Below are 219,339 nucleotides of genomic sequence, written 5' to 3' on the forward strand. Positions count from 1 at the left end.
TATGCGCATGCTCTGAGAATGTGCCCTGGAATACCGTCTGGCCCCCGGTCTTGTGAGTGTTGACCTGATTAAAGACCTTACTCACATCGACCTCGGAGAGCGAGATCACCCAGTCCTCCGGGGTGGTGGGGGCCCTCACGCACGGCACAGTGTTGTTATTTTCGAGGCGTGCATAAAATGCATTGAGTTAATCTGACAGAGAGGCATCATTCACCAGATCACAGCTGGGTCTTCCTTTGTAATCCTTAATGGATTATGGCCCCTGCGTCAGAGCCTGTGTAATATGATTCCACCTTATTCCTAGATTGTCCTTTTGCTCATTTGATGTCTATGCCGTAGCGGGACTTCATGTACTTATTCCTGTCCTCAGCCGTAGCCGCAGGGTCGTCTGTGATAGCACTCTCTGCAGTAGCCCTGTCCTTTAGTTCAGCGCCAACCTCTGTGTTAATCCAAGGCCTTTGATTGTGGAAGCAGCAAACCTTCACTGTGGGGACAACATTGCCTATGTATTTAAGCCGGTGACGGAGGTGCGTAGCTCGTCGATGTTATCAGCAGAGTCTCTGAACATATTCCAATCAGTGCTAGCAAAGCAGTCCTGTAGCATAATCTCTGATTCTGATGACCAGAAGGCCAGCATCCTGGAGCTGCGGGTACTATTTAATGAAGCTGCCAGTTGAGGACTTCTGAGGCGTCTGTTTCTCAAACCAGACACTCTAATGTACTTGTCTTCTTGCTCAGTTGTGCACCGGGGCCTCCCACTCCTCTTTCTATTCTGGTTAGAGACAGTTTGTGCTGTTCTGTGAAGGGAGTAGTACACAGCGTTGTGATTTCTCACATGGAATAGCTTTCATTTCTCAGAACAAGAATAGACTAACGAGTTTCAGAAGAAAGTGCTTTGTTTTTGGCCATTTAGAGCCTGTAATTGAACCCACAAATGCTGATGCTCCAGATACTCAACTAAAGGGTTTTCTAATGATCAATTAGCCTTTTAAAATTATAAACCTGGATTAGCTAACACAACGTGCAATTGGAACACAGGAGAGATGGATGCTGATAATGGGCCTCTGTACGCCTATATAGACATTCGATTAAAAGTAAATCTGCCGTTTCCAGCTAGAATAGTCATTTACAACGTTAACAATGTCAACAGTGTATTTCTGATCAATTTGATGTTATTTTAATGGACAAAAAATGTGCTTTTCTTTAAAAAAACAAGGACATTTCTAAGTGACCCCAAACTTTTGAACGGTAGTGTATGCTGAGCACTTGTTTGCTGCTTTTCCGTCACTCTGTGCTCTTTGATAAAGCAAGATACTGTGCCTTTGGTTGCCTTGATAAAAGTCAACACAATCGTGTTTAGATAGTGGTCACATTACTCTGCCCAGGCATTGCTGAAGAATGCCAGATCTTACAACGCCTGGATAGGAATTTTAAGTAGGGGTTGAAACCAAAATGATTTCCTAAATGTTTCGCTCTGGACACAACCATTATTTTTTTCTTTCCATTTTCCGTTCCATTGTTCTGATCAGCAAAAGAAAGTTATGAAAAGTTATGGTTTATATCGTTCTTTTCTGTTACTTTTTTAAACCTCTAAATAATAAAAAAAAAACACATTTGACCTTTTTTAAATTAATAATTCCAACTATAGCATCCTTAACTAATCCAATCTTCTCTAATAAAAAATCTCTCTCCCTAATTTCTGAATCACGCTTGTAACATCAATAGGTGTAACGAGTGCGCTGAGAGTCAGGAAGCAAGTTAAGGGAGTGAGTGTTTTAATACATAAAACAACAAACCACAAACGCACCGACATGAAAACAGAGTCAATAACATCTGAGGAAAGAACCAAGGGGAGTGACAGATTTAGGGAAGATAATCAAGGAGGTGATGGAGTCCAGGTGAGTGTCATGAGGCGCAGGTGCGCGATGGTGACAGCTGTGCGGGATAATCAGTAGCCTGATGACTTAGAGGATAGAGAGGGACTATACCTGACAATAGGCTACAGTAGACTATGCTTTGGAGGGGGAGGGGCAGGTAACCAACACATGCATTCACACTGGCAGGTTTTCAGCTTGCCTAATGCTTTTTGTAGGGACCCATGGAAAGCAACTCTTGCCTGTATCTGTCACGTTCCTGACCTGTTTTCCTTTGTTATGTATTTGTTTTAGTTGGTCAGGGCGTGAGTTGGGTGGGTTATTCTAGGTTTTCTATTTCTATGTGGGGTTTTGTGTTCGGCCTGGTATGATTCTCAATTAGAGACAGGTGTGTATCGTTTGTCTCTGATTGAGAGTCATACAAAGGCAGCCAGGGTTTCACTGGTGTTTTGTGGGTGTTTGTTTTCTGTGTCAGTGTTTGGGCCACACAGGACTGTTTGAGGTTAGTCACGTTTGTTGTTTTGTATTTTGTAGTGTTTTCTTGTTATTTACATTAAACATGTACAATTACCAATCCGCATCTTGGTCCGATCCATGCTCCTCCTCGTCTGAGGAGGAGAACGACATTGACAACCTTGACAGAAACACCCACCACAACAGGACCAAGCGGATTGAGGAAGGAAGGAAGGAACTAAAGCAATGGAGAGAAGAGGAATGGACTTGGGAGGAGATCCTGGACGGCAAAGGACCCTGGACTCAGCCAGGGGAATATCGCCGTCCCAAAGCGAAGCTGGAGGCAGCGAAAGCGGAGAGGCGGTTTTATGAGGGCAAGGCAGAGTGGCTGGAAGCCCGAGAGGCTCACCCAAAAATTTCTTGGGGGGGGGGGGCTAAAGGGGAGTGTGGCGAAGCCGGGTTGGATACCCGAGCCAACTCCCCGGGCTTGCCGTGGAGTGAGAGGGCGTCGTACTGGTCAGACACCGTGTTATGCGGTAAAGCGCACGGTGTCCCCAGTACGCGTGCTTAGCCCAGTGCGGGCTATTCCACCTCGCCGCACTGGCAGGGCTACGGGGACCATTCAACCTGGTAGGGTTGGGGAGGCTCGGTGCTCAAGAGCACGTGTCCTCCTTCACGGTCCGGTATATACGGCGCCACCTTCCCGCCCCAGCCCAGTACCACCAGTGCCTACACCACGCACCAGGCTTCCAGTGCATCTCCAGAGCCCTGTTCCTCCTCCCCGCACTCGCCCTGAGGTGCGTGCCCTCAGCCCGGTACCTCCAGTTCCGGCACCACGCATCAGGCCGATTGTGCGTCTCAGCCGGCCAGAGTCTGCCGTCTGCCCAGCGGTGCCTGAACTGCCCGGCTGCCCAACGCCGTCTGAGCCATCGGTCTGCCCAACGCCGTCTGAGCCATCGGTCTGCCCAACGCCGTCTGAGCCATCGGTCTGCCCAACGCCGTCTGAGCCATCGGTCTGCCCAACGCCGTCTGAGCCATCGGTCTGCCCAGCGCCGTCTGAGCCGTCCGTCTGCCCAGCGCCGTCTGAGCCGTCCGTCTGCCCAGCGCCGTCTGAGCCGTCCGTCTGCCCAGCGCCGTCTGAGCCGTCCGTCTGCCCAGCGCCGTCTGAGCCGTCCGTCTGCCCAGCGCCGTCTGAGCCGTCCGTCTGCCCAGCGCCGTCTGAGCCGTCCGTCTGCCCAGCGCCGTCTGAGCCGTCCGTCTGCCCAGCGCCGTCTGAGCCGTCCGTCTGCCCAGCGCCGTCTGAGCCGCCCGTCAGTCAGGAGCCGCCAGAGCCGCCCGTCAGTCAGGAGCCGCCAGAGACGCCAGCCAGTCAGGAGCCGCCAGAGGCGCCAGCCAGTCAGGAGCCGCCAGAGGCGCCAGCCAGTCAGGAGCCGCCAGAGGCGCCAGCCAGTCAGGAGCCGCCAGAGGCGCCAGCCAGTCAGGAGCCGCCAGAGGCGCCAGCCAGTCAGGAGCCGCCAGAGGCGCCAGCCAGTCAGGAGCCGCCAGAGGCGCCAGCCAGTCAGGAGCCGCCAGAGGCGCCAGCCAGTCAGGAGCCGCCAGAGGCGCCAGCCAGTCAGGAGCCGCCAGAGGCGCCAGCCAGTCAGGAGCCGCCAGAGGCGCCAGCCAGTCAGGAGCCGCCAGAGGCGCCAGCCAGTCAGGAGCCGCCAGAGGCGCCAGCCAGTCAGGAGCCGCCAGAGGCGCCAGCCAGTCAGGAGCCGCCAGAGGCGCCAGCCAGTCAGGAGCCGCCAGAGGCGCCAGCCAGTCAGGAGCCGCCAGAGGCGCCAGCCAGTCAGGAGCCGCCAGAGGCGCCAGCCAGTCAGGAGCCGCCAGAGGCGCCAGCCAGTCAGGAGCCGCCAGAGGCGCCAGCCAGTCAGGAGCCGCCAGAGGCGCCAGCCAGTCAGGAGCCGCCAGAGGCGCCAGCCAGTCAGGAGCCGCCAGAGGCGCCAGCCAGTCAGGAGCCGCCAGAGGCGCCAGCCAGTCAGGAGCCGCCAGAGGCGCCCTACAGTCAGGAGCCGCCCTACAGTCATGAGCCGCCACTCAGTCCGGAGCTGCTGCCCTTTATCCCGGAGCTGCTGCCCTTTATCCCGGAGCTGCTGCCCCTTATCCCGGAGCTGCTGCCCCTTATCCCGGAGCTGCTGCCCCTTATCCCGGAGCTGCTGCCCCTTTATTTAGGTGGGTTTAGTTGGAGGGTGGTCATTGGGCGGGGGATACGGAAGCGGGGAGTGACTATGGTGGGGTGGGGACCTCGCCCAGCGCCAGAGCCGCCACCGTGGACAGACGCCCACCCAGACCCTCCCCTAGACTTTGTGCTGGTGCGCCCGGAGTTCGCACCTTAAGGGGGGGGGGGGGGGGTTCTGTCACGTTCCTGACCTGTTTTCCTTTGTTATGTATTTGTTTTAGTTGGTCAGGGCGTGAGTTGGGTGGGTTAGTCTAGGTTTTCTATTTCTATGTGGGGTTTTGTGTTCGGCCTGGTATGATTCTCAATTAGAGACAGGTGTGTATCGTTTGTCTCTGATTGAGAGTCATACAAAGGCAGCCAGGGTTTCAATGGTGTTTTGTGGGTGTTTGTTTCCTGTGTCAGTGTTTGGGCCACACAGGACTGTTTGAGGTTAGTCACGTTTGTTGTTTTGTATTTTGTAGTGTTTTCTTGTTATTTACATTAAACATGTACAATTACCAATCCGCATCTTGGTCCGATCCATGCTCCTCCTCGTCTGAGGAGGAGAACGACATTGACAACCTTGACAGTATCAGTGATGGACACTAGTTATAATGTAGACCAATACTTTTATAGCTAACTACTAATACAACAGCCTAATTTATTACACATTGTTTTAATAAACTGGTTAGAATATGGTCAAATCATAATCTGTACCAAATGGATTGCCTATCAATTAGGGCTGGGCGATTTATATCGAATTAGATTCATTCAAATTAAGACACTGGAATAAGTTTCTGAGTGACAGAGTGAGGGCTTTGCATAAGTGCTTTTTTGTCACGTTTTTTGGGAGGACTGGAAAAAAATGTCTGGAATGTAAAATAATGTTATTAACCGTTATTTGGGGACAGAGTGGCGCAGCGGTCTAAGGCACTGCATCGCAGTGCTCGAGGCGTCAATACAGACCTGGGTTCGATCACGGGCTGTATCACAACTGGCCGTGATCGGGAGTCCCATAGGGCGGCGCACAATTGGCCCAGCGTCGTCCGGGTTAGGGGAAGGTTTGGCCATCATTGTAAATAAGAATTTGTTCTTAACTGACTTGCCTAGTTAAATAAAAATAAATCAATAAAAACGGTTCCATTGCTTTTAAAATAATGCTTCTGTTCCGGAACTGTATAGAAGACTTTCATTCCTGGTTTTGATTCTGTTCCTTGAAAAATTCAGTTATTTTCAGGTTTCGGTTCTGTTCCCTGAACCAGGGTTTCCAGGTCTAGCTAAACTTTCCAGAAAAATTTTGACTCAAAACCCAGCCCAAAGGCCTGAAAATTAGCCCCAAAAAGATGTTCACAGCAAAAGAGGAGTTGCAATATTTCTACAAAAACAGGGGCGGAAATCTGATATCAACTTTGGAAGGGACAATTACATGACATTTTCTCAATATCAATTCCTGAGAGGGACACCAAAAGTAGTGTTGTAACACAACCTACGTTGTAATATGTTAAATGTATATTTAGGAACCATAATCACTACTACTGGATAATTGATAGGTAGTTAACTGAAGGGTTGTCCCAACTTGCTAAAATCATTATAATACTAATAATAATAATAGTTATAGCAGTGTTCCTTATCAGTCCAGAATTTGTATGCAGGTATTTGTATTTACAACCAGCAATACCAAGAAAGACCAGTAGGTGGCAATGGTACTGTACACTGTATGGGTGCAGTTTTCGTAAACACAATGAGCATGGTGCGATCTCATCTAAAAGAATCTCCATTGAGAACCATCACAAAGTTGGTCTCAGTATTAAATGTACCTTTTTATTTGACTTTTTCTGATACATTTATATAGTCATTAAAAATGTGCCACTGGCCTGAGTCTACAATAGCTTTACAAAAACAAAAAGCTCAAAATAAGTACAGTTCTAAAAGCGAAAGAACTACTTCAATGAATAATCCAAATAAATCAAACAAATATTCTTCAAAAATACGTATTCATACTTATTCTCAACTCTTCAAACAACAGCTATGGACAAGTATGTCACACAAAGTATGACATTTTAAATAAAATAACATAAGATAAATAATTAGTAAGTGTACTGTCATGTACTTAAAACGGAAAACGACTAAACAAAAGAACAAATATAATACTATACACCAGGGGGTTCTCAAACAGGGGTCCGTGGTGTAATTGCAAGGGGTCCGTGAAATAAAAAGTGTAATGAACGTATTCAGTACCACATGGTTTCCAGTAACTTTACATATAATATAGAGGGGGTGGGGGTCCCTAAAGACCGCTCAAAACCTTGCCTGCCTTGCCTCAAAATATGCAGGGGTTCCAGTACCCAAAAAAGGTTGAGAACCACTGCTATACACACTACTGAACTAATGAACAAAAGAACCAAACATATATTTGCGGGTTTCAATGAATCCAACAAATTGCTGGCAGATATTTTCCCTCTTTATGTACAGTACAGCCTCTCTTGGCCCATGCTAGCCCGTAGCCAAGTCTTCAACCTGCGGAGTGCACTGAAACTCCTCTCAGCCTCACATGAAGACACTGGCACCACAAACAAAATTCTGATCAGCACCTCAACTTGGTCAAACAACCCCGCACCACCACTGGAAGCCTCCTGAGGACCCCTGCTTAACTCTCCACTGCTGCTACAGGGGTATTTCTTGCGAAAGAGAGGCATCTGCACTGAAAGAGAATCTATGTTCAGCTCAGGGTACTGATCTAGAGACTCATCCAACTCCCCCGTGAGAAGTGCTCTTTCCAACTTTTGCAGGACGTTTAGACTATCTTGGTCAAAACGGTCGCCAAACTGAACCTCCACACCATCCAACATTTAAACAAATTATGCTCTGATCCACTGCTTTTCCAGCAAATCATCTTGAGTGTGTCTCAATAGATTCAATGGATTCAGTGGTCAGTCAATGTTGTTGCTTTCTCATACAGCGCAAGGTAGCTTTCGTAATTTCTCTTGCCCCTAAGAGATGACTGCACACACTCGACTGCAGCCTGCATACCAGAGACAGTCTGAGTTTTCTTCTGCAGTGAAATGTTTAGGCTTTCAAGCTCTCCAAGAACATGAGAGGCAAGTGTGAGGCCCAACACAGTCTTGCCTTTGCTGAAGTGCTCAAATAAGCCACTGGCAGTTGAAGCTGTCTTGCATGCAGTTTTTGCCATCTCCTCTAGGCTGCTTAGTACCCGCTCATACTGCCCTAGCACAGCTCTAATAGCAGTATTCCGCACAGTCCACCTTGTTGGACATAGGGGTTTCAGGGTGGTCAGATGTGTATCTTCGGACATGGCAATTGATTCAAACATGATCTTAAACTTTCTCGACTGGCCATAGAGGACACCTAACTGATGGACCCAAGAAAGGGAATCCCGGATCAGTGGAGAGGCTGAGCAGCCTTCCTGTGTAATCAGATTTACACAGTGTGCTCCACAATGCACATAGAGGGCTAATGGCTGCTGCCTCCTCACAATTGCCTGTGCACCTGTGTATTTTCCTGCCATGTTTGAGGCACAATCATAACTCTGCCCACGTAAGCCAGACATGGGCAAATTGAGCCTCAACAACACATCAGTTGCCACTTTCGCAATGCCCTCGCCTGTTGTCTCCGACACCCTGTATGGCCCAATAAGCTCTTCGTGAGGGACAAGGTCATGGTCAACGTAACGCAGGCAGACACTCTCCTGTTCAGCACCAGAGACATCTTGAGTACCATCAACAATTACTGAAAATTGTACAATCGTAAGAGATCTTATCTCAGCTGCAATGCCTCGAATGACTGTATTGGCCATGATGTTCAGAATTTCCTTCTGTGCTTTGGGGCCTGTGTACATTGTGGTACGCACTGTTAACCACTTCAGTAAAAATGGGATCATCCTCTTCTGCCCTAAGTTCAAAAGCTGGTATAAAATCCTACTGTCATCCGTGTGGCTTCTAAAGGCTTGTCCCTATCTTGCTACATACCGCACCAAACAAACAATTTTCATCAAGCAATGCCTTGCGTCCTCCTGCTTTTTACCCCACGCGCTGGATAACTGAGCACTGATTGGATTTAGCTGGTGTGCTGTTACAGTTACGAAGTAGCGGTGGGTTTGGCAGTTTTGATGTGCTGTGAATTTGACAATGGCTTTTCTCCAGTTCCTAAATCCTGTACTAATGAAGGCAGCATCCGGTCTTTGGCCAAAAGATTGCTGGCTTGAAACCCCTTGGCTACAGGGAAAACACAACACTCCTTTGATGGATTATAATGTAGCCAGGGGAAATCGCGAAACCATTTCTCTTGAAACGTCAACACACAGAGTTTGCGGTTCTATAAATTGTGGGTGTGGCTGATATGGTTTTGTGCCATCACTGAGGTAACTGGACAATGCTGTGCCACTGTCCCCTATACTGGTGCTGCTGGCAACAAGGTTGACACCTGGTTCTGTTGTGGCTGTGACACTGTCATCTGAAGTCTCTATCCCTGGCTCTTTCGCTTTCACCGCCCTCACTGACTCACAGTCTGTCTCCTAGAAAATAAATACGGCGTTTGCCGTACTCGTAACTACCGGTACCCAAAACTACACAATTAATCACAACAGTAATACCATTGCCATAAACAAATCTTGATTCAGTCACCAGTTTAAGTTGAGAGTGGGGGAATCCATGGCATTGTCCAATTATGTCCCTATTTTACAAGTCTAAAAAAGAGAGAACCATAATGTTGCCAAACAAAGACTCAACAAACTTACCTGAGACTCCCTGTCTCTGCCAGTCTGTCCTTGTCTATCTGTTCACAGCTCTGCTGTCTGTTTGCCATCTGTTGCCTGCTCTGTCTAATGACATCATTATGAAACATTTCCATTAGCATTTCACTTCTTTCTTATGAACATTTTATCAACTAGTCTTTGAGATATTAGACTATTAGGGTTTGTTGCATTTTGGTCTACTAGAAAATGCTCTGATGTCCATCTTTTTTTATTTTTTCTGCCATTTTTCTACCTGGCTGCCTGGCTACACACACACACAGTGTGCAGGTTATTTACAGTAGGAGATGGGCTTCTATCATCTATTATCTTCTATCATTTTACAATGGGCTTCGATCTTCCAGGTAGCTAGCTAGTCAGCTAGCAAATGTGAAACAGATTGCAGTGACAAGGGTTGACAGCTGTATGAGTTCACCATTTACACAATGTAAGCTGCAAACTTTTGTAATTTTAATATAGTTTATGTTTTCGTTTTATATTGGCTGGCTTCCCACAATAGCTGAATTTGCAGAGCTAGCGAGCACCAATTCCGTTTCTGTGATGTTTGCTATAATATTTGCTATCGTCAGTTTATTCAGGTGCTTCAAAGTCCCCTAGCGACAATTTAGCTTTTGCTACGAGACCATTAAAGATAGTTAAGACAATGGTAGAAGAGTGTAGTTCTGTTCAGTTTGGAGTTCAGTTTATCGCTAACCTTATCACAGGGACTTCGAAGCACTACAGCTGCATGCTGATTGTGGAATAAACTGATGATAGCAAAGATAGATGCCCTAACCAACTTGCCAAAACAATAGTTTGTTAACAAGAAATTTGTGGAGTGGTTGAAAAACGAGTTTTATTGACTCCCTCCTAAGTGTATGTAAACTTCCAACTTCAACTCTGTGTGTGTGTATATATTTATGTGTGTGTGTGTGTGTGTGTGTATATATGTATGTGTGTGTGTGTATATATTAATGTGTGTGTGTGTGTGTGACCAATACATGTTCACCCGTGACCAATACGTGTTCACCCGTATCCCAATTTGGCTAGAAAATCGCGAACATGGCAACACTGCCCTGAACTGGTTCCAACCCCTGACTTTAAGCATGTAGTGTGTAGGGGCGGAGCATATGATTGACAGACACTGCTCCTCCTACCTCTGTGACTGTGCACTCCTCGTAATGAAAAGCTCAACTTTTGAATTGAAGAGACACATTTGAGTCATTTAACAGATGCTCTTGTCCAGTGGTGGAAAAAGTAGACAATTGTCATACTTGAGTAAAAGTAAAGATACCTTAATAGAAAATGACTCAAGTAAAAGTGAGTCACCCAGTAAAATTCTACTTGAGTAAAAGTCTGAAAGTATTTGGTTTTAAATATACTTGTAATTAAATATACTTGTAACTACGAGTACATGTTATTGCAAAAAATATACTAAAGTATCAAACGTAAAAGTAAAAGTATAAATAATTTCAAATTGCTTATATTAAGGGAACCAGACAGCACAATTGTTTGAATATTCTTTTATGGATAGCCAGGGGCACAATCCAACACTCATTTTCTCATTTACAAACAAAGCATTTGTGTTTAAAGAGTCTGCCAGATGAGAGGCAGGGATGACCAGAGATGTTCTGTTGTTGAGTGTGTGAATTGGACCATTTTCCTGTCCTGCTAAGCATTCCAAACGTAATGAGTACTTTTGAGTGTCAGGAAAATGTATGGAGTAAAAAGTATGTTGTTTTCTTTAGGAATGTAGTAAAGTAAAAGTTGTCAAAAATATAAATATTAAAGTACAGATACCCCAAAAAACTACTTAAGTAGTACTTTAAAGTACTTTTACATTAGTGCTTTACACCACTGCTCTTATCCAGAGCGACTTATGGTGCTATTGCCACGTTAAAAAAAACTGGGAGCTCGGAAATCTCCGACATCCGACTTCAGTGCGTCCAAGACAACTGGCAACTCAGGAAAAAACTATATTTTTTAAAGCATTGGAGTCGGAGTTTTCCGAGTTCCCAATTGTTTTTAACGCAGCATTAAAGTTGAGTGCATAAAAAAAATCGTAGCCTACATGAGGAGGTTAACTCCCGAATATAAACCCCGTAGCTCGAATGTGATATGCGCAGCCCCATAATCATTGGCATTATTAGCCTAGGCCCACTCAAGCAATGCGATTTTGGCATTCAAATTCAATTGTTATTGGTCACAAACACGTGTTTAGCAGATGTTATTCGAGGTGTATTTATGTTATTGTTATTAACTACACAGCCCATTACTTGCACCGACTCTTTATTATACGACGTGTGAGTTATATAGTCGAAAATAGAATACAAAAAAAATCATAGTATTTGGGTAATTTGTTATTCACTTAACAGTTTGAATTAATTTTTTTTTATCGCCTGCGGAACCTTTCCCATCGATTCAGGTGGCTCATCGGATGAATTTTCTCTGTGCACTCACTCAGCAAGCGCCGCATTTTTGCGAACATGGCAGCACAGGTGAGTCGGCATCATGCATTTGTCAAAATAATTAGCAATGCCACCCCCTCTTCTTGAGACTGTAAACTATAGCAATGTTACATTTATTATGCGAATATGTTAGACTTCATCGCTTTCTCAGGTCCTGCCCTGAACAGGATGATAGTGTTGGGAAGTTATATGAATGAAGCTAGCTAGCTACCGTTAGCTAGCTAACGTGCAACCGTAAGCGTGCTAGCGCTTGCAAACGGTATTGTACCTTTTTAGGAGTCAACATAGGAAAAGTGTACTATTATAATGGCGCAGATAATGTTATTGCTGCAAAGTTGACTACCAGCTTGAGATGCAATGTAATGTTGACAGTTGGCTTAGCAAAGCTAATGTTAGTTATCATTGAAGGGCCATCGGTTTACGGTTTGGGCGAACTTTGTTGTGGGTAGGTTATATCACTATGACAACCAATTGACCGACTGAACATATCTAGTTAAACTCATCGTTTCTAAACTTCTCAGCGTTAGTTTACTTGCCCAAACTTACCTCAATAATCAGAACTCAAAAGTTATCACAATTGTAACAGATGGCGACTACGAAGGTTCCAGAAGTCCGTGACATCACCAGGATTGAGAGAATCGGTAAGGGCCACGAAGTAACAACGTTAGTAAATTGAACTCTGCTAAGTCTAGAGATGTGTTTTGCATTGTATTTAGACAAGTATCTAAATCATTAACTCAATATTTCACCGTTTTTCCACCTCTTACCTGATGTGACTACATTTTTGTATTCCCCTTTAGGAGCTCATTCTCACATCCGTGGGCTTGGGTTGGATGATGCCTTGGAACCTCGTCAGGTAAACAACCAACAATCATAATCAGCCTTTCTCAAACTACTGTGACACCGCTCAGACACTGGCCCCGTGTTTTGTTGTCCCCCTTACATCATCCGACCTGCTTCTCATTCTCTTTCTTCTCCCCTCCCCCCTCCAGGTGTCCCAGGGGATGGTTGGCCAGCTGGCATCCCGTCGTGCAGCTGGTCTCATCCTGGAGATGATTAAAGATGGCCACATCGCTGGCAGGGCTGTCCTGATTGCTGGCCAACCTGGCACTGGGAAAACTGCCATCGCTATGGGTACTGATGGATGGCTCATATTATTATGTTAACCTCTCTAGGGTACGTGAGACGGTAGCGTCCCACCTCTTCAACAGCCAGTGAAACTGCAGGGCGCCAAATTCAAAACAACAGAAATCCCATAATTAAAATTCCTCAAACATACATGTATTTTACACCATTTTAAAGATAGACTTGTTGTAAATCCAGCCACAGTGTCCGAATTCAAAAAGGCTTTACGACGAAGGCAAACCAAACGATTATGTTAGGTCAGTGTTAGGTGAGTGCCTATTCACAGAATAACACAGCCATTTTTCCAGCCAGAGTGGAGTCACAAAAAGCAGAATTAGAGAAAATTAATCACTAACCTTTGATCTTCATCAAATGACACTCATAGGACATCATGTTACACAATACATGTATGTTTTGTTCGGTAAAGTTCATATTTATATAAAAAAAATCTCAGTATACATTGGGCGCGTTATGTTCAGTAGATCAAAAAACATCCGGTCATTTTGCAGAGAGCCACATCAATTTACAGAAATACTCATCATAAATGTTGATAAATACAAGTGTTATACATGGAATTAAAGATATTCTTCTCCTTAATGCAACTGCTGTGTCAGATTTCAAAAAAAGCTTTACGAAAAAAGCAAACCATGCTATAATCTAAGAACGGTGCTCGGAGAACAAATACATATATCCGCCATGTTGGAGTCAACAGAAGTTAGAAATAACATTATAAATATTCACTTACCTTTGATCTTCATCAGAATGCACTCCCAGTTCCACAATAAATGTTTGATTTGTTCGATAATGTCCATCATTTATGTCCAAAGAGCTACTTTTGTCAAAACTCACGAAGCGCGTTCACTGGTTGCAGACGAACTGACAAAAAGTTCCGTTACAGGCCGTAGAAACTTGTCAAACGATGTATGGAATCAATCTTTAGGATGTTTTTAACATAAATCTTCAATAATATTCTAACCGGAGAATTCCTTTGTCTTGTAAAAGATAGTACCCTTGTAGTCAGAGGTAGTTCAACTTCTCGGGTGGTTCAAAGCCATGCCACTTTGAGGATTAGGGGCGAGGTGGGGGGAGGGATTTTCTGTTATAAATATGATCTTTATCAAACAAAACATGCATGTATTGTGTAACATGAAGTCCTATGAGTGTCATCTGTGGTCCCGTGTGGCTCAGTTGGTAGAGCATGGCCTTTGCAACGCCAGGGTTGTGGGTTCAATTCCCACAGGGGGACCAGGGTTCAATACCCACGGGGGGACCAGGATGAATATGTATGAACTTTCCGATTTGTAAGTTGCTCTGGATAAGAGCGTCTGCTAAATGACTTAAACGTAAACGTGACTTAAACGATCTGATGAAGATAATCAAAGGTTAGTGATTCATTTTATCTCTATTTCTGCTTTTTCTGGCTGCTATCTTCCGCTGGAAAAATGGCTGTGCTTATTGTGGTTTGATGGTGACCTAACATAATCTTTTTTTAGTGCTTTCGCTGAAAAGCATATTTGAAATTGGACACTTTGTTGGGATTAACAACAAGAATACCTTTAAAATGTTATAAGACACATGTATGTTTGAGGAATTTTAATGATGAGATTTCTGTTTTTTGAATTTGGCGCCCTGCACTTTATCTGGCTGCTGTCATATCGATCCCGGTAGCGGGATGCAGCCATAAGAAGTTTTGGCAGTGCTACCAAATACTAATTGGGTGTATGTAAACATCTGACCCACTGGGAATGTGATGAAAGAAATATAATCTGAAATAAATCATTCTCTACTATTCTAACATTTCACATTACAATAAAGTGGTGATCCTAACTGACCCAAGACAGGGAATTTTTACTAGGATTAAATGTCAGGAATTGTGAAACTGAGTTTAAATGTATTTGGCTAAGGTGTATGTAAACTTCCGACTGTGTGTGTTTGTGTGTGCTGCTCGACTTAAACATATACAATCTCGGTTTACCAACAACCTAACCAAACATTCGACCAGTCGACTAATTGGGGGCAGCCCTATTGCAGTTTTAAATCTCTCTTGATTACAGTTTTCTGATGTTTACTTCATCAACTGTTATTCAGTTCCTGGTTTTCTTTCTCATCATTCTAATGACTTTTTTTGTGTTTCATTAATGGGACTTGCGAAAGAGAAAGTCCCCACTTTAAATATTTTAATAATTTCTGACTTTACTGTTATTCAGCACGCTACTCTTAAACCGTTTTAAGCTTTAAAACATTTAGACTGGTATTACCGTAATTTCCGGACTATAAGCCGCTACTTTTTTCCCACGCTATGAACCTTGCGCTTTATACAATGACGCGGCTAATTTATGGATTTTTCCCGCTTTCACAAATTCATGCCGCCAAAAAACTGAGCACCGTCACATAATGTGAAGTAAATCGAGCGCGCTCAAACTTTCCATCATTCTGATTACGGTAGTCATTTTGTCACCCTCATCATGGCAAAGACACGGAGAAATGCATATGATGCAGCTTTCAATTTGAAGGCGATCGATCTGGCTGTTTGAAAAGTAAATAGAGCTGCTGCACGGGAGCTTGGCCTTAATGAGTCGATTAAAAGACGTTGGAAACAGCAGTGTGAGAAACTGACTTAGTGCAAAAAGACAACAAAAGCTTTCAGAGGAAAGAAAAGCAGATGGCCCGAACTAGAAAATGAGGCTTGGGTGACAAGTGGGGAGAAATCCTTGTCACCCATAAATCGCGAAGAGCAATTTATGGTCAAGTCTGCCAGTGGGTCCTGACAGCGTGGAGCTGCTGCGTATTGAAGAGGGCAGCATAAACTCAGCGGGGAATTTGCCTCCGGATGAAAGTGAGGAGAGCACAATGAAAACGATCCAACATCGGATGAAGCAATTCTGAGGCTATTCAACTCCGACACCAAAGGAGATGACAGTGGTTTCAGTGCACAGGAGGAAGATAGTGACCAAGGACTTTCTTGGTAGGCTACTGTTTACTGCTATTTAAAAAAAAAAAAAAAAAAAATGTTACAAGCCTGTTTCGTTAAAGCCTATTTATTTTTGTTACAAGCCGTGTTTCGTTTAAAGGCTGTGTAAAGTTCATTTGTTTCAATGTACCGGTAGGCACCTGCGGCTTATAGACACGTGCGGCTTATATATGTACAAAATACATTTTTTTTTTTAAATTCAGTGGGTGCAGCTTATTTTCAGGTGCGCTTAATAGTCCAGCAATTACGGTAAGTTACTATTATTCAACTTTTTTCACTGTCATTTTAACCACTTCCCCGACAAGTTAGAGCGCGTTAAATCTTAGTCTGCTTTTCAAATTTGAAATCAGAACACTTCTTCCACTACCACAAATAATTTTATAAAGCTAACTCAAGTTCCAACATTTTTCTTCATGGTGGGTTAAGCATCATCAAATAGATTTTATAAATTATTTGGATTTACCTGTTTATTTGACTGTTGTTGATGATGGTGATCCCTCTCTTGCCTGTCCAGGTATTGCCCAGTCCCTTGGCACAGACACCCCCTTCACAGCCATGGCCGGCAGTGAGATTTTCTCTCTGGAGATGAGCAAGACCGAGGCCCTCAGCCAGGCCTTCAGGAAAGCCATCGGAGTCAGGATCAAGTGAGTTCAGGCTTCTTCTCAGTTGACTTTATTGGCCTAATTTAGGAATTTGTCGTGTTTAAGTTAACAATCAACATTTATATACCACAGTGTGTGAGAACGAGGGCATGGAGTATACATTAGTATTTCGTTTTGGTATGTTTTTGTTCTCAAATTAATTGATAATCATGGTGTGTGTGTGTTTGCAGAGAGGAGACTGAGATCATTGAAGGAGAAGTGGTGGAGATTCAGATTGACAGACCAGCCACTGGAACGGTGAGTTACTCATAAGGTGTATATTGGAGAGATGTACTGATGGACCAATTGAATTTGAGTCTGTGATTGTCTTCTAATAAGACTCTATCCTTTAGAGAGACAGATTGGTGATAAGAGAGAGACGGGTCTGTTAGAATTTAATTTAACAGCAGCAGCCGTATTATAGATGCGTATCACAGTGAACGGATATTCATTTTAGGGAGTTGATAATATGATTTCTGGGTGGGATATTTTGGCTGCACTCAATGTTTCATAAGTTATTGAAACTTCAGTGTTCATTCGTTGCTCAATACATCACACAGCGCCAGCGTTTTTAGCACACCTGAGTTTAAAGTATCAAACGAAATGTTTTGTCACACATACCATCTTTCCCACTTCCCAGTACACTTTCTAACCTGTTGTTGCTGCTTGTAGGGTGCTAAAGTGGGTAAGCTGACCCTGAAGACTACAGAGATGGAGACTATCTATGACCTGGGCAGTAAGATGATCGAGAGCCTCAGTAAAGAACGAGTTCAGGCAGGGTGAGTTCTTCTAAGGTGTAGTGCACACTCAGCATCCAGTAAGGGCTGTAGTACACACTCATCACTAGGGTCCGTTGACCATGGTCGTGCTCATTGAGACATAACAATTAAAACAGCGTTAGTTATTGGACAGGTCCGGGTAGACCCTTCTGGTTTCAGTCGGTTTTCCTTCACTTGGTGCCTAATGAACACGATAAAGGTCTTTATTCTGCACGCTGTGGTAGTATGACTTTGAGTTCATTCATTCAGCTCTATAAATCCAAAGACTTGACCTAATGTGCTGATCTCCCACTCTTTCCCAGGGATGTAATCACCATCGATAAAGCCACAGGGAAGATCAGCAAGCTGGGCCGCTCCTTCACCAGAGCCAGAGACTACGATGCTATGGGAGCACAGGTACACATTGGTCCTAGACACTTGTGTTTACAGTGGCGCGATACAACTGAACATTGAATTAAGCTCCACTGAGTTAGTCAGCAGCACTGCTACCATGACTTTCTCTGCATTAAAGTGAATTCACGGTTGCCTAGGATTCATGTTTAATTATGGCTTCTGTGAGAAAAAAATTAAATAATCGGCTGTTTGCTTTGTGCTCCTCCAGACACAGTTTGTCCAGTGTCCTGAGGGGGAGCTACAGAAGAGGAAGGAGGTGGTGCACACAGTGTCCCTCCATGAAATAGATGTCATAAACAGCCGTACACAGGGGTTCCTGGCCCTGTTCTCTGGTGATACCGGAGAGATCAAGTCTGAGGTCCGCGAACAGATTAATGCCAAGGTGTCTGAGTGGAGGGAGGAGGGCAAGGCTGAGATCATCCCTGGGGTGAGTGTGTGTGTTTGGTGGTATCCCGGACACAGACTAAGCCTAGTCATGGACTTAATTCTCCATTGACAGTGCTTTTTAGTCCAGGACTAGACTTAATCTATGTCTGGAAAACTAGCCCGACATGGTCAGTGTTTAATGTTCAATTCAAAGCCTTCCTTGAGTGAGTTCTTCATTTGTGTCATTCCAGGTGCTGTTCATCGACGAGGTGCACATGCTGGACATGGAGTGTTTCTCTTTCCTGAACCGAGCCCTGGAGAGTGACCTTTCACCTGTCCTCATCATGGCCACCAACAGAGGCATCACGCGGTAATTTTCTACCCTACAGTCTTCGACTGCTCCCACTATCATCTGGGTGTGGTTATGGGTCTAAGAAAGAACATGATGTTGGTGGCATGTTTAGAACCAGCGTAAAGATAACATGTAATTTTGCCGGTAGTTTAAAGAAGCAATATGTGATTGGTTCATCCATTTTTTTTAGAAGTTTAAATAATGATACTGTTTATACCATTGATTCTTGGAAGAATATAACTTAAGTCTAGCCTCATTAGTTTAGAACCCAAAATATACGCTTGTTTTACTCCATAGTTTGTGAACAATGGGTCAATCATATATGATTTCAATCCATTTCTGACTGACACCCCTTTTGATTTGAACGAAACCTTCCCTACATGTTTGCCCATGATAGAAGTGATCAAAAGTTACTTTTCTGACCTAAATGCCAAAACATTCAGGAGAGTGCTCAAAGTTGACCCATTTTGCATACCCCACCCTACCATGAGACATCCATGTCTTCATCACTGAAGAAGATAAACAGTTAGGTTTGATATATTTTGAAAGTTTTTGAACAGGGTAATCAAGACTATTTTTGGGCTTGTCTTTTGGATCATTGTCTTGCTGCGATTCAGCTACCGGACGGATGGCCTGACATTCTCTTTAAGAATTCTCTGATGGAGCCTCCCGAGTGGCGCAGTCTAAGGCAATGCAATGCTAGAAGCGTCACTACAGACCCGGGTTCCATCCCAGGCTTTGTCCCAGCCGGTTGTGACCGGGAGACCCATGAGGCTGTGCACAATTGGCCCAGCATCGTCCGTGTTAGGGGAGGGTTTGGTCGGCCGGGATGTCCTTGTCCCACCGCGCTTTAGCGACTCCTAGTGGCGGGCCGGGTGCACGCACACTAAATTTGGTCACCAGCTGTACAGTGTTTCCTCCAACACATTGGTGCGGCTGGCTTCCGGGTTAAGCGAGCAGTGTGTCAAGAAGCGGTGCGGCTTGGTAGGGTTGTATTTCGGAGGACACATGGCTCTCGACCTTCGCCTCTCCCAAGTCTGTACAGGAGTTGCAGCGATGGGACAAGACTGTAACTACCAATTGTATATCATGGGGAAAGGGGATACAAATTTAAATAAAATTATTCTGATGCAGAGTAGAATTCATGATACCTTCAATGATGGAAAGTTTTCCAGAGGTAGCAAAGCATCTCCAAACCATGAGGTTTTTACTGTAGATTCAATGTTTGGTTTTCGCGAGACATAACGGGACCCATGTCGTCCAGTTCTAACACGGGCAAATATGTATGGAAGGTTTTGTTCAAATCAATAGGAAATTCATATAGAACGACCCCGGATGAAATTATAAACAAACACTGTATAGCCTCAAACATGGTTAACTATGATATCATGGATGGTCCTTACATCGATAGCCCTGTCTATGATTTTGAGATTGATTACTTTTCTCCAGCCCCATCCCTCAGCTGTTTACTGAAACAGAGGTGGGGTGGTGAACGCTTTATTGTTAGGGCTGCAGATTGTCCGTTTTAAAGTAGTGCTTCTCAAGAACTTTCCTTGGCCTCAAACCGTATGTGTGGTAAATACTTTCTCTAACCCCTCTGTTCTGTCAGTATCCGAGGCACCAACTACCAGAGTCCCCATGGTATCCCCATAGATCTACTGGACCGCCTCCTCATCATTGCTACCTCCCCCTACACTGAGAAAGAGACACGGCAGATCCTCAAGATCCGGTGAGAATCACCCCTCTAACACTCCAAGCCTGTGCTTTAGCAAGCAAACAAGCTGCACCATGACTTACATGATTTAAGTTTGCAGACGGTCTGCATAGTGATTGAAAATTATGTTCACGGCTGATTCCGGATGAAAACCTATTCCCATATTGGACCATCTGAAATTATGTTTCTATTCTGTGTCCCTGTCCAGGTGTGAGGAGGAGGATGTGGAGCTGAGTGAGGAGGCTCACACTGTCCTGACACGTATCGGCCAGGAGACATCGCTGCGTTACGCCATCCAGCTCATCAGCACCGCAGGCCTGGTGTGTCGCAAGCGCAGGGTGAGTTTCAGCCAATTCATTCATATACACACTTACCTAGTGATGCACGGGGTGAGCCAAGCCTCTCACATCCATACACACACTGATGTAAGAATTGCTCTGAATTCTCTGCATTCCAAACAGTGACATAGTATGCATTCTCATGTTTGTTTCTCCTTATATATCCTTATTTTACCTGCTTCATTGTTTAATGCAATTATATTAATTCAAGTCAAATTAATTTATTGAAAGACAGAACTAGCAGATATCTGGGCAGGGCACCCCTAGTCTCCTTTATTACTGCATTCTTGCTGTGGAACCATTTCGATGTTGATGCTGGGAGTTTCCAGTGCGTGATAGATGTTTGTGCTTCTCTCTCAGGGAACGGAGGTGCAGGTGGAGGACATTAAGAGGGTCTACTCTCTCTTCCTGGACGAGTCCAGATCCTCACAGTACATGAAGGAGTACCAAGATTCCTTCCTTTTCAATGAAACAACACGTGAGTCTGCTGTTCATCTGTCTGTTTGTTATAGAGCCGTGTTTCTTAACCTTGGTCCTGGGGACCCAAAGGGGTGCACATTTGTTTTTTGCCCTGGCACTACACACCTGGTTCCACTCGGACCCAGTTCCAAAGCTGATGAAGTTCCTGTATTGTGTGAGGTGGACATTTTGATTCTTAAAGCAGCTTTGATAGAAGTTGGGAAACGTTTTCACTGTAAGTTGACAAGGTCATAAACTGCTACTGCATGAGCAGATGCCTAACCTAAATCTATGGGAAATGCACCTCTTAGATGTACTTTGAGGGCAGGTATAATGGGTGTAGTGATTCTTACTGTATCTCTCTTTGATTTTCAGAACCTACAATGGACACCTCTTAATTGATACGGACTGCAGATCATTTTTATAGCACGTTCTCCTGTGAAGTTCTTCTGTTTTGTTGCCATACTCCATTTCTCTGATACTGTGTTGACTTGGCTTTGTCTTTAAATGTCGTTTATTGTTTCATTGAATATAAATGTACATGAAACCTACTTTTTGATTAGATGTTTTTTTTTGTCATAGATTTTATGTAATTGCCTAAAATGTAGTGTTGTCGTGCATTGATTTACAACGCTTAACTTCATGAAACAAAGGCAATGTAGATGTTGGCAATGTTCTTTTAAAGAGTTGAGTAAAATGTTTTTGATTTGAAAGAAATACATATTTTCTCTGTCACAAAGACCTCAAGTGCTACTATGTACAGTACATCCACCTTCTCCCTACTACAAAGCCAGCCTCATGGGGTACCCCTTTTGTTACATCAGGATGTGGTGTGCTTTTTATTTTTTATTTGGAAATAAAATGAGTATCTCAAAGACCGAAGCTCTTTCGTCTGTGCATCTCTGTACTGTAGATGGCAGTGAAGGACCATGTCTCATGGCCATCTTCCCGAAGCTCAAGGGGCCTCAATGGCTCGTTACAGGTTCTTCATTAGAGATGGAAATTGCCACGGACCTCACAATATATTATCACAGTACTTGGGTGCTGATACCAGTGGTGGAAAAAGTACCCAATTGTCATACTTCAGTAAAATGAAAGATACGTTAATAGAAAATGACTCAAGTGAAAGTCACCCAGTAAAATACTAGAGTAAAAGTCTAAAGGTATTTTTTTTAAATATATATATACTTAAGTATCAAAGTAAATGTAATTCATAAAATGTACTTAAGTATCAAAAGTAAAAGTATAAATCCTTTCAAATTCCTTATTAAGCAAATCAGATGGCACCATTGCTTGTTTTTTTTTTTAAACAGTTACGGATAGCCAGGGGCACACTCCAACAAAAAGACAATTTACAAACCAAGCATTTGTGTTTAGTGAGTCTGCCAGATCAGAGGCAGTAGGGATGACCAGCTAAGCATTCAAAATGTAAAATTTTTGGTGTCGGAAAATGTATGGTGTAAAATGTATATTATTTTCTTTAGGAATGTAGTGAAGTAAAAGTTATCTAAAAATATTAAAGTACAGATGGCAAAAAAAACTACGTAAGTAGTACTTGAAAGTATTTTTACTTAAGTACTTTACACCACATTTGATGTTCTGAACCTACTGCTCACTGTTTGCAGCAGAGAGATGAGAGCTTATGAGAAAATGTGTTTATCAGTCATGGAAATAAAAGTGCTAAAAAGGATGACAAATACTGAAGTTTTGGTGCAGGTAGAGCCGACTAGCGCTAGCTAATGCTACCTAGCAAAAAAAATATATAAATATGTCCAAAAATAATAGGGTGTTATGTTACTATCGATTTTGTTTTATCACTATTCATTATAGGTGTTAATTGAAGTATATCCTTTGATTCATGTGTTGGCATTTAATTACTGATTAATTACATTAAGTGGATGGAGGTTAACTATATTTGGATTATGTGTTGCAAAGCGCTGTGATATGAGAAAGACCATTCATAATGGGCCAAGACTAGCTAATATTCTAAAGGAAATAGCTTAAATTGAATTAAATCTGTACTAACTATGAAGTTAGTATTGAATGCATTATTTCATGTAATCGAGTTTGTAGAGGCAAGACATGATCTTAGTTGTGGTTTTGATCTTTGATTTGAGGTATATAAGGTTTTACCCATGCAGTTAAGTTGACCCCCACTACCTTCAGAGATATTGTGGATTGATAGACGGACACAGGGATGCGTTAAGATGTTCCAACCGAGGATCATTTGGCTATTTTATTTAGAATTTTAGACCCTTGCAGGTATCCCAAAAATGTTTTTTTGATGAAACATTGAATCTGGCCTTAACACTATAAGCCTATAGAAATGCATTGAATGACAGATTCATAAATCGAAAAACGGTCCAAAATAAAGAACTGTTTTGAAGTGTCTGTCCTATATCTAAAATAAATAAGGTCATGATTTGTCTAATATAACTGGAATTACTATCCGTTTACCTTTGGACGTGGAAATGACCGTGGAATTTTCGGTCCGGTACCAGGTTACTTTCAAACGAGTCGAGTCCCTTGACACTTGTACAGTAAAATCGTACAGCAAAATGGAGCCCACTCTTTCCATAGAAACACTACAGACATTTTCGTTAGAAGACCGATTTTCGGGATATCTCCTGGTCTGACTAACTGCGCTGTGGAAGGCTGACATCGGTGGATTGAGACACCCTGCAAAAAAAAACGTCTCTAATTTAAACATATCTTTTTTATGGGGATTTTTTTATGACGCTAATTAGATTTCCGCGGGGGCACGGATATCGAATATGGTGCCAAGTGTGTTAAAAAATAACCTTGCGGAACAAAGGGCCATACTGCTTTGAACGGAAAGAGGAATTGTGTAAAAAAGATAATCCTGCAGCCTACACATTTATTGGGAGGGAGGGGGGCTTGCGGGAGACAGTGAAGGAAGGCGTCTGACCGACAGGATGGCAGGGGGAGACACTGACAGGCTGGCTGCGAGGGAGGCAGAGGGGGGGACAGTGGGTGGTGAATGGGTTTCAAGGATGAGGTAAGGGTAGGTCTTGGAGTGTGTAGTAAGCTATAGGGTTGCCCCAGTGTCACTGAGATAAGAGTACCTCTCTAAACCAACCATTAACGTTCCACAGTGAATGGCTCAGTCAGCAGTAACATGAATGGTAATGATGGGAATTATTTACAGAGAGAGGGATCTCCTGGTCAGGACTCAGAATAAAGAACATCAGTAAGAAAATAGTACACAGATAAGAGCATACTGAGTATGCAAAACATTAAAAGCACCTGTTCTTTCCATGACATAAACTGCCCAGGTGTATCAAATTTAATTTGTCACGTGCTGAGTACAACATGTGTAGACTTTACCGTGAAATGCTTACTTACAAGCTCTTAACCAACAATGCAGTTCAAGAAGAAGAAAATATTTACCAAGTAGACTAAAATAAAAAGTAACAATAACGAGGCTGTATACAGGGGGCACTGGTACCGAGTCAGTGTGCAGGGGTACAGGCTAGTTGAGGTAATCTGTACATGTAGGTGGGGGCGAAGTGGCTATGCCTAGGTAACAAACAACCAGAGAGTAGCAGCAGTGTACAAAAGGGAGGGTGGGGTAAATTTGAATTATCCGGTGCCGATTTTATGAATTGTTAAGCAGTCTTATGGCTTGGGGTAGAAGCTGTTGAGGAGCCTTTTGGTCCTAGACTTGCCGCTCCGGTACAGCTTTCCAAGCGGTAGCAGAGAGTCTGACAATTTTATGGGCTTTCCTCTATTATATAGGTCCTGGATGGCAGGAAGCCTGACCCCAGTGATGTACTGGGCCGTTCGCACTACCCTATGTAGCGCTTTACGCTCACATACTGAGCAGTTGCCATACCAGGCGGTGATGCAACCGGTCAGGATGCTCTCGATGGTGCAGCTGTAGAACCTTTTGAGGAACTGTGGACCCATGCCAAATCTTTTCAGTCTCCTGAGGGGGAAAAGGTTTTGTCGTGCGACTGTCTTGGTGTATTTGGACCATGTTAGTTTGTTGGTGATGTGGACACCAAGGAACTTGAAACTCTCAACCCGCTCAACTACAGCCCAGTCGATGAGAATGGGGGCCTGTTCGGCCCGCCTTTTCCTGTAGTCCACGATCAGCTCCTTCGTCTTGCTCACATTGAGGGGGAGGTTGTTGTCCTGGCACCACACTGCCAGTTCTCTGACCTCCTCCCTATAGGCCGTCTCATCGTTGTCAGTGATCAGGCCTACCACTGTTGCGTCGTCAGCAAACTTAATGATGGTGTTGGAGTTGTGTTTGGCCACGCAGTTATGGGTGAACATGGAGTACAGGAGGGGACTAAGTACACAACCCTGAGGGGCCCCAGTGTTAAGGATCAGCGTGGCAAACGTGGTGTTGCCTACTCTTACCACCTGGGGGTGGCCCATCAGGAAGTCCAGGATCCAGTTGCAAAGGGAAGTGTTTAGTCCCAGAGTCCTTAGCTTAGTGATCAGCTTCGTGGGCACTGTGGCGTTGAACACTGAGCTGTAGTCAATGAACAGCATTCTAACATAGGTGTTCCTTTTGTCCTGATGGAAAAGGGCAGTGTGGAGTGCAATAGAAATTGCGTTATCTGTGGATCTGCTGGGGCGGTATGCAAATTGGAGTGGGTCTAGGGTTTCTGGGATAATGGTGTTGATGTGAGCCAAGACCAGCCTTTCAAAGCACTTCATGGCTACAGACATGAGTGCTGCAAGTCGGTATTCATTTAGGCAGGTTACCTTAGCATTCTTTGGCACAGGGACTATGGTGGTCTGCTTGAAACATGTTGGTATTGCAGACTCAGACAGAGAGAGGTTGAAAATGTCAGTGAAGACACTTGCCAGTTGGTCAGCGCATGCTCGGAGTACACGTCCTGGTAATCCCTCTGGCCCGGCGGCCTTGTGAATGTTGACCTGTTTAAAGGTTTTACCCACATCGGCTGCGGATAGCGTGATCACACAGTCGTCCGGAACAGCTGATGCTCTCATGCATGTTTCAGTGTTACTTGCCTCAAAGCGAGCATAAAAGTTATTTAGCTCATCTGGTAGGCTTGTGTCACTGAGCAACTCTCGGCTGTGCTTGTCTTGGTAGTCTGTAATAGTTTGCAAGCCCTGCCACATCGGTTAGGCCGGCATTGTCACTGACTTGTACAGTTAAATAAAGGTTCAATACATTTTTATTTTTTATTTTTTTTACATCCGATGAGCGTCGTAGCCAGTGTAGTACGGTTCAATCTTAGTCTTGTATTGATGCTTTGCCTGTTTAATGGTTTGTCTGAGGGCATAGCAGGATTTCTTATAAGCTTCCGGGTTAAAGTCCCGCTCCTTGAAAGCGGCAGCTCTACCCTTTAGATCAGTGAGGATGTTGCCTGTAATCCATGGCTTCTGGTTGGGGTATGTACGTACGGTCACTGTGGGGATGACATCATCGATGCACTTATTGATCGGATGGGGCCACAGTGTCTCCTGACCCCTCCTGTCTCAGCCTCCAGTATTTATGCTGCAGTAGTTTATGTGTCGGGGGGCTAGGGTCAGTTTGTTATATCTGGAGTACTTCTCCTGTCTTATCCGGTGTCGTGTGTGAATTTAAGTAAGCTCTCTCTAATTCTCTCTTTCACTCTTTCTTTCTCTCGGAGGAGGACCTGAGCCCTAGGACCATGCGTCAGGACTACCTGGCATGATGACTCCTTGCTGTCCCCAGTTCACCTGGCTGTGCTGCTGCTCCAGTTTCAACTGTTCTGCCTGCGGCTATGGAACCCTGACCTGTTCACCGGACGTGCTACCTGTCCCAGACCTGCTGTTTTCAACTCTCGAGAAACCGCAGGAGCGGTAGAGATACTCTTAATGATCGGCTATGAAAAGCCAACTGACATTTACTCCTGAGGTGCTGGCTTGCTGCACCCTCGACAACTACTGTGATTATTATTATTTGACCGTGCTGGTCATTTTTGAACATTTGAACATCTTGGCCATGTTTTGTTATAATCTCCAACCGGCACAGCCAGAAGAGGACTGGCCACCCCTCATAGCCTGGTTCCTTTCTAGGGAGTTTTTCCTAGCCACCGTTCTTCTACACCTGCATTGCTTGCTGTTTGGGGTTTTAGGCTGGGTTTCTGTACAGCACTTTGAGATATCAGCTGATGTACGAAGGGCTATATAAATAAATTTGATTTGATGGTTGATTTGATTTGATGAAGTCAGTGACTGATGTGGTGTACTCCTCAATGCCATCGGAAGAATCCAGGAACATATTTCAGTCTGTGCTAGCAAAACAGTCCTGTAGCTTAGCATCTGCTTCATCTGACCACTTTTGGGTCATTGGTGTCATTGGTGCTTCCTGCTTTAATTTTTGCTTGTAAGCAGGAATCAGGATGATATAATTATGGTCAGATTTGCCAAATGGAGGGCGAGGGAGAGCTTTGTACGCATCTCTGTGTGTGGAGTAAAGGTGGTCTAGAGTTTTTTTCCTCTGGTTGCACATTTAACATGCTCTTAGAAATTAGGTAAAATTGATTTAAGTTTCCCTGCATTAAAGTCCCCGGCCACTAGGAGTGCCACCTCTGGATGATAGTTTTCCTGTTTGCTTATGGCCGTATACAGCTCATTGAGTGCGGTCTCGGTTTGTGGTGCATCGGTTTGTGGTGTTAAATAGACAGCTACGAAGAATATAGATGAAAACTCTCTAGGTAGATAGTGTGGTCTACAGCTTATCATGAGATACTCTATGTCAGGCGAGCAAAACCTTGAGACTTCCTTAGATATCGTGCTGTTCATACCAGCTTTTGTTTACAAATATACATAGACTGCCACCCCTTGTCTTATCAGAGGTTGCTGTTCTATCCTGCCGGTACAGTGTATAACCCGCTAGCTGTATGTTATTCATGTCGTCGTTCAGCCACGAATCGGTGAAACATAAGATATTACAGTTTTTAATGTCCCGTTGGTAGGATATACTTGCTTTTAGTTCATCCATTTTATTATCCAGCGATTGTACGTTGGCCAATAGTACCGATGGCAAAGGTAGATTAGCCACCCGTCGCCTGATCTTCAAAAGACACCACGATCTCCTTCCGCGAAACCTCTGTTTCTTTCTCCTGCGAATGACGGGGATGAGGGCCTTTTCGGGTATCCGGCTGGGCCCCTCAAGGACATTCAGAGACTTGTCACAAAGCCACTCCTGTGTTGTCTTGGCTGGGTGCTTAGGGTTGTTGTTCTGTTGCAAGGTGAACCTTTGCACCAGACTGCGGTCCTCTGTACTTTGCTCCGTTCATCTTTGCCTCAATCCTGACTAGTCTCCCAGTCCATGCCACTGAAAAACATCCCCACAGTATGATGCTGCCACCACCATGCTTCACCATAGGGATGGTGCCAGGGTTCCTCCAGACGTGACGCTTTGCATTCTAGGAAGAGTCTTGATGGTTCCAAACTTCTTCCATTAAGAATGATGGGGCCATTTTTTGGTACCCTTCCCCAGATCGGATCCTTGACACAATCCTGTCTCGGACAATTCCTTCAACCTCATGGATTGGTTTTTGCTCTGTCAACTGTGGGATAGGTGTGTGCCTTTCGAAATCATGTCGAATTAATTGAATTTCACACTGGTGAATTTAACAATGAAGTTGTAGAAACATCTCAAGGATGATCAATGGAAACAGGATTCACATGAGCTCAATTTCAAGTCTCGTAGCAAAGGGTCTGAATGTAAATAAGGTTTTTTGATTTTTGATACATTTGCAAACATGTCTAAAAGCCTGTTTTCGCTTTGTCATTATGGGGATTGTGTAGATTGCTGAGGAAAATTAATTTTAGAATAAGGCTGTAACGTAAAACAAAATGTGGAAAAAGTCAAGGGGTTTGAATACTTTCCGAAGGACTGTATGTCATTTAATTTAAAGGGTAAAAAATAACTGTAAAAATCATTAAGTGGACCTTTAAAGATGTCTATTATTTATTACCACAGCCAATTAGGATGTCACCAGCACTATCAATCCTTCGCTATTTGTGAGGGTGAAGTTTCAGAGATTTCAGAGCCAAATGAAATCAGATTTCAAGATGCCAGTGTCCATTGGTAGGATCTGCCTGCCTGGTTGCTGTCGGCCTCCTACGGGATATGAATATTTAACACATCTGGTTATCTATGGTGGGAAGGTGTGTGTGTGTGTTATCGTGCGAGGATGTGTGCTTGGATTATCCAGATTGTCCACATCCCATAAATCCCCTTCCTACCCATGCTGCCTAAGTGTGGGCCGCTGCTCGCTGCCTGTCTCCCTCCCACTGGGGCCTGATGGATCCTCTGCTGCTCGCTCCCTCCCTCCACCCGATGCCTCCCTGGGTTTTGGGCACCAATGTCATGGGGGATACATTTAACTGGGAGAAAGATGATTGGATAGATGGGTGGGTTTTTACAGGGAGGGAGATGATTGGGTAGATGGTGAGGTGCAGAATGGTAGAAAGATAGACTACTGCCCTCCCTTCCCCTCCCCTGGTGGGCTATATGCTGATTTTAATATTCAGAAGCCCTGTGCTATCATTTTAAAAGGAGCGCATCATGCAGAGCTGGAGCACTGTGACTGTTATGCAATGGTGTTGGTGTACAGTAGGCACAGTGTGTGTGTGTGTGGGAAGTAACGGGAGATGTCCAGTGGCTGTCCAGAAGGGAACCAAGCAATCTGTTCCTCTGCAGCATCGATCAATCTCGCTCTCTCTTGTTCTAGCGCTCACTCTCTCTCTCTCTCTCAATCACTCTCTCTCTGGCCTTTTCTCAATTGGATTTGTTCAACTCCTGCCTCCTCTCTGACCTTCTTTTGAAAAAGGTCAAAGGTGATCGAGGCGATACGGTGACGAGAGGGAAGGTGGATGAAAATGTGCTTGTATGAAAGGAGACTCAATCGCGTGTCGTCAGGCAAATGACGTTTACAGGGTGGAATCCCCAAATTACAGGGTGGAATCCCCAAATAAATGTATAATTATGTGATAAAAACAAATGTAGCCAGTTGTGCAAGACATTTTATAGATAAAAGGATTAAGTAGCATATCGTGTTTAAATGTGTGCATGCTTTTCTCTTTCGAGAAGACAATAGCTGATTCCAAGGGGGTGCGTCAGATTTCAAAACCCTTCTGCAAAGGACTCAGGTAGGATACATTTGTGCTTCCTCGCCAAAAGGAGGCTATTGAGGAGGAGAGGACCGTCTTCCGTTTGCCTACTAATGAATTGACGCTCTCTTCGTCCACTAGACCATTTATCGGTTACCAGGTCACGGAGTAGAGAGTGCAGAGTAAAGTATGGGTACAGTGTATATGGAGTGCAGACGGTGTGATGCAGTTCAAAGCTCCAGTATCTAACACTGCCTACCTCCGTCTCATGCTGAAGCTATATGTGTTGTGAATTTTAAACTGCATTTAGGATCTATGGTGCTCCTCTCTCTGCACATCCCCCCCTGACTATCCCCCCCACTGCAACGTGCCAAGTTTATTGATGGACTGGGGAAAGGAACGGAATTTCAATCGACGTTTTAAAAGGGGCTATTAGGGAGCACAAAAAAAGATGGATACCTACGCACTGTTGAATGCGCCTGCAGTTTTATTATTAAATGTTTTAGTTGAAAGTTTTCGTCAGGCATCAAAAATGTTGGGAATATTATATGTTGAGGCCTTTCGTCTTTCATCCTCAAAAACCTGCGTCTTCATATAAGTGTTCAGTGCCCTGCTGTCCTGGTTTTGGTAGTCACAAAGTAGTATGAGTGCTGATCTAGGATCAGTTTAGCCTTATAGATCATAATGAGTATGATTATATGGACGGAGGACCTGATCCTAGATCGTCGCTTTTGAATAGGGGCCCTGCTATGTTCTCCTCTTTGCTCTGTTATCCTGGATTTGGTCCAGACCTGAATATAGGCCCTGGTTATGATCCAGACCTGCTATGTTTAGCCAAGGCCAGGCCCAGGAGGCCAGTGGGCACCACCAGCCAGCCAACAACCCAGTCCATGTGTAGGCTGTAGATAGGAGCTGTGGCTGGACACCAAAATATTTGTGCCGCTGAGGGCTGCCTGTTTTTGTCACTGGAGCGAGAACTTTGTTTTTAGTGTGGGAAAGCAAACAACACCTTTTTGCACCATCAAAGGTGTGACTCCATGTCCATTTGTGGGCTTTTCTCTCCTCCTATAAGAGATGGTGAATAGGTGAAATGTTCCTCTGTCAGCTCCACGCGTGGAAACAACGTTGATTCGACCAGTGTGTGCCCAGTTGGAACCCACACGAGCCACAACCCCATGGTCTGAAAGCAAGTGTGATATTTTGTACATAAAAAAATACAGTAGATCCGCTCTTTAATCTGCACAGACACACTATACCTGGACTGCTATTTTTACACACCAACTCCAAAACCCTTTGGTAGTGTGATTGTTTTCCATTGATAGTCACATTTCTGACAGTGCCTGCTTATGGGGGTTTTAGGGTGTATCTCTTTGACATGGTAAGCCTCTCTCCCAACCTTCCATATCTCACACATCCTTACACCTGGGCTTGGGTCAAAAGGAGAAAGAGGGTCAGATTAACTTCAAACACCTGAGAGTTGCATGAGAAGAGAGAGATGGGAGAGAACGCTCACGGACACTTTACTCTCCTCTAGTCGGATCTTTCCCTCCCTTAATCTTCTTCTCTCATTGATCCTCCTGGCTCTCTGCACCTTTACACTTCAACACATTCTTTCCCCTCCAGATGGGGTGCCAAGATGTGGTGGAGCACAGTGTGAAGCTGAGCATATCTATCATATCCCTCACTATACAGAATAGGAGAGGGGTTGAGTAGGGATAAGAGCCACGAAATTATTGTTTAAATGAAACATATACTGAGCTATTTTCGATGTTAACATTTAAAAAAAATATACAGAACCATCAAAAGTTTGGACACACCTACTCATTGCAGGGTTTTTCTTTATTTTGTATTATTTTCTACATTGTAGAATAATTGTGAATACATCACAACTATGAAATAACACATATGGAATCGTGTAGTAACCATAAAAGTGTTAAACAAATATATTTTATATTTGAGATTCTTCAAAGTAGCCACTCTTTGCCTTGATGACGGCTGGCCCTCACTGGCTCCAGGTCTTCTATAAGTCTTTGCTAGGTAAAGCTCCGTCTTATCTCAGCTCACTGGTCACCATAACAACACCCACCCGTAGCACGCGCTCCAGCAGGTATATCTCACTGGTCATCCCCAAAGCCAACACTTCTTTGGCCGCCTTTCCTTCCAGTTCTCTGCTGCCAATGACTGGAACGAATTACAAAAATCGTTGAAGTTGGAGACTTATATCTCCCTCATTTACTTTAAGCATCAGCTATCTGAGCATCTCACCGATCGCTGCAGCTGTACACAGCCCATCTGTAAATAGCCCTACCTCATCCCCATATTGTTTTAATTTACTTTTTCCCCCCTCTTTTGCAAGTATTTCTACTTGCACATCATCATCTGCACATCTATCACTCCAGTGTTAATTTGATAAATTGTAGTTACTTTGCTAATATGGCCTATTTAATGTATTACCTCCTTACTTCATTTGCATACACTGTATATACATTTTTCTATTGTTATTGACTGTACTTTTGTTTATCCCATGTGTAACTCTGTGTTGTTGTTTTTTATCGCACTGCTTTGCTTTATCTTGGCCAGGTCGCAGTTGTAAATGATAACTTTTTCTCAACTGGCCTACCTGGTTAAATAAAGGTGAAATATATATATATATATATATATTTTAAATGACAGCTTTGCACGCTCTTGGCAAAGCTGAAGTGCTCAGAATATGTGTGAACTCCTTCAAGACTTTTGGAAAAGCATTCCAGGTGAAGCTGGTTGAGAGAATGCCAAGAGTGTGCAAAGCTGTCATCAAGTCAAAGGGTGGCTACTTTGAAGAATCTACATGATTCCCTATGTGTTATTTCATAGTTTTGATGTCTTCACTATTATTCTACAATGTGGAAATTTGTCAAAATAAAGAAAAACCCTTGAATGAGTTGTTGTGTCCAAACTTCTGACTGGTGCTGAATATATATTTTATACTAATGTCATGGAAATTCTACACAGGGACACTCAAAGTCAATCTTAAGTGAATCATTCTTTATTATCAGTGTGCTGGAGAGGTTCCAACCATGTGTACACATGTCGATCAGGATCTCTACCCGGGGCAGTCCCGTAAGTTCTCTTATATACAGACAAGTTATATTTGCATGGTTTATCTTATTCATCATTCATAATTAATGAATCATTAACGTTTGCTTCCTTCATGTGACCGACCAATACTGGGTCATGCATGTGACAGACCAATACCTCACGAGGCTTCTTCTCTCTAAGCTGAGAACTTGAAACTGAGATATCCTTTCTCAAAACAAGGTTCTGGGCATACTACCAAATTGCAGATACTGATAGTGAGAATTCGTTCAATCAGTTACTAGCATGAACACAGAAATTAGTTAATAGATAAGCCCACGAATAGAACACAGAAACATAACATGTTCCACCACACTAATGCTATTGTTCAGAGAAAAATATTTTGTTTAACAAGTAATACAAAAAATACAAAAAACATACATCGCTGAGCCTTTAAAACAAACGTGATAAATTAACCATTATTTTGTGGATTTGTGTGCTTGGGGTACTTGCAGGAAGATCCACGTGCAGCCAAGTTTCAGCCTCCTGGCAAGAGGCAACCAGGTTTTTGGCCAAAATGTCCTGGTACTGGGTAAAATTAATGATGCTGTTGACCTTAACAAGGGCCCCAGGACCAGTGGAACCAAAATAGCTTCATAACATCAAAGATCCACCACCATATTTTACATTAAATATTGGGTACTTTGCATTCTTCTTTCAATGGCAAACCACCACTGGTGTGCGTGGCCAAAAAGCGATATTTTCATGTCATAGAACTCTTTGGCCACGCACACCAGTGGATTGAATAGAACATAGTATTTTATAACAATTATTATACTGTATATCCATATGGGTTCAAAGGTTGTGGGGCTGTATGTACTCTTATCCACTGTCAACCCATGGGCTACAAGTGCTCAAAAACACTCAAATTCATTATAACATTCTGCCTGTTGTGCTGATTTTGGATGTCCCCATTACCACGGTCTCTTTCCACGCCTCTCATGTTGTGGGGACATTTGATAGTTTGATCGTTTTTGACATGATTCTATGCCTCCCCCATTTCTATTCTGGCAGAGGTCAACAGCCCACTGACGATGAACTCAGCTCTCTGCCTGTAGCCAGGGAACAAATTGTCAAAAGTTGGCAAGGGAATGCTATTTGTGCTGGCAGGGAAGGGTATTAATAATGTATTTTTAGTTAACATCCCTCCTTAATTTGACCCCTGTGTGTAGCCTGTAGCTCCTCTCCCACCCAGATCCCCTATAGGTTCTCTCCCCCACACCCCAGATTCCAGCGGAGCAGACCCACACACACGCCATGTCTGTCAAACAGAGCGAACAGGCCTCAGTGCCTTTTAATGGTTTATTTTGGGCCTGGTAAGCAAGGGAGGCCAAGGGAGGCTAGGACAGTCAGGAACCAGGGGTCAGTGGAGCCCTTCTCAGTATTGATACACAGGTCACAGGTCATTGGTCTCTCACAGCACTCTGATACCCCTCAGCTAAATGGGCACTGGACTAGTCTTTATCATGAGTTACGGTATGAGTTCCATTAGTTTAATGTGCTTTCCCCGGGATCAATTGTGATGTCGTAAAATGTATGATTTATTAATTGATTGAATGGTTTGAGACATTTCCAACAGGAAGTAGGGATAGAGGTTGCTAACTTGTTCACCCTGGATTTGACCAAATTCCCAAGGGAATGATGAAGGTTTCTGGTGGAGAAGTGTTTTGTCATCACCAGGAGTTGACAGTCGATACCCAACTGGAATCTGCCTAGACTGGAATCTCAACACTCATATTTCCCCACCACCTCAAGGCATTACACTACAAAACGTACAGTATCTCAGCTTGAAACCTGAGTATGCCCTTGTATTGTTTAGCTAGTTAGCTAGCTAGCGGGAGAACAGAACAGAGAATCCCTACGGTGAGATGAGTCCAGTGTTATGGTTATGTTATTCCTCTCAAGGTGATTACATTCACAGCTCTACCACACCAGCCCAGCAAAATACGCACGCGCGCACGCACGCACGCACGCACGCACGCACGCACGCACGCACACACACACACACACACACACACACACACACACACACACACACACACACACACACACACACACACACACACACACACACACACACACACACACACACACACACACACACACACACACTCAACCCTAAAGACAAGATAATAATCTGCCATTCTGCCCCTCACTGTTCCTAGGCTGTCATTGAAAATAAGAATTTGTTCTTAACTGACTTGCCTAGTTAAATAAAGGTATAAATAACACTTGCTCTTGTCTCTTTTTCCTAGCACCGACTTCTCTGATATCTATTGAGGAAAAATGTACTTAAGCCTGTGATTGTGATTTGACTTAAGACTGTGATTTGTGGTTGTCTTGCCTAGCTAACTTGAATGCACTGATTGCTACCAGCGGAATAACATCTGACATTTATGAGTACTATATACAGTACGTACATTTCATATGCGTATCTGTGCGTATTTTACTGTGTATACTACTCATGGACATAAATCAGATACGTGTATCTATCTGATTTGGTGACCTTGTACACTATGTGAGCCAAATGTTTCAAGTTTGCATCTTAAAATGACATATTCTCTACGCTCTATGATGGCACAAGCGATTATAGACTGCCGTCAGTCTGTAAGTGTATTTGTCTGTATTCGCTTACTGGTTACCAGGTGTCTGTATGTGTCTGTATTTGTATCACTCTGTCCCTGTGCTTGTATTTCTGGGTCAAGAGAGTGAGAGTGAAATGGAGGGAGGGGTGAGGGGTTGGAAAGGACCCTAAATGTGGCGCGTGCAACCTCGAGCCTCTCGAACCATCTACAAGTTGAACCCGGCTCAGCCATCGGTGTAGAGCTGAGAAAAACAAGGGCTAATGCCAAATGTAAACAGGGAGGAGTGGGCCCAGCGGGAGCAGTGCTGTGAATGCTCTGTTTGTCTGTGTGTGTGCGTGTGTGCGTGCGTGTTTTCCGGGCGTAGAGGGATTTTCAAACTTCTTGTATCAAATTTGGGAGAAAAAAATAACCTGCAGGTTATTGAGTGATTAAGAGCGTTGGTGATTAAGAGCGTTGGGCCAGTAACTGTAAGGTCGCTGGTTCAAATCCCTGAAACGACTAGGGGATACATCTGTCAATGTACCCTTGACCAAGACACTTAACTGTAATTGCTCCTGTTAAATTACCTTCCAAAAATAAAAACATAGGGGCTTATAACCATAAGCAAAAAATAAATATCTAAAATCCAGCCCTGGTGTCAAGTGCAGACATTCTGTATTCCCTGACTCTGCCTGGGAGCTTCATACACACTGGAAGCAGAGGAGGATGATATATGCCAGGTGAGTAAACTCTTACATTCAGCTTAATTATGAGTCTACGACTGTCGAACAGGCAGACAAGAGCTGTGTTGTATTTCATAGAAGGGGGAAGTTAGTAATTACTCTAGGCGTTTGTAGCCTCGGAAAGAAGCTATTTCTTTAGCTGTTAAAGTGATGTCTACAGTCAGACAGGCATATCTCTCTATTGAGCCGACCATAGGATTATTTCTCTCCCACTAACACACATGCACGCACACACACTCTGAGAAGCCTTGTCAGAGTGACTTACATTGGGTCTAGATGGGGAACGCCACATGAATAATGGGGACCAGAGCAGTTACGAGATGATGAGGAAAGCAGGTGGCAGGAAAAGGGCTATGTTGATCATCTACGCACACTTATTCAGCGGTCTTATTAAGAATGCTAGTATAATTTGAAACAACAATAAAAAAAGTGAATCTTATCATATATCAAATGTGTTGCTCTGTTCTGGGCTAACTGCAGCTTAGTTTTGTCCTTCTTTGCAGTTCTTGGCCATATGACTGGACAATAATCAAGATAAGATCAAACTAGAGCCTGCTGGACTTGCTTTGCACAGTGTGGTGTCTCTTTATCACAGACAGACCTCTCCCCACCTTTAGAACCATTGAATCCATATGTTTGGACCATGACAGGTAACACCAAGTCATTTACTCTCCTCAACTTGCTCAATAGCCACACCATTCATGACCAGATGCCAGTGGCAGGTCATTTGTAAAAATAGAAAAGAGTAGAGGACCAAGAGACCTGCCATGCTGGGGTACACCACATGTGTACGTGTTTAACATTAGAGAAGCTTCCATGAAATAAATAACTGTGTTCTATTAGATAGATGGCTCTGAATCCACGATATGGCAGAGGTTGAAAAGCCATAACGCATACGTCTTGTTCAACAACAGGTTATGGTCAATAATATCAACGGCTGCACGGAAATCTTTTTATTATCAATTTCTTTCAACCAATCACCTGTCATTTGTGTCAGTGCAATACATGTTGATTCCTCACTAGCTTTCCGTCTAAGATTTCAGTCCCAGTTTTGTCATTATTGCTCGATAACAATCATGTTGACTCGAAAAAGTACAAGTTCTTGGAAAAGCTTCTAAATGACAGTAACAAGAGTTTTTGTAAATTTCGTTACTTCCATCCCTGGATTCATCTTATACTTCACCTGAGGTACTTGTGATAAAGAAATACAATCTTCAGAGCTAATCTTCAGAGCCAACCAATAGAATTCACTTCTGACCGAGTCAAGAGTTCATTCAAACTCGATGTTCAAGCTCAGCGACGTTCATTCACATACAGTATCTATCCATCTCTTTCCACACAACACTGAACTCAAAGCAGCCTACAACCGAAAGGAACATTGATAAAATGGATTCATTAATTGGGCAGACAAAGAGACGCAGACTGTGAAGGGGAGGAGGAGGACATATTTTTCTGTCTTCCCACACATGTCCTGCATACATTAAGAATGCAGCAGTGACCACAGATGGAAGGGACCAGATAAGAGCAGAGTCAGCCGCTCGTTCATGCAGTGTCAACTGACAGTCACAGGCAGCACCTCTATGCCACATACTGTATGATAGTTGGTTGGTTCTTCAGGGTTTAATGCTCATCCACACCAGGCTGGATAGGAAGGTCATGACCCGCTGAATTGCTCAACTACTGTGCGTATGTATGGATACATAGCCTGCATCCTTTGTCTGGTGTGTGATGGATCTACTCATTTTCTGTAGTACATCTCAGTATATCTCATCATGTGAAAAAACAGGAGCATGAATAATCCTATATTTTCTACTCACAACATGCATTTATATATTATAACCTGGGTGGTTCGAGGTATATTATATAACTTGGCAAACACAAACAACAGTCAAGACTTCAGTATAGAAGTGTCTCTTCTCTATCCAACTAGCCATCTTAAATCAGGATATTGTGAACTCATTTATCTCCTCGAAAGAATAACATTTGTCAAGACAGGCGTTATGCCATGGCTTGGTATACAGTAGCTTTACAACAGATATTATGTGGGAGAAGAAAAAAAATGTGGGGGAAAAAAAAATGTGGGGAAAAATGTGGAAAATAAATAAATAAAACGGTATGAGGATTTGATTTGTACTGTAAATGCATAGCGTAGAATAAAAAGGGTTTGTTTTATTTTTGTTTTGTCATTTGGTTCCGTGATGAGAAATTACTCATCTGTCTTCTTGATTGTGACTTTCTTGGAATGAGAATGGCTGGAACCCATCACAATCCTTCCCCAACCTCTCGTCATCTCTTTCCTCAATGAACCTCCGGTGATATGTAGTGCTTTAAGTTCTGTTTTTGTATTTCATTCTGTTTTGTTTGTTTCTATTTTTAGACCTGCCCCTATGTTTGATGCTGCCTGTGAAGAGGGAGAGGGGGAAGTACTAACTGTGTCCTTTGTAATAGTGGAGAATTTATTCAGTTCATTTCCCTTTCTGATAACTCATACCGTATACTGTATGTGGGTCCTTCCATAAAAAACCTACTATCAGGGGTATTGGACTTTCCTCATGAAAAAACCCCACCAGTGTTATATTCTCATTCGTTTTTCAAGGCATAATTCAACTGAAACCTAGAAGGGCCTCCTACTATGTAATGTGAGGCTACAACAGGGCTTCAGGCTTTTCACCTGATTCCAGTCTCTTATTGTGAGTTATTAAGCTGTTGCTTGAGAACTGTATTGAATTGGACTTCATGTCTGAGAGCTCTCAGCATTATGTCTTAAAACAGCATGATGTTACATCTTTCACAGCATTCAATGCACCACTCAATAAAACAACAATGAAATGAATGATTCAGAGAACACTGACACACACTCTTCCGACACCCTATAGAATAGAAAACCAAATCAGAGTAAAGGCCTGAGAAAGATCTATGTTAAATCTGGTGGGGGACCGTCTGCAGGTTCAGAGGAGACGAGCGGCAGCAGGGAGTGTGCCAACACAGCACAGAGAGGTGAGACATTCACAGTGGAGGTGTGATGATGGCAGAGGGCAGATACTACACCACCATACAGTATTACCCTGTCTCTACTGTATAGGAGGGGAGTGGATGGTCAGCAATACTCCTTTTCATATTTCTTTACGACCTTGGTCTTCTCTTTTCTTCTCTCCTCTTCTCTTCTCAAGGGGTTTTGTATCAATCATGAGATAATGATGCGTAATTAGTGGAATCTGTGATGCAGTATCTGTCCCTCACGTCTTCTGTGTAAAAGCAGGCTGGACGGCCCCTGGACCCGAGCTAGCTCTTACATTCAAGCCTGTTCTCTCAAACTATGGTCTGTGGATGAGAGGGAGGGACTGTGTGTTGGATTACAGGACTAGAGAGCTGTCACTCAACCTGTCCTCAAGTCTTTGTCTCCGGTCAGTTCTGTTATTGTGTCTGGTTGACACTCTCATTGGAAAATGTCAGTTGTGTCAAGTACTTAAGGAAACATTTTTTTATGTACTACTTAAGTAGTTTTTGGGGGGGTATCTGTACTTTACTATTTATACTTTTGACAACTTTTACTTTTATTTCACTACATTCCTAAAGAATATAATGTATTTTTTACTCCATACATTTTCCCTGACACCCAAAAGTAGTCATTCAATTTGGAATGCTTAGCAGGACTGGAAAATGGTCAAATTCACACACATCCCTGGTCATCTCTACTGCCTCTGATCTGGCAGATTCACTAAATACATACGGTTCATTTATAAATTGTGCCTGAGTGTTGGAGTCTGTCCCTGGCTATCCGTAAAAATAAAAACACAAATTATGCCGTCTGGTTTGCTTAATATAAGGAATTGTAAATTATTTATAGTTTTACTTTTAACACTAAGTATATTTTAGCAATTACATTTACTTTTAATACTATATTTAAAGTATATTTAAAACCAAATACTTTAAGACTTTTACTCAAGTAGTATTTTACTGGGTGACTTTCACTTTTACTTGAGTTATTTTCTATTAAAGTATCTTTACTTTTACTCAAGTATGATATTTACGTATGTTTCCACCTCTGGAAAATGTTCTGTTATTCTTCCCAACCCTCAGGGATAATCCATACTATTAGCCTATTTGCTTACGGAAGCAAGCCACTAATGATTTTGCCTTAAGTCAGTATATGTAATTCTACAGACGTAATAATACATAATGTTATGTAATAAAATGAATAGACCTTTTTAAATTTGTTATGAGTGACCTACATTTCTGTTGGCACAAAGACATAAGACACATTCATTTTTAGCTTGGTAAATAAACTAATTGGAAATTCGGATCTTTTTTAAAACTTTTGGTATTTGCTCAGGCCTTTGACCACATCCATTCCATATTGGTGGAGTAAGCTATATATTGTATGTGTGGTAGTACACTTGTATTTGTTAGAGTCAGATGTGGACAAGGTGCACTGCACAGTACCTAAAATGACTCAGTCAAAGGATTCTATTCTGTAGGTTTCAGTGGAAAAGAACACATGGAATTTCCAGGAGAGCTGACTGAAGTGCTGTGTGTGTCTCTCTGTTTCCTGTCTACACCCTCATGTAGACAAGAAACCCATTGTAGCTATATGTCACCCTTAACTACCCTTCGGTCAAGGACATGTAAATACTATGGTTGAACGTCAACATTTTGACATATTTCTAATGAAATATGTCTGCAAATGATACAACACTGAACGGTTTGGCCTTTTACTCCCTCCCTCCCTCCCTTTCCAGGCAAATATTGTGTTTTGACACTGTATATGTACGTAGATCTGGGGGGAAAAAGTCTCTCTGTGTACACCAGGTTCACGTTCACTTTCTGCGTTGTACCTCAGCTAGTGTGTCTCTGACTGAACCACACGGTATAGTGACCACAGGCTTACCTAAACTCACGAACCAAAGAATCTCTGTCAGTGTCGTAGCATAGAGCTGTGTTGCCTGGCTACATGGTTGGTACACCTCACGGAACAATACAAGGCTTCATTGATTCAATGCTCCAAACTCAGCCATACTCTCTCTCTCTCTTACCTAGTTGGCCATGATTAAAATCAAGCCTTTGTGAGTCTGTCTCCCACTAAAAAGAGAGGGGGGAAAAAAATCGCCCCATAGCAAAATAGGTTCCTTGGCCCACTCCCCTTCCTGGGGTCCTTTCTAAATGGGCCTATGCATTACCTTCCTTTCAGGTGTCCTGGCCGTCTACTCTTCCTTGTCTGGTGTGTGTTTCTAGATACACAACTGTGTGAGGGAGCCTGTAAAGGGTTCTGGGTTCTGTTCTGAATGTTGGCTCATACTAAATGGCGCCATGTAATCTAATTTGACTACTTCAAAAGAGAAATGACTCGTCGGCTCATGTGATTCAACTGATTCTTAAATGGTGATACTGTTATTGTTTAGTCATCTGCCTTCGCAAGTCAAAGATATTTTGAAAGATTAAATATATCTTCAAAGATAATTTTTTTTTTTAGAAAAAGCAGGAAACACACGAGAATCGGATGCAAATGATGACGCTGTGATACACTTTGATTAAATACGTTTATTTGATCATTTACATATAGGTGTACATTTCATATCACCCCCTGAGGGAGTGTCACAGTTAAGTTCTAGAATAATTTTGTTGATCGCTTGTATTTTCTTTTTCACTTCTTTTTAACACAGTTATTCTAAAAATAAAAATAACCTCTGTTTTCTGCTCAATATCAGAAATAGGCCTCTTTTTACATGATTCTTGTATGACAAGAAAGAGCACATTCTCAATACATCACTCCTGTGATTATTCAAATAGAATTACTCCATACAAATTAGGTTTTTACTTCTAAAGGATATTTGATCTAAATTATATAAATTTGGAATTGTGTGAACCTCCATTCATAACCCATCCAAACAAAACAATTTGCCCCTCTACTGTTGTTCTAAGACAGAATGCCAGCATGAAAGGGTTCTGTGCTGGGTGGGAGAGTGTTCTACAGAGTTCTATAGAATGTGTGAAGTGGATTCTAGAACAACATGCCAGTTATGGGTTACAAATAAATCCCTGAATATCACTCTCTCAATCAAATGAAAATTAACGTGCAAAATACTTTGATTTGTTGGTCTAGAAAAAGAAGCGACACTTTTGAAAATACAAAATGAAGCATTGAGCAATAGAGCATAGAACAATACTTCGGTTATAAAACGGTTAACGACGCAGTTCCCTGTGTATGTGTTTGTGTGTCTGTGCGTTTGCGCGCGTGTGTGTGTGTGTGTGTGTGTGATATCCAATTCATGATCACAGTAAACACAAGGATTCTCAGTGATGTAAAAAGGTATTGTGTTGTTTCATTGCAATACAATATGATGAATGCAGACGTAGGAGCCTTTCTTAACCCAAAGAGACAATAAAGTGTATACTTAAGAGTATACTTAAAACATCAACTTCCCTTTACGGATTCTTCTTCAATCTACTTTTAACAAACAAATAAATACATTGCATCCAAGCCATCATTTACAATATATTAAAATCACTGCATAATATAGCTATATATCTCTATTGCAGTCATATATAAAACTAATTTGTATAAAAAGAAAGTCCACAAAAGAAAGAAAAGAAAGATAAGAAACTTGATTAAGATGATGTTGCCGAGTAAACAGATCAGGTCGGATAGAATCACATTCAGAGAGCTCTCCTCCTCACAGTTTATGCCTGCTTCTGAAATAATACCCTATATAGTGCACTACCTTTGATCAGAGCCCTATGGGCCCTGGTCAAAAGTAGTGCACTTGATAGGGTACCATTTGGGTCACAGATCTAGCGAGGGAAGCTGAGACAAATTAACTGGCAATAGAGACACATCCATCATCCCACGACCCCCCCCCCCCCCCCCCCCCCCCCCCCCCCCACACACACACCAAGCCAAGATGAGTCAGACCCATACGTTACTACACAATAACCATTTCAAAGCCTACCCAATGAATTCAATCTACCACGAAATTTCCACACATTTTCGCAACAAGTTCTACACGGTGCTTTCCTTTCAATAGAAAACATGAAGCCACATATTCCTTCTGTAGAGTTGTGCGCTGGAGAAAAGTTGCTTTCGTTGCGTTGTAAAGTACAGAATTCGTCCTACAAGTGATTATTGTCTTCCTCTTTGACATATTATGTTTGCATGATAGATTAGATTGCATGATATTGCATAAACTTGTCAAATATGATGCCCAAACTGATGCATAGAATGGTCTACTAGTATATGACATAGGCAGTAAAGGATAATCTCTATTGTGTACATAGTGAATCCGAGATAAAAATTGCATTTCCTTCTGTATCCTATGAAAGCAGTGCTTTTTTTCCAATGCCACAACTCCTAGTCCCCATTTGAGGGTGAATAAGGGTAAAAACTCCTCCAATTTAACCTGGCCAATATGATGCCTTTCGAAGGGTTTGATTTCTGTGGCTAATTAACTTATGACTACAACCGACTGAGGCTCCCTCTTTTAAGGGTCCTTTTCTTTCCTCAACTCCAGGAATGGGATATCCACAAGGGGTAAAATAATCCCTGTGTGTGCACAAAGACAGCTATTGTGACTAGTTGGGGATAGTAAATCTTATCCACCATTAAAAGGTGCCACTGTCACTCTCTTTCAATGTGGGTGGTGTATCCAGTCCGGAACCTCAAATCCAACCATCTGAGATAAATTTGTTAAAAAGGAACATTGTTCACAGATAGGGCCAATACATGCTAGGCTCCTTCTCCCGATGTATAGAATGCATCGCTCCCTTCAAAGCAGGGTAAAAACAAGTATATAGTTCACCCCTTCAAAACTGCTTCTATAGGTTAAAATGGAGCATTTACATATTTTTTTGAAATTTACATTAGAATAACTATAAAAGATGTACTACTCCAGTGTCCTTTCATCAATGAGCTGGGCAGGTCTCACCTTAAGCCTACTGAAACAATCATAGGCAATCAAGAATTAACCTCCAGTTTCATATCCAACATCACATAGTAGAATAAACAAAATCTTTGATCACTTACTGAGTATGGTACGGTGTGGCCGGCACTGTTTAAATATAAGTGCTAAAAAGACATAGAAACAAAATATAACATGGAAGGGGGGGGGGGGGGGGTGAAAAGAAAATAAGAAACCTGCCTGCACTGTGTGTCATTAATGTATACGCTCAAAGTCTTAAGGCTGGCTGGATGGATCATCAGACGTGAATGTCATGGTGGACGGAGAGAGAGAAATGGGGTCACTGACTTTGTTCACTATTTATACATTTTTTTGGTCTTTATTAAGTGACTTCCTGGTTTTGATGGTTGTGGTGGTTGTTATAGTGACGGCAGTCAGTGCAGAACCTCTGTGTGGTGGAATGTCATGATATTGCACTTGGTGCAGATTGACAGGCCATGTGACAGACAGACATTTGGACGGACAGACAGACAGATAGGGCAGGTCCATGTTCAGCATTCAGTAGTATAGCACTGGGGAGGGGCCAGGTGGTTCTGTGACTCGCTCTTAGTAGACAACCCGAAAAGGTCAGAGGCCATCAGCTGCCGAGACGATTGGCTGGCTTCAGCACACTGCTTTGTGTGATTTGCCAGTCCATGGAGTGGTGTGACAGAGGCTTCTATAGGGTTAAACAAAGCGCTCCCTCTTTCCAGTTATAAACAGTAACAGCCTCCACACAACATGTTAAATAAGAAAAGTGATGATGAGGGTGGTGATGAAGAGGACGAAGAAGTTAAAGGTGGATGGCTCGGGTATAAAGACGTGGATCAGCTGCCTCTCTCTCTCTCTCGCTCTCTTTCATCCTCCCTCGTTCAGCGCAGCATGCAGAGCCTCTGCTTCCTCCCAAGGACGGCCCCTCCTCAGGAGACCTGGAGAGACATAAAGAAAGAGAGAGAGAGCGAAGGAGAAAGAGAGAAGAGAGAGACAGAAAAGAGAGAGAGAGAGAGAGAAAGAGAGAGAAGAGGAAATGGAGAGTGTGGTTAGGCTCTGGCCTCCCCACAGGATGTTCCCATGTAATTAGTGCTCCAGTGCTCCTCGGCTCGGCCATCTGTCTGGTGGCTCTGCTCTGCCTGTCTGGCTCTGGGTCGGCCTGGCTCTGCTCCGATACACCAACCCCACTGGGAGCAGCTATTGAGCTATGGACCTCCACACTACTCCTCTCCACTCCATACAAACCTAAACACCACAAACACTGTCTGGTGGCTCTGCCTGGCTCTGGTTCAGCCTGGCTCTGCTCTGATACACTCGCTGCCCTCTGGGAATGATCCAGCAATACTGGACCTCTCCTTCACACCAAAACACGGCCACACTTGGGACCAGATAACCAGCTGATAGATCTCTCCGCAGTATTTAACCAGCTGATAGATCTCTCCACAGTCTACGCTAAAACATGAACACACAGGCGTTTGCGTTTACTCCCTCAATTCGTGCCACATCGACACCTTTAAACCTACTACACTGAAACAGATGTATTGGGGGGGATATAACACCTGTCTCACTCAGCCCAAATGTTTGTTGTTGTTGTTCCCTCCCTCCCCACTGAATTAGAGAAGAAGTGTGTGTGTGTGTGTGTGTGTGTGGATGCTCCAGCGCTCTGCTGTGAACCACAATAGGATTAGAGCAGTGGAGCAGGGGGCTTGGCTGGTTGCTGTTCCACTGTTTCTCCCTCATAGTCCCACCAGCCTCCCATCCACAACAAGAGTAATTACCTTAAACGCTGCAAGATTATAGGATTTCAGAGAACAATGTGTTTGTGTGTGTGTGTGTGTGTGTGCCACAAAGGCAAAAACTCTTAGTATTGCAGCTTTATTATGGTAATTATTTCCAATGATTGTCTTACACAAAAAGAGGTTGGCAATAACATTCCCTTGGAAAGAAAGGATGCTTTGAAAACTGATACTGGCAGACTAGCAGGTGTAAGATACGTTTGCATTGCACACCAGTGGAGGCTGCTGAGGGGAGGACGGCTCATAATAATGGCTGGAATGGAATGGCATCAAACACATGGAAACCGTTTCTCACCAACCGCCTCTGTTAGACACAGCCCCACTGAAGCAGGTCTGGAGTGGTGGAATTCTACAGCAGTATTGCAGAACTAGCACCTTCTCCAAAGCTCTTTTGGTTAACATCGGGGGGAAGTGACCAGGAGGAAGATTAAGCAAGGACACATAATGATCAGCCTGAGTGCTGCCCCCCAAAAATGCAATCAAACCAATTGGAGAGGGTGTTGCTCAGGAGGGAAGCTGCAAATCATGGCAAAGGGAGGTTGGGAGGCAGCAAATAGACACAGAAGGCCTTGACTTGGCTGGCTACAAGCATAGTTTGCATACACCCAGCATGGTTTGGCTAGGCTTGACTGGCTACAATACCAGGGTTGGCTTGCCTGGGACGAATGGATAGGCTGCACTACTTCGACCCACAAAACAGCTTGGTAGTCATGAGTATAGACAGAGACATTATGAAAAGGCACACTAGGAGGGCAGTATCTTGGCACACAGAACCACATCTTGTGCATGTGCTGGCTTCTCTTTGGCTGCTACATTTAACAGTGTCAACAAGAGTCTAGGAGGGCAGAAATGTGGATCAAATTCACCTACCCACCCCCACATTAACTGGAAGGAAGAGCCCCTCCCATGGCCTCATGTCTGGTCTGGTGCCCGATGGAGGGTAGACCACACTGGGGTGGGTGTACTACTACGGTATGTGTGGTCTGTGCTTATGCCTCTCTCTGTACCTTCTGGACCCTAAACTCAACCAGTAGAACCCTGTTGAGTGCTCGAGGCTTTTGTTGAATGGAGAAAAAGATAGTCTGGATTCACTGTCTACAGCTGCAAAAACAGGTTTGAATAGAGGGGACGTTTGGAGCTGCACTGAAACATGGACCACCTGAATGAATGGTCAACCACAAGGTGGAACTGGGAGAGCGAATGCTGAAAACAACATCCTGCTGTCAAATCTAACAGTGACATTTTGACAGTTTATAACATGTATTCTTCTGTGGGTTAACAAGCGCTGGCTGTCGATGTGAGCCCACAGCCCTCTGTGGTTATCGGCGTCCACACTACTTTACCCCAGTGTAGACATTAATTGGATCCATGCTTATTTGATCTCTAGTGTTGAGCGATGAACTGAAATGTCTGTTATTTTTCTTTTTTTAAAACAACTAATTGACCGACGTCGCTTCAATTATTTGAAGTCCATTTTGTTCAGGTTTTTTCGGAGCTCAACGTGCAGCTTCTCTAGCGAAACATCGATTCTAGCCCGATGTAGTAGGGTGTTGTAGTTTACAACAAGCCAATATTCTACATAGTTTAGCGCAGAAAACGTGGTAATAAACTTCAGTGACCACAATTCATTGCGTTCCTTGGCCGATCTGTGTGGGCACGAAGAACGAGAGAAGAGAAAATAACGTGCGATCAAGAGGGATAGAAAGCAGTTGCTTCGCCATACATCTCTACCTGAAAATACATGATCTATTCTAAGTGATTGATAGTTGGTATCCAGCATTCATAACATTATGCCTTATTTACTTTAAAGAACTACTAAAGTAGTGATTTGTCAGACAGGATAGGCCGCAGCTCTATAGAGATGAGATGACTTGGAATGAAGTAATAAAGTAATCAAATAAAACAAATGTACACACACACAACTGAAATATTTTATTAAAGTAATATGAATAAAGTATGGTTAAAGATGCACTATGCAGAAATCGAAATATTTTTTCCATAACCAAAAATATTGTATTTTCAGCTGTTTGTGGATTGTGTATAAAACAGAAAGTAAAAGAGGCAAAAACGAAACTTAAGCATAAAAATAGCCCACACAGAAGAAATCTACCACTTCTTAAACAATGACAGATCAGGATCTCAGCGATCACTGCCTCATTGCCTGCATCCGCAATTGATCCGCGGTCAAACGGCCACCCTTCATCACTGTCAAACGCTCCCTAAAACACTTCTGCGAGCAGGCCTTTCTAATCGACCTGGCCTGGGTATCCTGGAAGGATATTGACCTCATCCCGTCAGTAGAGGATGCCTGGTCGTTCTTTAAAAGTAATTTCCTCACCATCTTAAATAAGCATGCCCCTTTCAAAAAATGTAGAACTAAGAACAGATACAGCCCTTGGTTCACTCCAGACCTGACTGCCCTCGACCAGCACAAAAACTTCCTGTGGTGGAAGGCACTATCATCGAATAGTCCCCGCGATATGCAACTTTTCAGGGAAGTCAGGAACCAATACACGCAGTCAGTCAGGAAAGCAAAGGCTAGCTTTTTCAAACAGAAATCTGAATCCTGTAGCTCTAACTCCAAAATGTTTTGGGACACTGTAAAGTCCATGGAGAATAAGAGCACCTCCTCCCAGCTGCCCACTGCACTGAGGCTAGGAAACACTGTTACAACCGATAAATCCACGTTAATCGAGAATTTCAATAAGCTTTCCTCCTGGCTACCCCAACCCCGGCCAACAGCTCTGCACCCCCCACAACTACTTTCCCAAGCCTCTCCTTCACCAAAATCCAGAAAGCAGATGTTCTGAAAGAGCTGCAAAACCTGGACCCGTACAAATCAGCTGGGCTAGACAATCTGGACCCTCTCTTTCTAAAATTATCTGCCGCCATTGTTGCAACCCCTATTACCAGTCTGTTCAACCTCTCTTTCGTATCGTCCGAGATCCCTAAAGATTGGAAAGCTGCCGCGGTCATCCCCCTCTTCAAAGGGGGTGACACTCTAGACCGAAACGGTTACAAACCTATATCCATCCTGCTCTGCCTTTCTAAAGTCTTCGAAAGCCAAGTTAACAAACAGATCATGGACCATTTCGAATCCCACCGTACCTTCTCCGCTGTGCAATCCGGTTTCCGAGCGGGTCACGGTGCACCTCAGCCACGCTCAAGGTATTAAACGATATCATAACCGCCATCGATAAAAGACAGTACTGTGCAGCCGTCTTCATCGACCTGGCCAAGGCTTTCGACTCTGTCAATCACCGTATTCTTTTCGGCAGACTCAACAGCCTTGGTTTCTCAAATGACTGCCTCGCCTGGTTCACCAACTACTTCTCAGATAGAGTTCAGTGTGTCAAATCGGAGGGCCTGTTGTCCGGACCTCTGGCAGTCTCTATGGGGGTACCACAGGGTTCAATTCTCGGGCCGACTCTTTTCTCTGTATATATCAACGATGTCGCTCTTGCTGCTGGTGATTCCCTGATCCAACTCTACGTAGACGACACCATTCTGTATACATCTGGCCCTTCTTTGGATACTGTGTTCACAAACCTCCAAACGAGTTTCAATGCTATGTATGTATGTATGCTGTAGCAGTCCTTCTGTGGCCTCCAACTGCTCTTAAACGCTAGTAAAACTAAATGCATGCTTTTCAACCGATCGCTGCCCGCACCTGCCCGCCCGACTAGCATCACTACTCTGGACGGTTCTGACTTAGAATAAGTGGACAATTACAAATACCTAGGTGTCTGGCTAGACTGTAAACTCTCCTTCAAGACTCATATTAAACATCTCCATTCTAAAATTAAATCAAGAATCGGATTCCTATTTCGCAACAAAGCCTCCTTCATTCAGGCCGCCAAACATACCCTCGTAAAACTGACTATCCTACCAATCCTTGACTTCGGCGCTGTCATTTACAAAATAGCCTCCAACACTCTACTCAGCAAACTGGATGCAGTCTATCACAGTGCCATCTGTTTTGTCACCAAAGCGACATACACCACCCACCACTGCGACCTGTATGCTCTCGTCGGCTGGCCCTCGCTACATATTCGTCGTCAGACCCACTGGCTCCAGGTCATCTATAAGTCCTTGCTAGGTAAAGCTCCGCCTTATCTCAGCTCACTGGTCACCTTAACAACACCCACCCATAGCACGCGCTCCAGCAGGTATATCTCACTGGTCATCCCCAAAGCCAACATCTACTTTGGCCGCCTTTCCTTCCAGTTCTCTGCTGCCAATGACTGGAACGAATTGCAAAAATCGCTGAAGTTGGAGACTTATATGTCCCTCACGAACTTTAAACATCAGCTATCTGAGCAGCTAACTGATCGCTGCAGCTGTACACAGCCCATCTGTAAATAGCCCATCCAATCTACCTACCTCATCCCCATATTGTTTTTATTTACTTTTTGCTCTTTTGTACACCAGTATTTCTACTTGCACATCATCTGCACATCTATCACTCCAGTGTTACTTTTCTTAATTAAGATGTGTAGTGTTAGGGCAAAAACCAAAACATGCACCCGTTGGGGTCCCGAGGACCGAGTTTGGGAAACGCTGGCTTAGGGACATCCTCATAGACAGGACTTTTAACATGCAATATTTTCAACTTACATATTTGACACACAATTACATTTAGCATGCATTTCTAAATACTATTGTCATCACTTGGGATTTGAACTCACAACCTCTTGGTTCACAGCATTCTGATCTTCCTGCTACACCACCATGTCTGTGTCAATTATCAGTTAATCTGACTATACTCGCCTCATTGATTTGATTTACTTGTTCCAGCAATTTTCTGTATAATTGTCTGATGTTGGTGGGGCATATTACTCTGTTTTAATGTTACTCCTTATTCACTATGAGTGTACTTTTAACAGAGATAAGATTGTAGCAGTGTAGTAGTGCAGGTCAAAACAGCCATTGACACAGACATGTTTGCGTAGCGGGAAGATCGGAATGCTGTGAGCCAAGAGGTTGTGGGTTCAAATCCCAGGTGAAAGAAAGCATGTTGAAAAATAATGACTGTATTAAATGAACATGCACAATGTAATCATGTATGGCAAATATGTACGTTAAAAAGCACTGTGTGAATGGATTGGTGGTTTGCCTTGATGGACTCGGCAACAGTAGCGTCTAATGAAACAAGTGACATTTTTTTCGGAGTGGCTGTGGTTCCGAATGTTCTGGAAACCTGATTTGCCATTGCTAAAGATCTTAGATTTCTGAGCAAGTGTAGGATTTTTTTTACAAAGCGGTTTCCCACTTCGCAGCATACATAGCTGCTGCTCAGTACTCTGCTGCCGCTTCCCCCTCCTTGATCTGCAATTTGTCTGGTGTAGCCGACAAAATTAATGTTGTACACAAAAGACATGGACAACGTGTTCGAAATATTGCATTCGATGACTCAATAGGCTATTAAGCATGAGCATATTTTTTTCACAATTCCTGACATTTAATCAGAGTAAAAATTCCCTGTCTTAAGTCAGTTAGGATAACCACTTTATTTTAAGAATATGAAATGTTAGAATAATAGTAGAGAGAATTATTTATTTCAGCTTTTATTTCAGCTTTCACATTTCCAGTGGGTCAGACGTTTACATACACTCAATTAGTATTTGGTGCATTGCCTTTAAAATGTTTAACTTGGGGAAAATGTTTCGGGTAGCCTTCCACAAGCTTCCCACAATAAGTTGGGTGATTTTTGGCCCATTCCTCCTGACAGAGCTGGTGTAACTGAGTCAGGTTTGTAGGCCTCCTTGCTCGCACACACTTTTTCAGTTCTGCCCACAAATTTTCTATAGGATTGAGGTCAGGGCTTTGTGATGGCCACTCCAATACCTTGACTTTGTTGTCCTTAAGCTATTTTGCCACAACTTTGTAAGTATGCTTGGGGTCATTGTCCATTTGGAAGACCCATTTGCGACCAAGCTTTATCTTCCTGACTGATGTCTTGAGATGTTGCTTCAATATATCCACATCATTTTTCTTCCTCATGATGCCATCTATTTTGTGAAGTGCACCAGACCCTCCTGCAGCAAAGCACCCCCACAACGTGATGCTGCCACCCCTGTGCTTCATGGTTGGGATGGTGTTCTTCAGCTTGCAAGAGTCCCCCTTTTTCCTCCAAACATAACGATGTTCATTATGGCCAAACAATTATATTTTTGTTTCATCAGACCAGAGGACATTTCTCCAAAAAGTACGATCTTTGTCTCCATGTGCAGTTGCTAACCGTAGTCTGGCTTTTTTATGGCGGTTTTGGAACAGTGGCTTCTCCCTTGCCGAACGGCCTTTCAAGTTATGTCGATATAGGACTTGTTTTACTGTGGATATATATACTTTTGTACCTGTTTCCTCCAGCATCTTCACAAGGTCCTTTGCTGTTGTTCTGAGATTGATTTGCACTTTTCGCAAGAAAGTCTGTTCATCTCTAGCAGACAGAACACGTCTCCTTCCTGAGTGATATGATGGCTGCGTGGTCCCATGGTGTTTGTACTTGCGTACTATTGTTTGTACAGATGAACGTGGTACATTCAGGCATTTGGAAATTGCTCCCAAGAATGAACCAGACTTGTGGAGGTCCACAATTTCTTTCTGAGGTCTTGGCTGATGTCGTTTGATTTTCCCATAATGTCAAGCAAAGAGGCACTGAGTTTGAAGATAGGCCTTGAAAAACATCCACAGGTACACCTCCAATTGACTCAAATTATGTCAATTAGCCTATCAGAAGCTTCTAAAGACATGACATCATTTTCTGGAATTTTCCAAGCTGTTTAAAAGCACAGTCAACTTAGTGTATGTAAACTTCTTACCCACTGGAATTGTGATACAGTGAATTATAAGTGAAATAATCTTTCTGTAAACAATTGTTGGAAAAATTACTTGTCATGCACAAAGTAGATGTCCTAACCGACTTGCCAAAACTGTTAACAAGAAATTTGTGGAGTGGTTAAAAAAACGAGTTTTAATGACTCCAACCTAAGTGTATGTAAACTTCTGACTTCAACTGTATACATTTGACTGGAGCTAGTATCAAGCAAGCAAAGAGGTTAATTAGCCGAGACAGGAGCACAAAGGGATAAATACATTCTTGACCCCATGTATAAACACGATAACCTTGAAAAGCCAAGACACAATAACATGAAACACAAATCTTTGCCAATCAGTGGGTCAGGGTTTAATCTTGTTATTTTTAGTCTGTTACTCCCAAACCTCCCCATTGTCCTGCTGTGGAGAGTTGGCAATGCAGAACATTTCCCCTGTGTGTGTGTGTTTATTTTTTGGTGGGACGGGACGGGGGATTTGATCATTCATGTGAGAGGCTGAGCGGTGTGTGTGTCTGAGTGTGATAAGGGGAGGAAGGAGGGAGGTGTGTGTGTGTGTGATAAAGAGAGGAAGGAGGGAGGGTACCAAGGCCAATAATGCCCTGACGACTCCTCGACGACATCCCGTAATATACACAATAGACCTAGGAACCAAGAGGTACATCAAAGATCAATACGACGACATAATTATGTTTATCACATTCAACATGAATGTTAGCGCCATTTAAAAGGTCTATGGAAACTAGGGGAAAGTGCTTTCTAAGTATAATTAAAGTCTCCAATATTCCCAGTTCTTTCAAAGACCATTGAATCAAAGTCTCCCACTTAAAGGGTGATTGTAGACCATTGAGCCAGTGTCTTATGGGCACTACAACTTGTAGTTAGTTAGAAGGAAAAACTATTTTCTTACCGGAGATTGAAAGTTACTTTAATTTTTAAACAGTCAAACACATCTGGCGTTAAGCCAGCGCAATTGTAAAACACACACTCGTTTGCAATTTCGACCTGTTTAAAGCTGGCACTCTATTTTCAAACCCTAGTGCCAGAATTGGTCATTTACCTGTCTCATACGAGGTGGGAGGGGTGGAAATATTTAAGGTGTGTCCTAAAAAACGTGCACCAAAGTGTCAATTTCAGTATGCGCTGGTGGGGATATTTAAGACCAACCGAAAGCTGGTCTTAAGCAGTAACCCGGTTGGTTATGACATGGATTTTGACAACGGAAGCGCATCCTATCCACCTGTAGCTTCTGCCAAGTCCCCAACAACTGGATGTTCTGGTTTTCAGGGGAAATGAAAAGAGAGCCAAACTTAACAAGACTTCCACTTCTGGACATTAACAAGGCAACACTCCATCTTAACTCCTCCTCCACATTTACTCGATTGGTTGAACAGTGTAGTAGAGAACCTCTCCCAACAGGTTTTTTTCCCTTCTCATTAAGACCAGTGTGTAGGGGATCTAGTTTCAGGTGTTTCTTTTACGCATGTTACGTTAGGGTTAATCCACCCGTAAGAGGCACAGTGCCCATATACACATGGATCAAGAGAGATGTGCTTTTTGTGCCGGTAAACCTTGTGTTACGAAACATTTTAAAAAACATGTATTTTTCCCATTTCGTTTAATTTGATTAAAAAACAAGCATACCCCACCCCCTCTCAGTGAAGACAGTTTTTTTTTGTCCTGCCCAATGCATTTGCCAAGTAGTCAAGACTATCAATAAAGGGTTTGGCTCGCAAGACCGCTTTGAAATAAATCTTAATCACCAATAATATCAAGTTTAGGAGCAGCATCAAAACAGTGAGCGGACATCTCCCAATTTGTTTGTATGTAGGCTATTGTACATTATTTTTGCCAGCTCCTGTTATTATTTTGGATCCGTAAAACCCCCTAAATGTAAATATAATCCACTGATACTCGTATTTAGAAAAATGTTAGTTATTTTCCTGTAAAAATTGATTGTCTTGTTTAGTTTGATTTAAAAAAAATTGCCCTTAGTAGGTTACCATTACCCTACTATAACAAAAGCTGGTTCTACAGCAATGCGTCTGGTGCCTTTCTTATACTGACCATGCATTAGCCAAGTAACCTATACATAAAAGGTTTCTAATGGTCTACTTGTGAGGCATTTGCCACAATGCTTTGCATTATTCACATAGGCCTACCTGCAGTGCATACAAACATATATACAAATTTGTCAGTCCTACTGTATAGCGCCATATCAACGGTAGGCCTAGGCTATACAGTATTTGTGCGTCTGTAACCTTCTCAGTCATCATTATTCCTGATTCATTCAGGATTATCTGTAATCATGGTAGCATCCACATGAATGTAGAACTGTTTGCAAACATGTTATATTCTTACTTACAATAAAAGTGACTCCAAAATGACACAATACATTATTTACCATTCATTTCTGTTAGGCACAAAATAATCTGAAACACAACCAAAACAAGCAGAAAATGCATCCAACAAATTTGTAGAGTCACAAGCTTGATGTAGTCATTGCGTGATATGAATATGGGACCAAATACTTAACTTTTTAGTACTTTAATACACATATGAGTGAATTTGTCCGAATACTTTTTGGTGCCCTAAAATGTGGGGGGGGGGGGGGGGGGGGGGGGCGACTATGTACAAAAACTGCTGTACTTTCTAAACGGTTCCCCGATATGGATGAGAATTCACTCAATTTAAAGCTGACAGTCTGCACTTCAACCTCGTAGTCATCGCTTGATTTAAAATCAAAACGTTTGGAGTGTAGAGCCAATATAAGAACAAATGTTTCACTGTCCCAATAATTACGGATGATAAACTGAATTGACATCTAACCTCTTAAGTGGTAGATACACAAACTCAGAGTGATATAAACGTAACTTGTCATACCTTTACTGAGGAGGGTGGTCGCGTCATTGCTGCCAATCTGAGAACAGAACAGAGAAGACCGTCAGGAACGATCCACAGACTCCACACGTACAGCTCAGTGAAACATCCAGAGGTAGGCCAAAAAACATGTCAGTGTGTGTGTGTGTGTGTGTGTGTGTATGAGGATAAAACGGAGGACTAATAGAACTACCCTTGCCCCACTATGCTTCACTCTCTTTTGCTGGCCCTTTTATTTCATTTTTTCCCCCTGTCTCTCACGCCTTCTTCTCACACTTTCTTTCCTCACATGCCCCCCTTGTCTCCCTGATGTCTTTTGAAGTCTGCACCCTTTCTCCTCTCTTCAAAGCACACTTCATGACAAATCTGGTCTCTTGCCTCGTCAGGCGGTCGTCCCAGAAGTGAGTTAAGCCGGGCCCGTACTGTACTCGCGAGGAGTCACCGATGTGCCAAGCTACGCCAGGGCCAACCAGGGCAGAGGACATAGATGAGCTCTCACGCCATGTGTGTGTATTTGTGCACCTGCATGTGTGTGTGTGTAAGTCTAAGTTAGTGAATAATGTGTGTATGTGAATGTGTGTGGGCATCTGTGTGCCTTAGCTGAGCTATTAATGGTCTCCCCTCAGCCCAAAAAAGCTAACAACCTATAAATAATAAGTCTAGGAATAGACAGGGTCTTGCTCCAGTGAGTACACTCCTTCTGCTTCTTGGCTTTTAAAAATATCCCAGAATATTTAAGGACCGACTCGTACAAGAAAAAGGGCTGCAATTGTCAAGTCAGGAGAAAATGTGTAAATCATGGGGCATTTGAGCGTGAACGGACGGTTATATATATAGCTTGTTTGTGAATGTGGAAAAGCTAGGGCTGACCCCATTTAGTCGACTGGTCGATTGTTTGGTCGATAGGCTGTTGGTCAACTGAGATTTCTTTAGTTGAGCAGTAGCACAAAAAGAAAAAAATATATCACGGTGTACAAGGAACCTGTCTGATTCGCACCTGAGTGGACTAATCCATTGTGGAGGCCGTGGGGATGGCACAGTCCATCACTCTAAGACATGTGTTACTGAAATTGTATATGGTTGTATCACATAAGAACAATGGTGCAACACTAATGAAACTAATATTATTTTATAAAAAATGCGCTTCTCCTGCGTTGGATTGTGGCCGCTGTCCGCGGTTCTGAAATAAATCACTGTGTGATTGCACTGTTGAATTGGCGCCTTTTCCTAGACCATGTTGCTATGTGCCAAAAAGCAAAGTTAACCTCAGCGAGACCGGTGTCCCCCACAGGATGGTTGAGCTAATGTAGGCAAGTAACAAGAACATTTCCCAGGACATAGACATATCTGATACGCGCAGAAAGCTTAAATTCTTGTTAATCTAATTACACTGTCCAAGTTACAGTAGCTATTACAGTGAAAGAATACCATGCTATTGTTTGAGGAGAGTGCACAGTTATGAACTTCAAAATGTATCAATAAACCAATTACACACATTTGGGCAGTCTTGATACACATTTTGAACAGAAATGCAGTGGTTCATTGAATCAGTCTAAAACTTTACACATACACTGCTGCCATCTAGTGGACAAAATCTAAATTGCGCCTACCCTGGGATAGTACAGTATGGCCTTTCTCTTGCATTTCAAAGATGATGATTATTTTTTTTTTTACTTTGTATTATCTTTTACCAGATCTAATGTGTAATATTCTCCTATATTCAATTCACATTTCCACAAACTTCAAAGTGTTTCCTTTCAAATGGTATCAAGAATATGCATATCCTTGCTTTAGGTCCTGAGCTACAGGCAGTTAGATTTGGGTATGTCATTTTAGGGGAAAATTGAAAAAAAGGGTGCGATCCTTAAGAGGTGTTAACCAGCATATTGGTGTTGAGCACAATGCAGCGGAGGCAGTAGCAGAGTTAGGAGACGAGAAAACAGCCCTTGCCTTATTGTATAAGAAAAGTGAGGAGATAGGAAAGCCCAATTTAATTAGGTCTATAATCAATAAATAGCTGTTAAGCTGTTAAATGTGCCTGGTTTTATAAATCATCCATATATGTCTACAGAAATAAGACAGATCCTGCTTCTATTGAAAAATAATATTTATAATAATACTAATAACGGCTCAATTTTCTTGATCGCCTTCTTATTGTTATTATTACTATTATTATTATGATCGTCATTATAATAATAAGTAATGTCATTATCATTAGTAGGCTTAGTATTGAAGCCTTGTATAACCACTACTGAGCTGTAGGCCTAAGAGAGCATCCTGTTAAGTCTTAATACCTTAACATCCTCAAGCCTATATTTCAATACTTATATAGCCTGCTGTATATCAATCAATCATTTATTTGTTCATGTCATCACACAGCATACAAGTCATTCATGATTTGAAATGCAATCAAGTATTTTAGTTTTAAAATAAAATGAAGCGAGCCTTGAATAATTAGCTTAAACAATAAATAAGCCGTTCCATTTAGGAACACAAACGAATGTGACTATTTTTAGTCTTTGCTGTAATAAAGGTTTAAGAAAAAAATACATTACAACAGACTCTCTGGTACGCTTATCATTTATTTAGTGTTTAAATTGTTCCAAACGGTAAGAAAAATGACATTGTAATCTATACACCACCTGTTTAGCACACATAATATGCACGCAGCGCTTGCTCCTAACCTTATTTTTCTTGATCTCCAGATTTTTCCACAACTATTCCAACTATTCCAATTTATTCCACGCACCTTTACCTCACGAGCAACCATTCCCCCGTTTCAAGTTTATTTTGTCACGTCCTCTGCATCCATTTTGCTGTTACGGTGTTCAGAGTTTGTTATAACCAATTCATTGATGCGATTATGATATCCTATAGGTCAGGCCCTATTGGTCATGCGCATGCGATGCATACATGTGTCACGTAATGAGAACAAGGGTTGAGGGAATAGGGAATGTTTTTCCTTAACAAATGAGGGATTTCAGTGACAGAACTTTTCAGTCAGAAACGGCTGTAATTATATTTTAGCTCCCGCAACACGGACAGCGCGATTAACACTTTGATGTTCTGTGGTGGTCGCTCCAGCAGGGAGGAGAGAGCGACAACGGGTGCTAGTCGGTCACTCGCTGTCTTTTTCTTTTTAAACAAAGCACAGCAAGTCTGAGCCCGGCCCGGCACAATCAAATCAATTGCTGGTCGGACTCCCTCTAGTCATTTGTGTGTCTTAATTATTTAATCAAACCGTGTGCTTAAATCATCAGACAAGCTCAGTGAATATAGTTGATTTGATTAAAAGACCTAGGATGTGTCTATATATGGAGAAATACACTTTTTGACAGGACAGACTACATTTGGTTGACCAAGATACATTTTGTCTGGGGACAGCCCTAGGAATAACTGAAGTCGTCGTTGTTTCTGAGGATCCTGTTGTTGTTATCTGTGTAGTGCTATTCGAAGAGTGTTCCATAAGAGTGCTGCTAAGTTTAGAACCCCTCTGCACTGGTAAATCAATAGCCCTACTCTATTAAAGCACGCTATACATATACTGTATACGATTCATGAATGAACTCTATTTATAATCTAAAGATTATATAGAGAGAGTCTTCTGCAGAACAGGGAGGCTATTTGTAACCTGTAACATGACGAGAGTTCTGAAGCACGGTGGTACACGGTGATGGTGGTGGGACAGTACATTCACTGTAGGTAGAGCTGCATATCATCCAAGTATGTCCCTGGACACAAGTAGTCCTTCTGTAATGGTGGCCTACGGTATACAGCAGGGTTGGGGTCAATTCATAGACAAGCATTGAGGAGAGAATTGGAAATGTAATTTCAGTTTACCTCCTGAATTGACTGAATTGAAATGGAATTGACCCCAGCCCTGGATGGACGTTGTCTAATTTAACTGGTACCATATTGAACCATGTTCCCAGAAAAGTCATTTTCCTCCTTACTACACCATGCCCAAACCGGATGAGGGCGTGCGTCCGCCATCGTGCGCAAATTGATTTTGTCCCCCTACACCAAACGCTATTACGACACGCAGGTTGAAATATCAAAGCAAACTCTGAACCAATTATATTAATTTGGGGACAGGTCGAAAAGCATTAAACATTTATGGCAATTTAGCTAGCTAGCTTGCAGTTGCTAGCTAATTTGTCCTACTTAGCTAGCTTGCTGTTGCTACCTAATTTGTCCTGGGATATAAGTTTTATTTTACCTGAAATGCACAAGGTCCTCTACTCCGACAATTAATCCACACATAAAATGGTCAACCGAATCGTTTCTAGTCATCTCTCCTCCTTCCAGGCCTTTTCTTCTTTGGACTTTAAATGACGATTGGCATCTAACTTTCATCATAAGGTGTATAACCACAACCGACTCACTAACTGACCTCAGTTCAACTTTCAATTACCCACGTGGGTTTAACCAATGAAGAGATGGCACATGGGTATATGCTTCTATAAACCAATGAGGAGATGGGAGAGGCAGGACTTGCACCGCGTTCAGCGTCACAAATAGAACTGACTTCTATTTTAGCGCTTGGCAATGCAGACGCTCATTGGCGCGCGCAAGCAGTGTGGGTGCAATGATTGAATAACATGTATGTGTAAATGAATTTTTCAACGCTTGCGTGGTCACTGCTTGCGCGCCAACGAGCGCCTGCGTTGCCAAGCGCTAAAATAGAAGTCCGTTCTATTTTAGAGCAGCACCCGAAAAGAGTGGATGACTGTTTGTCTTGACCTTTTATGGGTATGAGATGCCACAGTGCAATGCCCTCAAGGTATGTGTGTGCTTGGTGTGTTTTTGTTTGAAAAGAGAGTTGGAGAATTTGAATGCTTGGGCGTTACATACACGAGGGGTGGTAGCTAATGAAAGGCAAAGTAAGCTAAGTGTTCTAATGTGATGGCTTGTGGAACAGCTTGGGTCAGCTCTGCTTCGGATGGACAGAGCACTTTGCTCTTTTAGCTGACAGGGTGGAGTGGAGGGCACTATAGCGACAGTGTTTCTATTGGCCAGGGGACTCTCAGGGGGAGACCTCAGCGGCGTAGCAGCCAAGAGTGTTGTGCCAGTAACCGAAAGGTTACTGGTTCAAATCCCAGAGCCAGCAAAGTGGGAAAGTCTGCTGTTCGGTCCCTAATAACTGCTCCCTGGATGCCGATGATGTTAATTAAGGCAGCCCCCCACATCTCTCTGATTCAGAGGGGTCGGATTAAATGGAGAAGACACATTTCAGTTGAATACATTCAGTTGTGCAACTGACTAGGTATTCCCGCTTTCTCTGGCTCTGCGTCTCGTTTGACAGGCCTGGCATGGCCTTCAGGTTCAAGGTAAAGAGTTGCATCCTCTCCCTCCCAGCAAATGACTGCATATATGAATGGACAAAGCCATTGGTCACGTGACACCATTCGTTCCTATGTGAAGACTCAATAGCGAATTGAAGCCAAATGAAGTCGGTTGAGATGGCGTCTCATGGAGACATTACACGCGCAGTTTGAGCTATTCCAGGGAGTGAAATTGCAGGCTAGCTCAGTGCTGCCCCTTCTCACTGAGTAACTCAAGTTGAAGGCTGACCGGGTTACTGCGGGCTGCCATTATCCACTAAATTATCCTCATGTGGGAGTGAACGTTATTTATAATAAGGGTTACATGGAGAAAATTGGACCGATCTGAAATGGTCCGATTTCCCTTCAGCAAAATATATATATATATATTCAAGCCTCCCTGAAGGCTTGAAAAAGAGACCCTCCTCATACCCAAAATAATAATTAAAACAAAGTGAATAGCAGAGAACATGTCTACCGTTTACAGACATTTTCTGGACAGACCAGAGCCTTAGATATGCTGTTTTAGAAACTGTTCTTCGTCCTGTAAGCATTACATGGCAACGCAGGAATTTTGATAGCACACAGGGCTGCAGGCCAGAAGGTTGTGGGTTGTCCTTGGACCACCGTGGACGAGAGTAGGGATGGAAAGATCTCCTTTATAGTAAAAGCATTGAATGAATCTCTCATCGTATTTGCAGGTTGGAAGAAAATATATATTTTGAAATAAAAATGTCAATGCAGTTCTACATCTTTTTTCATTTTTCTTTTGTCATACCTCATTGGCAAGAAACCTATTGTTTTTTAATCAAATTAATTATAGTAGTAGCAAGCTATCAAAGTTGGCCTCAGGTCCTCCTTCTCATCTTTGCCCTCTCCTTTTCAAACTGAACATGACATTGCCTATAGGCTAGTCCGCGTGCAAGAAAGTACAAAAAAAAACGACAAAATCGGAAGAAGCCTTTGACTCTCCTCCTGAACTGCCACCGTAGGCCTACACAGCACAGCCATTGGTTAGGCAGCACACAAAACAGTGCTGGATCAGCAAGAGCAGAGCAGGCCGGGGCTGAGGGTTGGAATATCCATTGCAGTGTGTAATACAGCCTAGTTGTATTTACACCATCCCAGCAGCTATATTAGAAATATAACTTTACTCTGTGGTTCTGCTAGCATGCACTTTGTACACTATAGCCTATAGGCTTTGGATCATTTGATTGATAACACACTAAATGGTCTATAGGCGCACCTGATATTGCGCACCCTGCGGAGAATCAGCGATGAGGGGCAGCATCAGGCATGCATAGCCTAATAAACAACTCATTCTAAAACACTGATAGATATTGACATTTCCTCAATTAAATGACCCTCCCCTGGACTAGATTTAAAAAATACTAAACCCTCCCCTTGACTGAAATTGAAAAGCAAGACCCTCCCCTATTTCCCTCCAGGTAACCATTCTGTACATTTCAATCCAGCACTAACTTCTTCTGTGTGCGATTTAAAATTAACCGGTTCAAGGACATACAGTACCAGCCAAAAGTTTAGACACACCTACTATTTCCATGGGTTTTCTTTATTTTGACTATTTTCTACATTGCAGAATAATAGTGTAGACATCAAAACTATGAAATAACACACATGGAATCATGTAGTAACCAAAAAAGTGTTAACAAATCTAAATATATTTGATATTTGAGATTCTTCAAAGTAGCCACCCTTTGCCTTGATGACAGCTTTGCACACTCTTGGCATTCTCTCAACCTGCTTCACATGGAATGCTTTTCCAACAGTCTTGAAGGAGTTCCCACATATGCTGAGCACTTGTTGGCTCCTTTTCCTTCACTCTGCAGTCCAACTCATCCCAAACCATCTCAATTGGGTTGAGGTCAGGTGATTGTGGAGGCCAGGTCAAATAGTTTTTTCACTATTATACTACAATGAAGAAAACAGTAAAAATAAAGAAAAACCCTTGAATGAGTAGGTGTGTCCACACTTTTGACTGGTACTGTACATCTGGTGTATTAGAAGCAGTTCTTGGTACCATGATTGACTTTATTTATTATTATATTTTTTTAGGTGAAGATTGACCACGAAGATCGTAATTTTTCCATTCACTTTTCTGCTAACAATGCCTGCAGTACCGCGGTTGACCTTAAACTTCCATTGCTTCAATGAGAGAGTCTAGTCGTTGTCTGCTGCTCCCAGCTGACTCGAGACCTTTTTGTCAAGGATAAAGCCTGGAACAATCTCTTTCCCCTGACCCTGATCGCTTCGTCTCTGTTTACCTCTCTGGGCGATTCAAGCGTTACGGACTTTACATTTCCACGTGGAATCACAACTTGATTGTCTTACAGAATGGACAAACAAAATATAAATGAAACTTTTGATGTGTGTGTGTCTATTGTACCCCTTTATGGGGAGTGTATACCCCAAAAAGCAGACTTGACGTGTTGGAGAAATAAAGCAACTAAGAAGAATTATGGATGGTACATGAATGGACATGTAAAACCTTGATGAAAGTGAGCTTTACAGAGAACGTTTCAAGATGATCAGATGTAACTTTTCCTAAAAACGTTTCCTCAAAAAACTTTATGGATTTACTAACTTGCAATGATCGTGATATGAGGTAGCTTTGCCTATTGTAGGAAGCACTGATTGTAAGTCGCTCTGGATAAGAGTGTCTACGAAATGCTTAACATTTCAATGTACTCTAGGTTATACAGAAGCAGGGCGAAAAGAGACTCACTGTTTCTCTGCTTTGTCCCTGTCGTCGAGGAAGAAGAGGGCGGTTGCCAAGAAGAACATGCCACCCAGGACGATGACGAAGGGACAGAGCATGAGGGCATAACCCAAACTGAGGAACTGCCATAGCACCGACCTAGTGTAGCTCTTCTGGAGGGCGTCCGATATCTGGACGGACACACACACACACACACACACACACACACACACACACACACACACACACACACACACACACACACACACACACACACACACAGAGAAAGAGAAAAACAATAGTAAAGGAATACGAATATGCTATAGACATTATGGACACTGTTGTGTCTGTCCAAGTCACCAATAGTGATCACTAATATTACTATTTGGGCCGGTTTCCCAGATCCAGAGAAGCCCTATTCCTGTACTTACAAAGCATTCTCAATGAAGAATCCCCATTTAATGTACTTTTTAGTTAAGGGCTTATCTGTGTCCAGGAAACCGGCATATAACGTTTCTGCATCAATCCTAGTGCTTGTTAGCATTATAGTGCGTTGCATAATTACAGTGTGTGTGACTCATTTAGCAAGAGATTCATTTGACTCTTATGTAAATTTATCAAAGCAGAAAAAAGCTAATCTCTGGACAGCACGCTCGGATCCTGCAACAGACGCTAAAGGCTACAGTAGTAGTGAGTTACATGAGCTCCTCTGACTGCTACAGGCTACAGGGCTAATCCATACATATCGTTCCCGATCCATTAGGCAAATCAATAATGTAAAATAACACACTTAACCAATTAATATTTCAAACACAAAAAGGAGGCAATGTTACAAAACACACATGCAACATATTTCTGTACACACACACACACACACACACACACACACACCAATGTCTATAAGAGTAGATATTCCAAGCAGCGTATTCAGTAATTTCAAGGTTAGAGTAGAGTTCTCCAGAGCTGAGTGTTGCCCTGGTCCGTCACGCAATGTGCTAAAGAAAATAACAGCGGGGAGATAGTCTAACTAAAGTGCTGACACACACACACACACTGTGCGTGCAGGATGGCCAGTGTTCCTCAAAGTGCTGTGGAGAATGGCAGATGGGGAACACAGAACACTCACTCCTGCCCTGACAGCCCAGGTTCCCTGATTTCCCTTTCTTAATTTCCCCTGAGAGGATAAATAGTTAGATTGAATGGGAAAAGGTAAAGACAGACAGGCATGAGGCTGGTGGTTATTACAGAGACTAGATTAGTGCTGCTGACAGTGCTGAGGTATTCCCTGTGACGACTGACAGGCTCCTGCTGCAGAGTCTCTCTCTCTCTCTCTCTCTCTCTCTCTCTCTCTCTCTCTCTCTCTCTCTCTCTCTCTCTCTCTCTCTCTCTCTCTCTCTCTCTCTCTCTCTCTCTCTCTCTCTCTCTCTCTCTCTCTCTCTCTCTCTCTCTCTCTCTCTCTCTCTCTCTCTCTCTCTCTCTCTCTCTCTCTCTCTCTCTCTCTCTCTCTCTCTCTCTCTCTCTCTCGCTCTCTCTCGCTCTCTCTCTCTCTCTCGCTCTCTCGCTCTCTCTCTCTCTCTCTCAGGAGGGGAGAAGTGCTGACAGGAGTGTGTGAGAGAGGGAGGGAGGGCAAGAAAGAGTGTAGGTGGGTGTTATAAGAGTGTTCATGTGAGAGTGTATGACTACACAAATGTATGTGTGGGCTAGAAATACATAGTGCATGTCAAATTATCCATTGCAAGGCATTTCTTGCAAGATTGCAGGGAGATTGTTCCTGACATTACATCGCCACCCACTCTGCCTCTGGCCATTTGCCACTCACTCACTCACTCATTCACTCACTCACTCACTCACTCACTCACTCACTCACTCACTCACTCACTCACTCACTCACTCACTCACTCACTCACTCACTCTCTCACTCTCTCACTCTCTCACTCACACTCTCACACTCACTCTCACACTCACTCACTCACACTCACTCTCACACATCCACTCACACACACACACACACACTTACACACACACTTACATGTGTCTTTACACTAGTTCATTATATTCCTCCCTGAAGCTATGGTTTGTATTTGTCAGCCACTCTGGCCTACGTGCTGGTACACGCGGGACTATATACTGTGGATGAATGGCTTGTCACTCAATAAGAAGGACCAGTACTGCAGGATACAGTGGGAGCCCAGTTCATTTTAACACACAACCTCCATCAATATACAAAGGCAATGCACTGTGGCTGCTTCGGTTCACGATCCTCTGAGGGCACGTCTCTAATGCAGGTCTAATATTTGGGTCTTGGGCAGCACAAGTACTTGTAAAAAACGAATTCTGCACCAAGTGGGTGGCTCAAGGCTGCTTTATTCTGTAGTTGCTAAGCGATGAACGGCTGACATGTTTTCCCGTGATTTCAGATCTGCAGACTCTGTTCATTCTTGTGGTGGGGGGTGGCGGGTGTGGAGGCAGGAGGGTTGTGGGTTGGTAGAGTGCGTCATGATGAGCCCATCACACCGGCCTGCTAAACCTCCGGGCCAGTCAGAGATAGAGGAGTCGCTGCATGTTGACGCATTCAGGGCATTCTGGGCCTGGTCTCCTTGGTCTGGAGGTCGGCGACATTCAGGGAGGGATGAATCACAGCAACCTGGTCTCAGAGCACTTCGTATTATTCTTTACATAAATCCGAGACGCTCTGTGTGAATTAGTATGATGAGGTTACATTTCGCACGGCATGTATTACATTTTGGATGTCCATCATCCATTTCGTAGGATATGTTACGAATTATAATTTGTATGATATGTTACGAATTTACAAAATGTACAACAAAATGAACAAATTTTCAAAACATATGACATGTTACAAATTAGCTAGGTTATGGGTTAGGGGCTAGGTTAGGGGCTAGGGTTAAGGTTAGGAGTTAGGTTAAAATGAAGGCTCAACACCAGTCTCAACATCAACAGCGAAGAGGATACTCCGGAATGCTGGCCTTCTAGGCAGAGTTCCTCTGCCCAGTGTCTGTGTTCTTTTGCCCATCTTAATCTTTTATTTTCATTGGCCAGTCTGAGATATGGCTTTTTCTTTGCAACTCTGCCTAGAAGGCCAGCATCCTGGAGTCGCCTCTTCACTGTTGATGTTGAGACTGGTGTTTTGCGGGTACTATTTAATGAAGCTGCCAGTTGAGGAATTGTGAGGCGTCTGTTTCTCAAACCAGACACTCTAATGTACTTGTCCTCTTGCTCAGTCGTGCACCGGGGCCTCCCTCCTCTTTCTATTCTGGTTAGAGCCAGTTTGCACTGTTCTGCGAAGGGAGTAGTACACAGCGTTGTACGAGATCTTCAGTTTCTTGGCAATTTCTCGCATGGAATAGCCTTCATTTCTCAGAACAATAGTAGACTGACGAGTTTCAGAAGAAAGTACTTTGTTTCTGGCCATTTTGAGCCTGTAATCGAACCCATAAATGCTGATGCTTCAGATACTCAACTAGTCTAAAGAAGGCCAGTTTTATTGCTTCTTTAATCAGAACAATTGCAAAAGGGTTTTCTAATGATCAACTAGCCTTTTAAAATGATAAACTTGGATTAGCTAACACAACGTGCCATTGGAACACAGGAGTGATGGTTGCTAAGTGGGCCTCTGTACGCCTATGTAGATATTCCATAAAACATCTGCAGTTTCCAGCTACAATAGTCATTTACAACATTAACAATGTCTACACTTTACTTCTGATCAATTTCATGTTTTAACGGACATTTTTGGGGGATTTTCTTTAAAAAACAAGGACATTTCTAAGTGACCCTAAACTTTTGAACGGTAGTGTATATACTTTCTCCCCCCCCCCCCCCCCCCTCTTAAATAACTGCTGTATCTGCTGCTCCACAGCCCCGTCTGTTCACTGTTCCGCCTGTCCCCAGTGAATCCCCAGGCCTGAGTTTAATTCTCTAATCAAGACCAATGTTACTTTCGCTGTTGGCTCTTACTGTACACTGAGCCTGAGGGAGGACAGTAGAACAACAATGTAAATATCTACCACTATCTTCCATTAAGTTAAGTTCCATTGGAAGCACTAAGTAGAACAAGCTTTAAGAGCGCTTTCTTTTCTCTGAACCATTTGCTAAAGCCAAAGCGTGCATAAAACATGAACAACTACTGCAGGTTTAGAGGTACAGCTTTGAGTAGCACTATAACCATTTGAATAGTGTTTGAGAGATTCAGTACGGGAGATAACGGAACTCTGGTGAAACCACCTCACTTCATGGCATAAGGTCAAATGAAGCTTTGGAAACACATTTGGCTAATAGTATATTGCGTAAGTTATTCCGTATTGGAGGAGATAAGGAACTTATTCATACCGAGATAGGCTACTCAGGGCAGTCCACCTCACCCTTTACCCCCTGCCACACGTATTTAGGCATGTGGTCATTGAGTGGGTGTAACCTCCCAGCTCCAGGGCTCTCTCCCAGGTCGACCACAGTACAGCATACCATGCCGAGTAGAGGGGCACTTGCATTGGGTTACTGTTTAACTTGGAAAGTGCTCCTTCGATGCTTTCTCTCCGGAATGACTGGAATGCCAGTTGGCGGGTAGGGGTGAAATGTGTCCCCCCCCCCCCTTCTGGAATGGACCTGGAACGGTATAGTAATGTCATGGACGCTTGGCATATCTCTTTCATCTTGGTGAAACGTTCAGAAAACACGCCCGGAACTAGTGTCATCATGGCCACTGATAGGATGGTATAGGAGCGGGGCCGAAGCTATTGTCTATGCAAGGATGCAGTGGGAGGCCGGGCATTTAGGAGACCAGAGGGAACACTTAGAGAGCAGTGTGTGTCCTTGAGAATGTGAGTGCCAGTAAGAGCCATGTTCTCTGGTTCTGACTGCTGGTCATAATGGTGTCCCCGTGGGAACTGGGTTTACTGGAAAGTGGGTTGGCAGAAATTAGCGAACGACTGGCAACGTGAAGTCACACCTCTGTTCACTGCTCGTCCCAACGGGAGGTTTGTTAAAAGCTGTTGTGGTACCAACCTCGTTTAACCTTGCAATGGCATAGTTAGACAAAGGCTACTAAAAAGCATCAAGCGATGAGTGAAAAGTGTGAATGTGTTACGATACATATGCAGTATTGCATGTAACGACCTATTCATTCACGCTACGGGACTATGGATCCCAAGTAACTCTCACACACAGTACTCGCATATAAATGTACACACACGCAAACGCATGCATTCACACAAGTACACACACACTAGGACACACACACACATACAAGTACACACACATACAAGTACACACACATACACACACACACACACACACACACACACACACACACACACACACACACACACACACACACACACACACACACACACACACACACACACACACAAAGAGAGCGAGAGTAGAGTAGTCTTACCAGGCCTATGAGGTATGGGCTTCCAGCATCCCCCAAGAGATGGGAAGTGAAGCCCTGGAAGGCAACCGCTGTGGCCCTCCGAGTCGGGATGACAACATACTGCAGAGAGATGATAAGATCAGATGAGACTTGACTTGACTGACTTCTCGAGCAGACATTTATTTAGCTTCACCGTCACGTAGAAAAAAAAATATCGTCAAGGTCCGAATTCAATCACATACGATATAACACATCCTCACATGACAGAGAGAGATGGAGAGCGAGTTGAAACGAGGGCAGAAGTGGTGACTAGGGATGTAGATTGAAGGATCTATCCATCACAGGAGGTTGGTAGGCACATTAATTGGGGAGGACGGGCTTGTGGTAAGGTCTGGAGCGGTACAGGTGGAATGGTATCAAATACATCAAACACATGGTTTCCAGGTGTTTGATGCCATTCCATTTGCTCTGTTCCAGACGTTATTAGGAGCCGTCCTCCCCTCAACAGCCTCAACTGCTATCCATACGTCCATCCATAGTAAAACAACAACAACTTCAGGAGACCTCAATTATGCAAGTTCAGTCCACCTCACTGCCAAAGACCTCCAGGCTTGTCATCTCTAGTTAGATTAGAACTGTGTGTGTGTGTGTCTAACACAGTAGTCCAGTAAGTGCTGTATGGGCCTCTGCTCTGCAGCTGACTCTCCTCTCCCCTCCCCTCTGCAAGCTAACTCACCAGTGTGTCTATTCTAACTGGCAGATTCATGAGTCTGGCTGGTCCTTTCACTTCACAGGAAGTCCCATTTCATTTGGCTCACACGTGCAAACAAGTTCTAAGCGACCCTCCTCGATCATTGCCTTGGGACTTGGGTTCAAATGCTATTTGATGCCTTTTCCGAATAAGTGTGGTGTTAACATTTAGCCTGCCTGGAGTTGCAGATGGGTTGATTTGCAGTTCTGCGACGATTGTATTGGCTCCATTGCACCAGGCAAGCTCAATTAAGTAGTATTTGGCCTGTCCGAAAAAGAGCTCTCCCATGCATTTTGTCTTTCCACGAGTGGTGTTTGCATCATGCATGGTCAAGGGCATAATTACGACGACGGAGCCCCATCCGATATATACAAGCTCCCCGTCCCTGTTACAGTCACGCATTTCACAACTCAAAATAAGAAACTCCAATGGCACCAGAAGAGATAACCGCCATTTATTACAGTAGTGTAGTAGTAGAAGATTCCAGTGGTAGGCAACAGAGGATAAGTGTCGTTTTTCTCTCAGTACGTACCATTAAAATGTCCGCCGTGATGGCCCAGTTCAGAAAGAGCAGCGTTTCCCCTATGAAGATACAGACCTGAAAAAGAGAGAGAGAGAGAAAGAAAGAAAGAAAGAGGGATATTAAATACCAACCATTAGGACTGTCCGATCTGAGTTTCACACTGCACGGACTAGGCCACAGCCAACGAGAGTGGGAAAAAAGTGAAAGTCGAAAGGTGTCTCTTCTCTTGCGGATATCGGAAACACACAGCGAATTCAAATGCTCCAGTTGCTGTGGTCTGTCTGAAAACATGCTATTACGCTCTGCTCACATTATACAGGAATGGACTGCTTCATTCTCTGCCATTGAACTGGGGTTAATTCTCTGCCATTGAACTGGGGTTAAGTATACTATATTGGGAATAGTGTGCCATTTGGGATGCGAGCCTAGGTGTTTGACCTCTGAGCAGGGAACCAGTGCAGAATGGTATGGAGAAAGTGGTCGCATCACGAATGGCACCCTATTCACTCTATAGTGCACTACTTTTGGCCAAAGCCTTACGGGCCCTGGTCAAAAGTAGTGCCGTATTTAGGGAGTACACTCTTACAAAAAAGGGTTCCAAAAGGGTTCCCCGCCTGTCCCCATAGGAGAACCCTTTTTGGTTCCATGTAGAACCCTCTGTGGAAAGGGTTCTACATGGAACCGAAAAGGGCTCTATCTGGAACCAAAAAGGGTTCTACCTGGAACCAAAAAGGGTTCTGCAAAGGGTTCTCCTATGGGGACAGCCGAAGAACCGTTTAGGTTCTAGATAATACTTATTTTTTTCTAGGAATGTAGGAGTCTACTTGGGACGCAGCCCAGTCTCTGTAAATGTCTGTCAGCGAGGCTAGTGTATATTCCTCAAGTGGACAAAATGTTCTCACTCTTCTGGTCTCACAACAACAGATCAACTCAACAAGGGCTCTCACAAATTAACAACCATCGAGTCCATATCCCTGGCTCTCACTTTGTAACGATAACTTCAAATACAGATATTGAATAACATAGAGGGACTTGACATTCAGGAGAATGTGTACATAGTCTCCTGACATCTGTAATCAAAGCAAGCCCTGAGCAGCTGGCAAGGCTGTGTGGCGACACAAACGCTTTCTAGTAATGGATCCAGAGAGATTTGGTTGCGATAGAATCCAATGTATCGCGGTGGGCAATGGAGGACTGGAGGATCTATGTCCAACTGACACACACACACACACACACACACACACACACACACACACACACACACACACACACACACACACACACACACACACACACACACACACACACACACACACACACACACACACACACACACAGGTTTAGATTGACACTCTGGGTCTGGAAGTAGTGCAGACTGTTAAACTGCCATTCAGACACCGTGACTGACACACAGCCTCCTGGGAAACAGAAACAGAACCTCAAACGAACTCTCCTCAGATCAGCCGGCCAGCCTGCCTGTGAGGCAACAGTTGTCTGGATCTAGACTCCAAATCACAGAGAGACAGACATGGCTGCTGTGCCCTGCCTCACACCACTGTCAGTGGTCTTCAACACCACATCTGTCAGTGCTTAGCAATGTAACTTGAGTTGTCACAGTAACAGCCAGCATTAAACAAGAGGATATTTAATATGTACAGTTGTCTGGATATATCAGCCATGAATACTGCCCTGAACTCCAAGCCTGTATCATACCTCTCTACTGCTGTTTGTCTGGCTGCCCTGCTGCCAAGGTGTTCTCATATCTCCTTGAAATATGCTACCTCTCTATGGAGGCCTGACACATAAACATGTAGGGCAGACCTGCTCCTGACCTGTAAAAGTGAACTCCTTTTGGGATTGCTGACTTCATATGAACCCACACAGGGCCCAGTAAACGGGCAGGAGGCACCTAGCCAGGCAAAGAGGCACACTGGTCTGTAAATAATGAATAGTCTAGGTTACTCTGGGATGGCTGTCCTCAGAAAGAAGCCATCTCTTAGCCTAGGCCCAGATCAGTTTGCGCTGTCTTGCCAACTCATATGCGTAACACTGGCCATAGGGGTCGGCAAGACAGTACACAAAGATCTGGGACCAGGCTAGCCATCTTTGTCAAGGCCAGGGGTTTATACTGTGTCTCTCAGGTCAAAAGGAAACGGACCCACAGGCCAGGGGCCCGCGGTGCCGCGGTGGGAATGCACAGGGTGTTTGCGTGTTTAATTGCCATGTAAAGCAGGAAAGAGTGCAGCGTTTAACAATCGCCGCTCCGGACAGGAACAATGCACTGTGGCATTTTTTGTGTGTGTGACTCACGGAGAACACATTTTTCGCTCTTATCGGAGACAAAAGAGTAGGAACTGACTTTCAACAACCTGAGCAATAATAATGACGGAGATGGAAAATATCCCTATTCCCATAAACAGGTTGGTTTGCACAGTCTTCCAGGCAGAGAATGTGACCCTGTGTGCTACTGGAATGTCTGGCCCTGTATTCACAAAGAGTCTCGGAGTAGGAGTGCTGATCTGGGCTCATAGGGGTATACTACAAAGCAGGTTCAATCAGTTAGCCAGCTAACTTTGATCGACAACCAGCACTAACTATTGATTTTCCCGGTTTATTAAGAAAGCTAAACTTAGAAGATGTGTTTTTGGTTGTTCAATCAAGTAGACCATGCCCATTTCAAGCTTACCTTTCTACAATATAAGACGTTTTTTTCCTAGAATATTTTGGCAAGTTAGCTGGTCGATCCTGCTTTGTAGTATAACCCTCAGGTCTCCTCTGTCCATATAACCGTATTCATGATCATCGGAAAAGGTCAAACTGATCAAGTCGAATGTATTACGTAAAGGTCTTATTTTAAAATCAGTAGATGTTACAAAGTGCTTATACAGGAAACCAGCCTAAAACCCCAAACAGTAAGTGTAGAAGCACAGTGGCTAGAAAAAACTCCGTAGATCAGAACTCCTACTCTGAAACGCTTTATGAATACAGGCCCAGGCAGTAATGGTATGATGCATATTTGAAGCGATGACAGTAATGGTATGATACATATTTGAAGCGATGACAGTAATGGTATGATACATGTTTGAAGCGAAGACAGTAATGGCGTGATACATGTTTGTGAGTAAAGACAGATTTGTAACTAGACCACTCACATAAGCTCCTATGATGCTCTTCTTGGCCACAACGAAGATGAGGCAGACAAAGATGGCTGAGCCCAGCATGCTGACGGCACACACCAGGGGGTCTGCCCGCTCCGTCTTCTGACGACACAGGCGGGTGGTGGCCGCCCCGATCACCACCCCCAACAGCCCCGTAACACACGTGATCGCACCAAAGATCAGACTGCACAGAGACCAGGGAGAGAGGTGAGAGAGAAGAATACATTTCAGATCACTGTAACGAATTGTTGGACAGCAAGAGGTTATAAATGAATCAGATCAGGTGAATAAAACGGAGAACTCAAGAGTAAACTCTGACCTGTCCTTGCTGCTGCAGATGTCTTTAGTGCAGGCCTCTGCTGTCTTCTGTACCACCTGAGCCCTGAACAGGTAGAGAGGGATCCACATGCCAAATGCCCCCGTGGCAAACGACACGGCAGCAGACGCCAGGGAGGAGAAGACATAGCTACGGCTAGAAGGGAGGAACACACACACAACACCATTTTAGATAGTTATTTACCTGCAGTATGCAATCTCAGATGCTGAAGGACAAAAGGAAAGCCTAAACAAATGTTTTTTTTATCTGATCTAGCAGTATTTCTCTCTCTCTCACACACACCCACACCCACACACACACACACACACACACACACACACACACACACACACACACACACACACACACACACACCCACACACCCACACCCACACCCACACCCACACACACACCCACACACCCACACACACCCACACACACCCACACCCACCCACACATAGATAGATAAGTAAAGGTACAGCAGATGAATGGAGGTTAACTGAGGTTTTACTTCTTGGCCAGGGCCTTCATGTCACAGAGCCAGGAGGTGCGATGTTTGATGCGCCCTCCTAGCTGGTCAGCATGGCCTCTCTTTGGCTCAGGCACGAAGAACAGGATCAGGGTCCCTGCTGTCATCCCCAGCACTGGAGATACCTATAGACACAACACAGTGGCATATGTGGACCGGCATCCCATACTGAAGCCTACAGACACACAACACAGTGGCTTATGAGGAAGTTACTGTGCCTGTAAGAATACCAGACACATATAAAAGGCACAGATACAGGATAGCTCTGTAAGGAAATGTGGGAGGGATGTCTGGTACCTACTTTGCAATGTCAAAATAACAAGCGCTTTTATAAGTGCATGTTGAGTGACTGCAGAGCGGTCCTATTGTGTCTTGCGATATGCTTGGTGTCCTGTACAAGCCCTCTAGGTCTGATAGTGTTCTGTGTGTGTTTAGGGGAGGGAGTCTTTTTCCACTCTGAGAGCTCAGTTCTTTGTGTGATATGTGCCGTTGCAGCTACTAGTCTCTCTGGCAAGCCTCTATTATCTCCATCATCTTTTATAAGGCTCACTGCAGTGAGCAAACACACACACACAGACAGAGAGAGAGAGAGAGAGAGAGTGTTTGTGGGAGTTGTTTGTCATTAGGCTGGCTTGCCCACATGAAAGATGTGAGAATACACGCAGTATTCATGGAAGAAAAAACAATTCTGTCTGCCAGATTAAATCCACCGCAATATTTTTTTTTACGGCTTGTTGTAGAGGCACATCTGTATTCGGAACCAGCCGGCCGATGCAGTGTGTGTGTGTGTGTTTGTGCATGTCTGTGTGTGTGTGTTTGCGTGCGCCTGCCTGTGTGCATGCCTGAGCACGAGTGCATGAACATGTTTCCGTAGGATTTTTTCATGTTCTCCAAATATATAACATCTGCAGCAGCCTTACCGCATAATTCAGTATAGAGGACTGTATCACTGCCTACTGAGGTGTTAGCAGTAATAAAGACGGTTTCCTCTGCTCTGTCACATGAGAGTGTTCCATCTAATGCTATGATACATCCTCTAGTGCCACAGCCAGTCCTGTAGCGCCTCAGCGGATAGCATGAAGCAGTAAAGTACAACACAGACGGACAGAATCTCAAATAACAGGTTGTTTTTCACAAGTCCACGTGCACATTCTTGTCTTGTTATCGTATGATAATTGATTGAGATGAAAGCGGGGCCTTGTAAGTCACTATGGCCTCCGACCCTGACGCTATGCCAGTGGAGTACCTCGCTGTAATCAAGAGGTCAAGGGTCAGGTTGCAGGTCCTAGTAGGTCTTTCCTGCCGAGTGTGGGAGGGTTAGCTGTCTAGCAACTATCTTCCTCCCTCCTTTCATCCATTTTTCCTGCCAAGAGTGTGAGGGTTGGGAGGGTTAGGCCCAGTGTATGAGGGTTAGCTGTCCTCGCCACTACTCCTAAATCCTCTCTATCCATCCATCTTGAGGGTTAGAGGGTAACTATTCAGAAACTCTCTCTCACTATAGTACTGTACATACTTTAACCATACACCCCTTTCCTGCCCAGTATGTGAAGGTACGTGGGTTAACTATTGAGCAACGCCGCTATCTATCTCTCCCTCCCTGCTAGTTCTCTACCTTCTCTATATCCCCCTCCATCCATCCCTCCCTCCCTCCCTCCACACCTCCAGGAAGGCGGCCAGTCCTGAGCAGCTCCGGGGAGTGGAAAACAAGCGGAAAGCTGTGAAAAGTGTTTTTTCCTCAAAGCAGGATATGACTTCTGGTAAGAAAGACTTTTCATGTGTTTGTTGTTTTTCTCTGTCCGAGCAATGGAGGACTGGAGGTGATTAATCATTTTTTCTCTCTCTCTCGCTCTCGTTTTATTGGAGGGTCAGCGTGACAACTTCGACTGGAACAATCCTCATGTCCCTCCATCCCCACGACACTTAGTTTTCCAGACATGTTCCTACTCCCTCAAAGCAACGGGACAAATGGATTTCCCGTTTACCCAAGGCAATAGAGCTGTCATGTCAAACAATATTTTATATGTTGGTGTTCTGGAAGGGATGGTTAATGCCCTCCTTAAATTTTTCCACGTAACATTCGGTCCTTGGTGATTGTTTTCAATGTCAGGCGACCTATAAATGTTAATGTGAGGAGGAGCTGTCACGTAAGGACTTTAACTGCTCAGACTCATGGCAGAGGCCTCCTCCAGGACTACTGGTATGGGCTGTTGTAGGATCTGTTAACTGTGCTATCTGACTGTTAAAATGTTATGGTAAGAGTCCTAAAGTGTTTCTATGCAATACAATTATGGGAATAGGAGTTCTAGGGCTCGAACGAACATAACACAATAGCAAACCTTAGCGCTGGCGGTAGTATTATAGGTTTGGGGGTGTGTCAGAAATATTGTAGCTATTTTCAGAAACAGAATTATGGGCGCAGTAGCTGGCGGTGGCACGAAAGGGCTGGGTGTTGATGAATAAACAAGTTGTGGGCGTGTCGAGGCCCCTCACTGGCCAATCAGAACGTGCTCCATGGCTAAATATGTGGTTGCTTCAAGTTGTGTATTTCACAGTCTTTTATGTACTGCATTGTCATCAACTCCAATTCGAATGTTAGCCTATTATAGCATTTTTACATTGACATTTTAGTAATTTAGCAGATGCTCTTATCCATCGCGAGATACAGTTAGTGAATGAATCTTAAGACAGCTCGGTGAGACAACCACATACCGCAAGTAAGTCTATTCTCCCTCAATCAAGACGTTATCGGCAAAGTCAGTGCCAGTAGGAAAAGTCAAGAAAGTAGATGGCCCTAGCTAGCAAAAGACAGTACTAGACAAACTTGTTTTATAGTTAACACTCCTGGAGAGCAGGGGTCCTCTAGCTACAGTTTATAGTCTAGTTCGCTAAATAGCCTGCCCCATATTAGCTAAATATGATGTGTTTTCAGTCCACATTGTTCTAATTGCATTGCTTCAATATGGAAATACATTGTTAAACATACAGCGCAGTGCATTCAGAAAGTATTCAGACCCCTTGACTTTTCCCACATTTTGTTACATTACAGCCTTATTCTAAAATGGATTAAATTGATGTTTTCCCTCATCAATCTACAAACAATACCCCATAATGACAAAGCGAAAACAGGTTTTAGAAATGTTTGCAAATGTATGAAATATAAAAAACATATGTGTTCATACCTTTTGCTATGAGACTCGAAATTGAGCTCAGGTGAATGCTGTTTCCATTGATCATCCTTAAGATGTTTCTACAACTTGATTAGAGTCCAACTGTGGTAAATTCAATTGATTGGACAACCAGGCACACACCTGTCTATATAAGGTCCATGTCAGTACATGTCAGAGCAAAAACCAAGACATGAGGTCAAAGGAATTGTCCGTTAAGCTCAGAGACAGGATTGTGTCGAGGCACAGATCTGGCGAAGGGTACTAAAAAATGTCTGCAGAATTGACGGTCCCCCAAGAACACAGTGGCCTTTATCATTCTTAAATGGAAGAAGTTTGGAACCACCGAGACTCTTCCTAGAGCTAGCTGCCCGGGCAAACTGAGCAATCGGGGGAGAAGGGTCAGGGAGGTGACCAAGAACCAGATGGAGCTCAAGAGCTCCAGCGTTCCTCTGTGGAGATGGGAGAACTTTCCAGAAGGACAACCATCTCTGCATCACTCCACCAATCAGGTCTTTATGGTAGAGTGGCGGGACAGAAGCCACTCCTCAGTAAAAGGCACATGACAGCCCGCTTGGAGTTTGCCAAAAGGCACCTAAAGGACACTCAGACCATAAGAAACACGATTCACTGGTCTGATGAAACCAAGATTGAACTATCTGGCCTGAATGCCAAGTGTCACGTCTGGTGGAAACCTGGCACCATCCCTATGGAGAAGCATGGTGGTGGCAGCATCATGCTGTGGGGATGTTTTTCAGCGGCAGGGACTGGGAGACTAGTCAGGATCGAGGGAAAGATGAACGGAGCAAAGTACAGAGATCAATGATGAAAACCTGCTCCAGAGCTCTCGGTACCTCAGACTGGGGCGAAGGTTCACCTTCCAACAGGACAACGAACCTAAGGACACAGCCAAGACAGCACAGAAGTGGCTTTGCGACAAGCCTCTGAATATCCTTGAGTGCCAGAGCCCGGACTTGAACCCGATAGAACATCTCTGGAGAGACCTGAAAAAAGCTGTGCAGCAACGCTCCCCATTCAACCTGATAGACCTTGAGAGGATCTGTAGAGAAGAATGGGAGAAACTCCCCAAATGTGTGCCAAGTTTGTAGCGTCATACTCAAGAAGACTTGAGGCTGTAATCGCTGCCAAAGGTGCTTCAACAAAGTACTGTGTAAAGGGTCTGAATACTTATATAAATGTGATTTTTCTGTTTTTTATTGAATAAATGTACAAACATTTCTAAAAACCTGTTTTTGCTTTGTCATATGGGGTATTGTGTGTAGATTGATGAGGAATAAAACTATTTTAAGCAATTTTAGAATAAGGCTGTAACGTAACAAAATGTGGAAAAAGTCAAGGGGTCTGAATACTTACCTAATGCACTGTCGGCTGTAGCATTCACACTGATATGCGGGCTAGGCCTACTGTAAATTGCAGTCTGGACATGGACACGCCAAACATAGCAGGATTAAATTCATTAGGCTATTGATGAGGCCTAAAAAGATGTAAGTGTATCATTTGAATTAAATTCTCGTAAAAACTAAACAACAACTTGTTTTAAATAGGATAAATATATGTCTAAATATAGTTACAGGCACTATAATTGCTCCCCGTGGGAATATAATACAGACAAGGCAACTTAGACTATGTAAGGTTTTACGCACATCCAAACTGTTCGCAGTAGCTGGGTAAAGATCCCCCAAAAAACGATCAATCTGTTTTTTTAAACAAACAAGACATTTCTAAATAGGATTGGGTCACAACCACGGTATCATAAATTGCATTTCTCGTTTCATGAGCATAAGGCACTGTGTGCACACGTAGGCCTAAGGGCTCTTCAGCATGAGGCATGGTTGTTTGTTCTATCCATTGAAGATAGTTTATTAGTATACACTAACCCTACAATAGGCCTAGCTATAACAAACATGTAGCCAATTTAGTTCTTTTTTTATTGGCTTCAACAACAATATTCATCTACACACATTGCACACACAATGTTCGAGTCCTTGCCAATTGGACATTGCACAAACGTTATAATAAGATTATCCTACCATCACCTTGATATGGCCCGGTTAGTGCCTTTATCACGTGAAAGGTAAACAAGCGAACAGGCAAATAGCTTAGGCTACAAGCGGATTCAGCACCAAGGACAGCAATGCGGAATTCCCGTGATTTGACAGTTCGGTCCAACAGATGAAAGTTGAAGATGCATTTAATTTTTAATGATAAAGGAAAAATAATAAGCAGGCTATTGTAATAACTTGACATTCCTAAACAGACTCTCTACAGGTCACTGACAGCTTTCATTCAATGGGCATCGCACATAGGGCCTAATGAGTCCAAACTTTTCATAGACGCTGTGTGGCCAAAAATAACGTCCAATATATATATATAAAAATGGGAATGTCTGTTGACTGCTTTGCTGCTCATGATATTTATGTTATAGATTGTCCTGTGTTTTATATACTTTTCCACACTGTAAGGTTAGAATAATAATGTGAAATTGTGAACGATGATAATACCCTTTTAGTGTAAGAGCTGTTTGAAAAGACCGCCTGAAATTTCTGCCTGTTTTGGTGGGAGGGAGTTTTGGCCTTCCATGTTGACATATCCATGCGGTAAATTACTTAATAGACCAATAAGAAAGAGAGTTCCAAACCTCTCTGCCAATAACAGCAATTTTTGCGTTTTCCAATTCTCACTCAGACCACGCCCAGACAGTCCTACTAAAATATTTGCTTGAGAAATTGCTCTTTGCTAAGAAGCTATTTTTGTTTATTTTTGACCATCACAATTGAAAACAATCACAGTAAGGTACTTAATTGTTACACAGAAATGATTTGATATTGAGCTAAAAACGGCCAAATTGAACTTTTAATAAAACATTGGTTGTAGGCTACTGATTAGGCTACTGCGCCTCAGCTGGCAAAACGTATACCATAACCAATTGCGTTACCGCGAAAACCAGCATTTGGCGAGTCTTAAATATCACCATATCACTTGAAATTGGCACATTGGCACACGTTTTAAGGACACACCTCGAATACTTCCACACCTCCCTCAGCACAAGCGAGCTGATATAAGACAGGAGAATAGCAGAGCGCTGGCTCTTACAAGTCGAAATTGCTAAGGGACATGCGTTTGACACTAGCGCCGCCTTAACAGAGGCCCCTAGTGTTTCAATGGTGGTGATGTAGCAATAAAGAAGCGCCATGACAAGAGATCTTCCCTGGTTAAATACATAATATGCATATGTATGCCAAGAGGAAAAATAATTTCCTCTTTATGACATGGCTCATTAAGGTACATACTTCTAGTTAAATCCAACTAATTCAGTCAGATGAATTACCTCATGTTCCTAAAATGAGCTTATGATTTAACAGTATACAGTTTGCTATTATTGAAGTTCCATAGGGTATTCTGTGTCCAAATACCTGAAACAAGTGTCTCTTTGTGGCAGGCCAAACCTCCCCCAATGCACCTCCTACCTACAAAGAACCCACTAAGAAAGAAACTGTGGCCAGGTTAGAGAGACCCTGTTATGTCATTAGAGTGGGATTTCATTTATCACTGGTAGGAAGGACCCCAGGGACCCAGAGGGTAATGGAACATTAACGTGTTTTCAGTCACTGAGATCAGGGTCAGGAGCTTCTATAAGCTTTAGGGTTTTGTCCCAAAATGGCACCTTTTCCCCCATTAAGTGCACTACTTTTGACCAAAACCATATGGAACCTGGTCAAAAGTAGTGCACTAAATAGGGACGATGTTGCCATTTGGGACACACTAACCTTGAACTACCATAAAAATCAACCCTCTCATTTTCTAATGTCAGCGTTGGTCGTCATCTTTCACTCATCCATTCAGGGTTTCATTAAGTCAAGCGATGCCTTATCAGGAGTAACCAAGGTGGCCAAGGCAGATAAACAGAGGCATGATGTGTTTGTGTGAGTGAGAGGGTGTGTATACAGTATGTGCACGAGTGTATGTGCATTTCCTTAAGCCCCCCTTCTCTGTCACTGATGTCACTAGTAAACCCCCTCACCCCTGCCCTATACTATAGGCTCCCTGCAGAAGTGTGTGCGTCAGGAGAGGACTTGACGATGATGATGATGACGACAATAAGGAGGATGATGAGGGATAATGTCATGATGATGATGCTCTTAACCTGCCCCATACTGCAAACCCCCATCTAGTGTGTGGCGGGGGAGAACATGTAACGTGCTTACCAGACCGCCTGCGTCCGCGTGCGCCATCGCGCGCATGTTGATTTTGTCCCTCCACACCAGACGCGATCAGGACACGCAGGTTGAAATATCAAAATGAACTCTGAACCAACTATATTAATTTGGGGACAGGTCGAAAAGCACTAAACATGTATGGCAATTCAGCTAGCTAGCTTGCTGTTGCAAGCTAATTTGTCCTGCGATATAAACATTGGGTTGTTATTTTACCTGAAATGCACAAGGTCCTCTACTCCGACAATCAATCCAAAGATAAAAGGGTAAACTGAGTTTGTTTCTAGTAATCTCTTCTCCTCCAGGCTTCTTCTTCTTCTTCGGACTTTATATGGCGGTTGGCAACCAACTTTAAGGTGCATTACCACTACCAACTGGACTGGAGTGTGGACCTCAGTTCATCTTTCAATCACCCACGTGGGTATATGCTCCTAAAAACCAATGAGGAGATGGGAGAGGCGGGACTTGCAGCACGTCAAGCATCACAAATAGAACCAAGTTCTATTTTAGCGCCTGTATACGCAGACGCTCGTTGACGGACGCGAGCGGTGCAATGATTGAATAACATGTATGTGTACATTTATTTTGCAACGCGAGCGGTGTGGTCAGTATGCAATGGTGGTCTTACCCTCAATGCCCAGTGCCAGTCTCCTGCAGCCTCCTTTGCACTGGAGCCCAGGATGTAGCCTAGCCCGCTGGAGGAAACAAAGAGGAGACAATAGGTTAGACATCTCTGCCTGGATAAAGAACAAGAACAATCCAATAAAACCAACCACAATCTACACTATAGCATTCAAATAGACCTTTTCTTTCATCGATTTTTGATCACGCTCTCTAACAAAAAGGCTGAGTAGAGTCACAGGAATTCACGATTTACTCCAGAATGACCCACTAAGGTAGACAGATAGATAGCCCTTGCACTTGATGGTAGAGCAGGTTGGATGTTGGATGGCCAGACACACAGAGAGAGCGAGAAAGACACAGAGAGAGAGAGAGAGAGAGAGAGAGAGAGAGAGAGAGAGAGAGAGAGAGAGAGAGAGAATTCAAATAGGAATGAGTTTCAGAAGGAGCAGAGCACACACACACACATTCAAAGATAATGGATTAATACCAATGATGAAATGTCATAAAAGTGTATCAGGAAGAGTACGTTGTTTCTCTACTTTTCCTGGCATTGTTATCTGTTTTGGCTGCTGTCTGTTGACTTGCCGGAGGTAAATTATTAACAAGCCCCCATGTTGAGATGATGACCTCAGCCCCATGACTTGGTGAGAGGCTGTCTGAGTGGGGAAGTGTCTGACTTTCTGCCTGACTATGTCTCTCTGCACTGTAAAAAATATATATGTACAGTACCAGTCAAAAGTTTGGACACACCTACTCATTCAAGTTTTTTTTTTAATTTTTACTATTTTCTACATTGTAGAATAATAGTGAATACATTGGAACTATGAAATATTACATATGGAATCATGTAGTACCCAAAAAAGTGTTAAACAAATCAAAATATATTTAATATTTGAGATTCTTCAAAGTAGCCACCCTTTGCCTTGATGACAACTTCGCAAACTCTTGGCATTCTCTCAACCAGCTTCATGAGGTAGTCACCTGGAATGCATTTCAATTAACAAGTGTGCCTTGTTAAGAGTTCATATGTTGAATTTTTTTCCTTCTTAATGCATTTGAGCCAATCAGTTGTGTTGTGACAAGGTAGAGGTGGTATACAGAAGATAGCCCTATTTGGTAAAAGACCAAGTCCATATTATGGCAAGAACAGCTCAAATAAGCAAAGGGAAATGACAGTCCATCATTACTTTAAGACATGAAGGTCAGTCAATGCTGAAAATTTCAAGAACTTTGAACGTTTCTTCAAGTGCAGTAGCAAAAACCATCAAGCGCTGTGAAGAAACTGGCTTTCATGAGGACCGACACCGGAAAGGAAGACCCAGAGTTACCTCTGCTGCAGAGTATAAGTTCATCAGAGTTACCAGCCTCAGAAATTGCAGCCAGAATAAATGCTTCACAGAGTTCAAGTAACAGATACATCTCAACATCAACTGTTCAGAGCCGACTACGTGAATCAGGCCTTCATGGTCGAATTGCTGCAAAGAAACCACTACAAAAGGACACCAATAAGAAGAAGAGACTTGCTTTGGCCAAGAAACACGAGGGACATTAGTGGACATCTGGTGGAAATCTGTCTTTTGGTCTGATGAGTCCAAATGGTAGATTTTTGGATCCAATTGCCGTGTCTTTGTGAGATGCTGAGTAGGTGAACAGATGATCTCCACATGTGTGGTTCCCACCGTGAAGCATGGTTTGGGGGTGCTTTGCTAGTGAAACTGCCAGTGATTTATTTAGAATTCTAGGCACACTTAACCAGCATGGCTACCACAGCATTCTGCAGCGATACACCATCCCATCAGGTGTGCGCTTAGCGGGAATATCATTTGTTTTTCAACAGGACAATGACCCAACACACCCCTCCAGGCTGTGCAATGGCTATTGGACCAAGAAGGAGAGTGATGGAGTGCTGCATCAGATGACCTGAGTATTTAAAGCTTTCAAGGCAAAGGGTGGCTACTTTGAAGAATCCAAAAAATATTTTGATTTGTTTAACACTTTTTTGGTTAATAATTAATAATAATAATAATTCCATATGTGTTATTTCCTAGTTTTGATGTCTTCACTATTATTCTACAATGGAGAAAATAGTAAACAAAGAAAAACCCTTGAATGAGTAGGTGTGTCCAAACTTTTGACTGGTACTGTATGTTGATTCAATATAGGGCAACCAGCTGCAATAGGATTGTGAGTTTGCACAACACAATATTATCACAACATTTTTGTTGAGCAAACTCACAACTCTATTGCAGCGTTTTGCCTTACAATTGTATGTTGAAGCAACCAATGTTTTCCCCATAGTGTGTATGACTGTCTCTCTGTCTGTCTGATTCTCTTTCTCTGTCTGACTCCGTCTCTCTCTCCAAGACGTCAGCAGTGGGGAAGTAGTCTCGAAAATCTAGACCTAGGCAACAGCAGTGACTACGTCTGGGATTAATGACGGACACTCTTGCTAACGTCGAAAAAGGAGAAAAAAAAATGTCATGGGGACGGTCCTCTCCAGACAGACAACTCCCCCGACAAATTACAGGTTTGGGTAGGAGGGGCTTAAAATGTCCGGAGGATGTTTACGCAGTGGTGTAGGGAAGCTGGATATCCCAACTCCGCCTTTTCCTCTACACCAAACTGACGTTGTTTACATACAGACGTGTAAGCCAAGAACATTGGTACATTGCGGGACGCAACCCATCTGTGTAAAGAGTTGTACTCTGCTGGTATGTCTGAACTGTCTATGGTCCCTCTAGGACACCTCTGTCAGGGTGGCTGTCCTCACTTGTGAGTCATCAGGATGTCTGCATTTGTCTTCCACGTGAGACACACTCCCGTACTGGGTGGAAAGGGAACATTCTTCTTGTGATATGAATACATTCAGAACTGATGATTCAGAATCAGACTTCTGGATACTGTCACTAAGTGACCCAAAGCTCTATTGTCTTTTGTTTCACTCTCAGCCTCTGTATATCACGTTCATTCTCTGTTAAGAGGCTTAATGAGTGTGTCGTGTTAGATTGGGTTTGGGTCCTTGATGTGGACGGGATATGATGCTCGAAGCTCCAGTAGCTGCTTGTCTATCAATCTGTCACTGTGTGTGTGTGTGTGAGTGCGTACGTACGTGCGTGCGGTTGTGTGTTTACAATTCCCGTCGGGATAACAAGCAGCCCATTTCTCATGATGCCTTGTGTCTCTGACGTTTGTCACTACTACACAACACACAGACAGGTAATACTAACTACATGCTATTACTCACCCAGTCACACCTCTGTCACTCTATTTATAAATGCTAATCAGAGCCCAGGCTGGTTTCTGCATCGGTCATTATTCTAGGTGTGTTTTTCAAGGAAGGGCGTGCCTCTTTAACATACAGTACAAGTCAATACAATGACAGTTAAGTGAAGTTGTCTGCCCGAATGTATCTTTCATTAGTCAGCACCTCACCAGAATGTGTGATCCCACCTGAAGAATGTACTTCATTGACTTGATCAACACATGTCATCAGACAGGAGGTGTTCTGCCTGTTCTATCCGTTCCACAGTAGAACATTAACCAGAACCACATGTTGTTCTGAAGGAATTGACCCTAGATCAGATCAGATCAGATTACATCAAACCCCCTCTACGCACACACGCGCCAAACTAATCCCTTCAGTAGCAGATAACATCGCCGTATTTCAAGGACAAAGACAAGAGGGCTCAATTTTCGGCTGCCGTTAAACCAGCGCAATTGTCAAAAGCACGCTTGTTTGCAATTTCGACCTGTTAAAGCTGGCGCTCTTCTATTGTCAAACCCGAGCACCAGGATTGGTAATTGACTTGTTTTATAAGAGCTTGCTTGCGCTGAGGTGGGAGGGGTGACAAATATCTGAGGTGCTAATTTCAGTATGCGCTGGTTGGGATATGTATGACCACCCGAAATTTGGTTTTAGTGGTAACACGGTTGGTTATCGGATGGAAACGGAAGCGTAGCCAATCCAATGTCAAACAAGAGAGATGTGCCCGTAAACCTATTTAGAAATTTAGAAACATTAAAATAACCTATGTTCGTTTCATTTGATAAAGACAATCAAGCACCGCGTCCCCTCTTCTCAATTGCAGTTCTTTTCTGTCATGCCCAATGCATTTGCAAAGTAGTCAAGACTATCAATAATGTCACGCCCTGACCTTAGAGAGACTTTTTTATTCTCTATTTGGTTAGGTCAGGGTGTGACTTGGGTGGGCAAATCTATGTGTTCTATTTCTTTGTTGGCCGGGTATGGTTCCCAATCAGACGCAGCTGTCTATGTTGTCTCTGATTGGGGATCATACTTAGGCAGCCTGTTTTCCACCTGAGTTTGTGGGGTCTTGTTTTTTGTACTGTTACTGTGTAGCCTGCAGAACGTTACGGTCGTTTATCTTTTATTATTATTTTTTAAATTGTTTTGGTGTTCATCTAAATAAAGTAAGATGTACGCTTACCACGCTGCGCCTTGGTCTCCTCATTCTAACGACGGACGTAACAGATAAAGGGCGTGGCTTGTGAGACCGCTTTGAAATAAATCTTAAAAGATCAAGTTTGGCAGCATCAAAACAGTGAGCGGACATCCTCTTGTTATCTATGTATGCTGTACATTATTTTAGCCATCTCCTGTTATTATATTGTAGGCTATATGCCTATCATGGAAAGAGAGATGAGATAATCAAGTGACACTTGTATTTACTGTAGAAATATTTCAGTTATTTTCCTGTAACAATTGCTTGTTTTCCATTTCATTTGATTTAAAAACAAGCCCTTATAGTAAGCTTCCCATACCATACTATCACGGAAGCTGGTTCTACAGCAATGGGTCTGGCGTCTTTCTTCTCCTGGCCATGCATTAGCCAAGTAGCTTATCCATAAAATGGTCTACTCTTGTGGCTTTTGCAGACATGCTTTTTGCATTATTCACATATACACTGCAGGTAGGCCTGCTCCATTCGGCTTGTATCATTCCCATTTCCAAAGAGCGCTTCTTGTCTGGTTAACAAAGACGAGCTGCTCCAAAAAAAACCTCAAATTTGTCAGTCCTATAACGCCATATCAACAGTGGGCCTAGGTTAAATCTGGCTTATTGAGAACGTGTCTCACACATACAATACATTTCACAGGAGTCTAGTATTTTTTTCAAGGAGAAGTGCAATGCGTAAAGGCCTTAAAGCTAACTACAACAATGTTGACTGTCAACATTCCAAACATACTGAGCAAACACATTGTTTTTTTATTTTTTATTTTCTGTTGCTATCACTCGTTACTGTAGCCTATGCTATTTAATAAAATCCACAATGGACTAGCACAAAAATATTGATGACAACACAAAGATTGTCAATAACCTACAGCATTTGAGACAAACACATGCAGTATTAAGCCATGGAACGCCTTGATTGGGTAGTTAGTGGCCAAGCCCTCGTCACAACTACAACTTGCTTATTCATCAAAACCCAGCCCTTTCACGCCACCGCCAGCTTTTGCGCTCATAATAACGGCTGTGAAAATAGCTAAAATATTTCTGTTACACCAACAAAACCTATAGCGTTTCTGTCAGCGCTTAGATTTACAATTGCGTTAGGTTTGATAAAATAAAGCCCAGAGGGTATAGAGAGGGAAGATAATCAATGAGGGCCAGACAGGGCTGTTCTGATTGACAGGTTTAGATGGGGAGATTATCTGATAAAACAGCCAATAGGATCCTGATTAGCTGAAGTGGAGGACCCCTTCAGATGTCCATGTTAGACCATTTTGTCCCCATTTCTCCAGCTTTGGAAAAAAAGTAAATTTAGGCCTAAGGATGATGAGTTACTGATGAAATAAGGATGTCCCCTTGTTGTCAATATCTGATATCAATATCAAATATGTTTGAACAGTGGTCCACCTATTGCTGTCTTATTGGAAGTGTAGGAAGTCTAAGTTTATACTGATTCGGACATGTTGGTACCCCGCTCGTCCCATAAAACCAGAATTGGGCATCCGCCATCTTTCTACTGTATCGGGCTACTTGACTTGGGCGTTTCTCCCCGACCCAACATTCCATGTCACGCACACTTTCTACTTCCTGTGTTCCCAGAGCTCCTTGGGCCAGCCGGGCCAGCCTGTCTGTCTGTAGTGTACCACAGGACCATGGGCCGGACAGGAGACTGTGTGTTGACCATTAGGAGGGATAGATTGATGGATGGTCTGGAGCAGCCAACAGGGCCATACAATGGGGTTCTTATCAGCATATTAGGCTTTCAAAAGGTTATGAGAGATTCAATGGGCCTCTCTGTCTGGAGGGAGTGCAGACTCACGCAAACATAGGTGCACGCATACACGCACACAGAGGGACAGGACGGGGACTAGGGGGGGGGGAAACAGTCTACATTGTTGTGCTAAACTGATTAGTGCTCCAGAAATAACAGTGGAACAGGCTCAGGCAGTACATTTTATTTCCACTGAGTGACTGCTAGCTAGATCATTTTTATCAGAGTCCACCCAGAGAGTGTTTGGAAAATTGAACACCACCACTAAAACTCACACAGGCATGAAAAATACTATCACCCCTCTAGCTCTGGCGAGGTAGGGTAGGACACCCAGGTTTCGTCACTAATGGCACCCTATGCTCTGGTCAAAAGTAGTGCACTATATAGGGAATAGGGTGCCATTTGGGACGCATGCCTATACTCTTCATAGGCCAAGTTTATAGATTAGGCTATTATGGTTAACTTGAGGGGTTTTACTGAGGGGTGAACCCATTTCCTGTCAACCCTGAGGTCACTTCCTGGAAACGGTCACAACAACCCTGGTAAAGATAAACAATCAGGGGGAGAGTGCTATAGGATGTTTGGGGGCTCTTCACTGAGGCCCGACTCTTTCACCTCCTATTGTTTCTGTTGCCGAGCGATATCAAAAGGCTCAGCATACCAGAACTCCTCAGGGGAAACATTTATGTTCTTTCCTGTCTGTCTCTCCAACTGCATTCAATCTGCCATCGATACTATTAGTTGACTGCATGTAATGTCATATTGGCATTTCCATAATAAAAGGCTGATAGTGTTGCTGGTATTTGCTGGTTTCTCTTTCAAGCACTTCAATGACAGAGCAAGTTCAGCAACTGGGAACTTTTCCTATGAAATGTTGATGCAGAACAAACCGGACATTATATAGCAGTGGTATTATGTTAGCTACATTTGTATCTATCTTAAAATGCAGGTTCATTGACACATCATATGAACTAATAGGGCGATGTAGGTAATGCTTCAGGTGGACAAAAGTAAAATGATTGAAAGGACTGCAGCCAGAGATAGCCTTGCAATGGCCTGGCTCTGTGCGACTGCAGTGTGTTTCTCATTCACATAGCGTCTCTCGGTGTGTCTGACTGTAGCTGCTTCTGTGTGAGATGGGAACAAAACAGTGTGCTGCCGCATCATTCAGCCGCATCTCCAGCAGAGGTTCTGAAGCAGTGCACTGTGGGGACTCTCCACAGTAAATAAGCCTAAACTCTGGGTGCCGCTCTGCTCTGCACCACATCCATCCATCCTTCCACCGACCGGGACTAAAAAGGCCAGAGATTTTTTAGCACTCCGCTGCTTTGTTTGTTTTCTTCCCCCTCTCTATTTTTCCAACTGAATGAACTGAAAAGGCCAGAGCTTTGTGCTTAATACCCCTTACTATCTAAAAAAAAAGAAAGAAAAGACTCCCTCCGTCCCTTCCCCTCTGAGAACGTCTCTCAGCTATTTCATAATCTCTTCTCTATTTAAATCGCTCTCTTCTATTTCGTCCCTTGTTTGCCTGAGTGGGTTTTGTGTCTGTCTGGGTGGGTAGAGACAGACACAAAGAGGCAGACTGGCTAGATAGGGATGTCTGCTGACCTTCAGAGAGAAAGGACGATTTTACTGATAAACTTTCCGTCGAATTCTATTCGCCATGCCTTCCTCTCCTCTCCTCGATTCCTCTCCCCTAAATGTCTGCGAGCTGACTGTCTGTCTCAGAGAGCTCAGCGATTGATATTCAGCATGCATTGGAATTCAAATAAGGGGAAAAAGACAATGCACAACTGACATATTCTACATTGAATAGAAAATATTTATTTCAAAGACAGACCATCATCACTATCATCCTCACTATCACCATTCACCTCCATTTCCTGTGACAGGTGAGGCCATAGAGATGTTATTATCACCATATTGTGACCATAATCTTATGTTTGGGGGTGGGGGGTGGGGGGGTTGTTCTAAGGGACCACTTACCTTCCCAGGGGGATAGCCAGGTAGAAGACAGAGAGCATCATGGTTCGGCTATTATTGGTGAAGAGGTCTCCGATGATTGTAGGAGAGATGGAGGAGTAGCTGGATTCACCTATCCCCACCAGGCCTCGGGACAGGACGAACAGCCAGTAATACTGCAGAGCGAAGAGAGGAGTACGAGGTTAAGGAAAGATATACAGATCTATCTATACAGAGATGTTGCTTCATAACGGAACACGGACCTGGAGATAGCATGACGTTTTGGGCTTCAATGTGCCTTAACCATCATTTACTCGGGGGTACGCTAATAGTATGGATGACCCTGTGAAACACCTTTCACTGCACCTATCCAGTGTACTGTTTCTGACAATACAACACATCTTATTTTTTATGTTGTTATGCGCTGTGTCATGTTATGCTACTAATTATTTTTTTTAAAGGAAAATAAAACATTTTAGACACAGAGGAAAACCACTCAGATTCACTCCGAGCCACATCAAAAAAGAACACAGCTTCCTCCATGTTGTCGTCGAATAGATTTGTTCCTCTCTTCCACACTTCCCTTTCCCCCCTGAATGCTTACTCAGCAGTGTAGCATGTTCATAAATCTGTCCGTTGTTGCTGTTAAAATCACGCTTACCAAACAAAGAGAACAGCAACAAGATATATAGGGTGGCGATATGGGCTTTAGAGGCTCTGGAACAACCCTGAGTTCCTTTTAAAAAGGTACCGACACTGTGCCAAAATTATATTAAATTAGAAAGACACCTGCGCTATTTTTCAGGGTCACTAAAATGTGGGAGCTAACCTTTGCCCTCGGTTAGCTGTTTTATAGTAGGCGGAGACAGGAAGACAGAATGACACCCTGCCTTTCCCTCTGAACTTGGATTAAAACGTTGATATAAATAGCCATCTGACACGTTGTTAAAAATGTTCCTGTAGTCACATCCTTTAGTGATGCTCCGTGATAGAAATAAGAGTCATCCAACACAGACCATCTCCCCTGAGAGACTTTCATATAATTCCTATGACTCTCGTTCTGTTTATATCCTCCTCTGTCTCACTCGCTCTCTCTCTCTATTTCTCACGCTCTCCGTCTTTATTTTTCACTCACACATTTTATCCTCCTTATCTACACATAGCGGGTCCACTAAGAGAGGATGTGTGGGTGCAGTACGGTTATTAACACTAGTGATGGGAGAATACGCTCAGAGGGGATCCCAGATGATGGGATTAGTGTCTGATGCAGCATGGAGAGAAAGATTGGAGAAAGAGGGAGAAGAGGAGAGGGGGAAAGAGAGAGGAGGGAGAGGGGGATGGGTGTAGAAGGAGGAGAGAGAGAAAGGTGGATAAAGAGACAATTATGGATAGAAATGGAAAGAGAAAGAAATGCAGGGAGAGAGAAAGAGAGTGAGAAAAAAATGGGTTGGGGTGACAATGGATTGGGGAGAGACCGTGTTTTATCAGAAATTTCAAATTTGGTTACACTTTCTGCGGAGCGCTCCGGTGCCTGTCAGTATTCTGACACAGAGACATGCTGTGAAAGCATTAGTCCACTTGCCACAGCCTGTCTACCCTGTCTCTCTCTCTTGTTATTGTGTCCTGTGTTCAACCAGTCAAATCTGCTCGCACATCCTGTCAATGATGTCAAGACCAGCACCTGTGAAATGTCACCGACTGCGATATCTTTACACTGACTGACTGGAGGCTTTTCTGCCCCAACACTGGAATCAGCCTAGCAACAAGAACCACAATTCAATATATAAATATCAAGAAAAGAAAGCTATTATCAGAAGGGTAATGCTGTTATTTCTGTCAAATAATGCATCTAAGTACAGTACACAGCAAGGGAGAAGAAAATACCAGAAATGTCAGCAAGCGTGAGGGGGTAAAAGGAGGGAAGGACGTTCTTTTCACGCTTGATAAAAGAGCATCGTGCACTACGTTATACACCCACATTCCATTAGCACTTATTCTTCTCTCTCTCCCTATTTGAGTTTTCGGAAAGACTTTACTGTAGGTGCCATTATGCATGCATTGGATTCAGAAAGCCTTTATAACATCTATAAAACACATAACAGTTGTCATCAGCTGTCATAAGTAGTTTGGCATTAGATGTTATAAAACCGGTTATAATGTGTGTTAAAAATGTCTGTTCATATGCTCTAATGTCAACGGTTAATTACAAGTACTATCATACAGTCTGCATTACAACTTATGTCACATGTTATTACATGCTACATAAGAGTACATAGCAGATGTTATAACATGGTCACTTACTAACCTGTGTCACATTATTACAATGAATGGAATGATGGGCTCCACAGACACCTGAAGTAAAGTGACATTCATTTCAGATGTTATAAAACAGTTAAACCACGGGATGAGTTGAAAGTATCACAACACTTTACCATTCAAATGATCACCAAGAAACATGGGGAAATTGGAGCACAGATGTACGATTTGCTTTATTAGAAAAATTACACATTATAATACCAACAAGTTGCCAAGAAAATACAAACATGTTGAAACGAAATGGAAGCAAAAATAAGTTTACACAACTAAATCAACGTTACTGGGGCACAACAGGATTTGTGGCAGCTATATTATACAAAAAAAATGGGTAGGTAGTTATCTAATTAGCTAGCTAGTTAGTTAGGTAACTAGGAACTGGGTTGAAGAGCCCTGCTCTGCACAGTGCAAACAATGTGTTTTGTTTGACGGCATACTTGAGAGTAGTTAGCTAGCCATTCCCACCATAGTGGCATGACAGCACAAGCAGCGCCCCCATCGATGCATAGCTAGCTAGTTTGCTACCTAAAGGAGGAATTCTGAATTATAAAGCTTACTTTGCAGCATATCACATTGTTTAACTCAATCTAAATAACGTTAACATTATCCATGTGCTATTGGTTTGCAATGACGTGAACCTTTCGCTTCTGTGTTGTTGTTATGTTGGTAAGTCCCACCTTTCTTCTTCTGATTGCAGCGATATGATTCGCTGACACAAGAGCGCTCAATAACTTTTCATTGGATCGGCAAACTGTCTATTTGCTTCAGCAAATCATATAGCTGAAATGTCTTTAACAGTTTTGAGATCAAATGAAACTTTATTGAGAGTTCTTGTGCCAGTGAATCATATCGCTGAAATTGGAAGAAGGGTTCGGATTAATATAAGATGGTAGAAGAGAAGAGATGTCAGATCATCATGTGGAAAACCTAGCTAGCTAAAGCAAATAACATGGATAATAATCTGTTAGTTTGAGTTAAATGCCGGAGCGGCAGGTAGCCTAGTGGTTAGAGCGTTGGACATGTAACCGAAAGGTTGCAAGATCGAATCCCCGAGCTGACAAGGTAAAAACCTGTCCTTCTGCCCTGAACAAGACGGCCGTCATTGTAAATAAGAATTTGTTCTTAACTGACTTGCCTAGTTCCAATTTGTAAGTTGCAAGTTGCTCTGGATAAGAGTGTCTGCTAAATGACTTAAATGTAATGTATTAAAAGGTGGACTATGCACAAATTGCTCTGCCATTTCCTGGTTGCTACAATTCGAATAGTTTGCCTAATTTCAGTTAATGTGACAAAACAAGATAGTGTAGAGAATCATTTTACCATCCAAACCGCTGTGAAAAATCTTTTCCATAACCAAAAATATTTTATTTTCAGTTTTTTTGTACAAAACCGAAAGTAAAATATTCAAAAAACAAAACTTAAGAACGGGAAGCATAGAAGTTGCGCACATAGAACAGGGACGGCAGGTAGCCAGGCGGGTAAGAGCGTTGGGCCAGTAACCAAAAGGTTGCTGGATCGAATCCCTGAGCTGACAAGTTAAAAATATGTTGTTCTGAGCAAGGCAGTTAACCCACTGTTCCCTTTACCACTTCTTAGCCTTGCTTTCAATGAGATGACAGATCTATTATTTATATTTCTATGTGAATCTGGTCAGGTTGCCCCAAAAAGTTACATATTGCAGCTTTAAGATGAAAAGGTAATTGCATTTAAAGTGCAAGTGAAAGAGGATGTTATAGGCCCAGTAGTACTGAGCAATTAACTGACATTTTGGTTATTTTCCTATTTTTAAAACAACTAATTGACCAATGTCAATTTCGAAATACCGAAATCGCAAACAGTGATTATTTTTTAATAATTGAACTGAAACAGAACTGACCTCAAAAACCACTTATTGATCAGAACTAAGGCCCAGTGCAGTCACAAATGAGATTTTCCTGTGTTTTATATATATTTCCACACTATGAGGTTGGATAATACTTTTAGTAATAATGCCCTTTTAGTGTAAGAGCTGTTTGAAAAGCCCTCCGTGAAATTTTAACCCTATTTTGGTGGGATGGAGTTTTGGCCTACCTGGTGACATCACCAGGTGGTACATTTGTTAATATACCAGAGAAGAAAGAGAGTTCCAAATCTCTCTGTCCTGCCAATAATAACTACTGTAGTTTTCAGTTTTTCCCTCCCCACTCAGACCACTCCCAGACAGTCCTAGCAAAATTCTTGCTTGAGAAATTGCTCTTTTTGACCCTTATATTAAAAAGGTACATAATTATTACCCAGAAATGATTTTATATTGAGATAAAAGCGGATTGGACCTTTAATACGCAACTGAGTATGTTTTTTTTTATTCTACCTGTTGCTACTGAAGTTAGCTAGCTAGCGCAAAGCAGATTCATCAGTGGGCCAATGAAATGTTGCATTTGCAACATCAACTAGCTATTTATTTCATAACATAGCTGTCTGTCATTGTTACTGCATATCTTTCCTTTTTCACAGCTGTCACAAATCTTGTTGTGCCCCATCAATATTGATTTTGTTGTCTGTTTCGTTTTTTTATTTTTTATTATGTGTTTTCTTAGCAAGTTGTTGGTATTGTGTGTCCTTAAATCAATACAAATCCTAAGTACATCTGTGCTCCCATTTGCCCATGTTTCTTGGAGATACTGTGAATGGCAAAGTTTTGTGATACTCTCAGCTAATCCTGTGGTATAAGCACATTCATAACCATTTTATAATTCATCAAATGATTGTCACTCTACTAAAGGTGTCTGTGCACACTCTATAAGGGCATATGACATGGTTATGACGCCCATCATTCCATTCAATGTAATAATGTGACACAGAGGTTGGTAAATAACATAAGACCATGTTATAACACCTGGTATGTAAGACTCTTATGCAGCATGTAATAACATATGACATAAGTTGTCATACAGTCTGTGTAATATCAAATCAAATTTTATTTGTCACATGCGCCGAATACAATAAGTGTAGACTTTACCGTGAAATGCTTACTTACAAGCCCTTAACCAACAGTGCAGTTCAAGAAGAAGAAAATATTCTCCAAGTAGACTAAAATAATAGCCATTGTGTCATTAACAGTTGACATGAGAGCATGTGACAATAGGATGAAAAGCCATGTTGAACACCCATTATAAACGGTTTAATAACATCCCATACAGTGACTCATAACTATTTCAAACTACTTATGACAAATGTCATGTGGTGTATAGATGCAATAATGGCTTAATGAATGCATGCATAAGGACACCTACAGTAAAGTGTTACCCAGTTTTAACATTGACTGTCATTCCCAGACAAAACAACAGGACTTCTTGTCCTGTTACGTAATTCCCAGTGGGTTGTAGGGAATTAGGCCTACATGATGGGAATGTGAACAGACTGGCATACGCAGGGTTATCCTGTGTGACTGAGTTGTATCTTGTTATTACTGTTTTTATGACCCTTATCTAATGTAACAGAAGATTCTCTATGTCTCTCTCTCTCTCTGCATCTATAACTGATGTCCCGAGGAGGCATTGGTGTGTGTGTCACGTGTGTGTGTGTGTGTGTGTTTGTGCGTGTGTGCGTGTGATCCTGCATGTGTGTGTATGTTCCTGCATGTGTGTGTGTGTGTGTGTGTGTGTGTGTGTGTGTGTGTGTGTGTGTGTGTGTGTGTGTGTGTCGGGGGGTTGCCCTCTGTAGTGACAGCTCTGTGCAGGGATTAATAAAAGGCAGTGAGCAAGGGATAGCGGGGTAAAACCCTTACCCCTAGGGTGACCTGTGTCTCATACTGCTGTCACACTCTGATCCAGGTGGATGACAAGCCACAGCAAGGGGGCAAGCACACACACACACACACACACACACACACACACACACACACACACACACACACACACACACACACACACACACACACACACACACACACACACACACACACACACACACACACACACACACACACACACACACACACACACACAATACACACACACTCTGGAGCATACAAAGCACAAAACATCATGTCAGCGATGAAATATGCTAGGGTTGAGTGGTATCCAGATTATCATACCGTTTCTCAGTCACCCAGTAAAATTCCACTTGAGTACAATTCTAAAAGTATTTGGTTTAAAATATACTTAAGTATCAAAACTAAATGTAATTACTAAAATATACTCAAAAGTAAAAGTATAAATGATTTCAAATTCAAACAAGACGGCACCAATTTCTTATTTATTTACTTTACAGATAGCCAGAGGCCCACTCCAACATCATTTACGAACAAAGCATGTGTGTTTAGTGAGTCCGCCAGATCAGAGGCAGTAGGGATGACCAGGGATGTTCTGTTGATAAGTGCGTGAAATGGACCATTTTCCTGTCCTGCTAAGCATTCAAAATGTAACGAGTACTTGGGGTGTCAAGGGAAATGTATGGAGTAAAAAGTACATTATTTTCTTTAGCAATGTACTGAAGTAAAAGTAAAAGTAATCAAAAATATAGATAGTAAAGTACAGGTACCCCAAAAAACTACTGAAGTAGTACTTTCAAGTATTTTTACTTAAGTACTTTACACCACTGCCGTTTCTGTACCATCCCAGTGTATACTGTATTACCGAATGTGCACACAAGGGTGCTATTTCCAAAGAAAATATATATTTATAAGCAAGAAGCTTGACCTTGACATCTAGCCACTTACATGCTGACCAGACCGCACGCGTGCATGTTGATTTTGTCCACCCACACCAGACACGATCAGGACACGCAGGTTGAAATATCAAAACAAACTCTGAACTAACTGTATTAATTTGGGGACAGCTCGAAAAGCATGAAACATTTATGGCAATTTAGCTAGCGAGCTTGCTGTTGCTAGCTAATTTGTCATGGGGTATAAACATTGGGTTGTTATTTTACCTGAAATGCACAAGGTCCTCTACTCTGACAACTAATCCACAGATAAAAGGATAAACCAAGTTTGTTTCTAGTAATCTCTCCTCCTTCAGGCTTCTTCATCTTCTTCTTCTTTGGACTTTATATGGTGGTTGGCAACCAACTTTAAGGTGCATTACCACTACCAACTGGACCTCTGTTCATCTTTCAATCACCCACGTGAGTACAGTTGAAGTCAGAAGATTACATACACCTTAGCCAAATACATTTAAACTCAGTTTTTCACAGTTCCTGACATGTCATCATAGAAACAATTCCCTGTCTTAGGTCAGTTAGGACCACCACATTCTTTTAAGAATGTGAAATGTCAGAATAATAATAGAGAGCATGATCTATTTCTGCTTTTATTTCTTTCATCACATTCCCAGTGGGTCAGAAGTTTACATACACTCAATTCGTATTTGGTAGCATTGCCTTTAAATTGTTAAATTTAACTTGGGTCAAACGTTTCGGGTAGCCTTCCACAAGCTTCCCACAATAAGTTGGGTGAATTGTCTCACTCCTCCTGACAGAGCTGGTGCAACTGAGTCAGGTTTGTAGGCCTCCTTGCTCGCACACGCTTTTTCAGTTCTGCCCACAAATTTTCTTTGTGATGGCCACTCCAATACCTTGACTTTGTTGTCCTTAAGCCATTTTGCTACAACTTTGGAAGACCCATTTGCGACCAAGCTTTAACTTCCTGACTGATGTCTTGAGATGTTGCTTCAATATATCCACATAATTTTCCTTCCTCGTGAAGCCATCTATTTTGTGAAGTGCACCAGTTCCTCCTGCAGCAAAGCACCACCACAACATGATACTGCCACCCCTGTGCTTCACGGTTGGGATGGTGTTCTCGGCTTGCAAGTCTCCCCCTTTTTCCTCCAAACATAACTAACTATTTTGTTTCATCAGACCAGAGGACATTTCTCCAAAGAGTACGATCTTTGTCCCCATGTGCAGTTGCAAACCGTAGTCTGGCTTTTTTTATGGCGGTTTTGGAGCAGTGGCTTCTTCATTGCTGAGCGGCCTTTCGGGTTATCTTCACAAGGTCCTTTTGCTGTTGTTCTGGGATTGATTTGCACTTTTCGTACCAAAGTAAGTTAATCTCTAGGAGACAGAACGCGTCTCCTTCCTGAGCGGTATGACGGCTGCGTGGTCCCATGGTGTTTATACTTGTGTACTATTGTTTGTAGAGATGAACATGGTACCTTCAGGCATTTTGAAATTGCTCCCAAGGATTTGAGGTCTTGAGGTCCTGGCTGATTTCTTTCGATTTTCCCATGATGTCAATTTGGTTCTGAGTTTGAAGGTAGGCCTTGAAATACATCCACAGGTACACCTCCAATTGACTCAAATGATGTCAATTAGCCTATCAGAAGCTTCTAAAGCCATGACATCATTGTTTGGAATTTTTCAAGCTGTTTAAAGGCACAGTCAACTTAGTGTATGTAAACTTCTGACCCATTGGAATTGTGATACAGTGAATTATAAGTGAAATAATCTGTCTGTAAACAATTGTTGGAAAAATGACTTGTGTCATGCACAAAGTAGATGTCCTAACCGACTTGCCAAAACTATAGTTTTTAACAAAAAATTTGTGGAGTGGTTGAAAAACAAGTTTTAATGACTCCAACCTAAGTGTATGTAAACTTCCGACTTCAACTGTATATGCTCCTAAAAACCAATGAGTAGATGTGAGAGGCGGGACTTGCAGCGCGTCAAGCCTCACAAATAGAACCAAGTTCTATTTTAGCACCTGGCTACACAGACGCTCGTTTACGCACACGAGCAGTGTGGGTGCAATGATTGAATAACATGTATATGTACATTTATTTTGCGCACACGACGCGAGCGGTGTGGTCAGCATGTTAGCTAGCAAGTTAGCAAACCAAATACATAGCTGGAGCCCTGAGCTGGATATAATTTAGAACACATCTTAGATATCTCATAGTTATACTTAACTTCTAGTTAGTTATAAGCAGTGGGGTCGAATACACCCCCGCAGCCTCCATGAGGCGAGGGAGCCCCCAACCCCCCCCAAAATGACAGTATTCTTTTTAACAGTATTGAAAATCATACTCACTCACTTCCAAGTAATGGTTGCGCTATTCATGAATCTTGGTGCTGTTGTGAATAATATGTGTTTACTCTGCTGCCCTAAATAATTGTTTCCTCACCTACTGGTCTGCACCGTTATTAGTTTGATTTTGAATGAACTATGACTAAAATGACAGTCCCATTCATATGCATTGGACTGTAACAGTAGCCACATGCAGTGTTGTTTTGAATGAATTATGACTATGGTTACATCATTGTTATCTGTTGGACTGTTACAGTATGTAGTGTTGTTTTGAATGAATTATGACTATGGTTACATCATTGTTATCTGTTGGACTGTTACAGTATGTAGTGTTGTTTTGAATGAATTATGACTATGGTTACATCATTGTTATCTGTTGGACTGTTACAGTATGTAGTGTTGTTTTGAATGAATTATGACTATGGTTACATCATTGTTATCTGTTGGACTGTTACAGTATGTAGTGTTGTTTTGAAATGAATCACTGTACAGCAGAGCTATTTATTCCTCTTCTTAAAAAGGGAAACTTCTGAACTTGTGGAAACCATTTGTATGTCTCTGCACGCAGTATGAAGGAAGTTAGACTTCCTAACTAGTGTTAGCGCAACGCTAACTAGTGTTAGCGCAACTACCGGAAGTCTACACTAGTTAGCGACTTCCTTCAAACTGAACGCAGAGACATAACGATGGTATCCACGAGTTCATCCGACTCTGGAGAAGTAGACAAAGTATCCCTTTAAGGGCATGTCATTTAGTAGTGGATAATTATCCTCATATTGTTTTTTTGTGTGTGGTTGCTATACCGTGAGTGCTCCTTGGTTTAAATGAGGCAGTCATCGCAGCAGCAGCACAAACAACAACATTAACACTTATTCTTGCATTCTGTCCCCCAGTCTAGGTTAATGAGATCAAAACTGAATGAAATGTAATGTAAATGTCCTCTGGGACCAAATGAAAAATAAAAGATGCATTTCTGTAATACCAACATGTGCATAATTGGCGTCGCTCGCAGCACCCTGAGACATTTAGGCTTTTTGGTTTCCTGTCAGAGGCCGTAAAGGGATTAGGTTGGATTTGAAAGAGCGAATCCCTCTAATGACAAGACTTTGTTAATTAATAAATGAACTAACGAGGTACATTAACATGCTGTCTAATTTGAAGTCATCCTAGAAGTAATCCTTTGACGATGATAATTGGGAAACACCTCACAGTCATGCTTTCTATGGCAGCGGACAGCACACACAATTACTCAGGGAAAGCTACTATCAGCAGACATATGTACCAGCTACATATGTCAAAACGGTCCGGCAGACTATCACGGCTCTGTGACTGTGGACTATAAATTGGGCTTTTGAGCTCTACACAGCCAAACTGACTATTTCCACTTATATACATTCCAAATGTAATTTTGGTTTTAAAAGCTTCCCGAAAAGAAATACATCCAAAATGCCCAGAGTGGGTTTAATAAATGGCTAATGATTAGCATCAGTTGTGAGTGGTATTCATGTTGTATCTCGTGGTCTCTGCACTGGAGGCTGTTACGTAACAGACCACTGTGGTTCAGTTTGATTGACAGATTAGGGGACATCTCTGGAGATAAATATGATGAGGGAGGGAGGGGAAGAGTGGAGATGAAGGGTGTGTGTGTGTGTGTGTGTGCGTGCGTGCGCTGGAGAAACCGCCCGATAACCTCATCAGGGATGGCCTTTATGGCATGATGTGTCAGAGGGAGATGGGCCAATGGGTGATGGTGGTTGGCTTTTCCTGTCAGCTCAGCCTTAGCAGTGACAGCAGAGAGCAGAGAGAGCCAGGCTGTATTCCCCCAGGGGCAGCTGGCGGCCATCGCAGCTCCATGGAGCAGGGCTACACATGAGATTAGTGTAGTCAGACTGTGGCCCCATGGGGCCATCAACCTAGGACAAACATACCTAAGCTGTCAGTCCTCTCCACTGATAACAGCTCTGGGCTGAACTAGCGCTCTAATTAACACTCATACCACTGGATCTCTGGATCTGAAAACTCTGGAGCACACATAGGGCCTAGATATACATCCACAGCCCTGACCTGAACTCATACACATGGACACAGACAAAGGTACACAAATTCAAACGAATACACTCCACAGATATACATGCACGCACGCACACACAGTCAGCTGAATAAGACCCGTATATCTGATGGAAGGAGCCCCTCTTCCCCCCCAAATCAGCTAGAGGTTAACCCCCCACAACACATAGCATGAGGCCAAACCAGAGAGCAATCAGACCACATGGCCTGCAGGCCATATCCTCTGATGCTCCATGATGCACTCGACTGTCTTGCTATATAATACTGTCGTGACTCTCGTTCTCTCTCTCTCTCAGGTGCTTATTTTAGCCGATTGCCTAATGCCAATTTTAACTTCCATTTTCTGAGAGAGAGAAAGATAGAGGGGGCGGGAAAGAGAAAGAGAGAGGCAAAGAGAGAGGAGAAAGAAGACAGGCTGCCCCATAGAGACAAAGTGAGGGAGACAGAGCGAGAGAGAGAGAAAGAAAGAAAGAAAGAGAGTGTGGGAGAGAGAGAGAGAGTGAGGGAGAGAGACAGCGATAGAGCCATAATAGAATGTCTACAAAGGCTGTGAAGTCGGCGTCACGCTAAATGAGCATGTCATCTAATCTACATTAGCAAGACAACTTTGTTTTGGCTGCACAGTACACGTCAGTGCACTTCAAACTGTGGTGCTGTGCGGTCACTAACCTTCATGTGCCGGAGATTATAACAAAACAGTTAGCCCACTCAGTGAAACGGCCCCTGGAGTTTCTCTCTTCTACTTACTTCTGATGAGTTGTACATCAAAACATCAAACCTTCCCTCATAGGGGTCATTGTGGGTGATGATAGTAGAACTAAACTCCTGGATAATGCTTTTGTCTGTTCTTGAATTAGGTCTACAATTTGAGCAGTGGTCCTCCCTTACTGAAGAGGTTTTGGATATATGACTTCCTGTGTACTTCCTGTATGTAGAGGAAGTGGCATCATACCTCTTTGGTGATGAAGGAGCTGGAGAGGGTGACGGCGGACCAGAAGAAGATGCCACAGCTCAGGATGATCTTCCTGTTGAAACGGTCGCCCAGGTAACCGAAGATGGGCGCTGCCACCATGAAACTGCAGATGAAAACTGTGGAAGACAAAGAGGCCAAATGTTAAAATCACTGTAGCTTCAGTAGGCTATCACCACCCTTTTCTTTCCTCGCACAAAAGTAAATAAATATCATTGTCTGAGAACGTTGAGCGTAGCCACACTGATGTGTTATTTTGTAATGATGAAATTCCAATGACAATGAAGTAGGTAAAAGCACAAACAGATCTGGGACCAGGCTAGTAGTCTCCCTGGTTGGTATTGATAACGAGCCAGTCACTCGGGCATCCTGTGAAAGACTGCCAAAGGTCACCCAACCTTACCTCAGACCACGCAGGATCCCATTATACAGTCACATATTAAAGTGATATCACAGAGACAATGGAAGTATATTAAAGAGCGGGTTATTTCAGCTCTCTCTGATAGCATTAGAGGAATGATGTTGTTATGCGAATTACGCCGTTATGTTATCACGTCTTCAGCATTAGCCTGTTATTGCCTCTGTAATATGTATCATCTAAGCTGGCCGAGCAATAAAAACAACGGTTGTTTTCTCTCTTTTACAGTCGTAGTAATCCTCTCCCTGACGTTGAGCATGAACCTCACTGAAGTACAGTAGGTTACAGTACATGAGTGGGTGGCTGAAAGTGCGCTTCACTAATCCTCTCACTGCTGACTTTATAAAAACAAAATCCGCGGCGGGGCTTATGGCAGCATCTATCTATGAGAAAGAACACCCTCCCTAAACATCGTTGAATATTTAATGTTATCGGACAGAGGTGTATTTCTCCGCAGATATAAAGGGCAGAGGGATTACACTTGACAGCAGTGCAGTCTGACAACAGGGCTTCGGTAGACGGGCACTCTCCAAGAGTGTTTTGACACTTCATCAGCATAAAGTTATCCTGGGGGGGGGGGGGGGGGGGGGGGGGGGGTTATATAACATTAAAGGGGTCTGCAGCATCATCGAGAAACAGCCTGATAGGGAAGAGCAGGATGCTGACCTCAGTGTCTCTTTAACACTATACAGTATATTACCAAGGAAATATATTCCCCTGGCTGACAAAGAATTCAAAATCACAGTGCTATCCAATGTGGCCTAGCCAAAGGATGACCCAAGGGTGACGTGGCCAAAGGATGACCAAAGGGTGACGTGGCCAAAGGATGACCCAAGGGTGACGTGGCCAAAGGATGACCCGAGGGTGACGTGGCCAAAGGATGACCCGAGGGTGACGTGGCCAAAGGATGACCCAAGGGTGACGTAGCCAAAGGATGACCCGAGGGTGACGTAGCCAAAGGATGACCCGAGGGTGACGTAGCCAAAGGATGACCCAAGGGTGACGTGGCCAAAGGATGACCCGAGGGTGACGTGGCCAAAGGATGACCCGAGGGTGACGTGGCCAAAGGATGACCCGAGGGTGACGTGGCCAAAGGATGACCCAAGGGTGACGTGGCCAAAGGATGACCCAAGGGTGACGTGGCCAAAGGATGACCCAAGGGTGACGTGGCCAAAGGATGACCCAAGGGTGACGTGGCCAAAGCAGAAGCAAAAACATAACTAGATGGGGGGGTTCCCCACACAGAGTATAGCCAACTGGGTTTGTCCTGCTATCATTGCCTCTACTGAACCAGGGGCTCCATTGTACAGAATATATACTGTAGTAGTAGATGGTGCAGTTGAGATATCACAGGGTTCCCTGCCAGATATCGATGCCCTCATCTTGATATTTAATAACTTCCAATTATAGGGGAAGAGAAAACGCTGAGGCAGCTTCATTATGGGATGTTACTGTTGGCACTGTTTCCAAGCCGACCGCTCTGCTCCTGTAACAGAGGAGGTGCTTCTCTCTGGAGCCACACCAAGCCTGTTAGGAAATCAACAGAATCATTTGGTACACCGAAACAAATTAGGGCTATTTCATAACTAATACTTGTTCTGTTTTATGGAGATTTATCTTTTGTAGGACCTACCGGGGACTTTGCTTTTATGATGATTTATAATTCATGTTGAGTATTTGTTTTGTCTGTGGCCAGGCTAAGGAGCTGACATCAATGTACTATTATATCAGGTTTTACCTGAGTCACAACCTATGTATTCTAAGTACAATGGATTGTAGCTAGATACATATAATACCTGTTGAGGGATGGGAACACACACAGGCACTCAAAATATTCACTCAAACACACACACACACACACACACACACACACACACACACACACACACACACACACACACACACACACACACACACAGACACACACAGACACACACACACTCAGACACACACTCAGACACACACACACACACTCAGAACTGCCACTCGCCCATGCAGATCAAACACACCCTGCTAAGGAATGGTTGAACAATTCCTCTGTCAAGCTGATCTATTTGGGGAGATTTTGGTTTGGCACATCTTTCTCCCTCTGACATCATGATGAGTTTAGTAATTAGTTGAATAAACACACAGACTGGGTGGTTGCATCACTGAGGCATCCTCTACCAGCCATTACCAGATAATGGCGCTTTGGTCTCTGTAGTCAGGTCTGTCAGGTTTGTCCCCCCCCCCCCCCCCCCCTCTCAATTCAATTTAAGTGCTTTATTGGCACGGGAAACATACGTTTACATTGCCAGAGCAAGTAAAATAAACAATAAACAATAAAAAATGTACTGTAAACATTACACTTACAAAAGTTCAAAAAGAATAAAGACATTTCAAATGTCATATTACTCTCACACACACACACACACACACACACACACACACACACACACACACACACACACACTACTAACTAACGGCAGGGTGTCATACACAGAGATAAGACGGGGAGAGGCCCACAATCAGCCTCCGCCAGCAGCTGTACATGGGTTTAAATAGACAATCTCTCAGGGGTGATGGTGCTCGACAGAGAGCTGCCCAAGCCATATGAACTCAAAGTAGCAAGACGCCTGTCTGCTAACTAAGCAATTAAGAAGGAGACCACACGTGGACAATCCTCTCCTCTCTCTCCCCGTTTCCTGTGAAATTGTGATTTATTTCTAAATTAACTGTGTTTGTTCTTACAGTGGCATCATTATCATCTCTCCTCTATTCAAAGCACCTTGGAGTGGAGGATTTGTACTGTATGTGCACGTGTGTGCGCGCGCATTCGTGCATGAGGGCTTATTCAGCGTGAGCCAATTAACCCCTAATTCACCCCAGTGTGTGTTTGAATTCCGGGCTAAGTTCTCTTTTAGCGCTAGTGATAATGATTGAACTCCCTGGGCAGTAGCACAGAGTTTACCTTCAGTTTAAACAAAAAGGAAAAGATTAAGGGGAAAATACCCAAGATATAGTACAAGGCGGTGCGTGTCTGCGTTTTGCGTGTGTGTGTGTGAGTACACGCTTGTGTGTGTGTGTGTGTGTGTATGTGTGTGTGTGTGTGCGCCAATGTGGGCTATGAAACATTCAAGCCAGTATATTTCCATAATTAACTATGCATAATGAAAGGTGCTCTGGCGACACACACATTAGCGCTTAGATTGACTAGAATCTATTCCCCATGAGTATGAATGAGGCATTAGCCTGACACAATCAGTTAGCAGGAACGGTTATATAGATTCCAGTGGAATTCCAGTGGAATGCAGTTGGCCCAAACACCTACTGGGTAGGTGTTCTAGTCAGCTAGTGTATGTCTATGGTACAGAGCAGGTGCAGTTATAACGCCTATGGTGACTAGTGAACACTGCCTCTGGCTATTTCCCCAGGCCCGGTTAGATTCCTTAAGATGTTGACTGTCACGAAACCATAAACAGATGAATTATGTCTGTTTTGTTTTTGTTAGAGATTGTCTTTGGTGGTTGACCAGGGGGACAGAAAGGCACGATTGGTTGTTTAGCCAAAATAGCCACACCTTTCCTTTCCAGAGAATCAGAAACACCCACAGAATAAAATACTGTAGAACACTAATACATTGCATCTATATGGCCCACCCTTCCAACCACTGAATCAGGGCTGGTGAGTTCTGAGTTCCGCTAGCTGATCTAGGTTTTGTTCTCTATGTCTGTGGTTACGTTTCTGGTTATCTACAATGACATACTACTCAATTTGAATAGGAGACAGGCGAAAAGGGCTTAATTTGGGGCAAAATTGAGTTCAAGACAATTCCCTTGGGCCCAATAAAAGGAAGCTAATACATATATTGGATTTATGATTTTTTTTGTATCCTCCTCCCAAAAAGCCTTATTATAGACTGTTGTTATCCATCTTCCTATAAAGACTGAACTGAAGGCACACGTGTCTTCAGAAAGTATTCGTACCTCTTGACTTATCCACATTTTATTGTGTTACAGCCTGAATTATTTTGTTCTCCCCCATCTACACACAATCCCGCATAATGACAAACTGAAAACGTTATTTTTTAAAACATTTTTGCAATTTTATTGAAAATCAAATACAGAAATATCTCATTTACGTAAGTATTCACACCCTTTAATCAATAGAAGCAGCTTAGGCAACGATTACAGCTGTGAGTCTTCCTATGAGAGCTTTTTATACTTGGATTGTACATTTGCCCATTATTCTTTTCAAAATTCTTCAAACTCTGTCAAATTGGTCTCTGTCAAATTTCAGGTCTTGCCATAGATTTTTAAGTCAAAACTGTAACTCGACGACTCATTGCGCTATTTCTATGCTTCCCGTTTCTAAGTTTTGTTTTTGCATCTTTTACTTTCGGTTTTGTACACCAGCTTCAAACAGCTGAAAATACAATATTTTGGGTTATGGGAAATATACACTGCTCAAAAAAATAAAGGGAACACTTAAACAACACAATGTAACTCCAAGTAAATCACACTTCTGTGAAATCAAACTGTCCACCTCGGAAGCAAAACTGATTGACAATAAATTTCACATGCTGCTGTGCAAATGGAATAGACAAAAGGTGGAAATTATAGGCAATTAGCAAGACACCCCCAATAAAGGAGTGATTCTGCAGGTGGTGATCACAGACCACTTCTCAGTTCCTATGCTTCCTGGCTGATGTTTTGGTCACTTTTGAATGCTGGCGGTGCTCTCACTCTAGTGGTAGCATGAGACGGAGTCTACAACCCACACAAGTGGCTCAGGTAGTGCAGCTCATCCAGGATGGCACATCAATGCGAGCTGTGGCAAGAAGGTTTGCTGTGTCTGTCAGCGTAGTGTCCAGAGCATGGAGGCGCTACCAGGAGACAGGCCAGTACATCAGGACACATTTGTGGCCTGCTGGAGGTCATTTTGCAGGGCTCAGGCAGTGCTCCACCTTGCACAACGGCGGAGGTAGCGGTCCTGCTGCTGGGTTGTTGCCCTCCTACGGCCTCCTCCACGTCTCCTGATGTACTGGCCTGTCTCCTGGTAGCGCCTCCATGCTCTGGACACTACGCTGACAGACACAGCAAACCTTCTTGCCACAGCTCGCATTGATGTGCCATCCTGGATGAGCTGCACTACCTGAGCCACTTGTGTGGGTTGTAGACTCCGTCTCATGCTACCACTAGAGTGAGAGCACCGCCAGCATTCAAAAGTGACCAAAACATCAGCCAGGAAGCATAGGAACTGAGAAGTGGTCTGTGATCACCACCTGCAGAATCACTCCTTTATTGGGGGTGTCTTGCTAATTGCCTATAATTTCCACCTTTTGTCTATTCCATTTGCACAACAGCATGTGAAATTTAATGTCAATCAGTGTTGCTTCCTAAGTGGACAGTTTGATTTCACAGAAGTGTGATTGACTTGGAGTTACATTGTGTTGTTTAAGTGTTCCCATTATTTTTTTGAGCAGTGTATTTCACAGTGGTTTAGATGGTACAATGATTCTCTACACTATACTTGCTTGTTTTGTCACAAACTGAAATTAGGCGATCTATTTGAATTTTACCAGGAAATGGCGGAGTATTTTCTTCATAGTGCATGGTCAAAGGGACCATACGGGTGTCTGGGAAATGTATTTATGAAGCCCTTCTTACATCAGCTGATATCTCAAAGTGATGTCCAGAAATGTCTGCTTTTTTTTTACCCATCTACCAATAGGTGCCCTTCTTCGCGAGGAATTGGAAAACGTCCATCTATGTGCACATTGATTGATTAATTGATCAAATACTATACAAAGATAATTAACTTACATTTTTCTAAACTAATCCAATCCGTAAGATGGTTACTAAGATGGTTGTTCCAGTTTAGATGGTTTAGGTAGTCTTGTTTGTCAAGTCCTTCACCATAGAAGTCATTCTTACATGCAGGTTGTGGGTGATAAAATATTACATTTGTTGGATATAGTACCTCTGTCTGGATTCCGATAGGAATTACTAATCACTTCACAAACCAGATTATTGTGACTTGCAGATCTGATGTGGTCCATGAGACAAGGTTTTCAGACCACAATGTTGAGGACAACTAGGTCATAACTACCGGTCCCTATAAAATGTACTGTATAATGAATGGTCATAAAGGGTTTCCTTTTCATTCAAACACATTCACTTAGGTAGCCACTTGGGGAAGGCTTCAGGACTAGAAATGATTGGATGCGACAACCATGACTCTGTCACTAACAAACAGAGTTAGGCATGAAGGGAGCTCAGCTGAGGTATTAAGCTTCCATAGAATCCCTTCTCTACCACTCGCATTCCAAGGCTGAGCACCATTGTCCAGATGTATCTTTGGGATCGTCTCTCTCTCTCTCCACTTGTTGTTTATGGTCTGACGCAGCATGGGGGCAAAACCATAGACATTGCATTATTGTATCTGAACCATTATGGTGTCTGTGAGAGCATGGGCAGCACCGTTGAGGCCGTCTCCATTTTGAAGTAGTCCATTTTCTTCTTCTACTACGTCTATGAGTTGCATACTGCCACCTAGAGTGTGTTGTTTGAACAGGTATAAAGCCAAGGTTGCCGATTTACTGCCACCTACAGTTGTGGATTGTTTGCTCACAAGTATAATTCATTGGCTGATCCCTCCCGATGACCTGGATGGAATATGAAGTCCCACCCAGTTGACTACTTCAAAATGGAGAAAGCCCTCAATGGCGCTGCCCATGCTAAAACAAGCTTTTGGGCACTAAAGTCTATTTTTGTTTATGCATTTTGTTTATGCTTTGCAATGAGGGGAAGGAAATGTCTTTGATGAGATAATTTATAGGACAATGGGTTAGCTCTGACCACTAACATCTCTGACTGACTTTCCCTCTAAACAAGGTCAAGACAGAGAGAGTTATAAGAGCCAGTCAATCCATATCTCCAGTGGAGTATAACACAGAGTGCATACTATGGGCTGACCTCTAACGAGTGGTGTTATACACACATGCACACTAGCACACCTGCATGCACATACACATCGTGAGATTATGAATGCTTGAAAGGAACAATGGTGATTGACACACATCTGTGTGTTTTTTTGTCCTTAAAAAGGGAAGCCACATTGAATGTCTTTATTGTAATGCCAAGTATTTGATGCTATAACCTTAAGAACGTACAGAACAATCAGTGCAGTGGGTGAATGAATGAAATCTACAGACAGTTAATCAGTACCATACACTCTGCTTGTGTCAATCTTTATCAGGTCAGACCATGAGATGAATGGGCCCATCAGCTGAGTAGACCTAGCTACTTTACTGATGCTGCATGTTTGTGATAGCTGTCAGTGATAATGGAGTCCAAACACAGACATTTGTGACACACACACACACACACACACACACACACACACACACACACACACACACACACACACACACACACACACACACACACACACACACACACACTTGATACACCACCAATCAACCACACTGCTTCCCAATTCTTGTCATTAGAATTATGTAAGCGGTTTCCTTTTATTCGCCTATAGCCTGGTCCCACCCCATCTACTCTGACAAACACAGCTCTCCATCTTTAAAGTCATTTAGTTGGTCATGATTGTGTGCCTTTTGTCCATTAACCTAATTACCAGTCATGTCTGTGGGATTCTGTTTGAATCACAATAGATTATGCGACGAAAGTCTCATTACTTTTTAACTGTTTTACATGAGTACATATTCTCTCTGGGGATGACCCATAGACTAATGACAAGGACATGGTTTCTGGATCAAAACATCATCTGCTTTCTTTCATAATGGATACTGCTTCACAGAGTCAAGAGTCGACTTAACCTCACAGAGAGGCCTTTTAATCAAGGAGATTGATGTCGACCGCTCGCCTCTCAGGGGAGATCTAGGCCTTTGAGGCCAGGCGAGGAGGAGCATTCTGACTTGTAGCCTATCTCACGTACGGGTTATGTTCTGTAGACTGAACGGATTATTCTTACTCAACTCTCATTCGTTCTCATTCAGACAACCTTGTGTGTGGAGTTGGTGTGTGTGGAGTGTGCAGTGCCTCGGGCACTCATAAAAACAGTCTTGTAGTCTCTCCCGAACTCGCTTATTCTCTGTGTAGTTTGGCGAGGATTGCAACAGATGAAAGATAAGTCCATATTCCCATACTGGGTCCATATCCCCATATTGGGTAGACCTGTATGGCTACTGATGTTTTCATTTCAAACACCTATTCACGTGCCAAAACTAGACGGAAGATTCCTCAAATTCCTCATCGAATTCTCTTCGTGCCTGTCAGGTGAGCACCAGGCCAGGCCAGTTTGTCTCTCAAGGTGCATATTACCATCAATTACCGGGATTAGCTGCATTAGGAACATTAGGACATTCCTTGGACGACAGGAGAACAAAGGCTGGGTGACAACCGGATAAAACAATAGCCTCTATTTTAGTGTCTGTTCTTGACTCACAGTAACCCGTGAAGTGAGTCTAGCAGACTGTAGCTAGTTTCGCCGTGCTGTTCTCAAGCTCGAGGCTGTTGAAACACACGTAATAATACACTTCCCATAGGCTACGTGGTATCCTCACTCAGACAAGGCTTAAGACGAGGCCGATGAGGGGACTGCCCACCTCTCAGTGATGAGACATACTGTAGAACATGAGAGTGTTGGATGGATGTGAGGGGGCGGCACACCGCCACAGAGACTCCCTCTGACTAGGCATGCCGGACTGCTTTTGGCTGACCGTCATGGTGCCTGAGCTGCTAGCTAGCTAACCCATGGAGAGAGATGGAGACACAGTACAGTATACGCCTCCACTTTAAGATCTCAGTGTGTCCGTGAGATATACAGTGCAAAGTGTTCAGCCGCTTTCCCCCTTTCCACTTTTTGATATACGTTACAGCCTTACTCTAAAATTGATTAAATACACTGTTTTGCTCATCAATCTACACACAATACCCCATAATAACAAAGCAAAAACTGTTTTTTCAGATTTTTTTTGCACATTTATTAAATATAAAAACAGAGATACCATATTTACACAAGTATTCAGACCTTTTGCTGTAAGACTAAAAATGGAGCTCTGGTGCATCCTGTTTCCATTGATCATCCTTTGAAATGTTTCTCCAACTTGACTGGAGTCCATCTGTGGTAAACTCAATTGATTGGACATGATTTGGAAAGGCACACTCGTCTATTTAAGGTCCCACAGTTGACAGTGCATGTCAGAGCAAAAACCAAGCCATGAGTTGGAAGGAATTGTCCGTACAGCTTGAAGACAGGATTGGGTTGAGGCACAAATCTGGGGAAGGGTACGCAAACATTTCTGCAGCATTGAAGATCCCCAAGAACACAGTGGCCTCCATCATTCTTAAATGGAAGAAGTTTGGAACCACCAAGACTCTTCCTAGAGCTGGCCGCCCAGCCAAACTGAGCAATCGGGGGAGAAGGGCCTTGGTCTGGGAGGTGACCAAGAACCTGATGGTTACTCTGACAGATCTCCAGAGTTCCTCTGTGGAGATGGGAGAACCTTCCAGAAGGACAACCATCTCTGAATCACTCCACCAATCAGGCTTTTATATTAGAGTGGCCAGACGGAAGCCACTCCTCAGTAAAAGACACATGACAGCCCGCTTGGAGTTTGCCAAAAGGCACGTAAAGGACTCATAGACCATAGGAAACAAGATTCTATGGTCTGATGAAACCAAGATTGAACTCTTTCGCCTGAATGCCAAGTGTCACGTCTGGAGGAAACCTGGCACCATCCCTAAGGTGAAGCATGGTGGTGGCAGCATCATGCTGTGGGGATGTTTTTCAGCGGCAGGGACTGGGAGACTATTCAGGATCAATGGAAAGATAAACGGAGCAAAGTACAGAGAGATCCTTGATGAAAACCTGCTCCAGAGCGCTCAGGTCCTCAGACTGGGGCGAAGGTTCACCTTCCAACAGGACAACGACCCTAAATACACAGCCAAGACAACACAGTAGTGGCTTGGGACAAGTCTCTGAATGTCCTTGAGTGGCCCAGCCGGAGCCCGGACTTGAACATCTCTGAAGAGACCTGAAAATAGCTGTGTAGCGACGCTCCACATCCAACCTGACAGAGCATGAGAGGATCTGCAGAGAAGAATGGGAGAAACTCCCCAAATACAGGTGTGCAAAACTTTTAGCTTTGTCATTATGGCGTATTCAGTGTATATGGATGAGGGAAAAAACGATTTCATTCATTGTAACGTAACAAAATGTGTAAAAAGTCAAGGATTCTGAATATTTTCCGAATACACTGTATTACAGTACTTCTACAGAGCACACAATATGTCTGGATATCACTTACATAGAGGTGGTGAAAACAGGGGAGGACAGAGAATGTGGTCACTGACAAACACTACTCATTCAAGGGTACATAGACATTTAATTGAGTTCTACTGAGTGGGCAAATGGAAGGATTGTCAATAGAAAGCACATGCACTTGTCTGTTTACCACTGATGCATGTCCCAAAGCGAGTCACTCCTCACTAGCAGGTAATGGGCATAGTTTAGTTAAAGTACAATATCTACTGTAATATAGAGTGAAGATAGATATACAGTACCAGTCAAAAGTTTGGACACACCTACTCATTCAAGGGGTTTTCTATATATTGACTATTTTCTACATTGTAGAATGATAGGGAAGACATCAACACTATTAAATAACACATATGGAATCATGTAGTAACCAAAAAGGTGTTAAACAAATCAACATTTATTTTATATTTGAGATGCTTCAAAGTAGCCACCCTTTGCCTTGATGACAGCTTTGCACACTTTCTCGTATCCAGCTTTACCTGAAATGCTTTTCCAAAAGTCTTGAAGGAGTTCCCACATATGCTGAGCACTTGTTGGCTGCTTTTCCTTCACTCTGCGGTCCAACTCATCCCAAACCATCTCAATTGGGTTGAGGTTGGGTGATTGTGGAGGCCAGGTCATCTAATGCAGCACTCCATCACTCTCCTTCTTGGTCAAATAGCCCTTACACAAGCTGGAGGTTTGTTTTGGGTCATTGTCTTGTGGAAAAACAAATGATAGTCCCACTAAGCGCAAATCAGATGGGATGGCGTATCGCTGCAGAAGGCTGTCGTAGCCACGCTGGTTAAGTGTGCCATAAATTCAAAATAAATCACAGACAGTGTCACCAGCAAAGCACCCCGCACACCATCACACCTCCTCCTCCATGCTTCACTGTGGGAACCACACATGCAGAGATCATCCGTTCACGTACTCTGTGTCTCACAAAGACATGGCGATTTGAACCAAAAATCGAACATTTGAACTCATCAGACCAATGGACAGATTTCAACCGGTCTCATGTCCATTGCTCGTGTTTCTTGGCCCAAGCAAGTCTCTTCTTCTTATTGGTGTCCCTTTAGTAGTGGTTTCTTTGCAGCAATTCGACCATGAAGGCCTGATTCACGCAGTGTTCTCTGAACAGTTGATGTTGAGATGTGTCTGTTACTTGAACTCTGTGAAGCATTTATTTGGGCTGTAATCTGAGGTGCAGTTAACTCTAATGAACTTATAGTCTGCAGCAGAGATAACTCTGTGTCTTCCTTTCCTGTGGCAGTCCTCATGAGAGCCAGTTTCAAATTTCTTGAAATATTCTGTACTGACTGACCTTAATGTCTTAAAGACTGTCATTTCTCTTTGCTTATTTGAGCTGTTCTTGCCATAATATGGACTTGGTCTTTTACCAAATAGGGCTATCTTCTGCATACCATTCCTAACTTGTCACAACACAACTGATTGGCTGAAACACATTAAGGAAATAAATTACACAAATTAACTTTTACCAAGGCACATCTGTTAATTGAAATACATTCCAGGTGACTACCGCATGAAGCTGGTTGAGAGAATGCCAAGTGTGAAAAGCTGTCATCAAGGCAAAGGGAATAATCTCAAATATAATATATATTTTGATTTGTTTAACACTTTTTTGGTTACTACATGATTCCATATGCGTTATTTCATAGTTTTGATGTCTTCACTATTTTTCTACAATGTAGAAAATAGTAAAAATAAAGAAAAACCCTGAAATGAGCAGGTGTGTCCAAACGTTTGACTGGGTCTGTATACTGTACACACCTCCGCAGAGCAGAGCTCCCAGTCTTTAGAAAAGCTCCTGTCCTCTGACTCATCAGCACATGGCACCCCCGGACATCCCTTAGAATGTACAGAGATATTCCCCCCTCCCTAGGGACAATAGGAACACCCTGATGGGCATCCTGCCTACAGTGCCAGGCCTTTGATAAGGGGAAAGGAAGAATCCCCTCTGCCTGGCTGCTTCGCTAGGGAATGAGTCAACCAATGATTCAAATACGCTTTTCTATCTATTCCTATGAATAAAACATGTTGTATGGGGTATGTCTGTGTGTGATTGATATTCACTCAGTCTGTATGGATGATACATTTCCCTATGAAACAGCTTCCTACCCAACAGACCAGAGAACGGAGCACCTGCAAGGGACTGCTTTGTGTGCGTCCCCAATGGCACCATATTTCCTATACAGTGCACTACTTCTGATTGGGGCCCATAGGGCTCTGGTCAAAAGTACTACAGTATATAGGGTGCCATTGGGAACGCACACACACGATAGTGCACTATATAAGGACTAGGATGCCAGTTGGGACGCAGTCATGAATACGGCTTTGGGATGAGGGATACCAAACGCACAGCGGAGTGTGTTTGATCTTTTTCCTTTATCGACAGCAACTCGTTCGTATACTCCCGTGTATGTATTTTAATTGAGATAACAATGTTTTTTTTTTTTTTTTTTATTATTCCCAAGTACTGTCCCTGTCTTGTGGCCCATGTGTTAGGGGGTGAAATGGTTGGAGGGGCTGGTGTAAAGCTGTTGGAAGGACGTAGAACATATTGGGATATTGCCCCCTGCTAACACCCACCCACACACACACACACACACACACACACACACACACACACACACACACACACACACACACACACACACACACACACACACACACACACACACACACACACACACACACACAAATAGACAAACACGCAGGCACGCAGACAGGCACGCAGACAGACACACACACAGCTTGTCTGCGCTCTCCGTCCTTTCTGTCACTGCCAAGGTTATCTGGCCGGTGAAAGGGCTGCATGAGGTTCGGCGAGCCAACAAGCTATGATTTATTCTGATACATATGGAAATCAGATTACTGGTTTTCAACCCTCACTGTGATTTTCTTCGGCCAGCCCAGTATTATATAATTAAGTTGAAAATATATTTATTGACATTTGTGCAGAGGAATTGGCCTGATATAGTTTTGGTTGTTTGTTATTATATTTTATCTAATGGAATAATACATTTATTTCATTAGATACTTGATCTAATGACATCTCTGTAGACTATTCGGTGAGTAACCTGCTGAGATGTCTGTCAGTTGCAGTTAAGACGTCGTTCATTTGCCGTTCTTCCTCTTCCAAACATATTTGATGTTTTATGTTTTATTTAGTACCTAGCACTAGGAGTGTCAATCTAAAACTCTCGTTACGTCTCATAACTCCAGAATGGGATTTGTTTGATATGACATGCTTAGATGATCTGGATAGAGTGCAAAGTTAGTCTGTTTACAGGGAGAAACCCAGTTGTACGTTTTCTCTCACTCAATCTCACTGGAATTAATAGCACTGAAGAAGCACAGCGGCTACACAAACAAACGCTGTGCTACTGTTCGGTGTCGCGCTGTGATTTTCTGAGAGGAACTGTAGCTACCTGGAGACATTAAACTCGGATGATCACACAATGTTGGCGAAACACTTCAGCTCAAAAGAAAAAACCTCGAGATGTTATTACAGTTTTGACAGACCTCAAAGTCATCACGGTGACTCACCTTCTCGCTGACACGGGACTGTGGTCTACCTCACGGCAGACATTTTGTCACGCAAACCTTAAGACAATCGAAATAGAACAATACTCTCCCGATAGGCCCATTGGCAGCCACACCTACAAGAGGTTACAGGTTTGAATGCAGGGTGAGATCCCCAGAAGGGTACACCAATAGCAATGTAGTGTGGAGGAAGGAAACTCATCCCAACAACATGCCTCACACTAAAGCATCCGCTGCAGAAACAGAGAATATGTAAGGCAACTGTGTAAACTGTGAATGTCAGTCCGGCTACACACACACACACAAAAAAGGTGTTATCTAGAACCTTAAAGGGTTCTTCGGCTGTCCCCATAGGAGAACCCTTTGAAGAACCCTTTTTGGTTGCAAATAGAACCCTTTTTTCTAGGAGTGTAGGCCACCAAAAGAAAGATAATACCACCACCTCTCTCATGCAGGAGTATTTGTTCCTACCGCTTTGACATTTCGTCTACCTACGAAGAGACACGCAAGAGTCTCTGAAGAACAGAGAAAGACCAAAGACATTATGAAAGAAGCCAGAAGCATGAACCCAGTGCGAACTGAAGCTCAAACAGGAAACTTTGTGACGTATGACGTGACAATGCAGTGTTTTCAGGTATCTCCGGGCAAGCTTAAGCTCTCATTATGTCACACTAAAAACAGCCCGTAGACTGTGAATGGATTCGAGTTTCTGGTTGGTATTGGGTCTGTTGGAAAATGCATACAGTATATCGAGGAGCGGAAAGAAAGAAAGAATAACCCACAAAGCAAACAGATTAGCAGAGCAAAGAACTCCCGATCAGGAGGAAGTTTAGCACTGTGTTAAGCTTGTGAATGGAGGAAGGAAAGAAGAGTACATAGAAGCATCCAGTGTCTTTTGTGTAGTACCATTCATTCAACATACATGTCAGAAAGAGGCAGAAACCAACTGCTATCTAAGCCTCACCTGGCTCTCCCTTCAGAAACCAATGGGCTCCCCATTCAAACTGATTCTATGCATTTAATCGACTTCTCCACTACTTCAAAAGTATTCAGAGTTTCCACTGAGAATCTTTAAAGTAGCATCTCTCGTCTTGACAGACTTTCTAGACTTTCGCTACGTCTGAAATGGCACTGCACTCCGTCCATAGTGCACTGTTTTGAACCAGCCATTGATTACGACTCGTGAGATGACTCGAACAGAGACAAACCTTTTCCTAGTGAGGTCTCAATGGATGTGCTGCTGCCATGATGGTGCCAGAATCCCAATCAGATCATATCGCGGAAGGAAGAGGATGGAAGACACAGTGGTTTATATAACACTGTGGAAACTGGAACGGCTCCAGAGTGTCAATCTGAAACGCCATCCGGGTATAATCAGTTATCTATTGTTCTCTCCAGGTAAGAGAGTGGTGAGCTCAACATCTGGAAATGGCTGTGTGAATCATGGTGCATTGTGGCTTTGGGTGGAGGGTGGTGGCCCCTAATACCATAATTAGTCTACATTATTGCAATGTTGAGTGCAAATTGCCATGATGAGGAAGCCAACATACACAACACAGCTTGGCAGAGGGAGAGAGGAATTTCCTGGATTTTTTTGTGCAACACACATAGACGACCACACGAGAGGATATCTACTGTGTGTCTGTCTTTGTGTGTACATTTTTTTGTGGGGGGATAACAAATACACCAAAACAATATGCTTACCAAGACAATACAAGGATAACTCTGTTATTTTGCGCTTGTGGAAAGTTTTTTTTCCCTCTGCCTCTCAGAAAGCCAATTTTACTGATTGGCTTACAGAGTGATGCCTTTTATCAAAATGTATTCGAGAGGGAAAGAGGGAGTAAGAGAGAGAGGGGGAGCGAGGAAATTAGAAAATGGGGTAAATTGCTACGAGCCTCTCCCATTGGCTCACAAAGACTAAAGGTGAGAGCCCAGGGGAAAACATCTAAAATTAGCTCATAGAGGGAAGTAGCAAAATGGGTCATGTAGGTTTTTACCAAACATCTGTGTTTGTGAGTGTGTAATTATAAAACATACAAAGAGAGAGAGAGTGAGAAGAGGAGGAGCAGGGTAAGAGGATTAGCAATGGTAGGTGAAGGCTTTTCCCCTCAGGACCCGAGGAAAGACACAAAGCAGACTGAGACAACACACCAGTGTCATGTTCAGAAGGCACGAAACAGAAGAAAAAGTCTGAAAACGGTGTGAAACAGGGGAAGTATCGTCTTAACTTGGCCATTTTGTTTTCAAAACATTTTGTTACAGTTTTCCCGAATGAACATGACCCAGGCCTATACTAGGGATCTAATAGAGTTTGGGTGAGAGGTCTACCCCACAGTCACATTTAATAATGTTTCCGTTTCTAGCATTACTCATCTCATATGTATAAACTGCACTCCACACTATTCTACGGTATCTTAGTCATTCACTTTTAAATTGTGTTTACATATTGCATCACCCATTTCATATGTATATACTGTATTGTGTTCTATACTGCACCACAGACTGTTAAACAGCCATCTCCAGCACATCAGAGGCTGCTGCCTATAGACATGGATTAGGAATCACTGGCCCCTTTAAGGAAATGAATCACTAGCCACAGGGGGTGCAACTCAATATTAGGAAGGTGTTCCAAATGTTTGGTATACTCAGTATATAGTCTCTCCTCTCCTCTAACCACAGTGACCTGTGCACTCTCGCTATCCCCCTGTATTGTGACAGAAGTGCACCTGTGTCACTACAAACAGTAGTGTGTTGTGTTGTTCTCTGTCTCTCAGGTGTAGAGTTGTGGGTGTGCCAGCCAGGTTAACACACTTAGACATGCTGTGGTTGTTGTTGTCCCCTTCTCTCCTTCAATGACGCCTGTTCCTACCTGGCTGCCTGAGGAGGGTGTGACACTGTGGTGACATAGCAGAGCTATGATCTGGAAACTGGTCTGGATAGGCCACCTCACCTTACTGTATTGTACCTCATACATTCCATCATTCTCCCTCAATCTTTCATTCTTACTCCCTCCCTCCCTCCCCAGTATTGCCCTTCCAAACCGATACTAAGCTACACACTCATGCTTTCGGGTGAAGCTCCAAACTATCCCCGACATTCCTCACATTTTTACGCTCACCGTCCAAAACGTTCCAGAAATCAAACCGCTCAGACTCCTTCCTCCTTCAGAAGTGTCGGGTTACTCTTACCGCCGTCTTGTCTCTCATTCGATAAGTGCATTCCGCGCTCCGCGCCATGAGAAGCATGAGAGCTGCCCATGTAGGATTGTAGCCTGTTTAGGTGCAGAGGAATGCAGCGGTTGAGGATCTATGTGAAAGGCAGCGGAATGGAGAATGTGTGGAGCTGCCAAGTTCGGGGTTGAAACCCCCATGGTATTCAGTGGACCAATCTGGGGTGCTGGGGAGTACTGATGGGAGTTAGCGCTCTCCTTGTGTGCATCCCAGATGACACCCTAATCCCTATGTGGTGCACTAGTTTTGACCCGCGCCCTATGGGCCCTGGTCAAAAGCAGTGCACTATATAGAGAATAGGGTGCCATTCGGGACGTATTCCTTGTCACCAGGAGTGGCTTTGCTGCCTGTTAGCCGTGAGTTCCCCTCTCTGGCCTTTCACCAGGCTCTAGATTGAAGATGAGGGACCGGGGCTCTAAAGAGCCCTGCTGAAATCTGATGCCTGGGCAGGGTGCTCTCCAGCTGGGCAGGATCAGCGACTGCTGCTGCCCGCTGGCTCTGGGATGGAGTACGGCGAGTGTGTAGTACGAACCACAGACATACTGGATGCATATACATATGGTTCCAATGGGACTTTACGTGGTGCTTAAAACACCAGGGATTGGTTCCCAAATGGGCCACGTACAGTACTTGATGTATGTGTTAACTAAGTCACTTGAGATAGTGTCTGCTAAATCCCCATGCATATTATATAAAAATACACATGACTATACAGCACTTTCAGTGCATTTGCATGCACAAAAACACTTACTAGAAATAGTCACACACACAAATATCCTCATTCTCCGTGGGCTCAGACTGAAATGTAAGCTACGGTGTAGTAAGCTATCCTGTCATTTTCTTCTTGGGACACTTCCCCTTTGTTAGTGGCTTGTCTGTCACTGCTGTGGGATCTGACCGGCGACATATTTGTGTAGGGCGAGGAGTTTTTCTTTCCTGCCATTTTCCTGCCATAACTACAGGAGCAGGGGACTTAATGACAGGACATGGCTGAAATGACAGAGAACAAATCAAATGTGTCCTCGTTTGAGGGTGTTTGTGTGTTTGTGTGTGCTGCCAGCCATTGATGTGTTGGACACTGGAACAAAATAACTGTGGCACACATACAAACACAGTCACACACAGTCACACACAGTCACATACAGTCACACACAGTCACACACAGTCACACACAGTCACACACAGTCACACACAGTCACACACACACACACACACACACACACACACACACACACACACACACACACACACACACACACACACACACTTGCCCAAGTAAATAACCATCCCTTTTCATGGGGAATGAAAGTCTAGGCAAATGCATACACTACCCTCTATATCTCTGACCTTGACGATCTGAACACGTATGTAGCCTATGTAAATAGAGCATGGCTGTTTGACTGGAGGCTTGGAGTATTTTTTTCTGTGTTCCAAATAGCACCCTAATCCCTACATAGGGGAATGCAGAGGAATGCAGCGGTTGAAGTTCTATATAAAAGGCTGTGCACTACATTTGACCCTGGTCAAAAGTAGTGCACTAAATAGGCAAAAGGGTGCCATTTGGGATGCAACATATCTCTGTGTTCCTTATTGATCTGTTGATGTCAGTCAGAGCAGAAGAATAAACCAATCCGGCTCCCAGGGGCAAGGCCGTGTGTGTGTGTGTGTGTGTGTGTGTATCTGTATGTGTGTATATGTGTATATGTGTATATGTGTGTATGTGTATATGTGTGTATGTATGTATGTGTATATGTGTGTGTGTATGTATGTATGTATGTATGTATGTATGTATGTATGTATGTATGTATGTATGTATGTGTGTGTGTGTGTGTGTGTGTGTGTGTGTGTGTGTGTGTGTGTGTGTGTGTGTGTGTGTGTGTGTGTGTGTGTGTGTGTGTGTGTGTGTGTGTGTGTGTGTGTGTGTGTGTGTGTGTGTGTGTGTGTGTGTGTGTGTGTGTGTATATACCCAGGTCTTCAGTCAGGCAGGCCGGCTGCAGGGGTATTGATCTAGTTCGAGCTCAAGGCTCAAGGACTGGAGAGGGAAAATATCACAACGTCTGTCCATTAGCATAAACAGAAGCTCCATCACTCCTCCGATGACGGAAGGGTAGAAGTAATCAAGGATGAAATAGAAATAGTCTGGTCCTATTTCCAGCCCAGCTGCCTCGGAGTAACATTTCCCAGTGATAGGCATACTCCTTAGAGTGGCATGGAAGCATATGGCAGGAGAGGGGCACACAGCAGACTTATACAGCAAATAGTTGTATTTTATTAGAAAAGACCAACTTTTCAAATACTTGAGGCAGGCGAATATAGTTTATATAGAGTTAACTCAAAGGCAACTATTGTATTTGATATTCAAATACAGGTCTCTGAAAGCCAATAATATTTGAACGTATTTTGAACTCCTCTCAGAAAACCAAATAATATTTGAAGGTATTTGAATAAATGCAAGTTATTAAAATATATATATATATTTGACGGCTGACATATATTTGACGAAGAAACAAAAACTACAACAGTTAGTTGAATTAGTGTAAATATATGATCATTAGCACATGGTTTGGAGGGCTCTGAGATATGAATCTTAATATAGCCTATAGCCTAGAATTAAATACACGAGGGACATGGAACCGCCTCAACATTAGAGTGGACCACTTTTGCAGCTTCTAAATGACTAACATATATATTTGCATAATAAGTGAGACATAAGGTTATAGTGTAACAAGTTCTCATAGGAATTTGGAAATTGCTTTAGAATTGTATAATAATGGAGTTATTACATAAATGGAATAAGGAACAGTCACTATTCCTCTTGTGTACAGTAGTTACAAAACTCAGCTCATTGCTATGTAATTGGTACAATGCAATTACCAAAGTATTATGGAACAACAAAATAAAATGTTGCCACACAGGTAATTACAGTTTTATTACAGACACAAGAACAATTTAATTTGAAGTGTTACTGAGAATGCTAACAGTAACAAAATATGGCTACTAAAAGGGATTCTCCCGGTACTTTTATATACTTTGTAGCCAGTAGTTCTAAAAGTAGCGTCCACGAGCCAAAAGTGGTCCCCGAAAATTGCGTCCTACGCCACATACGTGCAGACATGTTCGCCACGTCATTGCTCTCTCTTTCTCACTCTGCTGTGGGCGCATCATGTGCATCTTGCATCAGCTGACACTCGCACAGCAAGGAGCTGAAGCTCAATAGTTGACCTCTAATTGCTACGAGGCTGGCCCACGTGGGGGGAAATGTAGGGAAAATGGCACAGCACAGCTTCCGGAAAAACGGTTATTTTCAAACTAGGGATTGTGTGGCTAATTGAGGTAAGACAGTAATTCTGCTCATTGATTAGGCATGTATGAACCACACATTGACACATCCAGCCCAAAGCGGGAGGTTGAACTTTTTTTTTTTGTGTGATATCCAATTGGTAGTTATTGTCTTGTCCCATCACAGCAACTGCCGTACGGACTCAGGAAAGGCGAAGGTCGAGAGCCATGCGTCCTCCGAAATACAACCCTGCTTCTTGACACACTGCTCGCTTAACCCGGAAGTCAGCCGCACCAATGTGTTGGAGGAAACACCATACAACTGGCAACCGAAGTCAGCGTGCACTGCGCCGTGCCCGCCACAAGGAGTCGCTAGAGCACGATGGGACAAGGAGATTCCGGCAGGCCAAACCCTCCCGTAACCCGGATGACACTGGGCCAATTATATGCTGCCACATGGGTCTCCCGGTCGCGGCCGGCTGCGACACAGCCTGGCTTCAAACCCGGTTCTGTAGTGACGCCTTAGACATCTGCGCCACTCTGCAGTCGCCAAAGTTATGGAGAATGTCTTTCAGTGTCGAAAGGAAACGATATTCAAAGATTGCCTTCTTGAATAAACTACAGCCAAGGTAGGTGGAAAATCAAGTTAGATTGTATTAGGATGAAACGATCCCTGTAAATATCTTATAATGCGCGTTTTAAACAACATTTTCTCTCAGACGGACAAAGAGGTTAAACGTTTTTTTTTCTTCAGGTATCATAAAAGGTATCGCAGCTTTTAACCTTTTCAGTAGCATGTTGAAAGAGCCGTACAGTAGTTGAGCGTCACAACTTATTTATAATTATCTTGTATAAAATAGAAATGTTTCCTTGATTTGACTTGATTATGTACACCTGGGGCAATGGACATTCGGGGAGTATAGACAGAAATGGATTGTGAAGATGAAATATGACTGTTAGGTAGATTGGAATAGTGTAGAACATTGTGTGCGCTCTAGTCATTTGATTTACACTTTGAAGATCCAGGTACAGCCCTGCCATTAGTTGAAAATCAGCCAATCCAATAGTTTCTTAAAAGGAGTAATTTCCTTAGAAGTAGTTACTTTCTAAGATCTGTATTCAAACACACACACACACACACACACACACACACACACACACACACACACACACACACACACACACACACACACACACACACACACACACACACACACACACACCAGAGAGAACGAGAGAACAATCGCCCACTATGTGAGCTCCTCTGCCCGCTTTCTCTCCTTGGCAACTTCCACCCACACCTGGTAGTCCAAACTGCCAACGTAGGTCATTGGTGGGGGGAGGGTTGTGGGTGTGGGGTGGGGGGAAAACTGATAGGGCATTTGCCACAGGTCAGATCTAGAGGATTTCCGCCCAGTGGCCCCTCATCGTGCCCTTGTTTTAATTGGCTCTGATCTCCTGATTGGATTGGCAGCCACTCCGTGAGAGAGAGTTTTGGCTCGGGGACAGGAAATGAAGGGAGAGGGAGGGGGCGAGAGCGTAGGAGGTGTGCCAATCATCTTCTGGCAGCTCCCCTCCTCGGAGACATGGCCTGGTAAGAGAGCCGCAGAGGGATGGACAAGAGGAAGAGAGAAAGAGAGAAAGAGAGAAAGAGAGAAAGAGAGAGAGAGAGAGACAGAGAGAGAGAGAGAGAGAGAGAGAGACAGAGACAGACAGAGAGAGAGACAGAGACAGACAGAGAGAGAGACAGACAGAGAGAGAGACAGACAGAGAGAGAGAGACAGAGAGAGAGAGAGACAGATAGATAGAGAGAGACAGAGAGAGACAGAGAGAAAGAGAGAGAGACAGAGAGAGAGACAGAGAGAGAGACAGAGAGAGAGACAGAGAGAGAGACAGAGAGTGAGAGAGTGAGCCCTATAGCTAAGGCTTAGTCAGAGCTGACCCCAATACACAAGCACGCTCACGCACAGACACACTAGACCACCACAACCATGTTGTGTCAGTCCACTAAGAGTTCATTAGCCTGAGCATTGCCCCCGACACTAGTAAAGAGTGTCGGAAATCAAAGGGGAGAAAGACCATGTCAGTATGTAGGGTTGCATGATATACCAAAACTAGAACATGAAAAACAGTTCAGTAGTAGAATTTGTGTTACTTTCAGTACTTCTGTCAAATGTGTCTCACTGTTGTCTCCTGATTGAAATCGGATGAAGTCTATCGATCAGCGCAGCCAATGTCCCTTTATTTATATCACCGTTTATGCCTCTTGCCTACTCTCCCACATTACTAAATAGCCTTCCATGAGGAACCACTGAACTCACCGGGAGTCCGGGCTGCATCACCATTCAAGTTGAAACTGTGTGTAAATGACATCATGGGTCTTAAAGAGACAGCGCACACTTTTATCAAATTAGAGATCGCTTCTTCTAGGCAAATGTGGTTGATCAGTACAATAAAATAGATGGTAAAGAGATGCACCTGTATTGTGAATAGGCCGAGGCCACATCTTGACTTAACCAGTTTATCAATAGAGATTTACGATTCGATTTTGTTGTTAGGTAGTTAGATTGTAAAAGAAAAAAAAAGGATAATTGATTGTATAATTCATTTGTTAATGCATACAATAAAAATAAAAAACATTTCAATGTAATTCATGATAATGAACTCAAAATATGTTTCTGGACAAAGTGCCAATCTGTGATTTCTTTTTGTTGCCTTGGTATGGCAATGGTATGGTATCGGCACCTCCGTACCTTCAGGCTCTGATCAGGCCCTACACCCAAACAAGGGCACTGCGTTCATCCACCTCTGGCCTGCTCGCCTCCCTACCTCTGAGGAAGTACAGTTCCCGCTCAGCCCAGTCAAAACTGTTCGCTGCTCTGGCACCCCAATGGTGGAACAAACTCCCTCACGACGCCAGGTCAGCGGAGTCAATCACCACCTTCCGGAGACACCTGAAACCCCACCTCTTTAAGGAATACCTAGGATAGGATAAAGTAATCCTTCTAACCCCCCCCCCCCCCTTAAAAGAGTTAGATGCACTATTGTAAAGTGGTTGTTCCACTGGATATCATAAGGTGAATGCACCAATTTGTAAGTCGCTCTGGATAAGAACGTCTGCTAAATGACTTAAATGTAAATGTTAAATGTATGATTTTGGTATCAAGTATCGTGATGGTGTTGAGTATAGTGCTACTAAATCTGGTATTGAAGTCAAAATTGCGTTATCGTGACAACAATAAGGCTTGCAAACACTGCCAAACAGAGACACTGAACCTCCATAGAGCTGCTATGAAGTACAGTGAGTGTACAAAACATTAAGAACATGACATAGACCGACCAGTGAATCCAGGTGAAGGCTATGATCCCTTATGAAGAGGCTGAATGGGCAAGATGAAAGATTTAGGTGCCTTCGAACGGAGTATAGGTAGTACGTGCCTGGCACACCGGATTGTGTCAAGACTTGCAATACTGCTGGGTTTTTCACGCTCGACCATTTCTCATGTGTATTAAGAATGGTCGACCACCCAAAGGACATCCAGCCAACTTGACACAACTACGGCAAGCACTGGAGTCAACATGGGCCAGCAGCACTGTGGAGAGCTTTCGACACCTTGTCGAGTCAATGCCCTGACGAATTGAGGCTGTTCTGAGGGCAAAAGGGGTGGGGTTCAACTCAATATTAGGAAGGTGTTCTTCATGTTTTGTATACTCAGTGTAGATATATGGTGTTTTTTTATTATTTTATTTAAATACATTTTACCCCCTTTTCTCCCCAATTTTCATGGTATCCAATCGCTAGTAATTACTATCTTGTCTCATTGCTACAACTCCCGTACGGGCTCGCGAGAGACGAAGGTCGAAAGCCATGCGTCCTCCGAAGCACAACCCAACCAAGCTGCACTGCTTCTTAACACAGCGCGCCTCCAACCCGGAAGCCAGCCGCACTAATGTGTCGGAGGAAACACCGTGTACCTGGCCCCCTTGGTTAGCGCGCACTGCGCCCGGCCCGCCACAGGAGTTGCTGGTGCGCGATGAGACAAGGATATCCCTACCGGCCAAACCCTCCCTAACCCGGACGACGCTAGGCCATTTGTGCGTCGCCCCACGGACCTCCCGGTCGCGGCCGCCTGCGACAGAGCCTGGGCGCGAACCCAGAGACTCTGGTGGCACAGCTAGCGCTGTGATGCAGTGCCCTAGACCACTGCGCCACCCGGGAGGCGATATATGGTGTTTTTACCGAGCTATTCCTTAGCTGTCTCAGTCGGGGCCAGAGCCATTGAACTCCAGATAAATGCTTTTGTTTTCATCTGGGAATCAATACTGTGCTGGGTGATTAAATCTCACAGCTCGCAGCCATGCAGGCTGCACAGAGGGAGTGTTACGCAGGTGTCACCATTTATTTTACTTTCTTTACCCTCTCCTCCCTTTGTCTTTCACACCTCTTTCTTGTCTTTCATACCTCTTTCTTGTCTTTCTCTCTCCATCTCTGTGTCGGTCTTTCCCTCCCTCCTTCCCTCCCTCCCTCCTTCCCCCTCTCTCTCTGCCTTTCTCCCCCTCCACCGGGAATCTGAATCTCTGAATCCCTCTCTGCTGTTGCCACCAGACTCCTTTTCTGTGAGGTGTCCATCAGAGTGACAGCAGAGCAGCAACAGCTGCCAACCAGAGCTGAGAGGACAGCATGTCTTTTCATGCATAATCCCTTGCAGACAGACCACGGCAGGGAGAGAAGGATGGACAGAGTGAGACATCATCCCCCCCCAAAAAACATGAAATGTGTAGCTTAAAATGTAAAACATTTTGTTTCACATGTGAAATGGCTGTTTTCACGTGTTGAGGTTAAACTTCACGTGAAAACATATTTTCTCATTTATTACATTTTGAGTTCCCCACCTTTTCTCATGTGAGGGAAATACTTTAATACAACTTTAATACATGTTTCACCTCACATGTGAATTGAAGTTTCACATGTGGAATTGCACGTTCAAAATCACATTGGCAGTTTCACATGTAAGAAAATTCCACATGTGGGGGTGAAATAGTGTTATTTTCCTCACATGTGAAAAGGTGGTGTTAACATGTTGCAGTAGCAAATTCTGTAATGCCATTCTGTAAAAAGGTTACTTAGCCTACCTGAGTATAATAGTACGTTAAAAATAGTTATTTCTGGAGTCCTCCACTCCATTAGTATTAACAAAATCAAAGTGTCAATATTTTTTTAAATAAAAAATTCTTAAATTACTGCTCAATTTGAGCAAATTAATCCAGTGATAAACCCGATAAAAATGTTAAGCGTTTGTCCTCCGTATTTTGAATTGAACAGTCAATATTCTTAGATTGGGTTTCTTTTCCAATGTACATTTATTATTATTTTCACTCAGTGTCAGGTCTTTGGTCTAATGGTCAAGACAATGGCTTCTCCCGTGGGAGACCTGCGTTCTAATCCCACCAGTTACAAAGCACATGTGAAGTTTAGAATAACACATGTGAAATGTTTGGAAACCATGTGAAAAACATGCATTAAAATCCACCTGAAACTTCACGTATTCTAAAGCCATGTCTGACTCATGTAAATAAACAAATAAGTGATTTGTTCATATAGTGTACGTGTCCGAAAAACATATTTTTCCCCCCCACATTATTTTTGTCCTGTATGTTTTTAGTAAGGGACAGAGAGGGAGAGGAAAAAGAGATAGGGAAGAGGGAGTGAGAGAGAGGACTGCAGAGTTAAAGAGGGAGCGAACGAGAGAGGGGAGAGAGGGAGAGAGAGAGACTAAAGACAGAGAGAGGAGAAAGAAGGGATATAGGGAGAGAGAGCGAAAGTGGGGGGGACGGGGGGGGACACAGCAAACGAGGGAACGAAAGAGTGGAACGAAGGTATAGAGAGAGACACCGGAAAGCGAGAGCAGCTGTGAGGCAGCCGACAGACAGCACAGCTGATCAAGCACTGATAGCTTTACCAGAGTCCTATAACCATCTCCATTATAGAGTAACTCAAGCCTGTGACAAACACTGTCCATAAACATAGAAAGTTGGCCACACTTGCGACAGCCCCAGTTGCTAAGGGGTTTCAGGGTCAGAGCCACAACTCTAAGCCTCAGATCCTAAATCTTTATCCTCTCTTATCCACAAGAAAATCACAGGCATTAAATGTAAGTCCAGAAACGGGATATTGAGAAAATCTCCTGACAGAGAGAGAGAGACACAGAGAGAGAGAGAGAGGCAGAGAGGTGAGAAGACTGTATGTGGGTTAGGATCGGACGAGAGATTTTTTTAAAAACAAAAAAACTGTGAGCTGTATGTATGACATGAGTGTGTTAGTTAGTGGGGCTCCGAGAGCTGAGGGACTTCACAGCTCCAATGAATGGAAGGACTTCCCAGTTCCACCTGTGGCCCCATTCCTCAGTAAGTGTCTGGCCAGGCTGACACTCTGGTAAGGCTGGCTGGGCCTGGCTGTGTGTGTGGGTGTCGTGTTGCAAACCGAGACAGGACTGGGGTGGGCAACCGGGCAGGGGACAGACGGAGGGAGCGGGGCACAGACACAGTCAACCTCGACAGAGGGTTGTGTCCCAAATGGCACCCTATCCCCTTCATAGTGCACTACTTTTGACCAGGGCCCATAAGGTTCGAGCCAAAAGCAGTGCGCTTTCTAGGGATCAGAGTGCCAATTGGGACGCAAGAAAAACAGTCCGTCTGCAACCTGGCAGTGATGAATGGAGGACAGCCTGCAAAACCAGGACGGACACCGGTCGGCTCCACCACACATCCATCCACCCAAGACGTATCCCGACTGAATATAAAACCTGCCCACATAAAAGATCAGTAATAATTAGTGGTTGCAGTCTGGAGAAACTGGACCGACACTAACCAGCTCCTTATTCACCCACCCAACCCATCTCACCACGTTTTAAAACCCTGCCAATATACTCGACTATTCATAATGGACAATAACAACACATCTACACAAAGCACACGTTCCTCTGTCTGCAGGCTCACCAACCAACCAACCAAGCCCTCCAGGCTCCTTCCAAACCTGTAGAAAATGTAACATCACCCATGACCAAAGAGCCACAGGTCGTTCTCCCGCTCGCAGCACTCGGTCTTCATTTGGCCACAACCTCAGACTCATTAGCAAGGAGCCCTAAAAGAGGCCTGTCATATCCAATGGGAGCTTCCCCTTTGATCTGACAGGTCTTCTCCTCTCGTCAGGAATGACAGTTCGTGTCAGATCTGCTCTGCTCTTTCTATGTGTGCAGTACATTCCTGGGGGCTGATCTGATGGACAGGCGTGAGCACCTGGGGCCAGAACACATGCCGTACTACCATACATCACCTGAGTGATATCAACAGAGACCTGATCCTCTTACACGGGGCCTCTCCACTCTCTTTGGGCCTTACCCCTCAGGGAGTTACGTCACACACACCTATTAAAAGGTGTGAACGTACGCACACGCACACACACACACACACACACTAAATGTTTTGCTTTGTGTAATACCATTTTAACTTTGGTGTCGCCCCATAACTTAAGAAAGGTTACACCTTTCCATACGTTGAGTTGTGTGTGAACTTTAAAAACACAATTACAGACATAAGCGCATGTAAAAAATTGCAAACGCTGTCGGGAGCTTCTGCGGGTTTAAACAGCAGCTCTAGTGGCCAGTGAGGCCACTCTTGTCTCCAGAGTGGGCACAAAGAGTGGGCACAAAGCAATCTAGGAAAACCAGCCATAGTTCCAATACTCCAGACTTTGTCAGCCCAGAGATAACCCAAAGCCCCTCATCCACAGCCAAAGAAAAAGGCGAAGCAGAACCGAACCAGAACTCAAACAGAACTCTTATAAATAGACCAGTCAGTAACACTAGTGCAGGTGTGAGAAGTGACCGTAGCAGTACGTGGTCACTGCTCTCTGAGGTGTGAATATAGTGAAGGTGAGCTGGGATCAGAGAGAGGCTGAATCAACTCCTCACACATCGCCCACTTACCAATACTAGCCCACGTAGGCAGTTTGGACTACCAGGTGTGGGTGGAAGTTGCCAAGGAGAGAAAGCGGGCAGAGCCTGGATGCAGGAGCTCACATAGTGGGCGATTGTTCTCTTGTTCTCTCTGGTGTGTGTGTGTGTGTGTGTGTGTGTGTGTGTGTGTGTGTGTGTGTGTGTGTGTGTGTGTGTGTGTGTGTGTGTGTGTGTGTGTGTGTGTGTGTGTGTGTGTGTGTGTGTGTGTGTGTGAGTGTGTGTGTGTGTGTGTGTGTGTGTGTGTGTGTGTGTGTGTGTGTGTGTGAGTGTGTGTGTGTGTGTGTGTGTGTGTGTTTGAGAGAGAGAGAGAGAAATAAAGAGATGTAGGGGGTGAGGGGGGGGGGGGGGGGGGTTGAGGATATAACAGCACACATGGACACCTACATGTGATCACCCGCCAACCCCCTAGCGCAGTTGTTCTCAAACCTCTCCTCAGGACCCCCAGTCATTCCATGTATTTGATCTATTCCAGAGCTCGCACACCTGATTCAACTTGTCAGCTAATCACCAAGCCCTTGACGAGGCAGGGGTCCCTGAGGGGAGATTTGAGAACCACTGCCCTAGCCAGCCGTTCACACGTAGGTTCCCAGTCTGGTCATGGCTGCTCTCAGCGGTCAGAGCTTCGGGCCGGCTGCATTCCTCAGGCCAGCGAGAGACTGGGGTCAGCTGGAGATCAGGGGACATGCCACACCACGCAGTCTGGCCCAAGACAGGACAGGACAGGCACAGAACACACAGGCACATACTGCACGCACACACACAGACATGTACTGCTTTTAGCCCCAGCTACAGACAGCAGACAGGGGCAGAGGGCAGCTGTGGGTGCCATTCCACTTACTGACTGCGTGTGGGAGTGAGAGTCTGTTTGCATTATGTGCTGTGTGTTCTGCATGTGTATATGGGTTTTGTTTATTCAGCAACGCCAAAACGGCAACAACAAGCGCAACTGGGATTGGATTTCCTGGTTGCTATGTCAAGTCATTTGAGAGATGGGTGAAACGCTATCAACCATGCACACTTCATCAAACACGACTTCACTTACGGGCGCATAAATCTGTTCACAGTTATCTTTGAGGAATCCGATCGTTCACCCCGTCACCTGAGAGATAATGGACATGTGGGTGCCACCGTGAGATTTTTCAAACTCAAAATCCATGACATTCAGCCTCAGGAGATATAGAACGTGCTAGGTCCCAGCAGCCTTGGGGTTGAAAGGTCAACTCAAAACTCCAGAAAGTGCCAGCCCTCCTTCTGATGCCAAACTAATAGATATGCACTTTTCCCTCACAATGTTTGGATTCAGTAAGGTCTACAGAGCAGGAAACCCTACCTCATAGCCCTCAGACTCAGCCTCTCAGCCGCTTCCGCTCAACAGCGTTTTCATTTTTCACCGGGCTGCCTACTGGTGGAACTCACGGAGCGCAGAAATAACCCGTTCATACTGTCTTAACCATCTACAACCTACAATCACTGGAACAGATCCATTGCGACTAGGTTCCTGACCATGCAAAATGTTGCTTGAAATGTCAGACCCTAAGGATAAAATAATTTTTTCATTCATAAAGCTTGCATTCGCTAAATTGCAATATTTGGTTCATGTTTATTACTCCACGTGCATTAGAACTTTTGTGATACTTTCTACCCGTCTAGTCAAGGAGGGCCTTTTGGCTGTCTGACAATGAGCAAGGCAGAAGGGGCATGAGCCACCATCCCAAAAACAAGCCAGTGTGTCTGTTGTTGACTCAGTCAGTCTTCCGGTTTAGTTACAGTCAATTGCACAGGCTGCAGGGAGGAGGAGGAGGAGGAGGGAGGATGAGGTATAGGGGGGAGGACAGGGAGGAGAGGGCTGGAGGCAGTAGGGGACTTTTATCCTTTTGTTGTCCCAATCTAAGAGGCCTAAGAGCAGCTTAGCGTGCACAGGTAATGGGCCTGTCGTGAGAGGAGGAGGAGGGTTTGAGTGGATGTTTGAGCTTTGCTAATCGTTGCTACATATGTGCCATTAAGGGATCAGGAGAGACTTACCTGTTTGCAACAAGCCCACTCCACTGTCCGATACATTGAAGTGTCTCTGGATGTCGAGCAAAACCCCTGCACAACAGAGAGAGAAGAAAGAGAGAGGGGAGGACAGCGATTAGTATTGTGTGGCAATGGTTGCGGTACAATAACCATACACGTTGTCATGAATATTTAATTGCTTTAATAACAGTTGAATGAATGAGGTTTTTGTGGCCTTGCGGTGGTTCTCTTTTATAGCTGCCGCAAGAATACTGTATTAAGGAGAGCAATACAGTATTAAGTGCTCTCTTGGCTGGCAGACAGACAGCACTAAACACTAAGATGGTGTTGCCTGCAGAGGGTTAGTGAAGGTGGCCAGGTGCCCTTTTAAAATCCCAAAAGCACCACACACACACACACACACACACACACACACACACACACACACACACACACACACACACACACACACACACACACACACACACACACACACACACACACACACACACACACACTCTGTGGAGATTGAACGACTGAGCTCAAGACATGTGAGCAGCTGAATCCTGTCGTCATAACATTACCAAGACACCGCTTGTATCTCTGTAACCAATGGCGAGATTGAGATTTTCACCTGTAGACCAGAGAAAATAAAGATGGATGTTGTGCGACCCGCAATATGACAGCTAGCACATTTGTTGATTGTATAGTCAAAAAAAAAAGGTGTCCAGGCTACTGCCCGTTCAATAACATAGAAATCTTTCTCAGAATAATTATCCTCGCCTGAATTCCTTATCACAAATCGTTCATATCCTCCTGAGCCTCTCCCTACACATAACACACTACAGTGCTGTGTTCGGGCTCAGCGTGTGAGACCGACTGACAGGCTGGTCTGAGCAGAGCAGAACTCATGAATATAGAGTAGCAGTAACAGCAGCATCCCCAACATCCTAACAGCAGCAGCCACTGGCCCGGTATTATAACATGATGCATATCTTTCTTGCAAAAGAGATGCTTATTAAAAAAAAATTTTTTTAAACTAGGCAAGTCAGTTAAGAACAAATTCTTATTTACAATGACAGCCTACCCCGGCCAAACCCGGACAACGCCGGAGACAATTGGGCGTCGCCCTATGGGACTCCAGTCGCGGCTGGGTGTGATAAGCCTGGAATCAAACCGGGGACTGTAGTGACACTGCGATGCAGTGCCTTATACCGATGCGCCACTTGGGAGCCCTAGAAACTAATACCAGGTTGTATTTAATTATGCACTGTAGACCTCATCTCAACTCAAAGTCAGAGGGGCTCTCTCATAAATAGAATGAGATTCTACTAATATGGTCTCTCTACCCAAACTGTCTGCACTACAGTAACACTCAAACTATATTTAAAATGCTGTGTGTTTTGACAATATTAATGTACTCCAAAAAAATGGAGAGGGAGGAAGACTCAAAGAGAAGTGACAACTAAGCACATTCTTAAAGTATATTACTTTATTCATTTGATTGAGTGGCCACGTTTGAGGTTTCTATCCTCGGGCATTGTCATCACTCCATTCAGTCGTCAACAGATATAGTATAGGGCACATTTCAAAGGCAGCGAGGAGCGAGGTCTGGGCAGGTGCAGCTGGGGCTCTGAGCAGAGCAGGGACATAAGTGACATTCCTGTCACATGAGACAAGCCACCTGCTCCCGTTCTCACACTTCGGGCTGCATTCCTGCACCACTGCAACACCAACAAGCCACAGCACTGAGGCTGGGTTCGCTCTAGGTTGGAACGACACACACATCAGGACTTCCATATCAACGCAGCATGGTTAAACTACTGCCTGGTTGGTGCACGGTAAAACTGGGAGGGGATTTAAATTAGGCTAACAACCCATTTCCCTTCAACATTGAACGACGCACACACAGAGGCCGAGACAGGGGCAGACACACACACACACATTGGCCGTTTGCTCTATTCTTGTTCAGTACAGACAGGTCGGCTCTCCCTTGTCTAGCCTGTCAAACATCGCCACGGTGACAGAGCTGTCACTCCGCTGAGGCTGTGCTCCAATTAGCCTGCCGGAAACACACACACACTCAGTGTGCCCGCTGGGAGGGGGATCCCTGTGCCAGATGGTGGAACGTCCCTCCCGAGCAGATTCAGCACCTGCCTGCCTGGTACCACGCCCTGCCCGTCCCCTCTCGCTCGCACGCACGCACGATTACTAAACACCCTCCTACTAACCCTGCCCCCCCCCCCCCCCCCATTACACCACCACCTCACTGGGGTGACTGAGTGCAGGACCAATTTAGTCTCTATGTGGGTGTACATGTGCATACAAGTGTGACCGACTGACTGATCTTTGCCCTACATGCTCCCTAATAGATTGCTGTGAAAACGTATATTTCAGTCTTTTGGGGCCAACTCACATGGAAGTGACATATTTTCTTTCTGATATGCAACAGTCACTATTATGTAAATGTTGTGTAAATACAGACCATATTCCCTAATTTGTGTTTATAACAATCAACCCGACTGTTCAGGTGGGCAAGTGTTTGACCCAAATGTCTTCAGATAAAAGCACACCATCCATTAAATTGTGTAATGTTGTGAAGTAATTGTTGTATTGTATTGAGTGCAGGTATACAGGTGTAAGGCTCTGTGTTATGGGCTGTCTTAATCTACGAGATTACAGACAGAAGGCTGCAGTGTGTCTGTGCAGCAGCATATCAGGCTAAACGTATATCTTCACTCTCAACGGGAGCTTTCAGTTTTACGGGCAGCTTCATGGCTTCAGACTGCGTATTTGAGGTTTGCCCTTGCCCTCAATTCAATCTCTCTTTCTCTCCTTCCAGCATTCCTCTCTCCTTATCCTCGCCTTCCTTTCTCTCTGTCATCATCCTCCTCTCGTCCTTCCTCTTTTCTTCTTTGCTCATTATCACCCTGTATAACCGGACCACCCTGTATCTATCTGTGTTTGGCGGGCACTGACACGGCTCTGACCAAAATCCCCTAAAGTACCACAAAAACATTGTCTGAGATGTTTAATTTCTATACAAGACACTAGTATTCGTCCTACATTAGCCGAAGGAGTCGTGATGAAATATATTTGACTAAGGTGCCACTGACAGCCCGCCAGTCTCTACCCGTCTCCCGCCTTAGTGGCACCAGGGCTAGAGTTGCCATGGTAACGCCGCGTGGGCACACAAGGAGGAAAGGTCAAGAGACGGCGGCAAGAGGATGTCAGCTTGCGAAATCCGGAGGACTTACAAATCACCAGCCTCTTCCCTCTCCTCTCACTCCTTCTCTCTCCGTCTGCCTCCTGTGCTCTAGGCCTATATTTGACTGCATCTATATCTATTGTTGTCTGGCTTGGGTTCACTCTTTCTCTCTCTCTCTCTCTCCAGGTGTTTGTGTGAGGAGAATATACTGTATCCTACCACCGTGCTCAGTGAAATTACACTACATGAAGTCAATGACTTGCTTGTAACAGATGACATTCACACTCTGACTATCTCTGAAACTCACATAAACAATACCTTTGATGATACAGTGGTGATAACATCTACCGAAAAGACAGAAATGCCAGAGGCGGTGTTGCGGTCTACATTCAGAACCACATTCCTGTAAAGCTTAGAGACGATCTAATGTTAAATACTGTTGAAGTAATGTGGCTACAGGTTCATCTGCCTCGCCTAAAGCCCATTCTTGTGGGAAGCTACTATAGACCACCAAGTGCTAACAGTCAGTATTTGGATAACATGTGTGAAATGCTTGATAATGTATGTGATATCAACAGAGAAGTATATTTTCTGAGTGATTTAAATATTGACTGGCTATCATCAAGCTGCCCACTCAGGAAAAAGCTTCAAACTGTAACCAGTGCCTGCAACGTGGATCAGGTTGTCAGTCTACCTACCAAGGTAGTTACAAACAGCACAGGAATTAAATCAACATGTATTGATCACATTTTTAATAACGCTGCAGATATTTGCTTTAAAGCAGTATCCAAATCCATAGGATGTAGTGATCACAATATAATAGCCATATCTAGGAAAGCCAAAGTTCTAATATAGTGTATAAGAGGTCATACAAGAAGAAGTTTTGTCGTGATTCATATGTTGATGATGTAAAGAATATTTGCTGGTCTGTGGTGTGTAATGAGGAGCAACCAGACGCTGCACTTGACGTATTTATTAAACTACTTATTCCAGTTACTAATAAGCACGCATCCATTAAGAAAATGACTGAAAAAAACTGTTAAATCACTTTTGATTAATTGGGAATTTAAAAATGGTATGGTTGAAGAGGGATGAGGCAAAAGGTATGGCAATTAAGTCTGGCAGCCCAAATGATTGGCAAACGTACTGCACATTAAGAAATCATGTGTCTAAACTAAATAAAAAGAAACTACACTACGAAACAAAGATGAATTATATAAAGAATGATAGTAAAAAGCTTTGCGGCACCTTAAATAAAAAAAAATCGGCTCCTTTATTTATTGAATCAGATGGCTCATTTATCACAAAGCCCACAGATATTGCAAACTACTTGAAACATTTTCATTGGCAAGATAAGCAAACTTAGGGATGACATGCCAGCAACAAAACGCCGACACTACACATACAAGTATATCGGACCAAATTATGAAAACAAGAATTGTACTTTTGAATTCTGTAAAGTCAGTGTGGAAGAGGTGAAATGTTTATTGTTGTCTATCAACAACGACAAGCCACCGTGGTCTGACAATCTAGATGGAAGATTGTTCAATTTGGTTTAAATAATGCAAAAACACAGTGTTGGAGAAGAAAGTAAAAGTGCAATATGTGCCATGTAAAAAAAACATTTAAGTTCCTTCCTCAGAACATGAGAACATATGAAAGCTGGTGGTTCCTTTTAACATGAGTCTTCAATATTCCCACTTAAGAAGTTTTAGGTTGTAGTTATTTTAGGAATTATAGGACTATTTCTCTCTATAACGTTCGTATTTCATATACCTTTGACTACTGGATGTTCTTATAGGCACTATAGTATTGCCAGTCTAATCTCGGGAGTTGATAGGCTTGAAGTCATAAACAGCGCTGTGCTTCAAGCATTGCGAAGAGCTGCTGGCATACGCAGTAAAGTGCTGTTTGAATGAATGCTTACGAGCCTGCTGCTGCCTACCACCGCTCAGTCAGACTGCTCTATCAAATCATAGACTTACTTATAATATAATAACACACAGAAATACGAGCCTTAGGTCATTAATATGGTCAAATCCGGAAACTATCATTTCGAAAACAAAATGTTTATTCTTTCAGTGAAATACGGAACCGTTCCATATTTTATTGAACGGGCGGCAACCCTAAGTCTAAATATTGCTGTTACATTGCACAACCTTCAATGTTATGTCATAATTATGTAAAATGATGGCAAATTAATTACGGTCTTTGTTAGGAAGAAATGGTCTTCACACAGTTCGCAACGAGCCAGGCGGCCCAAACTGCTGCATATACCCTGACGCGAATGCGCTTTTTGGTAAATCATCACCCGTTTGGCAAAGTAGGCTGTGATTTGATGATAAATTAACAGGCACCGCATTGATTATATTTAACGCAGGACAAGCTAGTTAAACTAGTAATATCATCAACCATGTGTAGTTAACTAGTGATTATGTTAATATGGATTGATTGTTTTTATAAGATAAGTTTAATGCTAGCTAGCAACTTACCTTGGCTCTTTACTGCACTCGCGTAACAGGTGGTCAGCCTGCCACGCAGTCTCCTCGTGGATTGCAATGTAATTGGCCATAATCGGCGTCCAAAAATGCAGCTTAATCAGTCGATCTCTAATACACACACATGTATTTAGTACTGTAGATATGTGGTAGTGGTGGAGTAGGGGCCTGAGGGCACACAGTGTGTTGTGAAATCTGTGAATGTATTGTAATGTTTTAAAATTGTATAAACCGCCTTAATATTGCTGGACCCAGGAAGAGTAATGGGGATCCATAAGAAATACAAACTATTTCTACAAAAATACAAAATACAAACAATGGGATTAATTTTGCTCAATACAAAACGATAACCAACTCATCGCAGTGCTGCCACAAAAGTGGCAATTACTTTAAAGAAAAAGTTATGAATTAGTATGTCTGCCACCAATAAAATGTATTAATGTCTTAAAATTACTCATTTAAATGGTAAAATGTGTCAGTTACACTATGACAACTATACCGCATAAAATTCAAGATAGTTGGGAACATGATTTCGATGTCCCGATACCATGGCATCGGGTTCATGAACTGATACACAAAACAACAAGTTAAGACATTATATAAAAGTCTCGCTACAAAAATAATGCTCAGTGTATGGGGCATTGAACAGTCAGAGCAGTTCAGACTGCCACGTGGAAACAGAATCAACAGAGCACATTTTAAGTACTTGTTCATCAGTGGCTTGTTTTTGGAGTCTGCTCCAGGAGTGGTTATGCCATAATATCAGGGCGAGGTTGGACCCACAAACTGTATTGTTGGGGGTTTTGGAGGACCACAGTCAGTCAATAGGAAATATCATTGTGCTCTTGGGTCAGTAAAAAAAGAAATTGGGGCAATTTCGGCAGAAATGTTGCAGACGGGGAGGTTCAAGACCCTGCCAGCGTCTCAGGTCGCCGCCACCGACCAGAGCGCCCACTGATGGGAGCAACCATTTGTATTGTCTTTGTATTATATTGTTGCTGTTTTAATAAAAAAATAACAATGGGATTCATTTCACGGAAAAAACGCAGCTCAGCTAGGTCAACTCTCCATGGGCTGTTTTCAGTCTATACTTGGGTGCGTTTAATACAATTGCCTCAATGCAACATTCACAGGTGTCAGGCCTCCAGGGCCCTGTGTATTTAATGTACTGTGCCAGTCCAGTGACACTGCTGGCATAGGGGTATGGCAGGAATGCAGAAGTTCCCGATAACACATCATCCACTTCCAGCTAAACTAGAGTCAGGTTCTCACGAAGCTGCTGCAGATGAGAGCCTGCAGCAATACCTCAGTATTGTACTCTAAAAGCTTCTTTGTAGGCCACTCCCTCTGAGAAATAAGACTTCATAGACACACATACAAGCAGGCACGCACACACACACACACACACAGAGACATAATGAACAAGCCTAAGGGACAACAAACACAAAGTTTGGGACGTTTCAGAAGTAAAGTTTTTTCCTGGTGCAATCTGTCATGTTGGCTCTGTAGTTGTCCATAGGGAATTCCCCGCCTGATCATTTCAGGTGTAACAAATAAGCTCTCTGATAAAAAAAAAAGGGCTTGTTTAATGCAGAGGACTAAAATAATTAAAGGACTACATGTCTACTGTATCGAACGGATAGAAGACACGTTGCTGTCAAGGGAACGAATACATTTTCGTCGGGGAACCCAATTACGGATGAAGACGCCGGAAGTTTACTGGAGTTGCCTGTGACATAGACAGGATGCTATATGTCTCTACTGATAGGATGTTGTGACTACTGAGACGGCCCTGTCTGTGTGCAGCGTAGAGCTGACACTTATTCAGACCTTCTATAAATGGATGCCTTCGTGAGTGCTGCTTTGAATGGAGCCATATAGGCGTTACAACAGTCTCACAGACTGTCGCAGAAAGAAAAACATGAAGAGTGAACAGCGGAGAATTTATTTTGAAATGTGCTATAAATATCTACATTTAATATGTTATGAATGTTTTACCCATTATACAGCGTTTGGTTCTACAAATAAGTGGCCTCCCTCACTATCGTATTGAGAATAACAGCAAGAGAGGTTAGTTAGGTGAGTTGAGGTCAGGCGGTTTCGACTTTCTAGATGTCTATCGTGTTCATTCGGAGGTGGTGTTGTAAATGTTGATTTGCCTGTTTTGCACAGAAACCTGATTTGTTCACCCTCAAATGGTTAGAATTCTTTGAAACCAATATACAGTAGCGGAATGCAGAACTCAAACCCAGATGAGATTTGAGAAGCGTTTACTATATGTACTGTATGTAATGCAGCTCTGTGAGGACTATGTTTTTGGGGGGTGTGAGTCATACACTGCCAGTCCTAAATGGTCCTTTGGGACACCTTACACACACACACCAGAGGAGGCTGATGGGAGGAATATAGGAGGACGGGCTTATTGTAATAGCTGGAATGAATTAAATGGAACAAACATGTGGTTTCTATCCAGATATGTTTGATACCGTTCCCGTTATTCCATTTCAGCCATTACAATGGGCCTGTCCTTCTATAGCTCATCCCACCAGCCTCCTCTGACACACACACACGAAAACAAGCACGCATGCACACGCTCACACATTTTCTTTCTCCCCACGCACGCACGCACGCACGCACGCACGCACACACACACGCACACACACACACACACACACACAAAAAAAAAACAGCCCATCAGCTTGCAGACCTACTTCATTTTCCAATCCCCACCAGGGACCCATGGATCTCCAGCCCCACGCTTCTATTTCCGACACTCTGGAACTAGGCTACGAGGAGGATGGCAAAAGAGACCCATTTAGCAACGCAGAGTGAAGTGTAGTTTGTGTGTGTCTGTTTTTGTCTGTAGAGAGAAGTGTGTAAAAGAGAAGAGAGTTGAAGAAGGAGAGGATAGAGGGGGGAGAGAGGTGGCTACATCAGGTCAGGCAGAACTCAAAACCTCTCTTGCCAAGCCTATATTTCCATAGTGTGTGTAACGCTACTCCTCGTGGTAATGTCTTACTTCCCCTTTCACTCAATATTCCTTATTTTCCCTGAGTGAGCTGCTCCGTCTGTGAGCTCTGGATGGAAGTAACTCATTCTCCCCACTGTTACAAGGGATACGTTCCAAACTACACCCTATACAGTGCACTACTGTTGACCAGGGCCCATACGGCTCTGGTCAATATGCACTATAAATAGAGAATAGGGTGCCAATTGGGAGGCAAGCAGGCAGGGTGGTGGTGAACTGCAACTGTATGCTCTGCTGACGAGGGTCAATCCTGCTTCATGTGTCACCGCAAGGATCAATATAAATAGGCACAGCTCTGGGAAAAAAACGAAAGGGAGTTCTCTCCCTGGGATACACAGTAAGTGTGTTTTTGTGTCTGTCTGTGCGTGTGTGGAGGTGTGTGTGGTGGAGAGAGAGAAAGTGCATGCATGTGTATGTGTGATTGGGGAAAGCCAGGGCCACAGCAGAGGCAGAGAAAGGGCTGGTTGACCACAACTATGTCCGACTGCAGCCGGCCCGGCGGGCGCTTTCCTCCCGCTGGCTCGCTTTGCGGCTAGCGCCACTCTGCTCTAACAGACCAGGCAGGGGATGCTCGCTTTTTCCATGTGACTGTGCCCAATGTGTATTTGTGTGGTGTGTTTAAATGTGTGCGTCTCTATTAATATGTTCTATGTGAATATGTATGTGAGTGTATCCAATGTCCTTTAGGGTCAAGCTGAATCACAGCCCTCTAATAACTATGACCTCATTTGTTTCCTAACTGACGGGGGGGAAACAGCCCAGATGAAAACGGAGCTCTATTGACACTCCAGAAGGATGCTCGACTGGGGGACTGAAACACACTAAAGCAGTGGCCATCTGAGAGGTGAAGCCAGACAATTTTACAGCAAAATAATCTGTGTCTATATTTATATTCAGCGTCATGTGGCTGGGCAAACATCTGATTCATCAAGGCACTGCCATCTAGGCTTTCTGTCGCCACCGCTGGGTCTCTCTGTCTGTCTAGGTGGCTGTGTACCTCTCCTGTTGACTCTCTGAAAACAGCAAACAACATGACTGCGTGACTCACATTGAAGGTGAGGTAGAAAGAGGTGGGGTGAGAAGAGGGGGCAGAAAGAGAAAGAGAAAGAGAGAGAGAGAGAGAGAAAGAGGGAGAGAGACAGAAAGATATAAAGAAAGAAATAGGGAAGAGGAGAGAGAGAGAGAGAGAGAGAGACTGATAGAGAGAGAGAGAGATGTACGCTTGATGTACATCTCTCTGAGGGCTGCTGTACATCTCACCCAGCTAGCCAATAAGTGTTACATATTTCATAGCATTGGCGAGGATCCCTACAGCAGCTAATCAATAATAGATACTGTACAGCCCATTAGATGTATGGGTTGCATCCTAAATGGCACCCTATTCCCTATAAAGTGCACTACTTTTTAATATAATAGGGAATAGGGTGCCAAGTCATAAAATCTGTTTTTAAACCTAATCGTAACCTTAAAAACATTGCTAACCATAATGCCTAACCTTAACCTTAAATTTATTTACCAAAAAGCAAAAAAAATGTCATGAATATTTACAATATAGACAGTTTTGACTTTGCTGCTGGCCCATTTAGCGTTAAACACTCTGGCTCCAGGGCAAGACTCATGAGAATAAACGTGAACCTGCGTGCCACACAGGGAGAGAAACATGCACGCACAGCCATTGTACAACATTCTTAATGCAGTCGAGGAAAAACATACCTTTGAAAGCAGTTTTGATGGCCATCGTTGAAAGTGGAGGATCACAACTTTTAACTTCTCACCTTCCGAAAATGAGTGAATTGCTTTTAGCAGCATTGTGGTTTATGCACAATAGCGCTCGCTAATGGCGTTGAATGCATAGGGGAAACCGGGGCTAAATGTTACACGAATCAAGACTAACTGGTAGGCCTACATTATATTCACAGTACATGATCCTTGACTGAGTGCCAGTGGAACGTTTTTTGGGGATAATCAAGTCACCAATATGTTGCTAACTAGAAACAAGATCATGTTTAGAGTTTGTGATCTAGCTAATGATTAGGCTAATGGGGTAAATGCTGGAGCCTATTTATTTATAGCCACTATGCTGAATCAGTTGGGCTACAGTAGGTGATAATGCTTATTGCTAAATAGCACACCTGTCTGATAATATGGACCAATATGTTATTGGGTTCATTTCAAAAAAATATATATATATAAAAAAAAAAAAATGTAAAAAAAAAAAAAATGTATGTAAACATTCTTTTATTTTCAATTATTTTGGAGTAGTCTCCTTTTTAAATAGTCACCAGAACTGACCTTCTCACAGTCATTCTACCCTCTAAAAATGTTTAGGTCCCTCCACGACCTGTAGTATGCTGTGATATAGCATGTGCTTATGTCAGTATATACTGTTCAGGCTAGTATATCATCGCACACCGGTGCGCCCCAGAACTAGGGACCCCACCCCCCCACACCCACCCCCACACCTCCCAAAATAACCACTGCTCGCAACAATTCAGCACCACCATACTGTATGTCGACGCCAGGGACAAACACTCTCCATGCTCTCTTTCTAAATCGTCCAACCGCTCCCTGAATTCACTCTGGCCGCATCCCGCTGTGTGTGTCAGTGTGTGTCCGCGTGTGATGTACAACCAGTCGACCACACTGACAGCTACCATATAGCGTACCGGTCTCTCTGTCTCTCGGCACATGTGAAATTGAAAAGTCCCGTTGGTGGTAATCCTCTGCTTTTTTACATAACACAGCAAGGCAAAGGGATTAGAGTCATTATGTCGTGATTTTTAATGACATTTCATCCCGCGCTCTCTCTCGCTTTCATTCCTCTGTCTCTCATCCCTCTATTTCTTCTCTCTCTCGTGGGTGGGGATTCACTAAGGGGTCAATGATACTGACTAGCAGCATAATTAGCTCACACACAATCCGACCCGCGTAGTTTGCCTATCTTAATTAGGGTCATGTACACACGAAGAGTTTCTTGGTATGCTTCTCTAATTACTCAGGGTTTCCAAGAAAGGGGCATAGCAATGTCTAATGGTAACGCTATTACACTACACCAGATAACTGGTGCTGCCATCCAGAATATTACACTACACCAGATAACTGGTGCTGCCATACAGAATATTACACTACACCAGATAACTGGTGCTGCCATCCAGAATGTACAGAATATTACACTACACCAGATAACTGGTGCTGCCATCCAGAATATTACACTACACCAGATAACTGGTGCTGCCATACAGAATATTACACTACACTAGATAACTGGTGCTGCCATCCAGAATATTACACTACACTAGATAACTGGTGCTGCCATCCAGAATATTACACTACACCAGATAACTGGTGCTGCCATCCAGAATGTACAGAATATTACACTACACCAGATAACTGGTGCTGCCATCCAGAATATTACACTACACCAGATAACTGGTGCTGCCATCCAGAATATTACACTACACCAGATAACTGGTGCTGCCATCCAGAATATTACACTACACCAGATAACTGGTGCTGCCATACAGAATATTACACTACACCAGATAACTGGTGCTGCCATCCAGAATATTACACTACACCAGATAACTGGTGCTGCCATACAGAATATTACACTACACTAGATAACTGGTGCTGCCATCCAGAATATTACACTACACTAGATAACTGGTGCTGCCATCCAGAATATTACACTACACCAGATAACTGGTGCTGCCATCCAGAATGTACAGAATATTACACTACACCAGATAACTGGTGCTGCCATCCAGAATGTACAGAATATTACACTACACCAGATAACTGGTGCTGCCATCCAGAATATTACACTACACCAGATAACTGGTGCTGCCATACAGAATATTACACTACACCAGATAACTGGTGCTGCCATCCAGAATATTACACTACACTAGATAACTGGTGCTGCCATCCAGAATATTACACTACACCAGATAACTGGTGCTGCCATACAGAATATTACACTACACCAGATAACTGGTGCTGCCATACAGAATATTACACTACACCAGATAACTGGTGCTGCCATACAGAATATTACACTACACCAGATAACTGGTGCTGCCATACAGAATGTACAGAATATTACACTACACCAGATAACTGGTGCTGCCATACAGAATGTACAGAATATTACACTACACCAGATAACTGGTGCTGCCATCCAGAATGTACAGAATATTACACTACACCAGATAACTGGTGCTGCCATACAGAATATTACACTACACCAGATAACTGGTGCTGCCATACAGAATGTACAGAATATTACACTACACCAGATAACTGGTGTTGCCATACAGAATGTACAGAATATTACACTACACCAGATAACTGGTGCTGCCATACAGAATGTACAGAATATTACACTACACTAGATAACTGGTGCTGCCATACAGAATGTACAGAATATTACACTACACCAGATAACTGGTGCTGCCATACAGAATGTACAGAATATTACACTACACCAGATAACTTGTGTTGCCATACAGAATGTACAGAATATTACACTACACTAGATAACTGGTGCTGCCATACAGAATGTACAGAATATTACACTACACCAGATAACTGGTGTTGCCATACAGAATGTACAGAATATTACACTACACTAGATAACTGGTGCTGCCATACAGAATGTACAGAATATTACACTACACCAGATAACTGGTGCTGCCATACAGAATGTACAGAATATTACACTACACCAGATAACTGGTGCTGCCATACAGAATGTACAGAATATTACACTACACCAGATAACTGGTGCTGCCATACAGAATGTACAGAATATTACACTACACCAGATAACTGGTGTTGCCATAGAGAGTGTACTGAACTCCCTGGACGGGCCTGAACCGCCCAACCCCATCCCTCCTTCTCTTTGATTCCAACATGACTGAGCAGTGAAGCAGAACAATCAATACCCTTTTCAAACAGAATAGGAAGGAAGGCTATCTCCAGCCTTCACTCTCTGGAGATAGAAAAAGAAGGAGAGAGAGTAGAGAAAGAAACAGAGCGAAACAGAAAAGAGAGAAAAAGGCGAGCTCCGAGCGTGCCAGCCAGGTGCGTGAAAGCAGTAGAGAAAAATTGGTCTGGACTGGTGTTTCAAGCTCAATTCAGCATCAACAAGCTGCAGCAGCGCTAGCCTGTCATGCAGACCACAGAGCTTATAGACCCCCCAAAAATTGAGAGAGGTAGAAAGAGCGAGACAGAGACAGAGACAGAGACAGAGACAGAGACAGAGACAGAGACAGAGACAGAGACAGAGACAGAGACAGAGACAGAGACAGAGACAGAGACAGAGACAGAGACAGAGACAGAGACAGAGACAGAGACAGAGACAGAGACTCTCTCTCTCTCTCTCTCTCTCTCTCTCTCTCTCTCTCTCTCTCTCTCTCTCTCTCTCTCTCTCTCTCTCTCTCTCTCTCTCTCTCTCTCTCTCTCTCTCTCTCTCTCTCTCTCTCTCTCTCTCCTCTCTCTCTCTCTCTCTCTCTCTCTCTCTCTCTCTCCTCTCTCTCTCTCTCTCTCTCTCTCTCTCTCTCTCTCTCTCTCTCTCTCTCTCTCTCTCTCTCTCTCTCCTCTCTCTCTCTCTCTCTCTCTCTCTCTCTCAGAGAGGGGCAACTGGAGGCCTCTAAATGAGGGGTTACGTAGATAACCTAACCCAATGGTGCGGAACAGAGAACACATAACACCAATACTCAATCACTAGGAACCCAGGTTGACAGGAAAAGAGGAGTTCAGAAGGCAGCCATTTTGTCTACTCCTTTCTTTGGCGCGCCTGCCTGTGTAGTGATAGTGATAGTAATACACCTCAGCCGCAGCACTGGGCTGATAGAAGGAGGAGAGTAAAGCGGTATAGGTAGCTAATAATGACTGCTGAAGAGAAACGGGGCTCTCACAGGCTGTGTCTCAAATGGAACCCTATAGCGTTCTATTTTTTGACCATGGCTAGTAGTGCATTATATCGGGAATAGAATTATACTGGGACACAGGCACAATCTCACATCACACAACAGGAAACATCTGTCATAACTCCCCTTAAAGTCCACTATCTTTATGCACTCGAGGTCCATGGGCCAGAGGGACACATTTCACATTCACTATATACACACAAAAGTATGTGGACACCCCTTCAAATTAGTGCATTCGGCTATCTCAGCCACACCCGTTGCGGAAAGGTGTATCAAATTGAGCACACATCCATGCAATCTCCATAGACAAACATTGGCAGTAGAATGGCCTTACTGAAGAGGTCAGTGACTTCAACGTGGAACCAGCATAGGATGCCATCTTTCCATCAAGTCAGTTCGTCAAATATCTGCCCTGCTAGAGCTGCTCTGGTCAACTGTAAAAGGGCTCTTATTGTGAAGTGGAAATGTCTAGGGGCAACAACGGCTCAGCCGCAAATTGGTGGGCCACACAAGCACACAGAACGGGAGCGCCGAGTTCCAAACTACCTCTGGAAGCAACGTCAGCACAAGAACTGTTCAGGAGCTTCATGAAATTGGTTTCCATGGCCGAGCACCCGCCCGCACTCAACCTAGTCCCCATAGCCGTTTCAAATATACTACATTAAAACACAAAATGTTTTAGAAGCATTCACCGACATCTATTGATTAAAATGATACGCAATGCGATTCTATAATTCGTCTTAACATCAAGACATGTGATGTGAACTCTGCCCTGTACATTCCACCCGATATGAAATCCCATTGGATTTACGCCGTGCAAAGTGCCTTCTTTATGAATGCACCACCTTTACATAATGCTAGGAAAAGTCTAAACGATGAGGCCTAGCTATCTATTGCTGATTGAACCATAGGGTACACGTTTCAATATGGCCGCCAACAGGATTGTTCTGGCATTGATACAACTCTTTCAAAAACAGGTGGAATATGCCTAACGATAATTAAAAAAATATATTATAGTTATGCAGATAGCAAAACCAATTTAGCCAGGTTTGCAAAATATATAATCTTCGTAAAATATTACCAAAATTGTTTTAAAAAAATGTCAAAATTACTATTCGGCAAAAGTTGCTAAATAGATGGATTTTTTTCTAAACACCAATTGCAAAACTTCAATTATGTTTGACAACTAGCCACTGAACTAATGGCTACACAATTATTAGGTAACATGTAGTATTTCATGAAATAACATTTTAAGATCACGATGGTCAGGGACAGAAGAACATACAATCACCAATGTTCCCTTTATGAAGAGACAATGCGTTTACCTAAATATCCGTGTTAACTTGCCGGGAAAACTCAACAAAACGACAAACCACACCTTTCTTCTTAGCATGCGGAGTATTGCTATACAACAGACTATTATAGGTGGCAACTATAAAGCTAACATGCTACCAGATTTGGATCTCTTGGACTTCTCAGTGTGACCAATTTCCCTACAACAGATATGCAGTTCTGCTATTTGTTTGTTGATATGTAGTTATATGTAGATATGTAGTTATATGTAGATATGTAGTTATATGTAGATATGTAGTTATATGTAGATATGTAGTTATATGTAGATATGTAGTTCTGCTATTTGTTTGTTGATATGTAGTTATATGTAGATATGTAGTTATATGTAGATATGTAGTTATATGTTGATATGTAGTTATATGTAGATATGTAGTTATATGTAGATATGTAGTTATATGTAGATATGTAGTTATATGTAGATATGTAGTTATATGTAGATATGTAGTTATATGTAGATATGTAGTTATATGTAGATATGTAGTTATATGTAGATATGTAGTTATATGTAGATATGTAGTTATATGTAGATATGTAGTTATATGTAGATATGTAGTTATATGTAGATATGTAGTTCTGCTATTGTTGTTTCAATGATGAGTATGTCTATGTAAACCATTAGATCTGATCGAAAAATATATATATACATATATAAAAAATTCCATAGTAAAATTCCATAGTTTTTAAGATGAGATCCACCCAATAGAATGTTCCATTGTTTTTTGATCCTGCGAACATTCCATTGCATAGACTCCAATACAACAAGAAATATACTTTTTTGGAGAGGTTATATTTCAATTTGACTAGAGGCTTGTGGGGAACATTTTAATACCATTCAAACCTTTGCTACCCCAAAGTGGACACATTTTCCCCACTGGCCTATGGACTACTCCGTAGCAGCAGGAAGCCTACTGGTTAGAGTGTCGGCCAGTAACAAGTGACATCAATAAGAGTTCATAGCTTTCACTTGGATTCACCCGGTCAGCCTACATATGTCATGGGATGTCATATTGTATACTCATATGTCATATATTGTACACTCGGTATATACAGTATATAAGTTTCATGCTATGATCAATCACAATTCCCTACAGTACAATATACTCCCAATAGGACAATAATGGAATACATCTGTCACATTTCCCCATACAGTAGATTTACATTAGAGATATGTCCTAATTGCCTATACTCTACTATTTTCTCCTAGTTCTCCCTATAACAGCTTATAATCTCAGCTCCATTATGAGTCCAGGGAGGGAGTTTACTGTATATACAGTGCCTTCGGAAAGTAGTCAGACCCCTTGACTTTTTCCACATTTTGTTACGTTATAGTCTTATTCTAAAATGGATACAAAAGAGAAAAAAATCCTCAGCAATCTACACACAATACCCCATAATGACGAAGCAAAAACAGGTTTTAAGACATTTGTTGAAAAAACTGAAATATCACATTTACACAAGTATTCAGACCCTTTGCTATGAGACTCGAAATTGAGCTTGAGTGGCCCAGCCAGAGCCCGGACTTGAACCTGATCGAACATCTCTGAAGAGACCTGAAAATAGCTGTGCAGCAACGGTCCCATCCAACCTGACAGACCTTGAGAGGATCTGCAGAGAAGAATGGGAGAAACTCCGCAAATAGAAGTGTGCCAAGCTTGTAGCGTCATACCCAAGAAGACTCGAGGCTGTAATTTCTGCCAAAGGTGCTTCAACAAAGTACTGAGTAAAGGGTCAGAATACTTATGTAAATGTGATATTTTTATGAACATTTAATTTTTTGCAAACATTTTTTTTTTTTAAACAGTTTTTGCTTTGTCGTAATGGGGTAGTGTGTGTAGATTGATGAGGGGCATTCAAAAAAAATCTGTTTTAGAATAAGGCTGTAAATGTGGAATGTGGAAAAAGTCAAGGGGTCTGAATATTTTCCAAAGGCATATGAGTGACTGTCATAAAAGACTTTCCCATCCATAACCCATTTCCTGAACCCATTTCCTGAATTCCCTGCAGAGCTAAATGAAGGGGATGTTGGCCTGCTGTGAGTGAGGGGTGTGTACTGTGGGTGAAGGACAATCCAACATGTAATGGCCATTTCCTGGATGTTTATGGCTGTCATGCACATGGCCAATTCACAACATGAGCTCTTCCTCCTACCAGGCTGTCAACAACGGCTACTACACCCATAACCCCATGTCATCCACAAATCTTTCCTCCTCTTCCTCATCTTCAATCTCCTCCCCATCAACAACACATGTCATCCACACATCCTCATTTTCAGAGACACAGATACTGGACTGGAGACTAAGAACTATTTTCAGACTTTGCACTCTTTTTTTGGGGGAGAGTTCAGCCAAGGCTCTCAAATCCATTTATTTTTTTCATTCCTTATGAATAAGATATGCATCTAATTTCTTCTCTGGGTGATTTAATACACCACTCTGTGACTGAGATGGAGACCCAAATGTGTATTTTAATAATGAAAACGCCTGACAAACGATCTCTGAGCCTTGCTCGGCTTAATTTCATTTCATCCTCCACTAGTCTTGTCCTTATAAGTCACGAGTCAGCATAGGTAAGAGCCCCACATTGGTTAACTGTGGGTTAACTGCCTTGTTCAGGGGCAGAACAACAGATTTTTTCCTTGTCAGCTTGGGGGATTCGATCCACCAACCTTTCGGGTTACTGGCCCAACGCTCTAACCACTAGGCTACCTGCCGCCCCAGGAACAAAAGTTTTGCGTAATTGGTCAGCTGCTCAATTAAGTTCTGGGTCCATATGTGTTATTGCTGGGATCAAGAGATTCTAGAACAAGGAGCAGAACCGGAATCCACTCTCTTTGCAAGTTACGGGCTGAATGTCCCCCTCCCCTTCTGAAATTCGAATCGTGATTTGTCCAAAATAACCAGTGATGAAAAACCCAAACACCAGAACTACTTCTGCTCGTTATCCCATGAATCACATTCCTTCCCGACAGATTCTATGGTACCAGTTGTGTTTGCGTAGATCTGTCCATAAGAGATCATTCACTCGCTTACCCTCATATACACTGTACATATTAGCTGGATGTTTTTACTAGTTATGCTACCTAGCTCCACATGCTCAAGGCCAGCCATAGCCTCAAACATACAACTCCGTCCATACATGTCAGATGAATTCCACTGTCACCGCTACATTAATGCAGATGAGTGTAAGCCTCATATTCAAACAATCTCTAAATGTACAGATGCTTCATTCCATATAAGTCAAGATGAATGCCATTGTTGAGTACTTTCATTTAGGTGAGCATATATATTCACATTTCTGTAAGGTACTGATGCTTGTTAGTGAGATGCCCTACGAAGATTTGCCTGGATCAAAGGGCAAGGTGGTGATGAAGTTATTTAATTATGAAGTGGGTGTTAGATGATGGCGTAGGAAAACAAAACAGTCCTGTTTCCTCATTCCTCTCCTCTCTACCACATCTGCATTCCTGCGCTGCTCTGTCTTCAGTAAGGGACAGGGACAGACACACACCCCCCCCCCCCCCCCCCCTGGGAGGTGAGGTGGAACCACCCACACACACACACACAAACACTCTGGTGCAACAACACCCTGCAGAAACAACACCGAAAACCCAGCCTGTTAGTCCACTCCTAGTCCTAACCCCAACGCTCCTTTACATACCTGCATACAGTACCTATGTGGGTTGGGCTATTCCCTCCACTTCCAGGCAGAAAACACTAAAACAATGACACATTCTGACAGGTCTCTTCTTACAGCAGATACACACACGTTCTTGCAGGCATGTACGCGCGCGCGCGCACACACACACACACCCCTCGGGACCGTTGATTATTTACTCTATCACATGTGAATGAGAGTAAAAGATGACACGTTTCCCTCCAGAAGAAAGACCTGGTGCGTGTCCCACATGGCACCTTACTCCCTTTACAGTGCACTACCTTCGACGAGATAAAGGATATAGGGTGTCATTTAGGCTCGGGCCCCAGTAAACACAGAGCTGCTGTAAATAAGCAGAGTGAATGTTATTGTAGCCGTAGTGGAGGGCTTCCAGGAGTTGCTCTAAGGGGAGAGTTAATATTGCTGTAAACCGTGGGTCAGTGGGAGCGGGGGTCTGGTTTCCGGCCGACAACAGGCCCTGTGTGTGTGTCTTTGGCCCTGGGATCACAAACCAAACCAGGATGGAGGCTGAGGCTGCTGCAGCTGGGGCGCTATATATGTGATATGTAAATCCTGTGTAAATCCCATCACCGCCGCAATCTCATCTAATCTAATCTAAGAGGCGTTGATGTCACGGAGAAATATCCATTACGGAATACTGTGCTGTATTGTCATTAACCGTGTGGGTGATTCTGCTCTCTTCCTCTGTTTCTATATACAGTTCTGTACATCAAACAGCAAAAGTGTGTATTAATCTGCCGGTGAGGGGAAACATACACACACTCTCACATGTTCACACACACACATACACACCCTCTCACAATGAGTGTGCCTCTAATGCATGTGTCAGCAGCCGGAACCAAAGCTCTGACAGGCATTTGAATATGACCTTCACAGAAGAGCTGTTGTCTCCAAAAACACTGGGTTTCATTTCCCCTTGGATGTGTGTGTGTGTGTGTGTGTGTGTGTGTGTGTGTGTGTGTGCGTGTGTGTGCGTGTGTGTGCGTGTGTGTGCGTGTGTGTGCGTGTGTGTGCATGCGCGCATGCATGTGTGTGGAAATGTCACATTTTTGGGTCTAAATGGGGACATGACACAGGGTGAATGGCAGTCTTTGACACGCCTCCTCACAGCCATACTGCTCTACTACTACACCCTCTGTGTGGATCGGACCCACTATGAGACTCTAGTGTAGAAAATACCTTGATCAAAGCGACCACTGTGAAAATAGTGGGGAAGGGCAGAAGGGGAACTGAAGGGTGGTAGGAACTAGCAATGAGATAAAACGAGATTAGACGAGATAGGTTTGAATCATCTGTTTAAACATACATTTATTTCGCAACTTTTAAAAATGCAAAAACTGAATGCAGGGGGTATGTGGGAAATGACTGAGTAAAGAGCAAATTCCGTTTCTGCAATTATTTGACAGGGAGGCATCATCATCATCACACAGGAGTTTGTGAAGTGTTCAGAGCACCTTTAAATCCCTCTCTCCTATACTTTCGGTAATGCTCCGGTGTCTTTCTGTACCTCTGTGAGGGAGTTTCAGGTCATCCAGGTAAACCCGGTTTAATCCCTTCAAACAACGAGAGGCACAGCTGATAAGGGAATCATTAGCTACAGCATGAGCGAGAGTAATCCTGCTGCTTATGGAACGGTTTGAAGGTTTGACTGGGATAGTCCCTAGCTATTAAAAGGCTGGGATAGTACCGACATACCATCTTAAAAGCCCATTCCCTAACACTAAAACCAGGAAGATGGCAACTCTGCCACTTGGTTTGCTGTGAAACTGAAGGACGGGGCTGCAGATACGTAAGCACAACTTTCAAATTCATACTTAAGGCTGGGGGTATTCCCTCTCTATGATGCATTTTGTTGCCGTCCAGAGTCAACAAACCATGGTGGTGTCCTTCTAGTACTGCTGTTTCCTGTCCACCAATCCTTATACCTGAGAAGTATAATCTAAAAGACAAACCATATAAGTAGAAGGGACAACACCCTCTACTCCCTCTCCTTATTTCTACTTAGGTCCATTCCTCATATCTCATTTTGTTTGACTGTTTGAACAGGCATCAGAAGTGGCCACAAATGACATGGAACATGGACAGGGTGACTGATTATGACAACTGGGTTTCCTTTCGGAAGGACTCCGTGTTAATGTGGCAACGTGTTGATTAGAGCCCTGACAACATGTTCAAACAGATTGGTCTCTTACTACTCATGATCTGTTTCCTGTTGTAAGAAAACAAAGGCTTATTTTCGAAACAATCCCTTTGTACTCAACCTCACCCTATTGACAGGTAGCTCTACCCATCACCACAGTTTAAAGTACACTGAACAAAAATACAAAACACAACATGCAAAGGATTAGTCCCATGTCTCGTGAGCTGAAATAAAAAGGTCGCAGAAATGTTCCATACATACAAAAAAGCATATTTCTCTCAACTTTTGGGACTTTTGTTTACAACCCTGTCAGTGAGCATTTCTCCTTTGCCAAGATAATCCATCCACCTGACATGTGTGACATCAAGAAGCATGATCATCACACAGGTGCTCCTCGTGCTGGAGAAAATGAAAGACCACTCGAAAATGCCGTTTTGTCACAGAACACAATGCCACAGATGTTTCAAGTTTTGAGAGAGCGTTTAAATTGGCATGCCGACGGCAGGAATGTCCACCAGAGCTGTTGCCAGAGAATTTTATGTTCATTTCTCGAACATAAGCTACCTCCTACGTCATTACAGAGAATTAGGCAGTACGTCCAACTGGCCTCACAACCGCAGACCAACCAAGGCCTCCACATCCGGCTTCTTCACCTGTAGGATCATCTGAGACCAGCCACTCAGACAGCTGATGAAACTTTGGGTTTGCATAACAGTCAGAAACTGTCTCAGGGGAGCTCATCTGCTCGTCATCCTACCCGGGGTGCAGTTTGGCATCGTAACCGACTTCAGTGGGCAACTGCTCACCTTCGATGGCCACTGGCACACTGGAGAAGTGTGCTCTTCACGGATGAATCCCGGTTTCAACTGAACCGGGCAGATGGCGTGTATGGCGTCGTGTGGGAGAGCGGTTTTCTGATGTCAACGTTGTGAAAAGACTGCCCCGTGGTGGCAGTGGGGTTATGGTATGAGAAGGCATAAGCGTCGGACAACGAACGCAATGACATTTTATCGATAGCAATTCGAATGCACAGAGATACCGTGACGAGATCCTGTGGCCCAATAAGGTGCCATTTAGGTGCATGATAACGCACGGCCTCATGGGATGCTCTGGATCTACGTGTATGACAGCGTATTCCAGTTCCCGCCAATATCCGGCTACTTCGCACAGCCATTGAAGAGGAGTGGGACAACATTCCACAGGTCACAATCAACAGCCTGATCAACTCTAAGCGAATGAGATGTGTCGTGCTGCATGAAGCAAATGGTGGTCACATCAGATACTGACTGGTTCTCTGATCCACACCCCTACCTTTACTTTTAAGGTATCTTTGACCAACAGACACATATCTGTATTCCCAGTCATGTGAAATCCATAGATTAGGACCTATTGATTTTTATTTCAATTGACTGATTTCCTGATTTTACTGTAACTCAGTAAAACCTTTGAAATTGTTGCATGTTGCGTTTAAATATTTGTTCAGTATATACAGTGCCTTTGGAAAGTATTCAGACCCCTTGACTTTTTCAACATTTTGTTATGTTACAGCCTTGTTCAAAACATTTTTTTATTACATCCTCAGCAATCTACACACAATACCCCATAATGACAAAATGAAAACAGGTTTTTAGACATTTTTGCAAATGTATGAACATTTTTAAAAACATTAATATCACATAATTATTCAGACCCTTTTCTATGAAACACGAAATTGAGGTCAGGTGCCTACTGTTTCCATTGATCATCCTTGAGATGTTTCTACAAATTGATTGATTGGACATGATATGGAAAGGCACACTCGTGTCTATTTAAAAGGTCCCATAGTTGACAGTGCATGTCAAAGCAAAATCCTAGCCATTAGGTCGAAAGAATTGTCCGTACAGCTCGGAGACAAGAATGTGTTGAAGCACAGATCTGGGGAAGGGTACCAAAACATTTCTGCAGCATTGAAGGTCCCCAAGAACACAGTGGCCTCCATCATTCTTAAATGGAAGAAGTTTGAAACAACCAAGACTCATCGTAGAGTTGGCCTCCTGGCCAAACTGAGCAATCGGGGGAGAAGGGCCTTGGTCAAGGAAGTGACCAAGAACCTGATTGTCACTCTGACAGAGCTCCAGAGTTCCTCTGTGGAGATGGGAGAAACTCCCAGAAGGACAACCATCTCTGCAGCACTCCACCAATCAGGCCTTTATGGTAGAGTGGCCAGACGGAAGCCTCTCCTCAGTAAAAGGCACATGACAACCCGCTTAGAGTTTGCCAAAAGGCACCTAAAGGACTCTTAGACCATGAGAAATAGGATTGGAGACCTGAAAATAGCTGTGCAGCAACGCTCCCCATCCAACCTGACAGAGCTTGAGAGGATCTGCAGAGAAGAATGGGAGAAACTCCACAAATACATGAGCGCCAAGCTTGTAGCGTCATACCCAAGAAGACTCGAAGCTGTAATCGCTGCCAAAGCTGCTTCAACAAAGTACTGAATAAAGGGTCTGAATACTTATGTACATTTTACTTTCAATAAAAACATTTATACATTTGCTAAAATTTCTAAAAATCTGTCTTTGCTTCATTATTATGGGGTATTGTGTGTAGATTGATGATGGAAAAAAACAATTTAATCCATTTTAGAATAAGGCTGTAACCTACCAAAATGTTGAAAAAAGTCAAGGGGTCTGAATACTTTCCGAAAGCACTGTAAATATCTATACTAGAATGTTACACCACGTACTACTGGCCTATTGTTGTGGTGAGGAATGCAAAATACCAGGTCAATGCTACAATAACACAGACCCATTATTACACCAATGTCCCCCAGAGTCAACCCTCACCCCTCTGTGACCAAAACAAGAGGGCATGAGGTCGGATCATACTTAGGGAGCAAGGGGTGAGGGGTGATGGGGTGACTTGACCACATGAAAGCTTCGGTGGCTGACAGAGGAAGAGGCGGTGTGTAATTCCACTGCTTACTATTACAGACGTCGGCTAAATCTGAGCCCTAAAGAACACAGACTGTTTTCCCTCCGCAAAGGGAATCGCACGCTAGCAAGTGGGCTTTAACAGAACCCAGGGAAAACCAACTCGGGGGAAAAAGAGCTCTGGCAGGAAATCAAACATTTTATCAAAACACAACTAGGCCTACTGTGTCTACTGTACAGCCTTTCTATCTGATTGTCTACAGTGAAAAAAAGGTGCCTTGGATATCCACTAAGACATATTTTCCACTCAAATCCTATGCACGAAATGCTAGATTAACCCAATGTATAAATAGTGTTTCATACAATATAGTCTGTCACGAGAGACTATATCCCATATAATGGTGATGTACAGTGTGGCTTTTCTAACTCTTAGACCAACTCTGAGAGCCGAGCCACTCCCAAGCAGATGGAAAAAACCACTGTGGAGAGAGAAAGAGAGAGAGAGAGAGAAGTCTATAAACAAAATTACTAGAGCTTTTTTCCATCTCTTTAATGCTTCTGTTGTTGTTTTGGGAGCCTTTAATGTGAACACTATAAAAAGAGAGGGAAGGAGAGAGAGGAGGACAGGAGGGAGATGACAGACAACAGCCAAGTCTGATGTGGCGGAGTCGGGCGGAGGCGGGGAGGCCTACCCCCAAACTTTCATTTAGTAGCATGACGTCCAATTTGTACAAGGCTTCTTCAGAGATACCAGACTTTGACACTTTGGGTTCTCTGTGACTGGTCTATAGAGGAAATCTGAAATAACACATTAGGATCCTCAGACGAGAAAATGTCACAAAAAACGTCCTCCATTTTAAGTTGTATGGCACTGAAATGGTTACGTGGTTCCATCTACTTTTTCTGTGCTTAGGATTTGGACTATCTAAATGTAGTGCTACTGACAGGAACCTACAGAGCTACACCATGTTATGTGTTCTCTTTGGAATCTCTCTGAGGAGTTTTAAAATGGTGGATCATTTGGCCATGTTAAGATGGAGATGGACACACACAGGAGTAACAGAGCAACGGACACCCCGCAGCAATGTCTGGGAGGGTGTCTCGCCCAGACCTGCAAGACCCCCCCCCCCCCCCCCCCCCCCGAAGGACCTGCACCGAGAGAATCCACAACAAGAGGACCTACACCCAGACCACAGCATCACCAGCCACACCCCAACCAGCTAAGATCACTCCAAGCAAACCCTGGCCAGACCCATATAGGCCCCCATATCAGACCTAAGCCCCTTCTGCCCACCCCATGCCCCCCCACCCCTGCAGCAAGGACCTCAACATGAGAGCAGGACATAATGTCCAGGCTGTGAGCAGAGCAACAGGCCCAACCCCCACTATTACACCCGCCCAAGCCCCATCCTGTGACCTTAGAGGTATGTATCAGAGGCTCAACATGCTCTGCTCACACCTACTGTGATGGTCCGGGTCCTAAACCACACAAAAACAACTCTAGACACTATGGAACACAAAGGTTTACGATCTCATCTCAGAATTTACAAGGTCAGAGGTCATCTGCCATTGGCCTAAAGAGCAGGAACCCAGACTTCATCAAAGAAATTGGAAATACAGACATTGTCATCCTACAAGAAACATGGTATAAAGGAGATGGTTGCCCTCTAGCTGACAGAGAGCTGGTAGTCCCATCCACCAAACTACCAGGTGTGAAACAGGGAAGAGACTCAGGGGGGTATGCTAATTTGAGCAGAAAAACCCACTTTATTAAATTAGTCAAAACAGGAACATTTTACATCGGGCTAGAAATTAATAAGGAAATTATCTCAACAGAGAAAGTATAAACTCTTGTGTGCTACCTATATTCCCTCAATAGGATCCCCCATACCCCATAACAATAACAGCTTCTCCATCCTAGAGGGGAAGATCAACCATTTCTAGGCTCAGGGACATGTACTAGTCTGTGGCGACCTAAATGCCAGAACTGGACGAGAACCCGACACCCTCAGCACACATGGGGACAAACACCTACCTGGAGGTGACAGCAGTCGCTCCCCCATATGCCCCCTAGACACGACTACGACAACATAGCCAACAGTAGGCTTTGAGGGGACTCCTATGGTAGAAGTACCTATAGCTCATCTCTTGGCAGTAGTACTGTCGACTACTTTATCACTGACCTCAACCCAGAGTATTTTAGAGTGTTCACGGTCAGTCCACTGACAATAAAAAAATAGAGAAATACACAATGGAAAAAGGAGCAACACATCAGAAATCAGCTGAATTGTATTGAAGAATCCATAGAATGTAACCACTTCTGGGAAAATTGGAAAACTAAACAAACGACAACACGGAGAGTTATCTATCCAAAACAGATATGTAATGGTTAACCACTTCTCCAATCTTTTTGGCTCTAAAACAAAGAACAAAAAGCAAAAACATATACATGATCAAATACAAATATTTAAATAAACTATTAAAAGACTACCAGAACCCACTGGATTCTCCAATTACATTGAATGAACTATAGGACAAAATACCAACCCTCCAACCCAAAAAGGCCTGTGGGGTTGATGGCATCCTAGATGAAATGATAAAATATACAGACCACAAATTCTAATTGGCTACACTTAAACTCTTTAACATCATCCTCAGCTCTGGCATCTTTCCGAATATTTGGAACCAAGGACTGATCACCCGAATCCACAAAAGTGGAGACAAATTTGACCCCAATAACTACCGGGGGATATGCGTCAACAGCAACCTTGGGAAAATCCTCTGCGTTATCATTAACAGCAGACTCGTACATTTCCTCAGCGAAAACAATGTCCTGAGGAAATATCAAATTGGCTTTTTTATCAAATTAGCGTACGACAGACCATGTATTCCCCCTGCACACCCTAATTGACAAACAAACAAACAAAAACAAAGGCAAAGTCTTCTCATGCTTTGTTGATTTCAAAAAACCTTTCGATTCAATTTGTCATGAGGGTCTGCTATACAAATTGATGGAAAGTGGTGTTGGGGGAAAAACAAATGACATTATAGAATCCATGTACACAAACAACAAGATTGAGGGTGTAAAATAGGCAAAAAAACACACATTTCTTTCTACAGGGCTATGGGGTGAGACAGGGATGCAGCTTAAGCCCCAACCTCAACATATTTATCAACGAATTGGTAACGGCACTAGAACAGTCTGCAGCATCCGGCCTCACCCTACTAGAATCTGAAGTCAAATGTTTGCTGATGATCTGGTGCTTCTGTCCCCAACCAAGGAGGGTCTACAGCAGCACCTAGATCTTCTGCACAGACTCTGTTAGACCTGGGCCCTGACAGTAAATCTCATTAGGACAAAAATAATGGTGTTCCAAAAAAAGGTCCAGTTGCCAGGACCACGAATACAAGTTCCATCTAGACACCGTTGCCCTAGAGCACACAAAAAAACTATACATATCTCGGCCTAAACCTCAGCGCCACAGGTAACTTCCACAAAGGCCTTCGATGCCATCAAAAGGAACATCAAATTCAACATAACAATTAGAATCTGGCTAAAAATACTTGAATTAGTTATGGAACCCATTGCCCTTTATGGTTGTGAGGTCTGGGCTCCGCTCACCAACCAATATTTCACAAAATGGGACAAACACCAAATTGAGACTATGCATGAAGAATTCTGCAAAACGATCCTCCGTGTACAACGTAAAACACATAATGCATGCAGTGCAGAATAACCGCGAATTATCAAAATCCAGAAAAGAGACGATAAATTCTACAACCACCTAAAAGGAAGCGATTCCCAAACCTTCCACAACAAAGCCATCACCTACAGAGAAATGAACCTGGAGGAGAGCCCCCTAATCAAGCTGGTCCTGGGGCTCTGTTCACAAACACAAACAGAGACCCAGGACAGCAACACAATTAGACCCAACCAAATCATGAGAAAACAAAAAGATAATTACTTGACAAATTTGGAAAGAATTTCCAAATAACCAGAGCAGACTAGAACGCTATTTGGCCCTAAACAGACAGTACATAGTGGCAGAATACCTGACCACTGTAACTGACCCAAAAGCTGCACTTCCTAACCTCCTGCCAAATGTATGACCATATTAGAGAAACATATTTCCCTCAGATTACACAGACCTACAAAGAATTTGAAAACAAATCCAATTTTGATAAACTCCCATATCTATTGGGTGAAAAATCACAGTGTGCAATCACAGCAGAAAGATTTGTGACCTGTTGCCACAAGAAACGGGCAACCAGTGAAGAACAAACACCATTGTAAATACAACCTATATTTATGTTTATTTATTTCCCCTTTTGTACTTCAACTATTTGCACATCGTTACAACACTGTAAATAGACATAATATGACATTTGAAATGTCTTTATTCTTTTGGAACATTTGTGAGTGTAATGTTTACTGTTCATTTTTTATTGTTTATTTCACTTTTGTTTATTATCCATTTCACTTGCTTTGGCAATGTAAGCATGTTTCCCATCCCAATAAAGCCCCTTAAATTGACATTGAATTGAGAGAGAGAGAGGGGAGAGAATAGAGAGAAGAGACAGACAGAGAGCGAGCGAGAGATACAGTAGGCCTACAGTACAGTAACAGTATGTTGCCACAGCCCAGGCCACTGTAGGTCTCTACTGACAGCTGGGTCAGTGAGGACGAGCCACTGAGAACCAGCCAGCAGGCACAGCCACAGGGGTCAAACCAGCAACTCCAGGGGTGGACAGGCAGGAAGAAGCAGAGCCTGTCAGACTGGCTCACCCAGTCCCCTGTGGCTGTCCCAACTCCCCTGAGTGGATCACCCTCACACAATGGCTGGCCCTCTCTTAGACCAATTAGACAGTGTCATAAACAGGTTATCTTAAAGAGGATTATTACCGTACAGTCATCTAAATGCCACCCTGCGTGTGTGTGCAAGGGTAAAATTGAGATTTGAGAGGTGAGGCGGCCCTACACCAGGGGCGAGCCGGGATGGGTAGGGAAGATGGGAGAGTTGGACATGGATCTATAATTGCATTTTCGTAGTGGCATAGAGTAGAGCAGAGGTATTTCTAGGATTTGGGCTATACACGAGGCACAGGTTTTACAATTGCATGCAATTCTACGTGCAATTCTACGTATACTCCTACACAAAACGTTTTTTCATGAGCACCAACAAGTGACGTTCAGAGCAGCATACAGCGCCTTCGGAAAGTATTCACACCCCTTGACTTTTTCCACTTTTCGTTGTGTTACAATCTGAATTTAAAATGGATACAATTGAGATTTTTTTGGTAACTGGCCTACACACAATACCCCATAATGTCAAAATGGAATTATGTTTTTCAAAATGTTGACGAATTAATTTAAAAAAGGAAAAAGCTGAAATGTCTTAAAATCAATAAGTATTCAAACCCTTTGTTATGGCGAGCCTGAATAAGTTCAGGAGTAAACATTTGCTTAACAAGCCACATAATAAGTTGCATGGACTTATTATTACATGGACTATTAGTGCACTTGTGTGATTTTTGAATGGCCACATCATCTCTGTACCCCACGCATACTATTACCTGTAAAGTCCCTCAGTCGAGCAATGAATATCAAACACAGATTTAACCACAAAGACCAAGGCACCTACTGGTAGATAGATTTTTAAAAAGGATGCATTACATATCCCTTTTAGCATGGTGAAATGTATTAATTACACTTTAGATGGTGTATCAATACACCTAGTCACTACAAAGATACACGTGTCCTTCCTAGGGCTGCGGCGGTCACAAAATTGTGTCAGCTGGTGATTGTCTAGCAAATAACTGCCGGTCTCACAGTAATTGACCGTTAATGAACATAAACACATTTAGCATCAACTGGCTTCCACACATAGCCTACAAGCCACTGATGCTGACCTCTGGAACATTTACTGTAACCAGCATCCTCACCCAGTGAGCACTGACTGACAACCGGACGTCCACGGACGTTGAAAAGGAGTTGACATTTTGTCAGTCCACCCTGGCCTTTGTGTTAACGTCCAAATCTGAACCTATCATAGACATATTTCACAAATGTGTATAGGACAGTACAAGTGAGTAGAGCACAGTAGAGTACAGTGCAATATGCGAGACCGAGTTAAGACCAAGGGGTCCGAGACCGAGTCAAGACCGAGACCAGAAAAATGCGAGTCCAGTTCAAGACCCCGATTGCAATTGTGTCAAATCGCCACCATAACGAGTTCAAAATGATCCGTGTTCATATTTCAGAAGAACATTCACGTATGGATACTTAAGACATTCGGAATGGTGGAAAAAAATACATGCTGAGGTCAATAGAGAGCTACTCTACAAATTATAGCTAACCCAAACAGGTCTATAAATAGATAAAAAGATAAAATAAGTTACAACTTCCTCCGGGCCCCCCTTACTAATAGTGAGGGCGCAACTTTGAAACAATTTCCCCCACAAGGAAATTCTGATGAGTGCGACAAAGTTTGACGATATTTTTCCAGTGAAAGTAAAGGACAGTAATGTTACCAGTAAAGTAGGAAGCCCAAGTTTCAGAAAATAAGAAATAAATGTGTCATGAAAGTAGTGTGGATATTTAGCCTGGCGAAGCGTTTGTATGCACTGACTGAATGGGAGACCAAGTCATTATCCGAAACCGAGTCAAGACCGAGTAAAAATGTATCATAACACCAAGACAAGACCAAGACACTCAACATGTGGTCTCGTGACCGGGCTCGAGTACTACAACAAATCAAATCAAATGTATTTATATAGCCCTTCTTGCATCAGCTGATATCTCAAAGTGCTGCACAGAAACGCAGCCTAAAACCCCAAACAGCAAGCAATGCAGGTGTAGAAGCACAACACTGCTGTTTAGTATAGATCAGGGACCCGTGATGTAATTTCGTCACCGTAATTCCGTTACAGGGTGTAAATCCACTTCACTTACTGTAGTTCAATAACCAAAAGAGATCGATTCCAAACTCAAGGTGCCAGGTCATAGCTGAAACCCCATTGTTTCTGCAGACATCTTTGAATCTTAAAGGTGCTACACATATGATTTCTTAGAATGTTTGCATTGTAATTTACTGTAGAGAAATATATTTTCAAAAAATATATATATATTTTTTACAGATACTGTATTTGAAGCTGGCAGACCAAAACTGAAAGTTACTTTTGGTTTTGGTCCACCAACTTCAAACAGTGATTTTGGTCCACCTCCTTCAAAAAGCTGTAAAAACAATATTTTGTGTTATTGAAAAGATATTTCACACCGACGTGGATGGTACAATGATTTCCTACACTATTCAGTGCTTATTTTCTCACATAATCTGAAATTGAGCGAACAGCGTAACATTTTTGCAACCAGGAAATGAGAGCTATTTCCACTAGAAAACACAGCCACAAATTCAGAACAGCCTTCCCATTTTGACAACAGATGCTGCTCCGGAGAGAGAAATCAATAGGTGACTATCACACCCAATCACAACACTAACGGGTCATTCCACTATTACTGCAGATATATTATGGACATTTTCTGAAATTACAATGCAAAGATTATAACAAATCCTATGTTTAGCACCTTCAAATCGGAGCAAATATTTAACCGTTTTTGGAAAACATGGTCGCATAAATACCTGAGAGAGATTTTACCATAATTCCGTAACCAAAGTTTGTATCTGCACAGTTCTTCTAATAGCTTTTGTAAATGTTTCAGTGAAAATGGTTTAAAGTATTTCTTGTGCATAGACTTGTATGGTTTGGTAAACTTTGAAATCAAAGCGTATTTCCGCTAACATGGAATTGCCCTGTAGGCAAAATTTGCATAACCAAAGGTACTGGGGCTCAGCCCCCCTGGCTCTCGTTTGGATCACAGGTGCCGGTGAACAGCCCTGGCCCGGCACTGACCCAAATGAATCTGTATGTGTGTGTGTGTGTGTGTGTGTGTGTGTGTGTGTGTGTGTGTGTGTGTGTGTGTGTGTGTGTGTGTGTGTGTGTGTGTGTGTGTGTGTATCCTGATCTGAATCTCTTCCTCTCCAGTCAACCCCTCTCCCCTGCAGCCTTCCTGCCAAGTCTGATGATACTGGACTGGGGCATTATTTAAGTCTCCAGGGGGTCCTTCAAGGTGCTAGATTATCCCCCATCATCACAGGCCCCTAATTAACAGTTTGACTGAGACTAAATAGAACCCGATGCCTTCCAATTTGTAATTCGCTCTGGATAAGAGCGTCTGCTAAATGACTTAAATGTAAATGTAAATGTTGAGAAAAAAACGAATAATCTATCTGCCGAAACCCAGATTAGGCTGTTCAAAGGCCCCTCCAACCTGGCTGGGTTTGGGGTGAGGACAGAGCATCTAAATGGCTACTGGGGGGTGACACACACATATTTCAAATAAGTTTAAGTGCAGCCCAGCCGTCTGCCCCCCCCCCCCCCCCCCCCCCCCTCCTGGACCCCCATATTCCCCTAAACAGCTAATCCAGTCTTTATCATAATCTGCTGGGGAGCTTGGACTGTCTGCTAGGGGAATAGAGGAAAGACCACCGCTATGATTCTGGGTCTGAGAGCGTTGAGAGCGACGACGGCTAATTAAATCTAATTTAAATGGGTCCTACACTCTCAGAGAGCACTCTAAATCCTAAATCTCCTAAAAACCAAGAGGCATAGAAACGTCTGGTGCTACAGTAGAATGGCTCCATCAGGACCCATAAACTCTGGACAGACTGTACAGAGTGACCCGAGACTGGCCATCGTAACTCATCTGTCTCTTGCTCTCAAGGGGTAGGTCCCAAAGGGCACTCTATTCTCTACGTAGTACCCTTCTTTTTTGGTAGTGCACTAAAGTAGTAGGGAATAGGGTGCCATTTGGGAGACAACCCTAGACTCCTCCACTCCAATCCCCTTCTCACTAATAGTCCTGTTGTATTCAGAATGATAACTCCGTGACAGTGTCACAGAGTAGATCACAAATCAACTAACTCTAAATTACAGAACAGAGCAATCAACCACAGCCTGCATCCCAAATGGAACCCTTTTACCTTTGTAGTGCCCTACTTATAGTGCCTTCCTTTTGACCTGAGCCCTATGGGCTCATTTCAAACTCATGTTCTACAAATATACAGCGCTGCTGCCCCTTCACAGCCTTCTGTAAATAAAGTAGAAAGAAAACAACCACATCACAGGCTAAGAAATCAACCACAGTCAAGGATGCACACACATCACAGACTGCTGTGTTTTTACCCAACAACACTCAAACCGTCACGGGCCTCCAGAGCGAGGCGGGCGGTGTTGCTCGTCGGTCTGGGTTTGAGTTACGGCTGAGAGACAGACATAGACGACCCAGAACTTCCCAAAACAGCTGAGGCCTCACAGCCTAGAAGGCAGCAGGGTCAGCTGGCACCCTCCTCCTCTCCACCACCTCACAGCGAGACAGGGTGTGTCTGAACATTTTTCTAGCTGTCAAATCCTTTCAAAAGTTCATTGGACGAAAGGTTCCAAGGTCCCTCCGTCGGACCTCCTCCTCCAATTTGCATTGAGAGGAATCGAGGTAGTAAGGACGTAGGAGGCAAGGATTTGACGGCGAGTACATTTTTCAGAGCGCAGCCGCAGACACATGGCAGGCCCGGGCCTTTGAGCATTTCTACATCACACGTGGTTTTGGCTCCTCACTCTGCCTGACTCAAAACAGATTACCATAACCGACCAACGTGTCTGCTTACAGACAGCCGGGAGAGCAAATAGTGGAGGTCACAGAAATTATAACTGTGTCCCAAATGGCACCATATTCCCTATATAGTGCATACATTTTGACCAGGGCCCATATGTAGGGTGCACTATGTAGGGAATATGGTGTCATTTGGGACACAACCCTGTGTGCTCCGCAGCACTCGCTCTAGTTCCCAGCATGTATTTCAATTAAACACAGAGCAGTGGGAAATTACAGAGCATTAACAAGAACGGAGGGAAACGGATATTATAAACATATATATATAATATAATAAATATTTATATCATACACATTTCAGGGAGGATTTTTTGATGTTGCATGGTCTAAATTTGAAGGATGGAAAATATGAATTGATTGGATGGATGGGTGGGTTTGGTGATTCCAGTGGACTCACATGTTTTTCCAGGGTATTAAGAGTGTTTTATATTATTATTATAATTAGAATCTAATTTTACGAGGCTGGGACATCTAAAATTCCCATGAGAAGGTATGTTGTTTTCTGTCGGCTCAGTAAGCCTATGTAAATGCGCTTTTCATTGCAAACCTGGACCAGTAGTATTCAGATCTAGAAATTCCTTTTTAAAACCTAACAGTTCCATTCGTTCTAATTGTGCTGTTCCAGGGCTGTCGGTCCTTGTTAAATGGCCACATTGGGTTGAAACGGCTTCTATAAAGAATATTGGCAGTAAAAGCCATGACTTTGTTAAATTACTCAATCAAATCCAGTAGAGAACATCTGGCGACAGCAATCAACAAAAGCAGAAGTTTTCTTTCTTCTGTTCATGTTGGCAAGAGGTATATAATGAATAGCAGTTGGCTTACTGTGTTTGTTTTTGTACATACGTGTGACTTTGACTGAAACTGTACATGATGTGTGTGTGTGTGTGTGTGTGTGTGTGTGTGTGTGTGTGTGTGTGTGTGTGTGTGTGTGTGTGTGTGTGTGTGTGTGTGTGTGTGTGTGTGTGTGTGTGTGTGTGTGTGTGTGTGTGCGTGTGCGTGTGCGTGTGTGTGTTTGCGTGTGCGTGTGTATGCCCGTCATTTTCTGATCATTGATGCAGAAAGAGGAGAATCAGGCGATGTGATGGGTGGCAGGCGCCAGGCAGCCCTCCGTCAGCCTGAGAGACAATGCAGCAGTGATAAAACAACAGAGAGCCCACTACAGTAATGTAATGGCTGGGAGCACAAGGACCTTTTGATGGAGGGGCAGGCAGGAGGAAGCTATGGCTAAACGCAGCCTGCATTCTGCTCTGTTTCCACTCTCCTTTGACACCTCACCACTCAGCTACCGCTATACTGCAGTCAGCCCCTCCCTCACACAGCCACACTTGAAATGAGGGGAAAACCCCGAGTGTGTGTGTGTGTGTGTGTGTATGTATGGGGTGGGATACAGTACAATGGGCACCTGACACGAGGAGAGGGGGATTTAAGGGAGGGATAGATGGAGGGAAAAGGAAGGGAGTGGAGGAAGTGAGAGGAAGGGAGTGAAAGAGGGCGACTGGAAAATAATGGTCAGCATGTGTCGCCGTTTCCAGGGCTGTTGTGTCCTCTGTACTGATCCATCCTACTTGGTCACACAATGGCAAAAGAGAGCGAGAGATGCTGTGGAGAGAGGGTGGCGGCATATACAGTCAGGAGTGAACCACACAACATTAACCACACAGTACCCCTCCCCCTGGACACTTTACTACCAGCACCAAAGACGTACAGCACACACTAATTACCCTAACACCAACACCATCAACCATCTCTGTCAGAACACAGCAGGAGAGGAGAGGAACTTTGGAGACGGTCCTTTTAGGTAAAGGCGGAGAGAGTATACGTTTCTGTTGTGTTCTGTAAATCAGTCCAGCCAGGTCACTGCGTCCTGCTCCCCTGCTTCCCTCCTTGCTCCCCCTCTTCTCCCTGCCTCTCTCTCTCCGAGGGTCTCGTGCACATGCTGCCCATGCATAATGCATCAGGCAGTGGTCAGGTGCAGTGGCAGTGAAGGGAAGCCCTCTCCCTCTGCAGCACATGCACTCAGTGGAGAGGAGACCCCCTCTGCACCACATACTGCACTCACCGATGCAGCTTCCCAACCAACAAGGGTTGGTTAGTGCTGAAATCCACCTGCAGCCCCTTCCCTCCATCTCTTTTTCTCTCTCTCTTCTCCTTCCCTCCCTCTATCCATCTCTCTTCTGCTCCTGTCACGGCACTAGAAGTGCCTCCCCAGTATTCATCTACAATACACTGTAGTGTCTGGGAAGAAAATTAAATTGTTTGATATTCACCTCGCCAATCATTATGTTCTCTACAGCACTGAAAGCGCAACGACCGGATGCACACGATGGAGGAAGGAGCGGAGTCACAAAAGCCAAATTGAGATGTTTTCCGGTCCACTAATCAAGTGTTTGTCATGAAAATCACATGTGCAGTTTCACATGTGAGAAAACTCCACATCTCAAAATTTCTATTTCACATGTGGAATTGCAGGTTCACTTTTTTTTTTACAAACGAGGGCTCATATTGAGTGTATTTGCATATGTACATATGGACCGCGCTAATGGTTTAGTAGGTTACTTTTTATGAAATGTTTATCCAATGGCCGCACACTAATTTCTAACTGCTAGCTAGCTTAGTGATTGGCGATATCTAGCCTTCCATTTCGTCCTAGCTAGCTATTTTTAGCTTCTGTCCATTGGTTTATGCTACATGTAATACACAGGACTAAAAAGGGATTTAAATAATGTTTTTGAAAATGTATGAATGTGTTTGCTGGAATTAATGTAAACTGATTCAACAATGCGATGTAAAAACAAATGGACATTGTGAGGTTAAAGAAAGTTTTGCGTCACTTAATGCAAAACCCTCGACTTCGGCGATGTCATTTACAAAATAGCCTCCAACACTACTCAACAAATTGGATGCAGTCTATCACAGTGCCATCCGTTTTGTCACCAAAGCCCCATATACCACCCACCACTGCAACCTGAACGCTCTCGTTGGCTGGCCCTCGCTACATACTCGTCGACAAACCCACGGGCTCCAGGTCATCTACAAGTCTCTGCTGGGTAAAGCCCCGCCTTATCTCAGCTCACTGGTCACCATAGCAGCACCCACCCGTAGCACGCGCTCCAGCAGGTATATCTCACTGGTCACCCCCAAAGCCAATTCTTCCTTTGGCCGCCTCTCATTCCAGTTCTCTGCTGCCAATGACTGGAACGAACTGCAAAAATCACTAAAGCTGGAGACTCTTACCTCCCTCACTAGCTTTAACTGCAGTGACAGCACCAGCTGTCAGTGCAGCTCACAGATCACTGCACCTGTACATAGCTCATCTGTAAATAGCCCATCCAATCTACCTCAGCCCCATACTGTATTTATTTATCTTGCTCCTTTGCACCCCAGTATCTCTACTTGCACATTCATCTTCTGCACATTCTACCATTCCAGTGTTTAATTGCTATATTGTAATTACTTCGCCACCATGGCCTATTTATTGTCTTACCTCCCTTATCCTAATTCATTTGCACATGCTGTATATAGACTTTCCTACTGTATTATTATTGTATGTTTGTTTATTCCATGTGTAACTGTGTGTTGTTGTATGTGTTGAACTGCTTTGCTTTATCTTGGCCAGGTCGCAGTTGCAAATGAGAACTTGTTCTCAAATAGCCTACCTGGTTAAATAAAGGTGAAATTAAAAATAACATCCTGCCATCCGTATATCTGCCTGCTTGAATGGCGAATAGATCAGATACACATGAAAACGTGAAATGACCGCGGGAATCGATAAAACATAGTTTAGAGAGGCATAAAAACAATTCATTCAAAATAGGTGAATCTTTCCTTTAAACCTCATACACTACCAACTGGGGGTCATTTTGACCCCAGAGGCATATTTGCTATCCTAGCCCAAAGGTGGTTTATTCAATGATTTTCCATTTTCATGACTTTGTCAATCAACTTGTTCTTAAAAAAATCTAAATCATTGTTTAGTGTTTCTGTATCAAAATGTACTTTGGGTTCATTTGACCCCAACCAAAAACACCTAATCCCACCTATTGTAAATTGATGGATAAGGCCTTTATTTAAATCAAGGTTTCTCTTCTCTGGAGACATAATAACAAGCTATCCATACCACCAGAGGGTGGAGGGGGACTTGTATCAGTGACTTTGCCCAGATACACAGTGCACCTGCAGAGATGGGGCCTCCATATGTACTTGCCAATGGTTATGACTGGTTATAACTAGGTATGATCATGTACAAAATCTAAATGATCTTACATATATGCTTCGTTGCAGTCAAAACGGCTCATAAAAGTCTGTCAGTGGTATGAATACTTGGTAGAACTGTAATATAGACACCAGCTACTCTCTGAATGTACACATAGTGCTGAATTGGTGTGTATTCCCCACCGCCCAATATAGTTATTCCTATCATTTCCTCCAATATTATATATGTGCAACTTGTTATGGTATTTGGGTTGCTCTAACATTTGGTTTGAAGTGACATTGATGCTTTTTGAAGCATTTAGCACCTTTTTTGTAGGGGCAGGAGAGGGAGGTGTGAATAGAAAACAGCTATGATGATCCGCTCACTCACTCCCATTGTTATTGTACTAGAACTATGTTTCACCTCTTAAGAGAAGATTGACAAGGATGTGGATTTCCAAACGACCTGCATTGTGTTTGAATGGTGCTTCCATATGCTGAGGTTAGATATGCAACTGTACATTGACACATTCTTGGCACAGGGAAGGAAGAGGCTACCTCGGCTAACTCTCTCTCCCATTGAGAATAGATCATTCAGAAGCTCGCCTCTGTTGTTCTGTTTCCAGTGGTGATATCTATCTAGCGTAAAATCAAAGGCAGAACCGCCTCTTAAACGATAACCCAACTGAGAAGAGATCCCCCCCCCCCCCCCTCGGTGTGAATCTGAATTTGATGATATATCCTTTGACAGAAGCCCTACATACTCACACCTACCTACTGACAATCTCCCTCCATCTGGTACACTTTGAAGACACGTGTTCACAGTAAAGCATAAGCCTTCATCTGTACATTTTGTTCTATCTGAACTGGTTGTCAACTGAAATACCTGGGCTACTAAATGTGAACGTGTTTGAATATAAAACACACTAAATATTATGCAAATGAATATCTAAATATATTATAAAATAGATGATATGGATGATATATTTAGTCAGTGCAGTACTTTACTCTGCAGTAGGCTACACAATAGCACTCTCTCTACTATTGTATGTCCTCCTCGCAATGAACAGACTGCTCTCCTTGCCGAGTGCTGCGGCAGTATGTTTAGCCCCTTCCATACAAACCAACAAAGTCCTGCACGTGGTTCGGAAGAGATGCGTAAAGCTGAATTCTATTGGCATCTCCTTCACTTCCATTATGGAATAGAATGCGCAGGTCCAGCGATTGATTTTGCGCAATATGAGGACGACATTTGCACACCGCGCAATCTGCAGTGACAAACAACACATAATATAATCACAGCCTCATTACTAATGCATACACGTGTCAAAATGAATCTAACAATCCACATGGTGATATAACACGCCACTGCTATACTGTATCTGCTATAATTGATTATATTGGGGGGGGGGGGGGGGGGGGGGCATCTTTGCTCCTATAGCCCACGGAAAAGGTACAGTGGAAACATCTGCAACATAATAAGACGGAGAGGATAGCTGTGCCAAAAATACTATCAACCTACAAATTAAACTCCCAACAAATAATGGATTCTTCAGACTTCATCTGATATTATAATAATGTTAAAAAAATGTACCTTAAATTTGGGGATTTTGGAGAGCCAGTGACGAGACGCATTCATTTTGATCATTTTAATTACTTTAATTACGTTCTATTAGTCACTGATGAAAACAATGAGAATAAGACACTTCAAGGCCATTAGCAAACTGAAAATGACATCCTGATAATCATCCCAAGATTTATGTTAATATCTTCTTTTACACCTGAATAACTTAAGAGACACATTATTGCATTATTTTTGGACAGCTCATTGTAATATGCATCCTTTCACAAAGTAGTATTCCAGCACTTACTATAAGGAGGTGTATCATGCGTCAAATTTAATTGAGCACTCAAAGGAATGTATTGGTTAACTGCAGTGTGGTTTCTATGGAAACGTGGTAGGTCCAACCAGAGGCAGGGAGGGTTAGATTAAAGTAACTGTCCAGTGAAAATTCTCATATCCGGCTTGCTCATACCAAATTAATGTTGTTGGCTTTCCTTGTAGTTGTGGCCAAAAAATAAATAAAAGAAAAAACACTCAATAAAACCCCATCTCAAACTTGTTTTTGAAACAAACTGTAAAAATAAAAAATTAACTTAAAAAAAGCTTGAAATTTGGAAGGAACATGATATCCTCTTTGGCCAAGACAGGCCTGTGATTGGTCCAGCAGCTTTTTCCTTTTTTTCCAAATTCTCTGGTGGGGAGAAGGATCTTTCTCGAGAATAGGGAAGACACAGGCTCGGAAGTGTGCACTCACTTCACACAAGCAGGCTAGCTAGCAAGCCACAGCTGGTGTTAGCAAAAAGGACAGAGCCAATGGAACAACTACTGTATCTCGCCAGTCACTTCTATCTCAAATGACGTGGTTTGTAAGAGTTGGCCTGCTGGCAATTTACAAGCAGTTTGCTAACGTTAGCTATCGTGACTAACTTAGCTTGCTGGCAAGCCAACAAGAAAGCAGGTCCTCCACACACCAACCATCTCATCACCATTCCCGTCTATTTTAAATCTTATTTGTAGGTAAAAGTTATATGTCAAGAGGAAACCTAACTAGCTGTTGTTGACTCATATAGGCAGCAGAAGTAGCTTCACGACTAGCAAGTTAGGTAGCTAACAACCAAAATATCAGGAATATAGTGATAAAGCAAAGGACAGAAATGAGTCTGCATTTATTGCTGTTCTAGTATAGTGTCCTAGTAGTTTCATTGTGCGTTTCCAAATCCTGAATCCATCCATACTATTTTACTTGGTGCAGCTGGGCTCGGGCAGGCTGCCCCAGTAGCTCCATGTTGTAGCTAATTTGAATATCCAAGTGTATGTGCGTCTCATTGACTGAGCTGTGAAATCAAATATTTGTGCCCCAAGCAGGGGCACAGAGCAAAGCTGCTTTTGAACATCCTTAATTAACATTTCTTGGAAGTACATTTATTTAATTCATATTGTAACAAACTTGAAGGTAATATTTCATAGAAATCTGGAACACTTTAAAGTCTCATAGTAGGATTTGTTAATTATTCAAAAGTGTTTTTCAAAAGTATTGGTCTCATGTGAAAACGCCAGCAGGGAAATCATGATCATATGCATAGGGAAGGCAACACTCTAGAAGAGAGAGGGTGCTTCACATTTCCAAGGAAGAGTATTTCCTTCCCCACATCTGATGTGACAGTTGTGGATGAATAAACACACACATTTTTCATAACTTTCATTAAAATGCAGCAAAGTTTAAAACACTTTCAGTGTGAGAAAACACCCTCTTGGGCTCTTTACGCAATAGATAAGACCTTTTTTTTCCCAGTATTGTTGGTGCAACTAAAAGACACTAAATGGGCCAGGGACATAACATATGGACATCCTCTGGAAGGGTCATCAGAGAGAGAGGGAGCATATCAGAAACGCGGTAGGCTACGTGCACCTCTTTGTATATTTATCTATTTCGATATACACAACCTTGTAATTATAACCCTATTAATAATTAGCATGGGTGCTTTGGGTCTTATAGCGGGTATGCTTTTCGGTCTTTTCTCCCCCCTAATTCCAAAAGCGCTTCAAATCCTCTGAACGGTAGCAACCGCACGGCAGCAGCCTCCCTGAGTGTCACAAGGCGATGTGCGATTATTTAGGACAGTGCCAATCAATATCTCAAGGCCCCTGCTCTTTCCTGCCTGATACCCCACAAATAAAAGGAACTGATATATTTGATTGAATCACCATTCACCATATCCTGCCAATAAACGATCTATGTGAGAATAGCCAATATTGAATATGGAGACCACATTGTTGCTTCTTTGTACAGTGAATAGCCACGACTGCCCACTGCGCGTGGGCAATCGAGTCATTGTTCGATTGCTCTCATTGGAGAGAGCAGGGTTTACACAAAGTAGGCTAATGTAGCCTGTGTTCTAATGTCACTGTACATGGGCTGTATAGAAGAAGAAGAAAAACATACAATAAACAACATTAATTCCACACTTGCGCGATGGTCCCTCATTGGGATGTGATAATTGCATTTACACAAAGATAAATGTTGGCCTCTTACCTGCCACAGTGTATCTGTCCATGTAATTGAGCACATTCCCAAAACTGAGAATCCCAGCCGCAGCGGCCGGAGACCGGCATCTGAGCAGCGCGGCTCGAAATTTCTGCCCGGGCTTGCAGGGATGGAGGTCCGGGTTGGATTTCAGTCCAGGACTCATGCTGCCCGAGAGAGTGTGCACCTCGTCAGAACTGCTGCAGCCCTCTATCTCGCATCCATCGCTCTCCACACACATCTTCTGACACGACAGATCCAGCGCAACAGAGAATCAGCCACAGCGCACAGAAGGAACAATTGATCAACGTTAGGTAGCCGAGTAAACGGTTAGAAATTCGCCAGCTGTGATAACTCGCAATACAAGATTAGACGCGTTGAAGATGTCGTCTTGTTAAGTGTTTGAGAGGGAGTCGCGTCTCGATCTGGCTCATTTTACCAGCACACTGACAGCACTGACCGGCTCTTGCACTCCTCAGGTTTTTCCCTGAGTACCATGAAGTCCTAGTGGAGGGGGTGTGACCTGGCTTAAAAACTCCGCCTCCTTGAGCCCCGCAGCGAATGAACATATTGGCACCTGATGTGTGGCGATAATGCGGGGAATTGCAATTTCAGTGAGGTGTAATTTCCAGTGGCGATTTTAGCATGTAAATCTTGGTGAGGCAAAAAAAACGCAACACTAAACAATACATTAATTGCACTATAACAGTGACCACAAACTGTTAGGGCCTACGTAAAGCTGTCGCAACTGCAGTCCCAACACCTTACCACTGCTACAGTTCATTCAGCCTCATTTACTGCCTTTAAAAAAAAACATAGCTGATATGGCTGACATGCTTAAACAAATGTGGTGTCTACTGACAATTGAGATTGTACAAACTATGGCATAATGAGACGACAAGCGGATAAAAGGCAATCCGTAATTTCGATTAAGACAATGAGTGAGAGACGACAGACGTAGTCAATATAACTATTTGTTCAGCACGTTTGAAATGTACAGCGACAGAATGCAGAACATGGGCCGTTCTTAGATTTAAACAGACAATGAAAGCTCTTACAATATTCGATGATTACATTTCTCTAAAACAGGTTATACGGAAACAAGCACACTCCGGCAATGAACGATGTGTTTAAAATATCGCCTTAGTGAAAATAGACTAAATTATTAGCGTGAGGCACATGGGCTACTAACAGCTTACTTCTCAACATACACTTAGTATTACTTTCTTAGCTACGGTATACATATCTCTCTGGCAAGTTCCCAGTTGTCTTGAACTCAGTTAGCCACTGATTCCTTCCCAAACCACTCATTGTTGAATTTGCGATTTCCAACTTGTGTAATATTTATGTCCAATGGCCGATGAGCACAGATACGTTTTGTCTCTAATTTCTCTTCATATGACTAGGATTGAAAACGATTTGATTGTCGACTTGACATAACCTGATTCATGGTTATGCTTGCTAGCTAAGATTTTGAAAGTATGATGTTGACATACTGCCGCAGCATCAGTCCAATCAAAGCTACTGTAGATATAACGCGATTTGATGTCATTCTATCTGTGGCCAATGACCTTGAGTCTTCTTGGATGGGCACTTCTAATACAACTCCATGGCAGAACCCAAGGGGCTAAAAGTTTCGAGCTCTAACCTTAGAATTGGGGATGATGTACTGTCTCATGAGTGACAGAAAACTGAGCCAATCATCACAAAAAACTGAGCCAATCAGACACAATTCTCTGTATGCTACTCTCTGTTATTATCTATGCATAGCCACTTTAATGACCCTACCTGCATGTACATAATTACCTCAATTACCTCGACCTGCCACATTGACACATTGACTCTGAACCTGTACCCCCTGTATATAGCCCCGCTATTGTTATTTACTGCTGCTCCTTAATTGTTTGTTTTTCTTATCTCTTACTTTTTTAAGGTATTTTCTTAAAACTGCATTGATGGTTAAGGGCTTGTAAGTAAGCATTTCACTGTAAGGTTGTATTCTGAATACCTGTTGTATTCGGCGCATGTGACAAATACAATTTGATTTGATTAGATTTATATTCTGCTGGCTGAAACTCCTGCATTTTGGAGCTGCCTTACTCAAGAAAGCAAAAAAACGTAGCATTGCAGACTGCTCCATTGACAATGAATGACTTCCTTCGGAACGCAAAGAGATTGATGCATCTGGTGGACAACATGATGCGGCAAAGAGACTGGTTGCATCATTACATTGCCGTAGTCTTCTCAATCCAAGCGCCACATCACAACAAAAATAATCATGATACACTTTAGTGACTTCTTCAATGGTTTATTTATTTACACAGGTGCCACACGCCACAAGCTAGTCCACACCGCAAGCTAGTCTGGGAAAAAATAAAATAGTCTTGCTGGCATCCGGTCCGCTAATACAGGTCTAGTAAAGGCCCAGTGCACTACTTTTGTGAGATTTCTTTTTTTGTTGTAATTATTATTTTGGGGTGATTCAAATTTCTTTTTTATTTCAGGGGGTGCTGCAGCACCCTCAGCACCCCTACTTCCCGCGGCTATGGTTGCAGACTTGCAGATTGCCTCCCAATTAAAGAGGCTTCTAGGTGTTCGGCCACAGAATGGAGCTGGGAGCTTTCAGGCATCTACGCACATTTACGCCTCGATCAGACCAACAGCATTATTGCATCAATGCTGTGTATTCAATTCTGCAGTCAAACTTTCTAATTATGTAATCCAACATTTCTACTGGATATGTGTGCAACAAAAGTTCAACATTCACCTTTTGCTACTATTTCTGTCAAGTCTAAATATACAATTTGTTACATATGTTGGATGTATCCAAAGTCTCCAAGTACGTATGCACCACATAGAAGACAGAACACACTGAAACTGCATCTGCAATGCTGCAAGGCGAGCAAGTACTTCTGGTGTACCAAAACGCAATGATGCTGTTGTGTGAACAAGGCGTTATTACACGTAATTGTAGTTCTTTGTTAAAGCTGATGAGAAAGAATACTGATGATGTTTTGCACTGATAACATAGCCCAACGTATTAGGCTTTTCTATCACCAGTGTGTTGGACCTTGGACTTTGAGATAAGCTTAGGCTATAGTCATTTTGCCATGGAGTGGAGAGAAATGTTTTGTGGTCTTAAAGCTAATTTCCTGCAATTCTACAGATTTTGCCATGACTTATGCCACGTTAATATGATATCTGAGTGATATCTGGAAGTTATGGCCCCTGGGCACGTGCCCAGTCGGTATTCGGCCATGATTGCTACATGTTTGGATAGCTGGCTAGACTAACTAGCAGTCACATTTTGTATTGCTGACATGGCTAATTAAGTGACTGTCAGTGACTGACAATAACAAAAGAAAAACTGATGCTGCACAACTACATTGCACCTGGTGTAATTACTCACAAGAGTACGTTGAGACTCAGACTGAGTTCCTGGAAAAAAATATATAATACTTAAATTTGTGGCTTTTTCACACGATATCTAACAGTGTTAATAATGTACCGTAAAGTCACTCCACAGCTAGCTTGAAATGTCGCTAATGGAGCTATCCAAGAGGTACCTTTTGTATTGCGCATTGTCAAGAAATGTCACATACAGCCATTCAATATTAAGTTACACAGTTGTTGAAACACACAAAGTATGTACCAGTGGCTGTTTTGTTATTCTTTTGATAAAGGTCCAGTATAGTAGCCCATGCGAACCCATTTGTAAAAACATTAAATGCATCAAAATGTACATTGTGTCTTGACCACGTGATGCAGGGTTGAGATGGTGTGTTCAGCACACTGGACAGCTCTTGTGTGATCTAGATTTTTTTGAAAGACAAATGATATTCTCACAGTTGACATAAGGAAGATCTTCTTAGACACATTGTTCCTAAACCACTGTTATGTTTTCATTGATCTTGTTGATTCCACAACATACAGAATATCAATTTCGAACGTTATCCACCCACATGGTTTCGACTGATGTCGTTTTTTCATGTTGAGGAGATCAGAGGCGCTCACCCCATGTTAACTTTCTCCCAATATGCATAATATAGACAGCTTTAAAGGATACAACCGTTCGATTGTGAGATCCAATCACTTTCGATGGAGCTAATCGATTCACAATTGTCATCAAAGCCCTTTCAACAGTTGAAACGGTCAATTGAATATTAGCTATACATGAACATAGTTTGATCTCTTTTATATTAGCTACTGATTTTTAGAAATGTACGGATCATATTACATTTTTTTTGGTATTAGGCTAATTCAGTATATTACTATTATGAATTTAAATTAATCTCCAACTGTCACTTGACTCTTTCCTTTGTCAGACAGACATTGGTGTTTTAGGCCCTTTGCCACCTATTCAATTCAGATTTCCCAATGGCTTACAAGAGCAACAGTAAAGTTATCAGGGACCATTGTGTCTGTGTGTGTGTCAGTGTGTTGCATCATTGATAAGAGTGTATGTTGGTGCACGCCAATGGTGGGTCAAGGGTTGTCTGTGTGTGTGTGTGTGTGTGTGTGTGTGTGTGTGTGTGTGTGTGTGTGTGTGTGTGTGTGTGTGTGTGTGCGCGCGCCCGTGTGTGTGTTCAGGGGTTACAACAGTCCCATCCTGCATTATTATCAGAGGAAGCCGTATTTCCATTCACAACACATCATTTATAAGGCAGACACACACACAAGGAGACAGAGGGGGACATTGACATGCAGACAGTTTCATGCATTGACAGGCACACACAGACAGATGGACAGACATTTTTGAGGAGGAAAGAAATGTGATTGCAATTTATATTAGAGAATTTGTACAACCCTCAGGGATGGTATATATCAGGGGTATTCAAATTTGATCCTTCGAGGTTGGGACTAAAGATGGTTTTCTGTTCTACCTGATAATTAATTGTACCCCGTTACAAAGAAAACAACATCAAAAATCATATGTGTCAAGAACACAAACCTAGACTTTTCCACATTTTGTTGTGTTACAGCCTGAATTGAAATGCGATTAAATTGAGATTTTTAGGAGTCAGTGGCCTACACACACTACCCATAATGTCAAAGTGGAATCATGTTTTTCAAAAATTTGATAAATTAATAAAAAATGAAAAAAGTATACAATCCCTTTCTTATGGCAAGCCTAAATAAGTTCAGGAGAAGTAATGTGAATAACAAGTCACATAATAAATTGCATGGACTAACTCTGTGTGCAGTAATAGTGTTCAATTCTTATAAGTCTAAAAGTCTAATTCTTAAAAGGTACGAAGTTGCATATGGAATTGTTTTAAGAAGGCTTTGGCCACTGACCTTCAACCTGGTTGTTCTGTTCTGCGTTGTGTACTATTCTAATAATTTGAAGATTGATGGAATGACCATTTTAAATCTACTACATACAAAAGGATAATTTGAGTTAACTGATTAATTCAGTTAATTTTAACATGTTAAACAAGATAATTAGGGAGACACTGAGCGATAGCTTCTCAGTTTTTTCACCGGCCTTCCAACGGTCACTGACCAACATACGAAGAAGAGAGGCGCCTGCAGCAGTAACACTCCTTGGATGGCTCAGAAATAAGAAATAATTATTTTTAACACACGTGAATTATTATACTCAGGTAGGCCCTCACCTTTGTACGTAATGGCATTACAGAATTTGCAAATCCATATGTGGCAACATTGCGACAGCAACATGTTAACACCACCTTTTCACTAGGAGAAGAATAACAGCAATATACTATATATATATATAATATATTAATATATATATATATATATACTATATATATATACTATATATATACTATATATACTACTATATATATACTATATAATATATTAATATATATATATATATATACTAATACTATACATGTCAGCTACTACAGCGACTGAAATGGCTGCAACACTTAACAAAGAGCTGCAGTTAGTTTCAGAGTGGGTGACAAGGAATAAGTAAATAGTAAATATTTCTAAAACTAAAAGCATTGTATTTGGGACAAATCATTCACTAAACCATACACCTCAACTAAATCTTGTAATAAATAATGTGGAAAGTTGAGGTGACTAAACTGCTTGGAGTAACCCTAGACTGAACTGTCATGGTCAAAACATATTGATACAACAGTAGCTAAGATGTGGAGAAGTCTGTCCATAATAAAGCGCTGCTCTACCTTATTAACAAGGCAGGTCCTACAGGCCCTAGTTTTATCGCAGCTTGACTACTGTTCAGTCGTGTGGTCAAAAAAGGACTTAGGAAAATTGCAATTGGCTCAGAACAGGGCAGCACGGCTGGCCCTTGGATGTACACAGAGAGCTAATATTAATAATATCCATGTCAATCTCTCATGGCTCAAAGTGGAGGAGAGATTGACTTCATCACTGCTTTTATTTATGAGAGGTACATGTTGAATGCACCGAGCAGTCTGTTTGAACTACTGGCGCACAGGTCAGACACCCATGCATACCCCACAAGACATGCCACAAGAGGTCTCTTCACAGTCCCCAAGTCCAGAACAGACTATGGGAGGTGCACAGTCATACATAGAGTCATGACTACATGGAACTCTATTCCACATCAAGCAACTGATGCAAGCAGTAATATTAGATGGGAAAAAACAGATACAAATACACCTTATGGAACAGCGGGGACTGTGAAGCAACACAACATAGACACAGACACATGCATACACACACACAATAACATATGTACTATGTGGTAGTGGTGGAGTAGGGCCCTAAGGGCAAACAGTGTGTTGTGAAATCTATGAATGTATTGTAATATTTTTTTTTTATAAACTGCCTTAATTTTGCCGGACCCCTGAAGAGTAGCTGCTGCCTTGGCAATAGCAAATGGGGTTCCATAATAAATACAAATACACATTTGGAAAGACACACACCTGTCTATATAAGGTCCCAATGTTGACAGTTTATGTCAGAGCAAAAACCAAGCCATCAAGTTGAACAAATTGTCCGTAGAGCTCCAAGACAGGATTGTGTCGAGGCACAGATCTGGGGAAGGGTAACAAAACATTTCTGCAGCATTGAAGGTCCTCAAGAACAAAGTGGCCTCCATCATTCTTAAATGGAAGAACCACCAAGACTCTTCCTAGAGCTGGACTCCCAGCCAAGAGGTGACCAAGAACCCGATGGTCACTTTGACAAAGCTCCAGTTCCTCTGTGGAGATGGGAGAACCTTCCAGAAGGTCAACTATCTCTGCAGCACTCCACCAATTAGGCCTTTATGGTAGCGTGGCCAGACGGAAGTCACTCCTCAGTAAAAGGCACATGACAGCCCTCTTGCAGTTTGCCAAAAGGCACCTAAAGGACTCAGACCATGAGAAACGAGATTCTCTGTGCTGATGAAACCAAGGTTGAACTCTTTAGCCTGAATGCCAAGCTTCACATCTGGAGGAAACCTGGCACCATCCCTATGGTGAAGCATGGTGGTGGTAGCATCATGCTGTGGGGATGTTTTTCAGAGAAAAGTACAGAGAGATCCTTGATGAAAACCTTCTCCAGAGCGCTCAGGACCTCAGACAACAGGACAACGACCCTAAGCATACAGCCAAGACATCGCAGGAGTGGCTTTGGGGCAAGTCTCTGAACGTCCTTGAGTGGCCCAATCAGAGCCCGGACTTGAACCTGATCTCTGGAGAGACCTGAAAATAGTTGTGCAGCGAAGCTCCACGTCCACATTGGTGTGCCAAGCTTGTAACGTCATGCGCAAGAAGAATCGAGGCTTTAATCACTGCCAAAGGTGCTTCAACAAAGTACTGAGTAAAGGGTATGAATACTTACTGTATGTAAATGTTATCTTTCAGTTTTTATTTTTAATACATTTGCATTTCTAAAAACCTGTTTTTGCTTTGTCGTTTTGGGGTATTGTGTGTAGACTGATGAGAAAACGTAACAACATGTGGAAAAAGTCAAGGGGTGTGAATACTTTCCGAATGCACTGTATGTAGCAAACCTTTTAGTTTTTTTACAAGGCCACTGTGACTGTATCTGTGTCTGTCCATCCCTTTGGGGGATGATTCAGAAAGCCAGACACTGTATTTTTACTGTTGCTGTCTCAAAGAGCATCTCAGCTAGAAATTACAGTCCCAGCATCACACAAAGGACTAATAAGCCAGAAATGACTGTCCTTGATACAAAATCAATGCTGTGACATATCACAACAGAGAAAACGAATACATGCACATACCGGGGGAAAAAGGCTTTGTTGCCTTGGAGATAACCATTATGGTGTGTTGTCAAGGGCATCTTGGCCATCTCCAATAGATGCTCTGAAAAGAAAATTGGAGTTAGACAACCACCCACCCATCCATTTTCAGTTCACTCCTCACTCTCTCCCATATGGGGACATGCAGGAGCAATAGTCCGCAGAGCCTTTACAGGAGCCATGATTCACCGAGACAACATGCGGGGAGCCTATCAGTAGGCCTAAACGCTGGCACAACTCCTGCATCAAAGAGAGAGGAAAAAGGAGAGAGAAAGGGAGGGAGGGAGGAAAAGAAGGAGAGAGGGAGACAGATAAAGCTGTGTTGTACTCCTGCTAGCCTTGGCGTGCTAGGGTCCATACTGATAGTAGACAAAACAGCATGCCCCATTGATGGCTGTTGCCTCACTGAGGAAAAGGAGAGCTACACAGTATTGTGGCCTCTCCCCCTTCACAAGGCCAGAACATAGAACCCAAGCCACAGCTGGGTGGTTAAAGAGCGGGAGATAGGGCTTGGCGTGAAGGGCTAGGGTGGGATTGTCACCACCTGTCACCTTCACAATATCTCCGTACAGCCAAGCACCTCAACTCCAGGCAGGCCCGGGGGGCCCTCCTGTTCAACAGATTTAACTTCACCATCTCCTACTGCCCAGCGTCAAAGAATGTGAACCCTGATGCCCTCTCCCGCCTATACAGTTCCATTCTCCCTAAGGCATTCATTGCTGCCACTGTAGATTGGGGTATTGAGAACCTGGTCCGCGAGGCACAACGCTCCCAGCCTGGACCTGAAGGGGGCCCGGCTAACCGTCTGTTTGTCCCTAATCCAGTCCGGTCCCGGGTTCTGGAATGGGCTCATTCCTCCAGGCTGACCTGTCATCCAGGTCCCCGTCGTACACTAGCCTTCCTTCGACAACGTTTCTGGTGGCCCACAATGAATGAGCCCTGATGTCTCTGCCTTTGTCACTGTGCTCAAAACAAGACTCCACGGCAAGCTCCTTCTGGCCTCCTGCAGCCACTACCGGTCCCTCATCGTCCCTGGTCTCATACATCTCTGGACTTTGTCACTGGGCTCCCTCCGTCTGATGGCAACACTGTCATTCTGATGGTAGTCGACCAGTTCTCCAAGGCCGCCCATTTCATCCCTCTCCCCAAACTACCTTCTGCCAAGGAGATGGCCCAGCTTATGGTGCAGCATGTCTTCCGGATCCATGGACTCCCGGTAGACATGGTCTCCGATCGGGGTTCTCGTCTTAGTTATGGAAGGCATTCTGCACCCTTATTGGGTCGTCGGCCAGCCTGTCATCCGGATTCCATCCCCAAACTAACGATCAGTCGGAGCGAATTAACCAAGACCTGGAGACCACCTTAAGGTGCCTGGTCTCAACCAACCCCACTACCTGGAGCCGTCAACTGGTCTGGGTGGAGTATGCCTGGAACACTCTTCCCAGTTCTGTCGCAGGACTCTCCCCTTTCGAATACTCCATGGGGTATCAGCCTCCACTCTTCCCTGAACAAGAGCAGGAGGTCAGTGTACCTTCGGCTCAGATGTTTGTCCACCACTGTCGACGTACCTGGAGAAGAGCCATTCTCAAGACCAACTCCAGGTATCGTCAACAAGCGGACCATCGCCGGACCCCAGCTCCCAGCTACCGCATTGTGGCAGAGGGTATGGTTGTCCACACGGGACCTGCCCCTTCGGGTAGAGTCCCGCAAACTGTCCCCTCGTTTCATTGGTCCTTTTCTCATCTCCAGAGTCCTGAGTTCCACTGCTGTCCGTCTTGTGTTACCCCGTACCCTCCGTATTCACCCTACCTTCCATGTGTCTGAGATTAAGCCCGTGTTTCACTGTTCTTTGTCTGCCCCCCCCCCCCCCGTGTCATTGATGGCCATCTGGCCTACACGGTAAAACGTCTCCTGGGTGTTCGAACGGGGCAGGGGCTTCCGGTACCTGGTTGACTGGAAGGGTTACGGCCCGGAGGTAAGGTGCTGGGTTCCCGCTAGAGACATCCTGGATCCAACCCTCATCACCGACTTCCACCACCGACACCGCGGTCAACCAGCCAGGTGGCGTCCCTAAAGGGGGGGGTTACTGTCTGTTTCACCTGTCCTCGTTATTGTCTCCACCCCCTCCAGGTATTTATCCCTGTGTTTCCTGTCTCTCTTTGCCAGGTTGTCTTGTATGTTTCCAAGTTAACCAGCGGTTTTCCTGTTCTCCTGCTTTTTGCATTCTCCTTTTTCTAGTCCTCCCGGTTTTGACCCTTGCCTGTTCTGGACTTTGTACCCACCTGCCTGACCATTCTGCCTGCCTTGACCACGAGCCTGTCTGCCACTCTGTACCTCCTGGACTCTGAACCTGTTTTCACCTTTTTGCCTGTCCACGACCATTCTCTTGCCTACCCCTTTGGATTACTAAACATTGTAAGACTCCAACCATCTGCATCTGGGTCTCGCCTTGTGCCTTGATAGGGATTGGCCGTAAAGGTCTGCATGGATACAGAACATGTTGAGGGACGCACTGTCATCCCACACTGTCATCCAGAGCTCTGGGAGATGCCATAGGATGGAGGTCAGAAGAGCTAGGGTTGTGGTCAAGACTCAAGAGCTGTTCTGCCTAGGTATCAAAGCATTGTGTGATTTAAGAAATTGTTTTAAACAATTACGTTCTAAATATTTATACTGGGGATTATAGAGTGTGATGTGGGGGGGTGGCTGGTATAGGAAAACGTAATAAGTGTGGTGCGCAGTGTATAACACGCTGTATGAAAAAGTGGTGGGTATGTAGAGGGGGAGCTCACAACAAGTGTAGCTGGATGTCAAGTCAAGGCAGCCAACAGACGACATGAGCCAAATGGCTTTGTCTAATTTGGAGATGAACTGTGTATGTGTAAACGGTGTAAAAGAAGACTCTGTTAAGGTTAGGTTCGATAATACTTCACTGGTTAAACAAACTAAGAACAGTAAGGTCTCTGTGTTAAAGCTGTAAAAAGTTCTCAGGAAGAATATGCTAATCAGAGTAAAGGATAATGAGAGACTATACCTCTTTCAGACACAGACAAATGTACCACTAATATACTATGCCTGCTTTTATTACTTGCATTTAGGTACAGTTGAAGTCGGAAGTTTACATACACTTAGGTTGGAGTCATTAAAACTCGTTTTTCAATCACTTCACAAATTTCTTGTTAACAAACTATAGTTTTCAAGTCGGTTAGGACATCTACTTTGCATGACACAAGTCATTTTTCCAACAATTGTTTAGACAGACTATTTACCTTTTATTTCACTTATAATTCACTGTATCACAATTCCAGTGGGTCAGAAATTTACATACACTAAGTTGACTGTGCCTGTAAACCGCTTGGAAAATTCCAGAAAATAATGCCATGGCTTTAGAAGCTTCTGACAGGCTAACTGACATTTGAGTCAATTGGAGGTGTACCTGTGGATGTATTTCAAGGCCTACCTTCAAACTCAGTGCCTCTGCTTGACATCATATGAAAATCAAAAGAAATCAGCCAAGACCTCAGAAAAAAAATGTAGATCTCTGCAAGTCTGATTCATCCTTGGGAGCAATTTCCAAATGCCTGAAGTTACCACGTTCATCTGTACAAACAATAGTACACAAGTATAAACACCATGGGACCACGCAGCCATCGTACCGCTCAGGAAGGAGACGTGTTCTGTCTCCTAGAGATGAATGTACTTTGGTACGAAAAGTGCAAATCAATCCCAGGACAACAGAAAAGGACCTTGTGAAGATGCTGGAGGAAACAGGTACAAAAGTATCTATATCCACAGTAAAACAGGTCCTATAACGACATAACCTGAAAGGCCACTCAGCAAGGAAGAAGACATTGTTCCAAACCCGCCACAAAAAAGCCAGACTACGGTTTGCAACTGCACATGGGGACAAAGATCGTACTTTTCGGAGAAATGTCCTCTGGTCTGATGAAACAAAAATAGAACCCCTTGGCCATAATGACCATCGTTATGTTTGGAGGAAAAAGGGGGAGACTTGCAAGCCGAAGAACACCATCCCAACCGTGAAGCACGGGGGTGGCAGCATCATGTTGTGGGGGTGCTTTGCTGCAGGAGGGACTGGTGCACTTCACAAAATAGATGGCATCATGAGGCAGGAAAATTATGTGGATATATTGAAGCAACATCTCAAGACATCAGTCAGGAAGTTAAAGCTTGGTCGCAAATGGGTCTTCCAAATGGACAATGACCCCAAGCATACTTCCAAAGTTGTGGCAAAATGGCTTAAGGACAACAAAGTCAAGGTATTGGAGTGGCCATCACAAAGCCCTGACCTCAATCCTATAGAAAACTTGTGGGCAGAACTGAAAAGGCGTGTGCGAGCATGGAGGCCTACGAACCTGACTCAGTTACACCAGCTCTGTCAGGAGGAATGGGACAAAATTCACCCAACTTATTGTGGAAGCTTGTGGAAGGCTACCCGAAACGTTTGACCCAAGTTATTAAACAATTTAAAAGGCAGTGCCACCAAATACTAATTGAGTGTATGTAAACTTCTGACCCACTGGAAAAGCTGAAATAAATTATTCTCTCTACTATTATTCTGACATTTCACATTCTTAAAACTTCTAATGGCTGGGGACAGTATTGAGTAGCTTGGATGAATAAGGTGCCCAGAGTAAACTGCCTGCTACTCAGTCCCAGAAGCTAAGATATGCATATTATTATTAGATTTTGATAGATAACACTCTGACGTTTCTAAAACTGTTTGAATGATGTCTGTGAGTATAACAGAACTCATATGGCAGGCAAAAACCTGATAAAAAAATCAAACCAGGAAGTGGGAAATCTGAGGTTTGTAGGTTTGCCTATCCAATATACAGTGTCTTTGGGGTCATATTGGGGCCACTTCCTATGGCTTCCACTAGATGTCAACAGTCTTTAGAACCTTGTTTGATGCTTCTACTGTGAAGAATGAGGGAAGGAGAGCTCTTTGAGTCAGGTGTCTGGCATGAGCTGATCATGAGCTCTCCCGTGAGAGCGACCTGCGTTCCATCGCATTTCTGAAGACAAAGGAATTCTCCGGTTGAAACATTATTGAAGATTCATGTTAAAAACATCCTAAAGATTGATTCTATACATTGTTTGACATGTTTCTACGAACTGTAATAACATTTTTGGACCTTTCATCTTACCTCCGCGTCATCAATTTGGATTTTGGAACTAAACGCGCGAACAAAAAGGAGGGATTTGGACATGGACGTTATCGAACAAAACAAACATTTATTGTGGAACTGGGATTCCTGGGAGTGCATTCTGATGAAGATCATCAAAGGTAAGTGAATATTTATAATACTATTTCTGACTTCTGTTGACTCCACAACATGGCGGATATCTGTTTGGCTTGTTTGGGCTCTGAGCGCTGTACTCAGATTATAGCATGGTGTGCTTTTTCCGTAAAGTTTTTTTGAAATCTGAGACAGCGGTTGCATTAAGGAGAAGTTTATCTAAAATTTCATGTATAATACTTGTATCTTTTATCAATGTTTATTATGAGTATTTTTGTAAATTGATGTGGCTCTCTGCAAAATCACCGGATGTTTTGGAGGCAAAACAGAAACCACTGAACATAATGCGCCAATGTAAACTAAGATTTTTGAATATAAATATGAACTTTATCGAACGAAACATACATGTATTGTGTAACATGAAGTCCTCTGAATGTCATCTGATGAAGATCATCAAAGGTTAGTGATTAATTTTATCTATTTCTGCTTTTTGTGACTCCTCTCTTTGGCTGGAACAATGGCTGAGTTTTTCTGTGACTAGGTACTGACCTAACATAATCGTTTGGTGTGCTTTCGCCGTACAGCCTTTTTGAAATCGGACACTGTGGCTGGATTTACAAGAAGTTTATCTTTAAAATGGTGTAAAATACTTGTATGTTTGAGGAATTTTAATTATGAGATTTCTGTTTGAATTTGGCGCCCTGCACTTTCACTGGCTGTTGTCAAGTCGATCCCGTTAACGGGATCTCAGCCATAAGAAGTTAAAATAAAGTGGTGATCCTAACTGGCCTAAGACAGAGAATTTACTAAGATTAAATGTAAGGAATTGTGAAAACTGAGTTTAAATGTATTTAGCTAAGGTGTATGTAAACTTCCGACTTCAACTTTAAATATGAAAGGGGTATTAAAGCCACCTAAAGACCTAGTCATGATTCCTGCTATTTTACAGACCCTGTAACCAAAATACAGGTATTAGGCTGGGTGAATGGTTCTCTGCTTTTTTACAGGTAAATTCATTAACCGTTTTGTTCCCAAATTTAGACCCCAGTTTCTTTCACAATACACCTCATCCCTGTTACTTGCCTATCTCAGCCCTGTATTCTCCAAGTCACCAACTTATTCTCCGAGTCACCAAGTTATTCGCTGCACACCACAACCCTGTTATTTGCATATCTTAGTCCTGTCACCACTGACCTGTATGCTAATCATTTCATAGATAAACTCATAGAAGTACAGTGGTATAACACATGAGCCCCATTCACTTTTTTCCTACTACAAACAGAAAGGAATTGAATGGGCAATAGTTGTCCATCCAGGCTCATTACCAGTATGAACATTGTGTATCCCTACACTCCATTACTCATATAAACCAGGTCAATCGATAGGTATAATAATATAAAACAAGTCTACCCCAGTGCCCAAGCCTCAACATTTATACAAACCAGGTCTACACTTGTACTTCAGCCCCAATATTCTTACAGACCAGATGTACACCTGCTCGTCTGCTCGTCTAAAATATATATTTTTTAAACAGGTCTCCAGCTACATGTCAGCCCCAATTGTCATAAAAATAGTTGTACTTCTGCATTTCAGCCCAAACTTTCATACAAACCAGGTCTACACTTGTACTTCATCTCCAATGTACGTACCTTCAAAGTCTGCACCTGAGCTTGAACCCAATTAGTCAACTAAGCCAGGTCTAAATGTGTCAAAGAATAAATACTCATAAACTGTAAACCAGGTCTACCCCTGCACCTCAGCTCCAGTACTCCTACAAACCAGGTCTACACATTTGACTTATAACCCAAAATTATATAAACCAGATCTACACCTGCATATCTGAGTGCAAATATCCAACTAAAACAGGTTTACACTTGTGGCTCTGTCCCAATACTCTGATTAACCATGTCTACCCTTGTGAACATTGAGCAAAACTCATATCAACCAGGTTTGCCATTGCGCAAGAAACTCTAAACAAATCTGTTGACATTGAATATTTGTAAAGTTATTACAATAATTCAGTTTAAGGGTCTATACCTGGTCAATTCCCCCTGAAATAACAAAATATGACGTTTTACAGTCTTCTGAAAAAAGAAATAATTGATACCCCTTGATTTATTTCACATTTTGCTGTGTTAAAGCTTGAATTTAAAATTGATTCAATTGATTTTGTTTCTCACCCATCTACACGCAATACCCGATAATGGCAAAGTGAAAACATGTTTTTAGAAATGTTTCCAAATGTATTGAAAATAAAATGTAGAAATAACTCATTTACATAAGTATTCACATCCCTACTTTGCCATTACTTTGTAGAAGCACATTTGGCAGCGATTACAGCTTTGAGTCTTTCTGGGTAAGTCTCTAAGAGTTTTACACACCAAAATTCTTCAAGCTATGTCAAATTGGTTGTTGATAATTGCTAGACAACCATTTCCAGTCTTGCGATAGATTTTCAAGTAGATTTAAGTCAAAACTGTAAATCGGCCACTCAGGAACATTACTGTCTTCTTGGTAAGCAACTCCAGTGTAGATTTGGCCTTGTGTTTTAGGTTATGGTCCTGCTGAAAGGTGAATTTATCTCCCAGTGTCTGGTGGAAGCCGACTGAACCAGGTTTTCCTCTAGGATTTTGCCTGTGCTTTTGCCTGTCCGTTTCCACAAAACTTCCCAGTCCTTAACATTTTTAAGCATACCCAGAACATAATGCAGCCACCACTATGCTTTAAAATATGGAAAGTGGTACTCATTAACGTGCTGTATTGGATTTGCCCCAAACATAACACTTTGTATTCAGGACAAACAGTTAATTGCTTTGCCACATTCTTTGCAGTATTCATTTAGTGCCTTGTTGCAAATAGGATGCATGTTTGGAATATTTGTATCCTGTCCAGTTTTCCTTCTTTTCACTCAGTCAATTAGGTTAGTATTATGGAGTAACTACAATGTTGTTGATCCATCCTCAGTTTTATCCTATCTCAGCCATTCAACTCTGTAACTGTTTTAAAGTACCACCATTGGCCTCATGGGGAAATCCGTGAACAGTTTCCTTCCTCTCCAGCAATTGAGTTAGGAAATACGGCTGTATCTTTGTTGTGACTGGGTGTATTGATACACCATCCAAAATGTAATTAATAACTTCACCATGCTCAAAGGGATAGTCCATGTATGTTTTTTTCCCCAATGTAGCAATAGGTGCCCATCTTTGCGAGGCATCGGAAACCTCCCTGGTCTTTTGGTTGAATCTGTGATTGAAATTCACTGCTCGACTGAGAACCTTACAGATGTGTGGGGTACAGAGATGAGGTAGTCATTCAAAAATCATGTTAAACGCTATTATTGCACACAGTCCATGCAACTTATTATGTGACATGTTAAACATATTTTAGTCCTGAACTTATATAGGCTTGCCATATTGAAGCGGTTGAATACTTATTGACTAAAGAAATTAAGCTTTTAATTTCCAATTAATTTGTAAAACTACTGAAAGACATAATTCCACTTTGACATTACAGGGTGTTGTGTGAAGGCCAGTGACAAAAACATCGAAATGTAATACCTTTTTTAATTCAGGCTGTAACAAAATGTGAAAAATGTCAAGCGGTTTGAATAAAGGCAAAGAATATAACAAGTTTGAGCCACTGTGTTTTCCCATTGGTCACAAATGTGACCGCCAAGATATTTTCATATATCATGAGCATCATGGATTCAACGTATATTAAATTAAGGCACATATGTAAACTACATCCTTTAAACATTATATTTACAAAGAAAATATTTCAACATTTCAACAATGGACTTGTTTTCTAAGCTGCACTTTTGGTGCCAAATTCGTCAATAAAAGTACACCTTGAAGATTTATGCTTTTGGTCTTGTGGCAATTTTGAGAATTCATATAAAACTTCTCAGTTACCCACTGAGATGTATAAAAGGACCTGCAAGAAAGGGGTAAATAAGAGGCTGTTTGAAAGGGGGTCATATTGTGTAAACATTGCCTTATATATTTTTTTTACAGGAAATATACCACATTTTCTGTCTGAAATGGGTAGGGGAGAGGGGAGTGGAGCTGAGGCTGAGTCCTGGCATCATTGAGGGGTATTGCTGGGGAGTTTTCCTGGCTCTGTTCTGGAGGTCTTTGGCTGTGTGTCGGTGTATGTCAGGGGGTTGAGGCCTGAATAAGCTCTGACTCTGTGTGTAACATTTACATTTGACATTTTAGTAATTTAGCAGATGCTCTTATCCAGAGCGACTTACTGTAGTGAGTGCATACATTTTCATATTTGTTTGTACTGGTCCAAGAGGCAATAGAGGGACAGAGGACGGAGGCAGAGATGACTAGGGGGCTAATTTGGCAGGTTTAGGGGGTCCTGTCTCTCTCTCGCTTTCTCTCTCTCTCTCAATTCAATTAAAATGGCTTTATTGGGATGGGAAGCATGTGTTTACATTGCCAAAGCAAGTGAAGTAGATCATAAACAAAAGAAACATCTTTCATAAACAATATAAAATTAACAGTAAACGTTACACTCAAAAAAGTTCCAAAGGAATAGAGACATTTCAAATGTCCTATTATGACTATATAAAGTGTTGTAATAATGTGCAAATAGTTAAAGCACAAAAGGGAAAATAAATAAGCATAAATATGGGTTGTATTTACTATGGTGTTTGTTCTTCACTGGTTGTCCTATTCTTGTGGCAACAGGTCACAAATCTTTCTGCTGTATCTCTCTCTATCTCTCTCTTGCTCTATCCCTTCTCTCTCACCCTCTCTTTCTTTGTCATTAACTTTCTGTTTCCCAATCTGTCTCTATCTCTTTCCTCCCACTTTCTCTCTCCCTTTATGCTTCTCTCTCTCTCTCTCTCTCTCTCTCTCTCTCTCTCTCTCTCTCTCTCTCTCTCTCTCTCTCTCTCTCTCTCTCTCTCTCTCTCTCTCTCTCTCTCTCTCTCTCTCTCTCTCTCTCTCTCTCTCTCTCTCTCTCTCTCTCTCTCTCTCTCTCTCTCTCTCTCTCTCTCTCTCTCTCTCTCTATCTGTCTCTCTATCTGTCTCTCTCTCTATCTGTCTCTGCGAGGTGTTTGTCATGCAGTTGGTGTCTCTGGGTTTCTGTGTGTTTTTCCACAATGCTGGTCTGGTCTGGGTCTGGGCCGCTGCAGCCAGGTCACCCTCCTGGGGGCAGACAAAAGAGTCTCCCTTTAAAACATACACAGACATAAGGCTGCCAATGAAAGCTTAAATCCCCTCTGCCACATGTAGATGTCAGCTGGGAGTTCTCTGTGGTAAACAAAAACTCCACACCCATTCTGCTACTGTCACGCATTTTTTTTGGGGGGGGGCATAGTCTGAATTTGAAAGCCAAGCACATTCAATTTGTAATACATTTTGGCCTGTTTTGATCAAGTGCCAAGCTCTCTCTCTCTCTCTCAGTTATATTACTGAATGTGAATAGGACTATCATTATCTTTCCTTCTAGTCATTGAGAAACACACTTTACTGCAGAGTTCTTAAAGGCTTGCACATCATAAATTATACTAATCTGTTGCTGTTTTCCTGAACTTTCTTGACATATGTACACTGAGTTCCCTTCCTTTGGCTCAGTAACCTAGGAAAAATTCAGCCAACCCCTGTCCTCCCAGCTGGCCCTGAACTCTCTCTCTTTCTGTATGTACAGTATGGATCCGGTAGGGCAAAATCTTGCTTACTGAAATGGAATGAGAGGAACAAACCAGTTGGATGGTTGCATTTTCCTCTATGGAGTAGAGACCAGGTGGGTGGAAGGACTTCTAAGACAGACAGGTCTAGTTCCACATTCCTGAACACTGCCTGGGGTGGGACTTACTGTATCTGGTCGCACAGTTCCTCAAAAACAGTCTACGGACAGAGGACCCTCAGCCTCGCTGTCGGGAGCAAGTTCCTGTTAAAAGAATAGAGCTATGTCCTGGAACCAAACATGTGTTTAAAAGATAATTGATAAAGCTGTCAGTTCTTGTCCATGTCTTTGTTTAAAGTGGCCTTGGCTTGGACGTATGTCCTCTCTCACTTCTGGTGTGGATCTCTCTCACAGTGTGTCTTTTCATGGTACAGATGATTCAAGGTTTGAGAGAGCATATGTGCAGCTGGGAACACATTTTACACACTTTTATGGGTCATAACGTAGTACTAGATATCTTCATTGTGACAAAAAACAACCTTTTGTTGTACTTAGTCTATTTTAGGCACAGTATAATTTAACAATCTATGTTATACAACATGTAAATAAGGGGATGTTTAAAAGGGGGTCATACTGTATAAACATTGTCTTTCTTTAAACAATTTTTTTTTTACAGTTAATACACCACATTTTCTGTCTGAAATGGGTAGGGCAGAGGGGAGTGGAGCTGCGGCTGAGTCCTGGCATCATTGAGGGGTATTGCTGGGGAGTTTTCCTGGCTCTGTTCTGGAGGTCTTTGGCTGTGTGTCTGTCTATGTCAGGGGGTTGAGGCCTGAATAGGCTCTGACTCAGCTGAATCTGTGTGTGTAACAAGAGGCAATAGAGGGACAGAGGACAGAGGCAGAGGGAGCTCATTTGGCAGGCTTAGGGGGTCCCCCAGAGCAAGATGCTGTTCTTCTCACTATCTCCCTCTCTCTCTTGCATTCTCCCTTTGCTCTATCCCCTCTCTCTCTCACCCACTCTCTATCTTTGTCATTAACTCTCTCTCTGTTTCTCTCTCTCTCTCTATCTCTCTCTCTGTGAGGTGTTTGTCATGCAGTTGGTGCCTCTGGGTTCCTGTGTTTTTCCAAAACGCTGGTCTAGGTCTGGGTGGCTGCAGACAGGCCCTTTCTGTCCCTTTGGCAGGAGCCGCTGCAACCCTGGATCCACTGCCCCGGCCTTCCTTCCTGTCTTCAGGGCCCCCAGGCCCTGAAGCACCGCTGCAGGATAGGAGATAGCCTCCTAATCTCTGGGCCCTGCCTCCTGGGGGCCGATAAAAGAGGCTCCCTTTAAAACAGAGACTTACATAAGGCTGCCAGTAAAAGTTTAAATACCCCCTGCCACGTGTAGCTGTCAGCTGGGAATTCTCTGTGGTAAACAACAACACCACACCCATTCTGCTACTTTCATGCATTTTTTGTTTTTTGGCATAGTCCAAATTTGAAAGACAAGCACATGCTCCGTTCTATTAATGCATGTGAATATGACTATTATCGACTGTCCTTTAAGTAATTATGAAACACACTTGACTGTGGAGTTATCATAGGGTTGCACATCATTCATTTAGAACAGACAATGCATTGCGTAAATAGTGTACAGTATTACTCATCTGTCGTTGTTTTCCTGAACATTCATGTCATACAGTATGTACACTGTGTTCACGTCCTGTGGTTCAGTAACCTATGGAACATTTAGCCAACCCCTGTTTACCCAGTTGGCACTGAACTCTCTCTCTCTCTCACACACACACACACACACACACACACACACACACACACACACACACACACACACACACACACACACACACACACACACACACACACACACACACACACACACACACACACACTATGGATCCTGTAGGGGAGAATCTTGCTTACTGTAATGGAATGAGAGGAACAAACCAGTTGGATGGTTGTATTTTTCTCTATGGATTAGAGAGGCCAGGTGGGTGGAAGGACTTATAAGACTTATCTGTTCACACAGTTCCTCAAAAACAGGCTACGGACAGAGGTGCCTCACTTTTTAAAAGATAATTGATAAAGCTGTCAGTTCTTGTCCATGTCTTTTTTTAAAGGGGCCTTGGCTTGGAGGTATGTCCTCTCTCCCTTCTGGTGTAGATCTCTCTCACAGTGTGTCTTTTCATGGCACAGATGACTCAAGGTTTGAGAGAGGATATGTACAGAGAATACATTTTACACACTTTATGGGTCAAAAAGTAGTACCAGATATATTCATTGTGACAACAACCAACTGTTTGTTGTACTTAGTCTATTTTAGGCACAGTATAATTGAACAATCTATGTTATACAACATGTGCAAGACAGATCTATACAGTGTTTTCTAGCTGTATTCTAAATGCCTTTGAGGAGGCACATTTGTGAAATGTGGACCGTGTGATTCTAGCTAGCCGAGGCTGAGGTTGGTATTATAATGACATGTATGCCATGTGCTTTTATGTATTTAGCATTCCTGTTCTGGAGCCCTGTTGGCCACTGTGACGGATGGGGAGCACTAGTTAACATGGGCACGCACGCACGCGCACAAATACACACAGAGAGAGAGAGAGAGAGAGAATGGTAATTACTAAGGCCCCGTCTCTAAAAATACTGGCCTGCCAGAGGAGCAACGATCTGGTTTCACTTGTACCCAACATCAGTTCTGACTCCTAACCTATATCTGTCTAATAACCTACCGTAATAACTCTCTACCGAAATGAGATCAAGAATACTGTTGGGGTGACCTGAGATCATACCAGCACATACATGCTTGTGCACACACAAACACACTTGTGCACACACACACACACACACACACACACACACACACACACACACACACACACACACACACACACACACACACACACACACACACACACACACACACACACACACACACACACACACACTCCCCCTCTCTCAAGATAAATATGCTGATAACGTTTCCATGCCAGGAGGATAATATTTTGATCTGACCATGAAGAAGTGAAAACATGCATTTTCTGCGTACATCTGGACACCACATATTTCACAACACCTCCTGGCCCATCCCATTATCAGAGCCCTGGCAGACAGGTGCTGGACCGTGAGTCTGGCATAGAGACAGGTACTGCAACGTCTTTGAGTCTCTTTTAAGTTACAGGAAGACAGAAGCACAACTAGTGCCAAAACGTCAGCCCTCTGAGTCTTCTCAGTGAGAGTTCCATAGCACGCAGACAGACGACCTGTACTATACCATAAGTCTCTGAAGTTTGAGAATGGAGTACCGGAGAATTGGAGCGAAAACCTCTCAGTGAGGGCAGGTTTTGGGGAAGTTGGAGCATAATTTTACCAGTAAAGTGTCTGTAAGTTGCTGATGATATAAACAATTACTAAATTGTTGGGAAATTATAAAAATACAATGATAGATTTTTTTAAATATCATAATTGTTTGATATTATTATTGAGAAACAATTTAGAATGAAGGCCTGGTCTGTCTTTTTTCATAAAATGTATTCCCTGTTTTCTGAATTGGCAGAAGTGGTAATAAAATGACTCCAGGTTCTAAAACTTGGTGCCATTACATAGAACACTGAGTTATTGTTTGTGTTCAGAATTCAGACTTTGCTGTGTGCTTCCCCAGTCAATAACTATAAATCGTCAGGGCAAAACAAAGGAAGGGTTCGGAAGATCAATAAATATAACAATTATGTTGTCACAATTGGTCAAAAAATATGACACTGTGGGCAACTGAGAATAATGGCACCATAGGTGTCCTGTAAAGAGGAAACATTTAATTCTGTATAAAGTTTTGTGTTGGGTGTGAGAGTGTGTGGTGGTGTAATGTGAGTATGTGTTTTGGGAGGATAGTGGTTCAAAGTTTCAGATAAGAGTGACACGAGATTAATCGTCACAGCCACAAACAAACTCCAGGAACACATTTTTGTGGGTGATTATTTTAGAGAACTTTTGCAAGAATTTTTCATGAGAGAGAGTTGTCATGGCTAATAACTACATTTTTACTACAGCCTGTGTCCGTAGCATTCAGCTATATATCTTGTGCATGTGCGATAACGATGATGAAAGGGCATAACATATTCAGGTCTCAGTAGAGTTCTGTGAACACAGTCACACAGAGGAAGGGCTGGCATGGTTAGCAGGTAACTGCTATCTTTTTCCTACTGGCTGTGCCCGAACTCCGTACCATTCCGGGCTGTATATGTTTTATGTGTGTTCCTGCTAATGTTGATGAAGGAAGGGTCATATTCAGGCGTCACTGACCACAGTGAGAAAGTGACCCTATATCCTAGAATACAGCAGGAGGAGGGGTCAGGAGGATACAGAGGTCAGGGGTCAGCAGCAGTGACAGAGCCCACACCTACAGTCTGGCTTCAGTGTTCGTGTGTGTGTGTGTGTGTGTGTGTGTGTGTGTGTGTGTGTGTGTGTGTGTGTGTGTGTGTGTGTGTGTGTGTGTGTGTGTGTGTGTGTGTGTGTGTGTGTGTGTGTGTGTGTGTGTGTGTGTGTGTGTGTGTGTGTGTGTGGTGGTCGTGGGGCTGAGGACATAGGGTAGTCACTGACTGTCTCAGACGGAGCTGCTCTTGACACAGACAGACATTGGCAGGGGGCATGTTCTCAAGGTTGACCCGTGTAACACAGTTTGTGACGTACTGATGATAACAGTAGGAAAAGATAAGGCCAACTACATGTTTTCTGACAAGGCTACATGCATATTTCTCCTTGGTTTTTCCAAAAGCTGTAGCCGACTGTTAGAAAGGACTGTTACAGAGCCAGTTTGCTAAAAGCTTGACTGTTTAAGGCTTTAATTAAGGGTCTTTTTTGGGGGGTTCAATGTATTACGCTTTCCACAGAGTGTTCTACAAGGAACCAAAAAGGGTTTTTACCTTGAACCAAAAAGGGTTCTTCAAAGGGTTCTCCTGTGGGGACAGCCGAAAACCCCTTTTAGGTTTTAGATAGCACCTTTTTGAGAACAGCAATGAGAAGAGCATTACATCGGTAGAAAAGAAGAGAAGCAGTACTGTATATCTAAATATTGTAGATTGATCTAGTTTCAAGTCCAAAAATGTGCTTCAGAAAATATGACTGGACCCACAATAAAATTGCCATATCCTGTCCATTTGTTTTCTCTATACATTGTGACTGTATCTAATAATACTCCAGGCCTATTTGCATTTGCTGTCACATAAACCTAACTTTAATTATCACCCAGAAATCAACAGTCCAATCAACACATATCAACTAATTATAAGGGAGTGTGTAACTGGCTGCAGGGAAGTAAGGCGCAGGAGAGCAGAAATGGGTAGCAAACGGAGCCCTTTATTGAGGCGAACAAACACGGTACTCAGAAAACTAAACACACACGGGTTACAATAACCCGGCACAAACCAGCCTGGAGTACACATAGATTTACAGATAACAATTCTGCACACAGACATGGGAGGGAAACAAAGGGTTATATGCAAGACGAGTAATGAGGGAATGCAAACCAGGTGTGCGGGAAAACAAGGCAAAACAAATGGAAAATTAAAGGTGGATCGGCGATGGCTAGAAGACCGGTGCCGTCGACAGCCGAACGCCGCACGAACAAGGAGAGGGACCGACCTCGGCGGAAGTCGTGACACTAATTCCTATAGCACAAGATGCAATATAGCTAGCTGTGGTGTGTAGCTGTGCTGTGTAGCTGTGCTGTGCATACAATGATGCTGATTATTTCTTTTGACAGTATTCCATTTTTATTAAGAGTGAAATGAAGTGTATCTGGAATCTGTAGCAATGTAATATTGCAAGGAAATAAACTTGAACACAGGCCATTTAAAAAAAATCTATCCCTCATTTGACCCATACTGCTCTTCATACTTATTGACACAATGACACAAACCAAACTGCTTGTCACGTTCGTTGTATGGAGGAAGAGAGGAGGACCAAGGCGCAGCGTGATACGAATACATTATTAAATTTATTAATAACAAAACGAAGAACACTTAAACAAACTAATCAAAACAACAAAACGAACGTGAAGCTATATATATAGAGTGCAGACACAAGCTACAAATACATAGACAATAACCCACAAAATCCCCAAAGAATATGGCTGATTAAATATGGTTCCCAATCAGAGACAATGATAAACAGCTGCCTCTAATTGAGAACCAATCTAGGCAACCATAGACATACAAACACCTAGACTAGAAAACACCCCATAAACATACAAACCCCCTAGACTAGACAAAACACATAAATCCCCCATGTCACACCCTGACCTAACAAAAATAATAAAGAAAACAAAGATAACTAAGGCCAGGGCGAAACGAAGAACACTTAAACAAACTAATCAAAACAACAAAACGAACATGAAGCTATATATATAAAGTGCAGACACAAGCAACAAATACATAGACAATAACCCACGAAATCCCTAAAGAATATGGCTGCCTAAATATGGTTCCCAATCAGAGACAATGGTAAACAGCTGCCTCTAATTGAGAACCAATCTAGGTGTAGCAGTATAACTTTAGACCGTCCCCTCGCCTCGACCCGGGCGCGAACCAGGGACCCTCTGCACACATCAACAACAGTCACCCACAAAGCATCGTTACCCATCGCTCCACAAAAGCCGCGGCCCTTGCAGAGCAAGGGGCACCACTACTTCTAGGTTTCAGAACAAGTGACGTAACCGACTGAAAGGCTGCTAGCGTGCACCACCGCTAACTAGCTAGCTATTTCACATCCGTTACACTCACCCCCCTTTCGACCTCCTCCTTTTCCGCAGCAACCAGTGATCCGGGTCAACAGCATCAATGTAACAGTATAACTTTAGACCGTCCCCTCGCCCCGACCCGGGCGCGAACCAGGGACCCTCTGCACACATCAACAACAGTCACCCACGAAGCATCGTTACCCATCGCTCCACAAAAGCCGCGGCCCTTGCAGAGCAAGGGGAACCACTACTTCTAGGTTTCAGAGCAAGTGACGTAACCGACTGAAAGGCTGCTAGCGCGCACCACCGCTAACTAGCTAGCCATTTCACATCCGTTACATAGGCAACCATAGACATACAAACACCTCGACTAGAAAACACCCCATAAACATACAAAACCCCTAGACTAGACAAAACACATAAATCCCCCATGTCACACCCTGACCTAACCAAAATAATAAAGAAAACAAAGATAACTAAGGCCAGGGCGTGACACTGCTAAATAGATACCCAGGCTGGCACAGATAGGCACACACACGTTCATGCACGCACACACTCAGTCACGGCAGAGTTCTAGGAAAGGGACAGTAGGGGAGACTGGGGACAATTGTAAAATGTTTTGTCTTTTACTCTATTGTCCAGAGACAACTCGGTCTTATGTAACACCTAAACAATTAACCTAATAGAATTACCGAACTTCAAAAACATTAATGCTTACGAATGATCATATTATCATAAACATATGTAATGATTTTGCAAGAAATCTAAGCATTTTTATGCACATACCATTATTTACAGTAACACCCCTGTTATGGCCATTCTGTTCCTCTCAAAACATCTGAATAGTCTGATGCTCCCCAGAATGTACAGTACTAGTCAAAAGTTTGGACACACCTACTCATTTCAGGTTTTTTCTTTATTTTTTACTATTTTCTACATTGTAGAATAATATTAAAGACATCAAAACTATGAAATAACACATATGGAAACATGTAGTAACCAAAAAAATCTTGAACAAATCAAAATATATTTTAGATTTGAGATTCTTCAAAGTAGCCACCCTTTGCCTTGATGACAGCTTTGCATCTTGGCATTCTCTCAGCCAGCTTCACCTGGAATGCTTTTCCAACAGTATTGAAGGAGTTCCCACATATGCTGAGCACTTGTTGGCTGTTTTTCCTTCACGCTGTTGTCCAACTCATCCCAAACCATCTCAATTGTGTTGAGGTCGGTTGATTGTGGAGGCCAGGTCATCTGATGCAGCACTCCAACACTCTCCTTCTTGGTCAAGTAGCCCTTACACAACCTGGAGGTGTGTTGGGTCATTGTTCAAATGATAGTCCCACTAAGCACAAATCAGCTGGGATGGCGTATCACTGCAGAATGTTGTGGTAGACATGCTGGTTAAGTGTGCCTTGAATTCTAAATAACTCACCAACAGTGTCACCAGGTAAAGCATCCCCACACCATCACACCTCCTCCTCCATGCTTCACTGTGGGAACCACACATGCAGAGATCCTCCGTTCACCTACTCTGCATCTCACAAAGACACAGCGGTTGGAATCAAAAATCTAAAATTTGGACTCCACCGGTCTAATGTCCGTTGCTCATGTTTCTTGGCTCAAACAAGTCTCTTCTTATTATTAATGTCCTTTAGTAGTGGTTTCTTTGCAGGAATTCGACCATGAAGGCCTAATTCACGCAGTGTCCTCTGAACAATTGATGTTGACGTGTCTGTTACTTGAACTCTGTGAAGCATTTATTTGGGCTGCAATCTGAGGTGCAGTTAACTCTAATGATCTTATCCTCTGCAGCAGAGGTAACTCTCAGTCTTCCTTTCTTGTAGCGGTACTCATGAGAGCCAGTTTCATCATAGCGCTGGATGGTTTTTGCGACTGTACTTGAATAAACTTTCAAAGTTATATCTTCTGTATACCACCCCTACCTTGTCACACTGATTGGCTCAAATACATTAAAAATGAAATAAATTCAACAAATTAACTTTTACCAAAGCAGCCCTGTTAATTGAAATGCATCCCAGGTGACTACCTCATGAACCTGGTTTAGAGAATGCCAAGTGTGCAAAGCTGTCATCAAGGCAAAGGGTGGCTAATTTGGAGAATCTCAAATATAAAATAGATGTTGATTTAACACTTTCTTGCTAACTACATGATTCCATATGTGTTGTTTCATAGTTTTGATGTCTTCACTACTATTCTACAACGTAGAAAATAGTAAAAAAAATAAAGAAAACCCCTTGAATGAGCAGGTGTGTCCAAACTTTTGACTGGTAATATATATTTTTACAACTTCTTTGGCACTCTACATTATTCCAAGGCTATTTAAATGTAGCATTTGTATAATTAATGTATAAGTCATACAATCTTAAAGTTAAAATAACTTGTTTTCATATTTCAGCTGCTTTCATTTTAACACTGCGTTACAATTGCCCCAAACCCAGCAGTCCTGACAAAACCTCATGTGCCCAGCAAGAGACAACAATAGTAACACGTCATTCATGTCAATGTTTAGCCAACATATAGTGCTGAAAAATATCCTAGTTAAAATGATTGGACATTAACATTCAGGACAGTATAAGAAAAACACAACAGATAGAAAAACATATATTTTTTAAATAGTGAGATATTTTCGCTGAAACATTTTCAAGCAGGGGCAGAACCTAAAATGGGCATGTACTCTGTTCCAAGAACTTCAAGGTGTTCCCATTGCCCCTGGTCTCCCCTATGATGTAACTATGTGGGCATATGAAGGAAGGGAAGAGCCCAGCAGCACAGAAAGTGGGTGGAGGGGAGAAGGAGCTCTCTCTATGATGTCACATCACCCTCACCAGCTGGTGGGAGATAAGGAAGGGAGGGCAACTTCACATCCCCAAACGTGGTGAGGTGCCTTATCAACAAGGGCCCTCTCACTCAGACTGGGATGGTTGAGAATGACAGGGGGGAAGTAGTGCAGAACACCACTGCTTGGTTCAGTTCAATACTGCACAGCACAGCACACCACAGTAAAGTATAGTAAAGTACAGCACAGCATAGCATAGCACAGCACAGCCTGCACAGCTCAGCACAGCACCGTTTCGCTCAGCTCAGTGTTATATAATGGTTTAGCCATACAAATAAAAATGAGTTCATCTTAGTTCTGTGGGTTTAGCACTTCAAGGAAATGGGACATTATGCAGATTTCAGCAAATATAGAACAGATAGCTAGAGATTAACTACAGTTCTCTAAATAGAATGGGGGAAAAAAGACATGTTTATCCCATTGTACCCTCTGAGAACAATGTAATCCGAGTGAATTTGTGTGTTTCATGCAGAAGTCATTGTCTATAATGTGTGTCTCTCGTGTGTATGTGTGTGTGTTTGCGTGGATATGTGCGTGGGTGCTTGTGCGTGTTTGTATTTTTCCATGTGACTGTGTCAAGGCTTTATTAATATGCTTCGCTGTGGAATGTGCCCTGTCCCCGTGTAAACATTTGAGCATGTCCGCTCTACCTCCCCTTGACTCCCCTTCTTTCCTCCTAACTACTGGTTCCCTCCATTGATCGCCCTGGACAATTTATTAGCCATTGTTACAGTTTCCTGTATGGTCCGGGCAAACGGGAAACTAAGCAGTGCTTAGATGAAGTCTCTAGAAAAGGGGTGCATAGTACCCGAGGTGTTTTAATTGCTGGTTGAACTATTACAACTCTAATGTTTTCCGCAAAAGAGAGATTGTGTGTGTGTGTGTGTGTGTGTGTGTGTGTGTGTGTGTGTGTGTGTGTGTGTGCGTGTGTTTGCAGGTACGTACCCACATATCCCGAACTGTGTGGTGATGCTCAACTCGCTACAGCACAAATATCTCCCACAGGAAACCCTTTAAACAACATCCAAGATGCCGCCAGACCCCCCCCCCCCCCCCCCCCCCTGGCTGTCATATGTGTAAGGGGTGCGTACTGGCGGCAGAGAAGTCAGACGCAGGAGAACAAAAACTGTGTTTCCAAACGGCGTAGTTTAATAACAAAACTCACCGGAAAACAGAACAATCAAAAATAATGGGTACATAACCCGAAGCACACCAGGACAGGCGTGCACAAGCACTTACAACAAACAATCACCGACAAGGACATGAGGGGGAACAAAGGGTTAAATACACAACATATAATGATAGGGATTGGAACCAGGTGTGATGGAAAACAAGACAAAACCAAAGGAAAATTAAAAGAGGATCAGCGATGGCTAGAAGGTCGGCGACTTCGACCGCCGAACGCCGCCCGAACAAGGAGAGGGACCAACTTCTGCGGAAGTCGTGACGATATGCCAGAGAAATAGCCTCCACAATCCAGTAGGAGAGACGCTGCTTAGAAAGCTTCTACCACGAGCCGGATTATCAAATCAGACAAAAGTGGGTCATACAAAATGGACACCCCTGGTCCGCTCAATGTACATGCATAGAGGCTCGTACCGGACACAAGGCATGTAACCTCCGCTGCTCCTCAGATGCAAATGGAGGAGGTGAAAAGGGAAAAAGCTCAAAAGCTATAGGACATAGTCATGACCTTAGGAGCGAAGGCCGCATTAGGACGCAACGTCACCTCAGAGTCGCCAAAGAGTGAAACTCATACAGGAAGGGTGAACAATAACGCATAGATATCTCCAACACTTTTAGCTGAGGCCAAAGCCATGAGCAGGGCTGTCTTGTAGGAAAGGATCTTCAGATCCACAGACTCCATTGGTTCAAAGGGAGCCTCACACAGCACATTCTAAACCAAAGCCAAATCCCAAGTGGGTGTAATAAGCTTTGAAACCGGCCTGACCTGCCACATACACTGAGTGTACAAAACATTAACTCCTCGGGGCATGGACTCTACAAGGTGTCAAAAATGTTCCACAGGGATGCTGGCCCATGTTGACTCCAATGCTTCCCACAGTTGTGTCAAGTTGTCTGGATGTCCTTTGGGTGGTGGACCATTCTTGATACACACTGGAAACTGTTGAGCGTGAACAACCCAGCGGCATTGCAGTTCTTGACACAAACTGGTGCGCCTGGCACCTACTACCATACCCTGTTCAAAGACACTTAAATCTATTGTCTTTCCAATTCACCCTCTGAATGGCACACATACACAATCCATGTCTCAACTGATTCATGGCTTAAAAATGCTTCTTTAACCTCTCCTCCCGTTCATCTACACTGTTTGAAGTGGATTTAACAAGAGACATCAATAAGGGATCATAGCTTTCACCTGGTCAGTCTATGTCATGGAAAGAGCATGTTTTGTACACTTAGTGTACAGCTTCAGGGAGGTGAATGAACGGCCCTGCTAAAAAAAGAAAATGTAGGAATATTGAAATGTCCAATACCCACCACTTATCCATACAACGCTCTCACGGAGGGAGCCCTTGCAGACTCTATAGTAGCAATAACGTTCAGAGGTAAACCCCTTGCCATCAGATTGGACCTTTCAGTCCAATCTGGTTCCAAATCTCTGGCCGCAGGTGCCTGACCTGCCCGTTCGCCTGGGACAGCAGAAGGCAAATGATCTCCTCGAATGCTGGCCTGGCAAATCATAACATATTGTACAAATTGCAATTCGTAACATATCATCCGAATTGTAATTTGTAACATACTATCCATACTACAATTCTTATTACATTGTACGACCGCTATTACATGCAAATGTAATGTAACCTAATGTAACATATCATATTAAATGGAGTGGCATCTATTTATTGTAACATATAATACGTTTTGCTCTGAGACCAGGTTGGCCTCCACAACTTTGTTGAAAGTGGGAAGCAAGAGGGTAAGCCCAAAAGGGAGGACCAGAGTAGGCTACAGCCTTGAAATGTTTGCGTCCTTCAGGTCGATGAAGGTGAACCAATCGCTTGGGCGCACTGACAAAAGCTATTCGTGAGCATTCATAATTTCTAGCACCTGCGAGTCAACCAAAGGTGCTGCTGCTCCGCTAGGGTAGCCCCCAAGCTCCTCCCGAGTGCAGAGACAGTACAATGTGCAAGAAGAAATCTTCACGAATATCATCTAGGAGCCCTGCGTGGAGCTCCCCAGCAGCCAGAACCGTGGCCAGGTCAGCCAACATTTACATTTACATTTAAGTCATTTAGCAGACGCTCTTATCCAGAGCGACTTACAAATTGGTGCATTCACCTACAGCCAACAGTTCAGTCTGGTAAACCTGCAGTATTGTGACTGTGTTCAAGAACTGGGCCACCACCCCCTGGGCTCGGTACACCTTGTCAAGCTATGCCCCCGAAAAACGACAGTGCTTATTCGGGAGCCACGGGTTGGGGTTAGACATCCCTTTGTTAGCCAACGGGGCTTCGTAGTCAGCTAGCTTCTTATGGCTGAGATCCCGTTAACGGGATCGACTTGACAACAGCCAGTGAAAGTGCAGGGCGCAAAATTCAAACAACAGAAATCTCATAATTAAAATTCCTCAAACATACAAGTATTTTTTTGTTGTTGAAAACTCTGTTTATTAAGTTTTACACACACACAGACAAGACAAAGCAATATAAATAATATACTCAACTAGAAAAAAATACAAATAATACATATAAAAAAAATAACTTTAAAGATACCATACTTTAGACAAGTTAAGCACACCAGGCAGAAGGCTACAAAAGGTTAAAGGGCAATCTATAGTATAGGGACAGAGCAAACACCTCACCATTGTTCCTGTAAACAGTCAAGGGATGGGGTGGAGAAATGCAACCACTCACAGACAGTCAAGGCCACAGACCAACCATCCACTGGACCAAAAATAAAAAGTTTACAATGCTTTAAAATAAAAAATGAATAATAATAATTTTATGTAGGCGTGAACAGAATTAAAAAATAAAAATAACTGGGAAAAACAAGCTCACACCTTAGTCTCTGCCCGGGCAAGATGAACAAGGCATCCGCAGGTCACAATCAATAAGCACATCAACCTTAATGCCCCCCACCCCCACCCCAGAAAAAAACACAGAGAAATGCTCATCCAACCTCTAAGTCACAGGGGGGTCAAATACAGACTTATTTTGGTTTTAATAGGAATGCCATCAGAGGATGGACTGTTTAAAGTAAGACCGGAATGGAGCCCAAGCCTCATTAAACAGTTTGGGGTTCCCACGTGAATTGAATTAAATTTTTTCTAGTTTCAGAGAGCACAACACATCTCTCACCCAATATTTATAAGATGGGGGAGCTGCCATCTTCCAGTTCTGTAGTATTAGCCGTCTAGCTAAAAGAGTTATATAAGCAACAGTGTCCGACTGGATTCTTGACAGGGGGGTGCCTATGGGCAGTACTCCAAAAAGGGCTGTAAGGGGAGAGGGATCTATAACAGTGTTATATATATCAGAGAAACATTTAAATATTAATTCCCAGAAACCTGACAGTTTATGACAGCCCCAGAACATATGCAACAGTGTGGCTGGTTCAATTTTACATCTGACACAGGTAGGATCAAAATCAGAGAATATTCTTCCAAGTCTGGCCCCAGACCAGTGGATACGGTGAACCACCTTGAATTGAATGAGGCTGTGTCTAGTGCTAAAAGAGGACGAATGCACCCTGCGCAGCACAGATTCCCAGGTGTCTTCCCCAAGTTCCTCCCCCAAATCCTTTTCCCATCGAGTCTTTAAAGGCACCAAAGAAGGGTTCTGTAAGTCATGAATGATTGCATATACATCTGAAATTGCGCCCCTAGGAAGCTTGTTCAGCTCCAGGATGCTCTCTATAGCTGTATTCACAGGCCTATGGGGAAATTCAGGTGTGTTAGCTCTGACAAAGTTCCTAGTCTGGAGATAGCGGAAAAAGTGGGATTGGGGGAGGTTGAACCTTCCCTGTAGCTGAGCAAAAGAGGCAAATGTATCATCAAAGAATAATTGGGCTAGTGAGGAGAGGCCTAGTGAGTGCCAGATGCCAAAAGCCCCATCATTCAAAGATGGAGGAAATAAAATGTTCTGATTGATTGGGCCTGATAGAGAAAAGCCTCGGAGGCCAAAGGCTAAACGGAACTGATTCCAAATTTTAAGAGACTGCTTTACAATTGGGTTGACACACCTTTTGCCTAGGGACACTGGGAGAGACGAGCACAACACAGAAGAAAGTGCAGCAGGTTTACACGATTCAGACTCCATCTGGACCCAGATTGGTCTAGGGCCAGTAGGATCAGTCTGCAGCCAGTACAGAAGGGCTCTGAAATTTGCAGCCCAATAGTATGTCTGAAAATTTGGTAGAGCTAAACCCCCCAATGACTTAGGCTTCTGTAAATGTTTTCTACCAATCCGTGGTACCTTGCCATCCCAAATAAAATGCATGAATGTTTGATCCAGTGAAATAAAAAAAGATTTTGGAATAAAAATGGGTAAACATTGAAATAAATATAGAAATTTGGGCAACACACTCATTTTAATGACATTAATCCTTCCGATAAGAGAAAGAGGTAGCGCATTCCAAAAAGTAAAAGATTGTTTCAAACTGTCTGCTAGAGCAACCAAGTTTTCCTGAAACAGATTTGAATATTTCCTTGTCACTTTAACTCCCAAGTAGGTGAATTGATCCCGGACAATCCTAAACTGAGAACTTGTAAAAGAGCACTTTAAAGCAGCCTTGTTTACAGGAAAAAGCTCACTCTTGCCTAGATTCAGCTTGTACCCTGAGATTGATCCAAACCTTTTAAGAACAGATAAGGCGCGTGGCAATGAGGTATCAGGGTTAGAGATAAACAAAAGGAGGTCATCCGCATATAGCGAGACTTTCTGCTCTGAGCCCGTCCGGATTATTCCTTGAATGGCATCATTAGAGCGTAGTGCAATGGCGAGAGGTTCGATTGCCAAAGCAAACAACAAGGGGGAGAGTGGACAGCCCTGTCTGGATCCGCGGTGCAAGGGAAAATAGTCAGAGGACAAGTTGTTAGTCCGTACCGAAGCCATTGGGGGAAAAATAAAGAATCTTTATCCACGCAATGAATTTGGGGCCAAAGCCAAATCTATAAAGGGTAGCTGTTAGGTAATCCCACTCAACGCGGTCAAACGCTTTTTCTGCATCAAGTGAGACCACCACCTCTGGGTCCTCCGACGCAGGGGAGTACAGTATATTCATAAGGCGCCTAATATTGAAAAACAAATGCCTATTTCTCACAAAGCCAGTCTGGTTAGAGTGTATTACTTGATGCAGCGAGCCTTCCATACGGATGGCTAAAAGCTTGGCTAGGATTTTGTAATCACAGTTTAAAAGCGAGATTGGGCGATAGGATCCACATTCCAGGGGGTCTTTGTTTTTCTTTAATAGTAATGAAATTGAAGCCTGATAAAGACTAGGCGGTAGCTTTGAGGTATTAAGGCACTCTGCAAATAGTCGAGACAAGAATGGGCAAAGCAGACCAGAAAACGTCCTGTAAAATTCGGTTGGAAAACCATCCGGACCCGGTGATTTACCACTTTTCATTGCGGACACTGCTGTTGCAATCTCCTCAGGTGTAAATTCTTCTTCTAGACAGTCATGGGTGTCTGTATCAATTGAAGGCATATTCAGGCCATTAAAGAAGGAATCAATCAGCAAAGGGTCTTGAGGGGATTCAGAGGTGTATAGCGCAGAATAAAATTGTTTGAATTGATCATTGATCTCTTTATGTATAACTGTGGTGGCACCAGACGGGGTCCTTATTTGTGGGATTAAACGTGAGGCCTCAGATTTACGGATCTGATGTGCAAGGAGTTTACTGGCCTTGTCGCCTTGTTCATACACTCTGTACCAAGCTCGCAAGAGTAACTGTTCAGCTTGCCTGGTAGAAAGCTCATCAAATTCAGATTGGAGTAGTTGGCGCTCTTTATGCAGATCAGAGGAAGGAACCGTGGCATACTTCTCATCCAATGTGGCTATGGATTCGCTCAGGTCCCGAAGTCGCTGAGAGCGAACTCTGTTTTGGTTGGCTGTATAAGAAATAATTTGGCCACGTAGGTATGCTTTGAGAGACTCCCATATGGTAGAGCAGGACATACCTGGTGTTGAATTAGTTTCTAGGAATAAGGTGATTTCAGAAGAAATTAAATTGACAAACTCCTTATCTGAGAGTAAAATGGGGTTAAGACGCCATTGATAACACATAGGAGGTCGCTGGGGAAACTCTAGTTCAAGCACTAATGGTGAATGGTCAGAAATAACAATACTCTTGTAAGTACACTGCCGAAGGTTAGGCAGAAGTTTTTTGTCCAAAAAGAAGTAATCAATCCGGGAGTATGTTTGATGAACATGAGAATAAAAGGAATACTGTCTATCTGTAGGATGTAGGAAACGCCAGGCCTCAAACATGGCATATTTCTGAAGAAAGGCTTGAATAAGTAGGGCACATTTAGATGGGCCTGTAGTTGTTCGTGAGGACTTGTCAACAACTGGGGACATTTTGCAGTTGAAATCCCCCCCTAAAATCAACAAATGAGAATCTAAATTGGGTATAGCAGACAAAAAGGAAGAAATGAAACTTGTGTCATCCCAATTGGGAGCATAAACACTAGCCAAAACAAGAGGGGTAGAAAACAGTTTACCGGTTACTATGACGTATCGTCCCTTAGGATCAGCGATAACCTCAGAAGCTACAAAGGGAGTGGCTTTATCAACCAAAATGGCAGCCCCTCTTGATTTACTATGAAAGTTAGAGTGGAACACTTGACCAACCCAGTCCCTACGCATCCTAAAGTGCTCACCAGTCCTCAAGTGAGTCTCTTGTAGAAATGCAACATTTGCATTCAAACCCTTTAAGTGTGTCAACACCTTCTTACACTTCACTGGGTTATTAACCCCTTTGGTGTTCCACGAAATGTACTTGATCGCATTGTTTCGGCCCCTCTGGGCATTCCCGTTATACAACCCTGTCATTAGAGCATAGAATGGAAAAGCAATGAGCGCCCAAAAACCCCAGAATAACTTGTCTCAGAGTAATAATGTACGGTGGTAGATGTTTGGAAAAAGTACAGAAAAAAAAACAAAAAAGACAGAATGACAACATTAGAACTGAACAATTCAACCCCTCCCCCCACCCCCTCCCCCCATCCCAGACAGTACCTCCCCAAACAAGGTACAAGCCTAAATAGAACATGTTCTCTTCGCACAGTATGTCTGTGAGAGTGCGGTCTTAAACCTAAACCCACAGTCCCGCTCTTTAAAGTCGTGTTTTGTTAGTGGATCAAACAGCAAAAAGAGATAATCATTTTTTAAATATTTTTTTTTTAAGTGAATCCCTTGTGCAGACGAAATTACAAAAGCACCACTTGTAGATGTATATAATTATATTCCCAGTCTTATAACAGGCATTTGAGAGAGAAAATAAAGAAAATAAATAGAATGTATAAAGGCTCTCAGCCGAAAACCTAATTTGAAGTAAGGAAATCGTAGTAAGACAATCAAAAATAATAATAATAATTATTATTATAATAGTTGTCTAGTTGAATGCTGAGACAGCTTACAACCAAGACCAAAAAACTACGTGTGCGCAACGTTGAATGCTTGCTGGGCATAAATGACGCTCAGAACTTAAAAAATTTAAGTGAAGACCCCAAAAAACGTGTCGCCTCGGGAAGCATTTACTGTTTACTGGGTCAATGCAAACGGATGCAGTAAGCAAATAACCAAGAATATTTTGAGTCACTGAGACACTATGTAAACAAACTGAATAGGTGAGCAAGACAGCCTAGAAAACACAGGAGTATAGTAAAACCGCATTACAATGAAATTAAAATGACTGAATGCTTGTAAGGCAAGCACACTAGATGATCAAAACATTAGATCACATCAAATAAGCCTGAATGGGTACGCCAACTCCCCAACTATACAAAATTAGCATGTTGTAGCTAAACATAATTGTACCACAGGTGGGTTACTTACTATCCACAGTTCGCAAGCAACAGTTGCTGAACTATGAGCAAGTTCAAGACTTCTTGATGTGACGTTGAATGTGAGAGAGAGCCTCATCCGGAGATTCAAATGTGTAGTCTTTACCATCATGAGATAGCCATAAACGGGCCGGGAATCGCAGTCCTACTTCACACCTGGATGGTCCCGAAGTAGTCGTTTGGCCTGTCCGAAAGCTGCGCGCTGCCTGGAAACAGTGGGGGAGTAGTCCTGGTAGATGGAGAAGCTCTGTCCTTGAAAGCTCAGAGTGGTATTGCGGGCTCGTCGGAGAATCTCCATCTTCTCATGGAAAAAGTGCACTCTAAGAATTATGTCACGGGGCCTCTCCCCATCCCGGGGCTTTGGGCGCAGCGACCGGTGGGCACGATCAATCAGGGGCTTTTCATCTAAGGCAAGAACATCCTTCAGCAGCCCAGAAACGAAATCCGTGGCGCGAGGCATTTCCGCTGACTCTGGGACTGATACAAGTCTCAGGTTATTGCGGCAAGAGAATCCCTCCAAACTTACACAGCTCTCCTTCACCTTTTTCAAATCCGCAGCTAGGCAATTCACGTCAGCCTCCAGGGATGTAGTTAAGTCGGAGACATTTGTAGCGAAGGTCTCCAGTGCTGCAATCGTTGTAGTGTGCGACTCCATTGTTGTTTTGAGTGATGCGATTGCCGGCACCGTCTCGTTCCGCAGGATGGTTAGATCTGCTTTTAAAGTATCAGAAACCTCCTTTATTCGGGCCTCAATCGTAGCAACCACCTCCGTTTTCATTTCAACTATCTCAGAGCGTAGTAGTTTGATGGCCTCGAGAATGTTCACTTCAGCGCCGCCAGGCCAAGCCGCCCCCCCGGGTAAAGTATCAGTCCCCGGGCCGTCAGGTTCAGGGGAGGGCGGTGATGAGAGTGTGTCTTGTAGGCCGGGTTTTCTCAAAGTCATGCTTTTGGCCTTATGTTTCGTCGACATGCTGATATTTGGAAGTAAAGTAGTCTTGGTTTTTACGGGAAGGGATCACCAAAATAATATATGAAAATAAATACGGTTCTGCTACAAAATTCATATAAACTTTAAAAATACCACGGGAGCAAACGGAAAACACGTCAGTCGCACATGGCGTCCCTCCAATCCCCCTCAAACATACAAGTATTTTACACCATTTTAAAGATAAACTTGTTGTTAATCCCACCACAGTGTCCGATTTCAAAAAGGCTTTACGACGAAAGCACACCATCTGATTATGTTAGGTCAGTACCTAGTCACCGAAAAGCACAGCCATTTTTCCAGCCAAAGAGAGGAGTCACAAAAAGCAGAAATAGAGACAAAATTAATCACTAACCTTTGATGATCTTCATCAGATGACACTCATAGGACTTCATGTTACACAATACATGTATGCTTTGTTCGATAAAGTTCATATTTATATCCAAAAATCTTAGTTTACATTGGCGCGTTATGTTCAGTAATGTTTTGCCTCCAAAACATCCGGTGATTTTGCAGAGAGCCACATCAATTTACAGAAATACTCATAATAAACATTGATAAAATATACAAGTATTATACATGGAACTTTGATAAAATTCTCCTTAATGCAACCGCTGTGTCAGATTTCCACTTTACGGAAAAAGCACACCATGCTATAATCTGAGTACAGCGCTCAGAGACCAAAACAAGCCATACAGATATCCGCCATGTTGTGGAGTCAACAGAAGTCAGAAATAGTATTATAAATATTCACTTACCTTTGATGATCTTCATCAGAATGCACTCCCAAGATTCCCAGTTTCACAATAAATGTTTGTTTTGTTCGATAACGTCCATAATTTATGTCCAAATACCTCCTTTTTGTTTGCGCGTTTAGTTCCAAAATCCAAATTGATGACGCACAGGCCAGACGAAAAGTAAAAAAAAATCCATTACAGTTTGTAGAAACATGTCAAACGATATATAGAATCAATCTTTAGGATGTTTTTAACATAAATCTTCAATAATGTTTCAACCGGAGAATTCCTTTGTCTTCAGAAATGCGATGGAATGCAGCTAACTCTCACGGTGGTGCGCCTGAGTGAGCTCGTGGCACTCTGCCAGAGCTCTGACTCAAACAGCTCTCATCCCCCCCTCCTTCACAGTAGAAGCATCAAACAAGGTTATAAAGACTGTTGACATCTAGTGGAAGCCTTAGGAAGTGGAATATGACCCCATAGACACTGTATATTGGATAGGCAAACCTACAAACCTCAGATTTCCCACTTCCTGGTTGGATTTTTTCCTCAGGTGTTTGCCTTCCATATGAGTTCTGTTATACTCACAGACATCATTCAAACAGTTTTAGAAACTTCAGAGTGTTTTCTATCCAAATATACTAATAATATGCATATCTTAGCTTCTGGGACTGAGTAGCAGGCAGTTTACTCTGGTCACCTTATTCATCCAAGCTACTCAATACTGCCCCCAGCCATAAGAAGCTAGCTTCCCATCCACCGGAGGCGTGTGGACAAGCCACGCACCCTTCATCCCCTCCACGAAGTGGGAATATCCATGCAACATCAGCTTGGCTGAATGCGGCTGGGCCCAGGTCCTCTTAAGCTCATCGAAGTCTTGAAAAAGTCTTGAAAAAGAGGCAAGCGGTGCTTGACTGCAGCTGGCGCCGGTGGGAGGTATTTCCCACCAAACCTGGACGCCTTTCACTGCGGGGGGGGGGGGGGGACCAAGATCTCAGCCGGCTCTATTTTGCCATGCTGGGAGGATAGCTCCATGTGATCCGACCATGAGCCCAGATCCACCCCTCTATCCTGCAACTCAGGATCAGCACGCCCTCCTTAAGTGTAACAGTTAAGTTGAAGTAAAGACTGATACATTTCGCGTTCCAATTAATTGTGAATTGTTCTGCTAAGCTCTAGGTGAAGAGTGGAAGAATTTAATAAATGAATCAGGCATGATTCTAATATTCTTCAGCAGAGGGTGCTAGCATGCAAACTCCCCATAGCTGAAAGGGAACTGACAGACAATTGAGAGAATTTCCAATGAAGTGGCAGTTTCATTTCTCCAAAATAAATGTCCTGTTGTCATGAATGAAATCTACAAGACGGCATCAAAAGCACTTTTTCTTATTACTCTCATTTTAAATAACCCTTTTACTTCTCCAATAGGTTGCATTATAACAGTGAGAGTGAATCTCAATTGTATTTCTTTGATTCCTCATGTCCTCCCTCCTCGTTTCCCTCTCAAAACAAATTGGAGAACAAGATCTGATGTTCGTCAACTTGGATCTTCTCTTCAAGTGTGTGTTGAGAAGGAGACAAGGAGATAGGACATGAGGAATCAAGATAATACAATTGAGATTCACCCTGAGTGACGTGATCTGCCATGCAGCTAATCCCATAGCACCACTTCTGTGACCTTCCCTCTGGGCCAACAGTAGCCCTGGATGATGAGGACATGTGATGACATGCCAGGCATCGTCCGAGCAGAGCAGAGCAGGCCAGGTGACATCAGACACCTCTGTACCTGGACGGTTTAGGTCTTTGATTGACAGCTCCCTGTCACTTCAGGCAGGGATTCCATCATCCCGTCATCCCGTCATCATCCCATCATGCGCACACACACACACACACGCACACATGCATGCACGCACTGTGTTCGGTCTGTGGTGTGTGAGCACAGCAAACTTGCAGGCCCCAGTTGAAGGTGAGGAATGCTCAAGCCCAGGTTCAGGTTCCATGACGAACCCAGCACAGTTCAGAGGTCACAATCCTCCCAGCCTGTCAGGGTTGAGCTGTGGGGTTCACTGGCTGTCAAAGAAGAACACACATATAGAAACAGGAACACAGGATTTCAAAATAGTATATTTGGTAATGCCATTTGACTTATTACTGTAATCAGGAATTGACATATTACAGTGATAAGTCATATACGGCATTATAGAATATCCCATATCATAAGAGGAAACTTTAACATTCTACATGTACATTCTATCTGACAGGAAATTACATATATCACAAATGTTCTGCTTCCTTTTTAAGCATAGCCACACATATACCACCAGTATGTCAACAAATATGTCAATTTGTGGGACAGTACCATAATGAGTACAAAAACACTTTTTTCTCATTCTAATGAGGAATAGATGGGACAGTAGCATCTTCAATGTTGGTGAATGGAATGACCTCTAATAAGCTCTGCTTATTAGTCAGGTGGTGGAGGGCACCTAGCTTATTAATAATTAGTGCCCAGAACACAGAGGGACATTAACATCCCATTAAGTCTCCACATGGCTGGCATGCTGCACACTGTCATGACAGATGATAAATGTAGCTAATATCTGCTCAATACTCAAGGAGCCTCCCCAATGGTAGACTACTAGCTTTACATTGACACATTATAGGCCTGTTCAATAGTTAAACTGTCTGAAAACTTTACTTTATTGTATATGTACAATATATTTTCCACTGTTTCACTTAATTCCTGCTCAGTTCAAACTGAACTGTGCTATAGCCAGTGTGGGGATCTGATTCTGTATAATTGCAGTTGTTTTCCTGATGAAACACCGCCATCTAGTGGAACATGATTAGATTGCACACTCATCCAACGGACGCTCAAAGAGCACCCCACTGGGCACAGGCGTCAGTTCATCGTCTGCCTTTGGTTTACATTTGAATGAGTTGTCAACTAATGTGAATTCAACGTGAAATCCCCCAAAAATCACCATGTCATTGGATTGAGGTTAAACGTTGGGTGAAAAAAAGACGAGATACCCTTACGTTGATGACTTATTTCATATCCAATTAGTTTTCCACATTTGTTCAATGTCGTCACATAGATTTTTGGGGTTGAAATACATGGGAAAAATGTTGATTCAACCAGTTTTTGCCTAGTGGGACTGGACAAGGCTA

At 43.2% G+C, this 219,339-nt stretch overlaps 2 protein-coding genes across 2 annotated transcripts; one reads left to right on the forward strand and one right to left on the reverse strand.

Annotated features, from left to right (window-relative positions):
* Nucleotides 1-11,715: 11,715 nt before the first annotated feature.
* ruvbl2 (RuvB-like AAA ATPase 2) lies at nucleotides 11,716-21,759 on the forward strand. Its single transcript, XM_055942973.1, has 14 exons — nucleotides 11,716-11,769; nucleotides 12,326-12,380; nucleotides 12,540-12,595; nucleotides 12,732-12,873; nucleotides 16,350-16,479; nucleotides 16,668-16,734; nucleotides 17,149-17,255; nucleotides 17,558-17,651; nucleotides 17,857-18,075; nucleotides 18,266-18,384; nucleotides 19,976-20,095; nucleotides 20,289-20,418; nucleotides 20,779-20,896; nucleotides 21,253-21,759. The coding sequence occupies exons 1-14, from the start codon at nucleotides 11,758-11,760 to the stop codon at nucleotides 21,273-21,275; spliced, it is 1,392 nt and encodes a 463-aa protein (XP_055798948.1). The 5' UTR covers nucleotides 11,716-11,757; the 3' UTR covers nucleotides 21,276-21,759.
* A 20,155-nt stretch (nucleotides 21,760-41,914) lies between these two features.
* spns2 (SPNS lysolipid transporter 2, sphingosine-1-phosphate) lies at nucleotides 41,915-177,220 on the reverse strand. The gene is made up of 13 exons (XM_055942972.1): nucleotides 176,710-177,220; nucleotides 133,972-134,037; nucleotides 103,106-103,242; nucleotides 90,786-90,937; nucleotides 82,562-82,628; nucleotides 74,517-74,659; nucleotides 74,009-74,161; nucleotides 73,684-73,873; nucleotides 70,541-70,606; nucleotides 69,279-69,377; nucleotides 63,893-64,056; nucleotides 55,826-55,862; nucleotides 41,915-45,251 (listed from the first exon to the last, which is right to left on the reverse strand). Exons 1-13 carry the CDS (start codon nucleotides 176,939-176,941, stop codon nucleotides 45,243-45,245), a joined length of 1,515 nt encoding a protein of 504 aa, XP_055798947.1. The 5' UTR covers nucleotides 176,942-177,220; the 3' UTR covers nucleotides 41,915-45,242.
* Nucleotides 177,221-219,339: the final 42,119 nt, after the last annotated feature.

This window comes from Salvelinus fontinalis, chromosome 13, assembly GCF_029448725.1.
Source record: "Salvelinus fontinalis isolate EN_2023a chromosome 13, ASM2944872v1, whole genome shotgun sequence".
Classification (NCBI taxonomy): domain Eukaryota; kingdom Metazoa; phylum Chordata; class Actinopteri; order Salmoniformes; family Salmonidae; genus Salvelinus; species Salvelinus fontinalis.

What these genes read in the sequence shown, in the direction of transcription:
- ruvbl2 (XM_055942973.1), top strand. An exon ending in CACCAGGATTGAGAGAATCG is followed by an intron (nt 12,381 to 12,539) that starts GTAAGGGCCACG and finishes ATTCCCCTTTAG; the next exon opens with GAGCTCATTCTCACATCCGT. An exon ending in GAAAACTGCCATCGCTATGG is followed by an intron (nt 12,874 to 16,349) that starts GTACTGATGGAT and finishes TTGCCTGTCCAG; the next exon opens with GTATTGCCCAGTCCCTTGGC.
- spns2 (XM_055942972.1), bottom strand. Translation starts at nt 176,941, where the DNA reads ATGTGTGTGGAGAGCGATGGATGCGAGATAGAGGGCTGCAGCAGTTCT. An exon ending in AGAGCATCATAGGAGCTTAT is followed by an intron (nt 70,607 to 73,683) that starts GTGAGTGGTCTA and finishes TCTCTTTTTCAG; the next exon opens with GTCTGTATCTTCATAGGGGA. An exon ending in AGGGACAAAGCAGAGAAACA is followed by an intron (nt 55,863 to 63,892) that starts GTGAGTCTCTTT and finishes TTCTGTTCTCAG; the next exon opens with ATTGGCAGCAATGACGCGAC.